Source organism: Equus przewalskii, chromosome 22 (genome assembly GCF_037783145.1).
Source record: "Equus przewalskii isolate Varuska chromosome 22, EquPr2, whole genome shotgun sequence".
In the NCBI taxonomy this organism is placed as follows: Eukaryota; Metazoa; Chordata; class Mammalia; order Perissodactyla; family Equidae; genus Equus; species Equus przewalskii.
Window position 1 is genome coordinate 11,877,505 of NC_091852.1, and position 243,793 is coordinate 12,121,297.

The 243,793-nt window shown below is 44.2% G+C and overlaps 4 protein-coding genes and 2 long non-coding RNA genes across 15 annotated transcripts; 3 read left to right on the forward strand and 3 right to left on the reverse strand.

The window, feature by feature from the left end:
* Positions 1-80,660: 80,660 nt before the first annotated feature.
* On the reverse strand, positions 80,661-113,142 carry PSAT1 (phosphoserine aminotransferase 1). Of its 2 annotated transcripts, none has more exons than XM_008537655.2 (9): positions 112,597-113,142; positions 108,554-108,614; positions 107,288-107,357; positions 104,470-104,675; positions 103,437-103,609; positions 100,778-100,947; positions 93,576-93,704; positions 82,532-82,669; positions 80,661-81,790 (listed from the first exon to the last, which is right to left on the reverse strand). In XM_008537655.2, exons 1-9 carry the CDS (start codon positions 112,768-112,770, stop codon positions 81,685-81,687), a joined length of 1,227 nt encoding a protein of 408 aa, XP_008535877.1. In that variant the 5' UTR covers positions 112,771-113,142; the 3' UTR covers positions 80,661-81,684. The 2 variants fall into 2 exon arrangements, with proteins under 2 accessions (XP_008535877.1, XP_070446775.1); XM_070590674.1 differs by lacking the exon at positions 112,597-113,142 and adding an exon at positions 111,315-111,475.
* Positions 113,143-136,550: 23,408 nt separating this feature from the next.
* Positions 136,551-174,054, reverse strand: CEP78 (centrosomal protein 78). 9 transcript variants are annotated; one of them, XM_070590206.1, is made up of 17 exons: positions 173,587-174,040; positions 170,473-170,645; positions 170,306-170,378; positions 169,138-169,241; positions 167,268-167,442; positions 164,192-164,305; positions 162,594-162,658; positions 162,199-162,310; positions 158,244-158,376; positions 157,012-157,057; positions 155,541-155,669; positions 147,071-147,148; positions 145,570-145,736; positions 144,532-144,700; positions 144,161-144,208; positions 143,092-143,350; positions 136,551-138,475 (listed from the first exon to the last, which is right to left on the reverse strand). In XM_070590206.1, exons 1-17 carry the CDS (start codon positions 173,837-173,839, stop codon positions 138,465-138,467), a joined length of 2,109 nt encoding a protein of 702 aa, XP_070446307.1. In that variant the 5' UTR covers positions 173,840-174,040; the 3' UTR covers positions 136,551-138,464. The 9 variants fall into 9 exon arrangements, with proteins under 9 accessions (XP_070446307.1, XP_070446309.1, XP_008535879.2 ...); XM_070590208.1 differs by lacking the exon at positions 144,161-144,208; XM_008537657.2 differs by lacking the exon at positions 136,551-138,475 and having other exon boundaries at positions 142,723-143,350; positions 173,587-174,054.
* A 112-nt stretch (positions 174,055-174,166) lies between these two features.
* On the forward strand, positions 174,167-184,524 carry LOC139078608 (uncharacterized). The gene is made up of 4 exons (XR_011531621.1): positions 174,167-174,241; positions 181,097-181,175; positions 181,976-182,209; positions 183,948-184,524. It is a non-coding gene; the product is annotated as an uncharacterized lncRNA (long non-coding RNA).
* A 20,582-nt stretch (positions 184,525-205,106) lies between these two features.
* On the forward strand, positions 205,107-218,994 carry LOC139078609 (uncharacterized). Its single transcript, XR_011531622.1, has 4 exons — positions 205,107-205,194; positions 207,785-207,833; positions 212,058-212,114; positions 214,772-218,994. It is a non-coding gene; the product is annotated as an uncharacterized lncRNA (long non-coding RNA).
* On the reverse strand, positions 214,073-221,015 carry LOC103562565 (riboflavin kinase-like). Its single transcript, XM_070590211.1, has 4 exons — positions 220,665-221,015; positions 219,638-219,789; positions 215,658-215,760; positions 214,073-214,873 (listed from the first exon to the last, which is right to left on the reverse strand). Exons 1-4 carry the CDS (start codon positions 220,744-220,746, stop codon positions 214,743-214,745), a joined length of 468 nt encoding a protein of 155 aa, XP_070446312.1. The 5' UTR covers positions 220,747-221,015; the 3' UTR covers positions 214,073-214,742.
* LOC139078367 (collagen alpha-1(III) chain-like) lies at positions 220,745-243,535 on the forward strand. Its single transcript, XM_070589679.1, has 7 exons — positions 220,745-221,042; positions 222,139-222,474; positions 223,237-223,401; positions 233,552-233,764; positions 241,389-241,489; positions 242,512-242,624; positions 243,357-243,535. Exons 1-4 carry the CDS (start codon positions 220,745-220,747, stop codon positions 233,626-233,628), a joined length of 876 nt encoding a protein of 291 aa, XP_070445780.1. The 3' UTR covers positions 233,629-233,764; positions 241,389-241,489; positions 242,512-242,624; positions 243,357-243,535.
* Positions 243,536-243,793: the final 258 nt, after the last annotated feature.

A 243,793-nucleotide genomic window follows, 5' to 3' on the forward strand; every position in this document is an offset into this window, starting at 1 on the left:
ACAATTCATAAACAAATGAATACGACGGTGGTTCTGATAAATCTTCATTTACAAAAACAGGCCACAGCAGGATCTGGCCGGCAGGCTGTAGTTTGCCGACCCCTGATCCAGACCATGAACTCTGGGCCCTTATATTTTCTTTAAAGTAGAAGGGAGTTTGCTGTGCATGTAAAGATCCAAATCTGAGCAGAGTTTCATTATCTGAAACAATTACAGAACAACACAAGACAGCAAACAGCAGGAATGACACTGGGGACAGGGATCCCCATATGCCCTGAAGTTCAGACCCTGGAACCTCATGGGGTTGGGGCTGGAGAAGGAGATTTACCTTGTTCCTTCCAGGAGACACATTTCCAGGCTTCCTAATTAAGGCCATTCACAAAGGGCTTGGAAAACGTTTGTGGAGGGAAGCAATTTGGGGAACCTGTGAAATGGAACATCAGCCATTAGCCTCCACCCCTCCCCACTCACTCCACCCCCACCACAGCCCCCCAAGCGAACACAGTGGAAAATAGAAGCACGCACACGCGTATTTTCAATGATTAATCACACTGTTTCACTTTGAAACCTGAAAGAGAAAAAAAAATGCAAGCATTCCTATTTCCCATTGAAAGTAATCACAGCTTTATATCCCTCGGTGTTTACATAAAGAGAGCTGTTTATTTAGAATCCTTGCTGATAAGAACACCACGCACTCCTAACTTATTATATATTCTCTTTCCATTTTGTCTTTTGGGGGGGGGAGGGGAGGGAGAATTATGTATATTTTATGATAACCCAAAATGACTTATACATAAAAAATACAGACTTTAAAGATAAAAAGGATTAGTCGCAGGTAATGCATTTTCCATGAGTGGCTATAGGGCTCTCGGCTCCAAGAGGTACCGGCTGCATACAAATGAATTGATAAAAGTCTGACGCTGCGGATGGGTAGAAGGCTCCTGCTTGCTGGAGATGATTCTTAAAGTTACAATAAATCAGACAGACAGTGTCGGCCTTTGAGGATAAACCTGTGATGGCTTGTTGTGCCTCTCTGAATCGCCTCAGAGGCCCAGGGACTAAAAAGTGCCTAGATGTCACATTAAATCTACGGGGAGGATGGAGCACTTCAAAGACGAACGCAATCAGATCTGATGGAAAATACATTTTCTGAAAGCTACTGACAAAAAAGTAATCTTTGATGTGGATGTTGAATAACAATTGATATTGTCTTTCCTGACATTTTTCATTATTGCCGTCTTACACAGCCTACTTCATGTATTAAAGCAATATTAACTGTTTGACAGGGACAAATCCTCCAACTATCACATAAGCAATTGTTTCTGAATTGTCCTAGCCCACTGCCTGTAAAACCTGTCCCCATAACTGGGTTTAAAGATGACGGTAGGCTCTTTTTCCTGACTAGCTAGACAGTGTCTGGGCTCCTGAGTGGTTCAGTGGAGTCTGGGGAATATTAAAAATGGTTAGGTGGTTATGAGGTGTCATTCGATTAGAAGGAAGGAGCGGGAATGTTTTTGAAGGTGAGTTTTAATGAGAGAGCTCTATAAAAGCTAGTCCTTATTACTCCCCGCTCTTCGGTACATTTATATCAGATGGATGTGTGCAAACCTCAGGTTTGCCACAATTCTTGTTGCTCAAAGGGCGAAATAAAGGAAGGGACAGAAGATCTTTGTTATTTATGCAACGAAATAATGCGATCGCTGGCTGTGCAAGAACCTATCAAATATACTGAAATTAAGGCCCCCAATACGCTCCTCGAAGAGCTCCTCTTCTCCTCGAAGAAGTTCGAGCAGATCTGGGAAGCACATGGCACTATCGCAACCCAGGGTACCTCCTGAGGGTTGATACCTGGACCTTCAACTGTAAATGCATGTGGTTTCACTGTAGGCATTTGAAAAGCTTAAAATCTCTAATATTCTGATGACCTTGAGCTTCTTGAGAAATAGGGGGGAAGTTCTAGAAAAGAAGAGCTGGGATTGTTTGTTCTCGAATTGGGGCTAATTGCACCCCAGAGTAAAAGACGGAAAACTAAAACACCACAATTCAAAATCTCAAAACTGCAACAACCTGGGTTGCAGACTCTCAAAAGTTATCATTTGTGGCAAAGATACCTAGGGGACGTGATGTATATTCTTCAGTTACATTATTATTATTTCCCACATTCCCCAGAGCTTCCAGCTTTCGCACGCCCTGAGGAGACTGGAGCTCACCTGTATTTTATGTGTAGAGGTTTCACCATAAGTCTGCTTCTCCCCTGGGAGCTGCCGGGCTGGTCTCCTTTATGATATTAGAAGTAAGGCAGGCAATGGGGCCAGCCCGGTGGCCCAGCAGTTAAGTTCACACGTTCCACTTCTCGGCGGCCCGGGGTTTGCCGGTTCAGATCCCAGGTGTAGACATGGCACCGCTTGACAAAATCCATGCTGTGGTAGGCATCCCACGTATAAAGTGGAGGAAGATGGGTGTGGATGTTAGCTCAGGGCCAGTCTTCCTCAGCAAAAAGAGGAGGATTGGCAGTAGTTAGCTCAGGGCTAATCTTCCTAAAAAAAGAAAAGAAAAAGAAAAAGAAGGCAGGTGATGGTGAGCAAATTGAACACAGTCATCCCCCAAAATGGAGAATTATAAGACAACACATTGCCACGAGTGGGAATTTTTTGTGATCTTAGACAAGTCATTTGACACATCTTTGCTCTCCGTCAAGGGTCAAATTTTTACTTAAAGGACCAGATAGTCAATAGCTGAGGCTTGCAGCTCATATGTCTCTGTTACAAATACTCAATTCTGCCATTAAAGCACAAAAGCAGCCACTGACAGTATATAAATGAATGGCATGGCTGTGTCTGAGTAAAACTTTAATTAAAAAACAACCCCTGGGACCAGCCCAGCAGTGTAGTGGTTAAGTTCGCGGTCTCTGCCTCGGCAGCCCAGGTTCATGGGTTTGGATCCCGAGTGCAGCCCTACACACCACTTGTCAAGCCATGCTGTGGTAGCATCTCACATACAAAATAGAGGAAGACTGGCACAGACGTTAGCTGAGGGCCAATCCTCCTCAAGCAAAAATGAATAATTAAATAAATAAATAAATTTGGGAAGAAAATTACTCAAGTTCCTCCTTTAAAAAAAAAAATAACTCCTGCTCTGGATCCTTTATCTATAAAATGGGTGTTAACATAAAAAGATCTCATGCTCTTTACTGCTGACCACATTAGACGAGTTCACAAATGGGACAGTGTTTTTACTGCAGAAAGGAAAATGCAATAGGAAAAAGCCCGTCACACAATGATAATCACCTTCCAGGAGTCATTTCATTAACATATTTATCTTCTCTTAATAAAATGAAAGGGCTATATTAACCCACTCAGTCCATTTTTTTATGACTGTATATCGTAAGATCTATCACAGCTATCTTCTCTTGAAGTCTGTTACAAATTCAAGGAACACATTGTATGGTTTCTCACATGGTGACAAGGGAGGGAGGCCGGTGAGGTCTATCTCAATTGTTCAAGAAGAGAAGCTTCTAGGTAGACACAGAAAGATGCCCTCAGGCAGGCCTTTTTTGAATACTTGAGTAGCCCTTCTTAATAATACAAATGTAAGATAAAGAAGTATGCATTATTTATTAGGGTGCAGCGAGAACTGGGAGGCCAGCCCCTCCTTCTGGTGAGCAGGAGGTACAATTACATAAGGACCACGTCAGTCAGGATCGGCAAAGCTATGCTGCGGTAACAACTACCCTGAATTTCTCCAGGCTTAAAAGACAACAAAGGTTCTTTTTGTTCCATGTTACACTCACATCTTGGGTCAGTAAGATGGCTCTGTTCCTTGTAGGCACTCAGGGGCCCAGCCTGACAGAAACAATCTGACACCGGCTTCCATGACCAAGAAGCAAAGGAAAAGCAAGCACGTGGAATTCTGCACAGGCTCTTCAAAGTAGTGCACATTGCACTTCCACTCACATGTCATTGGCCAAAGCAAGTCACAAGGCCAAGCCTGGTATAAACAAGGCAAGGAAGTAATTCCTTCCTGTTAACGATTATATTCTCTCTCGTGAACAACAGTGAGGTCTACCATAGGGGCCAGGGGTTTTCTTAATAGAAAGAATGAAGGCCCCGGCTTGTTTGACGTGTAACTTTATTGGCAGCTCTCTACTGAACTGGGAGGAGATCTAGCTGGAAAGGGCATAGAAGACCTCAAAGAGAGGCTCTCCGTGAAAAAGGAAAGTCAGGATCAAACCCAGGCTGCACAGCAGGGCCGAGAGGTTCCTGGGAAAGGGCTGGTTCTGATATGAGGCTGGGCCAGAAGCCCCTCTAAGCTCAGCCCCCACGTTTGAGTATGAGCTGAAGAAAGCTGCAAGCTCGTGTCTCTGAGATCTGGACGGCAGGCTGGACAAACAGCGCCGTCTGGGAGGCCCGATTTTCAAGAGTAATGTTCCAAGGGACAGCACCTCAGAGAGCGAGATCCCAGGTCAGCTGGTGGCCCCACCAGACTCTCAGCCTTAATATTTCTGTCTAGAATGTGGAAGCAGGACGGACCCTTGTTCAGTGGCCTGTCTCAACTCCTAGAACTTGGGGGCAGGATGAGCAGACCTCAGACTGGAGCAATGAGCACAACATGACTATACCTGAGGCTGGCTAAAGGGTCTTCCCAGCTACACCAAGAGGAGAGGCTCTTCTTTTTTCTCTGTTTGCCAGTTGAGCTGGCCTGAAGTTCCTCCCTTCCACTGAATTCGCGATCCGAGGCTTTCACCCACCCCTAAGTCAGCATTTAATAAAATACGTTATACAACTGGCTGGGAAGAGGGATGCATTTTGCCATTTAAGCACTAAATTTATGGAATAAAGGCTTTGGGAAACAATAAGGAGAGATGGACCTCAAAAGCTCCCAAATAAGGCTATACGAGGCTGTGATTCCAGGTGTGGCCGAGGGGCTCCGTCTCTACCCTGAAAGCCACACTCTCCATCTCCTGTCCACCTGCCAGTCACCCGCAGCCGACACCAGCTGACAGAATGGATTCAAGTCAGACTGAAGTCAAAACTCAGTCCAAAGTCTGGGAGCACACCTTTCTTCCCAGCAACGCTGCTTTCCTCCCTTTCTGACACCTCATCTGCCCTCCCACCGTGAGCTTTCACAACCAGCAAGAGCCTCTAACGTTTGGATACAACTTCTGCGCTACAAGCTGTGTGGTTTTGGGCAAATCACTTAACCTTTCTGTGCCTTGGCATTCACATCTGTAAAAAGGAGACGATAACAATATCTGCCTCATAGGGCTGCTGTGAGGATGACATAAACCCAACCTAGGGCATTCAGGGCAGAGTCACGTGTACTTATTGCCGTAGCATCAGCCACCACTGTCGTTTGCAGGTGAGCACTCTTCTGCATTAGCACTTCTCATGCCACTCCTCTTGCCAGACTTCCTGAGAGAGTAAAGACGACGGAATTACTATTTCTTGACCAACTATTACAGACCAGTAAATTAATATATTTAGTTTCACATATTTATGAATTTAATCTCATTTAATCTCCACAAGAGCCCGACATAGCAGACATGTTCGTGCGCATCCTGCAGAAGAGGAAACTGAGGCTCGGGTTAAGAAACGTGTCTGAACTCACAGCTAGAGAGCGATTTAGGAGTGAGTCAGACTCTGTGTTCTTTCCCTAGCACACTGCTGCTTCTCCTTCCGCTCCGGAGCCAAAGCCAGCATGAGGGGCGGGGCGCAAGGGAAGAGCCCCTTCGACTGATGAATCCTTCCACCAAAATAAAAAAGCAGGGAGGAGGGGCGGCACCGCAAACAGACCGTGGGGTGACAGCGCCACCTCCAGCCCCCTGCAAGGTGACGGTGTCTCATCTCCTAATTGCCCAAGGATCCCGGGCTTTGTTATTTCACAGCCAGAAGCAGACAAACGCATCCCTTGTGAACATCTGTCTCAAGTTCATCTCTGCTCCCTCCACACTCAGCCCCCCGTGCACACTCCCGGAGACCCTCTAAGAACCTGCCGCCCCTTCCGACCTTCCTCCCCACCAGAGACACACACCTGTCTCAGGACATCCCTGAGTTTGAAAACTAAGCAACTCGACCAACGGAAGCCTCTCTGAAAAGCCCTGGGGGACGCGTGTGCTGCCAGGCTCGCCAAGTCGCCGGCAGCCAGGGCCTGCGAGTCCGGGGGTCTGGATTCCAGTCCCGGCTGTCACCGGCTCACTGGGGCGAGACACCCCACTCCCGGGGCTTTTGGAATGCCCTCCTCACCTTACCCACCAGACGTCCTGTAAAAGGAGAAGAGGAGATGATCTCAATGATTCCTCCAACTCTAAAAAGCAAGTTCCAAACCCACCTCTTTGAATTTTGGACAATTCCAAGTGGAATACAGCATTGTCACTATCAACGAGCGCTGTGGCCCTCACTTTTTCATTTCAGTTAAATGAACCAAGTGAGACAGAGAAAAAATGACCAAGGTTAACAGAGGAGAGAAACAGTTTGTCAACTAACCCCAAATATCCAAATAATCAAAACTGGGGAAATGCCACTGGGATACAGAAGGACAGCGACCAAGTTTCACATGCTTCACTACATACAACAGCAGAAAGCAAAGCTCATGTCCAGAGATACAATAAGCAGAAAACCGATATAAAGGGAGAGGAGATTTTGTGCCAAAACAGGAAGTGAGAAGATGTACGTGAAAATGCTTGAAAACCCCAAAGCACATACAAATGATGCCCTAATGCGTGTGACAACAGGAAGGGCCACAGAGCTGGCAATGCTGGTCCTCAGGCTTTGATTATCATTCTTCTCAAGTTATATAGGAGAGAAGTTAGGAATATGCTTTCTTAGAAGGAGAAAGAAAAGAGAGAAGACCTCCATGGGAGCCCCTCCACACCAGACCGTGTGACAGGTGCTGACACACTTTACCTCATGGAATGCTCCCCCCTGCTGTGGGGAGGGCACCTCTGCTAGGGGTGCAATGTCTGTGTCCCCTCGAATTTATGCTGGAATCCTAACCTCCAAGACGATGGTATTTGGAGGTGGGATGTTTGAGAAATGATTAGGGACAAGTGCGGAGCCCTCATGAATGGGATTCGTGCACTTATAAAAGAGACCCCACACAGCTCCCTTGCCCCTTCTGGCATGTGAGATTACAGCAAAAAGACTCCATCCGTGAACCGCGAAGGGGGTCCTCATCAGATACCGAATCTGCTGGTGCCTTGATCATGGACTTCCCAGCCTCCAGAACGATGAGAAATAAATGTCGGTTGTTTATAAGCCGCCCGGTGTATATAGCAGTTGGTCACAGCAGCCTGAATGAATTAGGAGAAGCTCTGTCCTTAGTGTTCAGACTAAGAAACCCAACCTTTTAGAGGTCACAGTGACTCTAGAGCCTCTCAACAAGGCAGAGGCGAATTTGAAATTCCAGTTTCCAGTTCCAAAGGCAATGTATCGGATCAGGTCTCCAGCCGTGACGTCCTGAAGAAGAGCTAATCCCACAGAACAAAGAGCTCCCATGCAGCCAAACAACCAGGAAGAAACGTTAAGTGTGTAGCAGACATCGGTTGTTTTTGCTGCCCGAGACCCACTCATCACTCTTTCAGTTGAATAGAAGCCATGCCCAGTGGGCACATTCTGGCACTGCTGTCTTTACTTCTCTGGCTCAAGTGGTAAAAAGTTATGATCCCATCTGGCCATCAGCAGCCTGACCTCCACCAACCGCAGGGCCAGCTTCAGGAACAGCTGGATGCACCTGTTCAAATGAAACAGATCTGTCTTCCACGGTGTTGGCTTCCAATTCAGGCAGCTGTCCCTACGTGGTAGCAAAGATGGCCACCAGCAGTTGCAAGTACATATCCTACCAGCCTACCAACCCCAACAGATGTTTTTTTAAGGACTTTTTTCCCCAAAGCTCCAGTGAAAGTTCTGGGCTGATTCAGATTTGACCCACTTTGGTGAAACATTCTCCTTAGAACCAATAGGGTTGCCAGACAAAACACAGGATTCCTCATCAAAGTTAGATTTCGGATAAACAATGATTTTTCAGTTTAAGTACATCCCACGCAAGATTTAAGACATGCTCAAAAAATCATCACTCTTTATCTGAAGTTTGAATTTAATGGGTGTCCTCTTGTGGTTTTGTTTATTGTTGTTGCTTTGTTAGTTGTGTCAACCCTAAGATCCACTTCCAAGTGGAAGGCTCTTGGACAGAGCTCAGCTGCATGCCCACCCCACAGCGTGTGAGGAGGAGAGTTGGGTCAACTCCATCTAAGCCCCATGAACTGAGATGGGGAAAAGGGTAGCTCCCCAAAAGAAAATGAAGTACCCCTACCAAGAGAGAGGGGATGGCTGTTTAGCAGCCAAAAACAACAGATGTGCACTAGAATTGAAGTGGGTGCCCCAAAGGGAGAGGAGCATATGTTTTCGGCAGGGGTGAGGGGCCTGTGGGCCGGCTGAGTGGGAAAAAGAGAAAGCCGGAGCCGACTCCTTCTCCACCTTCCAAGTCTGTGTTTTTACCCACACACATTTGCCAGATTGCTCTACAAAAGCAACAGCTGTGGCAACTGACAGTTTACAGTTGTGATAAATCGCATTAGTAAAGTATTTCAATTAAAGTCATATCTAACTAAAAAACAAGGAGTCATCTCCAAACAAATAAATTAGTACTTCAATTTGTGGAGCCTTCAAGTGGAAGATGTCAGCACTTACCTCCGCCCCTCCTGCTTTGCTGATCTAGGAGGAGAGGGCCCCACAACGTGCTGTGGGGACAGTCATGGTTTCAGCGGGGGAAGGGGCAATTCGTAAAGACACACGCAACAAACAAAATCCGAAACTAAGCATTTCTTTCGTGCCTTTGGGATATTTCTTAACGACCTCAATCCAAAGTTGGTTTCAGATTTGCCTGTCATTTCCCGCATTGTGTGTCAGGAGACGGGGCCTTCGAGAAGCTTCCTGTGGGGTCTGCCTGGCCAGCCCCATCAACGGGGTGGCCCCGGCCCCACAGGACTGTGTTCTCTTTCCCAAGCCAATTCATCTACCTCTGTAACATTTTAAAAGGAACTCATGGGTATGTCTTCCCCAACAGACTTTTTCCTCCTTTTAGAAAGCCATTCGCCTGCGCAAAATGAATGGCCTGGAAAAATCCTTGAGCCTCTTTTTCTCCCGGGGTCAGGGCCAGCACAGCCCCCAGATCGCAGGGGTCCAGGGCCCCACAATGGCTTCAGACCCTCCCCTCCCTTCCACCAGCCCCTCCTCCCAAAGAAATCACATCTCTTTCTCTAAATTCCCCACTTCAGCTTGATTTTCAGTAGATCCTTTACCCTGCCAGTTAGTAATTCAGGCCTAATTAGGTGATTGCTTTCATTTAGGGTAGCAGTCGGGCCGGGGGGATGAAATGGCATGGCCCCTATTCTTGTTGGAAAAATAAATTACACCCATTGTTACTTGAGATCTTATTTTTCCCCTAATCAAGCAAATTAGCAGCTTGGTTCATTTTCCCAGCATTCACTCCTGAGCAGACGGCAGCGCCCTGGAATGTGGCTTAGAGTTGTGTGGTCAGCGCAATTGTTTGGGGCTGTTTGTGCCAACAATGAGAGGGGACGGCTGTCTCCCAAAGACGAGCGGCACTTGTCTTGCTCAGGCCGAGGGGTGGATGTGAGCGGCAGGTAGGCCGGGCTGCTCAGGAAGACGTGCACCGCCATCTAGTGGAGACGGGGGCTAACTGCAATGCTCTTGTCTCCCAGCTTCTGCTTCTGGCTTAGTGAAGACGAGCTATGATGCTTCTGGTAAGTGCCTAAAACTAGGGATGACCTTTATATCTCCAGGGGTGAGGAAGGTTTGCCTCAATGGCTGTAATGAAACTGCAGCTCAGTGCGTGCATAATGTCTCTCTTTGTGGCTAGCTCTCTTGGGTCCTGATTTTCGGGTCCCAGATGGTATGTCATTGTCTGAGCAACGGACAGCTCTGATGCTGGGCAGTTCTCCCGCGTCCCGAGCACGGTGCCCGGAGAGTGTCAGCACCTTCAGGCAACAGGCTCCTTCATCTCTGCAGCCTCCCCACCCGTCATCTCACCCACAGCAAGCCCGATTCTAAAGTGCACAAGGCAGAGGCATTGAAAAACTGGCTTGCTCACCCAGGGGCATCGCCACTTCCGAATGGAAGCCAGAAACACAGATAAATCCTAAGACTTTTTCCAATTGTGGTGTTGAGGGGCGTTCCCACTCTCCGACCCCTGACAACACGCAAGTCTTTCTCCCTTCCACTCATTTTACTTGTATAAAGAGCATATTTGCTTCCCCTGTTTTATCAAGAAACCATGATTTTCTCGGGGTTTGTGTACAAAAGGGAGGGAGCCAATATATCCCAATATGGAAGGGTTTGGGGCAGTGATTTTCACCCAGGGGCGATTTTGTCCCCAGGAGACATTTGGTAATGTCTTGAGATATTTTGGATGGTCACAACTTGGGGGCTGCTAGAAATCCTACAATGCAGAGGACAGCCCCCCACAACAAAGAATTATCCAACTCAAAAAGTCAACAGTGCCGGGGCTGAGCAAGCCTGGCTTAGGGGACAAAGCTTGCCCTCCAGTAATCGGGTTAACGCTCCGATTGTCCTCAAATGAGCCACACTGCAGACACTGCGGATAATTCCTCCTCTCCCAAGTCAGTATTTACCACCCTTTTTCTTCTTTTAGACTCTTCCATTTTAAACATAATTTAGCTGTCTTTTTTTCTCTCTCTCCTCTGCGCTCCTGGGAAGAGAAAAGATCAGGAACGGGGAGGGGAAGGCGACAGAAAAGGAGGATTAGAAGCATGACCTCTTTCTCCTGGAGAAGCTCCGCACATTCCTCTCTCAGATGTGCTTTGTGACCGAGCAGGGTACAATTAAAAGCACAATAATTTGCTTGTTATTCAAGTCAGGCATTAGTCCGGGTAATGGCGTGCTTGGTGGAGAGATGGATTTCCTTGTTAGGAGCTAAGCATGGGATTAGCGGAATTCTCCATGGAGAAATCTTGATTTGTTCAAGGTCTTTCATGTTTTCTACAGAGAAGGGATTATGTCTTCTTAAAGAGGGGCCTTGCTTAAAAAGCTACAAAGTGTAAGAAAAGGATTTAGGGCAGAGGGGCCTGTGGTTAAGTAGCTGAGGGGTACAGGGAATTTTAGAGCAAAGGATTATTTAAAGCCATAAAGTTCAAAAAATAATTGGTTTAGCGCTACTGGGTCAGTGCCGGCGAGAACGCTGTAAAGGCAGTTAAGCATGAGCTAATATTCATTTTACTTTGGCTAATTATTGCAGGGATCCAGGAGAGAGAGGAGAAAGAAAACATGCCCCCTCCCTGGCAATCAGGGCGGGCGTTGTTTTTGGTTTCTTTGCCTTATAGGCACACTTATGTGCTGGGGTGCCCAGGATCCGGGCATCATAACGGCCTTATTAGAGAAAACAGGAAAATTGCTTTCTGAAGGCCGACTAGTGCACGCTCTGCTATCCCAGGGACCGGGGAGAGGCCACTGTTAGTTTTAACTCCATTGAGGCGGTTAGCCTTCACCGGTGCCCCTGCCAAACCTAGGTCAGGGGCTCTCAACTGGGGGCAACTTAGCTCCCCCAGGGGACATCTGACAACGACATTTCTGGTTGTCACAGCTGGGGAGGTCCTACTGACATCTAAGGAGCAGGGGCCATGGATACTGCTAGATAACCTACGATGCACAGCACAGTCCCCACAACAGAGAATTATTAGGCCCAAAATGTCACCAGCGCCGAGGGTAAGAAATGCTGGTCTAGATAGAGGCAATTTTCTCTCCTCGGGTAGATAAAGGTGTTCAGAGTCCTTCCTTCCTCGAGTCCATAATGGACAGGTCATCAGATGGCCATAGTTAATGCTAACGAACACTCTTCCTCCTTTTCTACACTGGGCATCCTCACAACTCAGGAAATAATGTGATGCCGGGACAAACTTGCCCTGAAACAGCGGTGTGTGGAGCTCCTTCCTGGATGCACACACACACCCAGGAGAGGAGAAGGCTGCCTTCTCTGCAATTTCCCCAGGTTCAGCGTTTTGAGGACCTTTATTCCCTTTTCTGAGATTACTCCCTCCTCCCTGCATGAAGTATGTTCAGTGAAGTCACTTGTCCTGCAGCTTTAGAGCAGCTAAGAGCCCGCAGCTACGAGATAGCCATTTTCTCCCTGGCGAATGATGACTCTCATCTTGAGGGAGGTTAAGGCCCAGCACAGGAGCTTCCACGAAGCTAGTCAAAGCCAAGGGCTGTGAATCAGGACTATTCCAAGGCATGGCCATCAACTCGCTGGGAGAGCCTCCAGGATGCACTTAACCTCCCTCCATTGACAAGAGTTGGGGAAGACGGAGAGCCGCCAGAGGGAAGGTAGAGGGCACTGGGGGGAGAGGGAACCCCACCAAACTAAATCCTACCCCAGCACCCTGCAGGGGATAAACCGAAGAACCATGGTGAAGAAGGAAAGATTAGCCCTCAGGTCCCGCCAGCCCACCCTCCCCTTCTCTACACTCTCTCCCAAGCTGGCTTGCTATTTGGCCTCCACTCCCATTCAGTCCGTTCTCGGTAGAGCAGCCACAGGGATCCTGATAAGTCCCAAGTCAGATCATGTCACCCCTGAGCTCACAGCCCTTCAAAGGCTCCCATCTCCCTCTGACTCTCTCTCTCTCTCATACACACACACACAGGCACGCTCTCTCTCGTCTCCCACTGCTCTTCGCCTCCCCTCACACCCTTCCAGACACACCTGGCCCTGCTGTTCCTGGCAGCTCCCTCCTCACAGCCTTCCCACTTACTATTCCCTCTGCCTAGAATGTTCTTTCCTACCATATCTACTGGAGCTGCTCCCCCAAGTCTGTCCAAATGTCCCCTTCTCATTGAGGCCCGCCCTTCTCCTTTCATGCTTTAGTTTTCCCGTAACCTTGATCATCTGGTAACATGCTAAAAACCATCATTCTTTTATTTTTGTGTCCTTCCGCACCCCACCTCTCACTCCCTGTGATCACTGATATCTCTGGGACCAAGTATAGTGCCTGGAACCCAGCAGGCACTCAAATATTTGTTGAAGAAACCAGAGCTTCTGAAACGAAGGACTCTATCATGAGAGTTCCCATTCCCTGAGCACCGGTTCTCAGCTAGCTGACTGAAGAGCAGCCTGACAACGAGTCAGCTCTAAGGTGTGAACCACAAAAATACTGTCTCTCCTAGGGGCATCGGTGTTGTGTTTGTTTTTGAATTGTAGTGAAATTTACATACCATAAAATTTAACGTCTTAACCATTTCTGAGTGTACCATTCAGCAGCATTAAATGTGTTCACATTGTTGGGCAACCAATGTCCAGAACACTTTTCACCTTGCCAAACTGGAACTCGGTACCCATTCAGCAAAGCTCCCAATTCTCCCAGCCCCCAGCAACCACCATTCTACTTTCTGTCTCTATGAATTGACTACTCTAGGTATCTCACATTAGTGGAATCATACAGGATTTGTCTTTTTGTGACTGGAAATTTGGCATAATGTCCTCAAGTTTCACCCATATTGTAACATGTGTCAGAATTTCCTTCCTTTTTATGGCTGAATAATATTCCATCATAGGCATACCACATTTTGCTTATCCATTGATCTGTTGATGGACACTTGGGTTGCTTCCATGTTTTAGCTATTATGAATAATGCTGCTATAAACATGGTGTACAAATACCTCTTTGAAACCCTGCTTTCAATTCTTTTGGGTATATACCATGAAATCAAATTACTGGATCACATGGTAATTCTATTTTTAATTTTTTGAGGAACCACCATACTATTTGAACAATGGCCGTACCATTTCACAATCCCACCAACAGTACACAAGGGTTTCAATTTCTCCATATCCTCATCAACACCATTTATTTTGTGGGAGGTTTTTGATAGTAACCATCCTAATGGGTGTGAGGTGGCATCTCATCATGGTCTTAATTTGCATTTCCCTAATGAGTAGTGATGTCAAGTATCTTTTCATGTGCTTATGGGCCATTCATGTATCTTCTTTGGAGAAATGTCTATTCAAGTTCTTTGCCTACCTTTTTTTTTTTTCAATTTTTTTTTTAAAGATTTTATTTTTTTCCTTTTTCTCCCCAAAGCCCCCCGGTACATAGTTGTATATTCTTCATTGTGGGTCCTTCTAGTTGTGGCATGTGGGACGCTGCCTCAGCATGGTTTGATGAGCAGTGCCATGTCGGCGCCCAGGATTTGAACCAATGAAACACTGGGCCGCCTGCAGCGGAGCGTGCGAACTTAACAACTCAGCCACGGGGCCAGCCCCTTTTGCCTACTTTTTAATTGGGGTTTTTTTGTTGTTGTTGAGTTTAGGTATTCTCTATACATTGTGGATATTAATCCCTTATCAGACACATGATTTGCAAACATTTTCTCTCATTCTGTGGGTTGCTTTTCTACTCTGTTGATAGTATTTTGAAGCACAAAATTTTTTAATTTTTATGAAGTTCAGTTTGTCCACTTTTTCCTTGGTTGCCTGTGCCTCTGGTGTCATATGCAAGAAATTATTGCCAAATCCAATGTTATAAAGCTTTGAGGCATTTATGTTTTTTAAAAGGAATGTCTAATGACAAGTTCCCCAGTTTGAGGTGTTCAGAGCCCCCAAAACCTAACCATATTAAGTGTTGCCAATCCAGAAAGCACACAGAAGCCAGAGTCCTTATCAACATTTCTGGTGGTGGACAGAGTCCCAAGGCGTGTGTCGAAGCACAGCGGAAGGAACGTGGAGGACTTCGAGGCACGCTCTCTGCTTCTGTCTCCTCCCTCTTTCTCCATGTAGCCTTCCGTTTTTTCTTTCCCTCCTTTCAAATGACATGTCTGAGTAGGATCCACAGTAAGGAAGATGTTTTACCTCACTCCTTATGATAACACTGACAACCATCAAAAGGCCCCATGATCCTCGGAGAAACTGTTCTGCCTAATTTAGCGAGAAGAACAATATTAAATTTCAAACTTGAGAAAAATTCCATTCAAGCTCTGCTGGGGTTCAAGTTCAAATTTTCATAACCACAAAACCCACGTTCATGGACCCAGTAGCCTCTATTGCTTCTCTAAGACATAAGAATGCTGGATGAGGAGCATTGTCTCTGTTATTAATTAGAAAAACAGCATAGTTGTAATTAGAATGAGGGCAAAGAACCCCCAAATCTGTCAGCCTGATTCCCCCTTCCCCCTGGACTTCTTGCCCTGCAAAGAGGTCCCAAAGGTCCACCTTGGACCATCCAGGTTTCAGCCCAGCATCGAGCTAGATGACCATAGGCTCCCTTCTACCCCAAAGGTCTTTGTTTGCGTGACTTTTTTTGCTAACCTCTTGTTTCTTAATAGTTTTTGAGAGTAAAGCCAATCGCAGATCTCCATTTCACCCTAAGGCTGGCATGCCAAGAGGTCACCAATATTTGTTTCATGCATTCCTAAGAGAATAAGTGGCGGTGTAATTTAGGAGAAAATTTAGGTTCCCTGGAAGTCAGGAACCCCAGGATTCTGCCCTTAAACATGCAAATGACCTTGAGCAAGGAGTTTTAATCTCTCCAGACCTTTCATTTCTCATCTTCAATGAGAGAGTTGGACTATATCAGTGTTTCCTAAAGCATGGAGTGTACACCACTATAGAAATTAAATAATAGGTGGAACAAAGATGAATTCTTTTATATTGCATATTTTTCTACAAAACATGAAAATAAATACTTGCATAGCCAATCAGCCCCACAATTTCTTGGATATTACTGCTCCAGAAAGGCTAACGTGGGCAACACCATGATGATCCACCCACACACAGCCATACTCAATGCTTGTACGTGCTGTAAAGGTTTCAAACCTTCAGGAATTGTCCCTTCCACCCCAACTGTCCACCAATATTGACGACACAGATGAAATGGATTGCTAGTGTGAATTCTCGCATGCTTTACTGAAGAGACCTTAGCAGTGCAAAGCATCGCTTCTGATGAAATATGAATAAGGTAAAAACAAAAAAGTTAATGTGATAAGTGATTGACAGCATTTTGGGAAAGCCCCCGCTTGATTTCTTGGTTTCTTCCACCTCTAATAGTCTTTGGCATATGACGTGCTATATGAAAGCCAGTGCAGCCCCTGCATGTCAGGCTTAACACCTAACCTGTGTTGGTCTCATTCAGGACAAACTTTCTAGTTCCAGAGGGGGATTTTGGAGCAGGCTCTTTTTTCTCCAAATGAATGGGCCTTTACTCAAAGAATGCAGACTTATATATATATGGGTTTAAACACACACATACACAAAAGTACAGTTGCTGTCTGTCTATATTCTCAGGTTAGGTCGTGAAAGTACTGTTTACAGCCTGCTGCTAGGCCTGGGGGTAAGATTCTCCTCCATTTGAGACTCTAGGTACCAAGGGCTTCAATCACCACCTCTTTCTCTGTTAAATTTATCCAACATAGTAACTCTGCATTGCAGTGGCAACAGCAAAAGAAGAAAACCAGAATGCATCGGGTCTGGGGGAGAAAGTCATACCAATGCGTAAGCCATTTTTCTCACCATTCATTGGACATGTCGTCAGATGGGAGGAATCCAGGCTCAAAGTGACACACGCCAAAGATGTAAGCAACTCAGGTTCAGTTTAAACAGCAATTACATCGTAACATCCTTGGGGTTTTTAACTACCTACTCCATGTATCGTACTACCCTATAGACCCAACTCATCTGTATAGGTTGCACTACTCCTGCCATGTTGGCAATGTTGTTCACTCATTCACCCACAAATACTTAGCGTATCTATTATGTGTGTGTCAAGCACCAGGGACAGGGCTGAAAACAGCACAGCCTAGGTGTGTAATGAGGCGGAGAATATGAACCACTTAAAATCCAAACATTAAGTGTAGATCTGAGTAGAAAAGACAAAAAACTACAAGAGCAACGTAGAGGTCAGCCAGGAAGGTGAGAAGAGGTTTTGCAGAGGAAGTGAGGCTGAGGATGAACCTAAGGAACAGACGGGGTTTGGACAGTCAGCACGAAAACCGGAGAAAATCCAACTGGGCCAAGGAAGCACTGGGCACCATATTTTGGGGGCAGGGAAGAGACTAGGACATGGGGTTTGGACTGGGAAATAGAGAAAACGCTGTAAGGGAGTTTCGGGGCTGGGTCAGAGAGACCTTGAACGTCTCGCTGAAGCATTTCAGCTTCACTCTGTGGCCCTGATGCGCTATGGAAGGATTTATTTCAGAGTGAGGTAAGATGTAAGTGCTGCCTAAGAATTCAATCAAACCAGAATGAATTGGAGACGAGGATACCAGTCTGCTATTATAGATACTATACTACTGAAAAACAAGCCCAGTGTAAGACGATGTATTGGTCTGCTCGGGCTGCCACAACAGAAGAGCACAGACTGGATGGCATAAACAATAGAAATTTACTTTTTCAAAGTTCTGGAGGCTTGAAGTCCAACAGCAAGGGGTCAGCAGGGATGGTTTCTTCTGAGGCTTCTCGTCCTGGCTTGCAGATGGCCACCTCATTGTGTCCTCACATGGTCCACCCTCTGTGCATCCACGGACAGAGACAGGTTGCTGGTGTCTCATCTTCTTATAGGGACATCAGTCCTATTGGTTTCCTACCTCTATGACCTCATTTAACCTTAATCACCTCCTTTAAGGCCCCGTCTCCTAAATACAGTCACATTGTGGGTGGGGGTTTCAACCTATGAATTTGGAGGAGATACAATTCAGTCCATAATAAATGGTATGAGCTTAGACTAAAGTAGTCACTATGGAAATGCAAGGGAATAATCAGACAGAATTTGGAAGGACAAATGGAAAATATTTATGAAGGGTAGAGAGGAATCAAAGACACCACTGACGTTACCAACCCAAAGGCATGGGGGATGGAGATCCCTCCCAGAACAGGACAGCCCCCTTGCGGGTCTTTAATATGCCATTACCCACCCTCCCCCGGAGGGTGACTCATGCATTTTCCAATGCAAGAACAGCCCATCTTTTATTATAGGAGAAATGTTAGTACCAAATATAAAGAGTTTTTACGATTGTACAAGAGACTATAACTAGGGAAAATGGGATAAAATTAAATGAAGCAGATTTAGACTTCAGCAAAAAAGACCATAATATTGAGCTCTGCTAGACAGGGTAATATTCAGTTTCCCAAAGGAAGTAAGAGCTGCCACATTCATTCAGCAACCCAAAGCCAATTTCAAAATTGCACAGAAGAAGTGTGTTCAGCCAACCGCTGTCAGAAGCCTTGAAGCCCTTTCCTATGTCATCTAATTACTGTGGTACCTGAGATTCAGTGTCACTGGCCAGACCATCATAACATCCCACCTGCCCCGTGGTTGTGGTAGCTCGCCATTTTGACTAAAAGCAAATTCAGTCAAAAACCTGAATATCGTTCACAAGCTGACTTAGATTGCGCTCCCCAGAAGCAGACCCTGCAATGAGGATTCATGCTCATGTGATTTATTAAATCCATGCTCCCAGGGAAAACGGGCAAGGGAGCAGGGTAAGGACAGAGCCGAGAGGAAGCCACACAAATGTGCGTGCCAGGCAGGACCTGCAGAGGATAGTTTCATCCGGGTCCCTCAGGGGACTCTGAAGTTAAGTTATACCCAGAGCTGGGGCAAAGGACCTGGGCTTTCCTACTCCTTCACCCACCCATCCCTGGTCAAGGGCTGCACCAGAGTGGTTTCCAGGCACCACAGTAAATCTCCAGGCTCTATGGTCTCTCTGGGTGTTCGGGTAAATTCCAGTTGCCCGAGGGCAGTTTTCCTAAAAAGAGCTCCAGGTACCTACCATTGGCAGTGAAAGCACATCAAAACCAGTGGAAACACAATGACTGTAAAACAGAATTCAAGGGGACACATGCCGGTTCCATAATTGTACTAAAATATATGCAAAGGGAAAAGTCATGGATTTGCATAAAGATTTAGCTTTGTATTTTTGTTGCAGTATTATTTAAAATGTTTGTGTCACCTAGGATGCTTTTAGCTTCAAATAACAGAAACCTCAACTCAAATTGGGCTCAGTAATAAACGGAGTCCATGAGTTCATATGCTAAAAGGTCCAGAAGTAGTCTGTGTTTCCTCCACTGTTCTATCCGGGCTCAGCTTCATCTCCCACCAGCTCTCCCAGCTCTGCCTTCCTCCACGTGCTGACTTTGTCCTTAACTCGGCTTCCGCATGACTTTTTTTTAAATGGCTGTAGCTGTTATGGGAGAGCAACTTTTCTCTTTCCCCAGCCATAGAACACAAGTGCTGAGCTTCATTCCAACAGAATTAATGTAGGTTCTGTTGGGGCCCAGGACACGCTGCCCCAAAACAGCCCACAATGGTGTATTGATTATTTTGGATTAAAGTTACTTGAGAAGCAAAAAGGGCACTCTGACCCTCCTCTCTTCCTCCTGAAAGCAGGAAATAAATCTCCCATGTGAAAAGTGCTCTCCCTACATCCTTGTCACCAGAACTCGGGGATTCAGAGCCAAGAAGCCCATATAAACAAACTGTGTTGATTTACTGCCTCAAGACTAAACTGTTTAAATTCCTCACTAATTACGTAGTACCTCAAACCTAGGTTTCTTTGTCCTGTCATTCCTCACAAATGTATTGTTTCTTTGCATAAAAGGTATATGCACTGCCTTCTTTGTTCACTTTCAGAGCATCAATCCTCTATGATCTCCAACACGTCCATATTAAATTGGGTTTTCTCTGTTCGTCTGGTCTTGTGTTAATTTTGTTGTTAGTCTAGCCATAAGAACACAAGAAGGGTAGAAGGGGGATTCCTCCCTCCCCGACAGTTCCTTGCTGCTGCTGAACAAATCACTGTGGCGATGGCCATGAGGCTACATTGAGTAGTCTACACCAAACAGGGCTAATTTGAGGCGGGAGGTGAAAGAGAAGGAAAATTCCACCCAAACCACATAGTTGATTAACCATCGACAAGGAAAGTTCTAAACAGCCACCAAAGTAGGGCAAAACTGAAGACAGCCCAAATATCCATAGATAGGGCATTGATTTTACAAGTCAAAATATCACCATTCAGTGGAATGCTACACGTCCATTTAAAACACGTACAATACAAAAAGATGTTTGAAATGTGCTTCACAAGGAAAGACTAGTTTATAAAACTCTTGAAAAGATATACACCCATTCGTTAACGGTAGTTATCTCTATGTAATAGTATTGTTGGTTTTCACAATGTTCCTGTTAAACTTTTATCTGTGCTTATTCATATTTTCAAAAAAATTTATAATAAAATGTGTTACTGTGTAAAGAGAAAAATATCCATTCCATTACCTTCGTACTTTTTAAGGGTCTGCATAGTTCTCATATCATTTGTTTTTCCCATTAACCCTCTAAACTAGGCAGGCTAGCATTTATTTATTCTTTTTCTTTCTTTATGAAAGAAGTAAGTCCAACAAAGTTAAGTGACATGCCCAAATTCTCACAGCAAGTTTTTACAGCAATTAGTAATAAAATCAAAGTATCTTGGTTTCTATTGCAATTCTGTTCCAACCTTCCGTGTTCCATCTTGCCTTCCCTCTAGCTGAAAAGGAATAATACTCTTTACACCCTTCCTGCAAACAAATCAGTGCTGACGAAGGGATTTCTCCATTAGGCACCAAAAGGGCTCACCATTTCAAAGCACTGCGGTTCCCTTTCTTTTCACCCCGGAAGTAGATAGTGGACCCCCGATGAAGAGGACTATTAGTGACACGCAATAAATGAAGTTCTCCTGGAAGCCCCCAGAAGTGGTGCGTGGCTAACAGCTGTGCCAATCCTGTTGGAACATGAAGCCTGACCCCATTTCCATGGGTTATTTTATATTTCTTTGTTTAATTATCAGTGCCTGTGTGACAGAGAATTGATTCCACTGTCAGGGAGAAGAAACTTCTCTCAGCTCTCAGGCCCAAAGAAGTACTGGGCTGTGTTCCTGACATCTCCATCCATAGCAGTGTCAATACTCCCCTTAGAAAAGTAGCAGTAAGGGCAAGATCAAAATACCAGCTCCACGTCCTTAGTGAACCACACCAGATGGGGTTTAAATAAATAATTGTCACACCTGCACCCTCACTGCCAGCCCCAAATCTCTCAAAACCACTAGGAATATTCTCATTTTATCCTTCACACATTTTCTATGAAATAACAGCCTTACTCTAAATTTGGGTCATTATTTTAGACTGCCCAAGCCATAAAGAATCCTAAAATTATGATGACTAATGAAAAGTGTAAGGTCTTTTTACAGGACTGAAAACTTCACCAAACTTCTGTGGTTCTAACATCCGCAGACTTCTTGGAGGGCGTTCTCCTGATCTATGGCTGCCCTGAGTGCTGCGGAGCGTTCTTTATATCTGGGTGCGTTGAGTGCTGGGCTCACCCACTTCACGGCACACAGGAAGAGTACTTCTCTGCTTCTTTTACCTTTGGGTCACATGAGTTCTGGCCAACTGGTTGTGAGTGGCAGTGATATGTGTCATTTCTGGGCCAAAGCACTTAACTGACAAGGGGACCCTTCACCTGCTCACCAACCTTGGAGGTACGTGTTGAGATGGAGGTTCCACAAGGCCAAAGCAGTCTTGATCATTGAGCCAACCCTTAGAAGAGTCTCCGAGACCCACAGCCAGCCTTAGGTGAATGAAAAATAAATGTCTGTGTTTTAAAGATACTTAAGCCCTGTGTTGATTGTTACAATAACACAACTAGCCCGCCTCGACTAACACAGTTGCTTATTACGGGTCAGACACAGTACTGGGCACTTCATGTGGCTTAGCTCATTTATTCTACAAAACAATCTGATGAGACATATTCCACTTCCCTGATGAAGAAACAGAGAGGTTAAGTAACTTGTCCAAGATCACGCAACAACTAAGTGATGGAACCAGGATTAGACTCCAAAACTTGCACTCGTAACCTCCACATTGCTACTGTGGGATGGAGTTAAAAGAAAAATAAAATAAAGAAGCCAAAGGTGAGCCTCATAATAAAGAGCTAAGTCAAAAGAATGAGAGATGAGAGGAAGAAAAGAGCTTTAAGGTCTAGAGTTGAGAAAGAAATTTGAGGATTAGAAGAAAAGTAGGCAACCTTCGGGAAAAAGCCCAAAGGCATCAACTCCCAAAATAATGTTGTGATTTAACTATACCAGGAGAAGTCTCACAGGTTACAAACCACAAATGAATAAATAAACTAGCATTTATCTTAACTGAATCACATTTACAATAAACGGAGCATATCACAATCTAGATGAGTGTAGGAAAGTGGTGTGTATTTTAAAAGCTGAGAACGATTGCCTATTTCCCTATCAAGTGGGAGTCTGAGCAAGTTTTCCTCACAAAATATTTTACTTCCAATGACTATCCAGATGCCAGTCTTCATAAACACCCAACAAAAACGTCAGAAGAATAAATTTGATTAACCATTCATTTGTTTAGAATGTAGTCAGACTTGGTGTTCCATTGGATAGTAAATCTAAGAACCCAAAGCAACAACATTGAACCAGAGTGATTATGGAGTGCCTTAAGATGCAAACACGTATATTGCCATTTCAAGAAATTATTCAAGATGCGATTATAAATAGACATCTCCAGAAGTTAATGAAGAACGTGTATCTAGATCCAAAATTTTAAGCAGTAAACACGAAAGATGCCTCTTTTGTTTTTTTGTTTTTTAAGATTGGTGGATTTTGTTTGTTTTTGCTGGGAAAGATTTGCCCTCAGCTAACATCTGTTGCCAATCTTCCCCTTTTGTTTTCCTTCCCCCAAAGCCCCAGTGCATGGTTGTATATCCTGGTTGTAAATCCCTCTGGTTCTTCTATGTGAGCCACCACCACAGCATGGCTACTGACAGACAAGTGGTGTGGTTCCACAACCAGGAAATGAACTGGGGCTGCCAAAGCAACGAGTGCCAAACTTTAACCACAAGGCCATCACGGCTGGCTTGAAAAATGATTCTTTAGTAAATTTTACATTTTCTAATAATGTTGGAAATTATGCTCTAGGGGAATTCTATCCCTCCTAAACACTGACAATGAAAATACCTATTTTAATTTGATCCAAAACTATGGGTTTGCTTTAGAATTTATGGAATTGTTTTAACTTCTTGTCACAGTTTCAGAATCTACCTGCCTTCCCCTCCAGCATTTCTTTCGTGGTTTCAGTTTCCATCCTTTTTGGGCCTGTAGTTTTCATGCTTTTTGAGTTAAACTTGGGGCTGAATTTCAGCAGAAGATAGAGTGCCTCACTAAAAGAAATGGGGTGTCATTTGCATTCTTTAGGGAGCTTTGCTTCTAAACTTATAAAGAATGCCCAAGGAATAGGACAAAAACTGAAAGTGGGTTATCACGAGTGAGGCAGTCACAGAAGGTCATGTCCACGGAGCACAAACACTCTAAAATGACTCCAAACTTCATGTTTCACATATTGTTGCCTTTTATTTTAAACAATTGAAAGCCAAAAAAAGATAGATTTTGGAGCAAAAGGAGATCCAGTTGGAGGAGTGGGAGGAGATCCAGGAAAGAACCACTACCCATCCCCCCTCCTTTCCAACCCTCCCACATCCAACTGCCACTCTGGTTTGACTTCTCAGGAATCCCAACACACACCACGCCAGCACTTATTCACGCCCCTCTGCAAAGGATCCTCCCTCTGATTCTTTTTTTCTATTAGATCCTACGTGAACCTCAGAGCCCAGTCCAAGTGCCACCTCCACCATGAAGCCCCCATGACAGCTCAACCCACTGGGATCTTTTCTCCTCTAAATTTCTGCTGTCCCAGTGTTCCTGTATCACACGCTTAGGATGGGGTTGTTGTGTCATCATTTCTATGTGATTAGTCTTGTTCCTCCACTTAGAGGGTATCCTTCCTACAGCCATCTCTTACGCATTTTTATTCTCCAGAGTATGGAGCATGATATTGATCACATAGCAGAGGCTCAGTTTAAACGTATTGTTTAGATAATTATGGACAATAATGAAACATTGAAAATGGGGTGACAAAAGCAGTCTTAAGGATTAAAATCCAGTTTCCTCAGCATAAACAAACATCAGTCTTGATTGTGGCAAATGCAACCCCAATGACCTGAATCATCATTTAAGAACCCATAAATAAGTAATTTTTAAATATCCTTTGCTTCTAGGAGGGGACAAAAGGTTACAGCCTTGGGCTTTGACAGTAACCTACTAACGCGTTCTCTAGAGCAATGTGGCCTGAGAAAATCAGCTGAAAAATCACGCCAAGACTGGATTTCTTTATGCAGAGACGGGGCTGGAAGCAAGGGCTCCACTGTTGTCGTAATAGTGATTTTCTGGGAAACTTGGTTTCAAAAGTACTAGCCTTTGTCCATTAAGCAGCAACCACTGCTGAGTATGTCAGACAAAAATTCTGAGAACCTCACATTAAGGTACTTTTGTGAGAAATTTTGAAATTCAACTTAGTCATGTTGTTGAACAGGAACCTACTACTGAAAACTAGCTGACTATCCAACAACAGGAGAATGAGTGAGTTAAATGGAGTGGGCACTGTGGACCCGTTTCTTCCACTCCCTTCCCGCCTCATGTGGCAGCCACGCTGCTTAGACAGGATTTCCCCCATCCCCAATCCAAGCCAATCCTCATAATCGTATGTCCCCCCAGACCCACTCCTTGTGACAATGATTCTATCCGTTGTGGACAAAAACTCAGCTAGTCAGTTCATGGCACTCCCTAGCTACAGTGACTGGCTTAGTTTAGTCCAAAGTGAAAACAGAGCTTTTGTCTGACAGTTTGGGGAGACCTGTGTGTCTGGAAGGTCCAGTGCTGTGGACTGAACTGCATCACCCCACCCCTAAATTCATATGTCAAAGCCCCAACCCCCAATGTGACTGCATTTGAAGATAGCGCCGTAGGGAGGTAACCAGGTTGATATGAGGTCATGAAGGTGGCGCCCTCACGAAAGGATTAGTGTCCTTTTAAGAACAGACACCAGAGAGCTCACTTCCTCTCTCTCTCTCCACCCACGGGCAGCAAGGAAAGCCATGTGAGGACACAGCGAGAAGGCAGCCACCTGCAATCCCAAGGGGAGAGTTCTCCAGATACTCACCTTGCCGCCACCTTGATCTGGGACTTCTAGTCGCTAGAACTGTGAGACGTAAATTCCTGTTCTAGAAGGCACCCAGTCTGTGGTATTTTGTTATGGCAGCCCGAGGTGACGAAAACATTTGGTATGTAGGTGTGAAGCCTGAAACAGCAGCCTTTTTTATCCCCTGAAGAAACCCAGTCTGAGGAGGGAGCCTTCCAGAGGAGGGCAGACCTCCTGGGAGAAAGAAATGGAAACAACGCTCTAATGTCATCACACCTAATCCCACTCGAAGTTTGGGTCTCTTTTACGTGCAAACAAAAGCCTCCTAACATGTAGAAATTATACATGCACAAGGGTACGATTTAAAAGAGAATAAGGACATAAGGAATACGGGTTGAACTTTGAGGGTAGGGAGACTGGCAGTTTTTCTCTTGTATTTCAAAATCAGTTCACCCTCATTAAGGGCTTACAGAGGGTCCTGTATATGTGTTATCTCATTTACTCCCCATTTTACAAGGAGGAAATTGTAACTGCAATTTTAATATTTGTTGCATAAATTAAAACTTGCCCATTAATAACTGAGCTGTGAAAAAGATTACTTCATGTGCTCCTGGAAACCAAGCTCCTATAGAATGTAACAGTACAAAGGTTCATTGATATAAAAGAATCACTCCATACAATGGGCGAAGAGCAGATGGACAATCTCTTACGCAAACAAGTTCGCAAAGGAAAAGGGAGCTCCAGCTGAACCCAATGTAAGCATCATTTAATCCCCCTTCTATTACAGTAACGTCAATATGGTTCATAGATAAGATGACCATGATTCTAGGGACACAGTCAGGATTCAATAAATATTTGTTGAGTTTTATGAACCACCATTCAGTTGATCCTTTGCAATGTATTTCATTCCTTTAATAGTGTTTATTCAAATGCTTCCATTGAGATAGCATTTCCGTAATGTGCAAACTAAAACTAAGAATTACACTCGCCTGAATCCAGATCAAACTGGCATCTCATGACTGGATCTGGAAGTCCTTGATCCTTTAAAACGTTGTGCTGGATGGCTTCCATTTGCCACTCCAGTCCCACTCTCCACCCTTACCATCCTGTGACTTGTTTGGTCCACACTGACAAGCTTCCAGTTGGGTTTGGCCATTGGAGAGGCCAGAGAGTAGACAGGAGAATGAGGTCAGAATACTTATCCCTCTGGCTTTCCCTCTGTGGAGTCACCACAGGCTGACTGCCTCCTGTCATCAGGCACTTCTGTGCAGCATGCCCATCTCCAGACTCCAGGAGTCACCGTCTCCAGTGAGGGGAGTAGTAACAGACCCCCCACAAACACCCCACTGTTTCTAGCCCCAGCATACTGCACAATCACCTGTAATTCTTGATCATTCTATAAAGAATCCCTTTATCTTATTCACTACAAATTACCCAATTAGGGTATGACATTTGATTTGTCCAGGACCCTGACTGATACAAACATGGTGCCCAGTTGATTTTGTTATGCAGCTTGAGATCACAAAGGATATAGATGCTCTTTTAGCAAAATAAGACCTAAAAGTTACACATCTGTGGGAGATGTGTCTCACTTGTTGACTTAATGGCAAGATATTAAATCTTACCATAGAGATGTCTAAAATTTTTCCAGCTCTACATGGAAAGAGGGAAAACATTTTTAAGTCACCTCCTAGTGTAAAGGCCACCCTGACTTTTTTTCTCCCCTCTACCACTCCTGGGATTCTAAGCCTCACCTCTACCCAAAAGTGAAGATAGAGAGGGGGAAGAGAACAGCTGTGATTTACACCCCACTTTGTAGCTCAAAGAAGGAGGAATCTGGGGAAAGCCACAGCTTGGGAACAGGAGGGAGGTGGTAAATTAAGGGGAAGGGACAGTGTTAAAATGACCTAGCCTTGAGGTCATGGGACAGAGGACATGAGAAAGTGTGTCCATGACAGAACACCTACTACTGGATGAAGGAACCTCCACTTGGAGATGCCCTGATACAAAACCATCACAGATGGCTGGGCAGCTTTTGTGCCACCCAACTCCAAGGATCACCACACGCTGTGTCACTCAAAGGAAAGGCCACATACACAGGAGCCCTACCGAACCTCTGTCAGATCCCAGGTTCCCACATGGTAACTTTGGAATGATCAACTAGACCAGATACTATGCCTTCTTTTCAACCTCAAGTTTCTATCATTTAGGATCTCATCACAATGAACATGAAGAACAGATTGAACCTTTTTCGGGCTTTTGTGTGTGCTCCCTCCACTTCTAGTCATCAAAGGGTCTCGAGATTCTTTCATGTAACAAACAGGGAAAGAGGGCTAGCACAGGACTGGCCACCAATGTACTCCCAAAAGCAATTGGGGTATGTGTGCATCTATGATTTGAATTATCTGCCACCATAAAAATCTGGATCTCCAGCTGCTTTTGGAAAAATTCATAAGAGCTGGCAACACTGGGTTCACATTCCCAAAAAGCTACCATCACTGGGGCTGAGTAATAGCCGTGCCCTTTAGACCAGGCCTTCCACCATCTGCCTCCCATTAAATTCTGGCTTCTAGAATCATCTGAGTGGGCCAAGCCTGAAAACTCAGAGAAGGAGCTCCTGACCACCCCCTACCACCTTCCCCAGGGAAGAACAAGATGCTGGTTGTCAGTGGATACAGCAACCTTTACGACTCACTCTGACAAGCAGTGGAAATACCTGGACCTTTGTGGCTGAGGGACAATCTCCCTGATCATAAGTGGCAGCATCAGCTTTACTGTCATTGATCCACAAACAGTAACTTTCCTGGATTATAGAAAGACTTCTAAACAAAACCATGTAGTTTAAACTCCGTAGTCTCTCCCTCTCTCCATCTCAAGAGTTCCAAATTCACATACAGCAATTTATGAAAACTCTTAAAGTGGCAGATTGTTCTAGGTTTGTACTCTGCACTAAAGTCAGACTGGGTCTCTGACCACCCCACCCCCGCCTCCACCGCAACCCCATCCCATCCCAATAAGATGCTAAGAAAACATACCCTCAGTTTAGCCCCTTTGCTTTAGGGGGTCCAGATTTGCCCCATCTTCACCTGTCTTTGGAGCTTTATGTCTAGCTTCCTCGGGCCTCTGATGGGAACAGGAGAAGTACAAGAACTTTTCATGTAACTAACGAATGGGGAGCCGCTATTTCTAAGCTGTCAGTAGTGCTATCATGATGAATAGAAACATGCACAGCCCTGATTCACCCTCAGTTAACTTCTCAGCCCAAAAACCTCTGAAAGTAGACAGGAAATCTTGTATTTCAACATTTCAATCAGGCCAACATCAAGTACTGAAGACTGTTGCTTTGAGGCAGAAATCTAAGGTAAGGAAGAAAACTAGAATGGGAGAATGTCAGCTTGGTGATAAGAACCAAAAAGGAGTTGACGTTAGGAGGTCAAAGGCTCAATTTCTTAAATATCATGGACTGCCAGAGCTGGATGAGACCTGAAATCTCATCTAACCCCTACTCAAGGATGAGGAAATGGAGCCCAGAGCCATTAAATGGTTTGGCCGGGACATCTGTCTTGTTAACTCTGCTCCCCAGCACGCAGCCCCAGGCCTGGCACATAACAACGGTTGATGAGATGGTTGGTTGAATGAGCATGTGGCAGAACCTGAACTGCAATTCAAGACAAGGGTTTTACAGCTGGCGTTTCCCAACCCCACTGATCACCAGAATTATCTAAGAAAGCTTTTTAGATAGATGCCTGGACCCCACTCCAGGTTCCTTGAATCAGAATCCTCAGATGTGGGAGCCTGGTGATGTCAGCAACCTCCCCCGCACCATTCATTTCAATGATCACCACGGTCGAGGAACCATTGCCCTGAACAATATCACCTCTCAATACCTAACACACCTAAAATAGTCACCATTTACTCCACCATGTCAGATTGCTACAGACAGAGCCACATCCCCTTTTGGAGTTGCATAGCGCATGACTTTTGGGGCGGTTGCCACTTTTAAACCAACTCGAATTGAAGGGTGTTGACTTTGAAACAATAGGATTCCATAGCACTGAAATGAAATAGGATTAATTAGCAAGGAAAAATATATAAGTCTGGATACGTAGAACTTCATAAAACACTTTGTCACTCAACCTGACAAGGAGGTGCCACATGGTCTACATAGAAGGGTCCTGGCAGACATCCTGGTTTGGTGGGGATGCTATGAGCAAGGACCCAGAAAATAACGTAACTGAATTAGGTCTTCATCAGTACATGTAGGGTATTATTTTTCACTCAAAAAATAACTTGAGTTTTACTTCAATAGCAAGTGTGCATGGTTTTTGGTTTTTTGTTTATTTCTCTCCTATTAGGATCTTTGTCTCACATGAGGTCGGCATTCATCATGGGCTTGTTCAGACCTACTGGGATCTCCTATGAACAGAGAGGGAAGCTAAGTGTGGGCCATAAATCAGAGGGAAATATGTTAACATGACCCCACTCTCAAAGGGTCACTCCTAAGATAAAGGCATTTTTGTTCACGAGGTTCCTCGAGCTCCCATGAAAAAGGATGTGCTGTGGATCTGGTCCTATTAATAACTTCCTTGGTTTTCATTTGTGCTTCTGCTTACAATAACATAAGAAGCTTTGTAGCCCGTTTCATTCATTTACTTTAAATTTATGTAGGAAGTAAATACTGGGCCCTCTCACTTTTTTCAAAGTCTACATTTAAATAAAAGTGGAGAGAAAACCAAATAAAACTTCTTTCATCATTGCCTAAATCTAAGTCTATAACTCCTTGTAATTAGTATATAGTCATGCACCTCATAACAACAGACTGCGTATAAGACAGTGCTCCCATAAAAGGTTAGTACCATAGAGCCTAGGTGCGTAGTAGGCTACACCGTCTAGTCTAGGTTTGTGTAAGTACACTGTGATGTTTACACAGCAACAAAACTGCTGAACGATACATTTCTCAGAACGTATCCCCATTGTTAAGCAACACGTGACTGTATTCCAAAAGGCAAGTCTTTTTCTGGGATTTAATGTACAGCACGTTGACTATGGTTATTAACAGTGTATTGCGTACTTGAAATTTACTAAGATAGTATATCTTATTGTTCTCACCACAACAACAAAGTAACTGTGTGTGGTGACAGACATGTTAATTAGCTTGATTGTAGTGATCATCTCACAGTGTATAAGTATATCCAAGGATGCTAATATACCTTAAATATATACAATTTTTATTTGTCAATTATATCTCAATAAAGCTGAGGGAGGAGGGAAGGCAAATCTTCAAGAAGAGACTGCTCCATCCTGGAGGCACCAGCAGTAATCACTCCCATTCCTGACACCTGTGTCTCTCTCAGGGCCACTGCCCACTAAAAGAACTCCACGAGGTCCAAACACAAGTTTTTAAAATCATCCAGCCCTCTCAACTCCTGAAAGATAGGAAAGAAAAACCGAGGGAAAGTGAGAGTGTGTGGTGGTAAGAATAGTGCAAAAGCAGAAACATAAACCAATAAATGCAAGTAAGTTCGGACTCGAGGCCGCCACAGAGCCCTAAACCAGGCCCGCTGTGTTTTGATGCTGCAGGAGCACATATGGTCTTCCATCAGCGGGTCTCAGAGCAGTGGGCCACGCCACCGTACCATATGTGCTGATAGCAACAGCGGGCTGATTTATGTTAGCAAGTGCGAGGATTTCTCTTTGTATTTCATCTCCTTGTTATTCCCAGAGAAAGGTAAGGGTAGATTTATTCTGCCATTACAGAGTGGCTTCCTCGAGTTTGCTTGCTTGACGTTGATAATTTCTAGTAGGTTGAAGCCAATCTGTTTCCTAGAAAAATTTGGTAAAAACTAGGAGTTCCTTCTCGCCCTCCTCCTCCTCCCCCTAAAATGAAAGCAGATTTACCCCCGTGCCCACCCCCACTGAAAGATCATTCTAGAAGCACAGACATAGAGCAAAGGCAAGAATATTAGAGAGAATACTCACTCCATAAGTTTAATGCTTACATGTGGCCTCTTCTGTTTTCCCTACTTCTTTTCTCACCCTATTTCTTTTCTCACCCTGAAGAGTAAATCTGACCAGGGTGAATGACTTCACAAGGCTGATCAAGGAAATGCCAAGGATGTCAAATAACTAGGTAGCAATTTTGGAGGCAACAGGCAAGTTCTGCTACATTCACCTCTCTAGAAGAGTCTAAGATCCTCCCCTACTGGCCAATAATCAGCTGCCCAGTAGTGCAATCGAAGTGGGTCAAAAGGAAGAGAGGGCAGCAGTTTCAAATCGGCACACAGAGATAGAGGATATTATTGTTTGAGGGATGCACAAACAAGATGTCAACAGCTGCTACCATATGCCCCACAGGATTCAGTCACCTTTGGTGCTTTGAGGCTAGAAAACCATTTATCTTGGATCTCTCCATACCTCTATCCTGCTAGGTGTCAACCCCACATTTCTGGACCCCAACCAGCCAGCACCCTCTGACAGTCCCATAACAGCCTAAAACTTCACCTGCCCTCCCAATGCAGATCTCCAGAATTCTTTTATGAGATTTCCTACTTCCTTTAATCAATAGGTAGAAAGCATTCTAGTGATGAAACTAATTGACCCTGAGGTGTGAGTGACAGCCATTCCAGCGCTAGGCTCTATTTCAGTGTCAGCTGTTGGTAATAATGAATTTCTAATTGGTAGGAAGACAAAAGGTGAGACAAAGGGGAGAGAGTCTTTTTAGGCATTGTGGAGGAAAAGACACATTTTTAGACTAGACTCTAAATTTTATCAGACTCTCTCCACCTCTTATGTATCCCACTCACGTCTCCCTTCCACACTACTCTTTCCTAAAAGATCACGACTACGATGGAGCTCTGAGTTAGAAATAAGTCAAGGGCAATGACCCAATGTTTCATGGAGACTTTGTTGTTTAGCTGACAAATTTCCTTGCCTTACTATAGAAAATAAAGTTCTTTCCCTCATCCACTTCTCTTTAAAATTGAGATGATTTAAAGAATCAAATCCTACCTCTTTTATATAGCAAGTATCCCAAAAAGCAAAATAAGGCATTTGAAAACACGTGTTGTAAAGACGTTACAAGTAAAGGTTTAGATTCAAGCAGACGTAAGTTCACCTTGGGTTTTGTCATTTACTACCTGTGTGATTAGGGTCATTACTACCCCTCTCAATTTCAGTTCTCTCATCTGTAAAATGGGGTTATTCATACCTATGTCCTGAAGCGTTGAGAGGGTTCAATGATAAAGTCTGTAGACACCTACCAACGTACTCGACCTATCGCGAGTGCTCAGTATCAGTTGGCTGCTGTTGGGACGGGGGAGTGGTTATTGACATAGCCCGTTCCCACCACGTGGAATGCTGTTGAGAGGGACAGCATGTCTTCTCTCTCTCCCTCACCACAGTACCATACACGGTACCTGTATAATACTTGCTGAACAGAGTAGAAAGCAGTGGGCACAGTTAATTAAGTTATCCAAGTATCTGTTAGGCACCTTCTATGTTCCATGGAATATCTTAAAATCAGGAGATAAAGCTGAAGAAAATAGATAAACTCCCTGTCTTTCTGTAGTCTCCGTTCTAGTGGTGAAAGGCAGATAATCAACAAGTAAACAAATTACATAATTTCAGATGTTGATATGGCAATACGAAATATTAAACATTAAAGAATTATGGAGTGGCGAATGACTTAGGGTGCGGAGCAACTTTGTATAGAAGCATTAACAAAATCACCCCTGACGTAGTAGTATTAAGTCTGAGAACTGGATGATAAGAAAGAGTTACCATGAGAGGATCTAGAGAGGGTTCTGGTCTACAAGTATAAAAACCCAGGGTTAGGTGCAAGCTTTTAGTATTTGAAGAACAGAGAAGCCAGCATGGCTAAAGCACAGTGAGTGTGGGCAAGAGCATAACAAGGATAGAGGGAGGGAACGCTAGGGTAAATAGCTTGAATTTTATTCTAGTTATGATAGGAAGTCATCAGAAAGTTTTAAATAACTTCTCAGAAGAGATGACTACTTGGTGCATGATTATGTGATGGAGCAAATGAGGTTCCATTTCCATCTTCTGGCTCCTGCATCATTGTTCCATGCTCATACAGCATGCAAGACTGTCGAAGCAACCAGGTACGTCTGCAGTTGATACTCAGAGTTGTATCCAAGTAATATATTTCCTCAGTTAGGTAAAAAAAAAAAAAAAAGAAAAAAATCACGACTTGCTTTTAACTTCAGAAAGTAGAAAATTAGATCAAACCTATCAATTTATTCAATGGAAAAAGGCTATAAAGATTTAAGAGGGTGAGGTGGGGCATCTTGCTTTGAATTCCAAATGTCTTCTCAATCAAAAAAGTTATAAAATCTTATACCTTTGATGGTAAGAGGCCATTTTTCTTTTCTTTGTGTTAGAATCCAAACACCATTTGCTAGATTTCACACCCTAATCTCCAGGAAGTAAAATTTTATAAGGATTAATCTCAACTTCAATAACCCAGGAAAATGAAAACTTCCTGGGAAAGATAATGTGTCATACTAGTACTGTATCATTCCATGTCTCATCATGGAAAACAGAAACCACCCTAGGTATTTCAAACAGAGGGAATTTAATACAGGAAATAGAAAAAATCTGGGAAGAGCTGATAGCAAAAAGGGAACAGGTAAACTTAGCCAGAGTAATTACTAGTAATTGCAAAAGAATTGCTCCCATCCCCAGGCCTGGGGGAGCAGAAAGGAAAGTGTTTTTCAGAGTTCATGATCTCTACACCATTGCCAGGGCATCCGTCACTGGTGGTGTTAGAACCACAGACATGGTTTCTTTGCATAAAATCTGGAGCCTAAAGTTGTCTACAGCAGTCATTGTCGCTACTGGAGCTGGAATGTACAGGTAATTTGTTGCTGGACTATCCACTGCCCGGCAGGATACGAGGAGTCTAGACTTGTCTATCACCACTACTGCTGGAAGTCAGAAAATATCTCCTTCCTTCCTCCTGCCTCCTAACCTCCCACTGTGCCTCCCATTTGCAGAATGTAACTAGAAGCCACTTGGCAAGGGAATTTTAGAAATGTAGTTTGCGGACTTCTAGCCCCCCAGCAATACACAGAGCATGGGCGAGTGGGAATGGAGCCAGGAGCCAACAGATGGATAAATAGCACTTCTCTTGGTTTTGACCGTTAGAAGTCCTAGAAAACCAAGGTAAATAAAGGCTGGCTGGAGAAGTCCTGAAAAGCGGACCTAAAGAGAAGAACATGGAGAATCTGAAAATCCAGAGAACGGAGGAGGAGAAGCTCGTGAGCCAAGCAGCAGTTTCAGTGCTTCCTTTGCATCCCATCTCCCTCGAGCTGCCTTCCTACGCCAAGAGATCTCCTCTTAAGAAAGCAACCAGCTTTCACTCTAAAGTGTGAATGATCGACAATAGCTTCAAGAACAGCCAGTATACTAGGCAGGAAAAATTTAGAAGTAACATCAACAAAAGTCTTTTTTTTTTTTTTTTTTTTTAATCCTTGACCTGTTCTATATGCCAGGGTAAAAATCTTGTCCTCCAGCTCACAATCTAAGGGGAGAACATATGGTTCAAAGAAATAAAATGCCCTGTGGAAGAAATATAAGAGATAAGTACAAAGCGACAGTAGCACAACGACAACTCATCTAAAGCAGACATTCTCGACCTCAGCTCTGTTAACATTTTAGGCCAGATCATTCTTTGTTGTCAGGGGGCTGTCCTGTGTATTATAGGATGTTTTAACAGCATCCCTGGCCAGGAGCACCCCCAACTTGTGACAACCAAGGATTTCTCCAGATACTGACAAATGTTTCCCAGGGGGTAAGATCTAAAGTCTCTTAAAGAAACTTAAGTGGAGAATTAGAGCATTATGTGGGAACTGCCTCATCAAAGAGGAAGGAAGAGATTCCAGGAAGGAAAAAAATTCATCATATGCAAAGGCATGAAGGCATAAAACAGCAATGGGGCTGGAGCACAGGGTGCAAGGAGGGGAATAGAGGATGCAGCTGGGAGGCAGGAAGCATCTACTATGCCGGGCTAAAAGGTTGAACTTTAATCTCTAGAGGATGAGGAGCCAATGAAGGATTTTGAGTAGGGCGGTGATTTATTCAAACTCACATTTTGGAAGCATTTCTTTGGTGGTTGTCTGGATAACTGAATAAAGGTAGAGGAGATGGAAAGAAAGAAACTCATCAGATAACAAGGATCAATATGAAGGCCGTAAAGGCAAGGTGAGAGAAGCTTAGAGAGAATCGATATGATTTAGTGACTGAGTGAATGTGGAAAGTGAAAAACGGAGGAGGGCAAGAATTGCAAGTTGCAGGCTTCAAACAATGGGAAAATGGAGCAGACTAAGAAATGAGTCCTACTTTGGATGTGTGAAGTTTGGGTTGTCTGTGGACATCTAGGTCAAGACGTCTAGAAGGCGATTTTATATATATGTTGACCTAAGGACCAATTTCAGGGGAACATTACCATTTGGGGAGGGGTGAAGTCAAGGAAGAAGAAAAACTTCAAAATAATTCTAAAAAGAAACAGAGGGATAGAAGAAACAAGAGATGGAATAACCACAACTAAAGAAAAAGCTTAAGAGGGAAGGAGTGGTCAAGGGTACAGAGAAACCAAGCAAGGTAAGGACTGAAAACTGGGCAGACCCTTGGATACTGTCATCAAGAGCCCCTGGTAATCTTTGCCAAGGCTATGTCAGGAAGATCCAAGAATCTGAGTGCAACGAGCAGGGGACTAGGTGAGAAAAAAAAAAGTAGAAAGTGAGACTGTGGATTCTATACACACAGCTCTGAAAAACCATAGCATTGGGGGTCAGCCTGGTGGTGTAGTGGTTAAGTTTGTGTGTTCTGCTTTGGTGGCCCAGGGCTCACAAGTTCAGATCCTGGGCACGGACCTAGCACTGCTTGTCAAGCCATGCTGTAGCAGCATCCCACATAAAATAGAGGAAGATTGGCACAGATGTTAGCTCAGGGCCAATCTTCCTCACCAAAAAAAAAACCAAAAAACCACACCATAGCACTATCACTTTGATGATGAGATTGAGCATGTTTATAAACCGAGAAAATGGACCCAGAGAAGGAATGATTAATAGCGGTCAGATCTTGAGGAAAAGAGTAGAAATGCAGGATGCAGTTGGTAGGACCAATCTGAAAGGAGGGAAGGATGACTGACACAGATGAGTTTGAAGCAAATGTGTTCAGGTGGCAGAAAGTATTCGTGCCTAAGAAATAGAAGGCAAGGCCACCTGCTGAGAATTAGATCAAATGAGGTCCTTTGAGAAGAGGAGCCACATTGGGCATTCCACGAGGGAGTAAATATTTCTAATAACTACCAGAGGAAGTTAGAAAGAAATCAGAAACACAGAAGGCTGACCAGGCAGCTTTGAGGACTCAATTCAGATCTGAGCCCACTTGTTTTCAGAGGGGCCACCTTGTAGGGACACGCTGTTTTTCTGGGCTGCACTCAGCAGCTCAAATTAGGAGTAGGCTGAGTCTGGGTGGACTCTGACTGCACTGCCCAACAGATATGGTGGAAATGATGCCCTGTGAGCTTCTAGGTCAGCCCTTCTACTTCCGGTCTTTGGAATCCTCACACTGGGAGCCCTGAGTCACCATGTTTGAAGTTCAACTGCCATGCTGGAGGGACCACATGGAGAGGCTGAGACCACACACAGAGAGAGGGGCCCAGCTGAGCCCTGCGTCCAGCCAGCCCCTTCTGTCAGGGTGCCAGGCATGTGAGCAAAGCCTCTGAGACCTGAGCACTGAGTGACCCAGTTCCTGCAACGTGGAACCACCATGGCCTGCCACCATGGCCTGCCCGAATTCCGGCGGGGGGGGCGGGGGGGGGGGGGTTCTTACCTTGCTGAGGCCAGGTAGTAATGAAGATCCTGGTAATGTCAAAAATGTGAGGGAGGAAAATTAGCAAAAGACTGGGAAAAAGGGGAAAAAAGCCTTACCCAGGTTCAAATTATGGCTAATCATTCCTGACTGTTCTTACTCAGAAAAACAATAAAAAGGATTCAAAGAGGAAAATTGTTCAGCGGCAGTCACCTCAGCTGCCACTGTGATGCCTGGTGACACATAATTAGAAAACAAATGACAGATTAGTTTAATAATATTCATTAGCAACTAATGAAACTGACAATGTTTCCTACTGAAAGAGGGTCGGGCTGTTAGTCGATTTTAAGGAAATTCTGCTCCTCCCCTCCAACCTCGCCCTCCCCTCCCCCATCCATCCGCCTTTCAGTTAAACGATGTCGGGGGAGGTTTGCAAATAGGTCATAAAAGAGGGCATAAAGGTGAGACGATTGAGGGGACAAAAAACAGGAAGATACAAAAATCAGAATGGGAGACGGCGTTCTTGGTGATCCAGAGAGGAGCAGAGAGATGAAGGAAGGGAGCGGTTGTAACCTTTCCCCTCCCCGGCTGTCTTCGGACATCTAACCCCTGTCAAAAATGAAATTTCCATTTGCCTCAGGGAGAAAATGGTTAACAGAAGAAAAAAAATAATAAACCAGCGCTTGCTTACAGTCATTGTTGTTCTTTTCTTTTTCCTTAAGAAAAAAAAAATCCCAAGTACGAATTTTAACGATATGCAGAAATCATAGCTGTCTTACCAAATCGCTGTAGGACTGACCCCCCTTGACAGTTCTTAAATTATTCAGCTATCAAGGGCCTGCTAAACATTAAATTAAGCATCCTCTCTCCCTTGTCCTAAACCATTAAGTTATGCAAATGTACAGATAATGGGGCATATGACAGCTGGAGGCATTAATCACGCTGCTCGTCTCTGGGCTGTTGTTATGTAGAAACTGCATCTGCCAACAGACGGAACAGCCACAATTAGATCTCACTTAATGGAACGCGGAGACACTACCTGGCCCTCCACACTCGTGTTAGGTTGTAGACCGGGGAGTGAATAAGGCACCCGGGAGACCTGCCGCTCCCCTCCCTCCCCCCACCTCTCTTTTTAATACCTGCTCCTCCAATTGAAATGAAAAATTACCTGTAATTGTTATCATTTGCAAACAAAACCTGTCAGAAGACAAACCTGCTGTTTACAATGGATGTTTTTGTTGTTCCCCGGTAGGGTTCTTTAGGGAATTTCCTTCATTTGCTTTTTTAACTAATTCTCTGTCTTTGAGAGGAAGGCGGGGCTTGGGAGCGGGAAGAAGCACAGACTTCCCGTTACGGCCTCCGAATTGCAGCCTGGAAGACGCGGACCGACTCGCCCTGAGAGGCTTTGCTGGAACACTCCCGGCTCCGCTGTGCTCCTCTGTGGCTGCCGTGCTCCCACCAGCTCCCGCCTGTAAAGAAAGGTGGCAGGCAGCACCCAGGCTGTCCTCCCCCGTCTCTGCCCCAGTAAGTCACGAATTAGAGGGACTAGGGAGACAGCCCATCATCTTCCCAAGAACTTCCATTGTGCTTCTTCATCATTTGACACTCTCAGTTCGCAGCTTACATGTTTCTTGAAATCCATGTTGTTAAGCATTTTCAGGGTGGTCAGTTCTTTTGTCTTTGTTTCGGTCTTTAGTTTTGCTGCTAGGACGTGAGGACAACTTGGATGGCTTTGTAGGAGTACATATGATTTGCTAACAGGGGCCGTCTATAGAAGACTTGATTGGCGTATCTTTTTATACCCAAACTGACTCCAACTGGTTTTGTTACCAAACTAAAGTGGGTTCCCTTCTTGGTGAGTTGAAATCAAAGCCTTCGCCAGAGGTAGTTGTCACACAAAGTAAAATTTATTTGCTGCAAATAAAGAGACCACAGGAATCACTCCCAAAGCTGTGGCCCCCGGGCAAGGGAAAATAGGTACCTTTTGGGCTATCCACGGTGGCCTACTGGTTAAGTTCGGCATGCTCTTCTCTGGACCTGTACCACTTGTTGGCAGCCATGCTGTGGCAGCGACCCACATACAAAATAGAAGAAGATTGGCAACAGATATTATCTCAGGGCAAATCTTCTTCAGCAAAAAAAAAAAAAAAAAATAGGTACCTTTTATTTCGGAGGGGAAGGAATATTCAAAAGGGAGGTTTCAGCATCACATGTGGAGGTGGGTATTTGCTCATGCAGGGACAGTTTGAAAACATGCCTCCAACTACATCACATCTTACGATAATAAAGCCTAAGCTCCTCCTGGGGCGGAGATTGTAACATTAAAATGAAGCAAAGGTAACCCTTGGACACTTCTCATCCTATCTGCACAGGCGGCACTCCTGCGGTGGGCTTTGGACCGATTCAGGGCAGTTGCTGATTGCATCTCTTAACTAAAAAACACCTTTGAGAAAGGGTTAAGTGCTTCTTTGAGTCACTTGGGGCAGTTCGTCAGTGACGGTTTCTCAAGAACCCTGTGGTTCCACAGTCCTGGGTAAGGAGGCGGCCCAGTGCAGGGGACACTCATGAACACCCTCCTCTGCACCCCCTGAGCAGCAAGAACACCGCTTTTAACTTTCTCATACTGAGCTTTTATGAGAAGAAAAAAAACAACTTCTGTTTAAAAAAAAATAGTTTGGAAAACCACTGTTCTAAAATGAAGTCAAGGAGACAGTCAGACTTGGTCCCTGGCAACAGTCATTCGGCCTCAGATCTGCTCTCCCTGTTTGCCAAAAATAGAATGATCTAAATTGCTAACAATCAATGCCACCAATTTTTTCTCCTTCCCTGGAAAGTTCGCCAACACTTTTAGAAAGTCTACATATATTTATGAGCCAGAAACCAAGAGTGGCAAGAAGGGGCAATGATTTGTCAATAATTACGATAATGATTTGCCAGCCTGCCCTCCTCTCCCTCATTAACTCCACCAACCACCATTTAGGGCCAATTAGCTCCGAGCTGGGTCAGCACACCTCTGACCTCTAGGAGCAGGCCAGCTGTGGGGGATCCATAATTCCTAACTCCCAAGGGAGGAAACTCACCCAGGTTCTTCTGGTAGGATTCAGTAAAGTCAACTCAAGCGAAGAGAGGTCACACAGTGCTCTTTCCAAGACTTCCAGGGCTGGCCTGCTCCATACCGTCTTTTCCTAAACCTTCAAGCAGCTCTTCCTCCTAGGCCTTCCCGAGCCTGGATGAATCCAGCCACAGGTTTCAGGGCCTTCTTGTCTCACCTGGAACACAGCCTGCAAGGGCTACCACCCTGGTCTCCTGAGTTCTGCTTCACCCTTCCCCAGTCTGTCTTCCCACAAAGCCCTTAGTGCTTCAAATGCAAATCTGTGTGACCTTCCTCCGCTTCAAACTCCTGTATGCCTTTGACCAGTTCTTCCCTGTCATAGCTTTGGTGGCATCACTCTGGGGAGGCTTCCTTGAGCTTCCTCCACTGCCCCATCCCACCTGTGCCAGTAAGCATCACTCACTCTCTTGTGCTCTCTTGCAGCCCCCTGCTACCTGCTTCCAGCTTTCACATTGAGTCACCGTGTATTTGCTTATCTATCTCCATCAACAAACTCCTGACCTAGTTGAGGGCAGGTTCCAGCTCTAGTCATTCTTACCTATGTTGCATAAGCCAGTGCTTCTTAAACATTATGATGCCTCCAAATCATGAACCACAGGGATCTTGTTTAAAAAGCAGATTAATTCCACAGGTGTGGGGTGTGGCCTGAGATTCTGCGTTTCCAACAGGCTCCCAGGGATGCTGATGCTGCCAGTCGAGAACAACACTCCAAGTAGCCAGGCCCTAAGCAACTTTTGAACAGGGCCTCTGTTTCACACCTCGGTGCTGAGAACACAATACAAGGTTTGAATGACTACCCGCCCCAGTTGTTAAATGACTAGCTGCCAAATCTACCTAACAATTCTCATGTCTAATAAACCCGCAATAGGACCTCCTATACTCAGGATACTTGTTACTGGAAACAATTCGGGTGCAGACAAATGGATGACTAGCCCCTCATCATAGAAAGGCTCCACGTGGCTCACCTCAATAGCAAGCAGACGCCTCCCTCCGCATCCCCTGAAATCTGTCGACTCTGTCATTCCCAACAGGTCAGCTATCTTCTCCCTCCATACGTTGTTTGTTTTCTTTGTAGCATTACTACTCACTTTTTAAGATCATTCTACTCATGAATCTCTTTCCTTATTGTCCATCTTCCCACTGGAGGATAAGGTCCATGAAAGCATGTCTGTCGTATCCCATCACTTCATCAGTGCAGAATACAGTGCCTTAGGCAATGGAATTCCATGCACTTAGGCATTGGAATTGGGGCACTGGTCTTCTACAAATTCCAGTGGACCCAACCCTCGAGGTGTGCAGGCTTTTGAACCACTGTTGCTCTTCCGGTTATAAACACTGAATGACTCAGAGCCAGAAAGGCAGAGATCCAATGGACACCATCATGTTTTCACCCTGGAGCAGAGGCACAGATTCATCAGGAGAGCGCTCCATTGCTTTTAACCTCAGTTGGCATTTCAAATGTTGGAATCCTCTGGAAATGCTGATTCACGTGGAAAAACAAACGGGGCTCATTCTTTTGTGATGATTCTTATTTGTGAGGATCCTAGGACCTCCTGTGCTGTTAACGTGTGTTCAGAGGCTGAGCAAAGCTCTCCATTTTCATCCCAGTGTAATAGCTGGATCTTAAGTTAGCATCAGGGAAGCAGCCTTATGGAAAAGAAGGAATTTTGTGAGTATATATGACCCTGACTCACTCGTCTCTGTGAATACATTCTAGCCCGTAGCCTAGATGCTTAAGCACCTCTCACTTTTACAAAATACATGATCTGCTAGTTCTATGACTCTTGCTTATGTATATCTCCCAGCTGTGATCATAACTTTGTTCTCTGAGCTCCCCAGGAACGTGACGACCTCCAGAAAGAAAAATTCTGCATTGGTATCCACCATGAATGACAGAGGAAAGAGATAATGTGGCACCTTGAAGTTCATCGCACCAGAGGGTAGACATCCCTAAACACCCTCCCTCCCGGCCCATTGCCCCTGGATAAATGCCTGAAGACTGTTTGATTTTAAGATGGCTCTTTAGGACACTAGTTCATCATCTTCCGATTACGTGGCTAATCATATAAACTTTCCTTTCTCAGCCACCAGCTCATTTGCACTTGATTGGCACCGGATTGCAGCGAGCGGAACTATCCCCTTTTTGCTCTGTTACATCAGTGCTTCAATCTTCTGGGAAAGCTGTTTAACAAAGTGCCCACCCGCGAAGTTTGACGAGGGTGGGGTGCGGCAATCAAGCTGGAAGATGGTTTCCCTAAGGCAGCTGTAGCATTTAGAACGATACTTAACATTGCAGCAGAGGAGATCTGCGTTTTCTGGCAGTAAGAATTGGGCCTACGTTAGGATACCAAAAATTTTACTATTTTCCTTAAACATTAAGTTACACAAATATCAGAAATCTCCCAGTTGAAGAAAATTGAGACACAAGGTAAGAGGGACAAATATAGGCCTGTTGACCCTCTGCTTTGCATTTCTAGCACTTTTTTTGTTCGGAAGTATTTTGGGAGTAACTGACAGGAAGCTAATTCAAATCAGCTTCAGCTAAAACAAAGAATTGATTGGCTTACATAATTGTCAAGTTCACAGAAAGACCTCAGGTGTAGTTGGATCCAGGGTTCCTACAAAGGTCAGGTGTTAGATCTGTAATTTTCAAATCCTTCAGCACAGAGTATGAAATCACGTATAGGCTGGTTAAGCTTCAATTCTAGAGACAATCTATAGCCCTGATAGAAACATTACACAAAAAAGGGAACCCACCAGAGGCAACAACTACATGCACTTCTATTATCCTTATCTCTATCAACACCAGAATCTGTCAATTAAGAGTGCCTGTAAGAAAACAGTGGCTAGGTAATTAACATAATAAATGTTAGGAATGGGTTAATAGTGAAATTAGAGTTATTTAAGCTATGTGGGTTGGCCAAGTATTTTTGAGCTGTTCCTCTCCATTGTAAGAATGGTGTATATCATCTCTGCCAGCCCCATGGCTTTTACCCCTAGCAATGGCCCCCAGTGCTTCCCTAACCAGTCCTGTGTCAAGCCAGGAGATTGGAAGGTTTCTCGTTATCTGCTGTTGCCCTTAAGGTAAAAGAATCCAGCTTCTGGAATACCGTCATCTCTGCCTCAAGTGAATCCTCCATGCAAAGACCTTGATGTGGCCACTCTGAGGACGTAGGGCAGACCCCCGCCCAAAATTTGGTGTGGTCATCGAGACTGAAGGAAATGAGACTAGGCTTGGGTTTTTATAGTGATCAGGGAGTAGGGCCAGGCAGCAGGTTAGCACAAGGGAAGGCACTGGTGTGGTTTGAGTTTTCGCCGCACCAAAGGAAGGGACACCCAGGCTTTCTGATCAGCTTGCCCACACAGGGAGCAGAAGGGGAAGAGGGAAGAATGAGGCTTAAAAGTTGTTAGCAAATGTCAAAAAATAAAGTCAGACTCCTTATTGCAAGACCTAAAAGAACAGGAATTTTGAAATTCATAAGGCTAATAAAATAAATTGAACTATTTGGCTCCTGCTTGCACATAAATGCTACATTTTAGCTGTCTGTCTATGTGAGAACTTGTGTGAGACCTGCTTTCTTTACAATCAGAGAGGAAGGTGATGGAGTCATCAAACCACCCACCTTAACCTTTTGGTGGTTACAATTCCCTGTGAAAAACCACCTGAGGGCTTTACGTGAGCCAGCTGTTTTAGGCGGGTTTACAAGACCTCTGCTTTCCTTTGTACCATGTCCATCCCCAGGAAGATCTTGCAGGCAGTGTTGAGAAGGTGAGCACACTGGTCCACAGCAACCCCAGCCAGGGGCAGGCCTCTGTCCCGACAAATCTAGTTTGGGTCACATGCTCAACTGGAACCAAACCTCTGATGGGCCAGGCCTGGTTCCTGTGCCCTGGCCTGAGGATCAGATTCCTCCACACAGACCACACAGCCTCCAAGTGGAGAGCAGGCATACAAAAACAACTGATGTCGCCCTCACACCCTTCCGCAGGCACGGAGAAGCCTGGGTCCTCTCCTGCTGTCACTCTGCTTTCCCAAACTGCAAAGATAAAGTGGTACACCCAACAATGGAACATTACGCAGCTGTAAAAAGGAATGAAGTACTGACATCTGCTACGACATGGACAAACATTGAAAACTTTTTGCTAATTGAAAGAAGCCAGACACAAAAGGCCACATATTGTGTGATTCTATTTATATGACTTGTCCAGAACAGGCAAAACTAGAGAGAGGAAGCAGACCGGTGGTTGCCAGGCAGCAGGGGAAAGGAGAGTGGCCGCTAATGGGTACGGTGTTTCTTTTTGGGGTGGTGAAAATGTTCTGGAATTAGTGCGATGGTTTGTGCTTATGAATATCCTTATATTAACCTTACAAACATCCTAAAACCACTGTTGTATATTTTAAAGGGTTAATTTTATGATATATGAATTATCTCTCAACCAAAAATACGTTTTTTTTAAACAAGCAGCAAATGTGACCTTACGGACAGAGTCACTTCTAGCTGAGAGGAATTTGGGCTGTGTGGCTTCGCTCCCCCCTCCCTCCGCATCCAGGATGACCCGAGGAGGCTTTACTGACTCAGTGGCAGGTTACCCATCTTCTTGCTCCTCCTAAGACTTTCTTCCTTCAAACCACAATTTCCCAATCTGGTCTTCTGCATCACCATGGAAGTTTGGAAACACTGAATGGATTAAATAACGTCAAAAAACTTCCTTCTGCAGGATTTCTGGGAGTCTTATCATGCTAATAAGCAATGTGAATCACTAAGAGGAAAATGTATGCCACTTCTCACATTTGACTATAGAACAATGTGGTGCCTCCCCACTTCCCATACATGGGAAGAATTCTGGAGCTTTCACACTCTCTACTGGAAGAATTTTCACCAAATCCCTCCCAAAATATAGCTCTGCCTTGCTCTTTAAGGATCTAAGTGCTCCAAATCTTGCTTATGGACACCGATGACACGATGTTGCTTTTCTAATGCAGGCAGATGGATGGTCCTAAGGCAGAAAGCGTTAAAGCGGAGAGAACAATCAGTCCACAACGCTGAAAACCCTGCACTTGGGTTTCGGAACTAGATGACCCGGGATTGAATCAGACTCAGTCAAATATGACCTTGAGCAGGTACTTAACCGGCTCCTGCCTCAGTTTCCTGTCTGAGCTGTAGTGAGGACTAGAGTTAATAAACGAGAAGTGCTCAGAGCAATGGCTAGATCTCAGTAAGTACTCGATCAATATTGGCTGCTTTAATAATAGTTGACATTATGATTATTATTATTAATCCCTCATCATAAACCCTTTTCAGCCCTATTGGTCTCTTCTCTCATCTAACCGTCCTCTAATCTCACAGGTGAAGCAGGAGAAAAGATTCAGCAATACAGAAGGAATTACTGAAGAAACTTTATTCACAGAACAAGTGTGAAAATTTCTTTTTATTGGTATTTAAAGGGAATTTTAAGGCTGTAATACCGGCTCTTTATTCCTCACAGGAAAGTAGGTACTGTAATGATGTACTTTGAACCACACGGCTACTTAGCACCCCCCTCCTTCATTGGAGAACCATGAAATCTGTTCTGTTCCCTTAGGAGGGCAGTTTTCAATGTGAAATTGCTACATTTGTAAAGAACATATTGACTATGATGTAAAGATTTTATCCACATCTACACAATGATGACAAAATTGGACATGACTAAAAGGTTTGGGCAGCCCAATTCTCAGGAACAAAACCTAGAAACAAATGTCATGATACCCATAAAAATGCCTTGACGTGTCACAGGACACCGATCTAAGCCTTTAATTCACATTCCAGGGTAGATGGCCTTGAAGGTGTTTCAGATCAGTGGTTTTCAAATGTTTTTAGTAGAATAACCCTTTTCTCAAAATCTTACATGGTATTCAAATATGTAAATAAAAACAAAAGTCTTGCTGAGCCACTGTGGGTTGCAAACCATAGGATGGCAGTTCCTTCCACCCAGCAGTGGTCCCTGAGCTCAAGGCCCCATGAAGTCACACGAGGTCTCCTGAGCCCCCCCTCCTCCCACAGACTCAGATACTAACTTGGAGAAGATCAGGCAAAGTGGGGGAAGCAAGGGTGTTGCAACAGAATAGACTGCAATATCGCTCTAAAGGGACCTTTTACAATTATTGGATCAGACCAAGTTCTAAACCACATCAGACTAAATAGCATTAGTTTTTTTCTTCCCAACTGGTAAGTAGGGCTCTTGAGGGATATCAGAGCAGCTCCAGGCAAATTTAAGAAACTACATTTTCTCTATACATTTCAGTGGTCGTTTAAGTAAATTCGCAACCTTGTATGCTTTCTAATGACTTTCTCATTCTAGATCAGGCTTCCTTCACCTCAGCACTATCAGCTTTGGGGGATGGATAATTCTTTTTTGTGGGAAGGGGGGTTGTCTTGTGCAAATTCTTTTTCTTTTTGGCTGAGGAAGATTAGCCCTGAGCTAACACCTGTGCCAGTCTTCCTCTACTTTATAGGTGCGTGTCCGCCACAGCATGGCCCACAAGTGATGTAGATCCGCACCTGGGTTCTGAACCTGCAAACCCAGGCTGCTGAAGCAGAGTGTGCTGATCCCAACCACTGCGCCACAGGGCTGGCCCCTGTCTTGTGCATTGTAAGATGCGTAGCAGCATCCCTGGTCTCTGTACACCAGATGCCAGTAACAGCCCCATCGAGGAGCAAAATTGCCCGCAGTTGAGTTATCTTCTAGACTCACCCCTTCCAGACCCTTTCCCATAGTGGCAGGAGAAATCTAGGACACAAATCTAACCAAGGGCCTCCCTGGCTTAAGTCCTTCCACTCATTCATTCCACATGATAAAGTCTCATGAGCACCTGCTGTACACGGGAACTTCCCTAGCTCCACACAGCCTTCACAGGGTGCCCTTTGACTCCAGGCCCTCCACGATCTGAGTCCACCTCCACAGGCACTTGACCTCCTGCAGCCCTCCACCACCCCGGCCGCAGTGGAATACCTGAAGACTTGTTCATACTCTTAGGACTTTGTACTTGCTTCCCCCACACCTGGCATTCCCTTTCTCAACCCATCTACCTCCTTGGGAGCCTTTGTTTTTTTTTTTAAATCATGGTCCAAAGCTCCATCCATGTACCAGATTCTGGGGACGAAGTTAGCAAACACACATGATTCCTGCCCTGCCAAGACTTGGCCACCATGACACCATCAAGTGCCTCTCACTCTATACCTACTGACCTATTGTAATTGCAGGCTGACTCACCCGCCTCTCCGTAGGACAGCGAAACTCCTTCAGGGGTTTCTGTATGTTCAGCATCCACCACATGTGTTAGGAGACTTTAGTAGGCTAATATTTTCCTACACTTTTTGCAATTCAGAATTTTGAGAACTACAACAGTAGCGTTAAGTGTCACTAGAGGGGGAAAAAAGGCAAAGAAGCATAATCCACAAAGGAATATTCAATAGGAAAAAAGACACTGAAACTTCTTATAATACATTGCAAGGATAGCTGAATGGCAATAGATACTAGGTTGGAGAAATGAGTATTCAACTAATTTCAGCGCTACTCATTTTAAGATTGCTGGAGAAAAATAACCCTGATTGAAGCTAATTTTGAGCCTCCCCTTCAAAAGCTTTGTACCAGTCAAAAGCTATGTATTAGACTACATCTCCGCTGACTTCTCTAAATTTGTGTCCAGACAAATTGCAAACATCACACCATCCAGTGGTCACTGTGAATCTGCTTTTAACAGGCTGATTGATTTTTATAATGTTCCAGGCAATTTCAAGTTGTCAGTAAGAACTAATTCTGTCTCGTTACTGCCTTCACTCTTGGCAGCCCCGTGACCGCTTATTGGTTTTTGTCTTCATGTTCATTTCTTCTGCTAATTCTAAAGGCTTTTTTTCCCCTCTCCAGCCCCATTCAAAGGTCTGAAGCTATCATCACAGGGAGCCCCCAGCACAATTACGGGCGAAAGCATCAGTTCTTCTCATGGGCTCCAAAACTGAGCCCCAAAGCCCATACCCCACAAAACCTTCCGCCAAACCCAAACCCATTAGAGCCTGCGATGCTGTATTGCTTAATCAATCCGGCAACTCTGTAGTGAAGCCCTCTCTCCAGTTGATATTAAACCAACTTGTCAATCCGTAATTGTGAAGTTCCACACCCTCCTCCTCATCTCATGCAACTTGGGAATAGAAGCTGACTGGTGCCGACGTGACCCCTCTCCATGTATTTCCCTGCAATCCACAATAGAAATCATTTATGAACTGCTTCTCTCAGAATTCTTATGGTGGGTGAGGCCTCATAGTCATGACATCTCAACAAGTGCATTTTACACTGGCGGAATTATGAAACGTATTCCTAGTAGGGCTTATGTCCTCAGAATCAAAGTCTTGCCATGAAGCAGAAACATAGGCAATTACTCCCTTAAATCACACATCCTTCTTAGGCAGCGGAATAGCTCTAAGACATGTATTCAAACACTACCTGCATAACATGCCAAATATTATAATAAAATGCCCTTTGCCTTTTCCCTAGTTGATGAGATCTGTGTTTGGGGAAGAAAGGACAACAGATCCTGACATTATATACATTATTTCTTACCCCACGTGACCACCAAGAGCCAAACATTATTCTTTAGATAGAACTAATAAGATGAATAACATGTGCTTGTGCCCTTGAGGAACTCAAAATCAAAAGAGGCCCTTAAAACCGAGACAGAGCCGTAAAAGCAGAACAGACTCCAGGGCCCGAAAGAGAGAACCACCTATTCTCCTGGAGGTGAGTGCCAGGGAGAGGACCACAGAGGAGATGAGAAGAGAGCTGAGCCCTGGATGGGGAGGGCCCTGAAAGGAGAGGAGGGAAGAGCTAGGTAAGGCTGCACAACACTTTCTAGAATGGTCCAGGCATGGCCAAAAGTGCCAGGGATCCCAGGAAAGGGCAACATGGCTATAGATGAGGCTGTAGGGGCAGAGTGGGAAAGAGTCCTCATTATCCTGCAGACCTCAGGAATTTTAAATAGAAAGACGGTGTATCTCTATTTCAGAAATTGACCGAAATGGTCTTAATACTCCCCTCAGCTGGACTAAACTTACAGTCAGGAAGAATTCTGTCCGAAACCTCCAACTTTCCTTTTCTTAGAGCATTTTCTTTAGAATTCACAAGTTTTACTTCTCTGCCCCCTTTGAAATTTACACACATCTTTCTAAAAGCCTCTTGCCAGTTTTACAACCCAATGCTTTCTTTCTCAAGGACCGGGGAACCTTCTCTTGCAACACAATCAAAGGAGACAGCATCCTTATCACCCAGTTTCTGTGGCAGGGTGGGAGCCTACCCTTAGTGGGCTCCTTGCTCCAAGTTGTAAAACTACCTCCTACCATCAAGATACAAGAAGTTGGGGCCTGGTGGTGCAGCGGTTAAGTTCGCATGTTCTGCTTCTCAGTGGCCTGGGGTTCACCAGTTCAGATCCCGGGTGCGGACATGGCACCACTTGGCAAGCCATGCTGTGGCAGGCATCCCACGTATAAAGTAGAGGAAGATGGGCATGGATGTTAGCCCAGAGCCAGTCTTCCTCAGCAAAAAGAGGAGGATTGGCAGTAGTTATCTCAGAGCTAATCTTCCTCAAAAAAAAAAAAAAATGATGCAAGAAGTTTCCTTTTCCTTTGGGTAAAGACAATTAGCCTACATGAATGGCCTGTAGCTGCCTCTCAGCCCTTAAATACCCTACCACCCCCTGCTTCAGCAGAGTTTTATTCAGACCAAGCTCTGGCCTCTCTGCTCTATTGCAATAGTCATGAATCAAATCTTCCTGGTCCGTTTAGCTTTGTTCAGTATAATTTTTGCTTTGACAAAATAGTCTCCCTTCTTGGGCCCCACATGCCCCTTCAGCTACTTCCCCATTCCTCTATTCCCTTTTATATCAAAACTCCTTCCATGACTTGTCTATCCTCACTCTCTCTCTCCCTCTCCCCTCCACTCTGACTTTTGCCCCCACCACTCCACCAAAACTGCCCTGTCAACCTCGTCGATGACCTCCCCTCACCAAACTCAAGGATTGCTTCCCAGTCCTCATCCTACTTAACCCATCAGCAGCATGTGACCCAGTTGATCACTCCATCTTCTTAGAAATTTCTTCTTCTTCTTCAGCTTCCAGCATTTCACTCTCTTCCTCTGACTTCTGGCTGCTCTTTCGCAGGCTCCTACTCACCCCCTGAGCTGTAAACCCTGGAGAATCCCAGGACTCAGTCCTTGTGCCTCTTCTCCACAAACACTCGCCCCTTGGTGTTCTCACCCAGTCTCACTGCATTCAGTACAACGTGTTTGCTGACAACCTCTGAGCACATATCTTCAGCCTGTACCTTGTCCCAGAACTCCAGATGTGCATTACAACGTGTTATATACAAGTGATTACTAAACATCTCCACTTATGTATCTAACAGGCACCTCAAACTTAGCTCCTCCAACACTGAGCTCTTCATGCTTCCCCCAAACCTGCTCTCCCCACATTCTTCTTCATCATGGTAAAAGGCAGCCCCATCCTTCTAGTTGCATTAAAAAAAAAAAAGAAAACCAAGGTAGACTCATCCTTCATTCTATTCTTATTCACATAGCTATATCCAACTTGTCATGAGATCCTACCTGTACTTTCAAAATACATCCAGAATCCAGAATACTGGATGTATTTTGAAGAATTCTCACTTCTTCCCCTACAACCAACCCTGATCCGAGCCGTCACCTCTTTCCTGGCTTATGGCAGTGACCTGCTAATGGGACTCCTCTCTTCCCTCCCTGTGCCACCCGCCAGTCAACTCTCATCGCAGCAGGCAGACAGATCCTTTTAAAATATATGTCCATCACATCACACCCTGCTCAAAACTTCCCTGAGGTGTCGCACCTCACTCAGAGCAGCCACATCCCTGCAGGGCTCTAGGAGACATCCCAGGATGCCCCCCCCCTCCTCTCTCTGCTTCCTCCACTCCGCTCTCTCACCTCCTTGCTCCTCTGCCAACACACCGGGCCCTCTCCCCCACCATGCTGTTCTCTCTCCCTGGAGAGCTTTTCCTCAGGCCTCCCCCTAAATGTCACCTCTGCAGAAAGGCCTTCCCTGAAGCTCTATTCGAAGTTGTACCTCCTTTCCGTTTCCTGATTGACTTTTCTCCAAAGCTCTTATTCTTTCGTGTACTGCCTGTTTTCTTTGTAGTTCTTTACCACAGAGCTCCCTGGACTGGAATGTAAGCTCCCTGATGGCAGGGATCTTGTTTCATTGACTGTTTCCCCAGCAATCAGAATGGTGCCAATGCCTCACATGTGCTCAGTGATGAATGAGTGGAGGCCACGTGAAAGATCAATCCAAGTGGGGGGAATAATGGGATGTGGGATTCCAGAAATAAGGCTACTGCAGCAGTCCAGACAAGCAAGACAGGGATCCTGAACAAAGGCAGTGACAGACGGGATAGACAGAACTGCAGACCCAGGACTGTGCCTCTGAGAGCGGGTTGAGATTGGAGGGGTTCCCAAACTTAATTGGGCATGGAACCCTTCCGGGTATAAATGTCTTATAGGCCCATAGTTCCACAGAACCTACTGTGGGAAGCCCAGGATTAGAAGCTCTCTACAGTTTTTCCCCCAGCACTAAAGTTTGATAAGCCTGAGTCAAAAATCATAGACGATTCAGCACTTTTAGGCACTGTGCTCTCTTGGTTACGTAACAGTCACAATTGTGGAAACCCATATGCAATGCGGGCATCTGATCTCAAAGACAAGGACTAAAACTGTTGCATCAGTTCGAATCCTACCAGTCTCCAGTAACAGCACAGACTAACATAGGCTGATATGATAGTGACATCTGACAGTTCCATCTGATAGGAAATCTCAGAGCCAGCAGTCCAGTTTTGGTGACAGCCTGCCAATCAGGCTTCACCTGGTTTCAGGGCTTCAATTGATTCTCTGATTTTTTTTTTCCCCCCAAATTCAGGGTTGTAAAGTGGCAGCTGCTGCTCCAGACATTGTATCATCACAGCAGAGTTCCACGTTGGAAGGAAAGGGTAGGCAGAAGGCTACCTCATAAGGCTCTGTCTTTTTACCTGGGAACTTTTTTTTTAATCATTCCTGGAAATCACCAGACTCATTGGCCAGTGTCGTATGGCCACTTATAGTTGCAATGCCGGCTGACAAAAGGGAATGGGATTAGTACAACTGGCCTAAACCTTCATGATCCATCCCCTACGTTAACGGAGAGATCTCTGTTCCCTAAGATCCAGGGATCTCCACCCTGCGTGAACAAAATAGGGGTCTCTTAGCAGGAAAGAAGTGGGGTTAATGGCAGGTTACTTGGGCAAGGAACAATTGGCAATGGCACCAGTGATTGTGCCCAAGGGCCTTAAGGCCACCATATCAGTCCCAGCAGTTCCTGATGGTCCATGGGATGCATATCACCTGCCAACCTTGACTGACTGGCAGTAGCAGCCTGCAAGTGCCGTGTTGGGCAGTGCCTAGAAGCAAAGCACTTTTAGGATCCCAGAAAAGAAGTGCTGTACTTGATAGCGATGGCTGCGACACACATGGCATGGGGAAGTAGTGAGTAGCAAGCAGCAAGAGGGTCTGTGCAGAAGACCTTTTCCTCCCAGCTGGGTAGTCCTCAGCCTGTGACAGGTGAGCTTCAGTGCCTCCTACACTGGTGGCCGCTCCTATTTTCTTCCCCAACAAGACTAGTCCCAGACCCACTACGCCTGTGTCTGCTCCCCCCGTGTCTGAATGTCACCTGCTCGTATTGAGGAGGAAAGAATGAAGCCCAGGAGAGGCATGGGCAGGTGGAATCCCACATTCCTCCTGACGTGTGACGGAAGCTCAAGTAAAATGAGCCTTGTGCCGTCCTCACCAAGTTCTAAAGATGATGGACGGTACTACACGCACCACCCTTGAATGAGAACTTGAGATAAATCGGTTTGGAAACTTTGTATCTGAAAAATTGTCTCAACCTGAGAGCACCAGTATTTCTGCACCATTTTTAGTATCTATTTTTACAAACCATTTTTCAAAGACACCACTGGCAATAAGTCTAGAGCGTTCATTTCCGAACTTGAACATTTTTATACTTTTCATCTTCCTGGGCTAGATCTGAGTCCAAGAAAAACATTTCATTTATGAAAAGGGCTGCATTGCAAAGGCTTGCACCGCAGAAATGCAAACTCCACGAGAGCTGGGATTTGGGGCTGGTTTGCCCATTTAGTGTCCAACACCTAACCAAGTGTCTCTACATTGAAAGCATTCAATAAATATTTGGGGAATTAATGTCATAGGATGACCATCCTTCTTGTACTGCATGTTATGTCCTGCATCACTTTCCGCTTGAGGATTCAGATATTAATGGAGTATCCTTCAAGATCAATGGCAATGCCTTAGACAAGAAGTAGAGATGTGTAGGAGGAAGCATGCGAATTAATGCCAGATATTCAGTCTTAAGTGGAAACTCTCAAGAGACATACAGAGGGAGCTGGTTGTAGGCCCACAGTAACAGCTCTCCTTAAGAGAAGCAGTGTCATACCAGGAAGTCACTTAACATTAATAATAACGGCAAATACTTATATAAGTGCCAGGCCCCATTCCAAGTGCTTGATTTAGATTACCTCACTTAACCCTCACAACAAGGCTAGAAGACAGATACTATTGCCATCATGTCCCTTTAACAGATGAGAAAACGGAGGCATTGAGTTAAAGCAACCACCCAATGTCACATACAGTTAGCTTCAGAACCAGAATTTGAAGCCAGCAATCTGGCTTAAGTATGTGTGCATATGGCATCTCCGCTGTGTGGCCACTTCGGCCTCCCAGGACCTCCAGGACCTCAATTTCCTCACTGGCTGGGGGAGAGGGATGGACAGTGAGGAATGAGGGATCAGTAGCCTAGCAAATCTTCCCAGCTATGTGACCGTTTTATAAAGGAATCCTACTTGGCTAGTCACATCCATAGAAACAGAAAGTAGAATGGTGGCTACCAAGGTCTTCAGGGAGGGGAAAAGGGGAGTTGTTGTTTAAAGAGCAGAGAGTTTCAGTTCTTCAAGATGAAATAGTTCTGGAGATCTGGTTCACAACAACGTGAATACACTGAACACCACTGAACTGCACAGTTAAATGGTTAAGATGGTAAATTTTATGTGCTTAAAAAAAAAGACAGAAATCTTACCTGGCAGCTCAATAAGTGAAACAGACGTGGGAGCAGCAGCCTATGACCCCAGCCTCTTGGCTTCTTTTCCTAGACCATTCCACCCGAACAGCCCCCAACGGAGGTGTCTAACCACTGGTTTGACACCACTACACAAGACAACTTAGAAATTCTCTTTAAGATGATTCCAAAAGCCTTAGGCCAGATCGTAATCTCAAGAGTCCCGAAATCCTCAAAAACTTCAACTATCCTTGTGGCTCCTCGATACATAATCAGTTCACACTTGTCACCCTGGTACTTGAGATCTTCCGCCACGTGGCTCCAGTTTAAGCGTCCAAGTTTACAAAGCAGCGCTGTGTGCCCCCCGCCCCCATGCCTTGTGCCCTCCACTCCAGCCACGTGCGACTCCAATCTTTCCCTCATCAGACCATCACTGGCACACTCCCACGTCATCATGTCCCACTTCCTCTTCTTGCAAACCCTAGTCCTCTAGACTCTCCGATTCCCCTATTCTCAGAATTAATCACAACAGTCTCGTGTCTCAATGTATCGCCTATTTCATCTTTGTTGTGAAACCAGGGCTGTGTGCTCAACCCCTCTGCCAGCCCAGAAGGCTCTTTCTATGCCCACCTTAGCTGGGGGTGAGGCCCCACCTCTCTTCCACTTCTCTTTCACTCCCAGAAAGTCCCCAATTTCCCCACCTTCTGTCTGTTCTGGGGGTTAACAAGTATCTGGGACTCCCACATGGAAGGGCCAATGGGAGTAGTTCAGAAGAGACTCCAGCATAGGGGAGCATTGACGATGCCCCATCCCTTCCTCTCCACCTCCCGCTCCCCATCATGGTTCTGAGCCTAAGGAACAGGAGGGAGTGGATGCTGGAAGGCAACCTCTGCCATAACCAGCTTGTAGCAATGAGAGCCAAAGAACTCCAAGACGAAAGTAAGTGGGGGCATTGGCACCTATTTTTCATTTAAAAAATCCTAACTAAAGGACAGAACAATTATCATATTTGCCAATGAAGCTCTTTGCGTCTTCCTTGGGTCCTAAAGTGACCTACTTCCATCGTGTGTACATTCCACCAGCACCTGAAACTCACCTCAGCACCTACGATATATTCGGACCCAGTTTACCTGGAGCTGACCGAAGGGAGGCACAGAGCAGGAAAATCCGGCATTTGAAAGGGAAATGCACGCTTCCTAGTTTAGATCTGCAGCAACTCCTTTGCCCACCACAGGAAATTATTTGGCTACTCAAACCGGGCAACCCATCTCTTTGTTTGGGAACATGGTGATTATTCTCAGGAGAGAATATGTCCACACGCTGGATTTTTCATTTGGTGAGCAGAATGAAAATCATCTGAACACATCCCTGTGGAAAAAATAATCAATTTTTCATAGACTTGTTCTAGGTTTCATAAAATATATTGCACACATATTTTTTAAAGAAAATGGCTTTTTAATGATACTTAAAATATACGGCATGGCAAGAATTATTTAAAATGTGTTTCTGAGGCCTGAAGTTTGGTACTGCCTGCTAAAATATAGATGATTTGGATAAGTCCTGTCTTCTTGGGATAAATGTGAGACCTGGCTCATCTTATTATAAAGCTCACATGCAGGAACTTGGTATTCGGGCAGTTAAGTAATTGGTACAAATCCCCCCAAGGTATTAGATCTCCTGAACTTCTACCACTTAACAGTTGCCCACTGGCCTGTGAGCAATAACTACTCTTAACCCACAGGCCAGCAAAACATAGGTCACATAGAAAAAGTCAACACAGTGCAGAATGAGAGGAAGCAGAGCTGAATCCAATAGAATATGACCATCGCTCACTCAACATGTTTCCTGAGCAGTGCACCAGGCCCAGGAGCATAGGGACACGTGATCCAGGTGGTCTGGCTTCTCAATCCTTGATCCAGGAAGAGCAGCTCCATTTTTATGAGCAACCGGCTTGATTTTCCACATAGGAGACCATGCTTTTCCCAGGAACAACTCCATTCTAAGTGGTAGACTATGCTCCTAGACCCAAGACCCACATCCAGCCTCATGTGAGCATTCAGCGCAGGTCTATAGGGTGCAGGTGAGAACATAGAGGATAAGCTGGTCACCACCACAACGGGGGAAACAGGCATCTTCAGAGCCAAGGTGGCAAGTCGCGAGGGTCCATCCATAGAGCATGGGCTGCCCATTTGTCACAGTTCCGGAAAACCAAGGTGTTTTCTCCACTCTCTGCTGAATAAGGACGTGCCTGACATCTGACACGTATTCGGCACTTCGTATATTATATATACAAATAACTAGATGAATGGATAAGTGAATGAAAGTTTTTAAGTCGACTTAAAGCAGATCCAACATACGAAGATCTAGGTTTCCGAAAAAAAACCATTTGGCTCTAATTTTTTTCATCATGCAGGGAGTTACATAAATATGCTATTTTGTGTCTAACATCTTCCTTCAAGGAGGTATGAAGACATTAAGCCTCACTGATGTCAGAATTCCGTCTAGCTGAGAAGACAAGTGACATGCCCAAAACAGAGACCACATCAAATTTACAACACCAAGAACACAAGCTTCAGTAGCTTACAAAAGGAAGAGTCCCTTCAGGCCCAAGTTGGCCGAGAGGACTTGGAGCAGTGGACTCAGAAGGGCATGAAGAGTGGAAGTCTTTAAATTACTAAAGGGGCGGAGATGGCACTTCAGAGAGATGGGAAAACAGAGGCAAAGATTTAGAAGTAGAAATAAGCATCTGCTTGCTGACGGCCATGAGAGCACCTGCCTGCTCAGAGCTTGGGAAACAGGGCGCATCCCAGGGCAGGGACTTGTAATGGAGGGAGGGGTAACAACTGCAGGAAAGTTGATTTGTTACATCAGGGAGTCATTTTAGGACCTTGAGAAGGAGTAACAGAGTGTTCCTTTGGTGAGAATCCACCCCGGGATTCCTTGAAAGAGCATGCTCCCCTTGACATTGAGTTAATGATTTCATTTGCACTCGGCTTTTCAATATCCCATCTCAGTGGTTCCCAACTTATGGACCACAGAGCTACGGCAGAGGTCCCTGAAGTCAGATAAGCACTGCCCAGAGATTGACTTGCTCCTGGTATATTGCCGCTATCTTGTTCTAATATATGCAGACACAGTATGAGACATAAAATGCAAATTCACTCAAAAGCAACAGTAACCTGAGTTGCCCCAGGCACCAGCCTATGGCTACACATGGAGTCACCTTAACAGTAACCCAAATGTCACTCGCTCCAATCTCCCTGCTGTTCATCATGCAGGACTTCAGCCTCCAGTAAAATGTCCCTCACCGGTTTCTAGGAGTTCCCAGGGATTTTGCACCAGTGCCTGCAAACAAACAAATCCGTCCTCTCCAGACAGCCACTGGGTGGCGCTGTGTCTGCACAGCTCCCTCAGTACCACCACGCCTCTGACCCCCAGTGGACCAAAGCTGTCAATGGTTTATATGGAACAGTACAGGGAAATACCGCATTCCTCTTTTGAGCTGTCATTCCAAAGGCAGTCATATTTGTGCCGCACACAATATTTTACCAAGATTTTTTTTTTTTTTTTTAGAGAAATAGCTCTTCCAGTTTTTACTTACTGCCCCTAAGCTGTAAATGAAAGCTGTATTCAATGTGAATCCAGTGGGGAGGTTGGTCAGGAAGAAAAATATTCAGAACAGATCCCATGCTATGTTCACAATCGCCCCTCCCATAATCTGCTGCCAAAACGCACACCCTTTTCGACCCAGCAAATAAACTTCTAAGTGTGCAAAGAAACGAAAAGTACAGAAGATTTTCACTGCAGATTATTTGCAAGAGTGAAAAAAAAAGAGAAAAGAAACATTTTGTATAGAAAGGGTTAAATTAGTTATGGCACGTTCATATGGTAGAATAGAGACAGTTGTTAAAAACAATGAGGTTGGCTTATAAATACTGCTGAAGATCTGTGATGTGTTATCAAGTGAAATAAGCCAATCAGAAGACATTAGGTATAAGACCCCATTTTTAAAATGGACAACGTGGCGAGAGGTACACATAGATATTATGTGTCAGGAACAAAACCTATTGAAGTATTGACAACCTTTCTCCCCCATCCCCATTCCTAAAACGTGGTGGTTTCTTATCACTAAGATCCTTTCTGGAACTGACCCAGGAGAAAGTAAGAGACATGTGTCAGAGTCCTTGATTGGCCAAACTGTCTTCATCTCGTCTTCACGGAGACAAGATGAAAGAGGAGGTAGTGGATGAAGAAAGGCAGCCAGCCAGAGGTGGAAGGAAAGATCCCGGAGCAGTTGCTAAAGACTTGGACCACGGGAGCGGAAGCTGGGTGAAGTTGGGTTTAAGGGTGTTTTGCTGTCGTCATGGGCCATGTGACCCCTCCACAGAGTCTGTGAGTAAATCCATGACAAAAATCTAGAACACCAGTGAGGTTTGGGGATCCAATTTGTGATCTGATCTTCTGCATGTTTCTGTGCTACCTGTGAGGTGAGAACAAGAAGCCTAGTTTAAGGTCACATATGTATGAAAAATGCAAGGAAGGCCACCCCAGAATTTGTCCCAGTGGGTACCTCAGCAAAGTCAGATTAGGTACCGGTGTACTTTGTTGCAGTGAACATGTATGACATTCATCATTTTAACAGGCATATATTTTGCTTACACTCAGGACAGGGAGCCAGGGCAAGGCAAGCCTAGTGACTAAGGTGCAAAATTTAAGGAAGCACTGGCTCTCAGGGTCTTCCCTGCTCATATTGGAATATAAGCACCCCTGTGAGGGAGCGCCTCCTTAAATTTAGCACCTGAGCCACCTTGCTTGCCTCAACCCCACCTCGGCCCCGCTTACCCTCTTCTTATTAACTACCATGGTTCTGAATCTTTATTTAAATTCAAGCTGGGATGTCATCTACCACACAGCTATATACAGAGTAGGTTGTTGTTTCAAAAACACTTTCATATACGTATTTCATGACTCTTCACAACAATCTTGGAGATAGACCAGACAGGTGTTATAATTCCCATTCTACAGATGAAAGACCAGAAAGATTAAGACACCTATTCAAGGTGACACTGCTCTCTGAGGGCCAGCAAACTCAGCCCAGTTCAGCTGACTCCAATGATTCTCTTCCCTCTAGTGTTTCCATGACCCCATGCATAAAAAATAGAAATTGATATTGTGCTTATATCTATCAGGGAAAAATGAATCTCTGAAGTGAACCTAACCCAAATATTCATATCTCCCAGCAAATAAGGCCCTGCATCTCCCCTTGTAGCTTTGGAAACCATAGAAGATAAAGGCAGCCTCTAACCAAGATGGGCGCCCCACTAGGAGCAAGCCCTCGGACTTCTCAATTAGCCCTAGCCGCTCACAAGGACCTACAGGCAGGTCCCTGGCTGCTAGTTGCATGAAGTCTGAGCCATAGGAACCCTTTGGGAGGCTGGGCAGTGGGGGGCATCTGCAAAGGAGCCATCAACCTAAGAGAACCTCTCAGAGTTGGACAACCCCAGCAGGAACACAGTCTGCTGGGGGCCAGCACTTCCAGCTTTTCCCCCTTGAGACGAGCAGAAAGGAGTAAGACTAGCCTGGCTGGCCGAGTGGTTAAGTTCCCGCGCTTCGCTGCAGGCGGCCCAGTGTTTCGTTGGTTCGAATCCTGGGCGCGGACATGGCACCGCTCATCAAACCACGCTGAGGCAGCGTCCCACATGCCACAGCTAGAAGGACCCACAACGAAGAATATACAACTATGTACCGGGGGGCTTTGGGGAGAAAAAGGAAAAAAAAAAAAAATCTTAAAATAAAAAGACTAGCCTGGAGCTCAGCCAGGTGGCCTGGTGACCTCACGGAATTAGTTTAGGCAGACTCTGAACTACCCTATTCATCCAGCTGTGTTTTACAACATTGCAAGATCCCAACACTGTATTTAATAAAAATGAGACTTCCCTCCCTTGCCCTCTGAAAATTTGTTTCTCTCAGTTCCCAACTGCTGCTTTCTTTTAAAACTTTAACTGAAGTTAAAAAATTAAGAAATCAGGGAGTCCCCGTGGCCGAGTGGTTAAGTTCGCACACTCCGCTGTGGCCGCCCAGGGTTTTGCCAGTTCAGATTCTGGGCGCGGACATGGCGCCGCGCATCAGACCATGCTGAGGCAGCATCCCACATGCCACAACCAAAAGGACCCACAACTAAAATATGCAACTATGTACTGGGGGGATTTAGGGAGAAAAATCAGGGTAAAAAAAATAAGATTGGCAACAGTTGTTAGCTCAGGGGCTAATCTTAAAAAAAAAAAAAAATTAAATCGGCAGAACATTTTCCTGCCAATTGTGCTTTTCTTTCTTCTTCTGCAAAACCTAAACCACACCTGGGAGAACTCACCCTGTTCTTGTTGACCTGCTCCTCTAAGAACACGGATCCATCCATCTCCCCCCAGCCTGGGGCTCAGGGACACTGTTTAGTCAAGTCTTTGCCTCCCTCTTGCGTTGAAAAGAAGAATAACATGCAAACAAATTCTATATCAGAAAAAACGTTGAGAGGACCTCTACCCTGGGCTATTTACACAAGCTGTGTAAAAAGGGTATTACAGTATTATCCATATAACGTTCGAATTAATACTTCCCAGAAAAAGTAAACTTTAAATCAAATAAAATCAAATCAGAATAAATGGCACACCCACCTGAGCAGCTGAACCAAAAATCAATGGAGTGATTCTTTGGTCTCTGGACTAAAAGATTCAAGATTGATTTTTCCTCTTTTTTGTAAACAACGAAGCTCCCTGGTAACTTGAAGTGTTATCGCAGTCCTGTATCTTGCAAGGATTGATATGACAAAAGCATAGCAGTTTGTCTAAAAACTTTCAATAGCCATACAGATGGCTGAATTTGCATGAGCTCATCAGGCAATGATTTTTTTTTTTTAAAGCATTAACCTCAGAAATAGGAAAAAAACAAAAGTTTCCTCCTAAATACCCGAGTTCTCCATCACAAATATTCCTTCGCAAACTCAGTTATATCCTAAAATAATATGACTTCTCGCAATATTCAGTGATCTGCAGGGAATGTTAAGTTTCTGAAGGGCCTTACACTGTCCTGAATGTAACGAAGATTCCTTTGAGGGAGTTCTTCTTTGAGGAAGACGCCTATGCACCGTGGACTGTTGTGACGCCCTGCTGGGCCTGTCTTATTCACGAGCTGCTTCCCCATTGGGGTCACCTGGTTTTTGTACAGTGCTCCTCTTCATGAAGGTGACCACTATTTGGCACTGAGCACCTATACAGGTGCTGACAACGAGTTAGCATTATCCTTGGTTCTCAAGGGGGGAAACTGAGGATTAAAAGTAACGTACCTGAGATGGCGAGGTCTGGTGAGGGGCAGAGCTGGGACGCAGACTTAGACACTGGAACCTTGAACTCTGTGCTCTGGAGGCAATGCCCACTGCCTCTTATGAAGGTTCTTCCCTTACCCGGCGGGAAGGCACACCTGAGACCAACATTTCCCTGTGATAAGATTCACCTGGGAGCTTGTTCAACCCTGCTTCCCAGACTCCCTACCCAGGAGATTCTGACTCAGCGACTCCGTGCTGGGCTCAGAAACTCTTTTTAATAAATGATCCAGGTGATTCTTATCATCAGAGAGCTAGGGGAATGGTCTTAGACCCAGAGTAGGCAAGGTAAAGGGCCAGAGGGTATTTTTGGCCTTGTGGGCCATAAGGTCTCTGTCACAGCTACTCAGCTCTGCGGTGGTGACACAAAAGGAGCCAGAGGCAATTCGTACGTGCATGGGCATGGCTGTGGTCCAACACTTTATTTACAAAAAACAGGTGGCTGGCTGTAGTTTGCTGATCCCTATCTTAGACCATTTGTAATACCATTAAAAAAGACACTTTAACACTTGCTATTTGTCACCTCACTAAGTCTGTGTCTGAATCAGGCAATTGATCCAACGAAAATCTCCCCACACCATGAAACATCACCTACATTGAGGGATAAAGTCAAGGCTGTGTCTTCCCTCCCTCTTCAGGGAGCAGCGCTGTTAATGTCAGATGCAGGTTTGTGACCTCCTCTGTCTACACCACTCATGACGTAGGGGAGGACATTAAGAGGTCAGGCAGAGGCAGACAAGCAAAGCTTTCACCTCAGCTGATTGGTGAGTGTGGAATTCTAAGATGGCCTCCACGTGTTCCATCCCCTGGCGAATAGGCACCTCCTTCCAATTACCCAGTCACACACTAATTTAAGGCTACTCTGCAGGGATTTTGCAGATGTAATTAAGGCCCCGAATCAGTTGACCTTAAGAGGAAGCAATCATCCTAATGGGCCTGATCAAAACAGCTGAGCCCTTTAAACCCAAGTCTAGAAGTCAGAGACAGAAGAGTCAGAGAGAATCAAAATGAGAAGATGCCAGGTGGGGCAAGAGTCTCCACTGCTGGCTTTAGACATGGAGGGGGCCACATAGCAAGAAAAGTGGGTCATCTCTAGGAGCTGAGAGGACCCTGGCTGGCTGATGGCCAGGAAGGAAAGGAATCCTCAGTCCTACAACCATAAGGAAATAAGTCTTCCAACAACTAGTAAGCTTGGAAGAGAACGCCCAGCCCCAGATGAACACCGAGCCCTGGCCGACACGTTGACATCAAGTGGGTGAGACCCCAGCAGAGCAGAGAATCCAGCCACGCTGTGCCTGGACTTCCGACCTACAGAAACTGCGAGATAATAGTTATGTACGGCAGACTGCTCAGTTTGTACTAATTTGTTACACAGCACTAGAAAACTATTACAGAGAGGCCCAGGGCTTTAATGTCTAAGTTACTGCTGGAGATTTTTAAGTTTAACAATTTCTGGGTTTAAGTATAGATGGATGTGTCCCCTTAGAGCCATTTTCATTCAGCCTGGCTGGATTATCCCATGACTTAGGCCATGCACACAGCCCACCTTTCAGGACTGTGGTTATCAACATGTTGACTGCAATAATGTTTGTCCAAGACCAACTGCAGGCTTATTTCAACACACTTGACATGTGCAAAGCATCAAACCAGTTACTGGGGTTTACATCTTGGATAAGGGACGTAAGTTTGAAAAATTAACTGTCAGGCACATATTGTAACTGCAGTGTAAGAAAACCGTACGGTAGCTCAGAAAGCAGGGCAGTTAATTCTCACCGAGAAAAGATGGTATTTCCATCAGAGGACACAGTGTAGGCCAGAGAATAGAAGTGCGTGGTATTTTAAAGGACTAGAATGAAATCGTAAATGTAAGGTGTTGGTGGAGATTGCGGGGGACCTCGGACTGTGTTCTTTATGCAGTGGACCACCAAGGGCCCCCAAAACTCTTCCTGCATCCTGGGAATTCAGAGCTCTGACCACCAAGTAATCTTTTGGGGCACCTGTTTCTATGTTTTTTTTTTTTTTTTTACTCCCTCATGAGGAAGATTGATGCTCAGCTGAATCCAGAGGAGTGTTGACTTGCCTGCTGTCCTCTGGAGATGCTCCCGCTAAATGCATGGAAAGTCACTCAACATCAGAGATCATTGAGCCAAGGATGTGAGAGCCACTGTCACCTTAGAGAGCTTACAGTCGCCCACGTTCTCTTAAAATTTTCCGCAATTCCAGATACAGAGGTGGGGAGGGCTGGCGGGAACGAGAGAGCAAGGGTTAATACGGTGGAATTTCTATCGGCACCAGCTCCCAAGCAGCCTTTTAACAGAGATGTTTAATTGATCTTTATTGAGCAGAGCCTTCCCTTCTGCTTATAAAAGAAATGATCGCTCTTCCCCCTGGCTCTATCTGGAGAAGTTAATAGCCCCAATTTTCTCTTACAGCGGAGATACTTAATGACCGGGAGGCCATCATAAATAGAGTTTATCGTCCGAAATACAAGCCATGTCCTAATCAAGCTTCACATGGAGGTTGCCTTGCTTGTCTCTGCTGATTTTTGGAGGGGCTTTTCCCAGCTGACAAGCACACTGTTTTTGCCACTCAGGGTCTGTGGCCAGTTAACAAATGTCTTCAGCAAAGTATTCTATAGGCCTTTCCCAAAGACCCTTGAGGATGCCGTAATGCAGATGGATTTGATCCTCTCATGCAGGAGCTTCTAGGTGAGGCCCAAGAACTAGGTCAAATCGTTTGCACGCGTTGTGCAGGAATATTTTGCAGGTATGAGGACAATCATTTCAATCCTTGCAGGATTCAGAGACACTTCCAGGATTCAGGACAAACAGAGCCACTTCCGGGGAGATACGAAGAGTGGTTGAGAGGGAAAGCAATACTTTCCAAGTTGCTTTAGTTCATTTTTAAAGGGCCTTATTGATATTAGCATTACTCCTGGAAATAACCTTCCAACGCAACAAGCATTTATTAATATTTCCATTTTACAGCTAGGAAATTTTGTATTCAATGTTCCTACTGGTATGCTGTTTGAGGAATAGATTTGTCAGTAAACTGGAGGCTAGTTCTTGCTGCCACAGGAAACTATTGTTATTTGGGGGGTTGTTCTAGAGGTACGGATTTTCTGGGTCTTTGGTTTTCTCTCTTCCTTCTGGCTTCACCCACCTGTCACCTCCACTCCCTCCTCCCCGCTCCAAGTTGCCATCTTGGCATAGTAGGCACCATGGTCGTGATTTCTAAACCAAATTTTGGAACCTGCTGTATGAAAAATACAAGTGTTCTTAGGTGGACAAGAGGACAGAATGTTTGAAACCATGATTGTCCAGAAAAATCCAAGATAAGTGGTCACTCTCATAGTGTGGCTCTGCCATATCCTGAAGTGGCCTGCATGGGAAGGTGTGGGAAGGGACACACCTACCATTAATTGACACAGGAACATGACCAAGGCAGATGTAAGACCTGGGCCTGAGGTCACACTGGGAACACGAAGGGGAAGAAGGAAGGAAGCTCTGCACCTGAGATTTTAGCTTTCTTTTCACTTGATATCACAGGTAAACGCTCAGGACTGTGGTGGTGTTGTTACCAGGTCCTTTCCACCTGTTATGGGCTGAGTTGTCTCCCCACAGTTTATGTGATGAAGCTCTAACCCCCATTACCTGAGAATGTGACTGTGTTGAGATGGGGCCTTTAAAGAGGTAATTAAGTTAAAATGAGGCCATTAGGGTGGGTCCCAATCCAATATGACTGGTGTTCTTATAAGAAGAGGAGATGAGGACACACGGAGACACACCACGGATGCCCACAGAGTGAAGGCCACACAGCAGGAAGGTGGCCATCTGCAAGCCAAGGAAGGAATTCCGGAACAGTCCCTTCCCTCACAGCCCTTAGAGGAAACCAATGCTGCTGACGCCTTGATCTTGGACCTCCAGGCTCCAGAATCGTGAGAAAATAAGTTTTCTGTTGTTATGGTAGCCCCAGCAAATTAATACAGCGCCCAACAAAGAATGTGGAAAGAGGCCTGGAACAGCTGCCCCTGACACAGTGTTTGCCACATGCCAAACACGGCTCTGAACGTGTCCCAAGTGTTAACTCGATCATCACGTAACACTGTGAAGTGGGCACAATTATCTTAGATCCCCATTTTACAGATGAAGAAACCGAGGCACAGCGAGGTTTGGCGAATTGCCCAAGGCCATACATCTGACATGGGGAAAAGCTGGGATGTGAACCCCGTCACGTGCCTCGGAGTTCGTTCTGTTACTGCCTGTCTCCCCTAATTGATCGCTCATCCAGAAAACCTTCCAAAACAGGTCTAGGAGGCAATGTGGGTGGCACATCTGAGGATACTGTGCCCCCTGGTGCAAGGCAAGGAATCACAAGTTGGAAAGCTATGGAGAGAGGAGGGAAGCTGGTTCACCTCGGAGGCCCACGGGATGGGGGGAAGAGATGCCTGGGCCTGGTGGACTGATGGCCCGGAGAAAGGAAGGCTTTTCCCATGATGGCCGCCACACGGTCCACAGCACTGCTGAGGACGTGGCCCTGCTCAGGCAGCCTCGTGTTCCTCTGGGCCTGTTGGCTGCTGTACGCACATGGTGCACTACGGGCTGCTGGGACCTCCTGAGTGTACAGTCAGAAATGGCTCGCTCCCTCTCGAGCAGTTGTTTCTCCAGAATAAGCAGAGAGAAGATGCCAGAGTGGGAGTCAAGGAGGCTCATCTTCACCCTCTGGACCAGCGTGTCTCAGCTTTAGCTCCCACGACATTTTGAGCTGGGTAATTCTTTGTTGTGGGGGTTGCCATGTGCACTGTAAAATTGTTTAGCAGCAAGCCTGGCCTCAACCCTCCAGATGCCAGTAGCACCACCACCCTCATGTAACAACCAAAAATGTCTCCAGACATTGCCAAATATCCCCTAGGAGACAAAATCACCCCTGTTGAGAAGTACTTCTCTGTCCTCTAGGAGAAAAAGGAAAAGGTAGTTTGTTGAGACAATTATTTCCATCTGTCAGAAAGTTGTCATAATAATATATGAAATGTTCTATGTCTATGATATTGTATAGTGCACAACCTACCCCACTGCCCATGGCAGTCTCCTCTTCCTCTTCTCTCCCTCTCCTTGAGAGTCACAGGAGAATGAGGCTAATCCGCTTTATACTTGATCATTCCTTTCTACTTCCCATACTTCTGAGATACTAGAAGGAACCTGTGGCTGACTACACCATCAAAATTCAAGCTTTCTGACCTCAGCTTGGGGAAGGGTTTGGGATTGACCTTTCTCCACCCTGAGGTAAAGATTAAGAAAATAAAACCCGTGCTGATCCTTCTGATTTTCTAGTCCAGCCATTAATGTGACAGGCATGGGGTGCTAATAACACCTTTTCTCCCTCATTGCTGAAGCAGTAGATAAAACAATGTTGTAGCTGTGTTCCCCTATCCTGAAAGCAGGCAGTATTAATTAGGAAATAAAGCAGTGACAGCGTGTGCATTAATGGACTATTAATGCTTGCCGTGGGTGCCCCGCACGGTCTGAAGCCAAAGGCCAACCGATTTCCACCGCCTGGTAAGCGCACTAATAGCCAATTAAAATCCATCCTGAATCGGCTCCTTTCTCCTGGTTGGGAGTTTTTTCAATTTAAAAAGTCAGGAAGTTTCCGAGTGAGCAGAGGTTTGTTTTAACGCACGTTCCTTCTCTCTACGTGCAAGGAAAGGTGAATTGGCCCACAGAGGATGGCGGGAGAAGGCACAGGAAGGACTGGAGTGACAGGGACCCACACGCTGGCTCTCAGCACAGCCCTTTGGCCTGTTGGCTGGAGGCAAGAGGCCCCTTGTTTGAGGTCATTTACTCCACTCATCTCTTTCCTGTGTGTCCAAGCCGCAGGAGGAAAGGAGGCTGACATTTTTGCAGGAGCTTTTGTTTTCGAGAATATTCAGTCGTGTTGACGTCTTATCTTCTACCAATAGCTGTCTCCCAAGAAAAATAAGGGCTAAGGAAACACACCCTGAGTTCTGATGGGCACCGGGGCTGCTGCGGGCCTGAGTCAGTTTCCTCATTTAATCCCCACAACAGCCCCTGAGGGAGGGACTAGGTCTACCCCGTGCTGCTGATGGAGAAACAGGCACAGAGAGATTAAACAATGATCCAAGATCACACAGCTGGAGTGGAAGAGCCCGTTTTTAAAACCAGACGGTCTGCCTCCCATTCCAGGAGCCTGGAACCAGACTCACAGCCTACAGGTCTCTTCTGCCCACCTTGACCTGGTGGTACAGGCCCCTTGCCCCAGCGGAAAAGTAGGTTATGGTGTTCGCAGTGCAGCCATTTTCTCCTCCCAGTGGAGGGGCAGGTGTCTGACGCTGCCAGGAAGCAGGGAGAAAGGCAGGAGCCAGAGCCTTGCTGTTCCAGGTGTGGTCCATGATCCAGCAGCCTCACCATCACCTGGGAGCTAGCTAGAAATACAGAATCCAGGCCCCAGCCCAGAACTTGTGAATCAGAAGCCGCATTGTGACAAGATCCGCAGGAGATGCATATGCATATTAACGTTTGAGAAGCACAAAGCTGGAGTCCAACTGTCCCATCCCTGGGGTCATGTTCTTCTCTGCAACTAATGAAAAGGAAGCGAAGATCCATTCCATTCTGTACCTACTCTGCCCCAGTTACCTGAATATCACAAGAGCTCATTTAACCCTCGCCAGAGCCTGCAAATGATACTGAGGGTCAGAGCAGTCAAGCACCCAAGGGTCCATAAAAACATACAACCAAGGCATATTGGAGCCCAGAGCCCTACGGGGAAGTCCCCTTAGCACAACATCACACCATAGCAGCCCAACTGCAGGGCAGGAGGGCGGGCCGGGGACCCCAAGCAGAGTTCACATCACTCGACCCCAATGCCCACAGCAGACCACAAGGCAAAGGGGAGAAGCGAATTCTTAGTGCAGAGTCTCTGAATTTTGCCATAAAGAAAAAAAAGTCTGTTTTTCAGGGCTGGTTAAAATAGTACTATCAGGGAGGAAAGAGAGAGCATCTCAAGGCCCCTTCAGGACTTAGAATTTAATGCCTATTTATTGAGAACTTCCTGGGGCCTTTGCTCAGTACCACATCAAGATGGAGTCGTTCTCTGTGCCCTAAAAGCTTATGATCTAAAAAGACCACAGAAATGGGCGAGACGTAAAACATGCCAGAACAATGCAACAGCCTTAATCAGACGGTCTTTGCTTTTCTTTGCTTATAAGTCACTGGCTTTAAATTTAATATAGTGTCATGTCTTTATTTTTCTTGAAGTTTTCTTAAAAGATCATATAAAGATTTTCTTCCATGGTAAGACTTTTATATTGTATTTTTCTTAAAATGGAGTATGGTACATTTACCCCTTCATCAGATGATTGCTTACAACTCACCTTGCTTTATTAAGAACACTGCCAGAGGCTTCTATGCCCCTAGTAATAAAAACGTATTTTCAGGCCCATTCAAACCAATGAAAATCTGAGTTTTCACAGCACAAGATAATGAAAATTCTCTAGATCAGTGTCTTTTACTACTTTTAATCTGTTAACAGAGCCTGAGTGTCTCAGATGAAAGGTACTCTAGCATGAATTGCTGTCGTTAATAGCATTCCATACAGGTAACTCTTGATTATTCCAATTTCTCACAAATTTGGACACTTTTACTGCCACTGTAACATCTCTAAGGGGTTTGAAAGAAAAGAGACCTGTACAATTTATTTCTCAAAATATACACATAAATATAAGTGCGTGTGCATAGAAGGAAACCTTATAAATAATGTATGAGGACCAATGTAATGTCAATAATAGAACTACTCATGTAGAAAGACAACACTTGTCACAAATTGTCCCCTCACCAAAATTGATTGGGAATTTTTAGGGAACACCAAACTAGAGTTGGAGATTTATAGGAATCTGGCATGTTTGAAAAATGAAGGGTTTTGGCAACCTCCTTGATGAAGGCAGCAGTTGTCTTCCCAAATTGCAAAAAAGGCTCCAGATAGTCTCCTTGAATCCTTACCCCTGCACCGTGACTTTGCAGCTTTTCCCATCAAGAGGCAGACTCAGTTTCCCCACCCCTGGAATCTAGGCTCACTGTGTGACTTGCCTTGGCCAACAGAATGCAGCAGAAACGATGGTGTGCAGTTCAGAGCTGGGCCTCAAGGTGCCTCGCATCTTCTCCTCTCCCTCTCGGAGCCCCGCCACCGTCAGCACAAACCCCAGCCACCTGCTTGCGGGATGACAGACAGGCGGCTCAGTCAGCCCCACAGCCCCGGAGACAGACAGCCCCCAGCCGACCCCACAGAACATAGGAGCAATTCCAGCCATATAAGCTGGGTTTTGAGGAAGAATTAAGAGCATATGCATATGCTGTATAAACTGCTCTGCAAGCATAAGATATTATTTTTCAAAAGCATTTTTGTTAGACATTACATTATATATATAGATGTGTGGGCATATTGAAAACAGCACTCCAATGAATATTGGAGAGCAAAGGATACAACTGAAATTGAGGGTAAAATATATTTTATATTAAAATTCACACTCATTTTTATAAATTATCTGACGAAAAACAGGCTTGGATAAAAAAACAGCCCAAAGAGCAAAACAGTGAAGAAACAGTCAATTTGACCGCCACCTTCAAGGATGTGATGGAAAGTGTATGTTTGGTTCTTTGTATAATTTTGATCACAAAAGCTTTATTTGATTGGCACATACCTGGAAGAAAACAAAGCGTGAAGATTATGTGTTGGTTTGCACACTGGCCCCTGTACACGGAGGGCAAGGAGAGACTGAAGGAGGCAGCCACTCCAGACTTGTAGGTGGCAGGTCTAATAAGCAAGGGAACTTATATAAGGGGCTTGTCTTGGCTGCGAGACGAGCAGACCTCTGCACCTGCCCATCAGAATCTCACAAGTTTCTACAGAGGCCTTAACTGGGTTCAGTCATGTGTAACATCCAGAAGCTTTCAACAACACTCTGCTCTCTCAAGGCTCTGTCCTTGAAAATGGCTCCCACTGTGGGAACGGTGGGCAGAATGTACATTTCAAGGACAGGGGAGAGGTGAAGAGCCTCTGATGCCCGGGTCCAGGTCAAGGGTCAACTGGCATCCATGTCCTCTCCATGACCTCCTCCAACATTGTCAACAAGCAAAGATGCCAGAAAAGATAAGCTTGGGCAGAAGCCACTCTCCATGTTATAATGAATGCCAGGGTAACCCAAGCAGTTGGATACATGAGCCTAATTAGGGCTTGGAAGTAGGAAGCCTTTGGGGACTACCCCTGGGCAGACACTGACTTTCCCAAAGGGACAAGAGAAGCAGAAACCCAGGTGGAACTACCAAAAGAGAAAACAAAGAAAGACGAGCTTGCTGCGTAGCAAGATGTGGTCCAAGCACGTGTGTCTCAGAGCTTCTCGGGCACTGCAGACCTGCTCTCTCTCCCATTCGCCCTGACCTGCATGGGTATAAACACCTCAGGGTTGGCTCCTTCACTTCCACCTATCCACGGAGCTGACAGTTACTTGCTCAGAGGGAAACAACCTCCCTGTACTCAACGGCTACTGGGGAGGTGTGAGACCACCCGGAGTGAGGGAAGAGAGCAAGATGTCAGCATGACCAGGTGAAGAGGAAGAAACGCTCAGTGGACGGACTGGGTAGATAGAGGGCTAAAGGGGACAGGTGTAGAAAAAGGAAAAGGGAAGGGGGTTCATGAAGATACAGTCCAGCCCCATCCTATGGATATTTAATTTATTTTATATAAATTCCATTAAATCTTCTCTGAATAAAAAAGAGAAAACATGATCATTTAAACCGCATCAGTGATTTTACTGCCATCCCGCTCGATGGGCTCGCAGTGCAGAGTCAGAGGGAAACAGGAGGTGTGAGTCCGCCAGTCTCTCAGGAAGGCTCAGGCCTCGGCGCCTCTCATAGCCCAAGTATCGTGTCTTTTGCATTTTTCTAGCTACGTTATTTCTAAGTGCAAGTCGACCCCTTCATTGGGTTCTCAAAGGAACAGCAATCTCGCCCAGTACTACTGGGAAAATGGCTACTTTGGGTTTTTGAGAAACAGTGTGTGGGGCTCCAAAGTAGTACATGCCTAGGGGATTTTTCAAGAAAATTAACCATCTTTACTGATTTTTTTGTCCTAAATTAGGTTCTTGAATAAGGTTATTTGAGGTTATAACATACGACCCAGATGTACCAAGAGCTAAGAGAGGGGGGCAGCAAATGAATCAAGGATGGCCAATCGGAGAGTCGAGGGTCAGCTTCCGCAGTCCATGTGGAAAGCTAGAGAAAGAGAACGTCCAGTCAGTGGGAGCTGAGTGAAGACATAAGCCAGTCCTCCTTGGGCTGGGGGTGCCTCCTCTCTTCCTACATCTTCATACTCTCCTTCTCTGTTGACCCCTCCAACCCACCGTTAAATAGCCACAAGGCTCTCCCCTGGGGAAGCCGTCCTCTGTTTCTAGTCTCATGTCCTTCCATCCACCCCTCTCTCATATCCCTTCACCAATGGATTTCTTGACTTGCCCCCAGTTGCTCCCCTCGTATCTACTCTTGGCCCACAGCCATCTGGTTTCTGTCCCATCACTCTCATAAAACTACTCTCTTTGAAGCCCCTGATGGATTTCTTTGTTAAGAAGTCCAGGGGGCCTGCCCGGTGGCAGAGAGGTAACTTCGCACGTTCCGCTTCGACGGCCCAGGGTTAACCAGTTCAGATCCCAGGTGCGGGCCTACACACCACTTATCCAGCCATGCTGTGGCAGGCAGCCCACGTATAAAATAGAGGAAAATAGGCATGGATGTTAGCTCAGGGCCAATCTTCCTCAGCACTCCCCTAGCTTAATTACCATCTATATCTGTCTCCATGCAAGCCCACTGTCTGCAGCTTTCAACCTACATATGTGACTTCCTGTTAAATATCTCTATTAATGTGTCGTCCAGGCACCTCAAACTCAACACAATCGTATTACTTAATCTCCACTCAGAAAAACAGCCCAGGACAGGCAGTTCAATACAGCAAATTTCATTAGGTGATGGAAAAGCTAAAAGGCCAAAGAAGATAATGAAACAACCCAGAAAGACACCACAGCGGAAGCCACAGCCACTCCATGGCTGGAGGGGCAAAGAAGGAGGGAGTGTTGCCTCAGCCAGAGCTGGGACTGCTAGGCAGGAGCAGGAAGCACAGAGGGAACAGCTGCCTGGTGGGGCAGGGATTCAGAGGCAAAGGAGCCACCAGCCCTGCAGCAGGTGCCTAGATAGAGAACAGAGAGGGAGGAAGAAGTACTCTGGTTTCTCCCCTCCTCCTGCCCTCCAACCTCCTGCCAATGCTTTCCATTGGCCGACTGACCTTACCTGGAAAAGAGTTGGCAAGGAAATCTGAGAGATGGGGTTTGCAGGGTCAGCCCCCTCTGACACAGAGTGGAGCAGCAGAAAGGCAGAGAGTGCATCTGAAGCAAACGGGCAAATGACAGCCGTACCCAGTTATCCCTGCGTCTCCTGTCCCATTGAGCAGAAACATCTTCCACTCATTCTATAAGTCATCCTTGACCTTTCCCTTTCCCTCACCTCCCACAGCTAATCATCCACCCTCTAAGTAGCTCATCCATTTCTCTCCTCCTCACAGCCACCACCATCACTCACTATTATTACGGCAATAGGCACTACTCTCCCTTCTCCCCTCTCCCCCCTCCAGACGCTCCCCTGTAATCAGCCACTACACTCCAGCCGGGGTTTTCCTCAAATGCATATCTTACATCACTCTGCTGCTTAGAGTCCTATGACGGCTCTCTCATTGTGCTTAGGATCAAGTCCATGGCAGGACTTTGTTACTTCTTGAGCCTCTCTCTCCTCTTGTCACACACTCCTTTACCCTGCAAGCTCTGACCGTCCTGAACTTCCCGCCCTTGAACACCCTGTGGCACATCTTGGGTGACAGTCTTCACATGTGCTCTCCTCTCTCTTCACAGAACACTCCCCAATCCTCTACCCTCTCTGACTTAGCCCCCTCGTGTTGGCCTCATGGCAATTCTTCCAGGAAGCCTTCCCCAGTCTTCCTCATATGTGTTCCTTGCACCTGCACTGCCCCCAGTGGTAAGGTTACCACACTTAACAAATAAGCCACGCAAGTTTAACTGGGCTTCCTGTATTTTATCTGGCAACCCTGCCTGGCGGGCACTTGTCCCAGGCTATGACAATTGCATGTTCACAGTTTAGTTTCCCCACTGGACACCAACTCCCTTGAGGATAATGATCTTGTCAATACCGTTCCCCATTTTGCTAAGTGAATAAGCAAGTGTGAGTGACTTAGATGGATGGATGAGTGACTTGTGGATGGGAGTTTTCACTCAAGAGCCTATAGGACTGGACTTCAGGCCTAAACAGGAGAGATGCTTCAGAGACTACAAGGAGACCGATGGCAATGATTCACCCAAGCTCGAGGGGTTGGTTCTGGTCCAGGCTCTCAGGCTATAAGAACTTAGCAGAGGAAACTGTAGGCTAAAGGGAAACGCCAAGAGGGCGTAACTGGAAACAATTGTTTAATGCTTTCAGCCTGTACAAAGCTAACAGACCGACGTCAGTTGGCTTTGTAATTGCTCTGGCTCAGTTTTGAGGGTCCTTCGCACAGCTGTGGTTTGTTTGTGCTCCAGCTACAGAGGTTAAAACGGTGGAAAAGGTCAGAAGGCAGTGCCAGGGAAAAATAAACATCTTTCTCTTTTTACCTTGAGACAGTTTTCTGATAGAAAGCTTAAATCTTGCTATTTGCAGACTGAATAACCAAGGGCCAGGTCGGGAACAAATATGAAAGAAGTGGGCAGGGTGGAAGAAAGATGAATTAGAGCACATTCTCTAAAGAGGTTCCAGACAATTGTCGCCATGTTGGAATGCAGGCCCAAATTTCCTACCCCTTCAAGAGAAGACATTAATGCTTCATGATTTTTTAATGTGGCCATGAATTTAATAATAATAACAAGTATTAGAAGGTTCAAACAAAACACAACAGTGAGTTTATTACTCTGTGTGGGCTTCCAAATACTCTACAATGGAATCAACATGTCTCTCTGGGCTGAGATCCCCTTGCCCAACAAACCTCAGGCAGATGTTCATTCAACTTCCAGAAGCCTCTAGTAGAGAATCAATGCCTAGGATGCTCTGCAGAATCTTGGGAAGCATTTGTTAATTCGCTCTGGGACGAAATCTTGTCAATATCAATGAGGCATGAATGTAGATTACTTTCCCATGCTATCACTATAGTCATCTATATGCCTAGTCAACATTTGTTGAACATCACACGTGGAAGGTGAGCAGACAGTGGGAAGAGGCTGAGAAGAACGAGGTACACTTAGGGCTGAAATCCAGCAGGTACACACCTCTGCCGCTTGTTCACATATTGATCTACTTCCATCCTTGTCAATTAATGATCACTGCCCAAGCCCAGCCACGCTGGCCTCAGACCCCAGCAGGAAAGAAAGTGCCCCAGGCAGTGCAGGAGGCCAGTGTTGGCTCATGTGACGCCCTGAGGTTGTGGCCAACTGCGGGGGCCTGGTACTTTCCTGCAGCACCTCCTGTGGCCACGTTTAGTAAGTGCGGTCTCTACAGGGTGCCATACTGGTGGTCCAATATTTTGAGTATCACACAGCAGCTTTCCTAAGAGAAAGGAAAATACATGTCCTCCAAAATGTCCAAATTGCCCTCATCTCTCCCTGTTCTCTGTTCTTGATTAACTCCTGCTCTACAGTTCAAATCTCAACTCAAATGTCACTTCCTGGTCTGGAATGTGTCCCCCTGACACAGTCTCACGGTTCTGTGTTCCTTTACTCCATACCTTGTTTGTTTATTGTCTGCCTCCCCAGCTAGGCTGTTGTAGGCTCCATGAGGGCAACAGAAAGCAGAATTTATTTGGCAAACTCTGCGGGCTTCCATATGGTTTGGCTGGAATTGGCCACCCACTAGCTCCAAGAATGGGCCCCGATGTCTTCCAGCTGGTTAGCATGTCCCTTCTTCCAGGACCTAGTAATGGCTTCAGGAATGAGAACCTGACCCAGGCAGCCCAAGCAGAGCAAGGCTGGACACACTCTCTGGGAAAGCAGTGACACAGACCTATTCTGAAGAGGCAGTGTCACCACGGTGGTTATCACAAAGCACGATGTGAAGGAAGGCAAAGGTGCAGAGTCCTAGAAAGATGGACCCAAAGCTACATATCCTGGGCCTCTGGAGCAAACCAGACCTGGGCTGGCCCTGCCTTTGGACTTTTCAACCAATAAATTCCCCCCCTTTTTTTTTTTTGGCTTGAGCCAGTTTGAGTCAAGTTTTCTATCCATTGTCACCAACAAAATCCTAATTGATATAATACCATGATTGTTTTGCTTGCTCCTGTATCCACAAGAACCCTGCTCATGGCAAACACTGAATAGGTATGTTGAATAATGTGCTGCTGGGAGAATGGGGCGTGGCTTAATGGAGGAAGTAATTGGGTGACCGTCAGCTGAAGCCTTAATTTGAACACATTTCTTTAGACAACGTGTGCTATTGCCCTAGACTTAAATGCATCAGAAACTCAGAAATATTTTCCCCAGTATATTTTATAGCAGAATGCTTATTACCTGAGACTATTAACCTGCTCACCTGTCCTTTCCCAAGAACTCCTGAAGATTTCTGCTTCAACCCCTGGACTTTCAACCTGAAGAAAGGAAGGGTTTAAAGAGGGGGAAGGGATCAGGAAAGAACAATTCTGCTGCTAGCAGCCTTTTACTCTGCTCTGCTGTCATTTTCCCCCTAAAATGACCTGTAACTTCTTACATTGCAACCTCAAGTTTCATTTCTCGGGCATTTAAGATGCCTTTGGCTTTTTACCTGGCTAGATAGAAGCCAAGATTTTATTTTTCTCATGGGGGCTATTCTGCTAGGCTGGAATCATCCGAAGCAACTTTAACTTTAGCCTGTTACCTGACAACTTCCAAAGTATAATCAGGCTGTGTGGTTCATGAGCTGGCTATTAGATCAAACGCCCGTGTCGCCAAAGCACTGTACTTCTAAAAATATTGAGAAAGAAACAAATTTGACTGGACAGGGAAGGAAAATTCCACAAGTTGGTCCCTATATCTTGATCAGGGGATCTCTTCCTCCTTTCCTGATTCACCAAAAAGCACACTTGCCCATACTATTTGCATTCTCAAAATATGTTTCTTATTCTTGGGGATCCTGGAATATATATCCTCCAATCGTTGGCTTTTCACTTCCTGATGTACTTTTTTGCACACTTTTGCTTATATTTTAGGATTTTCTTCCTTTGAGGGAGAGGGGAGTAAGTTATAAAAAGTACTGATGGAAAATAAGCAATAAATCACTTCACCTTCTCCATCAAATCAATCCACCTGTATTATCCTTTTTATGGAACAGATTTGCAATTCAAAAGTTTGACGAAGAACAGGATAGTTACAGAATCTCAAAATCTCTCTCTATAAATGACATTAATTATGAAGAGACACGGAGTAACATGACAGCGGAGAAACGTCGTGGACACCACCTTAACCAAGACACCAATGACAGATGGACATCAGGTGCCTCTCGTCAGGATGCACTGAGAGGGACACAGTATCGTTTCTGTGGTACCTTTGCTGAAAATACCTACCCTGAAACAATCAGAGGACAAATCGAAATTTAGTCATCCTACGTAACAACCAGCCTATACTCTTCGCAAACTGTCCATAACCTGAAGAACAAAGAAACTGAAGCAGTGTTTCATATTTAGACTAAAGAGACACGAGAACCAAGTGCAGTGCATGATTGTAGACTCATTCCTGGACTGAAAAAATTAGCTATAAATGACGTTATTGGGATAATTGGCAAAATTTGAATACAGACTGTAGATTAGTCAACAGTACCAATGTTAAGTTTCTGACTTCGATCATTGTGCTGTGGTTGTGGAAGAGAATATTGTTCTTAGTAGATGACTAGTCAGAGGAAAAGGAGCTCAATGTCTCCAACTTACCCTGAAGCAGTTCTGACAAAAAATGTCTATATGGAGAGTGAATGCCAAAGCAAGAGAAGCTATATGTTAATAATTGGTGAATCTAGATAAAGCGCAGACAAGAGTTCCTTGTACTAATCTTGCAACTTTTCTGTAAGTTTGAAATTGTATCTATATTTATATATCTACCTCTTTATAGCTGTATAAAATAAATACACACAATTCGAAATAAATTTATAACCCACTGCATCAGCCTAAAATCCAGCCCGTTCCTCCAGTATTCTTAGGCAATCTATATAGAAATAAAGGCTAGAATACCAACAGTGACGAAGTCAGCAGACGCATTAATTAGGGTCCTGTCTACATTTCCAAAGGAAATTACCTTTCATTTGAATAAAATGTATTGGACTTCCTTAAACTTAGTGCTGATTACTGACGCGTTTAAACACTGAAAGTACAAATTCCATCTTTCCCCAAGCGAGGCCCAAGGTTGTCAATATGCTCATGTACTAACAAGCCAGCAAGGCTAATTTCTATCACCTGACTGTAGAACTTTAGTGGACATAAGCTTTTTCTAACATGCCCAGTTCCCCATTTTCTTAGAAAATTCAATTTACATCTTGGGATTTCAAATACCATGAGCTCTTGTTTTTGTCACATCAAACGAACTATTTTATTCTTTAGCTTCTTAAAAAGAAATTCAATAAATCTTTGCTCACTGCTAGCTTTTCTGTCTCTCTCCCAATCTCTCTTTGATCAAGCTTTTCCACCCACTCTGGAATAATCCAGGGGTAATTAGAACTTACCTTCTTTAGCCCAAAAGGAGCCAATTTATCACAAACTGTCATAGATTCTGATTTTAAATTACCAAGAGCCCAATTACCAACAGAGGCAAGGAATCTTCTTTCCAATTAAAGTGATTGATTTCTTTGCAGACCCAGTAGCATTTCACTTTTTAATTATGTTCATTCCGATCAAATGTGAGAAAATTCTTCCTCATTTTATTTTCCTTCCGAAGAACACCATACAACAAACATTAATCACGGAGCGGTACCAGGCCGGACCTGCTAATGCCTTTGGCAGAATTGGACATCTAATCTATCAATGGGTCTTGTCTATTTTATGGGTCTTGGCTCCTTCCGCTCTAAAGAGGGGAGAAGGGAATTATTTGTTACATCACATGGTTCACCTAAGGGCTGGCCAAACCTTTCAGCATCAGCTAAGTTGTGATGAGACAGCATTAGATATTTAGATAAATAGACTAGCAGGGAAATGAAGACTTTAAGACAGAACACAATTTTGTTTCTTGTGCAAAGAACAGAACCGCAGTGTTGGAGACGAAGCAGTGCGTGGAGGTAAACTAAGGAATGGGAACAATTTTTTCCCATTTCAGTTGCCTTAGCACAATTATGTGTTGTCACAAATTTTGAAAGAGAAAAATAAAACTCCAAATTCAGTTTGAGGGAAGAAGTACTATTTGGAGCATCCGAAGGAACATGAGGTCGCCATGCCTTACACAGATTCCTCAAGGTCTGAAAGACATTTAATCTTCATGCGAAGGCCAGCAGGTTCTGGCTCCTGCAGCCTGCTGACCCAGGAGCCTGCATCCTTATCTCGCCTTTCACCTCTCTGCACGTGGTCAGCAGATTGGCATCACTTCACTCACTGGAAACAAAGGTCAAGTTTTTCACTCAATGAGTATTTTCCAGCAAACTGTGTCCAGACAACAGTGACTACCCTTTGTACTTGTACAAATGCTCTTGCTGACCATTTTCCAAAAGCTTTCACAGATTTATAAGGATGAGACTGGAAGGCCTCCAAGATTTTGTTTCCCCATTCAACCAGTCATATTTGATCATCTTAGTGGAAAATGAAATTGGATCGTATACTAAGCTTTTGAAAATTAAAAAAATCCACGTATGAGATTGTACCTCTGCCTTTACTCCAGGCTCAGTTTGCAAAACTCAGAAGACCAAGAGGACCCGTATTAAGACTTTTCATTCATTCAACAGACAATCTCAAGGGTGAGGCAGGGCGCCAGGTGACTGAACTGGAGAAACACAGGTCCTTCCACACCCCTGTAGCAGGAAGCAGATAAGCTGACACCTCTGTAAAGAACAGAACAGAGGCGCTGTGAGGGGACAAAAGGGTCACCCTTGTAAGAACAAAGGAAAAGAGAATTGTTCCAATGGAGACACCAACAAGGCTGGCAGGTGTCTTGAAGAAAGTTGGTCTTGCCAAGCAGGGGCAGGAACTCCAGGCTTCCGTGTGATGGCACGGGCAAATGCAAGCCGCATTCCAAGAACCACAAACATAGGAAAGAGGCAGCCAGATCAGACTCTAGAAAGCCGTGACTGCTGAAGCCTGGGCTTTTTATCTATCAAGGAGGAGCACGAGAGGAAGTAACAGTCCCACTGTCTGTGCTGGGAGGCACAGATGAGGCGGCCGAAATAACCCGCTGAGGGATCACAGCAGAGCTGGCCATGGCAGAGGGAACGGAAATAAGTGGAGATTAGAGACTAGGGGCTGGTACAAACCACAGGGACTTGCAACCATCATACGAAAGGATGAGGAAGGAGGTAATGTAGACTCAGTGCTATCCTATGTGAACACTTAGCTGGATTCCGGGGACTGGCTGGCTCCTATTTAAACATTTATTGCGGTTATTATTCACATCCTGCATCGAGCCCTTGTTTTCAGCTCTTAAACATCCCTGAGATAAGTGAGGGAATTATTTCAATCCTCCTTCTTACAGATGAGAGAACCAAGACTGAGGAGTCTTAGCCTTGACCAGGGGAACCCAAGTAACAACCCAACTAATTGGCATAGAGTTGGCATGAGATCAGCACAGTCCTCATTCCACGGTCCAACAAAATACGAAGAGAGCTCGAAACTGTCCTCTTGGCAGGTTTCTGGCCTATGTGGGACAGAGGTCACAGAACTTTACACCGTGAGCTGTGCTGTCAGGTGGTTTGTTGAGAATGCCCATTCCAAGAGCCAATGGAAAGCTACCGCAGTGCGCTGAACCATTATAGACAATGGATGCACAGGACTGAGTCCCACACCTTTGGCTGGACTAAATTACTCTTATCAGATCAGAGGCTACATTTAGATTCAAGTTTTGCCATCATAAAGTTCTTAAAAGAACAATCAGTCTAAAAAGCAGGTAAAGAAATGCACTGACAAAGGTTTGGGTATTTTAGGACTTTAATGTCTTTCACATATTCAACATAAAATACTGACAATGGATACACAACAGGGGAAAAGAGTCTTCAGCAAAGATCTTCTGGAAGTCACAGCATCACTGGTCAAACACTACGAAGAGAACAGTCAAGTGAACAAACGATGAGGGGGTTTACCAGGGGATTTCAGCTTAATGGAATGACTGAAAAATAAAGAACCAACCAACCAACCAACCAACCTCCTCCGCTACCCACGGAAAGGAAAGTACAAGTGAATCAGGGAGCTTAATCTTGGGAAGCAGCTTAAAAAGGAAGGCGGAGCGGAGGGCCATCACTGTTGAGAATGTAGTGCTATAAGGCACAGTGCAAGGATGCTAACACACTCTCAAAGTCTCTACATAAACCACCGAGAACCGTATTAGTGGAAATACATTGCATAGAGATATAAACTATTCAGTATTAAAAACAGACCTTGCTAGATAAACATATAGTATGTCACTTCTATCTCTTAGAATAACAGTATCAAGAAAGATTCCAGTTTGCCCTGTAGCACAGAACTCCTAAAATCACATGGTCAATGTTGACCTGAATTAACAGCTGCTGAGATTCCACTGCTGTCACTTTGAAAGGATCAAGATTCAGCACCCAGTGGGCCCCACCCACGCTCCAGGCTGTGTGTTTGTGTGTCTCCAGAAATAATTAACATCAATTTGCATAATTAAGCCCACAGGCAAGTTTGAATACTGAGATCTAGCTAGAAAAAGTAGCAGCAAAGACAAAATAAGCCCGAATTTGTTAGAAAAACAAGAGGAAGATTTTTTAAATGCTTCCAGTTCAAGTTATATTAAGATTTCCATTGAGTCCCACCAGCTTTGCACAGCTGTGGATGTTTTGCTGTTCTTTAAAAAAGAATCTATAATAAACATATTGGTTCGAGAAAAATACCGTGTCTAAGTTTTTGTAGCCCTTCCCAAGTTACTTTACATTTTGTACATTGTTCAAGGGCAGAGTATATATTGGTTAGGATGTGTTCACAGCTGATGCATCTCCAAAAAATTCTTCATGAAAGCTGCCAGCTTCTGAACATCTTCGATTGTAACAGCATTATACAGAGAGGCCCGGATGCCTCCCACAGACCTAGAACAACGCAGCAAGGATGCAGCCATTAAGAACAAAAGCATCTAACTCTCATGAGGGAGTTGCAGTACCTGAGAACATTGTGTCCAACCTCCCACCCGAGGGCCCCTAGGGGTGGCCAAGAGCTTCAGACATCTCAGTGATGAGAAAATTCTCCCAAATTCAGGGAAGGTCCATCATGCTCACATGTAGCCTAGATTAATTCAACTACTCGCTCTTGGCAAAGATAAAAACAAGGTGGGGAGAAGAAAAGATAAAGTGGGTGATTTTGCTCAGCATGCTACTTGATGAGGCTGCCATACAGGGAGCAGGCGCCGGCAACCCCTGCAGGGTGGGAGCCCCACCGCTGCCATTCTCACATGTGGGGACACATAATTTTCATAGAGCGCTCAGCACTAACTACTCTAGCTGATGTTCAGCTGGAGCAACACTGAAACAAGATTGTACCAGCCTCATCAGAGATGGGACGGAAAACTCTAGAAACTGCTGTAAGAGCAATTTAAGAGATATTCAAAGGTGATTTTGACAAAGGCCCCCGAAAGATGTGGCTCCATGGTCTGGGCTGGGGAATCATGCTAAGGGTTCTAGAAGCAACAGGAGGAAGGGTTACCCCTGTAACAACTGGCCTTTGCCAACAAGTTATAACAACTGCTACTCCAAGCTGGGCAGGCTCCCAGACGTTTCATTCTGCATTTGAAAAAGTAAACCAATTCTCCGCTGACCTCCTGGATGTGCACTCACCGATGCCCTTTCAAAGAGATCATGTTGAGTTCAAGAGCTTTATCGAGAAATCTCTTCTCTAAAGCATCATCTCCCTTGGGGCTGCCAATGCGGAATGGGATATTCATCCTGCTTCTGTTCCTGGGCTCCACTGGACACCTGAAAAACACGTTCATCACTCCAGCCACTTTTCTGAAATGTGTAGCCTGTCATTAACGAATCAACAGAAAATATTTTAAGAACATTCTATAGATGCAAACAGGAGATTTTTTTTAAAAAGATGTGCTCCAGGACATTTATAATTTACTTAGGGAGATCTTTCTTGCATGGGGAACAGTTGAGTTAGCATTCTCTTGTGTGACTAGTACTTAATTTCCATGAGCCTCAGTTTCCTCATCTGAATATTCGGAATACTATAATAGCTCCATTTCAGACTAGATGTTGACAGTTCAGTGGTACAACACACATGAAGCTTCTAACACATGGGAGCCACACAGCAATGAGAGTGACTCTTTCTCTATGAGGCTACAGAGAAAAAAATACGTTCGTCCTAATAGTGGCTGAAAGACTTAAAAAGGAGCAGTAGCTTTCAAAGCACTTACCACATTGTATTGTCCCAAGCTGTGTGACCTCGAGCAATTTACTAAGCTATTCTGTTGTGCCTCACTTTCCTCATTATTGAATAGGGGGAAGAATAATGGAACCTACCTCACAAAGTTGATGTGAGGATTAAGTGAGCCAGTATTTATAGAGAATTTTTGTGGTACATTTAAAAAAGGTCACAAAATCTCTACAGCCCTCCCAGGAAGAGGTGGAATCCAGTTCTCCACCTTTTGAAACTGGGCCGGCCTTATAAATTGCTTTGACCAAGAGACGGCAACACAAGTGATGCTGTGCAACATCCAAGCGCAGGCCTCACGGGCACCCAGTTTCTACACCTGCCGTCTCCCACACTGTGCCATGTAAGCCAAGCTAGCCTGCGAAAAACAAGAGGCCTGCCAACAGCCAGCACCAACTCCCAGACATGTGAGTGAGGCCATTTCAGACCACTGGCTCTGAGTGAATTTCCAGGTGACTTTGGCTGAATACATGATCCCAGGTGGAGCAGCAGCAGAACCACCCAGCTGAGCCCAGCCCAAGCTGTGGACCAAAAGAATCATGAACAAAGAAAATGGCAGCTGTTTGAAGTCACCATGTTGGGGTATTCTGTGATGCAAACAAAGATAACTGATACAATTTAGAACAATGTCTGGAACATATTAAATACTATGTGTCCATTAAATTTCATAAATTCTTTTTTTTTTATTTTAATTTCCAGCACCTTACACAGGGCTCATGCAGACTCTCAAAGATGAATGATGTGTGAGTTTTTATCCAGGAAAGGTTAGTACTTGACTTTCAGTTTCTGATTTGGAAAACGAGCAGCTAAAATTATTTTCCACTGACAATCACCTACAAATGGAAGAGCTGACACGCTACTCTGCAATAGAAGAAAATATGTAATAACCCTCTCTCTATTTTCTCATACACATCTTGTGTCATTCTTACACTTCCACACGGTGGGATTCATTAAAATTAAACAGCAAATAAAGCAGTGAGGAAGCCCCCATTAAGAGTTATGCTCTCCCCTGAGGGCACCTACATAATTCCTGTCAGTGTAAATGGGAGTCAGACGCACACCCACAGGCAGAGCCTGAATTCTGGGCCCCCTTTCTCACCAGGTGGTAGGTTTCATGGTTGACATTTAAATTAAAAATCTTGGGAGCAGCCCCATGGCCAAGTGGTTAGTTCCACACACTCTGCTTCGGTGGTCCAGATTCGCATGTTCCGATCCTGGGTGCAGAGCTACTATATTCAACAGCCATGCTGAGGAGACATCCCACATACAAAGTAGAGGAGGATTGGCACAGATGTTAGCTCAGGGCGAATCTTCCTCACCAAAAAAATTAAAAATTCAGTGGGTACCCTCTTTTGAGATTCTAAGGCCTCAGGTTCCCAACGTGAGGGTCCAATTAAAGAGATGGAGCAGCAAAAAGTCTATCTAATTTGGGGGCCAGCCCAGTGGCCTGCTGGTTAAGTTCAGCGCACTCCACTTTGGCAGCCTGTATTCAATTCCCAGGCACAGACCTACACTACTTTTCAGGAGCCATGCTGTGGCGGCAACCCGCATACAAAATAGAGGAAGACTGGCAGCAGATGTTAGCTCAGGGTGAATCTTCCTCAGAAAAGTAAAGAAAGAAAGAAAACATATATCTAATTTAAGAAAAGAAACTTAAAAGGGAGAAAAATTAAAAATCTGGATTTACAGTTCACTCCACCCCATAAATTTGCCCATGCTACCATGAAAGTAGATGACATCACAAAAGCCATGACATCATAAAAGTCAGAAAGTGAAGATTAATCTCCACACAAGAAATATTGACGCACTGCCCAAGAGTGTCACTGGGATGGGACTGAGTGAGGGAAGAAAAGATTAAGAGGAATTAACTGTTCCCAATCTAGTGAGATGGTTGTGGAGGGAATTAAACTTCCACGCACGAAGTGCTGTAACAGCAAAGCATTGTGGAAGCAGAGAGCCCTGCAAGAGAAGGCTGAAAGGTTTCAGAGGGGACATGGGAGCAGTTAGGCCAGGAAAGATGAAGCAAGGGCGATCTGGCCAAGACCAGCATTTGCCAAGGGAGGGGGGACCCTGGCAAGTTCTCTGATGCAGCAGGATGGGTGGGTTCCCGGCCAACGGAAGAGCCTGGAGTGGGAAGGGATCTGCAGATCCACTCTGCTGGGAACTGGATGGGGCCTGGAGAAATGGGCAGCAATCAGGTTTGCACAATATGAGAACCTCACTTCAGAGAAAAAACTACAGCACACAGAGGAGACTGGAGGATGGAGAAATTGGGAGGTTAGAAGACCTGTTAGAAAGCTCTTACAAATAACTTTCTAGGTCAAAAGAATTAGGGCCTATTGTTGGCAACGGGGGCCCAGTTCTCACATCAATGAGTAGAACAGGCCAGCTGTGACAGACTCAGCACAAACTCCCACTGTTACATATTAAATGTGAGTACCTATTCCTGACTTCCAGAGAAATATGCTCTCCCTCTTTTCTTGAAACACACGGCCCTCCCAATGGAAGTTTCTTTTTTCCCACTTTTAGAGACACAGGGATTATGGAATAAAAGACCTGGATTTTTAGACATCTTCCCACAGTCCAATATTAGCTCAAACTCCGTGTTCGAACACCAGGCACTGCTGTGGGCTGCCCTTGGCCACTGCTTGAGTTTGCAATCTCAGGAGTCATCACTGAATTCCAGAGGCAGGCAGGGTCTGCTGCCTGGACACACTGGGGGGCAGGAAGGAGAAGGTGCCCAGGCTGACTTGAGAGGGCTAGTGTGGGGCTGGGTGGGTGTGTAACCAGCCAGGTAATCCAAGGACTACAAAGATTTAAGAAGAACATCTGAGCAGTGTTTCCCAGTATGCCCATGGTGGAAGCTGACGTGGAAGGTGTTAATGGCATTACCGGAAAAGTGGTTCCATGGCCATATAAATTTAGGAAATCCTGCATTAACGCCGCTAAACAAGTTTCCTTACTCCTCAACTTCCTGGAGCCTCTCCTGTGCTCATGTGAATTATGAGCCCCCAGGAGGCTAATTCATATAGGCGTACAGCTTTCCCCAAACGTGTGTGACTAAAAAACGCTTTGCATCTCTCAGATTAGTGTTCTAGAATGCTCACTGAGAAACACCAGGACTTTCCAAGGTACCAGAGGAGGGGAATGTCTGAGGGGGAAGGTACCACTTCAGAGAGACCATCTCACCAAGGTAGTGAGGGTCAGGGGACAGCAAGAACATTGCAGGCAGATTAAGAGCCGTTCATTTCAGTGCCGTCCACTCTAAGAGGATATCTCAGAAACAAAGGGAATGAAGAGTGAAGAGCATCCTGACAGAGAAGCCACAAAATATAGTCACTAGGCCTCTCCCAACTACCTGTTTGTTTTTTGGGTATCTTTTTTTTTTGGTGAGGAAGATTCACCCTGAGCTAACATCCATTGCCCATCTTTCTCTCTTTTTTTTTGATTGTTTGAGGAAGATTAGCCCTGAGCTAACACCTGTGCCAACCTTCCTCTATTTTGTATGTGGGATGCCACCTCAGCGTGGCTAACAAGTGGTGTAGGTGTGCACCGAGGACCTGAACCCTGGCCGCTAAAGCAGAGCACGCCAAACCCAACCACTACGCCATGGGGCCAGCCCCCCAGATTTGTTAAATAAAAAATTAATTTTAAATTTGTACACGATTATCAAAATCTAGATTAAAAATATGAAGATCTACCATCCCTTCCCATAGAGGCGGCTGCCAGTAAGTCTGGTGTGCATTCTTCAGGTGTGCATTTTTAGACATACAAATGTGTGTGTAGACGTATCCATATGTGTATGTGTGTTCACATGTGTATATACATGGATATACACATATACACAGTATTTATAAATATTGTGTTTTATAAGTGGAATAACAGATATGTATGTCCCTTTCAGCACTTGCTCGTTTTTTCTATTGGCCTGATGACATACCACAGTCATCTTTCCGTGCCTGCTCACACAGACCTCCTTGCCCCGCTCCATGCACACATTATTCCACACTGCGTGCGGATGGGTCCCTGATGGGCACCTGGGCTGTCTCCACATTTTCACCGTTACATAAGTACCCCGCACCGGATTTGCAGGTGCCTAATTCTGCACACACTTCTGGGCCCGGGCAGAGTACTGGTGGAGGCTAGATGCCTAGAAGTCAAAATCCTTGGTCAAAGAGCAAGTGACTTTTGAATTTGGATGGGTGCTGCAAACTTCACTCTAAAATTGTCCAAATTCATACTCAACATATCCAAAGTGTGTTCCCTTGCCAACACCAGATGTTCTCAATCTTTTTAATTTTTGCAGATCAGAAGCAAAAAAAACCTCACAGTTTTAATCTGCATTTCCTAAAGATGCTGGCACCTTGTCCTTTATCTCTTAGCCGTGTTTCTTCTGAGTTGTTTGCTCACAACCAGCAGAAATCACCGCCCACCCCTTCTCTATTTGGTTCTTTTTCCATTGATTTCCGGGTTCTTGCCTGTACTGAGAATAGTAACCTTTATAAGATATATGCTACAAAGTTTTTCTCATGTCTGTTGTTTCTTTTAATTGTTTATAGTCTTAAGCTATATAAAATTTTTAAATTTTCATATAATTAAATATGCCTTTTCCTTTGTGGTTTCTGAGTTTTATGGCCTATTTAGGAAGGCCTTCTGCACTCCTTACACTCATACAGAAATTCCTCCATTTTCTTAGACTATGTTTATATTTGTTTTTTGCATTTATATGCATTTGCATCTTTTCAACTGATTAGAATTTGACATGGTGTGATGCAAATATCTCACTCTAACTTTTGTTTAGAAGGATTATCAATGCTTCAAACATCAGTTACAAACACGCTTTTTCATCTAATTTAAATGCAGTTCTCAAGTGCACACGGACCAGTTTCAGGACTTTTCTGTCATTCCACTGATCTACTGCCATGGCTATGCTCGTGGCTTTACAGTGTCCGAGCAGGTTGTATGTTAACACTATATTTTCTTAAATACATATTTTTTTTAATTTTCAGCTATCCTTTTGTATTAACTTCCGAAAATGAACATTTGTATTTACCCCTAGATATTTTATAATTTTCGTAACTAATGCAAATAGGATATTTTTCCTTGTTACGTTATTTCTGGAGTATGGGAAAGTAATTGACTTGTATATGTTTAGACATAACTCATTACAATTCTGAACTTGATCATTTCTAAGGTTTTCCGTTGATTCCTGCATTCTGAATAGAAAGTCACATCACCTGCATTTTGTTATTTTTGTCACTTCCCTAGTGTAGTAGTCAAAGCCCCGGAACCAGCCCCCATGACCCCGCCACGTTCATATCCTGTCTGATCCCACTCCCCAGCTGCTGCCTTAACCTGTCGGTGCTGCTGTAAATAGGCTCAATCAATGTCGCTTCACAGGGTGGTGATGACCTCAAAATGTATTAATGTCCATCAAACACCGAGGGCTCTGTCTGCTTCATTTGTTTTCGGCTTGTCACTAAACCCATCGCACGCTTCCCTCTTTTCTAAGGCCTGGTCCCCACATGCAGGTGGTGAGGATGGTGACCTCAGACCTGGACACGGACTGATCACTTGGACATCTTTAAAATATTAAAATTAACATCCAATATATATTAAGCACTGTATGTCAGGAACATCCTAAATGCTTTCCACGATAACCACAAATAATAATATTAAGAACTAACTCTTAAGGAATGCTCCCTATGTGCCAAGGACTGTTTCTAGTGCTTTATAGAAATTAACCAGTGCAAGAGCCCATGTTCTTAACCCCTATATCACATACTTTATTCAGTGCACTTTCCTCTAATTCTCATGACAGTCGTAAGAAGTATGCACTATCATTCTGTCCATTGTACAGATGAGGAAACCGAGTCTAGAGCAGTTAGGCCATTTGCCCAAGGCCACTGCTAGTAAGTGGCAAAGCAGGACTCCTGAGGCCAAGATGCTACACTTTCCACGTGGGCTTAACTCGAAGTCACCAGCACCGTCTGGGTGGTCAGGCTACAGAAGATTGTGGGGACTTCAACGGCTGAGTTCCCCGCCAGGCTCAATGGCAGGGCTGGCGCAAGGCCCAGAAAACTGTCCAGCACCATGTTCAGTAAATGTGCTGCATCACATGTCAAGGGGGCACCAAGGGGGGTCAACAATGAGGAGCAAAGGTGGGGGAAAGTGGCAAATTCTAATTGTAGGTTACTCAGAATTCCTTTTTAAAATTGCTCACCTCGTCTTTTGGGGACGTATTTCCATAGTTTGAAAGAAAAGTAAAAAATTTCCTGAAAACCCAAGTGAGTACAGAAACAGCTCATGAGCGTCCAAATGCAAACACCAAGGAGAGAGGGACAAAATTCTGCTCTTGACTCCAGTAACAAGGTCCCACAGGAATGTCACGAGCCAGGATGGCATTTTCTGGGCAGGCGGCCCAGGGGGTGGATGGAAGTTCTCAGAAAGAGGTTTATTCTGAAGAGGATGCAGGTTCTGGGTCAAGACTCTTCCTAAGTGAGGAGCTCGGGGTGGAAGGAAATCAGATTCCCCAGGAGACAACCCACCTGCCACCCTGGCTTCAGGAGGCTGCCTTCTGGGAAACGCCAGGTTGGGTGCTTGGAATTAAAGGACCTCAGGGGAAAAAAAATTCAGGGGATTCCCAGTGTTCCTTCTATGCTTTATTTTGTTTCTAATTCTCCGGATTTTTTCCAGAGGCATCACCAATTTTTCTGTCCTCCCATTTTGTACCTATACATCTCCTGAGAAACATATGAGCCAAAAGCTAATAGAAAAATTGGTCTCTCCTCCATAATAGCAGCCAAGTGCTTTCACTCACAGGCAGGTTCTGAGCACTCTTTGGGAGTCAGGAAAGATGACATTCTTCTGGGTATCCCCAGAGCCTAGAACAAGGCTAGCCCAGGAGTCATTTGCTGGATGGACAGACGGGTGGGTGGGTGGATGGGTAGGTAGTTGGGTGGTTGGGTGAGTGGATAGATAGGTGAGTGGTTGGGGAATGGGAGTATGGATGGATAGATGAACGAATAGATGAATGAATGGATGGATGGATGGGTGAGTGGGTGGATGGGTGGGTGGATGGAAGGGGTTGGGTGACTGGATGGGGGGATGGATGGATGGGTGGGTAGATGAGTAGATGGGTAGATGAATGGGTGGATGGATGGAGGGAGGGATGGGTGACTGGATGGGGAGACAGATGGATGGGTGGGTAGGTAGGTAGATGGGTGGGTGGATAGATGGAGAGATGAGTGACTGGATGGGGAGATAGATGGATGGATGGACAGATGGGTGGATAGATGGATAAATGAGTGGGTGGATGGAGGGATGGAAGGCAGGATGGATACATGAATGGATGAGTGGGTAGATAGATAGATGAATGGATAGATGAACAAGCGTATTAAACATGCCCTCGGACCTTTCCACACTTTCTTTCCAATCCCAGCACAAGGCATCCCCTAAAGACACTGTACTTTCCTCCCTCAATGCCTTTGCAGGGGTCATTCCCTGCGTTCCTACAAATTCCTAAAAATACTTCTGTACTCTTTTCTGCCTAATTCTACTCACGCCCAAGGCTCTAGCTCATCCAAAACCCCTCCTTTCCCCTCCAGCCAAAACAGTAACTTCCCGCTCTGAGGCCATGCCTCATTATTTAGTCCTTGCCTCTGAACTCCTTGGACCATCTACTAATCATGCATGTTAAAATGGCTCCAGTAAGTGCTGGTGGGGCACCCTGGCCTGCCCACTCACGCATCAAGGTCTAGGTAGAAGATTCCCCAGGACCAAGCCCCCAGCTGGCACTTGCCTCTGTTGCCCAGAACCAGAGAGCGAGCAGAAATGCAGAGTGTGCACCCCTTCCCCCAGAGGGCACGGGGCAGAGGAGCGCAAAGGCCAAGGCATCCAGCCAAGCCAGACTTCCCCAGGGCTTGTAGCTGGAGGGTCACTGCACACCAATAATTCACAGGATTGTGCAGGCAACCAGCAATTTAAGGGCAGAGGTGGCGGCAGCACGCTGCTTTATCCTCGCTGTCCAAAAAGTACATCCCCACCCCCACTCATAATGGTAATGGAGATGTGTTACAAGTTAGGATTGAGGCATCGTTTTGTCTGTCCTGTGTGGCCCACTAAATTCTGAGAGTGCAAATCCCCGTGTTACTGTCAGCCAGATATTTTTGTTATAACAGACTGAACCCCAAAGAGTAATGGCCATTAAGAAGGGGATCCAGGGGCCAGCCCCGTGGCCGAGTGATTAAGTTCACGCACTCTGCTTTGGTGGCCCAGGGTTTCACCAGTTTGGATCCTGGGCGCGGACATGGCATCACTCATCAGGCCATGCTGAGGTGGTGTCCCACACAGCACAACTAGAAGGACCTACAACTAGAATATACAACTATGGACTGGGGGGATTTGGGGAGAAAAAGCAGAAAAAAAAACAAGATTGGCAACAGTTAGCTCAAGTGCCAATGTTAAAAAAAAGAAGGGGATCCAGGCCTGATAAATCAGTATAAGTATTTATTATGTGCATATAAATACGTGTACAAACATGCACACACAAAGCATAAAGTCTGGTCCTTATACGCCTGTCTCCACCTCAAAGGGCAAAAGCACACGAAGAAGTCATCTGTTAAGCTCCTCGTATGCCGGGCAGTGTACTAGGTGCTTCACATCTGGCATTTTGCTGAGGTCTGTCATAGAGTGTTGAATGGTGGCCCCCAGAAAGGTATCTCCATGTCCTAACCCCAGAATCTGTGAATGTGACCTATTTGGGAAAAGGGTCTTTGCTGGTGCAGTTATGTTAAGGCTCTCTGGATGAGAGAGTTCATCCTGGGTTACGTGGGCAGGCCCTAAATCCAATGACCCCTCCTTCTAAGAGGCAGAAAAGTAGACACACAAGAAAGGAGAAGCCCACGTGAAGGCAGAGGCAGAGAAAGGGGTGACGCAGCCACAAGCCAAGGACACTGGGAGCCACCAGAAGCTGAAGAGACGCAAATGGATTCTTCCCCAGAGTCTCTGGAGGGAGCAGAGCCTTGCTGACACCTTGAAAGCCACCCAGTTTCTAGTACAGTCATGCATTGCTTAAAGACGGGGATACGGTCTGACAAATGCATCGTTAGGCGACTTCATCATTGTGTGAACCTCAGAGTGTACTGATGGGGAACAAAACTTGCCACCCCAAACTGTGTCTCCTTAACATGAGGATTATTTCAGGCTGATTATTTTTAAGAAACAAAAGACTTAAAGTTTTTCCTGTTATGTCCCCCTTCACTGCCTAAAAGAATTCAGATAACCTGTCTCAGGAAGCGAGCTGTCACCTTAGCATCACATGAACAAGGTGGCAGACAGGGAGGAACCTAGAAAAGCCTGTTTGTTGGGCTCCCCTCTGTGTTCTTCCGTTTCTGTGTGGCCAAACACCTGTTTTCCAAACTGTTGCTCCTTGTCACCTGCCTGTGAATTGTCTTCCTTCCCTTTGAAGTCCCTGACTCACTACACTTCCAACATCTTCTTTTGTCTTTAGCCGAGGATGGTACTTAAGGTGAGGGCTTTTGGCGAGTTACTCAGTTTTCCTGGGTTTCTCCCATGTATACATGTTATTAAACTTTTGTTTTTCTCCTGTTAATCTGTCTCATGTCAAATTAATTCTTAGATCAGCCAGAAGAACCTAGAAAAGTAGAAGAAAATTTCTTCCTCCCCTATAGTGCTTACACAAACCTAGATGGCACAGCCCCACGACACACCCAGGCTATATGGTACTAATCTTATGGGACCACTATGTGGTCCGTTGTTAACCAAAACATTATTATGCAGCACATGACTATAGTTTGTTCCAGAAGCCCTAGGAGACTAATACAAGGCCCATGGTGCCGGTCCAGTGGTCAACACACATTCATGAATCAAGTGGTCACAAAAATGTTTAACTAGCAGTCAACTCATAAGCACAGGCAATTCCATTCACAGACTGCAGGCCTGGGATGGGAGCATTCCTCTTGTAATAAGGGAAGCAGTGAATGTTCCTAAAAGGGTAAATAACCCGGAGGTGGGGCCAGGAGTGAGTGGTTACACCAAGGGGCTCCAGCAGAGTCTCTAGGTAAAGTGGAGAGCTTCCAGCAAGTCTGCATGCTTTGTTCCCAGGGACATACAGAGGACACAGGCAGTGGGAGAAGGGGTCCACTCAGGGGGTGAAATGAGACTCTTCCCCCAGGCGATATCTTTGTCTTGGGTGTGAGAAAGACACCCACTGGGAGGCAGGTGCCAAAGCCTGGGGTTCCTGGACAGGGATGCAGAGGGAAGAGCTCACCTGCCCCCGTTCCTGGGCCCAGCTCATGCCCACCCAGCTCACCAGCACTTCAGTGTCTCAGAGAAAGGCGAAGGCATCTACTGGTCAAAGCTACATGGCATGCACATTTTTAAATCCACAAGAGGTAAAATGTGAGATAAAATCCACCGACTTACACATAGAAGCCTTGAGAATTATCAATAATATCGTAAATCATCTGAGATTTGATGGAGCTAAGCTTCTCCATGGCTGCTGCACCACCGTTGTTCTTAATCCACTCCAGGACCAGGCCCATGACGTAGATGCTAAAACAAAGATTGAAAAAGAAACCCTTCAGTTCAGCTTTGCACCAGTGGAAAGACATTCAACCAAACCTGTTTAAGTTGTACTAAAACAGACTTAAAGACATCACTAAGACAAGATGAAAGCAGACAAGTATAGACCAAGGAGGGAGCGTGTCATGAATCAAGAACTAGCATCAACTCAATTCTAGGCCCCTGAGGGCCATTCAGAAGCAAAGTTTCATTAGACTCCTCATTGGACATCACATCGGTCCAATCTGTCCAGCCCAAGTCCTAATGCGAACTCCTCGCAGCACGTGGACCATACTTGCCTATCTCAGGCTGCTGACATTTTATCCCCCTACGAGCATCTTCAGACCCCGGCTCCCCACTCCCACCCCACCCAGTTAACCCTTTACTTGCTGAACTCCCAGAGCCCTCTGCTCATGCTTCCCATACAGTTTTTTCCATTCACACCTCTATTTTCTATTTCTATGTGCCCGTGTTTTGGCTTCCACAGTCTAGGAAAGCTGGAAGCACACAGTGTTCACCTTTTCCAGCCCACAGCCCTGACACAGGGCTCTCCCCCTGGCAGGAGGCAGTATGACATAGTAGTCCGGACTCTAGTCCCACTGCTGCCTCTTACTAACAGATCACCCAGGATTAGTCACCTCAGGAATCCAAACCTTGGCCTTCCCATCCGGAACCAGGGAGGCCTCCAACCCCACCCTCCCACCCAACAGGCAGATGCAGTAGGGTCCCCTGCTCCCTGGTCTCAGAGTGGGGCACGGGAGCTAACTGGAGCATCAGAGCCCTCCAGGGGATTTTCTGAATCGGGAGTTAGGAGAAAGGGGCAGAATGGTGTGTTGGTGAAACTGTGGGCTATGAGCTAAGGGCCCTAAGGAACATCTGAAAAACCGAAGCCAGCACTCCAACAGAGAGAACCAAGGTGTGTCCCAGGTTCTAAGAGGCCCTGCTGCTCCTCGGTCCTTCCTGCAGCTTGGGACCGTCCTTTTCTAGCCCATATTTCAATCTGTCACCTGTGAGACCTCAGGGCTCCTGTGGTGACGACAGGAGATGGGCTGGGGGAAGTGCTTGGCCCCGGGCCTGGCATGTGGCAGGTGGGCCACACAAGCAGGCAGTTAGTGCCACTACTCACTATTTAGTGCTTTACTAATAAAGCACTTCACCATTAAGCGTTTCATTAGCACTTAATAAGCTGATTTTTTTGGGGGGGAAGATTAGCCCTGAGCTAACTGCTGCCAATCTTCCTCTTTTTTGCTGAGGAAGAGAAGACTGGCCCTGAGCTAACAACCGTGCCCATCTTCCTCTACTTTATATGTGGGATGCTTACAACAGCATGGCTTTTGCCAAGCAGTGCCATGTCCACACCCGGGATCCGAGCCGGCAAACCCCGAGCCGCCGAGAAGCGAAACATGCACACTTAACCGCTGCGCCACCGGGCGGGCCCCCTGGTTATTTTTTTTAAGCTGACTATTTTTAAGAAACAAAAGACCAAGTTTTTCTTGTTTCCTCCCCCTTGACTACCTAAAAGAATTCAGATAGGAAACCTGTCTCAGGAAGGGAGCTGTCACCTTAGCATGAGCTCGGTGGTAGACAGGGAAGAATGTAGAAAAGCCTACTTGTCGGGCTCTCCTCTGTCCCACTGTCTCTGTGTGGCCAAACAAACCCTTTACTATTAAGTGCTCAAAACTAAGCCAAAACCACAGGATGTCGAAGCCCGTCGGATGGTTTCCCCGGGGATCTGCTGAAAGCTACTCTGGGTAAAAGGCTCTAATAGCAAGAGGCTTGCCCCTGGGAAGCCCAAGACACTGCCTGGCTCACTCACTGTCTCAGCCGGGTGGGTGGAGGACCCAGGCGCTTTCACCCCCAGAAGGCAGCACAAACCAAGGCCAGGCTGCCCGCCCAGCGGGCACTGGGCAGACAACAGCCAGCACCCAGAAGCATGCGAAACCTTCTCTGGAAGCTTCCCCAGCCCAGCTCCCCGACAGCCCTGGGAGCAGAGAAAAAGCAGCAAATAGAAAGAGAAGGGAGGGCAGAGCAGAAAACGGCCCCTGGGTGATTTACAGCCTTAGCTGTAGCTCTCTGGATAAAGACTGAGAAATCAAAGGGACAAGGAGAAAGAAATGAGAAGGGAATGAATACTGCTGAGGTCTATGGCGGGCCAGGCATCCTGCCTGCTAGTTGCTCTCTCTTTTATTTATCACAATAATCCTGAGGTCAGAGCCACCATTATCCTATTTTACAGATGAGGAAACACACTCAGAGTGCTTAACTTGGCGAAAGTCACCCAGCGGGTGGTTGATAAAGCCAGGATTCCAACCCCAGTCAGTTTGACTCCAAAGCCCAAGTTCTTTTCACTAGTAACAAAGGCCTCTGGTTTACTAGGGGATCCAGGACCCTCAACCACTATCTCACCTGCTAGTGGGGCAGCCAGGCTGGCACCAAGCGTCACAGACACAGCCGCCAAGTCCAGCTGCTACAGGGGCATCACAGCACACATGTGCATGTGGACATGTGTGTGTTCCAGATAAGATGCTGTCCATCCGCCCCTCTGTTCCATAAGATGCTCTAGAATTCCCATCTAACCCAGAACTGCTCACTCCCCGACGAACCACAGAAACACACCCTGCCACACGATCCGAGCAGCGCCACCCTCGAGCCCGTCTACTGACAGTACTTTTCGGAGGCCAAGCTTTGCTTTTACCTGCAACTCTGTTATCTCAGGGTTCCCAAGTTGTAGCAAGGGCCCAGGCCAGGTCCACAGTCCTAGACAGACCTCAGCACCAACACTGTCATGCTCAGACCCACTGCCCATGCCCTCTGAGAAATTTTAATGCAATCTGAGCAGGCAGTCAGCAGAAAGCCCACCCATTTACACGTTGCCCAGAGCCAGCCCCCTCAGGCTAGGTGTATGAAGCCTCAGCAAGAGGCAGATGGCTGTCCTGGAGACCAGAAGACATCCCTGGAGTGGAAGGATGTCTAGCCTCTGTGATTCTCCTGTGGCTTTCCATTCATTATTAAATCAGGCTTCTACCCCCATACAATGCAAAATTTTCAAAATCTAAGGGCCCTAAAATGGTTAAGCAGCTTTGCAACTGGGTCTCAATTCTCCCCTCTACCAGTATAATACTTGTAACCGATTTATGCCTTTACTTCTGAAATGCCACCTCCAAACACACAGCACAGGTTTACCATCTGAGCCTGCCTGTTAAATGACTCAATAAACCACAGCACAGCCATTCTATGAATATCATACAGCAATTCGAAGGAAAAAAAGGCAAGCATTTGAGCTAAGATAACGGCATTCACAGTATACTGTTGGATGGAAAAAAAGGAATTCACAGAATAGTCTGTATGGTAAAGTTCCATGCACACAATTAAAATACATGGTTCTGTAGATCTGCATATGCCCGCTTAAGGGTCTGTTAGGATACACAGTAAGCAATTAACAGTGGTTACCTGGCAGGCTCTGCTCGCTTCAGAAATCTTTACTAAGAGCACCTGTTTTGTTGTTAGTCAACTCCGACCCCTAGCGCCCCTGTGCACAGCAGAGCAGAACCCTGCCCGGTCCTTCTGCACCATCCTTTCACCCTCCGTTACTCTATCAGACAATGCTCCCCTCTTCATAGGCTTTTCACGGACAATTTCTTCCTAAGTGGGTGGCCAGGTCCTTCTTCCTAGTCTGTCTTGGTCTGGAAGCTCCGCCGATCCCTGTCCACCATGGGTGACTCTGCTGGGATTTGAAATCCCAGCAGCACAGCTTTCAGCATCACAGCAACACGCAGCTGCCACAGTGTGACAACCGACAGACGGGTGGTGTGGTTGCCTGACCAGGAAACGAACCCAGGCCACGGCGGTGAGAGAGCCGAATCTTAACCACGAGACCCCTGGGCTGGCTAAAAACACAGGATCCTTTTATAAATCTTTTAAAGCCATAGAGTACTCTGTGCACTAGGGCCTAGACAACACACCATAAAGTGCCCAGAAAACTCGCCCTGGCTGAAGACTCTACCTCAGCAGAAGTTTCTAGAGTTGATGATGGGTAAGGCTAAGCCCCCCGGGGGTTTTCTGGTAAGAAAGGTGGCTAGGGTAGTGGGGTTATTTTCTTTCTTATTAGTTACTTTACCTCATACTACAGATAAAACAAATTATTACTTAGGGTTCAGTTAGTCATGGTAAGTAAGAACTGTGTCATGGGGCTAGAAGGAAAGTTTGGGCGGCTTTTTGCTTACCCACTTGCTGGGCTTACTGTCTTCTCCTAAAGGGTTAAACAGCCTGACCACGAGGCCCTTTATTCCACCCCAATTCACCGCTCAGGGCTACAGGCAACTCTGAAGGCCAGTATCCAGCACAGTTCAAACCAAGTGCCCAGGGCCGATGGTCATTTGGCTCTGATTTTAAAACAGAAAAAAAGGCTTGTGTTCAAACTTGGGTCCTTTCCAAGGTTCCTATGTGATACAAAGTTCCAACGTGTTCTGGGGGCTTTATCAGCCTCGTACAAGGATGGGAGGGACAAATCTTCCCAACTCCATTTGGAGCTGGCTCTCACTGGGCGAGCTACAATTTTCTAATCTTGAATGTTTAAGTACGGCAAATGACCTCTAAGTTTTTCAAGTCTTAGATTTAGGGTAACTGCACAATTAAACAGAATTAGACTTTTTTCCTCTTCTCTTCTTTTGGGATAAAAGAAAGCCAAGCAACTTCCAGGGGGTGTCTTGGCTCAGAATACATTTAACCCAGTCTCTCGCCTTCTACATTTACACGACTCTAATCAAATATTAACAGTCCTGCCCTGAGAGGGTCTCATGGTCACTATTCTGATGTGTCTGGGGAAGACACTTCGCCCCTTTTCTGCCCTTGTCTCTAGCTCAGTCCCCTCCTAGGGCAGGAAAGCTCTGGGGAGGGAGTTCCTGCCCTTCTCCCACCCTGTAGCCTCCCCCAGCCGGCCAGGTGACCAGCTGACCCGACTAGTCAAGGCCAGGTCAAGGCCCGCACAGGGGCAGGTAGAGAAGCCGTCCTCTAAGAAAGCCGCTATCCCAGGAGGACTTTCTCTCTGCGTGTCCAGACACTTTCATCTCCCACCAGACAGACTGACCAGCTTTCTCACGGTTTCCACTATTTTTCACCCTAACATTAACAAATAGCATATTAATGTATTCATTACATTTTCTTAAAATTTGCATCACGTTACCTCTTGGAGAAGGTGCCAGAGAGTGTGTCAGCTCCCTGCTCCTCCAGGCCGTGCTCTGATCAGCCTTCAGGCGCCATTTCAGGGCAAGTGCTCTGCCTGCCTCCTGCCACCTTCCCAAAGCCAGTGGCCGCCTTTGCCTCGCCCTGAAAGGCTCACCTGACCATGAGCCAGGCCCCGGGCCCAGCTACTAACATAAGGAGCCCATCCCCCGCCTCTGTGCAGCCTGGGACCAAAGCCCCTTCTCCGGGAGCCCTGTCCTTGAGGGCTCCCAACAGTGTCTTCAGCCCTCAGCACGCCCAGTTCTCACTTCCCACTTGGCCAGCAATCACTGTTTTCCCACTACCCACCCCCCCCCCCAACCAAGAGGTAAGAAGGGTGAGAGAGACTCAACCCCGCCCAGCCTTAACAGGCATTCTGGGAGAAAGGGAGTGGGGTTCCCAGGTGACCAAGAGAGGAAGCACCAGAACACCCCATTCCTGGAGGAAAGCTGGAGACACAAAATGCGGAGCTGCCTCATGTGAGCGTGCAGAAAACCAGCAGAAATTTCCATCAGAATTCTAACTTTGGAATAAACTCCTTTCTTTCCTACGGTAAGTCACGAGGAAGAAATTTCCTACAGGCAGCACCTGGCGGGGGGACCTCCGATGGACCCGCTGCCTGCCCCAGCCCGAGCCGCCTCTTTTTCATGCTCTTCTAAGAGAACTTCCACCCATCACAGAAGAATCCAGTCGAGGGGAAGAGCTGGACTCCAACACCACCTCTTCTCCTCAGATGGAATCCTTCAAACACAAACAAATCCACACTGTAAGTCTGCTTGTGAGGAGCACCAAGGGGCAGGGGGCACGTCCGCAGGCTCTGGAGCCAGGCTACCTGGGTTCGAATCCCAGCTGTGCCTCTTCTAGCAGCATGGCCTCAGCGTCTTCACTTGCAAAGTGGGAAGAATAAAAGTATCCACCTCCGAGGGGGCTCGGGAGACCAAGAGTCACACACATAACACGTCACTATTTAAATCACAGCACCCTCGAAAGACAAAGCCATAAACTCTGGCTCTTCCCTCCCCTGATAAGCCTCTGGAAGCTAACAACAACAGAAACCACAATCATAATACAGCAGTTTACATTTATAGATCACCAAGTGCCAGGCGCTCACTACGTGCATTTTATATACACCTCTCAACTCATTTAATCCTCCCAGCAACCCAATGAGGAGGGTGTTATTAGTATACCTGGCTGCACAGATAGGTTAAGCGACTTGCCCAAAGTCACACAGCTGGTAAGTAGTAAACTCTCCCAGGCAACCACTAAATCCTGAGTCACAAAGATGTTCACAAAATACCTGAGTGTGGGAGTGAGAGGATCATGGGGAGGCAGCCTTCTCTCCCCTAAAGTGCTGCAATGCCCTTTTCTCATTCAGCCAACGAGGAGCCAAGCTAACAGGAGCCCCGCAGACCAGGTGAGAAATCAGAAAACTAGCAGGTGTTTGGCCCAAGCCCATCTGCTCGCTGCCAGGCGACCAGCTTCATGCAGGCCCAGCAGGGAAGGAAAAGACAGCCGGGGAGGCCCAGCCACTGAAAGGCCTTCTGCCAGCTGCTCTGGGGGTGCGACACGCAGGCTGGACTCCTCTGCGGAGGGCTTCCGGGTTAACAGGGAACGACCGAGGCTACCGAGATCGCATAAAAATGCCCCAAAAATGAAGGACAAGAAAAACTCATCAGTGCTCAGAGGGGGACGAGGGAGAGGCAAGCGGGCCAAGAGTCCTCACAGGCACCTGGGCTATGAGGGCCCCGGTGCACGGCCATCGGCTCTCCTTTAAAAGGTCCCCCCGACCTCGATGGAACAGTGGGACCCCCTCAACGGGCCCAGAGGCCGCAGCCCGCAGGTACCTGAAGCACGAAGGCGTGTTGTAGAGCGAGTTGTTCCCGGCCTGCACTTTGTAGTCGAGGATCGAGGGGCACTCTCTGAGGGCGAAGCCCAGCAGGTCCTCGCGCACGATCACCACCGTGACCCCCGCGGAGCCCACGTTCTTCTGCGCGCCCGCGAAAATCACTCCGAACTGGAAGAGGAGACGGGCGGGTTTAGAAGCACAGGGGCATGTCTCATAAACGTATTCCAACCTCCCAACTTCTTTCCAAAGCGCAACTTTTACGAGAAAGTGACTCTTCTATTCCTGCTGAGAGTGCACACGGTTCTCTAAAGGCATCTCCAGCCCGACAGCAAACACATGGCCTGCAGATGACACGTCGCTGGTCCTTCTCCCAGCGAGGGTTGAGCCAAGCCCAAGGCTGTGAAGATCTTACACATAATCACACGCACTCAGCACACCTCTGTATAAGCAAGCAAGTCCCTAAAATGGGCTGCTCACTATTCACGATAGCCCAGACGTGGAAGCAACCCAAGTGCCCTTCTACAGATGATTGGATAAAGATCATGTGTGTGTGTGTGTATATACACACACACACACACACACACACACACACACACACACACACACACACACACACAGTGGAATACTACTCAGCCATAAAAAAGGACAAAATCATCCCATTTGCAACAACATGGATGGCTCTTGAGGGCATTATGTTAAGTGAAATAAGCCAAACAGAGAAAGACAAACACTGCATGATTTCACTCACATGTGGAAGATAAACAAACACACAAAGAGAACAGTTCAGTGGTTGCTGGGCAGGAAAGGAGTTGGGGGGTGGGCACAAGGGGTGAAGGGGTGCATTTATATGATGATTGACAAATAATGTACAACTGAAATTTCACAATGTTATAAACTATTACCACCCCAATAAAAATTTTTTGAAAAACTGCACAACTCAAATTCTATTTTCCTCTTTAACATGCAGAATAACTTTCATCTACAGTTCAAGGTTTCCCTTCCCCCTTTCCTAGAGTAAAGGGACATAGCAGTTATAACCAAATTTCTGCCAATATTTAGGTTCCCTATGCTATTCTGTGCAATGAAAAAAAATGGCTATCAAGAGGAAGTATACATTTTGTTACATTAGGAAAAAAAAACCAGCCTACAAACTGTCCTTGGTAACCAAAAGAAACAGAAGTTTTAATCCATTTATATATGTATAAAGGGACAATTGGAAGATGCTCAGAAATAATGAGGCGAGCTGCCTGAGAGAGAAGAAATTTTAGAAAACATGTTTAAAGGTACTTCAGGAAATTTTGTCATGTAAGGCACAGAATCTCTCCAATGTCTCCCCATGAAACCCTTCGGGAAATCAAGTGATATCCCAAGTGGAAGGAGCAGGGATAGCCTGGCCCAGCAGGGAGGAGCATTTTATAGGTGACATTGTTTAGAATTGCCAGTGCATGATGACTGATAATAAAAAGCAGGCTATCAACAAAATGTGGTATATCCACAAAATGGAATATCACTCAGCCTTAAAAAGGAAGGAAATTCTGACACATGCTACCACATTGATGAACCTTGAGGACATTCTGCTAAGTGAAATATGCTAGACATGAAAGGGCAAATATTGCATGATTCCACCTATAGGAGGTACCAAGAGTGGGAGAATTCAGAGACAGAAAAGATTGGTGGTTGCCAGGGCCTGGAGGGAGTTATTACTTATTAGGCAGTTTCCGTTCAGAAAGATAAAAAGTTCTGGGGAGGGATGGTGGCAATGATTGCACAACAATGTAAATGTACTTAATGCCACTGAACTGTATGCTTAAAAACAGTTAAAATGGTGGGGCCGGCCTGGTGGCACAGTGGTTAAGTTCACACATTCTGCTTCGGTGGCCTGGGGTCGCCAGTTCGGATCCTGGGTGTGGACCTACACACCACTTATCAAGCCATGCAGTGGCAGACATCCCACATATAAAGTAGAGGAAGATGGGCATGGATGTTAGCTCAGGGCCAGTCTTCCTCAGCAAAAAGAGGAAGATTGGCAGCAGACGGTAGCTCAGAGCTAATCTTCCTCAAAAAAAAAACAAACATTAAAATGGTAAATTCTATGTTAAGTATATTTTAGCACAATCTTTTTCAAGAGGCAGAGTACCACACAGTCAGTTTGTTTTAAATTCTTTACAGCCCTTACAACACCCTATCGCTGCATGCACCTGGGTGCACTGCTCCCATGCCCACCTTGGTGCTACTCGTAAAGCCTACTGTCTTGTCAATGCTCTTGGAGTTAGGTGGGTACCAGGCAAGGTGGGGATCCTTCATAGGCGCCCTGAGCCTGGATATTCTGCATCTTCCTTTGAAGACAGCAAGCTACTCCCAATGTAGTGACCAAAAAAGTTTTCTAAGTGCCACTCTCAAAGGCAGATAAATTCCCCAAGGACCCCAGTGTGACTCTGTGAGGCCATCATTGAGACAGGGCTGGGAAAGCAAGACTTAACCATTCTAACAACCCATAATAAACAAGCAACACTCGGCCTGCTCACTGAGAGCTGCCCTGGCTTCGGGGTCTCTGCTGGCCCAAGACTCCCATGCCCTTCCCAGTTCTAGTATATATGAAAATGCCCTTGAAGAATTGCCACCCCCCCCCCCCCACCCCAGCCTCTTTTACACTCCACCTTGGAAACATCCACTGGCTTGGATAGGAAGTTCGAGGACATGTCGCAAACCAGCACCGCCCCCTTGACGTCAGGTATAAAGTCAAACTCCACTCCGTGCACGGTCTCATTGGCGCAGTAATACACATAGGAGGCGTCCGGGCTGAGGTTCCAGGTGCTGGGATCCGGAATTTCTATCACAGAAGACAAGTTGGAGACTCCGCACTTTTCTCCCCCTCTCTCCTTATGGAGATGGGAGTTGACCAGCAAGGACCCCTCCCCCAGCAGTGAAAGACTGTTGCCACAGCATCCACAAACGAAAGCATCCTATCCACCTTGCATTGTAATCGCCACCAGCATCCTAAAAGGATGGTCAAGCCTACCCTCTTAACTGTTATCGGGTGCAAATAATCTTTTAAGAATGGCGTGGTGGATATTTGGAGCTTTTCCTCGTCATCCTATGTCCATTGATGGTCCCATAGTCTCTTCTTGGGGCTCCAGCCCACCCCCCGCCACTCTCAGCCTGTATAGTACAATGGAGCCAATTCTACCCACAGCCCCAAAGGTAGAATGCGACTCAGGCACAGCCACACACGACTGATTTGGAATGGGACACATGAGACATGAGACTGTCACTGGGAACGCTTGAGCAAAGGCATTGAAACTTGGGTGACTATAAGGTCAGGAGCGGCTGCAGCCACCTTCCAAAAAAGAGGGGACAGCTGTCCTGACTGTGGAGCCACCACGGAGGAGACAGGGAGACACCAGGACCTGCAGACATTGTTGGGGCCCTTGATCAAGCCATACCTAAAGCCAAACAGACCCCTGGGCTTTTCAGCTAAGTAAGCTTATGAATACTCTTTCTGCAGCAACCAGCTAGTACTCTTAACTGATACAGCCATCCAGTCTAAACGGTATCAAACTAACTACTGACAAGGAAAGAATTAACAAGTGCAGGTTACCCTGGGCAGGGAAACCTGTTACCTGAGGGACCACTCCCCCTCCCTCCAGCCCAGTCAGGATTTCCCTGTCCAGCTCAGCTCCCCGCACTTACTCGTATAACTCCCAAGTTTAGGGTGGACGATAGTCACAGTCCCAAACTTCTTGGCTTCTTCTGCAGCCTTAGCTGACCAAGCTCCTGTCACCACATAGTCGGCACACCTTCCTGCTTTCAGGCCAATCAGGTTTAAGGGGACAGCACTGAACTGGCCGGACCCACCTCCTTGCACAAAAATCACCTTGTAGTTGTCTGGAACGGCTCTGGGCAGAAGCACAGGTGACAGTAAATGCAGATTCACGTGGCCCAAGCCCGAGAATGAGTGATGCTCTATCAGTGCTTTACCTTGAGTGGATATACTGCAAGAAATATGGTAAAGTCCCACCACCACCTTGTCTTCCCAATCCAGCCAATTATCCATGCCCTCCTTGGACAACTATTTCTTGGCCCCTGGTGGAAGCTGATGGTTACTGTTTGTGCTGAAGCTAGGAACACCCTGCTGTTCCTTTGGGGAATCATCCCTCTGCCACTCTCAGGTCACAGGTTTCACCAGTGGCAAGCCCAGCTCCAGGGGATGAGCACATGGCCCAAGCTGGCCAACGGGGCTGGGTTCTGAGATCTTTGATCCAACTTTTGGGAAACAGGAGCTGTTTCTATTGAGGCAAAGTATGAATTTGTAGGAGCTAATCCTGCAACCGCTGATGGCCACCTGGTGAAGTTAACATATGAAAAAGCAGAGCCAGAAGATGGAGAAAAGGGCTTTCTCGACATCATCGGAGCTCCTAAACCACTTCTGCACTCTTCTGTTATGTGAGGTAATACACCCTCTTTTTATGGCTAAGCCAGGAGTTGGGCTTCTATCACTTGCAATCAAAAGTCCTAAAAGGATGTATGTGCTGGTCCATGCCATGAACCAATTACACATTGGAAAAGGATCTCTGATAAAGGTTTAGGCCTAAGCACATAATCACATACCCTACATACATCGGGATTAAGAGCAAAACTTTTTGACACCAGCATGGAAAATTAAGATGATGGAGGGGAGCCGGCCCAGTGGCACAGTGGTTAAGTGCGCACGTTCCACTTGCGCAGCGGCCCAGGGTTCGCCAGTTCAGATCCCAGGTGCGGACATGGCACCGCTTGGCAAGCCATGCTGTGGTAGGCGTCCCACATACAAAATAGAGGAAGATGGGCACGGATGTGAGCTCAGGGCCAGTCTCCCTCAAGCAAAAAGAGGAGGATTGGCAGCTGATGTTAGCTCAGGGCTACTCTTCCTTAAAAAAAAAAAAAAAAAACTCACAAAGATGATGGATGGCTCCAGGCAGTAGGATAAGGTCAGCACCAGAGCGGGCAGGCCATGGAGACTGGACCCTGCCTTTGAGTAAGGTCAGACTTTGGGAAGAGGCATACAGAGGGTATACGGCGGGCGGACAAAGCTACAGCAGAGGCATGAGTAAAGTACCAGACGGTGGAGCATCGTGAGAGCGTCTTGGGGAATGGGTGGTATGCAATGTCTGGTTCTGACCCGTGCCTGCCTACACCCGTGCTCAGGAGGACAGCAAAGCACCCATACAGGCCTTAGGAGGCTGGAACCATGAGGTTCACAGCAGCTGGAAGCCTGAGGTAGGGTTCCTGGTTTATGTTATTCAGATGCAGGGCAGTTCATAAGGCCAAGAATTGGATGGAAGGATGCCAAAGAGAGGCTGGGTACAGGGGTACAAGGTAGGAACTTCATTAGGCAACCAAGGGAGCTGCCCATAAATTGGACTGGTAGTCCGGTCCAAAGAGGCTCACAGCCAGGTCGGTCAAACGCCACATCTCCTAGGCCAATGTTCTAAATATCCCCCTCAAGGACAGGATTGTTCTATGAACGTGACATGGGACCCAGCAGGCAGACCCGGCCTATGAGGCCAAGCAGATGATGACCAGTTCTGCACACTCACATTGCAATGAGCTTCTTGTGCTCCTCACCGAAACGTCACCAAGTCTGACCCCTTGGAAGCACTTTATCAAGGCAATTTAAAAGGAAAGTTATGAAACAATCCGTATGATTCCAATTTTGTTAATGATGCAACAATGGACACTAAAACGTTGCCACCGATTACCCGACTGATGGGGTTACAGATAATTCCAGTTTAATTTGTGAGTTTCAGTTTTTTTCTAAACTTTCTACCATAAACGTGCAATAGTTTTGTGAGCAGAAAAAAAAGTGTTTTGTTTGCCAGGTCACCATATTCATGTTTATGTGAACATATTTATATAATATATACACTCTCTCCTTTAACGGCAATCTAGTTAAAAATAGGTTTCCTCTGGGTAAGAAAAGCAGTGGAGATAACCCAGGAGAGTTCAAGTTCATGTGAGCAGCAGTTCCTGGAGTTCGGAACTCTTAGAACTTCCCAAAGAGCCTGTGAAAAATGAAGTTTCTAAATAGGTTCTAATTCAGCAGATCTGGGGGGGCCCAGCCCTTGAATTTTTAATACTTCCCCAAAACCAGTTGATCCTGACAGGTGGTATGAGGCCCATGCTTTAAGAACCAGTGGCCCTAGATGACAGTTAATTGTGCTGACAAAGAGGACCACTTCTTTGTCATTTAAATCTGTTTTAAGCCAGTTCAACTCCCACAGTGCTGAAAAATCTTAGGAAACACCACATAAAATAAAAACAAAAATAAAACAGACAAACACAGGATGGGGAACAAGTAAAAAGCATTACGGACTAAATTAGCGAATTTGGGAGAATCTTACTAAGATTATTTTTATTATGGAATATTCTGAACATACAGCAGAGTATAGTAAATAATGTAACAGACGCCCAGGTGCATAGATTATCAAACAAGAGGAACGCAATTAGGTCTTTAAAATTTTAAACTTACAACAATTCCCGCACAAGATTCTCTGTGTTGTTAACAATCTTAGCGAAATCTGACGATCTGTGGCTCATTTCTGTGGAAGGAAAGATAACAAGAGTTCCAGTTCAAAACCAAACAAACAGAAGTTACCACAAAATCTGTGAGTAAAATAATAAAGAAAAATTTCAGTTATTTTGCATTCAAATTGTGCGCCGAGGCTCACTGAGTTTAGGGGAATATTCAAATTGATTTTTAAACTACAAACACCATAGCCTTATATTCACAGCAGAATGACTTTTCAAGTGGTGCATGCATCCAACGAGCCGTTTGCTAATTCATCCTTAGGCTTCTATGATTTCTCACTTCTTTCTCACAAATGAGCCTGCGTGCAAAGGCTGTCCATTAGGACAACAGCACAAAATTCCATACTGTGCCTTCATTTCACAGAAACCTAAGTACGTGTGCCAAACCCAAAGGAACAATATTTAATAGCAATGAGCACACAGTTAACTTTGCAGTCTCTTAATACTATGCAGCCTTTGGAATGACCACAAATGAAAAAGAAAATTAAATATAAAAAAGTAAATTTTCAGGGCCAGCCTGGTGGTGCACTGGTTGAGTTCACGCACTCTGCTTTAGCAGCCCGGGGTTTGCAGGTTCAGATCCCAGGCACGGACCTACACACTGCTCATCAGGCCATGCCATGTTGGCATCCCACATACAAAACAGAGGAGGCTTGGCACAGATGTTGGCTCAGCAACAATCTTCCTCAAGCAAAAAGAGGAAGATTGGTAATAGATGTTAGCTCAAGGCCAATCTTCCTCACCAAAAAACCCGTAAATTTTAGAACTCAATGGTCCTCTTCCCCAATAGCACAGGGGAAAGAAACTTAATGAAATTATTAATGTGCAAGGTCTTCATAAAGGGTTGGTGTACTTTAAAATTTTTAACAAATTCATCTTTTTAAGTATAGTAAAAATCATAACATGAACATGAAACAATATTATAACTGTGTGGGGCACAATTATGCAAATGTGCAGCATCTAGTCTCAGATCATATGAGGAACAAACACCAATTACGAAACAATGAGCTGAGATGTATGAACCTCTTACCAGGATTTATGTTGCTTTCAAAATTACTTCTATCAAACAGGCAACCAAAGTTATCAAAATTTGAAAACACATCAACAAAGGCCTCTAGAAAGACCCAGCAGAAATTCTAGGCTCGCTGCATTTCAATTAGTTCCCTTTGAAACCTGGACATTCACAGAATCCAAAAGCAAATCTTACCAAGAACACTAATCCCAACTCCTTTGTAGTCTAACAATTCTTTTTGTATCTCTAACAATACCTAGAAAAAAAAAGAGAAAAGATGATTTGAATATGCTGGACACAGCTCTTCCTCTGGATGTACAAAGCTGGGGAGGTGGAAGGGCCGGGAAGGGGGTCCACAGTGCACCCACAAGGCCTGTGAGGTCCAGAAGCTTCTGTCCCGGCCAAGTCCCTTCCTCCCACCGTTCCCACAGGGCTGCTGATGCAACTTACACACAAGTTGCGTGTGAAATTACGTAAGAGGTTGATGCCAGGATACGGTTTTTCCAAAGGCATGAATTTACTTGACATAAAAGTTCACTTAGCACAACCAGAAGGCCCTACTACTAGAGTATACAACTACGGACTGGGGTGCTTTGGGGAGAAGGAAAAAAACAAAAAGACAAAAAGATTGCCAACCGATGTTAGCTCAGGTGTCAACCTTTAAAAAAAATTCACTTCGATTTTTTTTAAAATGACCAACTATACAATTCTTCTGATGACAACTCAACTGTCAGGATAAAAGCTCTGGAAAAAACCAGATTCCCTAGAAAACGTCCCCTCCACAATCTCATTTGCCACTCTCTTAAAGCAAAAGTACAAAATTCATCAAGTTCTGGGTTCAGGGAACAACGAAAAATAAAATTAGGCGCCAATTAAACAGATAACTCAATTTCCCATCCTTTTGGCCTAAATTGCTCTACTGGGACAGGCTGGTGGGGCAGGAAGGAAGCGCCCGCTGTGAATAAAGATTGGTCCGCAGGGGGCCGGCTCCGTGGCCAGTGGTTAAGAGTGGTTAAGTTCGCGTTGGCGCGCTCCGCTGAGCGGCCCAGGATCCGCGCGGACATGGCACCACCCGTCAGGCCTCGTTGAGGCGCTGTCCCACATCCCACAACTAGAAGGACCTGCAACTAAGATATACAACTGTGTAGGGGGGCGGGGAGCTGGGAAATAAAGCAGAAAAAAAAAAAAGATTGGCAACAGTTGTTAGCCCAGGTGCCAATGCTTAAAAAAAAAAAAAAAAAGATTGGTCAGGGGTACTGATGTATTGATCTTTGGTCCCACCCACTGAGCCATTAGAATGGTATTCTGATCCCCAGTTTGCAGATGAGGAGTCCCAGCTGAGGCTCTGAGAGTCAGCGACTTAACTGTATGTATGTCCTTGGCCAGCCCCTTGACCCGTCCTGGAAAATCACTGCAGTCCCAAATCACGCTCTGTCTTACAGGGGCAACTGCGAAAGCGGGACCCAGTTTAGGGTCAATCCCACAGTGCCAGATAATGGGGAGGAGAAGGAGAGGGGAAGGGTGGGGGAGGAGAGGGGAAGAGAAGGGGAGGGGAGGGAAAGAGAGGGGAGGGGAGAAGAAGGGAGGGGAGGGGAAGGAAGGAGGGGGAGGGAAAGGAAGGGGAGGGGAGGGAGAGGAGGAGGACAGGAAGGGAGAGGGAGAGGGAGGGGGAGGGGGCGGGGAGAGGTGGGGGCGGGAGAGGGAGGAGAAGGGGAGGGGAGGGGAGGGAAAGAGAGGGGAGGGGAGGGAACGGGGAGGGGAGGCAAGGCTCATCCTCCCCTTGCAAAGCGCTGCTGGCTTAGGAGAAGCCCCACTGTTTTTTCCCCAAAGGCAAGCAAAATGCAAATAACTACAAACTAAAAAGAAACACATCTATCCTTTATTTTTGTTAAGGAGAAAAGATAGAAAGCCCTATCAGAGACACACTATGAAGTGTTTGTGTGAAATGACCTGATATCTGGGATTGGCTTTAAAATGACCCAGAAGCAGGAGGGAGAAAGACAGTGTCGGGGAGGGGGTCCTGAAACAAAACTGGCAAAATGTCCATAGCTGTGACATCTCAGAAACGGGTCCTTGGATTTCCTTGCATTATCCCCTCTTGACCTTTGTATATGTGAGAACTGCCACCAAGCAAAGTGAAAGAAAAGCTCTAAAAATGTACACAAAACAGGTGAGATAAGCCCTGTCTAGAAGCATCCTGCCACTAGAGATGGTTTCCTTAAAACAAACAGGCTAAAAAGGACATCTTAAAACATAATCTTAACTGGATGGAGCCTTGGCTGAAAAGACAACTTTTGAACAATAAAGAATCAGACCAAAAAAATCCCCTGATAAGGGGGTTCAAGAATTTGCCATTGTTTTGCAAACTGTCGGACGCTTATTACCACTGGCTGATCACAGAGACTTTAGTGAACCCTTTCCTTTAGTAAACAGAAACATCAGACCGTGAAAGAATCATCTTTGAACTTCTGTTTAAGACTGTATTCCCCTTATAGACAGTACCGCCTAAATAGACATCTATAAAAGTTTATAACCAAAATCATCACAAAGAGTTTTAAAGACTTCTACTCAAAAAGCACACCCCTCTAATCCAGTGGAGTTTTATTTCTTTCAAACTGCAGAATGCAATTGCTTTCGTAGGTCACAACCAATTTTTTCAAGGAAATAGAAAAGACTAGAGTGGAACAGAATATAAAAGTATGTGGTAGGAAATTAGCCTAAATATTTCCTAAGGCTTTTGTTTTAATTATAATCATATGCATGTACTTGGGCATTTTGTAAAATATATTTTTCATGGTGGTTACAGTCAAAAAAAGTTTGAAAAGCTTCTCTAATCCTGAGAATGCACCTGCATCACGAAGACATAAAAAGCAACATCAGCCCCCCATGTTAGAGAGCGCCTGTGAGGCGATAAACCCGCTCAGGAAAATAACTGATAAATAATTGTGTTACTCACGACAATCGGCTTTACAATAAATGCATAACTAATTACACAAGAATCCAAAGCACGGAGGGGAGAAATCGTGAGGCGGTTTGCACGACTCTAGCAGGAAATCTGGCCTAAACTAAGAAAAAAGTCTGCCCTGTTCTTTCAGCTCTTGTGAGCGCCGCCCCTATAAGCAAGATGTGCTTTCCCTTTTAAAATTGTAAGATTCTCTGTTCTTACCACAGCACAGAGAAGGCTCTGTCCCGGGGAGATTTCTACTCTGTGCAACAATAGAGAATTATAAAGGACTTGGCTATGCCCCATGTTACTACAACATACATCAGAGTCACCCTGGTTAGAAACATAAAAATACAACAGCAGCGGCTGCAGCTAACGTCAGCGCATTCAAGGCACCTCATCAGAGACTTTGCCTGCTTCACAGCTGGGGCTTGGGGAATGGGCGCGGGGGGGGGGGGGGGGGGAGGGGGGATGGGTGGAGGAGGAGGAGCTGGAACGTGGCTAGGGGCTGCAAAGGCTGGGAGAGAGTTCCTCTTGCACTTGAAAAGGTCTGGTTGAGGCCCGGGGGAGAATTCAATCATTCGATTTGCTCTAGAACAAAGAGAAGCGAACTGGGCTAGCAGCCCAAAGCCTACCAGAATTTGAATATTCGAATGCCTTTAGAGGACAAGCGGGTTTAAAACAAATCTACGCGTGAAACGGAGCGGAGAAAAAGGCTTTAGGGTAGGGTGGGTTCTGTTTGGGCCTAGGAGGGAAAGGCTGGACTGAGGTTTTCAAATTTACATTACTTAAAACCAATGTTCCCGAGTACTGGCTACGCCAAACACTGTTTACCGGGGGCCATACGCTGGCCTCCAGTTTGCAGTCCCCTCCAGGAACGCAATCTTCATTCACCATTTATTCACAATGTCCATTCATGCATCCACGCAGCACTGCCGGGCGAAGCCAACGCAGAGAGGAGCCGGTTCCTTCCCGCCGCGCCCCCGCCGCGGCCGGGCAGAGGAATCTGCAGGTGCGCCGCCCCGGAGGGCCGAGTCGTGCATGCCTCGCACGGGCAGTCCGCGCCAGGCGCAGCTGCACAAGCCTGCCTCGCCGCACTTCCTTCCCGAAGCGCATTCTTCCAGAAGCCCACCTGCGAGCGCTCCTGAACCGGCCATGCACGCTGGTGCAAAGCGGGCGGGGGACTCCGGGCGGGGAGGAGGGGGATCCGAGCGCCCAGCTCCGGGATGCACGGCCACCCGCGCGCATGCTCCTGCCCGGACCGCACTCCCGGCGCGCGCTCGCGGGCACTCACCGAGCGAGGCAGCTTGGCGGGCCCCGGCCCGAAGTTGACCACCTGTGTCGGGGCGTCCATGGTGCAGCGGCGCGGGATACAACACAGCGGGAGAGGACTGATCGCAAGATCAGTGCGAGTCTGCGGCCGCCGCCGACCCTCTGCCTTCTGCCAGCACCTAGCCGGAGTCCCCATTGGCCCGAGCTGTCGCCGGCCTGGCGCTGATTGGTTCGCGCGACAGGGCTCGCATCCCCATTGGTCGTGTTTACCAGCCGGGGCCCGGGATCAGTTGCTCCTCCTCGCGTTTACTGTTTCAACCCCCTCTTCGATCAGCGCAAGGCACGCGGGAGCTTGCACCAGCCAGCGGGCTCGCCTGCGCGCTCGTCCGGGCATCGTGGGCGGCGGGAAGGGGCTGCCCCTGCGTTCGTGCTTCGGCGCCCTGGATGAGGCCGGTTCCAGACCTCCAGCCGTGACCCCAGCCCCTCTCTCTAGGCTGCCCCGAGAGAGTCGGAGCAAACACCCCCCGCCCCCCCAGCCAGCCACCTCTCCTCCACCCGCCGCTGGGCTGGGCTCTGAACCAACAGTCGTTAATTTATCAAGCTTTTCTAAGCGCCGCCGCCAGATACTCCACTGGAGAGGCCAGGCTCCCAAGGATGGAGCTGCAGAGTGGAGAATGGACCCCGGGTGGGTAGGTGGGGGATGAGGTTTTTTGCACGTGCACCGGAGCCAAGAGATCCTGCGGGATTAAAGGATGTAGGCGGCCAAATGACGCTGGGAGGAGCACTTGGCCGAGGGAGCCGGGATGCCCCCCAGGCGAGTCCTTTAAAGTTACTGATTCTCAATTTCCTCTTGTGAAAAGAGCCAGCTGGAACTTGGTCCCAGCTCTCAGGTTGCGCGTGCGCTGACAAGCTGTGAGTTTAGCAACGCGGAGATATTAACAGGGACGCGATACCCTGGGAAGCCGCAGCCCCAGCCCGGGGGTAGGCCCAGAGCCAGGCCGGGCGCAGGGCCAGCGCCCCTCAAACTTTTCCGCCCAAGTGCCCGTCTCAAAAGAATTCCGTTGGAGACCCACATGGGGTTCTGGAACAGGGAGGCCCCCTTCCCCGCGAGAAAGAAGTTTCTTTGAAGTCTGGAATTTCATCATTTTTTTTAAATGTGAATTTTGCGTTTCTACTCCATAATTTAACCTAGTTTCTTTTTTTTTTTTTTTAAAGATTTTATTTTTCCTTTTTCTCCCCAAAGCCCCCGGTACATAGTTGTATATTCTTCGTTGTGGGTTCTTCTAGTTGTGGTATGTGGGACGCTGCCTCAGCGTGGATGAGCAGTGCCATGTCCGCGCCCAGGATTCGAACCAACGAAACACTGGGCCGCCTGCAGCGGAGCGCGCGAACTTAACCACTCGGCCACGGGGCCAGCCCCTAACCTAGTTTCTTTTAATATAAAAATATTTTCTCAAATCTTTGAGCAAAATTGATGCACCAGGAATACACACAATGCCTATCCTGGGCTTTCTGGAACACTAGCCACAGTGTCAACTACCCCGGCTTGAAAAGGCTTGTAAACTGGCGGGGTTTGGGCTTTTGTTTGCTTTTTCTGGTGAGTGTGTGGGCGGGACGGAGCTGGGAGCAGAGTACTGCTTTGGGTTTGGGAGTTGGAGGGCAAAGTTCCCAGAAAAAGCTGAAGTGAGCAAGGTCACTGCCTTCCTCAGCACGTTCATTTAGAAAATTGCAAAACTGAGGGTACGGATCGCAGTCCATAAACTCAGGTGTGTGAGAACGTATCCTTTATTTTATGTAATGACAGTTGTAGCCCCCTAGCAGCTACTGGGGAAGGGGGATGAGGCGTCAGCCTTCTTCCTTCCTGCGTTTCCTAACCCCAGAGAGGTACACAGTCCTGCAGGGTGGGATGGAGAGGGAAGCACACGTCCATTTGGTCCTCCATCCCCATAAAATCTGGCTGGGTTGTCTCCACTGACCAGCTTTATATGCTGGTTCAGTTGATTAGTTCTCTACCACTTCTGTGTCCCACAACGCACACAGCAAGTTTGGGCAAATTGGGGGTGGCTTTCATCCCATCTGTGAAGACATGCTATTGTGGGAACCTGGAATTGGCCACCCCAAGATATGTCTCTTTGGCATCAGGATTATTTGAGGCTGATTGCTTTTGATAAACTGGGACAGGGAAGGAGGCTCTGAGGAATGGAACTTGCCCTTTGTTAGGACGCGTTTACATTTGTAAGGTAAGTCTCCATCTGTAAAAGGTGCCTCCCTCTCTGTACCAGGAAGAAGAAAGGAGATGACCTTCTCTCTAAAAACTCTTAATCAATACCAAAGGCAAGGACTTAAAATCTGCATTTTATTGTGCTAGTCTGGTAACCTCCTGTAACTAACTTCCCTCCCCCTCCCGACGCTGGCATTTCTTAAGGATTAAGCATCTTTCCTTAGGCTAGGAACTGATTGCCACGCTCACCTGTGACCGCCCAGCTCCAGACAATTGACTTGCCTCCTGCTGCGCCCACCAAGATAGCAGACCCACTACCTGGTGTGTCCATCAAGCACTGTGCCGACAGGGCAATCTTGTGACTATTGTGGGAGGGACATTTCAATCATATGTGAAACACCCTGTTTGGGGGTATATAACCACTATGTGCACCCCACTTCTTCGGTGCCCTTTCTTCCTTTGGGAAGAAAGGCCCCGCCCGGGCTATGGTTCCTCATAAAGCTTTGTTTAATTTTCTCTTACTATTCTGTCTCATGTGAATTTAATTCGTTCTCCGGCCAGACAAACCCACATTTGGGAAAAGGAAATGTCTTCCTCCCCTACACTATGCAGCCATCCCTCCTAGGGTCCACCAGTTTCCTAGATGATATTACAGGGAAATAAGACACACAGACCCTCTGCCCAGGGACCCGCTGACCTCTCTTCCTCCCAGCCCAAGGGAATCCCTTTTTCATTCTAGGAAGAATCCATCTCTTCCCATGTTTTTTCCTCACGCTCTGTGCATAAACACCATAAGCCGGGGCTGCAAACTCGCGTGCTTTCAGGGGCCTCTCCGGGATAGAAAGGCCACGTGTTGGGCACCGTGGTGAACTGGCGTGCACACGCCCATTTGTGGCGGAGCTGCATAAGCCAACCACACGTTCCTGCTTCCCCTGCCATGGAATAGTCGTGGCCAGGAAGTGGCTCCCCAGCCAGGCTCCACATTTCCCAGGTGCCCTTGCACCTAGGCAGGTCAGGTGACGGGGTCCCACCCGTGGAATAGAGCAGAGGACGTCACTGTCAGGTCAAAGTGGCTGAGAAAGGATGTGCTTCTCAGCTTCCTTTTTCCCATTCCACAGGCTGAAATCAAAGACTCCAAGGCCCCCAGGGATGGTGGAGACACAGGAAGGAAGGAGCTGTGGTCTCTGAATCCGCTGCTCTGGGCTTGTTAGACATAAGGGAGAAACCGCCTTCTTTTGTGTTACGTCACTAAGTCTGAGGTGCTCTCTGTTCCAGTGGCTTGTATTATCCTATTTAATACACCGTTCTAAATGCAACAGCTGCTGCTCAGATCCAGCGGGTTGCCATGTGGGCAAGTGAGGTTGCTCAAGCTCTAGTCTCCTTTTTAAAGAAAAAACAGACACCCAGATTTTTGTGTGAAGTTTCCCCATTTATTATAGGTCTACACAATTTAATTTCAGAAAACACTATACGGATCAATATTGTGATCTGATTCAGCCTGCCGGGCACCAGCTCTCCTAAGGACTGTTTCTTAGTGTTCTGTACATGTTTCCCCTCATTCAATAGGGAACACACTCCGCCACCTGCTTGAATAAGGGAACAGGAAAAGGGAAAACACTGCGGAAAATGGAATTTAATCTCAAAATGCTATTGTCACCCTTGCCTATTTTGCAGTGCAGACGTATAAAGACAGCCCAGGAAAGCCCTGCATTTCAGGAAGGTCTTCCCATCTTAGTAAATTCTCATTTAGCAGATCAAAAGAAGCTTCTTTACGAAGTGCCTATTTTGTAAATGTCCGTTTTCACAGGTATTGTTTCTGGAGCCCTTACTAAGTATGACACGCGCTGGGCCCTGCGGCCATCTCCAGACAGATGGGCTGTCCTGTTTAGAGGTGGGTGAGAGAAGGCAACTAAGCAGGGAAGAGACCTGTTTGGAATGAGGCAAGATTGTTTCTGCTGCCCTTTTTGTAGTTGGAGCTGAAGATCCTTTTCCCTTATCATTCATTATTCCCAGAGAAAATGAGGAACGAGGCGAAGGAGTCATCACAGTGTATATATCAAAAAGAAACAGGGGCCAGCCCAGTGGCGCAGCAGTTAAGTGTGCACGTTCCGCTTCGGCAGCCTGGGGTTCACCGGTTCAGATCCCGGGTGCAGACGTGGCACCGCTCGGCACGCCATGCTGTGGTAGGTGTCCCACATATAAAGTAGAGGAAGATGGGCATGGATGTTACCTCAGGGCCAGTGTTCCTCAGCAAAAAGAGGAAGATTGGCAGCAGTTAGCTCAGGACTAATCTTCCTCAAAAAAAAAAAAAAGAAACAAAAAGTCACAATCTGGGGCTGATCCAGTAGTGTAGTGGTTAAGTTTGCATGCTCTGCATCAGTGGCCTGGGGTTCATGAATTTGGATCCCAGGCACAGACCTACACACCGCTCATCAAGCCATGCTGTGGTGGCGACCCACATACAAAATAGGATTGGCAACAGATGTTAGGTCAGGGCCAATCTTCCTCACCAAAAAGAAAAAAAAAAGGCATAATCCTGTTACAGTCTTCATTCTGACCCCAACAGGCAGGAAAAGATATCCATCCTAGTCACTTTACTCCCTCAGTGTATTTCCTCACCCTACTTGGCTCCTTTTTTTTTTTTTTGAGGAAGACCAGCCCTGAGCTAACATCTGCTGCCAATCCTCTTCTTCTTGCTGAGGAAGACTGGCCCTGAGCTAACATCCATGACCATCTTCCTCTACTTTCTATGTGGGACACCTACCACAGCATGGCTTGCCAAGCAGTGCCATGTCCACACCCAGGATCTGAACCGGCGAACCCTGGACCACCAAAGCGGAATATGCAAACTTAACCACTGTGCCACCAGGCCGGCCCCATTTTAACCATTTGTAAGTGTGCAATTCAGTGGCATTAGTACATTCGCATTGTTGTGCAACTGCCGCCACCATCCATCCCCGGAACCTTTTCATCTTCCCAGACTGAAACTCTGTCTGTGCCCAGTAAGCAACTGGTCCGAATCCCTCCTCCCAGCCCCCAGCAACTGCCTCTGGTCCTCTGAGTACCTCCTCTGACGACTCACACAGAGTTTGTCCTTTTATGACTGGCTTATTTTACTTAGCACAGTGTCTCCAAGGTTCATCAATTTTGCTTTATTTTTTTCTAACATTTTTTTAAGAGACTTTATTTTAGAGCAGTTTTAGGCTCATAGCAAAATTGAGAGGAGGTTACAGAGATTTCCCATCTACCTCCCCTGCACCACATACTCGCATAGCCTCCCCCATTATCAACATCCCCCACCTGAGTGGTGCATTTGTTACAGTCAATGAACCCACATGGACATGTCATTGTCACCCAAAGACTGTAGTTTACATCAGGGTTCACTGTTGGTGTTGTACATTCTATGGGTTGGAACAAATATGGAATGACGTGTATCCATCATCACAGTATCATACAGAATAGTTTCACGGCCCTAAAATTCTTCTGTGACCTATTCACTCCTCCCTCCCTTCTTTTGCTTCATTTTTAAATGATTGTACAGGGGCCGGCCCCGTGGCCAAGTGATTAAGTTCACTCGCTCTGCTTCAGCAGCCCAGGGTTTCGCTGGTTCGGATCCTGGGCGCGGACATGGCACCACTCATCAGGCCATGCTGAGGTGGCATCCCACATGCCACAACTAGAGGGACCCACAACTAAAATGTCCAACTATGTTTTGGGGGGATTTGGGGAGAAAAAGCAGAAAGAAATAAAAAAAAAAAGATTGGCAACAGTTGTTAGTTCAGGTTCCAATCTTAAAAATAAAGAAATAATAAAAATAAAAAATAAATGATTGTACGAAGAGCATTTCAGTGCAAGCTTTGCACAAGTAAAGTCTCTAAAGGGGTCGTTTCAAGAGAAGCGCTCTCTCTGGACCAGTGGACAACATTACCCAGGGCACTGCACACTGCTTCTGTCTCTTGACATCCTAAAATGATTCTGATATGGAAGAAGCATCAGGCTTTTTTAAACCTGAAAATGTACTTATTTTACTACTTTTTTTTTTTTTGAGAAAAGGAACAAAATTCCTGGCACTATCTCTCTAGTGTGTAGACACACTATTCCCCACGCCCAGTGGGGCTGGCCCCGTCACGTACATATGCATTTTTGGCTCAGCTCCCTTGCTCCAGGGTTCCACGTGGAAGCATGAAAAGTTAGTCACCTGTCTGGAGTCTCCGTGTTCCTGCTATAGAGACCATCAAGCCTCAGATCTAGAATGACTTTCATAGTGTGAATAATCTAGTGGTGGTTTTGTTCTTTACTTTGCCATATGGGAGCCAGAGCAAATACTCAGACAAAGGAAGGAGATAGAGCAAAGCCAGGGATCCTGAGGTGGGGCCGGTGCAGGACGTGGAAATTCCTGCCTCTGCCCCTTCCTTGTCTCATACCCCAAACTAAGTCCCAACCCCAGAGGACCACACACACTGCCTCCGAAATAAACAGTGATTGTGATTTAATTTATTTTTTGCCTTATGTTTGGTACAGAAAGGCAGCAAAGACTAGTAAAAAATAACAACAATTCAAATTCAAAGCTGCCATGGGTGAAAGCTATTTCTGCAGTTATGGGAGTGAAATGGAGGATGAGCAAGGTGGGGGATGTAGCTGGAGGGGAGCGACTGGGAATCACGGGAAGACTGGTTCAACATGCGATGGTTTATGCACGTGGTGAAGTGCTGTACCGTCCTGAAAAGTGGTGCACACGAAGCCGTCTTAATGGCACAGGAGTATGCGCAGTATGAACAACCAAGTCAAAATAAAAGCCGCTCTCCATCGCCACAACAATTAACTGTCTCCATTCACACACAGCCAAACAATGAGTCCCCGACTAAAAAAAAAAAAAAGCACACCTCCTTAGGGTCACAATTCCTACCCAAACTTAGACAACAATTTATAGTCCCAAACCAGAACACTAACAAATGCATTCAGACTCATTCATTCATTCAACAAATACTTCATTCCTACCACATACGGTGAAGAAGGCGGGCATGCTCCCTGCCCTCCTGGAGCACACCTTCTGGTGTTTAGTATGTGTATATAGAATCTCCTTTATTTTTTTATTTTTTTTGCTGTGGAAGATTCACCCTGAGCCAACATTTGTTGCCATTCTTCCTCTTTTTTTGATGAGGAAGATTAGCCCTGAGCTAACATCTGTGTCAGTCTTCCTCTATTTTGTATGTGGGTTGCTACTACAGCATGGCTGATGAGAGGTATATGTCCATGCCTGGGATCCGAACCTGCAAACCCGAGCTGCCGAAGCTGAACCTGTGGAACTTAACCACTATGCCACAGGCCAGCCCCTATAGAATCCTTTTATTTTTCACAAATGTCATCTGTTCAATGAGGCAGGCCCTGATTACCCTGTTTAATATCAAATCCTTCCCTCCACATGTGGTGCTCCTGATTCCTCTTACCCTGCGAACATTTCTCTTTTGTCCAAAGCAAGGATCACCTTCTAGCATGTTCTATCATTCATTCATTTATGATGTGTATTGTCTGTGTGGTGGAATGCGAGCTCTATGAGGACAGGACTTTTTTCCCACTTGGTTTGCTAATATGCTGGAACAATGCTTAGCCCAGGCTAAGTTCACAATAAAGATGTGTTGAGTGAAAGAGTGAATTTAGAAAGACTGGACCTACTGCGATCATTCTCCTCAAACACAGAGAGGTCTGTCCCAAAGTTGGAGTCTTCCCCTCTAGCGACAGGAAACCATTTGCCGTTATCAATGAATTACCCCCACTCCGTTCAGCAAGCTTTCAAAGGCGGTTTTATCTTTCGTCAATGTCATATTCAGTCTCTTCGAAAGTCTGTTCTACCTCCACACTTTTCTCCAGTCCATCTACTTCTCTCTGTCTCCACCTGCCTGGTCCAAGCTCTCAGGGTCTCTTCTAGACTCCTGGACCTGGGCATTCACTCTGCCCCGTTAGAATCCATTCTCCAAACAGCAGCAACAGCCATCTTTTAAAAACATCCATGAAGTAGATGGTGTAATTGACCTGCTTAAAGCCCTCTTATGGCTTTCCATTACATTTAGAACAACAACCAAACTCCTAACGGGCCCACAACACCCTATGTGACCTGGTCCTTGGTCACGTCTTGGCACAGCCCCTGACTTTCCAACCTCCAAACTACCCGTCAGCCCCAGGACCCTCTCAAACTCCTTCCCTCCCCGGCATTCTCTCCCTGTGGCCTCCCCAAGGCTGGCTCTCCCCAGTCCTCAGTCAGCAGTTCAGACACCACCTCCTCATGTCTTGCCTACCACCTTATCAAAAGCACCCTCCAGTTCCTCATCATCATTTCTCAGCTATTTCTCATAACTGGCCAGTCTCTGAAATACTCCTGTATTTACACATTGTCTGCCCTCGAATGTATGTTCTCTGAGAGCTGAGACTGTGCCTGCCTTGTTCACAGCTGTACCCCAGCATCAGGCATGGTATGTGCTTGATAGATATTTCCTGAATGAATTAACAGGGCAGGAAGAAGGAAATAAAAGACAATGCTGAGAGTCTTTGTTGCTGGGAGAAAGAAATTGTGGGTATCTATTATTTCTCCAGAATTTTCTATAATGAACTTTCAAAACTTAATAATCATCTATTTAAAATTTGGTTATTTTAGGGGACAGCCCCGTGGCATAGTGGTTAAGTCCAGTGTGCTCCACTTCAGCGGCCTGAGTTCGTGGGTTCGGATCCCAGGCGTGGACCTATACCACTCATCAGCTACACTGTGGCAGCTACTCACATACAAAACAGAGGAAGATTGGCACAGATGTTAGCTCAGAGCAAATCTTCCTCACCAAAAAAATAAAGTTGGTTATTTTAAAGACTGGGGTTAGGATACATGTAGGATCACCAAGAAGCCCTGGTGATCCTGGGACACCACTTCGCAGCTTTTGACTGTGACTGCTGAGGCCCATCTTCCCTCAAGGTGTTTCTGCTAAGGCAGAATGGCTCGTCGCTGCATCGAGTACTAACATGTCACCGTGCATTTAGAATTCTAGGTCAGTGTTTTCACTGATGAGTGAGGCTGCAAGTGGGAGATTACCAAATCGCTCACTTCTGTCCAACTGGCGCTGGATCCAATCGTACTTCTCTGACTTTGCACAACTACCCAAATTTCATGGCAGGCCTTGGGGAGTGGCAAGTTGTTGAAGGGATGTGTTTCGTAGGGAAAGAAGTGGTTAGAGGAGCAGGGCCAAGGGGTAGTGTGCATTTGTTTCTCAACCTCACAGAGCTGGAAGGAACGCGGGAATGTCATCTAGAATCATCTACCCACACATTCTGAGAATCAGCTTCTCCCAGGATTGTCCTGGGGCAGTGAGGAAATTACTTTCCTCTAAAAATCAGCACGAGGCTGTTCCTAGATGCCTGCCCGGGTACTAGGATGAAAAATCATCATCATCTTTATATTGACACAGTCTATCCCAGCATCCCTTAACTTGCATCATCAGACAGCAACTCCCAGGGGCCGACCCCGTGGCCGAGTGGTTAAGTTCATACGCTCAGCTTCGGCGGCCCAGGGTTTCGCCAGTTCGGATCCTGGGCGCGGACATGGCATCACTCATCAAGCCATGCTGAGGCGGCATCCCACATGCCACAACTAGAAGGACCCACAACTAAAGTATACAACTATGTACTGGGGGGATTTGGGAGAAAAAGGAAAAAATAAAATCTTTAAAAAAAGAAAAAAGAAAAAGAAAGGAACTCCCAGGTAACATAGAATAACTTGGCGCCCAGGCTGGCCCCATGAGTCTCAAATCTCTAAATGTGAGTAAACTTCCTCGGCAACTAAAGATGATTAATGAACCCTAACCAGGTATACTGACTACACGGAACTCGGGGGTCAAAAGAAACTCTGTATGCATTTTAAACTCTGAGGTTACCGATGGAGGAACATGACCAAGTGTGCTTGGGAAGAATAGCGTCAAAAGCACCCACTGTCTTTCAAACCACACAGGATCATCCTCAAGTATCAAAACATGAAGTCTTCAGTGTGACTTACACACATTTTTGGGTGTTATTTATTTATTTTTTTAGGAAGATTAGCCCTTGAGCTAACTGCTGTCAATCCTCCTCTTTTTGCTGAGGAAGACTGGCCCTGAGCTAACATCCGTGCCCATCTTCCTCTACTTTATATGTGGGATGCCTGCCACAGCATGGCTTGCCAAGCGGTGCCATGTCCACACCCGGGATCCAAATGGGTCAACCCCAGGCCACCGAAGCAGAACGTGCACACTTAGAAGCTGCACCACTGGGCCGGCCCTGGGTGTTAGTTATTGAATTGAATGCAGATCTCAGGAATTTAGTGCAACTCCTTCACTTTCTGACAAGGAAAGTGGCCCAAGGAGGTAAGTGACATTGCCCGGCTGGGCCAGTCCTGCCCTGTGCGGCCCCACAGGTGTTATCTCCTGTTCCCTGCTTGGAACTTCTTTTCCCATTTCATAGAAGGGAAAGCTGAGACCCAGGTCAGGGATTCGTCTTGGGTTACCAAGAATCTGATCAATCAAAGCAAGGAGCAAACCACTGCACTCCTGTTCCAGAGAATTAACCCTTCGTAGAATACACACTCCCTGCTTTTTAAAATGATTTCAAGGCGTCAGTAAAGTCATTTAAATTCTTCTAAAAGAGAGCAAGCCAGAGAAATACAAGCTGAACCAGAGCAGTAGACAAGATCCAGAGGTGAAGGGCATGAGCAGGGGAAGCTGTTGCACAAGCATGGGGCGTGCCCTGCCTTGCCTTCCCTCCTCGCCGTGCTGCCACTCCCTCAACAGAACACTGCGTGTTGGGGCCGGCCAGGTGGCACAGCGGTTAAGTTCACACGTTCTGCTTTGACGGCCCGGGGTCTGCTGGTTTGAGTCCAGGCCCGGACATGGCACCGCTCAGCAAGCCACGCTGTGGTAGGCGTCCCACATATAAAGTAGAAGAAGATGGGCACGGATGTTAGCTCAGGGCCAGTCTTCCTCAGCAAAAAGAGGAGGATTGGCAGTGGATGTTAGCTCAGGGCTAATCTTCCTAAAAAAAAAAAAACAAAAAACCACTGCGTGCTCCCTAAAGAGCAAGCAAGGGCTTCATATAGTGTTCCTGTGACCTTACTGGTGAGGCTCCCCTGTCCTGCAGCCCCAGAGTTGATCCATGGAATCTTAAGCAGGAGCCTTGGTTAAGATGTTCCATTTTTCTCTGTAGATCTATGGCCTCTTTTTGTTCTAAGCCACTTCTCACCTCTTCATCCATCACCAATTTAGCTGTTCCTGTTATCTTGGTCTTCAGTCTTCCTGCAATTGCTCAGGGCCATAGGAACATTGTATCCATCCTTGGGAGAGTGGCTCAGAGGAGAAGCTTTCTAACCATTTGCAATATACATTTTGAGACATGTATATAGAAAAGCAATTGTTTGGGAGAGCCTCTCTTCTGCCCTACTTGTTGGACTTGGCGTGTTGGTACCCTATTTTGGTCTCTGGAGAACCATCGGATACTTGGCCTTTGTTTTCCCAGATCTGCTTACATAGAAAAACATTGATAGTATTTGTTGTTTTCTCTTTTTTTAAGTTTTCCTGAGGCAAATGTAACACATGATCATTTCAAAATGTTCAAACATTACAGAAATTCAGAATGTAGATAGGGAATGTCCAGCTGTCTAGGACGATTTTAGTTTAGGTCCTGAGTGTATTTTTTGAATTGGTGATAGATTCCATGGTTCAAAATCAGCCATAGAAAGATGCACAGTGAAAATTGCCCTGCCCTGCTCCCATCCAGGTCCCACCCCATCTCCGCTAGTAGCCACTTTTCTCAGTTGCTTTTGTATCTTTTCAGAGTTTGTTTAGCAAATATAAGCAAATGCAAATATACACTTATTCCCTCCTCCCCTTTTACCCGAAAGCTAGCATACTATGTGCACTGCTTGGCAGCTTACTTACTTATTCTACGTAACAGATAGTAAGCAAATTTTGATTTAGACTGGAAAGAAATAAAAAGCCATACTCACTTATGTGCATGCACACACGCATGCATGTGCACACACTCACACTTTTCTTTTTCTGTTATAACGAAGCAGGATAAATTAGTTGAGCCAATAATTGTTCAGCCTATTCTTCTGCATAGGCCTTAAGCAGAAATAAACTAACGAGTAGGTCTGATGTTACATTTCTTTTCTTTTTTTTTGAGGAAGATCAGCCCTGAGCTAACCTCTGCCGCCAATTCTCCTCTTTTTGCTGAGGAAGACTGGCCCTGAGCTAACATCTGTGCCCATCTTCCTCTACTTTATATGTGGGAAGCCTACCACAGCATGGCTTGCTGAGTGGTGCCATGTCTGCACCCAGGATCCGAACTGGCAAACCCCAGGCCGCCGAAGCAGAACGCGTGAACTTAACCGCTCTGCCACCGGGCTGGTCCCTGATGGTACATTTCTGATGTAACAGTTTTGGATGAGAAGATCCTGTTTGATAGCTTGTGAGCCCATCAAAAAGCCAGAAGTGCTCAGATTCATGTCTTGCTTGTTCAGAAGACACGGTGGGATCCAGCTCGTTTAGGGCCAACTCAAACTGGGGATGCCTCTTTTCTTTGAGCGATTCTACCATTTGATTCTTTTTCTCACCAGGAAACAGACATCACATCATACCAAGAGACAGAAACTAAAGAATGGGTGCCTTCTTCTTTATCCTCCATCAATAGAATGTCAACACAAGTACAAAACTCACCATCTGTCTGAGCGAGACTTTTCAACAGTCCAGACAGGCCCAGGGTCCAGAGCTGGTGAAGCTCCCTTCTTAGCAGGCAGCCAGCCAAGGGTTTTGCTGAGTTCAGCCCAGCCTCTGAAAGCATAGCCTTTCCAGGAAATCCTCTGACCCATTGTGTTATTGCTCCCAACACAAAAACTAAAAGTTCGTGGTGTCAACCCGTCACAGTCTTCTTTAACTTCTTTTGGGGACACATACACACATACATATTTCAAAGGAAAAAGCAAGCAAATTCTTCAGAGGGACTTAGCCCTTTCAAGAGGCACCACAATATTCCTCTCCTTCCTCACAATAGACGAGATAGTTCCTGAAAGGAACGCATACACTTTAGTGTGTTTTGCTTAAGAACAGTGGTCCCAGTTCTGTTGGAAGTTCCCAGTCTGTTAAAAGGCTCTTACTGATTATATTGGAGGAACTCAGACCTACACAGACAATTTTTCCAGGAGTCTTCCACAATATCAACTCTAACCACTCTTCCAAAAGCAGGACTCAACTCCTGGCTACACGTCCCTTCCATCTTTGGCCACTTCCATCCTGCGGTAAAACATCAGCCAGTAGCAGCATCCAACCTGGGACCAGAAGATGCTGAGGATAGTTTGAGATTCTTCTTTCTTTTACCTTCTTTATGCCCTATACTGCCAATAAATAGGTATCTTTTCTTTTCTTTTTTTTCGAGGAAGATTAGCCCTGAGCTAACATCTGCTACCAATCCTCTTCTTTTTGCTGAGGAAGACTGGCCCTGAGCTAACATCTGTGCCCATCCTCCTCTACTTTATATGTGAGACGCCCGCCACAGCATGGCTTGCCAAGCAGTGCATAGGTCTGCACCCGGGATCCAAACTGGTGAACCCTAGGCCGCGGAAGCAGAACGTCTGAACTTAACCACTGCACCACCACGCCAGCTCCTATCTTTTCTTTTTTAGATATCTGAGTGCTCAATTTAACGGAGGAGATAGAGGACCCGCTGTTTCCCTGTCTTGGCTCCTCTGGCCAACTCAGGAAGACCAAAGTTAAACCCCGTTAAAGAAGTGAGCAAGACTTGAGCAAAGTACTGAAGGCAGAGTTGGCATCAGAATCAAGAGAAGACTCAGCAGCATGAATCAGATTGACACTTACGTATCTGAAATAACATCAGGGCTGAAAGTGCCCTTCGGATGGTATTATCTAGCACCTCATTTTAAGAGGACTAGAAAGTAGCTCATCCGAGATGACATGGCACATTAATGGTGGGAGCAGAAACCAGACGGCTCTCCTTTGCTCTTCGTCCACTGTTCAAGACGGCATTTCCCGCTGCTTGTTCTTTCACGAAGGGAAGGCAGCAGCCTAATCCTGTCGCTAGGCCGTCTTCAGAGCATGTCTCCTTCAGCCCAGGAACGCTGGGCGGCCTGTGTGCTCCACGAGCTCAGCTGCATCCCTGGCCTCTTTTAATTGCAAGTGACTGAAATCCAGCTCCTGCCAGCTTAGGTAGAGGAGAAATGAAGCCATTCATGGAACCTGGAATCAAACCTCGGGGCAGGTGGACAGGGTAAGGCTCCGCTTCAGGGACGACCTGGACAAAACCCCACGTGCTGTGAGGCGTGCGCTTGTGTCTGTCTTTCTCTCCCATCTTTGCTTCTCTCTTTACATCATTCCATTCTCTCAAACTGGCTTTCTCCTCAGGCCTGTAACCATGGCCGGGGACTGTCCCATCTTTGCCATGAGAGCGAAGGGACTCTCTCCCCTTGTTTCTAGTTTGAAGATCACCTTGGAAGGGCTGTAGGGCCTTTGGGTTGCACACCCGCTCCTGCATCCAGGGTGCAGAGTGATAGGATCGGCAGCACCCACCGACCCCCCATGCTGAAGTGGGTTGGGACTAGTGCGACCCCAAGGGAGATGCTCTTGACAGAAGAAAGGCAGCGGGCTGGAAAGGCAAATACTGCATACCCTCCTCAGCTTCCGGTCCTTTGCACAGCTCAGCCTGGTGACCCCGTCTCCACTTCTGTCAGTGATCAGAATCCTGAGACGGTAGGCTGATGTACACTATGTCCCAGACGTGCCACTTCATCCCTCGTGCAGGCGGTCTCCTTCGAAGGAGATACCAGCCCAGCAGAAATCCAAGTTTGAACAGAAAATCAATGATTAGCATTTTATCCTGAAACAAAGCGCTAGGTGATACTACGAAAGAAAGACGTTTTTATTTTAAAATCACTAAATCCTTATTGCTAAAAATTGCACATGACCCTAAATGGCTGAACTCAGAAGACCGTACATCACTGAGAAATATTTATCCTGCAGGAACGCTCCATCTATCCTAGAGCTTCTGCAAAAAATCTGTCTTTCTTGCATTTCCTGTCCTGTCATCTCAGACTGAACTTCTGAGATTTCTTACTTTTATTCTTCTGAGCTTGGACAACTCAAAGAAAAAATATTTTACCTTTTCCATTTGACTGGCAAAAAAAAAAGAAAAACAACTACAAAATTGTTTCTTCTGCAAAAATCTCAATGACTCTTCAGTTCCATTTATGATTTTCTTTGCCACAGATATTTTTTAGACACGAGATTCCAGAGCTTTCCAGAGTCTCACTACTTTCAGGTTATGTGAAGGCCCACAGTAGCAGACATCCAGGGCTCCTCCCTTCCGTGAGTGGAGGCTCCGATGTTCTGAGCCAGCCCTGCCCACTGGCCACAACTGATGGCTTCAGGAGTGAGCCCTGATCCAAGGGGTACTCGTCAAAAATCTTCCCCAGGATTTTAAAAAATTGTGGTAAAATACACATAACAAAAAACTTACCATTTTGGGGGGTCGGCCTGGTGACGCAGTGGTTAAGTTCACACTTTGGCGGCCTGGGGTTCACTGATTCAAATTATGGGTGCGGACATGGCACCGCTTGGCAAGCCGTGCTGTGGTAGGCGTCCCACATATAAAGTAGAAGAAGATGGGCACGGATGTTAGCTCAGGGCCAGTCTTCCTCAGCAAAAAGAGGAGGATTGGCAGCGGATGTTAGCTCAGGGCTAATCTTCCTCAAAAAAAAAAAAAGAAAAACTTACCATTTTAATCAGTAAGTGTATAGTTCATAATGTTAAGTACATTCATGTTGCTGTGCAACCAAGCTCCAGCATTCTTTCACCTTGCAAAACTGAAACTTTCCACCCATTAAGCAACTCTCCATCCCCGTCTCCCCGCCTTCCTGACCCCTGGCAACCACAGTTCTACTTGCTGTCTCTATGAATATGACTACTCCATTTTATGTATTAGAAAAAACCCAGTCTTCCCTGTGTTTCTTCCCTGTGTTTCTGCCTTACCCTCACACTACCACCACGCTCACAACACTTCTTTCTTTTTTCGTTGTTTTTTGAGGAAGATTAGCCCTGAGCTAACACCTGCTGCCAAACTCCTGTTTTTACTGAGGAAGACTGGCCCTGAGCTAACATCCGTGCCCATCTTCCTCTACTTTGTATGTGGGATGCCTACCACAGCATGGCTTGCCAAGTGGTGCCATGTCTGCACTTGGGATCCGAACAGGCAAACCCCGGGCCGCTGCCCAGGTAGAACGTGCGCCCTTAACCACTGCACCACCGGGCCAGCCCCATCATGACACTTCTGACACCAGATGTGTGGCAGGTTTTCCCACACCAAGCAATTCTGCAACACCAGCTGGGTGTCCTACAACTCAACTCAATTCTGACACTATCTACCTGGAGACAGCATCAGATCCCACAGGTTAAGGGCTCAGCCCCATGAGACTGCCCCCCACTTCAGATGCCCATAGCAAGGAGTAGGTCCCCAGGTTGCCCATAATTTCTGTCTGACTTGGCTACCAATCAGAGGTTCCCATGACATTCTCCCCCTTGGGTTCGATTATTTGCTAGAACAGCTCACAGAACTCAGGTAAACATTTATTTATATTTACCAATTTATTAAAGGATATAATAAAGGATACAGCTGAACAGCCAGATGAAGATACACACACGGCAAGGTCTGGGAGGGTCCCGAGTGCAGGAGATTCTGTCCCTGTGGAGTGGGCATGTGTCACCCTCCAGTACATGGAGCGTGCTCAGCAACCTGGAAGCTCTCTGCACCTGCACTATGGGATTTTGTCAAGGCTTCCTCATGTGGGCGTGATCAATCGTCAACTCCATTTCCAGCCCCTCTCCCCTCTCTGGAGAAGGGGAGCTTCTAATCAAGGCTTGGTCTCTTTGGAGACCAGACCCCTCCTAGTGCTCTTGACACCAAGGAGTTACAAGGGTTTTAAGAGCTCTGTACTGGGAATGAGGGGCAGAGACTGAGCTATATATTTTCTGTTATCTCACATGTGTATATATCACATTCTGTTCTTCCGTTCATCTGCCAGTGGACACTTGGGTTGCTTCTACCTTTTGGCTATTGTGAATAATGCTGCAATGAACAGGGTGTACAAATGTCTCTTTGAGACCTTGCTTTCATTCTTTTGGATATATACTCAGATGTGGAATTGCTGGATCCTATGGCAATTCTATTTTTAATTTTTTGAGGAATCACCATACTGTTTTCCCTAGTGGCTGTACCATTTTACATTTCCACCAATAGTGCACAAAGGTTCCAATTCCTCCACATCCTCGCCAATGCTTGTTATTTCTGTGTGTGTGTGTGTGTGTGTTTTCAGAGTAGCCATCCTACTGGATGTGAGGTAGTTTTGCCAGGATTTTTAACTGGAACCGAGGAAGGAGTTCAGTCTCTCCTATGGCAGAAGCTATGGAAGTGGGACTCTAGAGTTAGTTGTCACATTTCTTAACGTGTGAAGGAAGACAGTCCGTGTTGAGTTTTTAGGGTACTAATGAATCCTGTCCTTCTCCCTTCAAAGTTCTAAATCCAACTGAAACCTATTCACAGAAGCCCAATAGGCTCCAGGAGGGATCGAAACAGCAGCGTCAGTACTTTTCAAGGTGGACTGGAGACCATGACTGGAGGCCAAGTCCAGGCTAGTCTTGCCTTTCCTCTTCCCCCACCAAATGGAATTCCCGACCAGGCAACAGCAGGCCTGCTGTGCCCACCTTGCAGCAGAGAAGGCCCAGTGAAGTTACTACGGAAGAAGGACAAAACTAGACAGAAGATTGCATGCTGCTTGGGGACAGGCAGGATCCAAAAGAGAATCTGAGGGAAGAGGTTTGCCTGCGTAATGACCCCTTTGCCAACCTCACCAGCCAGAATAAATAAGCCACGCCATCCTGGGAGGAAGAAGGAAGTCTGAAAAAAGAACGAACACTTAGTCCTCAAAGCTCTGAGAAAGCAGACACTCATCTTTATGGTCTTAAGCTGACACACGAAGGGAGGGAATGTCACCGACTAATTGTCCCAAGGAACTCAAGGGTGGGGTTGGATATTTTAATTGTTTTTCCAAATTGTTCTTTTCCTTCTGTTATGTTAAGGAGATGCAATCACCAACCACCCTGAACCAGACCAAACCTCACCAGAGAGCTACGCCTGTGGCCTTTGATCTCTCCAGGAGGAGCTTAGGCCTTGTTACCAGAACCTGCAGTGTATGTGGAAGCATATTTTCCAACTGAGGCTGTGCAAGCGAACACCCACCTCTCCCTTTTGAATATTCATTCCTCTTCGGAAATAAAAGGTCCCTGCTTCTCTTTGTTCGGTGACGCCATGACTCTGAAAATGATTCCACGTGGTCTCCTGTTTGCTGCAAACATACTTTACTTTGTGAGACAACTGCTTCTGGTGGAGAGTCGGATTTAACTCACCAGGAGGGAACCCACTTTGGTTTCGGTGACAGGAAAAATGCCTCTCCCTCTGCCTCCCCAATATTTCTAACATTTGGGTTTCTTAATACGTAGAGCTCAGCACTGCACAAATGAAGCTGTTCTTCCTGGGAAAGGATGCTGCGTGCACGTGAGCCGTGCTGTCACCCGCTGTGAGGCTGCCTGACATCATCGTGATTCCTTTGTGAATCCTCCTGAGGTCAGCCGCAGGACCCTGAAGGCTCTGAAATGGGTCTGAATAGAACATCAATTACGCGTACTTGAGGCTATCTTGATGCCCTAGCCTGAAAATTCATTCCCCAATCTGTTTTTCATCTCACATTTCCCCAGGTAGGACATTCAGTAGAGCTCACTGGAGATTATGCAGTAAACTCAAAGGAAGGTATAAAACTCCTCCAAATAATAAATGCCAGCAATATTAAAATGCCCTGATTTGAACTATATGAAATGCCTCACATTATTAAATTCTCAGGGAGGAATTAAAGTCTTAAAAAAAAAAATCCTTTCTTTTGAAGGTTGAGCTCTAAAGAAATTAAAAGCCCACAATTATTTCCTGCCCAGTTTCTGTTTGGTTCAGGGTCAGAGGGGTCTCAGTCAGTGCTGGTGGTGCAGTCTGGCTCTTTCTGCGGCTGCCTCTACTGCAGAGCAATCCTGGCTTCAGGCTCTCCAAGATGTCACTCCCTTGGCCAGTTGTCTGGAGTCCGTGACTTGTGAACTTACACTGAGCTGGGAGAAACCCACTCTCCTGGGGTCAGTCCCACTGCCACGGGGCCCTCCCCACACCGGGCATAAGTCCAAGGCTGGCTGAGGCCTGTGTGCTGTGGTGGTTGCTCTCCTCAGAAGCTGCTTCTCAAAATCATTAAAAGGAAACTCACATCTTAGAGAAATCTCTGCCTAACGTCTCCTGGAGTCTCTCCTGAAGAGAGGCCCAGTGGCGCTGAAGTCACTGGCAAGGACTGTGATGTGAAGAGCAGCCTGCGGAGCTGAAGCAGCAACTAAGCTGCTGCGGACATAGAAGGCAGCACCCTGCAAGGCTAACGCTCTCTAACCCACGGCCCCAGGCTTTCGACTTTCCTCCAGGGGAGAATGGCGAGATGGAGAAGTAGGCAGGCGGAGAGGCATCTTTTCATTGTAGAGAAGAATGATGGGTTTCAAGTCGACCAAACATGGAGAAGCCCTAAATGATTACAATCTCTCTGTAAATCATGGAAAAGATTTAACTCAGTTTAGCGGAAAGTACAATCCTGGTCCTCTTTAAAAAAGGAAATACTTGAAAGGCATGGCAAAATCACAGACAACTGAGGGTCTTAGGCCTGAAGCTTTATTTTAACCTAAAGTTAAACGTTTAAAACGTTAACCCCAGTAAAAGATTCAGGGTAAATCTACTCCTGTCAGTGAGAGAAAACACCAAACTTTATCTTGTCATTGTATTCAAAATCTAGGCCTTAAAGACTATGAATTTCACTCCAAGATGAGTGATTTCTGCAAAAAGGTATTTAATTAAAACATTTTTTAACATTTAATTAACAAAAATAAATGGAAAACTCTACCAAAACTTTTTGAGGCTTAGCCAATTTAAACTTGTAGTTATTATATTACATTGGAGAAGAGAGCAACTATAGAAAATGGTATAAACCTAAGTGTCAGGAAAGAACAGGAAACCAAGAAAAACATGTTTCATGGCCTCCCATTTGCTGTTCTAGACACTTACCAAGAGCAGTAGCTTAGACCAGGGTGTGACTGATGTATGGGGTAAAGGTAACACCTTTGACCTCTTGTAGGTTTGCAAATCTTCGAATAATATACGAAAGTGTCACCTATCCTGGTATATAATAAGGCACTCAATTCTTAGGAAAGATTTGCGTAAAGTTTGACTTTGGTATAAAGAAATTAGAGCTATTTAGCAAATTGACTTTAGTGTTAATTTTATCATTTACCGTACTAAACTGGGATTATCTAGTTTTAAGATTTGGTGAGGTTTTGTTTCTGGGTTTTTGAAGAGATAAAGCCTCCTCTACGTTTCACGCACATTGAGGACTATCTTTCTAAATCATTAAATAAACAAACTAATCCTTACTGGCCTCCCAGGAACAAAGTTAATAATTATTTAATCCACAGGAGGTGTCCTTATCTACTTCCAAACTGCTTGGGTTTTTGTTTTTAATTCGCACTGGTTTAAAATGTACAAACGTGGGCACGAGGCTGAACCCTGGCCACCGCTGTAGCGGATCACGTGCCCATGAGCGGCCACCCACACCAGGCGACTGCCTGAAGTCACACGGCACCTGTCTTCCTGTTCTCTAACTCTTTGACCAAATTATATTTTAGAATTCTCCTGCAGATGTGTCAGTTTGAAAACTCAGGCTTTCAGTGAAACAGTGGGTTTTTAAACGGGGACTCTAACGTGAGTTACCTGAAGACTATGGAGGTTAAAGTGTTCGAGAAAGCTGGGCTGTGGAAGTATGTACGCTACATATATGTAAAAGGCTTTTAACCATATAAATGTAGACAGGAGTGTGTAATAAGTATTATTCCACAACTTTAACTTCATTTCAGTATGTCTTAGAAATATGCTCACGTTCACACTATAGAGCTACTGTTTTTATCTGCTGCAGAGTACCGCATGGTAGGAATTGGTATGTACTAATTCAATGATTTCTGCATTTATGTACAATTATGCTGTTTCTAACTTCTTATTTCAAAAAAAACACATTCCACTTTCACATTCATTTACCTGACTCTTAGGACACTCACATGACTGCTTCTTTAGGGTGGATGCCTAGAATCAGAATTGTTAAATCAGAAGCTGGACACATTTTAAAGATCGATATACACTGACAAACTGTCCACCCACAAGCTGTATTGACTTGCACTCCCTTCGGTGATGAGAGTGCTCCTTTATTCACATTAACTCCAGCACTAGCTGTTCCCAACCCTTTAACATCTGCCATTTCAAGGGACTGACAAATAGTATCTCACTTTAATTTTTTTTGAGGAAGATTAGCCCTGAGCTAACATCTGCTGCCAATCCTCCTCTTTTTGCTGAGGAAGACTGGCCCTGAGCTAACATCCATAACCATCTTCCTCTACTTTCTATGTGGGATGCCTGCCACAGCATGGTTTGATAAGTGGCGCCATGTGTGCACCCGGGATCCGAACCAGCAAACCCCGGGCCATCAAATTGGAATGTTCAAACTTAACTGCTGCACCACCAGGCCGGCCCCAGCATTTGCCTTTTAAAAGAAGTTCTCGGGGGCTGGCCCCGTGGCCCAGTGGTTAAGTTCTCACGCTCCGCTGCAGGCGGCCCAGTGTTTCATTGGTTTGAATCCTGGGCACAGACATGGCACTGCTCATCAAACCACGCTGAGGCAGCGTCCCACATGCCACAACTAGAAGGACCCACAACGAAGAATATACAACTATGTACTAGGGGGATTTGGGGAGAAAAAGGAAAAAGATAACATCTTTAAAAAGAAGTTCTTGTACTACCTTTTCAATTTCTTCTAAGATGTTTGATCTATTTTCATTTTCCACCTCTTGTCAATTTTTAGAAACTATATTATTAAAAAAAGTCATCACACTTCATCTAGTTTTTCAAATTTATTGGAATAAAGTTATACAATCATATTGGGAGCAAATTGTAAACAGTCCCCCCTTATAATTTAAAAAGTCTCTTTTTAAAAATTTAAAAAGTTTATAGGTATCTTCTTTCTACTTTCTTTCAGTTTATCTTTTTTTCTGGCTTCTAAAGTTAAATTTTTACTTCACTTATTTTCAGTTTTCTTACTTCCTGAAAAATAAATTAAAATCTATAAAATTTCCTGTAACACCTCACTTGGCAGAATCCCCCAGGTTTTGAGAACTAGTTTTTAATTCTAAATACTCTGTAATTTTTGTTTTCCCCTATAAATGAGTTATTCAAAAGATAAAAATTTCCAAGTGGACAGGATTTTTGTCATTAGTTTTATCACATTTTGAAAAGAGAACACGGTCTGTATGATCTTTGTATTTTTTTACCCTCATATGAAGAATTTTTATAAATGTTCCAGAGATTTCCAAAAGAATATGTTTTGCATTCATAATGGATACAAAATATTTATGTTAGATGATATCTTCCCTATCCTGACCTATTGATGAGAAGTGGAGGGGCCTGAGTTTTTGTTTTAAAATTATTACAGAAAAAAACTGACTTTTGGGGGCAGGGCACAGTTCCATGAATTTTAACGTATGTGTGGATTCACGCTACCACCACCACAATCACTATACAGAACAGTGCATCACTGAAAAAACTCCCCTGCCCAGCCTCTTCGCAATCAAATCCTCCCCTGACCCCAACACACGGCAACCACTGATCTACTGACGATCACTCCAGTTTTGCCTTTTCGAGAATGTCATATAAATGGAATCATTAAGTATGTAATCTTTTGAGATTCCATAGAGATACGACCTTTTGGCTTCCTTCACTTAACATACGACTTTGAGATTCTGAGATTCATCCAAGTTGTACACGGATCAATAATTGGTTCCTTTTTATCACTGAGTAGTATTCCACTGTGAGTATCCACCACCATTTATCCACTCACCTGCTGGAAGGCTCTTTGGTGATTATGAAAAGAACGGCTGTAAACACCCATGTATAGGTTTTTACATGAACATGAGTTTCCATCTCTCTATGGTACATACCGAGGAGTGAGACTGCTGGGTCGCACAGCATGCTTGATGTTTAAAGACACTGATAAACTGTTTTGAGTGACTGCATCTTTTGCATTCCCACCAGCAATCTATGAGAATTCCAGTTGCTCTGCATCCTCACCAGCATTTGCTAGTCAGTATTTTTAACTTTTTGCCATTGAGTGCATAGTGGTAGATCCACTGATTTTGAAGACAGATGTGTTAAAGTCTCTCTCATAGGTGGTTTGTGTATTTTTCCTTGTATTTCTAATTTTCACTCTATAAATTTTGAAATTGAGTTTTTGGATTGTAGATACATTTAAAAACTTTTTTTCTGCAAAACTGTACTTTTTTTTCTTCTTGCTGAGGCAGATTAGCCCTGAGCTAACATCTGTTGCCATCTTCCTTCGATTTACATGTGGATTGCTGCCTCAGCATGGCTGATGAATGGTGTAGGTCTGTGCCTGGAATCGGAACCCGTGAACCTGGGCTGCCAAAGCAGAGAGCCCCAAACTTAACCACTATGCCATGGGGCCAGTCCCAAAACTACACATTTTCTTAGCCAAAAAGGAATGTTTTTTCTTTATCCCATTTTATGGTTTTCATCTTGAGTTCCATTTATGCTACTTAGTCTAAAGTTAACACGGCCACATACACTTTTGTTAGGATCAGCCGGATATACTTTTCTTTATAATCCATTAGTTTTTTAGATTGGTTTTCCAAAGAGTGTATGGTTGGATTTTCTATTTTTAGTCAAGCCTAAGGAATTCCAGCATTTAACTTACATTTATTGTGAGGAAAACATTTGGTATTGCTACCTTGTGGGGTTTTTTCCCTACGTAGCTTTCTTTCTTCTTTCCTGAATTTTCTTAAATTTTAAATTCCATCCCCCCCTTTCCTAGTAGTTTGGCAGCCACTAAAGTTGTTGATGTCTATTTGCTCTCTCTTCTTGCCTGGGCACAGTAAGTCTGCACTTCCTTGCTCTGTTGAACTCAGGCATGACCATGTGACTTTCTTTGGTCAATGAGATGTGAGAAGAGACGTGTTACATGTAGGCAGAGGCTTTAAGTCAGCGTATGCTGCACCACTCTCTCTTTCCTTGGGTGTTGCAACCAGCCATACTCCAAATAGTGCTTTGCTGGCTGACTCTCCGGTTGAGGGCGATATGGAGAAGGGGTCCTAGCCAATCTGAAAGGCATGCATTATGAGCACAAATAAACAGCTGTTGTGTTAAGTCACTAAGAATTTGGGCTTGCTACCGAAGCATTATCTAACCCATCCTTACTGACAGACCTTTAACTTTAAATATATTGTAATATGCTTTCCTATCAACACCTACGGCTAAACACTACATCCTTCCCTTGAATAAAACAAGATCCAGAACATACTTTCACTTTCTTTATCCTGCCCTGCCTCCATTCATGCTAAAATGTAGAATTTTAGTTCACTTTATTTTCACACACGCATTATTATTTATTTAGACTTCTGATTATAGGTCATCTCTGGTGATTATAAAGTGGAATGGCAGGTCACATGGCATCGTCAGTTTCATTTAAAATCTTCTTTCTTGGATTCGCTGTTTAGTTTGTAGTTAATTCTTAGAGAAAGATTCTTCTCATTGCTGATAAGGCTAATACTGCTGTCTGTGTTGTCTCATTAACTCAACAAGTCTTTGTGCACTTACTATATGCCAATTACTGTTCTCCTAGGATTTTCACTTTTCTTTCACAACTTTCATCTTCCATTCCTTTTCAGTGCATGTTAAGGGAATCTCTCAATCACATCTTCCATTTCACAAAATTAAGCTTCAACTGAATCCGTTCTATCTAGTCCACCTTCTGAGTGTTCTATTTTCAAAATGATTATTTTTAATTTCCAGAAACTAAATATTTCTCTTTCCTAGCATCCTACTCTTTATGCATGCAATAGCCTTATGAATCTCTGTATTAATTTTTAAATTTCTTCTGTTTCTTCTAGTAACTACTTTCTTGAACAGGTTAATTTGGTGTCTCCTTTTATGTTACTAGTTTTTTTTAAATTTGAAGATTCCATGCATATTTACAGATGAGGGCCTAAGACTAAAGTTTGAAGTGCTTTTCCTCAGCCAACAGAGAATTCTGGTTCACTTTCAGTAAACGTAAATTCTGATTATAGGCACTTCTGGTGATTATAAAGGGAGTGGAAGGTCACCACAGCCAGAGTGTGGGCAGCTTACTTCAGTTCCTCCTTGTAGTCATTTTAGATAATGCTCTTCTCTGCCAATCCCTGTTTCTTGTGTCACAACTCCCACTTCAGAGAGCTGCTTTCTTAGCCTTACTTAGCCTGGCGGCATACTCCAGAATTAGGTGCTTCAAAGATGAGTGGAATTGCTTAGCTGTTCCACTCTTTAATTAACTGATCCTTCAATAATCTGCTTTTTATCTTCTAAAAATTTCACAATGTTCATTTTCTGGTTTTCCAACTCTGTCATTAATTTATTTTTGTTTTAATTTTTCTCCAGTGATTTCAATGGGATTCTGGAAGAGTAAAAGAATGTGTTCAGTCATCCATGTTAAATCATAAGTTCTAGCAGGTAGTTTATAATCAGAAGCTTTTAAAAAATTAATCATCATCTCCTATCTTGCTGATTCTCTGAAAATCAAGTGTTACTAACTAGGGATTATTCTGTAAATATCCATTTGAAATTAGATGGATTCCTGGATATAGTAATGGATTGGCATACGACAGTAATTCTTGACCACTAGGAACTATGGGTGGATTTAGGGCAGGATGACAAGCTCTTTGCTACAGTATCACATATGACACTGTTAAAAAAAAGAAGAAAGAAAAACTCTTGTTTGCACAAGCTCTGGTGAACGCTCAGCAAACGCGCAGTAAACTCTCAGTAAAAGTACATGCTCGGAACCTCCTGTAACCCAAATGGAAATACTGTGTTTCAATAAGTGACACTGCTTCACATTTAGTACTGAAAGTTTAACAATCACTCAAAAGACTAAAATTGTATATATTAAACAGCAAAATATCCATATTTATAACTCTTAATGGAATCATTTCAAATGACTGATAAAATATACGTAAAATGTAAAAGAATTTTGGGGCCGGCCCAGTGGTGCAGCAGTTAAGTGCGCACGTTCCAATTCGGCAGCTGAGGCTTCACCAGTTCGGATCCCAGGTGTGGACATGGCACTGCTTGGCAAGCCATGCTGTGGCAGGCATCCCACATATAAAGTGGAGGAAGATGGGCATGGATGTTAGCTCAGGGCCAGTCTTCCTCAGCAAAAAGAGGAGGACTGGCAGCAGAGCTTAGCTCAGGGCTAATCTTTCTCAAAAAAAAAAGGTACATATATACATAAGAGAATTTTAAAACTATAATTACATGTATGCAAGTATGTCTTTTAAGACTCTTGGTCAAAGAAAACTGAGGCTATCAGTATAAACTCACTTTTTTCCCCCCAAACATTTAGTTTATTTTTTTGAGGGACGTGGGACACCACCTCAGCATGTCTTGATGATCGGTGCTAGGTCCTCGCCCAGGATCCAAACCAGTGAAACCTTGGGCCGCCAAAGTGGCGCACACGAAATTAACCACTCGGCCATGGGGCTGGCCACAAGTATAAACTCATTTAACTTCTATATTTCCTTCCAAACTTACCAGTATCCATCCAACTCCAAGAGTACACAGTCATTTTTATAAATTTTGCAATGTGAATCCTATCGTTTTTTCTTATCCATATTTCCATGTTTCCTGGATTCTCTAAATTACTTGTCTAATGATTTTGCACTGCACGTATGTAGGTGAGCCACCTCAAAATTCACTGAGGAGTCAAACAATCTGCATCCCCATCTGCTCAGATCTTTCTTCCGATCTTAAGAGCATTAATGAGTCTCATGCCCCCACCTCCAGAGATCCTGCAGCACAAATGAGCCTCACTCTTTAGCATCTTCAGTTATCTCCTTTAATTGCTTCCTTCCTTTCAACCTAAAAAATTTAAGTCCCTCTCATTCTAAAAAATTCTTTTTTAGCTGTTTCCTCTTCTCATCCAAACTCCTTCAAAGAGTAGCCTAGAGCCACAGTCTTCCCTGTTCCCTGTGGTCAGCCCTGTCCCCTCACCTTACTGCAATCTGGCTTCACTCTACTTCACTGAATTGCTCCCACTAAGGCCACTAGGGACCTAACTGCCAAACTCCAATGGACACTTAACATTTTCTGCAGCAGGACACTGTTATGTACTTGCTCCTTCTTGCAACTATCACCTCTCCTCCTCAAAGTCCTTTTTCTGCTTATCACTTAAGTGTTGCCAGTCCCCACAGTTCTCTGTACTCTCACCCACTCTCATGATTTTAACTACTGCTTGTATGTGCTGACAACATTCAAATTTTCTCTCTTCGTGTCTTCACATGCATGTCCAGTTGTCTACCAGTCATCTCCTGAATTCTACAGGTGCCATGAACTTCAACACGGGCCAAGACTAAGTTCTTCTCCCCAGTGCAGTTCTTTATCCCCTATTTCCAACCTCAGTGATACCTCCACCCAACCTTAGTCACACAGATGGGAGTCCACCTCTGCCTCCTACTTCTTCCTTACTTTCCATAACCAAGTCTTGCTTATTTTATTTGCTAAATAAAACTTGAACTTATTTCCTTCCTTCACCTATACCTTATTTCAGACCCCTTTTTCCTCTCGCTATGTCCTAATTCAGAAGTTATCAAATTGGTGTTCGGTGGAAGCAGTTGTTGGACTCTCCTATTAAAGAAGGATTCTATCATCAAATATATTTGAGAAGGGCTGCATACCATATGCCTGTCTTGGAGATTCAGAATGAACACCAGTCTACAGCAGCCCTGAGAAGTTGTAAAGAAACCTGCTTAACTCTATACGAGTCAGGGTCCCTTATGTTTGTCCAAGGACCCTTTCAGTAGGGACAGGAGAGGAAGTGGGAGCAATTAAGTCCACTTAAAAAACAACACTCCTCAGAAGCGTGTGACATAATTGATCTCCACGCTTCTTCAAACTGATCTTGCATACCGAAACTAACCATCTAGAGTGCAAACCCCAGCACGTCATTTCCATTCTTCAATCCCTTACTAGCTCACTGTCTCCTGAGGAAAAAGAACCAGCTCCACGCAACGTGGATTGTAAGGCCTGCTCTCTCATCTGCTGCCTACTTTAGCATCACCTGCGACCGCCTGATGACATGCCACTAATTCTAAACTACTTGTCTCTGCGCTCCCCCAGACACACCCCTCTCACCCCCTCGGCTCTGTACTTCTGCTGATGCTGCTCCCTCTACCTGGAGTATCCTTTCCCTCATCCCCTTAATCACCAGTTTCCAACTAGTTCTTCAAGACTTAGCTGAGAGGGGCCGGCTCCATGGCCGAGTGGTTAAGTTCGCGCGCTCTGCTGCAGCGGCCCAGGGTTCGGATCCTGGGCGCGGACGTGGCAGCGCTCATCAGGCCACATTGAGGCGGCGTCCCATATGCCACGACTAGAATGACGTGCAACTAAGATATACAACTATGTACTGGGGGGGATTTGGGGAGATAAAGCAGAGGGGGGGAAAAAAGAAAAAGACTGGCCACAGTTGTTAGCTCAGGTGACAATCTTTAAAAAAAAAAAAAGACTTAGCTCAGGTATTACCTCTTCAGATGATCTTTCCTGGCCCCACAGCTTCCCCTCTTCTTCCCCAAACACTGGCTAAACTTAAATATTTTTATCATAGAACCTAACACCTGTATTAAGACACCTGCCTCTGTGCTTCCTCTCGGGCTCTACTGTCACTTAAAGGGCCAAGAGAACATCTTGTTCCTTGTTTCATTCCCATAACACTCAATCCATGATTAATGCACTAAACAGTATTGTAGTCGCCCTTTTGGTAACAATCAGGCAGGACCTTCTAGAAGAAATCTGACACTCCACCTTTCCTCTGATCTTACCTCTCAAGTCACAGTCTGGTTGAACTAAAAACTTATCTATGCATGTTTTACCAGGGAGGCAAAATTTAGTCCGGAGACATGTGTTCATATATTCTTACATATTCTGCCTTTAAAAAATTCTACTGAGATGTAGGACGGGGAGGGGGACACGTGTGCTTTCTGACAGCCTCACTCCTTTGCACTTCTGGTGTTCACTGGCTTTCCTCTTGGTCCCTTCCTTGAGCCCTTCCTTTCTTGACAAGGAAAAAGGGTAACAAAGGGATCAAGAACATGGGTTCTTGTTCAAATCCCACTTCTACCACTTATTATAGTGGTGTAATTTTAAGCAACTCACATACTCTGTCTCCTCAGACTCTTCATCTATAAAATGGGCATGATGATAGTTCGCTGCCTTGCAGGGTTGCTGTAATCCATGCACATGGTGAAGCATCTTGGTAAACATCTGCTGCTCTGGTTGTTAGGAAGTAGGATGAGGCAATGGTTTCTGGCCATATGATTTATAGTATTTCCACATTTAACCAAATGATAAAACTATTCCATTTATTCACTCCCATCCCTTTCTAGTCCCTCTACCCTGCTTTGTTGTTTACTTTTTTCTCCTTTCACAGAGTATTAGTTCCCTAAGGGTAAAGGCTTTGTTTTGTTCATTGCTGAAAGCAACAGCACGCAGAAAAGTACTGTGCATATTATTTGGCCCTTAGTAGATACTCACTGAATGAACGGTACAGAGTGTCAAAAGGAAAAATACACCAAAAGTTTCATTATAATAAAAAGTACAGATAAATCTTTCTCTAATGGCTTTCAGTCCTATATTTTAAAGCACCATATGTCATAATGAAAACATGAGCAATTTATTAAAATTTGAAGGCAAAAACATAATTTCAAAAGATTTAGACCTATGTCAGGCGTGATAGAGTATGGATGCTTTCTTGAAATTCAAAATCAGATCCAAGAGTATCACTTTCAGAATGTTCTAGTACATTGAGTTTACTTTTAGTTGTCTTGGATGAAACAGTCACTATTCTACTTTCTTTCTTGACAGAAATGTGTTTTTTCAAAGACTCACTTTTAATTGGTTCATTAACCAAAGAACTGTTTTGCCCATTTCCTTTGCTTTTCCGGTTTACAGATGAGTCAGAGCAGGAATGCAGGTCCTTTCCAGGCTGTTTCTTAACAGACTGTTTTTTAGTATATTCACCTGTTTTCGTCATTTTCTCTGAAGAAGATCTGCTATTTCTAGACAATTCCTCTTCTTTTCTTCGACTTTCAGCTCCAGAGATTACATCTGCTAAAGGAGAACACGTTCTAGCAATGAATTCTTCCAAAGACTCCCGCCGCTGCTCCGTGTCTGGGACTCCCTTGTCTTTGGAAGTCCCTAAGGCCTCCTCAGCGGGAACTGGGATCTGGAAGGACTCAAGAGGCAAAGGAATTCTTGCATCCCCTGTAATTTTCTGAAACTGGAGGGAGAAACAAGAGAGAAGACAAAAGTTCAGTGATGAACAAAGCCAACCACTAAAAAGTAGAGCCTAAACCTTCAATGCCACTCCGGGATCTTATTATTAAGACGGTCTACTGATTATTCTGAAGATTTCAGAGCCAGTTTTTTCCTAATTATATCTTGCCAAGTGACTCCCAACTCAACTTAGCTATATTCCAGGCTAGGTCCACTACATTTTCAGATTTTTTCGTTTGAGGTAATTATTACCTGTTTCCCTTTCCCTCACTAAAAATGATAAAACTCGGGGCCGGCCCAGTGGCGCAGCAGTTAAGTGCACACGTTCTGCTTCGGCGGCCCGGGGTTCGCCGGTTTGGACCCTGGGTGCGGACATAGGACCGCTTGGCAAGCCATGCTGTGGCAGGCCTCCCACATATAAAGTAGAGGAAGATGGGCACAGATGTTAGCTCAGGGCCAGTCTTCATCAGAGGATTGGCAGCAGATGTTAGCTCAGGGCTAATCTTCCTCAAAAAATAAATAAATAAATAAATAAATAAATAAATAAATAAATCTCTGTTCCCTAAGAAAATTAATTTCTTTTCTATCCTCCAGGCACATATAAGCAGTATCCAATTTGTGACTAGACTGTGTTCTCAAGTTGTCCGTGCCTGAGACTGGTCTGAGATTGGCTGAGTTGGGAGACGGGGGCTAGGGGAAAAGCAGACAGGTTTCCCTTGCATTCCTGTAACCAGGTGACTCACTATGATATACTGTCTGTTAGTTATGTCTGGATTACTTATTTTAAAAAATTATCTGTTATCAGTACTTGTACCTTCATTAGTGTTCCTTCATTGTAAGCTGACTGCATACAAATAGAAACCTAGATGAGATATGAATAGAATAGACATTTACACAATTTAAAATTTGGAATATTTTCTCTAATGTTTTATTTTTTTCTTCACTGAGGATAGTTTGCTTTAAATAATTAATTTTCAAAAGAACTTCCAGTTTTCTTATTTACAACAATACAGTATCATGAAATGGGCACAAAGTTACTAATCTCAGGTTTGGAAAGGACCCCGAGGAGGCTTCCAGCTCCCAAGCTTGTGAGCTGTCAGAGAGACTGACCATTATTCCTTTCTCTCTGACTTGGTAATTCTCCTTTTGCTAATCACTCAGAAGCATTCAGTTCTGTTCACTTACTTGGATATTTGGCATTTGTCCTAGGGCGTTCTGCTTTGATTCTGGTTTTTCTTCTTCAAGTGCCTTCTCTTCTTTAGGTGGACTACTAACAGTAGAACTCATCTGGGGACGACCCAGCAAATGAAAATCTGACTGATCTATACCAGCCATTGTGGCAAGCTGCCCAAGCCTGGACAAGAGGAGGAAAGCAGGAAAAGGGAGGGGTTATTACAGTCACATAAGAGCACCTTAGATTCCCCCATACCTGCAATCATGAAATTCTTCTAGAATCCTGCTCCAGACTACAAGCCTGTCTCTCTCCCAAATTCTCAGTCCTTTCCAGATTCATGCTCTGGGACCACATCGGATCACCCAAGTCCTTTGAGCGCTCCCTCTTCCCCTCAACAACGTGTTAAATACCACTTGATTTTATCTCCTTACCTATTAACACTCCATCCCTAACTGTCTCACTAGCAGCTTCAGCACCTACGCACCTAGTCCAGTGTCTCTCACCTCATTCCCACGCTTCTTTACCACCTTTCAACACGTTTCCAAGAACGCATTGGTTCCTTCCCAACACCAACCTATTCACCTATAAAACACCATTCCATCAATTATCAATCTCCAGTTCTCTTTCAGCGAAACCGCTCCCAGCTGAGAACCACTGATCTATATATCTGCTCTGAAAATTAAGAACAATTTTTACGTCTAGGACAAAAATAACTTTATTTCAAACTTAACAAGCAAAACGAATAAAAGGTAGGAAAATTCCTATGCACTTCGGAATATTTTCACTTAAAATCATCTTCAATTTAGTCTTTACTGAAAACCATACCCACTAATTACTATCTCCACATTACTCTTTTATAATGGGACCTCTAGCAAAGCAGGTTTGCCATTCTGCATTTCTTTTAAAATTTAACTCATTAAAAAAAAAATCAACCATATTACCTATATGGCTAAATATGGCTATGGAAGCAATGAAAACTGCTCAAGTTCCTCAGCAAACTACCCTTATAGCTGCGAAGAGAAGAATGCCATGCAAAGAAATTAACTAACCCAGCATCTTTAAGGAGATCCAAGAAAGCATGGAACTTCTGAAAAGAATTCTCAATGCTGCCCAAAACACCTTCATCATCCAGGATCATGCTTGTCAATGACTGTGCATGTAGGGCTTCAGACAAAGAGAAATTTATATTTCTTAACTGGGCATTTTCACGTTCCAGCTATAAAAGAAGATTGAAAATGTAGGGCATGATTTTCTCTCATTGTCATCAAAAGAAAACAGTTTTTAAGTAACAGAATCAAAATAAAACACTTAAAAATGTAATAAATTTGTAATTAATCTAACTCTCCACCAGTAAAGACAGAGACCATATCAGATAATAACCAAAACCCAGAGACACCCAATAAAGTTTCCTATATAACACTTAGGTGGTATATAAATAAACCAAAGTTACTGTTTTATTAATGATCTTTTAGAAGATCACATTTCTGACAAGTTAAATTCATAACAGATCCTCATTCTACATTAGAAAATCAGTTGCTTAAGATTTCCATTAGGGGCTGGCCTGGTGGCGCAGTGGTTAAGTGCGCATGTTCCACTTTGGCAGCCCAGGGTTTGCCAGTTTGGATCCCGGGTGCGGACATGGCACCCCTTGGCTAAGCCATGCTGTAGCAGGCATCCCACATATAAAGTAGAGGAAGATGGGCATGGATGTTAGCTCAGGGCCAGTCTTCCTCAGCAAAAAGAAGAGGATTGGCAGCAGATGTTAGCTCAGGGCTAATCTTCCTCAGGAAAAAAAGGCCTAAATCATATCCAATTTATTAACTGCATGATTACCAATATTCTCCTTGGCTTCTTGAAAATATTTACTCCTTTGCACCCATTCCCACTTCATCATCTATTCACCTAAAACCACATATAAGTCAACTCCGGTATTTCTCAGAAAGGCCATGTTGTTCATGATGTACATTTTGCCTTTTATAAGCAGTTGCTCAATATTTACTGAATAATCATCCTCCAATTGAATGTATGCAATTTCAAAAACTCCCCCCTAAACTCACCTTCTAATAATTATATTTACATACAGATCTTTTTAGCTTATGTCCTACTTTCATGAGCATTAGCCTAATGTAATTCTCATAGTACATATTTTTATCTTTCATTGCATTCTTAGCAGTTTTCCAATCTTACTTATTTAAATGACTTTCTTAATTCACTGTCAGTAGCCAGTCTCATCATGTCTTTTATGTTACCGTATATACAGGATAAGCATAATAAGCGCTTTCCTGAATCAAAGCATCATGAACAGAAAATAAGCTAACGTCATATAAAAGCACACACACAAAAGAACCCCAAGATTTTTACATTTTTAAAAGCATGCTTTCTGAGATACAGATCATATGACCACTAAAGATAAGTAAGTACAATGGTTCATATGGAACAACCAATTTGCAATATATTACAGTTTTAAAGTTTACAAGCTGTGTGTTTATATGGCTTCAAATCAAATCAAATAAAACCAAAAACTCAGAAGTGTAAAAAAAACTTGTTTACCTCACTGACTCGTCTGTCAGCCTTAAGCCTTATGACTCTTTCCTCCTTTAACTGCTTTAGGCACTCCTCCAGTTTTCCCTAGTGTGAAGACAGAGTAAATATCATAAAGAATTCATAGTACAGTATCCAAAAGCCTTTCCAGCCATAAAGCTCACCGAGGATTTCAGGGCAGAGTCAGAAGTGAACTCAGATTTCAGGATTACAGGCCACTACTTGTAATATCATACCAAGCTAGTGAAATTAATTACCAAAATATATCAAATTAGCATATTAAAGATTTATTTAAAGCCTACTCTTTCCAAGATAAGATTTGTGGCAGCTCACCACAAAAGGCATATGTGTACAATATAGTAATAAGTCAGAAATAAAAAATTAAGGCCAGGAGAGGAAAATTCTATTTTTATTTGTAGGTCCCTTTATAATAGGAAGCCCTATTAACATGCTTAACACACCTGAATTATGTAAGTGCAGGTTCAAATGCATTTTTAAAAAGTTAAATAATTTAAAGCACTTTACTATATGCCAAGCACTGTTCTAGGAGTTTCCTAGGCATTAAATAATTTAATTATCAAAACCTTACAAGGAAAGAATGGACTATTAACCCCATGTTATTTCACCGGTGAGAAAACTGAAAGAGAGAGGGGAGTGGCACACCCAAGGTCACAGCCTTAATTAAGCACAGTCATGCCTTGCTTATCGATGGGGATGTGTTCTGAGAGATGCATCGTTAGGCGATTTTGTGGTCGTGCAACATCACAGAGGACTTACACAAACCTAGATGGTATAGTCTACCACACCTCTAGGCTATACGGCACTAATCTTATGGGACCACCATCATCTATGTGGTCCATCGCTGACCAAAATGTCATTATGTGGCACAAGACCAAGGCAGAGCCACATTGTGAACTCAGCAGTTGAGTGCCACTGCTGTTCACAGTGGTAATCTTCCTATGTACCAAGGTCAATGAAAGAGAATGGACATCAGTGAACTCCCTTGTGATTTTCAAGAACTAAGACACTCGGGTCCCTGAAGTGGGACACACGACTTGTGGTAGGCAGAATTTTAAAAGAGCCCCCAAGATTCCTACCTGCTGTAACCTCTCGGTTACTCAAACACTAATCTAGGTGCTGCACTGAAGGGATTTTGCAGATGTAATTAGGTTCCCCAAATCAACTGATTGTAAGATAGGGAGGTGATTCTGGGTGGATGTGACCTAATCAGGCAGCCCATTAAAAGGACCCAGGCTCTTCCAAAGTGCAAGAGAGACCAGAAGGAGATTCTCCCTCGCTGGCCTTGAAGAAGTCAAGCATGATGCTGTGGCAAGGCATGCGGGAGGGAGGCCTCCAGGAGCTGAGATTGTCCCCGAGCTGACAGCCAGTAAGGAATGGGGATTCCTGTCCTACGACTGCAGGAGCTGAACTCCACCAATGAGCCAAGTAAGATTGGAAGCAGACGCTTTCCCAGAGCCTCCAGATGATAACTCACATCCTGATGTCAGCTTTACCAGATTCAGAGTGGAGAACCCTGTCATGTCGTGCCCAGCCTGCTGACCTACAGAACCGTGCACTAATAACTAGGTGGTGTTTTTAGCCGCCAAGTTTGTAGTAACAGAAAATTAATATACCACTCAACCCCCAAGTTCATGAATAAAATAAATTACTGTTATTGTTTTTAAGTCACTGTTCTGGTGTGGTTTCTTATGCAGCAATAAATAAACAGAATACTTCTATTTATTAAAACAGCAAGATACATTTATATATTTTAAAGGCTTTTGAAGAGTCACTTAAAGAATTGCAACGTAAAGTATAGTTTACTCCTGGCCTGTGTGTGCTGAGGGGAGGGACTCTATTATATGCCACAATTGGGAGAGGAAATTGGTACCACTTTCTGGCAAGTAATTTTTAGCACATACCCATAATCCTATGACCAGGAATTCACCCTAAGGAAGTCATCAAAAATGTGGGCAAAGATGTGTCTACCAACATGATGTCATAGGACTGTTTACAACTAAACCCTAGAAGTAAGCTGCAAGCCTCCAAATTGGGATTGGTTTAAATAAAAATAGCAACCCATATGAAGTCACCAAAAAAAAATGCTAACAGGAGGTCTTAACCAGAGTTAATGAATGCGCTTAAGGAGTTCTACATGCAAAATACATCTGCGTGTACTTTTTGGGAGATGGTCCATAAGCTTAATCAGACTCTCTGATGTATAAGAGTACTTATTAGTGACATGACAAAATATATATACTTTTTATTTTACTGAAGTCATATTGGTTTATAACAGTGTGTAACTTCAGGTGTACATTATTATATATCACTTTCTGTATGGACCACATCATGCTCACCACCAATAGTCTAGTTTTTATCTATTATCACATATATGTGCCCCTTTACCCCTTCACCCTGTCCCCCGGTGCCCACTAATCTGTTCTCCTTATCTATGTTTGTGCATCTTCCACGTGAATGAAATCATATGGTGTTTACGGCAAAATATTTCTGATACCTTTTCAAGACAAAAGAGTAGATTAGGTGTGTGTACATGCAGAGGTGGCTTTTATTTACTTCAATAAGTATTTCATTGATTTAAAAAATTTGCTCAATGTACATATATTTTCATACTCAAAACATATGTTTAGAAAACTAAAAAGTCTAATAACTTCAATTTCATACTCAGAACATATGTTTAAAAAATTAAAAAACAGTCTAATAACTTCAACTTCTTTAATGTTTTATCACCAGTGAAAGCCAGCCAAGTTTTTAATGGGGAAAAAGGGAAAAAAATTGCACAATTCCTCTACTTATTCCTTATATAATGTTTTTAATACTTAAAACTGATTTCATAGAAATTCTAAACAAATAAGCACACCAACCACAAAACCCCCTCACCACAATCAGACAAAACAGAATACTCTCTTCTTGGCTGGTTCAGAATAGCACATCAAAGTGCAATTACATGAAACAGTGTCTCCCTCTAGTGGAGGGAATTAAAACATTATGTTAGTTTTTTTACGAAAAGGTAACCTCCTCCTACAAAGTAATTCATGTTCCTTAAAACGAAATATGGAACCAAAACTTAGAAGGTAAACTCGCTTGATATCCTATTACTTAAATAAGACTAATGATAAGGTTTTAGAGTAATTTTCCCTCCTGTCACCTGCTCTCCCTCCTCCCTTCTACACATTGGCTAGTTGATTTTTTTCGCTGGAACAAAGCTCCCATCATACTGTATATCAAATTTTATGTCCAATTTTTTCCCATCTAACATTGAATTAATAATTTCTCATATAATCAGGGGATTCATAACCTTAATTTTTTTAGTGGGGTACAAAATATTCCATTGAGCAGGTTTATTGGTTCATGTAATCGTGCCTTTTTGGTTGAACACTTAAATTCTTTCCAACTTTTTAGTATTATAAGACAAAATATTTTTATGCACTAAGGCTTTTTTCCCATATTTAAAATAATTTTCTTGCAGTAATTCAATAAAAATAAGATTGAGATCAAAGCAAATGAACATTTTTAAGGCTCTGAGGGACTTATCTCCAAGATGCTTTCCAAAAGATTTTTAAGATTTTATGCTGCTATTGGCAATGTATCATGTGGCATATAACCTCTGCTGTGACCACAGGCTTACTTCCTCACTTAAAGTGCAAGATATTTGAGGCAAGGGAGTGGATTTTATTAAACGTTTATCCCCAGCACCTGTGCCCAGCACAAAGCAGACAATCGATAAATAATTGCCAAATAAGGAAAACCTCCACCAAGTGAAGATTTATGTGTGTTAAAGATAAAATGTGAGTTTTTCTCTAATCAGATAGGTGAAAACTTGCTATCTTTCTTAAATGTGCATTTCTTTGCTTATAATTAGTAGTTAAATTTCTCTTTTAGATTATATTTTTAAAAATTCAGGTTCTCTGAGGCAAAATCCTGGCCCTACCTCTTAGCTATATAACCTTGGACAAGTTCAATAACTAGCCCTCAATTTCCTCATCTATAAAATGGAGATAAGTTCCCATCATCATAGAAATTTTGTGAGGATAACATGAGTTAACACACATAAAACCTAGAAGAGTGCTTGACACATAGAATATGTTCAATTAATGCTAAATGAATGAACATGGAATGCAAAAAGTAGCAAAGGGCTTAACATGACACAGTCTCGTCCCACTCATACTCGCAGTTCCCCAGGGCCAACCATTTCTTTCAGCAGGTTTTTGATTGTAAAATATGACATGCATACTGAAAAGTGCACAGAACAAAACTGTCAGTGTGACAAACAGAAAGACAAAACTTATATAACCACCACTCAAGTCTGCAAGTACAACTTGTCAGCAACTTAAAAATCCCGTCTCCTTTCCCCATCACAAGCCCTTCCCCTCCTCCCAGAGTTGAACACCATCCTCATTTTCCGACGATCATTTCCTTTACATGCATGCACCGCTAACAATATAGTTTAGTTCTACCAACTTCATGTAAAGAGAATCACAGCATATGCCGCCTTTGATCTTATTTCTTTCACTTGATATTGTTTTTAAAAATTCATCCATATTGTTGCTGGTAGCTCCAGTTCATTCAATTTTATTGCTTTACAGTTTTCCCACTGTATGAATACACATAATTCATTTAATTTTTAACTCAGTGGACACTTGGGCTGTTTTCAGTTGGTGCTAATGCAAGTAAAGCACAAGCAGTCTGCAGCAGCAGTTATTCTAGTGCACAAACTGGGGCGGGGACGGGGGTTGCTGGGTGACAGGGCGTTTACACACCTTCAGCTGACGGCCAATGCTAAATGCTTTCCAAAGGAGTTGTGTTGATTTCAATTCCTATTGTACTCCAGGTCTACGATACCGGGGAAGATCAGACTTTATTTTTTGTTAATCTGATTGGAGTGTAGTGGCATTTCATACTGGCTTTAATTCATTTTTCTCTGATTTCTAAGGAGATGAGATACTTTTCCATGTTTACTGGCTGTTCGGATTTCGTTTTTTATGAGTTTTAAGTCAACTGTTCTTACTTTGAATTCTTCTCTATTTTCAAATAACGTACTTATGTGACTTCATGACTAAATTTTAGACATTATCTGTTAACTTCCTACTTTAAATATGAGTTTAGTTCATTTACACTCTTTCCTATGTCCACTCCTCTCAGTAAAGTTGTATCACCATTAGTTTCTCCACTGGTCATGACCTCTTCAACTTGTAGTGATATACTTAAAAATCCATATTGTTTATCAACTATAAATACTCTCAACACCCAGCTCTGTAAAATGAGGACATTCATGCCTTTTTCCTTCCTTTCCACCTCCTGCCTACCTTCCAAACTTAGCTTTTACATTGTCAAAGTCGATATTTATATTCTGTTTTACGTGCAGTTAAGTTTTCTGTTATTTGAGAGACGGTACAGAGCAGTGTTTAAGAGGACAGGGAGAAAGCCTGAGCTCAGTCTGATCCAGCCCTACGTTAGGTACAGCTGGGCAAGTTCCCTGTCTGAGCTCCCTTTTCTGAAAGGTGGGAACGGTATTAGCACTTGCCTCATAAGGCTACTTGGAGGATTAAATGAGTTAATATATGCAAAACATTTAGACCATTATACATAGTAAGTACATACTATGACTAATATATACTAGTACATACTAAGTATAGTGTAGGTTAGTTGTTATTATATGAGAGGTGACAATAAAAGCTGTCAACCAAGACAGTAGTTCCACTATTATGACTGAATTAAAATTGCCCATCACAGACTTACACTGCACCTCTGTGCACACAGAAAGTATCCCTCCTCCTGTACTGTTTCAGTGCCTGCCACAGACTTTGTGTAGGGTGACCACACATCCCAAGTTGCCATGGACTGTTCCAGTTTATACCTGTTGTCCTGACGCCACAGCATTATAGTGCCTCCTTACACTATTAAGGAGTGTTCCGGTTTGGAAAATAAATTAGAAAGGTAGTCAGTCACCCACCCCTATGCCACTGAAAAGGGTGACTTCCACAGCGTCAAGTTTAAGTGGATTCTTCTCTTTTGCACACCAACACTAGTTAAAAAATCTGCCATAGTTCAGTTAGCTCCATTTTAATGGCAGTATAGCTTTTCCTCCTCTGGAGTGTGACTTCCTGCCCCCCCCCTTCCTCTCCCTCCTCTCTTCTGACTAAGACACAGAAAGTGCCTAATATATAGAAAGGACATGTGCTCAGGGTGTTTCTAAGCTCTCATCACACAATCAATGGAAGCCTCTCAAATCGAGACTAGTTGCGCTCTGCACTGAATTGAATCCAGTTGCCTGAATCGCCGATTGTCTTCCCTCTCGGTTTACTCCCCCATTTTGCTGGACTGTCTTCAAATAACTTCAAGAAAAGGTATAGTATAGTAAGTAAACTTTTCAAACTTCCTTATGTACAAAACATCTTATTCAGTCTCCAATTATGATTGACAGATTGGCTGGATATGAAAGCTTAGGTTGAAAATTATTTCCCTGCAAAACTTCGGAGGTATCTTTCCAACGGTATCCCATGGTAGCTGATGACGAATATGACAAAGTCGAATTTTTTTCTTTTTTGGGTGACCAATATTTTTCTGTCTGGAATTTATGCACCTTCTCAGTATTTTCAAATTTCACAGTGAGGGGTGTCTAGGTATATGAGTCTATTTTCATTCACCTTGCTCAAAACTTGGGTAGCTCTTTTCAATTTGAAGCCTGATGTTTATTTTCAGCCAGAGGGAATTTTCTAGCCTTCTCACAGTTCCCTTCCCTGCATTTTTTTGTGTCCTTTCTGGAATTTCTAACAGTAACATGTTGGATCTCCTAGATGCAGCCTATCATATCATTTCTGTCATATTTTCCATTCTATCTTCTTTATATACTGAGAAATTTACTTAATTCTCATTGAATTTATTTCAGCAATCATAATCTCCAAGAGATCTCTCTTGCCTTCTGACCATTCCCTTTTTTTTTTAAAGATTGGTACCTGAGCTAACATCGGTTGCCAATCTTTTTTTTCCCCTTCTTTTTCTCCCCAAAGCCGCCCAGTACATAGCTGTGTCTTCTAGTTGTAGGCCCTTCTGGCTCTGCTATGTGGGATGCTGCCTCAGCATTGCCTGATGAGCCACTAGTTTTACGCCCAGGGTTCAAACTGGCGAAATCCTGAGCTGCCAAAGTGGAGCATGCAAACTTAACCAATCGGCCACAGGGCCGGTCCCTGATTATTCCTTTTTCAATTAACATACTATTCTTATTTCACAGATGCTCTTTTTAAACCTCTCTAACGATACTAATTAGGGTTTTTTCCTAAATAATTTTTGTTTCCTAAGTTGTCCCTGGTCCTATGAGGATATGTTTTTACTCTTCTTTTTTTTCCTGTCATTCTGTAAGCTTTACTCAACTATCAGATGAATAATGGTTATTGTCTATTTAAGAACAAGAGTAGAAAGTTCCCTGGAAGTCAATGGTTGATGGCTTCCTTTATGCATGAAGAAGTGGGTAGTCAGTTATTATAATAGGATACTCCAAAATACTCTTCTCTAGGGTGCAGAAGTTCACACTAGCTGCCCTCTTCTCTCTAGTTTTTTTTTTTTTTTAAATGAAATTACCTCATTTCAGGAGAGTAAGAGTGGGGCTGGGAGTCAACTCTTCTAAACACGAACCTTCACTGTGCTCTCCCTATTTCAGTCACATTTTTAACTAACTCCACCCTCTTTCCTCCAAGCACATCTGAGTGTGCGGCTATTTCTGGAGGGGGAGTAGACTCCACTCAGCTGCAGGCAGTCCCCGTGTGGAGTCGAGGTCACGGTTTTCCTCTGTTCTACTGTTTCAGTTTCACACTCTTCCGTTTGTTTTTTGTCTTTCAAAATTATGTTGAGGGGTTCGCCCCATGGCTGAGTGATTGGGTTCACACGCCCCACTTCAGCAGCCCAGGGGCTCGCCACTTCGAATCCTGGGCGCGCACATGGCACCGCTCATCAGGCATCCCACATGCCACAACTAGAAGGACCCACAACTAAAAATACACAACTATGTACCGGGGGGCTGTGAGGAGAAAAAGGAAAACTAAAATCTTTAAAAAAAAAAATGAGGTCATATTTTCCTCTTATAAAAAGAGAGCTCAGCTAGAATTGTCAATTTTCGGACGTATAAAATAGGAGCACTGAATTAGCTAACTATCTTCACCCAGAACTCAATTTCTTTGAGTTTACCTTATGATCATTAAAATTCTCCCTACATCTAATATCCTATGGTTCTAAGGAAAGGAAAATGTATTACTGATGACGTACTTTGATTTTTCTTAGAGTTCAAACGTCCATCTCATGTTGGTCTAAGCTAAGGAACCATTCAAGGGTACATGATACGGTCGAGAGGGGAAAACAGCAAGCACCCTCATGCAAGCGGTCCAGTGTTGTAGGTAGGCTTCCACCAGATAACAACTACAGTTTGAAACACAATCTTCTCTATATCTCTAAAGTGATAACTTTGTACCTGTAATGCTTCTTGTTTTAAGCTAGTTTTCTCAGGCTCTTCTTGAACACTTTCTGAAGAATCATCGACCTCTTCGATTTCTGAGGAGGAAGGACTCTCTACTGTAACAGTCACAGGAAACTCTGATTGCTTAAAGAAAGAAGACATGCTTAAGAGATTCTATTAAGAGATAATATAAGCCAGACACCAAATATTAAAGGACATTTAACAAAAGTGATCTGAGGTGTCAACTCATTATAAATGTCTTTCACTGCTCCTTAGTCTAAAACAAGTAGTGACAAAGTAAAACGACAGTAACTTATTTTTTCTGTGTTACTATATAGAATTCTGTTGTACACGGTTAGGATTAATATTTGGAATTGCCAATATATTTTATTAAATTTCTCTCACACAAGCCAAGTGAGGAGCCAGAGTAAATACATTTTCTCAGATCGAGTTTACATTGTAGACAAGATATTTATTCTCTACCATCAGACACAAAGAGTCTGGAAGAAAATGTAGTTTTTAGGAGGAAAATCCATCAGTAGGGGACTCATAAAGAAGAATTAGAAAGTCAACAAATCTGAACTTCGAATAATTAACACTAGAATTTAAAAAAAATAAATCACGTACACATACACAACTAAAACTGACCCACTAAAAACCTCATCCTCTCATCATCCTTAAGCCAAAACTAGTGTAACAGTAACACACTTCTGCTGTCAAGTTTCACGGCCACTGGAATGTTGTTTAATATGATGTTGCCAAATATTTAAAAACCGACCTAGCCAGAACCCCATAAAAAGTCTACACATCAAAAAGAAGTGTGCTGGGATGACATAACTGCACAGACGACAAGCCACGAGACTATCATCTCGACCACAAGCAGCAAACCTCGCAGTAGAGGGAAGTCCCTATGATGGAATGAGGTGTGCACCCCTTCTCTGGGCTCGCAGGGGCAGTACTGACCCCCAGGGTGCTCTTCTCTCAATCTCAGTAGTGCTGCCTTTTACAGAGCAACTACACAGTCCCCCAGGACGGCCGACAGGGTTTGCTGGCTCCGAGACCCGGAGGCAGTACGATGGGGAATGTGTGTGGCCTTGGTGAGAGAGGGAGAAGAACTCCAAAAGAGCAAGGCTTTGGGATTTGTTGCTTCATTTTGGCTTTAGGATCTGGAACTTAGATATACAGCCAGCCCCTGAACAATATTTCTTGAAAACCTAAGGACATTCTTGAGTATGACAGCTCCGTGTGTTGGGTCAGAAATGGCAGACTGGAGAAACGGCTTTCTTGTTTATAGATGAAACCACAAGGCCCCCAGTATGTATCACACCCACGCAACTACACGGTGGCCCTGGGAGAGTGACCTGACAAGTTTATTTCAGGGAGGGAAATGTTTCTTGTAAGGCTCTGTTCAATTTAAAACCCAAAGAGAATGACCTTCCACCTTTCCCACTTCAACCCTCTATATATTATAAATATAACTACATACCTGCAAGTGATTATATACATCACGAGTTTTGATTAATGGAAAATCCCTAAAGAGATATCAACAAATTAAGTTATATTTTGATGTAAACAGATCACCAGTTAACCACACTTAATAAAACTCGTATTATGTACAATATCTATATAGAACTGTGTATAAAAATACGCAAGCTCAAAATAAGGACCCGGAAGGCTCTGTTATGGAGAAAATGGAAGAGAATCTGGCAGACTAGCTTTGTGTTAACTCTCTGAACTGCTGAGAGCACCTTCAGTTCCCGTGCTCAGGATGGCTGAAGTTTCTAGTCTAACTTCTTCAACTGGTGATATTAATTGTTCTCTAATTTACAACTCCTTGTGACCAGGATGGACTTGCGATTAATAAGTGTCTCAAGAAGAAGATATGAAACCACAAAGTTATAAAACTAATGTGCAAAAGTGGGGCCTCAGCACTATAGTTTATGCAATAAGAAGTCACATCACCATTCACAAAAAAGTACAGTAGTCAGCTGTCCAAAGGAGATTATACACATCAATTTAATGTGAGCAATTGAACAGATATTTTACATAGTATCTACTTCAAGTCCTATTTAAAATCAATTCTCTGTTTTCTTCAGCAATTGTTAATGTCCAATTTCTTGAATACTACCAAGTCAGTCATTTGAAAATAATCTATAGCAATCTAATTCACTTAGCAAGCCTAAAATTATAGTTCAACAATGTTAGAAGACTTTTAGACTTCTATGACAAAAATTACTATAAACAGCGATCCCCTGATAAGTAATCAGCTAAAACTAGTTCAATCTAGTTTGATTCACTACATCTGATTCACTAAAATGAGTTAAGCCAGTTGACAGATTAAATCTAATCCATACTTCTCATCCATTCTGCACTGAACCATTTCTCATGCCTAACATATCTTTTTCCCCATTTCTACATATCCAAATTCTTACTTCTGTGCTGCATGGCTTGGCTCCCACCTTTAATGAAACCTTTCTCACCTGCACAACTGGAAATAATTTTAGTCTACTCTTGACTGTTGTGACACCTAAGAAATAACTTGAAACTCCCAAATGACAATTTATTTTTTGTTTTTATTCCTTAAAGGATTCATTAGGCAGAAGCAATGTGTGAGTTACCTTTTTTCCTCTATAGAACCCACCAGAAATCTCCCACATAATAGAAGCTCCAAAACAAAGAATTCTGAATGACTAAAGATAAGGAATGAAAACACTCTACCTGTTCCTTCTCGCACGTTCTGCAGTACGCCATGGCAGGAAACCAGACACGCCAGGCGGGAGAGGCTCAGGAGCATATTCTTTACCAAGGGAGTGTTTTCTTCCATTACTTACAGGTTTCTTTGTAGCCAATCCTATGTTTGAGAAAGCATTAAAAGAAAAACTTAAGATGCACTAAAGGGCTACAGAGCAATTATCACAGGTGTACACTTTTTAAAGAATACAAATGGGCACTTGACAATGATGCCAAGTCCATTAAAAACAGGATGATTGGGGCTGGTCCCGTGGCCAAGTGCTTAAGTTCATGTGCTCTGCTTCAGCGGCCCAGGGTTTCGCTGGTTCAGATCCTGGGGACGGACACGGAACCACTCATCAAGCCACGGTGAGGCGGTATCCCACATGCCACAACGAGAAGGACCCACAACTAAAAATACCCAACTATGTACCGGGGGGCTTTGGGGAGAAAATGGAAAAATAAAATCTTAAAAAAAAAAACAGGACGATTTTGTAAAAATGTTTTTACATAGGCCAGCAAAGTTTAAAAACATAAGTTCTTTACAATAAGAAGTTATCATTTTAACTAAAATATAAGAGATGTGCAAAACATGCAAAAGTAAATAAAAAATATATCCCAAAGAAAGAAAAATTATATATGATACACTTCATGTATCATGCGGAAACATTCAGTTTATTACATCTCAGAATATCTTGGCATTTCTAAATCTCAAGGATAGAGAAACAGAGACACACCCAGGATGCCTGTCAAACAGAATCTTCTGAATTAGATCAAAATTTCAACTTAAGATTAATTTTTCTATGTAAAAAGGATCAAAGTTACAAGACTGAAAGTTGCTGGGTGGTAGATGAGTCAATGTTACCCTCTTATAAGTCTGTCAATCTTCACTGCTCATTTGACTTCATATAGAAAACACAAAAGAAACAAAATCCATTGGATAAAAGAGTAAAATGTGGAGACTTATCCTACATTTCAATACCAGAGAAGTAAGTATCTTTATATGAACTATTAGGGAGCAAAAGCTAGACCTACGTGTTAACACTTTATTTAGAACAAACCATATATTAAAATTCATATTTAAATACTTAATTTTCTCTATTACTGAAAACAATACAGGTTTGTTAAAATGGTTATATGTATCCTTCAAATCTATTTTCTATACAAGATCTGCTTTAGCAGCATTAGGATGGCATGTAAAATAATGTGTATGTGGTAATATAGAACAAGTATTTCATACAGTATAGCTTATTGTCACCACATGATCTTGTGTGATTTCTCTGCATAATTAACATGCCTCTTAAAATACGTAGGAGCTCGGTTCATCTTGTGCTATTTTGTTTTGTTTTTTAACTTAATTACCCTGAAACAAAGGATGTTCCTGTGTACATTGTTTGTATGTGTATACCTTCTCCTTTATTTTCAGAAACTAATACAAATATATTTGTAATTAAAACCAAAAGAATTTACACTTAAGAGATTAAAAAAATTCTATTGAAAGTTCCTATTGTCTTTTTACACATATAATTACAATATGAATGTGACACAATTCACATAGTTTTTAAACCTATACTCAGTTGGATCTGACTAGACAGCCAGACACTGATTTGGCTTACCTCTATGTCTCCAAACAACTGAGGCAAACACGAAAAAAGCCCAAAAATAAAATTACTCTCCAAACAGCTCAGTGAGCTCATAAACACAGTCACATTTCCACTTTGTTTAATCATGCTAAGAAAAAAACTTGTAATTGTTTTATTCTCATTCCATGATGCCATTAAATACCACCACCAGCTACCAAAACTACAGAATTCCTAATGTTATATATATATGTTTTATTTACATATATTTCTATTTCTAATATTACATCAAAATACCAACTTAGATACTTTTAAGAATGCTTTACACATGATATAGACTTTTAATAATAATATATAATTAGTGTGGTATCACAAATTTCAACTTCTTTGTATGTACTATTTGATTGACTACTAAAATATCACTGTTTTGAAATAAAAATTGGTAGACAAACTGCAGGCTTTCTTTTGATTTACTAAACACTCTTAACAACTACTATTTAATACATTATTGACCAAATAAACTGATTAATGGAGAATCAAAAATACACCTTTTAATAGTAAAAGAAGCTGCGTTTATGAAGACGTTTATAATAGCATTTTAAAAAGGTTACTTAGGGGCAGGCCCACGGCTGAGTGGTTAAGTCCACACACTCTGCTGTGGTGGCCCAGGGTTTCGCCGATTCAGATCCTGGGCACGGACATGGCACCGCTCAGCAGGCCATGCTGAGGCGGCATCCCACATGTCACGACTAGAAGGACCCCCAACTAAAAAAATACACAACCATGTACAGGAGGGCTTTGGGGAGAAAGAGGAAAAATAAGATCCTTAAAAAAAAAGATTACTTATTATTTAGGTTATTTCCAATTTTTCACCATTTAAAAAACTGACCAACTCAATAAAACCTTGTGAATGTATTAAAAAGTGTAAGTATGAATCATAAAATTTTAATTTAATATAAAGTGAAAAAAGAATAGCAAATTATATTTTAAAAATGTGGGATTATGTTTATAGACAATAGGAGGAGAAAATGAAAATGTAAACATTGCTTAATGGGATAATGGAATTAGAGGTGGTTTCTATTTTTATTTCCATTGTTATGCTAATATAACACCTTTATAAAACCTAAACAGAAATCTTTACACACCAATTGTGGTAAAATACACAAAACATAAAATTTACCATCTTAATCATTCTTAAGTGTGCAGTTCAGCGCTAGTAAGTCAAACAGAAATTTTCAAAAATTTCAGGTGGCATTTGAATAAAAGATTATTTGTTGTTAATTACTTGGTGATCTTAATGTATCTGGTATGTAACTAAAGTCACCACAAAACTTTTTCTGGGAAATTGGCAGATTACAAACATAAAAAATTTATTTTGTTTCCTTTATATTAGACCTTATGGTTTTACTATTTCAAAATTCAAATTTACTCACAAGAAAGGGTAAGTTTCATATTAGATTTGGTTGAATTAATTCCACTCTGCCATTCATTCTTATCACATACACAAAAAAGGCTATTTGTGACTAAAGATAATGCGCTCTAGAAAGTAAGATCTTGTTAGAAGTTAAGGTCTCATTAGAAACAATACAAAAATATCAGTAGAACTGGATTACACCAAATTTATATATTCAGGAGAATGTGAAACTTACGCTATTGGTAGTTTTATAAAGAAGATTTTTTAAAAATTACATTTGGTGACAAAATCATAGGCTTAATTTTTAAATTCTGGGCTAACTATTATGTGGAAAATTAAATACACATTATAGCAAACACTTCCATCTAGGGTCAATAGACTTGTTTGCCACAATCTTTTGTAAGATTACACATATTTATATATATTTAAGTTTTTTTAAATCATTGAAAGAAGCAAGCTGTTACGTGATTCAATAGCTTTAAGAATTTGCAAGAAAGAAGAGAACAAGGGGGAAAAACAGCACTGGAAAGAAACTTTCTTTAGCACAAAAAGATAATTCTTCATTTAAAAAAATCATCACTCCAAAGCACCACTGCTAAAACTATCAGCACAATGCACTCCCAATTTCAACTGGAAAGTATTAGAAGTAATCATCAACCAGAAAACATATTCAAAATAATGAGTTTCTAATGAAATACAAACAATAAATCCAGCTAATTAAAAAAATTGGAAATATTAGCATGTCCTTCTTCAAATTCATTATTTCTACTTTTTATAAATTCTCATAATCTGTATCAGAATAATTAGAGTCCTCCTAATATGCATGTAGTTAACGTTGGTTGTTACCATCAATTTCATACAATGAGAAGAGATTTTAATTTTAGCACACTGGAACACACAGGAGGTATAAATTCTAGTAGCATTACAAAGCCAAGATAGAAAGGGTTACCAATTCTAATAGTAGCTTTTCCTTTTCGACCACTGCCCAGAATTATAGTTCTCTTTTTCTGTCTAGCAGTTCTGAATGGTTCCTTCACTGACGGAGACGTTATCCACTGGTACTGGAAGAGGAATAATAAATACTCCATTTCAGTTACAAGTAACTTATGAGGGTCTGATCTTATTTGGAAATTAAGATATTTTAAGTTAATAAAGTGCTTGCAATCTGGATTTCTGGGACCTTATATTAAAGAATCACACAATATTTTCAAAAACAGAAAAGCCATTTGATTTGACTAAAAACTTAAGATGGCAGAAAAGTGCCTTGATAATTTTATTTTATTACAAAAAAGAAAACAAGCAATTAAAGAGAAATTCTTCCCAGAGAACTAAAACATGTTATACCTCTGACTTGGCACTCCTTCCATTCTGGAGAACTTTTTTGATAACTGCTTTCATCACAGAATGATCTAAAGTAAAATAAATTGAAATTATAGTAATTATTTCATAATAAGTGACTATTCCTATTTAAAAACAAAAGCTAACTAATCATTGTTTTCATAAAATTAAACATGAAATCCACATTATGTAATTATATACCTATCTCCCCCTTTGAGTATTCCAATTTCTTCCTCGAAAACCTAAGGTAAAAGTATGTCACCTCACATAGTGCCCCCACGGTGACTATTTTGGCAGCAGCAAAGATCAAATCTAAACACTCTGGATCTAAAGTGGCTTTGAATACCTTTGGATAGAAAGCAAAGAGTTGGGCACTGTCCGGACACTTAGACACCTACAGGGCCCCTAATACATCAGAGTCCTGATATTCCCTCAAAGCTGCTCCCATCCTCAGCCCCCTTCTCAGTAAGTGGTACCACCCAGTTGTACACATAATCATCCAGGACCTGTTTATTAATATTTCCTTCATACCCCACATCTATTCTATCTGCAAGTCTTGAGAACTACACCCTCAAAACACAACCGCAATTCAACCACTTTTCACCAGCTCCAACCTTCCACCCTAAGCTAAGCCATGGCCATCTTATTTGGACCACTGTGACAGTCTAACTGGTCTCCTTGTTTCCCTTCTTTAAGCCCCCACAAGACTATGGTCTATACCCGGGTCATCTTCTTGGAACACTATTCAGATCATGCCTTTTTCTAGCTCAAAACCCTCCCCTCATTTAGAATAATCCATGTCCTTACTTCGGCCTTCAAGACCTTACAAGATCAGGCCCCTGACTAGCTTCTTGACCTCACAGCAAACCATGCTCTCCCACACTCAGTGCTCCATGTTGGCCTCCTTGTCTTCCTTAAATACTCCAACCACCCTGCCACCTACGCGCCTGCATACTCATGGCTTCCTTGTCCTGGAATGTGCCTCCCTTAGATCTTCCACGGCTTGCTACTCTCATCAGTCAGGTCTCCACTCAAATGTCATTTCTCCAGTGAAGCTGCCCCCTGACAAACCTAATATAGTCCTACCTGCCCCTCTCAGTCTCCTTACTTTAAGGTATTTTTGTATTTCCTGCTATCTAAAATTACATTAGCTATCTGTTCACGCATTTCTATCTGAACTCCTCCACTAGAACATAAGCTCCATGAAGGCAAGACTGTCTATCTGCTTCACTGCTATATTCCCAGGGCCTAAACGCACGTCTGGCACACACCAAGTATTCAAAAATCACTTGTTAAACCGACAAATGAAAGGAATGCTCTTCCAAGAATTCAGAGGTTCCACAAGAAGGAAATAGTGTTCTTGGCAGAAGCAGGCTTACTATCTAGGTTCAGCTCCATTCAGAGTAGCAGCCAAGGACAATTTACAAGTATAATTCACTTTAATTAATAAATTATTTGCTGAAAACATAAGGGAAGTGCAAGACTGGAGAAGTATAAGATTAGGAAAGTAAACACATTAGGTTTTAAAAATGGTCAATACACCAATAAATCCTTCTTGTTTTGCTATTTGTTAATCTATAAAAAGAAAAAATGTGGTGACATACCAACAAGTGGATTTTTTCTTATATCCAGAACAACCAGAGTCCTATTGGTTTCAAGAGCCTTTAGTAAAGCTTTTGCTCCTTCGTTGGTGAGGCCACACTGCTGCAGGTCAAGTGCTTTTGATGAAAGACAAAATGTCATTTGCCAACTCAGTACCAATTAATATTTAGACAACCCTCACTTATGTGTGGAAGATTTCTGCACAAGATTAGTCATAGCAGGGTCTTAATCTTGGGTATTGAAAAAATAAAACCAGAAAAGTATATGCACACACATAATTCAAAATCCAATAAAAAACTCTCCTTGGAGCTATGATCATCCTGCCTTTAGAACCAATAAGCCACCTGACATATTTTACAATCACAGAGTTAAAGAATAACACTATAGGGGCCGGCCCAGTGGTGCAGTGGTTAAATGTGCACATTCCGCTTTGGTGGCCTGGGGTTTGCCGGTTGGAATCCCGGATGCAGACACGGCATCACTTGGCAAGCCATGCTGTGGTAGACGTCCCACATATAAAAGCAGAGGAAGATGGGCATGGATGGGCTCAGGGCCAGTCTTCCTCAAAAAAAAAAAAAAAAAGAATAACGCTATAAAATCTATGAGTGAAAAACATCACAAAACGAATCTCAGTTCATAATTAGCAAGGTTGCTAGTAGCAGTATAAACCTCATAGGTAAGGAATTGAGTAGAGCTAGAAATTGCACTGCATCCTTTTGATCATGATCCTGAACTCCAAGTCACTCTTGAAACTAGTTAGAAGGGGAAAATAGAATAGAAGAAACGTAATAATTGTTAGTTGTAGAACAAAAAAGACAAAAAAAGAAGTCTAAGAGGATGCAAATAGTAACAAATCCAAAGAATGCGTGAATAGAGAATATACCCTAAAAATCTCCCGTGAAAGAACGACGGTCAAGAACTCTCTTGGTCAAAGGCAGACAGAACAAATGACCATGAACACTCGCAGTTCTGAGGCTAAACAACCTACTCATTCACACCAAAGGGGCCATCATAACAGCACACGTGTAAAAAATATTACATAAGAGGAAACTATCAGATCAGACTTTTTTTTAACTGTTACATATACCATTATATTAAAATAACTGGAGTCTTTCAAAATTCCATGATACACAGTAAAAGAAGTCAGATATATGGATCTGACTGGATATGATATAACCCTTACAAACCCTTATCACAGAAGAATGGACACAGGATATAATTAACCAACCAGCCAAATTAATAAAAATAGCCAGTAAGTCTAACTAGTAAATCAAATGAATACAAATTAAAACAATAAAATGTGATTGTTCTCCTGTCAGATTAAGCCAAGATCATATAACAAGAGCCTTTAAACTGCACATACCCTTTTTTTTTTTTTAGAAACGAAGTTCATTTTTTTTTTTTTTTAAAGATTTTATTTTTTCCTTTTTCTCCCCAAAGCCCCCCGGTACATAGTTGTGTATTCTTCGTTGTGGGTTCCTCTAGTTGTGGCATGTGGGACGCTGCCTCAGCGTGGTCTGACGAGCAGTGCCACGTCCGCGCCCAGGATTCGAACCGACGAAACACTGGGCCGCCTGCAGCGGAGCGCGCGAACGTAACCACTCGGCCACGGGGCCAGCCCCTGCACATACCCTTTTGATCCATCAATTCCTTCTAAGAATTTAACCAACAGAAATAATTAGAGATATAGGCAGGGATGTGTATGAGAGTACTGTTTATAACTGAACAACTGGCAACAGCTTATATATCTAACAAGAATTAATAAGCTAAGTGTACTATGGCATAGTCATATAATGGAACTCTGAACAGTCACTAAAAACGATGTGGTAGGTATAAATTTATTGACTTGTTAAGATGCTCATACTATATTAAGTGAAAAAACGTATAGGGGCTGGCGCTATGGTGTAGTGGTTAAGCTTGGCAAGGTTTGCTTCGGCAGCCTGGGTTTGTGGGTTCTGTTCCCAGACACAGACCTACACCACTTGTCAGCTAAGCTGAGGTGGCGACCCACATATAAAGTAGAGGAAGACTGGCATGGATGTTAGCTTAGGGCTAATCTTCCTCAAGTAGAAAAAAAAAAGAGGAAGATTGGCAACAGATGTTAGCTCAGGGCCAATCTTCCTCTATCAAAAAAAAAAGTTATAAAATTTGGAGTAATCCCACTTGCATAAAAAGGGGAGAAGGCAGTTTTATTTTTTTGTAGTTTTACAGCTTTAAAAAAAATTGAGGTAACATTGGTTTATCATATTACATAAATTTCAAGTGTACATCCTTATATTTTGATTTCTGTATAGTCTACATTGTGCTCACCACCAAAAGTCTAGTTTCCATCTGTCACCCTACAACTGTCCCCCTTTACTTCTTTCACCCTCCCCCAAGTCCCATCACTCTCTGGTCATCACCAACTTGTTCTAGATTTAGAGTTCTTAAAAGTGACACAAGCCAGGGTTTGTGAGGGTGCAGGCCTCACATGCACTGTTAGAGTGGATCATAAATTGGCACGGCATTTCTGGACGGCAATTTGGCAAAATGTTTCAAATGTCTTAAAAATATGTCACACACAGTCATTCCACCTTTAGTAACTTATTCTACAGAAGCAATGCCAACGGACACACAAATGTATATATGAAGTGTTCACTACACATTGCTTCCCATAGGGAGCAGCACAAACTGCCTAAATCTAACTGCAAAGAATTGATTAAACTATTGCACATCAACGTAATGGAGTACTACACGATATTCATTGTGAAAAAAGCAGGGATATAAAACATAAGTACACTACGATTCCATTTTTGTAATCTCTAAGTGTACAAATATATTTATGGAAAAAAAAAAAGACTAAAAGTACATACCCTAAAAAGAACAGTGATTATGTCTAGGTATTAAGGTTACAGGTACTTTTGTTTTCTTGTTATTCTATATTTTTTTTACAAAGAATATTTATAACTCTTAGAAAAGTTTAAAAGCACAATAAAAGCAACTGGAAAAAAAAAGCCTTTTCAGAAAAATCCTATGACAACAGTATTGTGCCAGAAGTTAAGCATATTTAATATTAAAAAAATCAGTTTCGGAATTTACCTCTAAGCCATAAATCCTCACTAAGAGATTCTGCAAGAGCACTCGCACCGAGGTCCCCAATGAGAGTGTTGCAATTAAAAGTGATGCGCCTCAAGCCAGCCATACAGTCAAGATCAGGTCTCCGATAACGAAGACTCTCAGCCCAGGTTTCTTCATGCCTCCTCATGGTCTGATACTTCAAAGATTTAAAAGGATGAAATTAAGATGCTTGACTAGGAAACAGGACAAACCGACTGAGTATGCCTTATGATGTCAGAGATTACACACACACACAGGTATATACGCCAGGAGAGTCAACCTGAGAGACTAAACAGTCGATTCTGGTTAGGAGTCCAGTGACCCAGACTCTAGCCTCCCATGATGAGCTAGACTCTAGCCACTGGATGACCTGTTGCTGATTAGTTATGTAAACTCTGGACAACTCAATTACATTCTACGAATTTTATTTTCCTTATCTGTGAAGCCAGGGAATTGGTTCTAAATTCTCTCATTCTGTTCTCCAGTATCTCCAACACTTGATTGGACATCCCACAAGTATTTTTTCAACATGTATCTTACTAATAAACTATATAAATGAAGTTTTGTACAAATATTTTATGTACATTATAAACTACGCAGACATCTTTTGAATGATACAAAAATAAATACAGAGGTTCTAATATTTTTTTCTCCTAACCCAATGGATCTCAAATACTATTTAGGGCATGCACACCAATTTTAGAGGTTTAGAATATGCAAAGCCAGTTGGACATGTCTTAGGAAATTGATGGCTTGATTTTTAACCACAGATATTGTTTTAAAGACATATTCAGTTCTATTTATAAAATAAATTTTGGTAACAGGGAACACTGACTTTAAAAAGACAAAAATCTTACTGTATTCTTGAATGACAAAAGACTCAAAGTTCCTCTGACATTCTAAAAGGAAAATCATTAGCATCCTTTCTCTATTAACAATAACTTACAAAAACAACAAGTGGAAATAACAGCAAACACATAGATAGCGCTCATCATGCACCAGGCACTATTTTATACAAATTCATTCATGTAATCCTCATGAGACACAGAGGTTACCTAATTCGTCCATGGTCATGAGCTATGAAATGGGAGAGCTAAAATTTGAACCTAGGCCATTTGGCTTCAGAATCCATGCTCACGACCGTTTTCTAGACTGTTTTCAAGGGGTCAGTGCACTTGCTCTGAACAGGCCCTAAAGTACATTTTTCAGCTACGTGGACCATACAGTTTCTGTTGCAACCATTCAACTTGACTGGTGTAGGGTAAAAGCAGCTGTAGCTGCTATGTAAACAAGGGCACGGCTATGTACCAAAAAACTTCACTTACAAAAACAGGTGATAGGCTAGATTTGGCACACTAGCCATAATTTACCTATTCCTCATCTGTACCATCAAACTATTAAAAAGGCTTCATGTCAAATTATTAAGTAATTTTAGGTCTAAATATAGTAGTTATAACCACTGTAAAGTTATGGAAGCATCATTTTAAGAACTATATTTATAAAATGCTAATGTAGTAATTTCTATTAGTTTATAAATTATAGTAGTTAAAAATTTGTCATTTAAAGATTGTAATATCTAAAGTTTATTCACATTATCACAATGTTTTCAATAACTCAAAATTCATAAAAGTATTATTTATAATGTATTTTATATTAAATTTCTTATTTCTAAGATTAAGTGAACTACCTTTACTAAATGGTAGAACCCCAAACTGAAAACTGGTCATATTCTTTCAAGAAAACTAAAAATACAATCACATGTATCAAGACAAAAACAAATGCCATCTCAAATCAAACTATTAATGTGCTTCAATCACACATTACATTCTCATGAAAGTTTAAACAAAATCACCTTTAAGATCTTGGCCATGTGATCTGCTCCCTGCCATGTCAGATTACACCCCGTGAAGTTTACTGTCTTAAGAGTGATAGAGTTCTTTATACCTTGACAAATAACTAAAAGGGAAGAAAAACCACACATACAATAAGATGAGGAGGCTATACAGTCTAGTCATCTTGACTTATTCACTTTTCTTGAGTCTACTGGAGGTTTACAGCTAGCTATGTTTTTAAAATCATTATCTACAATCTTCTCGGGCAACTGGTGGCTTGGTGGATTCTAAAAGATGTCAATAACAAAGTTTTATTCCAGTTTACTGTAAGTTTAATTCTATTTAGATGCTAAAATTGAATACTCTGAATATTGTAAATTTTATTCTCAAACACTCACTAAGGTACTATATACCTTTTAAGACACAGGAAAGAAAAAGAAAAATCTAAAAAGCATAAGACTCTTCCTATTTTCATTTCCAATGATATACCCTGATCTCGGTTATCAATCTACAATTTAAATGTCAACTATAAACCCAGAATTTTATTGTGTGTTATACAATATACCAGGGCAATATAAGATAGAGGATCTCATATTATCTGTCCCCTCAAATTGAAATGCAGGCTTCCTTATCCCTCCAGACCACTATAGGACACAGTGATACACACTACTTCTTCAGGACCCCAATCAACAGTCACCTTCTCTGTGATTACTTCCATGAAACACCCCACCAACACCACTGAGTTTCCTGGCCTTTTATATGCTTCCATAGCACTTTTATGTACTTCCTATTTTAGCACATACCACACTGCATTATAATTATGATTGCAGATGGATGTTTGAATTATTTAAAGATAACACTTTTTTCCTCTTTACATCTTGCTATTTCCCTTACCAAAATATCTCTTGAAGAGAAACCAGAAGAAGAGGAACAAACACAAAAAACAGAAAATACAAATACTATGTATTTGTGTGGCTTGTGGCTTAACACAACCTTACATAAAATTAGTTCAGAGTATCCAGCATGACAAACTTTCATGGTACAGGAGAGACTGGACCAAGGCTTGAGCAGGCACAGAAGGCAATCCAGGTAGAGGCAGCACCAAGGAAACGTACAGCCTGGAACTAACATGGCGGTAAGGAAGCATGAGACCAGTCTGACGGGAGGAGACTTAAGATTGAAACTCACTTTCTAAACCGCCATCTCCAATTGGACAATTTGCAAGAGACAGGTTCACCAAAGTAGCTGATTTATTCAATCCCTTTAATGGGGAGAAAAAGTTAAAAAGTTTATTGGTTTAGTTTCCCCCAAAAGCAACTATCAAATGTTCGCAGGACACACTGGAGAAGGCTTACCTTTGTTAACATAGTTAAATCTCTCTCTCTCAGAACTAGCCCATTCAGCTCCAGGTTCTTTAGAGCACCCGAGGCACTTAAACAGCATTTCAGAGCTTTACATAACTGGAAGGTCACGTCTTTGTTTCTTATTGCAGGAACACGACTTCTGCAAACTTTATTTCTGTCAGAACCTAAAGCAAAGTATTGTAAAATTAGTGACTTCAATCACACATTTGATCATCTTTAAACAGCATCTGCTCTGTGCTAAGGCACAGGCATGACTCCTACCCTTACAGCCCTCTTTAAGGAGGGACAGGTAAACTCAAAACTTCAACCAAATGAGATATAAAAACATAAACCATGTGCGTAGAGGTTCGTATGGAAGCAAAGTTATATCCAAGTGATGGCTTCAAGACAACCCTGAAGCTGAATCTAGAAAGATGAGAATGACTACACAGAGTCGGAGCGGGAGGTGCATTAACTGCAGGGGAAGCACTTGCACAAAGGCCCCACACCCGACACCTGCCAGGCACTGTAACTACTGCAGGTGGGGATGACCAAAGGCCAGGGGTGCAAGCAGGAGAAGAGACAGAAATCAAAATAGAGAGGGTGGCCGAAGCAAGCCTGGGAGAGAATACGGCTTTCATCCCATAGTGATGAGGACCGGGGCTACCACTGGCACAGACAGATGCCTCTGCAGCTGAGCAAAGGGTGGCCCACTGCTGCGAGACCAATTAGACAAAGGGAATGATTAGAAAAAGGCAGCTACTTCAGAGAGATTAGAAAAAACACCCCTTCCTCAGGGCCAACTAGCCCCAGGAGGCTCAGCAGAGCACAGCTCAGATTCCACGCCTCTGTGCAGAGCACAAGTTGTGCAACCAAGAGGCACTAAGCCTGTGTAAAGGAGCTATTATAAGCTGTATTTTAAACATATCTTTTCATTTTAGAAGCTCACTCAAGTCACGTAGGCAGATGACTGAGAAACTGAGCTCGGAGGCAGCAAAAGCAGCTAGAAGCTTCTGTAATAGTGCAGGCAAACATAAGTAAGGATGAAGAAACAAATCTAGGAGGTTAAAATCTACAACCCAGACCCACTGGATGCAAGAAATAAAGAAGGTTCAGTGAAGGAACTCTGAAGAGAACGGTCTAATACATTTTTCTTCCATTCAATGTAAAATATTGGACAAGATTAAGTACAGTGGCCTTGACTCTAAGTCCTTTCCAACTATAATTTTTTTTTATTTCTAAGTTATTTCTTTGGTTAAGTAAAGTCCTTTTAGAGGTACAGAACAACTCCTGCACCTGAATGAGATGCAGAGAATAATCTGACTTTTCTTTACCAGTGGATGAGCTGAACTGTCCTTCCAGAAGAGCTAACAGATGGCGCGAACCCCAGAGCCTAGGAAAGGGCCAGGCACATGACAGTGCTTAGGTTTTTTCAAATAAATCAACAACCATTTCTTCTCCTAGATCTTTGCATCCTATCTCTCTGCTGGCTACTTTCTCTCAGCTTATAAACATACTCAAGTGTATCCACTTAAAAACCATCTTTCAGGGCTGGCCCAGTGGCACAGCAGTGAAGTTCGCACATTCCTCTTTGACGCGCAGGGGTTTGCCAGTTTGGATTCCGGGTGGGTACATGGCATCACTTGGCAAGCCATGCTGTGGCAGGCGTCCCACATATAAAGTAGAGGAAGATGGGCACAGATTTTCGCTCAGGGCTAGTCTTCCTCAGCAAAAAGAGGAGGATTGGCAGCAGATGTTAGCTCAGCGCTAATCTTCATCAAAAACAAAAACAAAAACAAAAAACCATCTTTCAGACTTATGATTTTCTGGATCTTCTTTGTGGGTAACCTCAGCCTATCCCATGTCTTCAAACTTTTGTCCTCCCGGAAAGCCCAGATCTCCACCTTGGCCCAGACCCATCTAGTAGACACATTTGGATGTCCCACAGGCCCCTCATAAAGCATTAAAGATGAAGTAAAATCCTCTCCTCACTCCCAATTCCTTCCTCCTGTGCCCTGCGTCTCACAGAAAGGTGTTGCTGTCAACTGTCCCCCAGCCTTGCTGCTCTCCCTCCTGTAACTGGTCACCAGGCTCCATCCATTCTGCCTCTCTGATTTCCGAAATCCAGCCCTCCATTTCTATACCTCAATTTGAGCCCTTAGATTACAACCGACCCTCCTCCCAACCAACTGCCTTCCACACGGAGGTCAGAGTGAGCTTCTAAGTCAAAAGTCCATCTCATCATCCTTGAGTGTTTCCCAGAGCCTTCAGGATAAACATCCAACCTTTTGACAGCACAAACAAGGCCCCTCCCTGTTTGGCCTCCACCAGGTTTCCAGTCTCAACTCTCACTTCTTTCTCAAACCCTAAGTTCTAGCCCTGCACCTTAGCTTTGCCTTATTTATATTTTTCAAACTTTGACACAATCTCTTCCCTCTTGCCATCTGAGCAGCTTCCACACATCCTTAGAAAAGATGGCACCCCCTCCAAGAAGCCTTCCCTGAACGTTCCCTGGCAATATTCTGTGCTTTGCAGCACCGGAGCTCACTTCTTCCAGAGTCCCGACTGCCATGCTTGTGTTAGCCTGCTGCCTCCCCCAGCAGAGGGAGGTCCTCGTCTCCAGCAGCGCTGGGGGCTGACTGGGCTCATTCCAGTGCCAGGATACTTTACTCACACAATCCGCTTTATTCTAAGAACCCACTGAAAGAGCGGTTTTTAATGCCATTTTGCAAGTATGGGTATTGTAGTTCAAGAGTAACCTGCCCAGGCCACACAGTGTGTAAGCCCTGGAATTCAAATCCTAGGCAGCCTTCACTTCCCGCGCTTTCCACTACATGATGCTACTGTCGAATGCATAATAATGTCCCAAACTGTGCCAAGTGCTCTCCAGCATTAACTGGGCGAATCCTTGCAGTCAGCACAGAGTGGGTCCTGTTAAGCCCATGTTATGGATGAGAACACTGAGACACGGAGGCCTCAAGGGCCACTGAGCTGGTGAGAGTCCTGGGCCGTACGCCCCGTCTCCTGCACACACCCCCGGCACTGGGCACCCGTCCCACCTTGCACTGTCCGGAATCTCGCGTCGCGGCGCCGACACGGGGGCCACTGGAGGCGGGAACGACAAACCTGTTTCGCCCAGCCAAGGCTGGAAGGAGCTCCTGATGGAGATCAGCGGCAGATCTCTGTTGATCTTGAGGGTGCTCAGCAGCGGCGGCCAGTCCACCGCGCGGAGGCGGTCGGCGTTAAAGTCCAGCACGCCCTCGCGCAGGCAGGCGCGCACGGCGGGCAGCGGCACCGAGTCCTGCAGCGCGCACAGGTACTCGTAGTGCGAGAAGAAGTCGGCCGCGCTGTCGCGGCGCAGCTTCACCGAGTCGATCATAGCCAGCGGCGGCCGCGGGGACGCCGGCAGCGGAGACGACGCCCGCCCTCGCCCGCCAGACCCCGCTCGCCTCCCGGCCTCACCGGCGCCCACGGCCCGGCGGCTGCGGCCCCGCTGCCAGCGCAGCAGCGGCGGCTCGGCCAGAAGACGCAGGGGCCCGGGCCGCAGCTAGGCTGGGCTCCGCCGCCGCGCTCCCGCGCCGCCTCCCGCCTCGCGGCGCCGGCAGTTGGCTCCCGCCTCACAGCCGCGGCGTTGCGATTCAAGCCGGCGGGCTGCTGCCCGCGGAGCGGCGCACGACAACGTCAGCGCGCTTGCCGTGCGTCCGCACGTAGGCCCCGCCCCTCGTGGAGGCGGGGCCTGAGGATGAGGGGCGGGACCTTCGAGGTAAAGGAGCTGCGCAAGGTAGGTCGCTCTCGGAACGTGGGGTTTACTAAAAGGGTTTGCCGATTGATTGAATACAAGTGAGGTACGCATGTAGCAACGCATTTCACAGAGTGGTCCGAACTCCCGACAAGTGTCTGTGCTTGCACCGCCCGGGAGAGAGAGTACCGTCAATAAGGGATGTACAGACGACTGAGTGGATGTCCAGAGTCTCCATAAATCTTTCACGTCTGTGTTCGTCTTTACAAAGAACTCTTAATTTCTCTAGTTTCTTCTTACCTCCCACGGGTGTTGGCAAATTGTAAAGTGTCCTGTGAATTCAGGACAGTATTGTGATTACTGGTAATCACTGTTTTGAACTAGGTGGTGATGATGGTTAACTCTCTGGTAACTAGTAATTTCTGTCTCCTACGCATTATTTTAAGCCCTGTTTCAGTGTGAAATCATTTAATTTTCCTAACACCTCCACAAGGAATATACAATTGTTCGTCCACTTTACAAAAGAAAAGTGGAGGCAGAGAAAGTTAAGTAACTTACAGTGAAGTATGTAAGAACTCGGACAGCTGGTGTTGAATTAATTAAACAAGGAAGCCATCAGACTGATGTGGCTCTAATGTTGTAGTGGCAGCCTGCATAAGTAAACCAAAATCTAAGTCTAAGTGCCTGCTGAAGGTTAGGAAATCGAAAAGCTAAGGGTGCTGCCCGATTTGAATCAACTTTTGCTCAAACTCAAATTTTTGATATGCCTCAGTTTGTCTTCTAACATCTGCCTTGGAACCTGTGTTTGTGTCCAGTTTCTAGAACACACAAAGTCCTCCGGTCAGGCCTTAGGCATTATGTGTACAGCATTCCTCTTCCACTGGCTACCAACATAGTCCTGTACCACTAAAATTCCCGAGATGTGGTTGTGGTGGGGGAGACAATTCCTCTACCCTCTAGGTCCTTCTGGCTGGTCTGAGAATTAAACTGACATGAGACACAATAACAGGAGAAAAATCAAAGTTTAATAACATATAACATGAGAGAAACCCAGAAAAACTGAGTAACGTGCTAGAATGGCTAAAGCTGCCACCTTAAATACCATTTTCAGCTAAAGACAAAGGAGTGTGTTGGGGATAGTGGTTTGGGGCTTCACAAGGGAGGGAGGTAATTTAAATGGAGATGGAAATGTAAATGTTTGTTCAACAAGTGTTTGCTGGGCCGTCTCTATAGACAACGGGACTCAAGAGACAGAACTTTGATAAGAATGGGCTTAGCAAGGTCCCTCCCAGTCTACCAACACCCAGAGGTACCTATGGTGATCGTCTGTCCTGGGACCAGGCCGTCTATCTTAAATTCTTTTAGGCAGTTAGGGGGAAGGTCAAAGTTTCTTTCAGAGTCTCCTGTCCTTAAAAATAATCAAGCCAAAGAGACACATTTTGGAGTGGCCAATTCTGATCCTCCATGTGGTCAATGACTTTTCCATGCAACATGCTCAAATTATAATACAGCAGACACTCCTCTGTCCTCCAACCAGCTTATGAAATGAAAAATTACCATTCCTGTTGAAGAGCCCTGTGGAACCACTCTCTCAATCACCACCACTCTCTAACTGACCCTGGGTAATCAATACCACTCTTCTGAATTTGGTATTCATCATTGCAATGTATCTCTTTATATTTCTGCTACATTTGTAAGTATTTAAACAGCTGATAACATTCAACTATGTTTTCTTCTGCTGCTTGCTTTATTTAGTGTTATCTTTGCTAGGTTCATCCATCCTGACGTGTCTAATTCATATACTCTCCTTGCTATATAGGATTCCCATGGAGGAAAATGCAGCAATTTGTCTGTTTTCCTGTTGTGGGGGACTGGAATTGGCTACCCCAAGATATGTCTCTTTGGCATGAGGATTATTTTGGGCTGGTTACTTTTAAAAACTGCAGACAGGAAAGAAACTCTGAAAAGTAGAATTTACTTACCCTTGGTTAAGAGACATTTACATTTATAAAGGAAATCTCCATCTGTAAAGGTGTCTCCCTCTCTGCACCAGGAAGGAGGGGGGATGACCTTATCTCTAGAAGCTCTCATCAATGTAGAAGGCAAGGACTCAAGTCTGCATAATAACCTGACTCTTGTTTACTATACTTGTGTGGTAATCTCCCATAGCTGACTCCCCCTACCCCCAACATCCTCCTTTGTCTTTAGCTGAGGATGGTATTTAAGATGAGAACTTCTGCCATTTTGGTGAGTTGCTCAGTTTGCCTGAGCCTCTCCCATGTATACATGTTATAAAGCTTTGTTTAATTTTCTCCTGTTATGCTGTCTCACGTGAATTTAATTTGTTTTCTGGCCAGAAGGACCTAGAGCGAGTAGAGGAAATGTCTTCCTCCCCTACACTGTTGATGGAAATTAAATTGTTTCCAGTTTTCAGTATGATTTCTTTGTTGCTACATCCATTTTTAGTCTCCAGCATCACTTAATGTCATTGTCCACGATCTTCCTAAAGCTCCCTCTTCCCTGTTTTCCATGAAGCCACCTAATCTTTTTATACGTCTCTAATTCCTTCTCCTCTGTCTCACTCTTGGCATCTCTTGCTTACCTATTCTAAATGTTGGTGTTCTTCAGGTTCGCATCCTTAGCGTCTATGCCTTGTGACGTTTCAGTTTCTCTCGGGAATCTGGTCTCCTGCTCAGGCCTAACTACCCCCTCCAGGCTGATGACTTCTAACAAAGATATCTCTCTCCATATATCAAACTGCCTCCTGGAAAGCCAAAGATTTCTCATTGCCCTCAGCATCAGATCTGTATTCCTTAGCTTGCCGTATAGGCTCCTTAATGATTTGACTACCACTTTTGTCTTATTTCTTGCTACATTCCTCCATGAATGTCTTCTCTAGACTCATGGAACTACTCGAAGTTTCTGACGTTCTATCATTTCTGCCTGGGCCCTTATAGATGCTGCTCCTTTACTTAGGACGCTCCTCCTCCATGCCTTCCTAGTGAGCTAACTTCCACTGGTTTCCCAGCTTCAGCTTGGAGGCCACCTTCCCTGGGAGGCCGTCTTTCCCTAACCCTCATCTTTCCGCCCTTTCTTTTCTTTTTTTTTTTTTTTTAAATATTTTTTATTTTATTTTGTTTATTTTTAATTTAATTTTTTTTTGAGGGAGATTAGCCCTGAGCTGACATCTGCCGCCAATCGTCCTCTTTTTGCTGAGGAAAACTGGCCCTGAGCTAACATCCATGGCCATCTTCCTGTACACGTGGGATGCCTGCCACAGCATGGCTTGACAGCGGTGTGTAGCTCCGCACCCAGGATCTGAACTGGTGAACCCCGGGCTGCTAAAGTGGAACATGTGAACTTAACTGCTGCACCACTGGGCTAGCCCCTTTCTTCCCTTCTTGTTTAGTGCCTCACTACTCTGCTCCTTGACATCCCTGTGTCATAACATCCAATGATAAGCATCTTTTTAGATGGTTTTCCTTCCATAGACTGTAAGCACTTTGAAGGCAGGAACCATTTCTCATTCATGCTTATATTCCCTATGCCTAGCACGGTGTTGGTACATAGAAAGTGCTGAATGATGACTATGGAAACATTCTCCTCTGTTCTCTGTACAAGTCATCACCAGCACCTTGTGGCTACTGCCTAAGGATGCAGCTCAAGGAAACCTTCATCATCTTAATTAATCTTTTAACATATTAACTTAAAATTTGTTTTCCCTGAGCTTGCTTATTTTCTGTCTGGCAAGATTTCTTTCAAGGCTTGCCTGATAATCTTTTCTCTGCTTCCATTTAATTATGGCTTCATAGTTCTCCTTTTGGCTCCTATGGCCTCAATTCTCCTTTCAGTCTCTGGTGGGTTCTACCCACGTGCTTCCCTGAAAGTGGTGAGCAAAAGCTGCCTCCCCACAACGCCTTGGGGATCCTCTGATAAGCCAGGTTCATGCCTGACCAAGACAAAATGCCTTGGCTTCCCTGCAGGTTCATGGCTTGGGAGGGACATGCCTACTGCGCAGTACAAGAGATGGGCTTTCCTTTAGAGGTCTGCTCAGTGAATGTTTGACTAGAATACAGTTAAGTGGGATCACTTTACCTCTTACTCACTGAACTCTATTCCCAGCCCGTCCTGACTACATTATACCTAGACTCCCAAGCTAACTTTCCTTTCATGCAGCCTCAAGGCTAATGCCACCTGCTCAACTCTAACATTCATTTTCTCTGGAGCTGCTTTCGGAGCAATGAGTTTGTTGGATCCAGTCGCAGAGCTATGTCAACAACATCGGCTGTCTTATTTTAACTGACATATGCTCCCCATTTCTTTTCTCCACTCCCTTCCTTATAGCTATTTACAATGGCTCCTTCAAACCTCCTCCACTCTTTTCATGTCTCAGCTAGACTCTGTTCTGTGTCTCTGCTCTCTCACCTGAAGAGGACACGTCTTGTTTCACCAGGAAAATAAGGTTTCTGACACAAAGTTCCTCATCTTCTTTCCGCTAACTCTGGCTGCCTTCCAGTCTGTGCTCCATAATGCAGTCACCACCACCTCCTCTTCGAATCTTTCCATGACTTCCCGTTGCTCTTAGGGTAGAGACAGACCTCCTCACAGTGATCTAAAATAGTGCTTCTCAATGTGGCGTCTGCAGACTGGCTGCTGGGTTGAGAACTGTTACTGTTCTGTAGGATAAGAAGCTTGCTTCAAAATGTAAGTCATGCACTAAACATACTGTTTAGTTCAGCAAGCAAGACTTTCTTGATGAAAGAAGCAGTGTGCTGAGTTACATTCTAGACCAAGCTCCTTATCTCATTGTGCACCGGTACTTTGAGTGCACTAGAGCATGGGGCACCGCATCCCCTAGGTGTGATGGGGGCATGATCACTGCAACCTTGTCTTGCACCTCACTCCCTTTCATTCTCCGTAATCCAGCCCACAGTGACCTTTCATGCCTGCTTACCTACAATGGCTCATTGTCCATGCTGTCCCCACTACATGAAATGTCCTGCCCTTCGGTCTGCACCTAATTAATGCCTCCTCATCCTTCTCATCTCAGCTCAAGGATCACTTTGTCAAGGAAACAGTCCATTACCTGCATGACTCATCAAATCCCTCTATTATAAGCTCTCATGACACCAGGTACCTTTCATTCATAGCCTGCATCACGTTTCATATCCATTTTAAGATAGATATTTATCACATTGTCCATGAGGAGTAGATCATGTCTATTTTGCTTGCTCTTGCATCTCCAGTGACAGGCAAAGTTCCTGACAACATTTGTTAAATGAATAAATGAATGTATCCGATCAATGACCAAGCCTTGACAGTCTTTCCTTTACAGCATCTCTCATATTCCTCCCTTCCTGCTGTTTGCATTGCCGTTACTCCAGTTCCACCATGTATTATTTTCCACCTGGATTATGATGATTGTTTCAGAGAATAGCGTGTCTTCCTACATTCAGGCTCTCCTTACATCCTTTATTACACCTCCCAGGGTTCTTTGATTCTGCTGTTGCCCTGTTCCAAACCTTCCATGACACACATTGCCAACACAATACAGCCCAAACTCTTAAAATTGACATTCAAGACCCTCCAAAATTTGGCTTTAATTTCACTTTCCAGACTTTTTTTTTTAATCTCATGAGTCTAATTGTCTCTATGTCTTTGCTCCCTTCCAGCTCTACTTATTATAATATTAAAAATTCTTCTAGTCACCAACTTTATGCCTCCTTCTCTGGGAAAACTTCACTGAGAATCCAAGAAAGTTATGGATCCTTTCTCTCCTCTGAACTTGTGAATAGTTTAATAGGACATACCTGGAACTGCCATAAGGCATCTACATCTTCTCTTCCCTTCTGGTATCTAAGCTCTCTGAGAGTGGGGACACGTCTGTGCATTCTGTGCAGTTCTCAGCACAGTATTATACATGTGGTCAACTCAATCAGTAAATATTTGGTGAATGAATGAAGGAATCACCATAAGAATGTGTTCTCTGGTGCTTTCTTTTTCCACTTTCAAGAAAGAACTTTGCATTACATTTCATAAAAGATTAGGGAGATGTCTTTATGGCACATTACCAAACTTATGTGGGGAAACTTTAACCATGTGAATTGTACTGGAGAGGCACCAAGAGCTCAAGAATTCTTAAAATTTCTGAGTACATGGTTGCCTCACATATAGGCACAGTGGCAGCCATCTATATAACAATGATTTGGGGGCTGGCCCGGTGGTGCAGCGGTTAAGTTTGCACACTCCACTTCGGCAGCCCAGGGTTCGCCGGTTCGGATCCTGGGTGCGGACATGGCGCCACTTGCAAGCCGTGCTGTGGCAGGGGTCCCACATATAAAGTAGAGGACAATAGGCATGGATGTTAGCTCAGGGCCAGTCTTCCTCAGCAAAAAGAGGAGGATTGGCAGCAGTTAGCTCAGGGCTAATCTTCCTCAAAAAAACCACAGTGATTTGGAGGATGTCACACTAGTCAGCAGCAATGCTGTGGAACGAGTCACCCCAAAACTCAGTGATATAAACAAGCATTTGATTTTCTTGCATCTATGGGTTAGCTGTAGTTACTCTGTTTTAGACCTCCAGGTGGCTGGTTTTGCTTCATGCATTGAGTCAGTTGGAGGTCTATCCCATACATCTCATTTGGGGGCCCAAATGTGGGCAGCAGCTCCCAGGGCACATCTTCTCGTGGTGGTCACTGAAATACAAGAGGTGAGTGCAATCACACAGCCCACTTAAAGCCTCAGCTGGTGTCATGTCTGCTCACACTCCATTAGCCAAAACACATCACAGATCTAAGTTGTATTTAGAATATGTGCATATGTTTAAAGTTGGGTGATCTCACAGAAGATTATTGCATCTTGGACAATGTTACCTTAGCATGTTCATTGGCCTTTGCAGACTTGATAAGCACCATGGAAACCTTTTCACCTTTGAGAACTTTTTGAACTTGTGGAACAACTTCTGTGGGAAGAGGAAGGTACACTCCAGAACTCAACTGTTGTTATTATGATGTTGGGAGAAGAATTGATGATGATAAGGTCAACACAAGTTAAAGATTTGAGATACACATTGTCAGAGAGGAAAAACATTTTCCTCCACACCTGTAAGTTTTTCTCGCTGGCTTAAGAATTAAATTAACTTGAGACAGATTAACAGAAGAAAATCTGATTTAATTTCGTACGTATGAGGGCTCCATAAGAATATGAGGCCCATAGGCAGTCAGGCAATTGTTGCTTATATGCCTGTCCTGAGCTAAGGAGAAGCGGGTGGAGGTTTGGTACTTAAAAGGGAAGGAAGGCAATTCACAGGAAGATGAAAAGAGCAAATGTTTGGTAAACAAATGTTTGCTGGCCCTTGTAGAAACAGTGGGCCACAGAGAGGAATTTTAACAGATTTTGCTAGGTTCCTTCCTGTCTGCCACATCTAGTTCATATTATACTGTGGTTGTCTATGGTGATAACTCTCTTCCTGGAACAGGTCCTCTATTTAAATTCTTTTAGGCATTGAAGGGGGAGGTAAAAAGAAAAACTTCATGAGTCTTTTCTTTCTTAGAATCAATCTGCCTAAAATAATCCTCATGCCAAAAAGACACATTTTGGGGTGGCAAATTTTGCTCCCCTGTTCTTCCTTGACATCAGTATTCTAGGGAACATTCCTGGAGAACTGTGTTGGTAGCTTTATATGATTTCTGTCATAAAACATTATAATTTTCCAAAGCCACTTAAGTAAAACCTACATTATACAGTACATCACATCTTGTTTTTCCCACCACTCCAGAGCTTATCATCAATATTGTACCATGACAGATAAACGTAAGCAGAAAGTGAGAGACGTCATTGCTAGCAGACCTGCTTCACAAGAAATACTAATGGAAGTTTTTCACATGATGCCACACAGTAACTCAAATCCACAGAAACAAAACAAAGACTGCTGATAAAAGAAATTGTGTAGTAATTATAAAAGACAATATAATTTCAGATTTCTTCTCGCTTCTTCTCAATGATTTAAAAAGTAAGTGCATAAACAATATGTCTACATTTGGATTTGTTGTGCATATAAAGATAGAAATGTAGTGTATTTGACAATATAGCACAAAGGAGGCAGTGAGACCAAAGCTTTATTAGAGTAAAATGACACTAGATTGTAACTTGAATCCATAGGAAGAAATTAAGAGAACCAGAAATGGTAAACAAATTGATTGATCTAACAAACTCTATAAATTATTTACTCTCCTTTCTCCTATCAGCTACTTTAAGAAACATAGGATTATATAAAGTAGTAGTTCTAACAGTGTATTGTTGAGTATGTAACGTATGTAAATGTAATAAAGGGGCCAGCCGGGTGGCACAGCAGTTAAGTGCGCATGTTCCGCTTTGGCAGCCCGGGGTTCACTGGTTTGGATCCCGGGTGCGGACATGGCACCACTTGGCAAGCCATGCTGTGGTAGGCGTCCCACATATAAAGTAGAGGAAGATGGGCACAGATGTTAGCTCAGGGCCAGTCTTCCTCAAAAAAAAAAGAAAGAAAGAAAGAAAGAAAATAAATAAAAATTTAAAAATTTTAAAAATGTGGCTAGATATAAAGAGGGACATTTTATGATGAAGAAAAGGTCAATCCAAATTTGAATTGCTGTTCTGAGTCTGTTTTGTGAGTAATATGGAATATAACAAGTGAGAAATTTTGGAATATTCTAATTATAACACCCCCTGTGATCTTGAGAACTGGAGTTGTCAGGATAGAAGAAAAAGAATACAGAGGTCGTATAGAAGAGGTTCTGTAAAAACCCTGTAGTACTGAATTTGAATTTGAATTATCTGTATGTACCAATAAGGTATTTTAACTATATACATATATAGATATTGATATCTAAGTCTATGTCTATATATCTATAGACACATATACAACTATATTTATCTATATATATATGACTATATATGTATATATACATACATAAATGTGTACGTCTATACACATACATACACACACACACACACACATATTCCATCTCTCCATTAAAGAGGCCTAGAAATAATGATCAACTCAGTAGCAAGAAACATCCCTAGGGCCCAGATTCTGGTCTTAAATGGCTGATTTCAGGACTGTGGAGCATTTGTGTGAGATGTACTTGGAAAATCTTGTGATACAAAATCTTGTGATACAAAATATTATTTTGTATCTTGTATACAAAATAACAAGGAAGTTATCAAAGACTACTAGGGTCATTTCAAAAGGACTCGGGAGCCAAATGTGAAAAGGCTCTTTATGGACAATGAAACAATTTGAGCTTCAATAAGGATAACAATTACAGTTAATTGAAACCCATCAAATGTGTTTAAATCCATGGGTTTCTATGGATACCCCAAAAAAAAAAATTCAACTTATGAGGATGATTGGGAAAAAAATCATTATAATGAAAACTGATTTTTAAAATCCTGAGGGTAGCATGGGGTGGGAGAAGACCCAAGCTTTCATCCCGCCTTTTTATTGTGAACTGTACCACTGTGTAACCAAATTGTAGATGAGGAGATAGATCTCCTCATAGAAGTATTTCACCAATAAATGAAAATGAAATTATCAAATTAGAATATCACAATTTTGCAATCCCTAAGGAGTTAATGGGTCTAGTCACTGAGTCTCAGTGGCTGCTAACATCACAAAAAGAGATAATCAGACATTATGTGTTTCATGATGAAATAATACACTACTGTCTAGTCTTTCCAAAAGAATTGACCAATTTCCTGTTTTTCAGGAAATACGGAGGACAGAGGAACATGTCAAACTGCACCATGAACATGTACTGAGCAAAATCCATATTGTGGGAAACGTTATGTGTCAAATGGCCTGCATTCATCAACAGATAAACTGAAGGGCAATAAACGGCAGAAAAGTGACCTACCTATTAAAGGGGAAAAGTCATTATTTAAAACTAGGAGAAACTAAATCATGCCATCTAGGGAGGCAAAATTGGTTGATAAATTTATGAAGCAATTTAGGAAAGAGTTACTTATAAAAGTCAGGAAAATGATTACTTTTGGGAAGAGAGGAGTTATAACTGGATCACAAGACATTGAAGGGCTTCAGGCAAAGTTCTATTTCTTGACCCAGGTGGCCATTCTCAGGGTGTTTGTCTCACAATAGCATTAAGCTATAAATTTGTCTTTTGTGGTTTCCTAAATCTGTGTTTTATAATAAAAATGTTTTAAAAAATCAAACACCAAGGAATAAATATAATGAAAAGTTTGCAAAAACTCTACACAGAAAACTGAAAAACTTTATTGAGAGAAATTAAATCAAACTTAAATAAATGGACAGATATATCATGGTCATTGATTGCAAGACTCAATATTGTAAATCAGTAATCTCCAAACTATAGATTCAATGCAGTAACAAATCAGAATCCCTTCAGTGTGTGTGTGTGTGTGTGTGTGTGTATAAGCTGACAAGCTGAGTCAAAAACTTACATGGAAATTCTTAGGGCCAAGTAATAGAAAGACGTCATGAAAAAGAAGAATAAAGCTGGAGGACTGAGACTCAGACAATAAGATTCATTAAAGCTATGGTAATTAAAACAATGTGGTATTGACACGAGAATAGAAATAGAGCAATGGAACAGAACAGTATGTTTGGACTCTGACCTGGATATATATGGTCATTTCATTTATGTCAAAGTGACACTACAGTAGATAAAGGATTTTTTTTCAATAAATGGTGATGTATCAGTCTTCATATGAAAAAAAATTGATTTTGATCCTATGTCATCCCATACGCAAAAATCAATTCCAGATAAATTGTTGATCTAAACGATCACTAACGAGTGAAAAGACAAGCTGAAGAATGACAGATCTTTTCAACATCTATTTCTGACAAGGGCTTGATTGCAGTTTATATAAGAATCCAATAAGAAAAAGACAGCTTGACAGAAAAATGGGCAATGCTTGAACAGGCACCTCACAAAGTATCCAAACTAATCAAAAAAACATGACAAGGTACTCATCCTAATGAGGGAAATGAAAATTAAGTAATTAATTAAAATTTAAAGACTCTAATTAACTAGGTAAATGCAAATTTAAACCATAATGTGATACCACTACATACCCACCAAAATGGCTAAAATGAACAAAAGAGCTGATGAGGATGTGGAGCAACTGGAACTCCCATGCACTACAAGTGGGAGAGTAAATGGACACCAGCACTTTCGAAATTGCTGGCAGGCTATGAACGTATGCATAGCCTATGACCTGCAATTGCACTCCTAGTATGGACTCAGCAGATGTGTGTACATGTATATCCCAAGAGGCATGCAGAAGAATGTTCAAAGAGGCACTGTTCATATAGCTCCAAGCTAGAAATAACCCAAATGTCTGTCAAGAGGAGAATAAATAAATTATGCTAACTTCATGTGCTAGAATACAATGAAAGTGAATGAACTCATGTTACATGAAAAAATATGGCTGAATCCCACAAATTTAATGTTGAGTGAAAGAAGCCAGATGCAAAGGAGTACATACCATATGTTAGTTATCTATTGCTTCATAATAAATTACCACAACATTTAGCAGCTTGAAACAACCCACATTGATTATCTCACGGTTCTGTGGGTCAGAAACTCAAGCATGGTTTAGCTGGGTGCCTCTGCCTTATGGCTGTAGTCAAAGAGTCAGCTGGGGCTGTGGTCTCATTTGAAAACTCCACTGAGGGACAGTTTGCTTCCTAGTGCACTTATGTGATTCTGGACAGGGTTCATTCCTCACAGGCTACTGGACTGAGGGCCTCGGTTCCTCACTGGCTGTTGGGCAGTGACCTCCTTTAGTTCCTTGCCACATATGTCTCTCCATAGGGCAACTCAACATGGCAGCTGTCTTCCATCAGAGACAGCTAATAAGAGAACAAGGCAGAGCTTTTGGAACCTAATCTTGGAAGTGCCATCCCATGGCTTTTGTCACATTCTGTTCATTAGAAGTCACTAGTTCCATCCCGTACGTACTTAAGGGGAGGGAATTAGACAAGGACATTAATACTAGGACATTGAAGTCACTGTGACTCATTTAGAAGCTGCCTACCCCATGAAGTGATTCTGTTGTTGAAACAGGTGTAATAAATCCATAGTGGTAGAAATCAGAATTATGGTGAATCTTGGGGCTCTGTGTTGCTGGAAATGTTCTAAGTTTGGAGTGCAAAGCTCTGGTTACACAGGTGTACTTTATAAAAATTCACTAGTAGTTCTTTTTTTTTTTTTTTTGAGGAAGATTAGCCTGAGCTAACTACTTCCAGTCCTCCTCTTTTTGCTGAGGAAGCCTGGTCCTGAGCTAACATCATGCCCATCTTTCTCTACTTTATATGTGGGACACCTAGCACAGCATGGCGTGCCAAGCGGTGCCTTGTCCGCACTCGGGATCCAAACCAGTGAACCCCGGGCCGCCGAGAATTGGAACGTGCGAACTTAACCACTGCACCACTGGGCCGGCCCCCTGGTAGTTCTGATTCATGCATTTTTTTCTGTATATATATCACATTTCTATTTAAAAATTTACTTAAAAATAAAGAGCTAATATTCCCCCCCAGAGGCCCATCCTCCTGATAAGCCACTTTCATTGTCCCTAATCATCATCTCTCCTTCTCTCCTGGGCCAGTCAGTAAAATGCAAACCCAGTTTCTACTTTGCCACTTAATATATGCCACTTAATATAAAAAATATAATTTGAGGACTCAGACTAGGGTTCAAATCCAGGTTTTATCATCCACTGGTTGTGTGACCTTGGTCTTCATTTTCCTTATCTGTTATTAGTATACATCAGAGGATTGCATGGCAAGCTGGAAATCATACAATCTGCACCTATTGTAAGATGACTTGAAATTCCCCCAAAGACTTGTAATGGTTTCTAACTCAGCATCTGCTCAACTTCCTCACATTACTGTGGCCTTCCTGTTCAGTTCGGCCTGACTCCCAGACCTTTGTTCATCCTCACCCAGACAGAACATTCCTGAGACATTCTCTTAGGTTTACCATCAGACAGACTGCTTTACTTATCTGCCCACATCTTCATCCTAAAAGAGTAACCTTCTCTTGGTCGGCCTCAGAGGAAATACCCACATGAAGATCTACAGAAGGTATTTGCTTTATTTTCTCCTCAGTATTTTCTTTTAGGAATCAGTGTTTAATCAACAGGAAAATGGTTAGATGAGTCATGCTAGATCCGTTTTATGGAATGGCACGTAGCCTGTAAAATATGCAGCAAATTTGCATATGTTGATATAGCAAGGTATCCATGATGTATTGTAAAGTGAAACAGGCAAGAGACAGGACTGTCGGACAAGTTCCATGCTCACTGGAATGTAAGATACATGGGGGCAGGGACCGTGTCTGTCTTCTTTATTTGCAATGTCTAGTGGACACATAGTGGGCACTCATAAATATTTGTGGACTGAATGTAAGAGCACAGAAAATGACCTGAAAGAACAAACAGCACACTGTTATCAGGGTTACTTGTCTTGGGGGGAACAGCACTGGAATGCTGGTGAGGACTTGCATTTTTTGTTCTCTGCTGCTGATGTTTCAAGTGGAATTCCAAGTTTATTGGAATGTTTTTATATTTTGTGCTTTCTGGCCCCTAAGGTGCTTGGCCCCCTAGCAGCCAGCACCCATGTCTCTTTGTTGCTATGGTGACTTCAGTCTACCAGAAACAGCTTTGCTGCTGGCCTGGAGACCCAAAAGTGGCTAGTCATTTGTGGTCCCTCCCCCCACACCCCCAGCTTTTAACAAATAACTGACAGGAGGAGTATAAAGATTCCCACAGCCTAGCACTCAATTGGACAACTCAAAGGCGTGACTTTTTGATTCTGTGCAGCTCCCCTGTGATTCAGCCTAAATAACTTTACTGACTTTAAGGGACTTTACTTGAAATTGTACTTTCTTTCTGGCCTCCTTCCAGTTGAGGTCTCCTTGGATTGTCTGGGAACAGTTCCCCCTCTCAGAGTCTGCTTCTGGGGTCCCAGTCGAAGTCACTTGTGTCATTAAAAACAGTAAAGACAGTTGATGCCTAGTAGAGGATGAAGTGGATGCTTCCTCACCTCAAACTGTCTGCCCTCCATGGCTTTAAATTAATCAGAAGAAATGTCTAGGCACAGCTCCATAACTTATGTGGCCCAGGGCAAAACTAAAATGTGGAGTTCCTTGTTTGAAAAGCAAGAAAAAAGTGGTGTTAGCAGTATTAAAATATAAAACCTTTTCCTTTTTTCCAAAATCTGTCTCTCAACTTGTCAGGGTATTTTTGATTTGCTATTGATTGTTGTTCTAAGTAAAGACAAGCTAAAATTTTACATTATTAGCATGAATTTTACCATTCATCTTTATATTGTGCAATGTGAGTTTTAAGTGCAAATATAAGAGCTTTTTGCTTGTATGCAAAATCACCAAAATTACACAATTTATATTTAGTAGATTGTACGTGCATATGTATTTCTTACCCATACTGTGGAAATGCTGCACAAAACTAACTCAACTGTTTTAATTTCACTTCTCAGCACATTTGATTTCTACTATGATTCTCTACGTGCAGCTTAGTGTCATAAGAAGGACTGAAACGGAAGCAACTATGGGTTGCCCTATCTTTCCCTTTCCATCTATGTCATCATTTTCAGTGTAAGCAATTGGCTAATACAGGGAAGGAAATGAGTGAGGAAGGTTGTGATGGGTTCCTGGGTCGTTCAAGGTTCTTAGAACACCCTTGACTTCTCTGTGTTTGAAGGACTCTGATTAGAATATCAAGGGTGGCCTCTCAGGGCTGTCAGCACCTCTGCTAACTCAGGCATTCAGGTAACATGCCTTGAGTCTTGCTGAACTCCCACCCATCGTGGGTGCACCTGAATTCCGTGCACATGGGGCATCATGATTGCTGTATTTGAACGGGGCCACAAGGAACAGTGGACACGCTATTGTGTGTATCTACTCTTCTCACATGCTCCATTGTCCCATAGACTTCACTTAGAAAACACAAGTTGAAAGATAAAATTAAGAATTTCAAGACAGTGACAATAGAATATTAAATCAAGCGTGGGGCCCTTCTGAGTGTGGAGCCCTCGGCGGCTGCTCCTGGAGACAGCCCTGACTGGAGTCAAAAGGTGAAAAAGGCCTATGCTATGCTCAGTCCTGTGGGCAGTTAACCCACAGATCTTTAGGTTTCTGGTTTATGTGTACTTTAGGGCGGCCTGCGCTTCTGTGTTGGCACACCATTCTTGTTTCAGCAATTATAAAAAATTTATTTAAGACCATCTTTTTCTCTTTTGGGCTTGTAGGAAATTTAAAGGTATGTTTGCTGTAATTTATCCGGCATCTGGTATTTTGTGATGGGAAGGATTTTCAGAATATCTAGTCTTGTTAAACTCACGGAAATGGAGAAAGAGTACATTTTTTGTCTACTTATGGATTTCACAATGTTCCAAGCCTACTTCAAATTTCACAAACCTCCAACGAATACTCATTTTTATCTTGGCTAATTTTTTTTTTTTTTTAAAGATTTTATTTTTTCCTTTTTCTCCCCAAAGCCCCCTGGTACATAGTTGTGTATTCTTCGTTGTGGGTTCTTCTAGTTGTGGCATGTGGGACGCTGCCTCAGCGTGGTCTGATGAGCAGTGCCATGTCCGCGCCCAGGATTCGAACTAACGAAACACTGGGCCGCCTGCAGCGGAGCGCGCGTACTTAACCACTCGGCCACGGGGCCAGCCCCTATCTTGGCTAATTTTTAAACTAATTTTTATTTTTGTCAGAGTAATGCACGCACTTTGTCTGAAATGTCAAATCTTGCTGAAAGTCTTTTAACAAAAAACAGAGGCCTCTTCTCTCCACACTTCCATCTCAAGCGCTGTTTCCCAAAGGCAATGGCTTGGAACTCCTGTAGCCATTTGCTGCAAAATTCATCTCCATATTTTAAAACTGTATGCTTTTAATCAGTTTTTTATTGAATCAGAAATTTTAGACCTTATGTATTGTAGTGTACTGATGTTATCTTACGTGGAAAATTTTTCATTCTTTATGCAGGCAATATTTTTTTAATTTACCAATTTTGTTTTTAATTAACCAGATTTCCCAAGTATCTTAAATCTCATTCCTATTTCCTACATGCTCAAGACCATCCTACAATCATTGCCTTTATCCCCCAAGGATGTTGCTCTGACAATCCTCCATCCTCTTATTCAATATGGACCATTTGTTTTCTAGACCTGCTGCACAGCTGCCACCCAGGAACTTCCATTCCATGCATCCTTGTACTGGACCCTATTTCCTAGATGCTGAATTTTTCCTTTTCTTGTTTTTCCTTCTATTTTAGTGGTGACACATCCTCCACTGATGCTGAGTGAAAGGGAGGTCAATTTTGGAGAGCTTGAATGTCTGAAAATGTTTTTATTCCATCTTCACTCATGATTAATACTTTGTAAAAATAGAGAATACAAAGTTGGAAATAATTTTCAGTTAGAATTTTAGCAGCTCTCTCACTGGACCTGGCTTTCTGGGTTGCAGTTGAGAAATCCAATGCAATTCTGATTGCCCTGTTTTTGGTTATTTGTGGTTTTCCTGTTGACACTGTAACTATTTTCTCTTTAGCCCAGGTTCTCTGAAATTTCCTGTGGACGGGCCTTGCTGTGTATCTTTTCATTTTTCGCTCGTGGTACTCAGTGGTCCCTTTATATTTGCAAAGCTCAGTCCTTCAGTTCTGACCACACTACAGGATATGCTTATGAAATAATTTTTCTCCCTTCTCCCTCCTGGAGGACCTACCCAGTTAGATGCTTGTCTTCTTGGACCAAGCCTGTAACTTCTAATCTTTTCTATATCTTTTTGTCTTTTAGTTCACTTCTTTGGGAGATTTCTTAAAAGTTTATTTTTTATCCTACCTATGAACAATTTTCCTTTTGGAAATTATTTTTGACTTCTAAGTGCACTTTCTTGTGTACTGCCATTCAATTTTTATGATATTCTATTCATGTTTCAAGTATGCAGTATTTTTTGTTACTTCTGAGAGTATTAATAATGGTTTCTTTTTATAATTTTCTTCAGCTTCCATTATTATCTCATTTTTCTCTAAGTTCTATTATTTATTTATTTTTTTTTTTAAAGATTGGCACCTAGGCTAACAACTGTTGCCAATCTTCCTTTTTTTTAAGGATTGGCACCTGGGCTAACAACTGTTGTCAATCTTTTTTTTTTTCCCTTCTGCTTTATTTCCCAACCCCTCCCCCAGTACATAGTTGTATATCTTAGTTGCAGGTCTTTCTAGTTGTGGCATATGGGACGCCGCCTCAACGTGGCCTGATGAGCGGTGCCATGTCCGCACCCAGGATCAGAACCCTGGGCCGCTACAGCGGAGCGCGCGAACTTAACCACTCAGCCATGGAGCCGGCCCCCTTATTTGTTTTTTTAAGTCTCTGTTTTTCACATTTTAGATTTTTCTTAAGAATGGTGATCTTTGGATTTATGCCCATCTTTAAGAATAAGACCTTAAGTATGTGGACTCTGTACATGAGTGTGCATTTTACTCCAGAGGGGTTGTGTAGTGATCTTCCTTTCGGGGTTGGATACTCAAATATTTATATCTGGAGGCCTTTTCTCTGGGAGTTTCAAACATCCCTGGGGAAGGCCCACTGATCTCCGGCCTTGATTTCCGTAGGTGACTACTGGAATTTTTGAAACAATGGTGGGCGCTTCAAGTAGATGGTTAAGAGGGGAACTCCTGTTCTGAAGGGACTTCCAGGCAATCCCTGCACCTCACCCCACCCTCTGCTTTTCTTGGATCCCTGAGCTCAAAGCCTGTTGAGTTTTACTTCTCCAGAGATTATTTGCCAACCCTCTGTTCCCCTTGAGGCAGGGTGCAGGGTTGGGGAGAAGGTAGAAGGAAGCTAACTTAGCCATTTAATGAAGAGTGGAAACCCAGGAAGAGGGTGTAATTACCAGATCTATGACCAATCCCTTGTTTCCAGCCCCGTGCCTCCCTCACTCCCACTTACATCTAATTTGGTCTCTCCAAGGCTTGAGTCTCTTTGTGCTTTGTAGGCAATATTTAAAAACATTTCATTTGGAAATGATTGCAAACTTACAAAAAAGTTGCAGGAATTTCTGTATTTTTTAACACGTTATCCAATTTACTCTATTTGTCTCTCTGTATTAATCTCTTTCCTGAACATTCGGCAGTAAGTTGCATATATCATGGTTCCTTTCCCTGAGTCCTTCTGAGGGTACTTCCAAGACAGACTTTATCTACCCACATTAAACTTACCAACTTCAGGAAATCTAACATTAATACAAATTTTATTTAAGCTACTGTGTGTATTTCAATTCTGTGTGTATTTCAATTTACCTTTTACCTACAAATTTGCAATTTACCTACAGATGTCTTTTATGGCATTGTTTTTCCTCGAGTCCTGGATCCAGCAAAGATCTCACAGGTATTCAGGTATCACGTCTCTGTGGTCTCTAAAGATTTAAGACCCCAGCCTTTCTTTATCTCTCAGGATATTGGCATATTTGAGGATTACAGCTGATGGACCATTTTTTTTTTCAGAGTATCTGTAAAGTTTTATTTAATATAGACAAATGGAGATGAGTTGAGCAGCAAAGCCATGCGTGGCCCTGCCGTGCGCCTGGTTCTTTGTGAGTGTTGCTTCTCAGCCTCCTCTGCTGGTGCCTCCTTCCTGCCCTCTTCTTCTTGGCCCTTGTTCTTCTGGTCTTACATTCCTCCAACCCCTCCTGCCACAAAGATTTGCTGAGCACCTGCTAGGAGACCCATGTGACGGTGATTTTGCTAATAAGGAATCAAGACCAGCTGGCAGTCATTGACTCCCAGGTGTGAGTCTGCCACTCTCTCTACAGATCCCAAATGTGGATTCACATCTCAGACATAGCTTCTGAACCCCTGAGCCAATTGTTTTTTTTATGAATTATTATTATTATTTTTCCTTTTTTATTAAGGTTATGAAAGTTAACATCCTTGTGAAATTACAGTTGTACATCATTATTAGTCACGTTGTAGGTACACCACTTCACCCCTAGTGCCCTCCCCCCACCCGCCTTTCCCCTGGCAACCACCGATCCGTTCTCTTTGTCCATATGTTAACTACCACCTATGAGTGGAGTCATACAGAGTTTGTCTTTCTCTGTCTGGCTTATTTCACTCAACATAATACCCTCAAGGTTTATCCATGTTGTTGTGAATGGGACGACTTTGTCCTTTTTTATGGCTGAATAGTATTCCATTGTATATATATATCACATCTTCTTTATACAATCATCAGTTGCTGGGCACTTAGGTTGGTTCCATGACTTGGCTATTGTGAATAATGCTACGATGAACATAGGGGTGCATGGAACTTTTGGAATTGCTGATTTCAGGTTCTTAGGATAGATACCCAGTAGTGGGATGGCTGGGTCATAAGGTATTTCTATTCTTAACTTTTTGAGGAATCTCCATACTGTTTTCCATAGAGGCTGCACCAGTTTGCATTCCCCCAACAGAGGGTTCCCTTTTCTCCACAGCCTCTCCAACATTTGTCACCCTTGGTTTTGGATATTTTTGCCATTCTAACAGGTATAAGGTGATATCTTAGTGTAGTTTTGATTTGGATTTCCCTGATGATTAGTGATGATGAGCATCTTTTCATGTGTCTATTGGCCATCCGTATATCTTCTTTGGAGAAATGTCTGTTCATGTCCCCTGCCCATTTTGTAATTGGGTTTGATTTTTTATTGTTGAGTTGTGTGAGTTCTTTGTATATTATGGAGATTAACCCTTTGTCGGATAAATAACTTGTGAATATTTTTTCCCAATTAGTGGGCTGTTTTTTTGTTTCAATCCTGTTTTCCCTTGCCTTGAAGAAGCTCTTTAGTCTGATGAAGTCCCATTTGTTTATTCTTTCTATTGTTTCCCTCATGTGAGGGGCTATGGTGTCCGAAAAGATTCTTTTGAAGCTGATGTCAAAGAGTGTACTGCCAATATTCTCTTCTAGAAGACTTATTGTTTCAGGCCTAATCTTTAGGTCTTTGATCCATTTTGAGTTTATTTTAGTAAATGGGGAAAAAGAATGGTTGATTTTCATTCTTTTACATGTGGCTGTACAGTTTTCCCAGCACCATTTGTTGAAGAGACTTTCTTTCCTCCATTGTAGGCCCTCAGCTCCTTTGTCAAAGATTAGCTGTCCATAGATGTGTGGTTTTATTTCTGGGCTTTCAATTCTGTTCCATTGATCTGTGCATCTGTTTTTGTACCAGTACCGTGCTGTTTTGATTACTGTAGCTTTGTAGTATGTTTTGAAGTCAGGGATTGTGATGCCTCCAGCTTTGTTCTTCTTTCTCAGTATTGCTTTAGCAATTCGGGGTCTTTCGTTGTCCCATATGAATTTTAGGATTCTTTGTTCAATTTCTGTAAAGAATGACATTGGAATTCTGATTGGGATAGCGTTGAATCTGTAGATTGCTTTAGGTAGTATGGACATTTTAACTATGTTTATTCTTCCAATCCATGTGCATGGAATGTCTTTCCATCTCTTTATGTCGTCGTCGATTTCTTTCAAGAAGGTCTTGTAGTTTTTGTCGTATAGATCTTTCACTTCCTTGGTTAAATTTATCCCAAGGTATTTTGTTCTTTTTGTTGCGATCGTGAATGGGATTGAGTTCTTGAGATCTTTTTCTGTTAGTTCATTGTTAGCATATAGAAATGCTACTGATTTATGTATGTTGATTTTATACCCTGCAACTTTGCGCTGTAGTTGTTGATTGTTTCTAGTAGTTTTTCTATGGATTCCTTGGGGTTTTCTATATATAAGATCATGTCGTCTGCAAACAGCGAGAGTTTTACTTCTTCGTTGCCTATTTGGATTCCTTTTATTTCTTTTTTCTGCCGAATTGCTCTGGCCAAAACCTCCAGAACTATGTTGAATAAGAGTGGTGAAAGTGGGCACCCTTGTCTTGTTCCTGTTCTGAGAGGGATGGGTTTCAGTTTTTGTCCGTTGAGTATGATGTTGGCTGTGGATTTGTCTTATATGGCCTTTATTATGTTGAGGTACTTTCCTTCTATACCTATTTTATTGAGGGTTTTTATCATAAATGGATGTTGGATCTTGTCGAATGCTTTCTCTGCATCTATTGAGATGATCATGTGGTTTTTGTTTCTCATTTTGTTAATGCAGTGAATCACGTTGATTGACTTGTGGATGTTGAACCATCCCTGTGTCCCTGGTATAAATCCCACTTGATCATGGTGTATAATCTTTTTGATATATTGCTGTATTTGGTTGACGGACCATTTTTATAGCCCTTTTTCTCGTCTGGAAATTTTCTTTCTTAAGCTTATCTACATTTAAGGGCATTTGAGGTATGAAGTCCCAGAGCCTTTTGGGTTTGTTAGGGCCAGAATCGGGCCATAAATGCCAAAGCCAAGGTTCCTAGCATATGTGGAAGACTTTGCTGAGTCATCTTACAGTGAAGGGAGGGTAGAGAAGGTGTGTCTTGAAGAGTAAGTTCTTTGGAGGATGGAAACCATGAAGAAGCTGATTTTGTGAGAGAAAACAGGCAAAGAAAAGAGCTCCCAACTCTTGTAAGCCTTCTTCGTGTGGAAGAGAAAGGTTTGGATGTCTTAACCCTGGCTGATTCATTAAAATTAAGAGGAGCATTGAGGAAATCAAAGCGAGGAAATGATACAGTGCTTGATTTCAGCCGTGTAAGATCTTAATGAAGATGTAGGCATCACAGCCCTGGAGAATGAAGGGAAGCCAGTAGGTGTGGAGCTGTCAGACAGGTGGCTCTGGGCCTTGTTCACCCCCTGCCTCCAAAAATGGTGCTCCTTGGTAACCTGCTTCCCCTCTGTCTCAACCCCAGTGAGCCTCAAGCATCTGTGCGAGTGACACAGGTGGGTGCCATGTGTGTAGTACCCTCACAGATCTCCTACTGGGCACTGTAGCCCAGGTGAGGTGAGAGTGTAGTCTCCTTTCTCTCCTCTTACTTCCCCCAACAGGAGGATGCCAGAGGGTGAGGAGGGCAGAGGAAAGTCTTGGCAGAGCTGGGAGGTGAAGGAGGACCATCCAGGGTTGGGCAAGAAATCTTTATGTATCTCCAAGTGGTACTCAGGTCACTCACTAGCTCCAGATGAGAACTGGATTCAAGGCCATGGGCATGAATATTGCCTCCCTGCCTGGTCCAGCTCATCTGAGTGCTCCCCCTGATAACCATGCAACATCAGCACTGAAGAGGCTCAGGGACAAGAACAGTCTGTTGAAAACCGTCACTGTTTCTGTATTCTAGCAAATGTAGCCAGTGTCCAGTGGACACAGATCTAGTGGCCTTGGGTGAGGGTGTGTGTTGTGCGTGAGGGTTTTGCTCTGATTGTGGCCGAGAGGGCCAGGGCAAAGCCTAGGAGGAGGATCTGTTGTGTGTAGAGTGTTAACCTGTCTGAGAGCCCATCTGAACTCAGCCTTGAGGTCTCCTGCTGGCTGGGCATCTTCTCAGAGGGGAGGCCCTCCTCACAGATCTCTCCATGGTACCTGGATTGGTGACTTCATACAGGACAAAGGGATCACCTGTCCATCTGTGATAGGAGTGTCTGCAGTGCGACCACACAGAACCTGGGGGAGAGTGAGACAGAGAGTGAGGGAAAGCTTGGTGGGTGTTTGAGTTGGAAAGAATGAAAAGGTGAAAGAATGAAGAAGCAGGTGGGACCAAATGGGAATGTTCCCCTCCTACTTATTCCTGGCTCTCATCCTGCCTTCTCCTGCCCTCTTCCCCACCCTCCCCCAGACTGATCCAGGCCACAGGACTTTGTGCCTGATCAGGTCAATGAGCAGTATTTGGGTGCCATCCGGGCAGGTGTGTGAATGGCTTTATATGTGAACACAAGACAATATCTGCACGCATGGATGTTGTCAGGCCAGGCATTTCCCTGTCTTGAGAAGGTGATCTTGTTGCCTTTTTCCAGCCATGTAAGACGACAGTTTGTCACATCTTGTGCTTGATGCAAACTGTTCGTTTATCAGTGTTGAGTCGCGACCTTGTGGTGTTCATGAACTTGGAGGAGCCAAATAGGTGTCCTCCAGGGCCCCCTTAGCTGATGTGGGTCCTGCCTCTTGTTCTGAGGGTTCAGTGGTCCTAGGCTCACCTGGGATCCCCACTCAGCTTGAAGTCAGAGTATCCAAAGGCACTCAGTGCTTCCTCATCCTCCTCCCCATCTGTGTTGTATGGGACACAGCCTTCAAGGGCTGAGTGGAACAACTCCTCTCAAAGACTTCAAAGAGGGTGAGGCCACAAAGGACAAGGCAAAGGAGGTATGGGGGCCCCCCATGAATGTGTGATGAAAGAATCCACTGGAACCACCTCTTGTGCCAATGCTGTCCTTTACTCTTAGATAGATGGAGAAGTTAAGGGCAGTGTGGCTCACCTGGCTCCACCAGGCTGTTTACCTGCCCTAGCTTCTGGATTATGGTCCTAGAAAAGTAACCCTTAGCTCCTATCAAGTGGGGCAAGCTTAGAGAGCAAGCAAAGCCTAGAATCTTGGAAGATTAATTTCTGATTTTAACAATCTATTGAATAATACTGTATATCCATCATCGTGTTTCAGTTTCCCAACGTGAAGTGCAGAGATTCTCAGTGACTCACTGAGTAGGAAAGGCAGGACTAGAGACTAAGAGGATGAGCCTCCCACGCCAGTGATCTCTTTCATGTACTTAGGGCTCATGGACTCCTCACCAAAGGAGAGTTTGTGGTTTGAAGGAGCTCAGAGACTGGCCTTTTGTTACATAGCAAGTCATTCCTGGATCTCGTATCTCCATGCAGACGTAGTTGATGAAACAATCAGACAGGATTTCTATACCGAGGGGGCTAGTATGACAGTCGCAAGTGGAGGGGGGGAATTGCCCAGGAGACATGCCCCAGGCCTGCTGTGCTTCAGCACTGTATTTCCCTCCATTTCCTCCAACTCTTGCCTTTATGGGAAAACATAGAAGCAGGAAAGCTCATTGGCTGAATAATGGTAGGGAGATAATGGCAGGGCACTTGTCCTAGGGAACATTTTCAAGTGCTTTGTGCCCCCTCCCAGGGCTCCCAGTTGGTATTCACCCAGAGGCCGTCATTCAGTTTGTTCAGAGTTGTACAGAGTGCAAAAAGTCATTCCTTGGGCTGGCCCAATGGCATAGTGGTTAAGTTCATGCACTTTGCTTTGGCAGCCTGGGGTTCACAGGTTTGGACCCTAGGAGCAGACCTACACACCACTCACCAAGCCATGCTGTGGCGACGTCCCACACACAAAATAGAGGAAGACTGGTACAGATATTAGCTCAGAGACAATCTTCCTCACCAAAAAAAAAAAACCAACCATAGTGACCAGCCCAGTGGCCTGGTGGTTCAGTTTGGCATGCTCTGCTTCGGCAGCCCACGTTTGGTTCCTGGATGTGGACCTACACCATTCATCAGCAGCCATGCTATGGTGGCAACCCACATACAAAATAGAGGAATATTGGCATAGATGTTAGCTCAGGGCCAATCTTACTCAGCAAAAAAATAAATAAGTAAATAAAAAGCAACCATAGTTCCACCCCAGCAAAACAGTTTCTTAATAGAATCCTATGTATACCTTGATTGTCCAAGAGAATCCACTCTACTACACTAAACCCCTGCTTCCTCCCTAAGCCTTGAAAAACTCAAATGTTAGAGTTTGGCTATGAAGCCACAGATAATCTTAGGAGTGTGCTGAGAACATTGGAGAAGGAAGGAGGACAGCAATCCGGTCTTTCTCTAGGTCACTTTTACTTTGAATCCATGTAGAAAAACCCTTAGGATGCTGGATTTGGAAAAGCTCTGAGAACAGAGTCGGGGAAATGGGCCCATCTGAAGTGTGGAGGTGAAAACTCAGGAAGGCATCCTCCTCTGCCTCCTTCGGCCCCCAACTGGCTGTGCCTTGAGGACAAGGTTGCAGCTCATTGTGCCCCTCCACTCGAATCCAGCCAGCCGACACTGGGCAACAAGCACCAGCGGCCTGGACTTCAGACGTCAGACTGGACCTGGAGCTGTGCAAACGACGCCAGCAGAGGAGGAGATCAGAAAGTCAGACAACTGGGTGGAAGCAAGTGAAAACCCACAGTCTCGGGGCTGCAGGACTTCAAAAGGTTGTGTTTGGTCTGGATTCCAGATTCCAGGTCTCAGGCCAGCAAGCTCATAAAGGTGGTTGACTTGAGCAGTGTTTTCAGTATTAATGTCTTCCTGGAACAAAGGAACTCAGAAACCAAACCAAATTGCTAATCAAGAAGCATGTGGACAGGGCTGGCCTGGTGGCGCAGCAAAGTTCGCACGTTCCGCTTCTTGGCAGCCTGGGGTGTGCCGGTTCAGATCCTGGGTGTGGACATGGCACCGCTTGGCACACCATGCTGTGGTAGGCATCCCACACATAAAGTAGAGGAAGATGGGCATGGATGCTAGCTCAGCGCCAGGCTTCCTCAGCAAAAAAAAAAAAAGAAAAAGAGGAGGATTGGCTACAGATGTTAGCTCAGGGCTAATCTTCCTCAAAAGAAAAAAGAAGCAACTGGACAAGGATAGAATCTTTGACAAAGGAATTTTCAGCCAGACTTTGTGATACGTATCCCTGGGCTGTGAAGGGATCATGAAGGATCTTTGTGACTGATTTTCCAGGATGCTCCAGGAACAATATCTCTCTCTCCCTCCCTGGCCCCCTCCCTCCCTCTCTTTCTCTCTGCCTGGGATTGGAATTTTTATTGCCCATAATCCCTTTGGCCAAACTCCATGCTGAGTCCTTTATTGCCTTTATAACTTTGTCCTTTGCAGCACAGCTGTACAACATCTGGATAATTTCTCTATTCTGCTTTTCTGTTGATTTTTTTTTTTTTTTGAGAAAGATTAACCCTGAGCTAACATCTGCTGCCAATCGTCCTCTTTTTGCTGAGGAAGACTGGCCCTGAGCTAACATCCGTGCCCATCTTCCTCCACTTTATATGTGGGATGCCTCCCACAGCATGGCTTGCCAAGTGGTGCCGTGTCAGCACCCGGGATCCGAACCGACGAACCCTGGGTTACCAAAGCAGAACGTGTGCACTTAACCGCTACTTCACCAGGCTGGCCCCTGATTTTCACTTTTAAAGAGCTGTTTGCTGTTTGCTTGTTGAATCAGTTTTGTCCTCTGTAAGTGGATTTCTGATGGCCTTAAACCGGCTCGCCTCCTGATATTTGCTTGTGAGGATTAAAGGAGATCATGCATGTGAAAGTGTGTTGTGAGCTGTAAGGTGCTACCCCAAGGTTATTATTTCCCTGTACACCTGTTGTCCATCCTGGGCTGGCAGCCACTATACTGTGGAAACTGAGAGAAATCAAAAAGTATTCTCAGGCCAACCATCTGGATGTGGTTTCTCAGAAAATGAATTGGGTCAGTCAGAGGCAGCTACATAATTCATGGGGCCCAGTGTAAAAATTATCCAGAATGTCAAGATGGCGGCAGCAGAGATTTGAAACTAAGCATGAGGCCCTTCTAAGCATCAGGCCATGTGTGCCTGCCCAGGTGGCAGGCTCATGAAGCTGACAGTGACGTCAATACATTCAGAGCAATGTGAGGCTGTGACCAGGGAGCCAGGCAAAGAAAGGGTTACTGAGGATCTGGTCGACAACTAACAGGGTCTGTCAAATGTTTTTTAGTCAAAAAGAAACTGTGCGTTCTGTTTTGCAGAAATTGATGTCCCCGTTTTGCAGATAAACTCACACGTTTGCAGCAAGACCACTGCAGAATGTTCTAGCACCAAGTGACCTAAAGTTAACTTAACTCATTAGCATCCTAAATTCTCCTCCTCTGGGAGGGTCCAAACAACCATTTTTAGATCGTGTGATATACGTAATAAGATGTATGTAATAACATGTTTACCTTCTATGCATGCACCTTAAAAGAATACAGTTGTTACACAGTTGTTACAAATAAACCAATTATCTTTTGCTCTCTTGTGTATAGTCCCCACCAGCACTGAGCTCCCTGAGACATTGCTTTGGAAGATATCCCCAGTGTACTCCATTACTTGTGCAAGCAATCAACCTCTTCTTCACCTGCTTCTGCCTTGGCCGTGCTTTTCGGCTCCACGCTCACCAAGAGATGAACCCACTCAGTTCAGTTACAAGGCTTTCAAAATGCGTCAGCTACTGCATCTACCTCCACCCTCCAGGGGTCAAAGAATTTACATACCAAAGCTGGCAGCTTTGAGGAAAAGAGATGAAGAGCTCGTTAAGATCTACAAAACCGAAGATAAAAGGAAAACACTGAGGAAGATGGCTTGATGTGGAAGAGGAAGAATTTCTTTTCAGAATAAAAAGCTTAATTGAAAGAGAACTGGCTTCAAGTAGGATCTCTTCATTTCCAATTTAGCTGTATGTGACACCGGCGAAGGCACTTGAGATAATATGTGTGGCTTTGCCTTCTGTATTGTAAACTAGTAAACTGTACAGCAATTTAAATGTAAACTGTTGCCATTTTTAAATTGGCCCTTTTTGAAAAGACGCACACACACATTCTGACCCTGGGCCTCACCTGCGTGCAGTTCTATAGTTCTTCCAAGGCAGTCGATGGGGAGGGCTTTACATTGTCCCAGATTAGTCTTTTTGTTTGTTTCTGAGGAAGATTCTGCCTGAGCTAACATCTGTTGCCAATCTTCCTCTATTTTGTATGTGAGTTGCTGCCACAGCATGGCCACTGATGAGTCTGATGAGTGGTGTAGGTCCACACCTGGGAACTGAACGTGGACCACCAAAGTGGAGCATGCTTAACCGGACCACCAGACCACAGGCTGCCCCCCGCCCGCCTTTTTTTTTATGTTTTCTACTCCCTCTGGGCTAAAAGGAAAAAGAAAAAAGCCACCTTGTCAGTTTGTTAATGTCATATGTAACCTCCTGGGAAGTCTCGGCCGTGCTTTGAAGGAGGGGAGTGGGAGGGAGGCCACACTCACCCAGCCTGACCTCTCTTGGGTTGTGACATCAGAGCTCTGTTTATGTAGCTAAAGGACTGCGAGTGCTGGAAGGGAGGTGGGGACCACGTGGATGATCCAGGAGGCTGTGCCACATCCCCTGCTCCGTTTGTTTCCTGATAGCTTGTCAGCTGCTCTAAGCAGTAGAGAGAAGAAATCTCTAAGGTTCTTTGTCACTTGGTGCCGTCTGTTTCCTTTCTCATTTCTTTCCTGAAAACTTTTTTCAATAAACACTATGAAACAGACACTAGAGGATGTCTACAAGAACACATTCATCTTTCCTCAAACGTAGAATTTTGGAGACCTTTGGCATTTGCAGAAAAGTCTCCTGTGCTGCTCTTCTCTCCTCCACATCTGGAAGGTACTGGAAGAAGTGAAGGGACGTGATGCTGCCTCATTTACTGCATCTGGGTGAGGTAAAGAGAGTTCATGAGCCCTGCCTGAGAAATTCCTTCAATACATATGTCCTGGAGACCTAAAATATACTGGGCGCCACCTGGGGGTGATGGAGAAAAAGTCAAATAAGTTGGAATTTCTCTGGGAGACTATGTGCCCCTCAAAGTCAGGAACATTATCTTATTCCACTCTGTACCCCTGGTGCAGAGCAGAGTGCTAACACACAGTAGCTGCTCCATAAATATTTGTGGTGTGCCTATTTGCTCACAGAAATCATTGTCTACAGCTGAGCAAAACTTGGCTGGATGCATACAATCTAGGGAAGAATATGCTGTGTCCTAAAGTTACAATGTCATCTCTGGCCAGGGGAAGAAATAACCCCCATTACAACAATGATTAGCATTCATCACATAACATACTGTTCTTCAGGTACTGTTAGAAGCACTTGGCATCAATCGATTTGCTTAATCCCCTTAACGGTCATAACAGCCCTGTGAGGTGGGCACCATTGTTACCCCTCTTTTATGGAGAAGACAGCAAACCACAGAGAGGTAAAGTAACTGGCCCCAGGTGCATAGAAGCCAGCTCCAGAGGTCTCATTCCTAATCTCCCAGATTGTAGTTGCCCAATCCTTCTAGAACAACAAGGCAAGGCATAAGGAGAGCAAATTAAAACAGGGGCTTTCAAATGTTTTTGGACTGTGATCCACAATAAAAAAAATAAAATTTACACCGACGTCTATTTACAAACCTGAAGCAAACGTTTCAGGAAACAATACTTATCCAAATCACATGATATTTTCCATCATATTTTAATTTATTATTATTATTTTTGAAGCTGATCACAATCCACTAATTTGATTTCACAGCACACAGCTTGAAAAACCCTGGCTCAGGGGGAGGAATCCAGCCCTGCCTACTGACCCTGAGCTCGCTGTGCTTAAAGCATATTCTCTTTGAATTTTCCCTTCTGGGGCAATTCAGTTGCAGTGTCTGTGGTGCACCCAGAGTCCCCTTTAGGCCTTTTGGACCCTGGGCTTCTGGAAATCCTTCCTCTGCCCCTCTTCTGGGTCCCTTCCCCACTCCAGGCTGCCATCTGGGGTGGAGTCTCTCTAAGATATGGCTCCAGTTATCTCTGCATGTCTGGTCCCTGGAAAGCATGCACCTTTGTCCCCTCCTTCTCCCCCTCCATTGAGAGTGAAAGTGCCACCTTCTCTCCCTCTCTGCTCTGTTGTCTCAGGCCAATCTAGCTACAGTGTCTCACACAATTCTTATGTCCACCTCCCAACTGAGGGGACACAAGCTCTCTGATTGATACACTTGAGACAGAGGACACTGATGTTTATCTCCAAAGGAATTCTCCCTCCTCCCCTCTTCAACTCCACTTCTCTCTAGATAGTAGGAAGGTGATGGGCAGAACAGATTTCACATCCTCTTAGCATGAGCTGGATTTTCTAGGACCTGGTATGGGAATATGGGGGCTTCAGCATCACCTATTACAAAGATTTTACCCTTGGCACCTCTTCTGAAAGTATGAAGAAAAGAAGAGTTCCATATTCACATCATCTTACAGATGGGTGGACTCTGGATAAATAGAGGGAATGGGAAGAGAATGAGCAGGGCTTGGAGTCTGGAATAAGCCGTCCGAGTTTGGGGATTACTGGGGAACATGAGCTTCCCGTGGAGAGTCATGAATGATGGAACTCTACAGGGAACAAGGATGGAGGTCAGTGGAATAAGAACAGGCAGCCCAGCCCGCCGGGGGCTCTCCCTGACTTTAGTTGACTGTCCTGCTCCAGACTGAGACGTGGACCCTTGGCACATCTCTATTCCTCCAGACTCAGAGACATGGTTCCTGCCCACAATGTGTCAATTTGATTAAGGCTTCTGTGTTTGTGAACTTTCTGCCTTTTTGCTGCCTCAACTAAAAGTTTGATCTCAGTCTTACTAACTATCCTTGTGCTTGAAACACTCTAGCAGTAGAGGCAAGAGCCAGGCAAAGGGTGAGCCCCCATGTCCTGCAAAAGCTGCCAGCCAGTGGGCCTGGGGATCGTCCTCGCCCACCACTCCACCACCCATAGCTCCCAGGGTCCCATCTATACAACTCCTCCAGGGTCAGGCAGCTGCGCCTGAGTCTACTCAGAGTGTTTCCCTCCTGAAACAGGTTGAAGACCTGGGTTCCACGCTCAGCTCTGACATTTTCTAGTTTCACGGTTTGAGTTGGTCTGAGTTTATCTTTGACTTTCACCTGAAGTGAGGTAACAAGAACATCTATCTAGACGTCTCAGACTTGTTGTGAGGAACAATGAGGTGACGTCAATAGAAGCACCTTGAAGCTCCTGTTGCTGCAACCGCTGACCTTTACCCCTGGTCAGTGGATGAAATGGAGAGAATGTCCTCACTCACGCCCTGAGTCGCTGCAGTGAAACACGGGACCGACTCTGCTTCTGAATGGTCAGTGTGCACCTCGTCATCTGTGTTTGACTTTCAAAACTGTGTTCTTACAGAGAACATGGTATCTTCAACGAGGCAGTAATAGACATTTCATGTTATCCCTCTCTTTCCAAGATTGTCTACAAAGGAATGAAGAAAACAAACTTTCAAAAAGGCAGAGAATCCAAGGTAAAACCTCCTTCCATCTTCTAAAACCTCAAAAAAGTAGTCAAACCAAATCTACAGGAAACAGGAGAGAACTGGTCCAGCTGGTCAGGCGAAGGGCCAGGGGAAAATCCTGATTTTGAAATATGGTGGACATCTCAGAATATTAGTATTTGGTTTTGTTGAGTTCAGGAGATAGATTTGAAAACAAAACAAAAAATGTCATTTGACAGAAATACTGTGCTGGATGGCGAGACTTTAATAAATGAGAAAGGGGCCGGCCCTGTGGCCAAGTGGTTAAGTTCGCTCGCTCATCTGCAGGCGGCCCAGTGTTTCGACGGTTTGAATCCTGGGCACGGACGTGGCACTGCTCATCGAGCCACGCTGAGGCAGTGTCCCGCATGCCACCATTAGAAGGACCCACAACTAAGAACATACAGCTATGTACCGGGGGGGTTTGGGGAGAAAAAGGAAAAAAATAAAATCTTTAAAAAAATAAATAAATGAGAAATACCAGCAGATCTGTAAGCAGAACAACTCCTGGGCAGCCGTAGGAAATCGTGAAGGCACAGAGAGGCCTGAAGAGCTCTGGGGTGGACGTGGACCCTCAGGGAGGGACTCAATCAGCGCGGGTGTTTGTTTACACGGCTCCCAGCGGAACCCGCCCAGGCAGTCCTCTCAGTCCCCAGAGGGAGCGACTCCTCCAGGATTTAGACCCACCCACTTCCAGAAAAGTGCTTGTGATGCCGTCTGTCACATGTACAAAGTGAAATTGTTGACATGAAAACAGAGAATGCGGACCTTGAGGGAGGAGGCCGGTGGGCTCATGTCTTACCCATGGGGGCTTTTAGTCAGATGTGGTCCTCGGGGGAACCCACAGATGTAAACAGTCAGGATTCCTGCCTCCTAGTCAGCAGGGCTAGAAGGAGCAGAGGCCCCTGGCTTGCCCATCGCCCGGACACTTCCATGAGGCCCTCGGGCTCTCTGGGGAACATTTTGAGACTCAGGGCTCCAGGTGATTATAGCGCCTGTGATTGGACATTAGCGCTGAACTTCCTGCAAATCAGGGTAACCAGGGAAACACTATGGATTATGTTTTCTTTCTTCTTTGGATAACAGAAAACAAAAGGTTTTAACAGGCTCCCTGGAACATTTTTTGGAATGGTGGCCAAAGGATTAGATGGATGGCATGTGCTCAGATCATCATTTCCTTCAGTTGAATAATGCTAGTAGATATTTGTCCTTTTTTTTTTTTTTTTTTTTTTTTACTGCCTACTGTCCTAGCCCCCTGCACCCCCTTTATGTTTAGGGAATTTATTTCCCATAGCATGAGCCTTGCTGGAGAAGTGTCTGTCTCTATAAAAGCTGAAATACTCACGTGCTACATTTCCCAGCACACCTTGCAGCTAATCCAGGGGCACGTGATCAAAACTCAGCCAATCAAATGCTAACCATATAAAGATTAGTTTCTGAGGCAACAGGGCCAGCCAGCTGTGTAGAGGATATGGTTCTGGTGGCATCCTGGCTCAGCAGCAGTGGGCCTGTCTTTGATTAACTGGCTGTGGGGTGAGTTTGACTCTGGTTCTGACCCTAGTTCGGGGGTTACCTTTTCTCACCCAATTTCCAGATTTCCCATCCATTCCCTGAGCTATCCATCATTCTCCCAATAAATTCCTTTCCTGTGTAAATCAGCCAGAATCCATTTCTGTTACTCGCAACCAGTTAGATTCCCAACCGAAATGGTAACTTATGAGGCTTAGGTCTGCTGTGGGAAATACAAGATAATCCAGTGCAGTTGCATAATACTTCTATTCGACTGAAGAGAATTCAACTACATGGCTTCACTGGACAAGAGCATGAGAGAGGAAAGTAAGATTCTTTCATTTGCTCAGTTATCCTCGTCTGTTCAAACTCAACCAAGGCCTCTACTGTCCCAGAACAAGGAGGCCTTGGCCAAAATGCAGAGACACAAAGAATTAAATCTTAGGTTGAGCTTCAGAAGACCCAGCTTTTAACAATTTAAAGACAAGAAGTTTGCGTGGGTAGTTTTGACTTCTATATCCACTTTTGGCTGTGCTTGCTGACTTTACAACCTAACCACTCCCTAAGATGATGCTCTACCATAGACAGCAATAGTGAGCCCTCAAGACTCCTTAACTGTGCAGGGCTGGCACCCCCACTTCCCCACACACCCCTCCGCAGCTCTGCCCTCCCCATTGTCCTGGGTAACCCAGGGAACTAGAACTGGTTTAGAGGATTGATCCTAAGAAACTCCATTAAGACCAACATCCTGGAGTCAGGCAATCTGACATCTCAAATCCAGTTCCAAAGAGAAAAATTACAAATATTTTATAGATGACTATTTTGTTCATATCTTCTTCACTCCCAATTCAACCGCTCACACCTGTTTAGAGAGAAAAGAGGAGAAGAGAGAGGGGAAGACAGAGGGGGAGGGGAGGAGAGAGTGAAGGGAGGGAAAAGGAGAGGTGGGGAGGAACGAAGAGGTCATCTATTTGAAGCCCCACAGCAGGGCTGCTGTCTTAGTCTGTTCAGGCTACTAACAAAATACCAGAGGCCGGGTGACTTTTAGATGACAGAACTTTATTTCTTACAGTTCTGGAGGCTGGAAGTCCGAAATCAGGTTCCAGCGTGGTCGGGTTCTGGTGAGAGCTCTCTTCTGGGCTGCAGACTGCCGACTTCTCACTGTATCCTCACATGGTGAAAGACAGCGGGGGAGCTCTCTGGGGTCCTTTTACAAGGGCACTAATCCCACTCATGGGGCCCCACCCTCATGACTTAATCACCCAAAGGTCCACCTCCTAACACCAGCACCCTAGGGGTTAGAACTTCAACATGCGAACCTGGGGAGGACACACACTTTCAGTCCCCTTCCAGCGCTGGCATCCTGTGCTCACCTACAGCTCCGGCAAAAACCGGAAACATTTTCAATGCACCTGGACACTTGGATTTGAAGATGCCAGTAGCACTTTAAATCTATCCTATCCTCCCCGATTTTAACACCTCTACTTCAAAATTAAATGTTCACATGAATCACATAAAACCTGCATAGTAATGAGGAAAAAGAAGGTTACTAGCTCACTATGCCCCAAAAAAGGTTGAAAAAAACTCCTGACTCAGGAGGTGGCAAACGTAGGCCTGTGAGCCCACGCCTTCTGCTGCCTCAGTAAAGGAAAGTTTGGCGCATAGCCACGCCCATTCATTTACATATCGTCTATGGTCGCTTTTTCACTTTGGCAAAACCTAAAGAATTCACTGTCAGGCCCTTTACAGAATGATTTGTCAATCCTGCCTTAGCTAAAAGGAAAAGCCGAAGGCCCCTAGAACAGGGCCACCCGAAGTGTGGTCGGCGACTGCTCCTGGCCTGTGAACTGACACTGAAACTCAGTGTTTAGAATCTTCTACAGCATGTTGACATTGCCAAGACATCCAAGTGTGTGACTCCTTTTCTTGTAATTAATTTTTATTGTATCTTTAAAAGTATTAGTTCACGAAGGATTAGAAATAAAAAATTCCAGAAGTCACAAATTTTCTATAAGAAAAATATAAGAGTTGGGCCAGCCCCAGTGGCCTAGTAGTGGTTAGGCACACTCTGCTTCCGCAGCCCCAGTTCGGTTCCAGGCGTGAACCAGCTGTCATGCTGTACTGGTGGCCCACATACTAAAAAATGGAGGAAGATTGGCTCAGGGCGAATCTTTTGCAGCAAAAAAAAAGCAAAACGAGATAATTTGATACCCATCTTAATGACTTTAACTTGGCCTCAACAGATCAAATTCAGCCCTAGAGGTTTCATCCACAGCAGAGCATTTGCCTGAGAGAACAAAATGGAGCTGAGGGAGGCAGAGCCAGGCTTAAAAATTATTTGTCCCACAAGCTGGGTTCCCACTGAAGCTTTCTCTACTTCTGTCGCTGTATTAAGACCTCAATATCAGAGATACATTTATTTCTAGTTAATGTACAATTGCATACAGAGCACTTTGTTTACATAGGTACTGGGGGAATGAAAACACGGTCCAGGGCCTCTCGAAGCGTTCACTCTGGGTCAAAGAGCTAAGGCGATTATAAAAATGGAGACACCGGAGTTTGTGGGAGGCTGCTGTGGGGCTGGTACGGGAACTCATGTATTCATGAGTGCCGCTCGAGTATATCCATCTCCCCTCTGTTAAAGGCCTTTCGACCTAACAGACTAATGCTGAGACCTTTAAGGGAAGGTGACTGTGTGCAGGAATGCCATCAGGAAAGCCAGGCTGAGATGCAACTGCCGGGCAGCTCACTCCCTTTACAAGGGGCTGAGTCCACACGCCAGCGGGTCAACCTGTAGTCGGTGGGAGGAGATTCTTAGACCTAAATGCTCATATGGGAAATAACGGCTGAAAATCAATGAGCAATTATTAAAAGAATAGCAAACTAAGTAGGAGGAAAGAGTATCATATATAGTTATCCAGAAAGTTGGGAAACAACTGACTTAAACAGTATGTTAGTTCTATTTCAAGAAATATGCTCAATGCATTTTCACATAAAGTACCTCAAAATTAAGACAATGGGTTCAATTGTGAATCTAAAAAAAGTACAGTAAATATGTTATTTCCCATGTTTCCAGACTTTCTAGATTCTCTACAGTTGACTTGTCTAATACAGTTGTCATGAGGCACACGTGGCTAGTTAAAGTAATTGTTGGAGAGTGAAGAGATGGAACATTATCCTCGTAGCGGAAAGTTCTATTGACAGCGCTGCTTTATGATGTGTGCTTCTTTTTTCCACATTACTAGTTGGACTCAATAAATTTAGAGGTACTTTACCTGAAAAGGTGTTTGGAAATTGGACAAAAGCACTCTGAGCATATAATTTGAAAATATAATACACTGTTGAAAAATAAGTTTATCCCAGGTTTCCCAACTTTTTGAACACTCTCTAAATACATAATTAACTTTTTAAAGGCTGATTTTTATCTTCATCAAACTATACACAAGAATAAGGAATTAAATTATTCAGTAAGATACAGAAATATTCATTTGGGGGCCGGCCCGGTGGCGCAGTGGTTAAGTTTGCACGTTCCACTGTGGTGGCCCGGGGTTCGCCGGTTCAGATCCCGGGTGTGGACACGGCACCACTTGGCAGGCCATGTTGTGGCAGGCCTCCCACATATAAAGTAGAGGAAGATGGGCACAGATGTTAGCTGAGGGCCAGTCTTCCTCAGCAAAAAGAGGAGGATTGGCAGCAGTTAGCTCAGAGCTAATCTTCCTCAAAAAAAAAAAAAAGAAATATTAATTTGTTTGCCCCCGTCACCCCATCTCCCACGTCTTAGAAGCACTCTCCCCCTTTCCATGGTGTAACGTGTGTCTCCCTGTCTCTAAGGGAGATGCTCACACTGCTGCTGCTTATGTTTTCAGGCTGGGCATCTACCTACTCACTTTCCACTAAGGGAAGATGAGCATTTCTTTTCCAAATGCTTCCTACCGCTGCCCCTGCACACTTCCCATCTCCTCATCCTCCCAACAGATCTATTTCGTTTTATAAAAATTCAGTGCTGTAATTATGACCATGTAAATGATAGTCACAGCTGAGCTATACAGAACATTATTTGTCTTATTTGTCTGTGCACAAGTACAAAAGCTTGATGAATTTTCACAAAGCGAGCACACGATGCAACCAGCCCCCAACTCTAGAAACAGCACAGTAAGACAGAAGCACCCAACCGCCTTCATGATCCTCCCGTCATCTCTGTCCTCAGGAACCATTCAGACCTTTTTTTGCTATAGTTTTGCCTGTTCTTAAAATTTATACAGAATCACACAGTATGTACTCTTTCTTGTCTGGTTTCTTCTGCTGTTCTTTTTCCAGCTTGAGATCAAAGCTTACATTATTGATCTTACCTAATAAATGTATTTAAAGCTATAAATCTTTTGAGGGAAGCATTAGCTGCATCCCTTTAATTTTTACATGTTGCATGTTGTTCACTTCAACATAGCTTTCCATTGTGATATTTTTGCATTTTTAAAAATATTAATTTTTCTCCATGGTGTTGTGATCAACGTGTTCTTCATACCAATCCTTGGAAATCTGTTGAGACGTCTTCTGTGTCCTGGACAATAGCTGCAGTGGAGGTCACCACCTGATTAGTTTATGATGATGCAGTCACTCTACAAGATCCATCAAATTTCTGTCTGGTCTGAACAGATATGCTGGGTGGCTTGACCCTGAATCTTTCAGGATTTTTGACGATGGCTCGCTGCAATTTCCTGAGATGTGGCATTGATTTGGTTTACTGTTCTGGCTTCTACTTAGCCCTCATTATGATCAGGGAACCAAAGTGGGGATTCTGTCAGATGTCAAGTATGTCTATTCTCAATACACGCAGGACCAGGGGAAATTAGCACAGGGGAGGTCCATGGACGAACTGAGCTGCCTGGACACAAGCCGGGGCTCAGAGTCCATGTATGACCTGACCCAGAAGGAAGTCAACTGTCAAAGAAACGTCGAGTCACAGCCACATCACAAAGAGTACAGAAGGTGACTTTGCAATGACAGGCAATAGGCACATGGCAGCACATTCACAGCCTTCGTCAGATCTAAGTTCATCAATTCTGTGTCTGAACTGTACTAAACCCTTCCATTGAGATTTTAATTTCAATTATTTTTTCATCACCATAAATTCTATTTTGACAATTCTTAAATCTGCCCAATTTTTACAGAACCTTGTTATTTTACCGTTTCTGACTCTCTTTTATTTCTTTACACATATGCAACAGTCATTTCAGATTCTGTATCTGATAATCCCTACATCTGTTATCTTCCTAGGGCTTATTCTATTTTTCTTTTACTCTTGCTTACAATCGCATCTCTTTTTACTGCGTGGACTTATCTTCCAGCTCCGTCTCTGAAGGTCAGATTGGATCTCCTCTATCAGCCTCACATCCATTTTCCAGGTAAGAGGGAAGAGGAACAGACTGGCACTTTCACGAGGAAAGCGAAACCATCCTCATAAATGCCAAGTGGAATTTGCTTCCATGTCCCTGGTCAGAACCGTGTCACATGCCAGCCCTGACTGCAGGCTTTTAGGCCTTCATGGCTGAGAGCGCTGGAGATGAAGGCTGAAAGAGCAACTGTGCATTCCTGCTTACAGCAGAGCCAGGCCAGAGTGCCAGGTCACTGCCATGGGGTTGGTGGCACAAGTCATGAAGGTTACAGAGCCCTGTTAGGAGCAGGAGTCATGGAAGGGAACTCAGACCCACTGATACTCCTTTGGCTCTTGTAACTCCCAAATGGCATGAGGACCCTCACTCTCAGAGAGTGGACTTTTGAGAGTACTGTCGTCTGTGAATGCTCTCCAAATAAACCTGTCGCTGTGCCACAGGCATAAAAAACAGGGCCCCTTACAGGCAAGGCCTTTGGCTGCAGACCCACCACTGCACGCCAGGTTGTCCCTACAGCTGCCGCCTGTGACCTGCTAGTCAGGCCTCTAACACACCTGAAGGGAAGCATCAGCCAACAAATTAGGATCTTATACAGACAAGGCGAAGATTCCAGCTGACCCAGGGAGACAGGAAACATCGCTTAGTCAAGATTGATTTCAAGGCCTAAAAGCAGTCAGACTAATCAAAAATGGTACTATTACAATTTCTTATAATGCATAAATACTAAATATAAACTTCAAAAAATGTAGGAGTGAATACTTCTAAACCGCATACTATACAATTTTCAAGCAATGGCTATTTAACAAAATGTAAGGTGGCAACATCACAGAACTTTCACACACTTAATGAGGACACAATTAGCAGCAGGCTATTCGAACAAGTACACATCTGCTTCTACACTTTCCATGCTTGTCTTTACCTTTGCATCTTAAAGCCACTGATAATACGCTTCTTTCAAGTATGAGATTTCTAACATTAAATTACATTTTCTAAGTGTTTTTATAAAGGAGAAATGAAAAAGACATATGCTACATTGTTTGTCATAAATTCATACACCAAACACTAAAACACAATCCACCTGAATGTATCCATGCTTCCCTGTCTCTCACATGAGCTGTAGATGTTTTTCTAAGTAATCTATAAATATTTTTGCTAAAATCTCTTCTCTAAGTCATTCATGCAGATTAGGAAAAATGATTTATAATGAGTTATCTTTTAAAATTTCCTTCTATATATTTCTATATATTTCTCTCCCCAACCCCCCACCAAATCTGGTGCTAAAGTAAACAATAATGCAGTGTGCAATGGGGCCTAGACAGTCTGCAATTCTTGTTTCCAAAATATCTAAAGACTTCATCTTTCTGCCAATATAAACAAAAGTCTCAAGCGGCCAAAAATCACTTCTTAGTAGTTTGTAAGAAGAAATAATGCATCATATAAAGATTATTTAACTAAAACGTTATTATTTATGTCCTTCCCCCAAGCTGCAAGCACTCTTTAGCATTAAATTACATTGTGCCTATACAACTACAACAGTTTATAGTTGCTCAGGAACATATGATGACGTTAAAAATAAATAACTATTTCACAGTTTAATTGGCTCTTAAGTAGTCTCCCCAGGGGGAGAACAGGTATTTTGTGTTCTCTAAGAAATTGGTATATATGAATGAACTGCTATGTGTTTATTTAAAATTTGAGGAAACGTAAAGATGAAGTTTTTGGGTTTTTTTCTAAAATGCAATACAGATTTGCAGTTAATCACTGTCCATATAGTGAAGGGATGGAATGATAGGCACAGATGGAGTCTTCTGTAAGTGAACAGGTGTAGGATAATCTAAATGGGAAAAAAACTGAGACTGACAATTGTTTAAAGGAAAAAAGAACCAAAGTCAAGAAAAATGTTAAAGTAGAATGTCTACTCTTAGAAAGACGAGAGAAGTGTTATACAACACAAAAATGAGACCTAGAGATTCAGAAAAGACTCATTTTACTGCTTTAAAACACAGATGAAAAATGATAAGCAGAGGGAGTGTAGACCAATTAGTCCAAGGCAGCTGTAACAAAAATGGAACGCAGTACAATGATCTGACCTCATTAAGGAAATGACTGATTACAGTGAAATTTCACAAGTCTTCATGTCTAATAATACATTAATGTACAAAATATCACAAATACAAAGTCTTGATTTTCCCCCTGAGGTTTGTCATAAACTATCAAACCTCCGTTTAATCCACTGACTTTTACCACCTTCTCTGTTGAGCGGCACACGCTATACAAGTACAGACATGCGAGTATTTTACCACGAGAGCTGTCCTTCTCATCTCCAACTAGGGACTTCCCTTTTTACTCACACTTATATACATTTCATCTCCATTATAAGACACTTAAGACCTTTCCAGTGGTAGATTTTAATCTATATATTACATTAAAAAGAATCTTCATTTCTAAAATGAATCTTTTTAGTACTGTAGCATGATGGGTTTAACTGAACAGCTGAAGCGTAACTACACTGTACTGTTTAAACTAATTCACAGCTGTAGGAAAAGGTTTGATTTTTAAAATATAACAGAGATGAGATCGCACAGTTATGAGTGGTAGAATACTAGAAAACAGTGAATGAATAAATAAGATAATTTTTCATCAGTGGCCATTCATTATTTTGCTTTTAGGAACCTGGAAGAAACTGTCTTCTTTGAGTTTCAAGTGTTCTGGTAAATCGAGTCGTTTCTTAGCTTCCTCAATATCACCGTGAATGGCTGAAATAAGTGACTCTGCAGAGAGAACACACCAGGACAAGATGATCAGAAACTGCCGCTGGACTTTCCACCACTCCCGTGCGCAGCCTCCTGCAGACTCCTAGGCTGGCAGCATCTCTAGCATGGGGTAGATGCCCTGTAAATGCCTGTCCCATCCCTTCTTCCAGACTCAAGTAGAAGTCAATGGTACACAAAAGAGTGCCTTAATCTTCTTGCAATTTCTTAGAGAAAGGCATCAGCAAAAAGGTACATTGAAAATACCTGATGGAAGAAACATATATTCAGTATCAATTCTCTTCAGTATTTACACCTGTGAAAGAAACTCTACAACAGAATTAACACTATCACACTACACTAAGATACTCGATACCATTCACTTCAAATGTTCTGATTTACTGTTTCTTACACGTCAAGCATTGCAAAGCACCCATTAGTCATCACAGTATTAATTCTTACTTGTTCTTTAAAACATGAAAAGGAAATAAACATGTCATTAACTTCATACTGTTGGAGAGAGGCAGCCAGCCTGCTGGGTTTGAATCCAGGCTCCATCACTTACTATGTGACCCTGGGCAAACTACTTAACTTCTCTGTGCCAACTTCCTCTATTGTGAAATGGTCAGAATAATTCCTCATACGGTGGTTGCGAGGATGAAATGAGTTAATTCACGTAAGGCACTTAAAACTGTGCCTGGCACATATCAAGTGTGCAAATATTATCTGTCCTGCCATGGTTACTACTAGTAGAAGCAGTAGAAGGAGCTGCGCTAATATTTAGAAGATCTAAATAAGACCTTACCTAAAGAATCGAAGTTCCTTTCTGGTCTGAGGTAGCCAACGATGGCCACGTTGAGGATTTCCCCATAGAAGTCCTCTTTGAAGGTGTGCATGATATGAGTTTCCTACAGTCAAGAAATGTGAAAAAGATTACCATCAGATTACAGAGTACTGAAATTTGAAATGCATCTTCATGTTTATGGTGGGGTAATCTAAATGAAACAATCAACGCTCATTAAATTTTTACAGACAGGTTAAAATCTAAGGGCAGTTTTTCCTGAATTCTTCCATCGCTCCTGTTCCTGCCCCTGAATTTACATGTAAACATTATAACTGAGTAAGGCAGATGTTATACCACAAATCTGATACGATTTGACGTTTATAGAAAAAGCTGACATGCATCGAAGTAATTAAGAGTCTTATCAAGGTGAAAAAACTAGGCAAAGACATCAAAGAGGGAACGAGCAAAGTATTAAGAGAAGTTACTACTGAAAGAACTAGTTCTGAGGTGAATCAGGACCCATGTCTCTGACACACACCACGTTACAGAAACCTGAGGGTCAGGCAGAGCTGGAGGCTGACGTGGGGGCAGAAGAGTCACCGCAGGTTCCTGACACGGGGATGACGTGACAAACGGGCAGAGGATGCACTGAAGCAAAACGGTGCAGGAGGGAGGAGTGCTCTGGGCTCTGAATTTTCGTAGACTCCTATAAAGGACAAACCTGAGTCCAAAAGGCAGAAAATCAATGAAGAAAGCAAACAAATACAGAAGATGTTGAGGCTGGACTAGGATGTGGCCCTGGAAATGGAGACGTTTAGACAATTTAGAAACATGTACCCTGAGACCAGAAGTATATTCTCATGTGTGACTTAGAAAATTGAATCTAGGAAGTGATCCTTAAACCTGAAGCGTCTATTACAAATCAGCTAAGAGTGCAGCTAGACCGTTCAGAGTAATAAAACCAATACAGAGATAATAGGAGCAACTTACACCTAATGAGAAATCAAATATGAAAATCTGCATTCAGTAATTGTTTATTCTTTCTTACCTAACATAGCAAGTTCCCCATGTACACTTGAAATGATTCAGACCAAAAAAGGGAAGGAAATATCACACAAGACTTTAAGATTAAGGTGAGTTTTATTGTCTCTCTTAAAAAAAAATAAAATAACCTAGTCTCTCATAACCTTTTTGATTTGTTGGGGGAGGGTTATGATCCTCTGAGGTCATTAAAATGGGCTCTCTCAAGTGTCCCTATGTAGAACTTTGCATATAACTTAATGGGATTTATGGGTTTAATGAAGCCCATTGAAAAAAAAGAACCCTGATTTAAACAACTTAAAAGAAGAAAATATGGATATTAGAAACAGGACTTTTCTTTATAGTATGGCTCTTATTAGAGCTTCAGCTTGGTTAGATTACTAAATCTAAAATTGCATATAGAAGAGTGGAAGTTATATACTAGGCTAAACTGAAAGCATCTAAGAGAAGCAGGACAGCACTGCAGTAAGAGCTGAGCTAAGAATCAAGTCTGGGTCCACACTTGGCTAACGGCACACCTGCCCTCGCTGGGGCTCAGTTTTCTCAGCTGTTACTGAGGGGTTTCAGTCAGAAGACACAAGGTGCCCCATGGCTTTGTACTACAAACCAATATATTTAACTTGCATTCTTTCTTTTCAGTAAAATTTTGAATAGTAAAAAGGACACTAAGATATGTAAGACCTCGACACTGATCATTACAAACATTATTGAGAGAAAAGATATGATGTCTACCCTCCCTAAACTGATCCACAGATTCAATGCTATCCCAATCAAAATCTTAGCAGGTTTATTTTTTTTTTGTGAAGAAAACTGACAAGTGATTCTAAAATTCGTGTGGAAATGTGAAAGGCCAAAATCATCCAAGAAAATCTTGAAAACAAAATTGGAAGACTTACACAATCAGATGTCAAGACTATTAAAGCTATGAAAAGTATGACAGTGTGGTATTGGCCCGAGGATACACGAGGAGACTGAGTATGTATGAGTGTATTTTGGACTCACACATATAGTCACTTGATTTATGACCAAGGTGACGTGGCAGTGCTGTCAGGAAAGGACCATATTTTCAGTAAATGGGCTGGGTCAATATCCATATGGAAAAAAAAATTAACTTTTATCCCTACCTCACACCATGCTCCAAAATCAATTCGATATGAAAAAATAAGACAATTAAGCTGTTAGAAGAAAACACAGATGAATATCTTCATGACTCTGGAGTAGGCGAAGATTTCTTAAATAGAATATAAAAAGCACTAACTATAAAAGAAAAATGATGAATTTGATTATATTAAAATTAAGAACCTCTTTTCTTCAAAAGACACCATTCCATTAAGTGAATAATAATGAAAAAAAAGCAACAGAGTGGGAAAAGGTATTTGCAATACATAATTCCAACAAAGGAATTAGATCTAGAATATATTAAGAACTTCTTCAAGGCAGTAAGACAGCCAATCCAATTTTTAAAAAAGTCTTTAACAGGCATATGATAGATGTCGGTTATTGGCGAAGAAAAGAAAAAAGAAAAACTCTGAAAAGTATGGACCTCCTACCAATGGAAAACTGAGTTTCTCCTAACCATGAAAGGACTTCCAAGGGATTCCACGAATAGATTTATAGTAACAGTTCTGTTATCTGAGTAGCTAATATGGAAAAATTAGTCATGGGCCAGTGGCCTCCCCTCCCCTTCATTTCTTCCCTCATTCTATGGAAAAATATTTTGTGTTCCTTCAATTCTTTTCCTTTTCTACTCCAACAAATAATGTTCACATCCTTAATACTCAAAAGTAAGAGAAATAGAGCACAACGTTAAGTTGTCTGGGCCATTTCTATTGCTTATACAGCACTCAGCTGTGTGGTTTTCCAACTGTGACACACTTCTCTTCTATAAACTCTTCAAAGAGGATGAAATTTAGATCAACTATAACTGTTTTTGCCACACACTTGAGCTGATCAAAAGATTCAGCTATATCTAGCAGAATAAGCCCTTAAGCTGTGTGGGTCCTGTGAAAAGGGCAGAAAAGCATACCCTCAAAGTGGTTTAAAAGAGAAAAAAAAGCATCACCTTGCAATTTTATCAGAAAGCACTATCCAAGCAAGCAGTTCTACTGTAACAGGGTGACCAAGTAACTGAAGAGTGAATCAACTACATGAACTGTGGCAAGCTCAATTTTATGAAACATGATCTTAAATACTTTATTTTTATCTCCAGTAAAAGTAAATACATGAGCAGTTATAAAAATTACTATTATTATAATTTTGGTTTGTAATTCCACTTTTTATTTTCTACACAATTTGAAATATAAATGCATAAAAATTATTAGTCTATGTTATTGGGTACACAATGTATAAAGACGTAATTTGTGAATTTTTGTAAACTATTAAAGTTAAGTCGGTGTAAATTCAAATTAGATTTTTACAACTTTAGGATGTTAAATATAATCCCCATCCTAACCACAAAGAAAATATCTATAGAAAATATACAAGAGGAATTGAGAAGGGGATCAAAATGTGTCAATACGAAAAAAATTAACTAAATGCCAAAGTCAGTAATGGAGGAAATGACAAAAAAGCTGTAAGGCATATAGAAAACAAACAGCAAAATAGCAGAAGTCCGGCTTTACCAGTAATTAGTTTAAATGTAAATAGATTAAACTGTCCAATGAAAAAGCAGAGATTAACAGAATGGATTTAAAAAATCCATTATCCAACTATACCCCTTTTATAAGACACTCACTTTAGATCCAAAGAGACATATGGATTGAAAGTGAAAGGATGGAAAAAGTTATTCCATTCAAAGAGTAACTAAGTACTTCACTTTTAAATCCTTCAAGTACACTGCCAGAAATTCTAGTATTCAGGTATGTTGTCATTACCACTGGAGAGTTCTAGTGCATCTAATACTGCAGATTACCCTAAATCATCATCCTATTTTCAGTTACAGAGCTCAATACAAGTCTTACCATGGACTTCTTCGTATTCTTGTAGTATGGGTTCCATCCTATGCTCACCATCATCCTATGGACATCTCCACTTCCCACACTGGCCCAACCATAATAAATGCCACTGGACAGATCAGCTGGAAGATTATCTACTACTTGTTCAGGGAAGTTAGCTAAACAACAAAAGTAAATATTCTGAGTGTTAAGAGTTTCATATAAAATATTTCTAAAAATCACAAGCAAGGGTAGTCTAAATCATTACAATCACAAGATTCCTAGGATCTTTCCTATGATTATCAACCCCATCACTCCATATTCTGGCTCGGACTTCTTTCTCCTCTGCATGTGGTCAGGCTAAGAACAAGGTACCAGATCACAGTAAATGCGGAAACCTCTCCCAAAAAAGCATACACTCTCGAGTAGAAGAAGAAAACAGGTAGCCAAGCTGGGTTTTTCAGACCTAGTCTTTCTTAAGGAGGTTCGGAAGCTCTTGAAAAGATTCTTATTTTCGAAATACACATGCCTAGGCCCCAAGCTCAAAGCCTAGGGGCAGCCCTGGGGTGTATTTTTAACGATGAATTATGCATACCGTCAGGTCCTGACTATTAAAACGAATGTAGACAAAACAAAAAAGATATGTGGTTCTCATTCGACTGCTAGCAACAGATTTAAAGAAAAGAAAACCTTACAGTCGGCTTGAGAATTTGGCCAACGGCCCACATTACGTTTTCTAATGGACAAAGCGCGTGCCAGGCTTGGCAGGCCCATCATGGCTGGATAGGGAGGCGGGGAAAGGGGACCCCGAAGCTCAGCTTGGGCTTCCGCCCTCATCACCCCTCAAGCCCGGTCCCTGATGGGCTCGGAGCCACCGGCACGCATGAGCTCCCTCAGCCCGATCGAAGGTCCTCCGCCTCATTATCGGGAACCAGGAGGAGGGGAGGGGTCATCCTGTGCATAGCCACAAGATCTGGCCCCGAGCCCCCGCTGACGTCCCCGCTCCCACGTGACCCGGCCCGGGGTGGGGGACCTCCGCGCCCCCTGCGCTCACCCGTGGGGATGCCCAGCTCCTTGGCGCCGCGCCCGAAGCCCCGCACCACCTCGCCGCGGCAGAAGTACGGCAGGTGCCTCATGACCCCGTCCGCCCCGGGCGCTGGGGGCCCGGTCCGCGCATCCTGCGGGGCCGCCGTTGAGGAGGTGCCCGCACCCCCCGGACCAGCCGGGGGACACGGGCGGGAGCTCGGGCTGCCGGGCGGGAAGATGTACAATGGGCCAGGCGGCGCCGACGACACGCCCCGGCGAGTCTGTCCTGCTGCTGACCGAACAGAAGCCACCGAGCGGTTCAGAGGCTGCGTCTGTGCCCGGGAGCGGCGACGCGGTGGAAGTCAGCGCGGCTGTGGGCGGAGCTCGGCTGGGCGGCCCGAGTGTTGTACAAGTTTTGTTTCCTTGTCTTGTCCCAATTGCATTAGCTACTACTTTCAATACAACGTTGTAAAGGAAGGATGGGAGGGGACACCTTGCCTTGTTTCTCATTTTAGTGGGAAAACGTCTAATTTGTCATCATTAAGTATGATGTTAGACGTAGGTCTTTTGTAGATGTTCTTTATCCAGTGGAAGAAATTCCCCTGTTCCTAGTTTGCTGAGAGTTTTTATTATGCCTGGGTATTGAATTCTGTGAAATGCTTTTTCTGCATCTATTGATACAATCATTTGATTATTCTTAGCTTGTTGATGTAATGGATTCCATAAATTGATTTTCGAATGTTGAACCAGCTTTGCATACTGGGCATAAGTCCCACTTACTCATGGTGTACAATTTTTTTTAATACATCGATGGGTTCAATAATGTTTTGTTGAGAACTTTTTAAATCTACGTTCATGAGAGATACTGGTCTGTAGTTTTCTTATAATGTCTTTGTCTGGTTTGGTATTAGGGTAATATTGGCCTCATAGAATGAGTTAGGAAGAACTCCCTCTGTTTTATCTTATGAAAGAGATTTTAGCGAATTGGTATAATTTCTTCTTTAAATGTTTGGTAGAATTTACCAGTGGCCCATCTGGGCTTTGTGCTTTCTGTTTGAAAAGTTATTAATTATTGATTCAATTTCTTTAGTAGACATAAGCCTATTCAGATTGTCTGTTTTTTCTTAAGTGAGTTTTGTCAGATTGTGGCTTTCAAGGAATTGGTCAATGTCATCTGTTATCAAATTCGTGGACACAGAATTGTTCATGGTATTGCTTTATTATCCTTTTAATGTCCTTGCGATCTGTAGTGATTTCCCTTCTTTCGTTTCTGATATTAGTAGGTTAGGTCCTCTCTTTTTTTGGTAGGAAAAAAACCCCTACATAGTCGTCTCTAAACTTTACATGATATAGGGAACCTTGGCATTACATATTTTTCTTTTTTGGTATAAATATATTTTCATTTTTAAAATCAGAAAAGGCAGCACTTCTCGCGCTTCCTGCCTCCTAGGAAGGGGACACACAATTTTGACAAGGACCCCACTCGCGCGCCCAGCCCTTAGCGGTTCGGGGAACGAAGAACCCGGGCGAGCCTGAGGGAGCGCACGGACGCCAGCGCTCCACGCGGTCCGCGGCACCGCCCAGAGGGCGCGCTGACCTCGGCCCGCAGCCTTGCGCCGGGGTCGCCCGGTGGATGCGGGCGAGGCGGGGATGCGGGGGGCGGGCCCTGGAGGGGCGGGCCCAGGGGCGTGGTGCGCGGGCGGGCGGCCCCAGGCCCAGAGGCTCGGTCTCCGAGCGCGGCGAGCGCGGCACAGCGCAGCTCCCGGCCCTCGCGCGGCGGTTGTGGGGCGGCCTGGCGCGGCTCCCTCCTGCGCCCCAGGGCCGGACGCCCGCTGCAGGTAACCAGCTCCCCACGGCCCCCTGCTCGGCCGCCCGCCGGCCGGGGAGGGATGGGCGGGAGGACCGAGGGAGCCGGCTCCCTCCCGGGGCCCCTCTGCCCGAGCGGGGTGGGATCCGCCGGGGAAGAGGCCGCGCAGCCGGGGCAGGAGAGAGAGGACGCGCGGTGGGGATCCGCGGCGAGCGCGTGCGCCCGGGGCCGGGGATGGCGCAGGGCGCCCTCCCTAGACTCCGCTCTTCCCTCGGACCAGTGGAGTGAGGGGCCAGGTCTCTGGTGCCCAGTGTCACCTGGGAGCCACTTCTTCTGGCCTCTTTTCCCCTGGTCCGCGTAGCGAGTAGGAGCTTAGAAATCGGAGGAGTTGCTGCGGGCGTGGGTAGGCGCAGAGCGATCAGTCGCTCACTGCCGTCTCTTGGGTGCCAGTGGCTTTAACTTCGTTTAATCCCAGCCATCGCCCTGCGAGGAGGCATTATTATCCCCGTTTTATTGATAAAGAAGCCGACGCCAGGAGGATAAGTGACTCGCCCTGGGGCAAACCACTGGACAGGAGACGCCAGTCCGGGGGCCCGAAGCCCTCGCGCTTCCCCCTGGCTCCCGGCTCCCCCATCCTTCACGCGCGCGTCTGGGAAACTCGCGCGGCGGAGTGGAACCAGGTGATCGTTCCAACACGCGTTGCCCTCCCCTCCTAGGTTTCTTTTTTGTTTTCTTGTTTTGTTTTGTTAGCACCCACTTTCTGATTCAGACTCTTCCAATTTTGGGTTATCAGCCTTTCGAAGTGGAAGCGGCTCTGGCTCGCAGCTTCTCCCCTGGCGGCGCTTTCTCTCTGCGCAGCGCAGACACGGGCGCCCTCGCCTGCCCCGCGCTCCTCGTCGTTCGCGGTGGATGAGCTCGCCTGCAGATCCGGCCGCGCCCGGGCACTGCCCAGGTGGAGGTAAGCTTTGTACTCACCTGGCAGCCTTCGCACCCTTGCTTGCTTGCTTTCTGGAAGGAAGAGAGCCTTCACTGTACAAACAGTAAGACAAGAGGCGAATGGGAGGATGTACGGTGTTCAGAGAGAGCGGTGGTGCCATGAGGTGAGAACGGCCACAGCTTTTTGCGGCCTGAATTGGGCGCGCGGTAGGTGAGGCCCGCGGGCGGGGCTCGTCCCCTCCTCTGGGTATTCTGCCCCCTGTCGAGCTGTTCCGAGAGGCAGGTTGGTTTTATAGAGGGAGGAGGAGGGGGAATGGTTCTTAAAGATCAGTGTAAATTCCCTGATCGGAGCCCAGGCGGTTCCGGACAAGCCCCCGCCAGAGCCTTTGGTCACAGATTTCAGGTCTGGAAGAAGGACAACTCCAGCCCTGTGGGTATCTGCTTTGCTCGATGGAGTTTTTGCAGGCCTTCAAGATGGTACTTTGGGAAACTGAGTACTTAGAAATGGCTAACGCGTCTATTTTTAAAAACAGTGTAGCATACCGTGAATTTACTTTTATGAAATTTTATTGATACATGGAAAAAGTTGATGTTTTTTTCTGCTTCACGGTGAGAGTTGGAAGGTTGCCTGTCGGCTCCTCGGCCCCTTCTTCAGCCTGACCCTGGAGAGGACCTGCTTAGGGTGGGCCCCGAGTGTGTGCTGGAGCCCACCCTTCATTAATTATAGTTCATCCTTGATTAGTTATAGGACTACTTCCAGTCTTTTCCGTTTGTAATTTAGTTGCTTAACACTAAGAAAAATGTTTTCCCTGAAAACTATCAACTGTCCACAAAGTCTGCTATCTACAGGACTGAAGGTACCACGGGGGGAAGTTAGTGGGCCTGGGTTGGTGCTAGGTGACCTGCAGAGCGCCTGCTGAAATCTGGGTGGGTGTCGGCCATTCCCTCCCCATAACCATGCAGGAATTTGGGCCCAGTGTGACCAGAGCTTCTTTTTTTCCCCCCCAAATAGCTGAAACATCTTAATTTTTTTTTAGAAAATATAAAACTTGATTTTAAATATTGGCTCTTTTTTAAAACACAAGGAATGAAGTGAAATTTGCTTCATGCAGGATCCATTTTCAAATCTCTGTCTTAGAAACTGCTGTACCTGGTAATTACATCCTCAGGTGAATGAAAAATTCTCACCTATGATGTAGATATTGTACATTTTTGCTGAAATGAGATGGTAGGAAACAAGTTACTACTATTGAAAATGATCTCTTCTGATTCTCAATTTCTGTTTTCTGTGAAGTGTACATTATTTCAGGAGCATTGAGTAAAGGAGTCTTTCATGGGCCAACCAAGGAATCGTGTCACTATTTTTAATATTCATGCTAAGGAGAAACGTGTTCATGGTTCCAGCTGGGGACGTCAGGTGCCTGACTCCCTGCCTTCAGAAGGGAGCTCCCCATGACTGTTGCTCTGAATCAGGTGTTTCTCCTGAGGCCTGTCCGTGTTCTTCACCACGTTGGCTTTGACATGGGAGCATGGCTTAGGGATGTCCTGTTTCCTTGTTGCCTGTCTGTGGCCAATGCCATGTGTGTTTAGATGAGAGGTTCTCAACTTTGGCACTGTGGACATCTTTGGCCAGATCATCTTTTGTTGTGGGGATTGTCCCGTGCGTTGTAAGATGGGCAGCAGCATCCCTGGCTCTACCCACCAGATGCCAGTGGTCCCCGCCCTCCAGTTACAACAACCTAAAATGTCTCCAGCATTGCCACCTGTCCCCTGGGGACAAACTCACCCAGCTGAGAAAAAGATGAGCCAACATTTAAAATGTTCTAGATATTTATGAACTAAATGATAAACTAAGCACAATTCACTTTAAACTTTTAGTGACTACAGAAGATATTTGTAAAGTTTAAACAAACATCTGGTGTTTTAAAATATTTTTATAATAAAGATGACTACACCAATGTTCTTCATGAATGGCGCATGTGTCCTGCCAGGTTTTATCTCCAAAGAAATTTCAAGTGTTTGATGCAGTTGTTAAATTTCTAAAGTTTAAAATGTTGGAAGCTAACAAGGAATTCTACAGTAGTTTTCCTTTTTCTCCTTTTAGTATACTCGATGTCTTTCAGTTTTTTTAAGGTGATGGAGTATCAATGGACCATGCTCGTTGATTTGGGAAAATCGACACAATCCCTAATATTAGAACCCCCAAAGAAAAACATTGAAGCCAAAGTTTTAATAGCAAGACCCAGTGTAAATCATGTTCAGACTAGAATTCAGTGTTAGGAAAATCTAAAAGCTTTTTAGCTGGCAGCAATAACTTAAGACAACCATCTATTTCTGTAGTCTGAGAAATCCTAATTTTATGAACGAGAGCCCTACATAATACGTGATCTTAGAAGAAAAAAATGTCTTGAAAACATAACCCTCTTTTTTTAGATCTTTAGCTTGGGACGTTGAAAACGCAGCCCTAGTTATAAAAGAGGCATCCTTATCTAGGGATTGGCTGTCCACTGGGCTCTTTCCAGAAATCAAGCTCATTTGTAAGACTCTGGACTGCTTCACAATTTGTGGGGCCCCTTGTTTAATAATTATTCAGGATTTCAAGATTCAGGCAGGGCACATGCAGCACAGCACCAGCCCCGGGCGGCTGCACGGGCTGTGCACCCAGGGAGCTGCCCCCATAAAACTCTTTCTCCACGGCTCAGAAGAAGATTGCGATCGCAAATGCAAACCCAAAGAAGGAAACGTTTCTGCTGCCACGAAGCACCAGAGTTTCTGATTCATTGATTATGCTAATATTTCCAATCAGGAGTCTACATGTATTTGGTAATCAACGCACTAAATTTACTAAGAAATTCCTCCCATGCTTAATTTTTCTTTTGCTAAAGACGGAGCCAGATAGTTTGTGATGGTCCTGGGTACCTGGCTACTGCTCAGTAGAGGTGCCGGGCATTGTTGGCTCAGGCTGCAGCTGTGAACAGGATGGAGGGGCGCTGCCTCCATGAGCATCCAGTCGAGTGGCTGGAGGAGAGGACAGAGGAGCACATGGTCCACAGGCTCTCACAGTCCTAAGTGGTTCTCCAGAAACGCACAGGGTGTCCCGAAAGCATTTCCCCTGGGGACCTAACCCAGGGGAGGGGATTACTCAGGGTGGGTCTCTCTCGAAAGTGATCTTGAAAATGAGGCCTGGAAAATGACGAGGACGGAGTCAGGTGGGTTAGGGGCTGAAGTTCCAGGCTGAAAGGGTGGAGACCAAGGCAGGAATGCGGCTTGGGGTGAGGCCTCTCGGGTCATTTTCGGGACTTTGGACTTTAACGGAAAGGTAGTGGGAACCCACTGAAGGGTGTTAAATGGGTTATGAGATGGTTGATTAGACTGGGGGTTTTTAAATGATCATCGTGCTGTGTGGAGAATGGTTTGCAGGGCTGGGCCGTGTTGGCCTCAATGGTGCCTTTGTGCAAACTAGAAAAAGGCTTCCTTCTGGGTGGACCAGTTAGAAAAGATGTACTGCTTTGTCCGAGCCAGCCCAGGCCAAAGGCCTCAGCCCCCTCAACTGTCACTTTGCACGTACGTGGCCACCCTGAGGAGGGGAAGCATGGCGTGTGGGCAAATAGTGCAGAGGCTTTTGCAGTCACCCAGGGATGGTGCAGGGATGCTGAGAAGAAGTCAGTGGTAGGAGAGAGAGAGAGGTTGAGTTCGTAGTTAACAAAAGTAAGAAAGTCATGATTATTTGGATATAATTGATAGAGAGGAAGGTATCAAGGATGATTCAGAAGTTTCTGGCATAAATAAGTCAGTGGGATAGGTTGGTGACACCATTTATGATGTTAGAGTAACACTGCAGGAGGAGTAGGTTGGCATGAGGTGGGAGGGAAGATGGTTCCTTTTGAACATGTTTTGCTTATGAAACTTCCAGATGGGAGAAGAATAGGCAATTGGAACTCAGGAAAGAGATCTGGGGTAGAAATACCTGTTTGGGAGCTGTTGCATGTAAGTAATCATTGCATATAAAAAGGATCATCCAAAGAGAGGTGTAGATGAGAGGAGAAAGGGGCTGGCCCTGGAGAGCCAGATCCTTGTGTTTGGAAGATGAGGAGAAGAGGGGTCGGGCCACTGAGAAGCCAGTCTGCATGAGGGATGAGGAGGAGATGGGGGTCTGTGGCTTTCTCTTCCTGTTTTTTTTCCACTTGAGACTGGAGAGACTTGAACATGTTCTAATGCTGCTGGGAAGTTTCTGGTAGAGAGACTAAAGATGTGGGAGTGAAAAACAAATGATAGCAGCAGGTTTCAGAGAAGGCGAGAGAGGATGGATTCCAAAACACAGTAGGGGGCTTGGTCTTTGATGGGAAGATGGAGCGAGAGGATGGATAAAGAGGGCTTACATTTGGGGACCAGAAGTCTCTTGTCTGTGAAGGAGGAGGCAAAACCATTGGCTGAGTTTGATGTGTTTGTGTGTGAAGTCAGACATTCAGCCAGTATTTACTGGGCACGTTCCAGTGCCGGTCATTGTGGTAGGCTCCTTGGAAGGCATTACAGATGACGTTGATTGCCATTAGGCTTGGCCCTTGTGATGTAATAGAAATATATATTCGGTCTTTGTCCCTGCTTCTGGTTCCTGACGCAGAGCTTGTAAAACCCTTGGAATTTCCAAGAGAAAACAAAGCTATGAGTAGATTCAAAAGTGTTCATAGCTGAGATCTATAACAAGATAATTTGGAAATACCCTTAGTAGTCAACAAGGAGGTGTAAACGGTGGCAAAAACAATGAAGACTCTTTGATGTCCATTAAGTGAAGAAAGCAGAAGAGAAAATGGAATCCCAGCTGCGATTCCGCCTGAGCACAGGTGTGAGTGAGCAGAGGAAAGTCGGATTTTCAGGCCTCAGAAGGGGACATGAAAGTGAAGTGTAACGGGGCTGGGACTGTGAGTGGCTTTTTTCCGTTTGGAAATTATCTTTAATGCTTTGCAGACATATTTAACTGGAGCTTATGTTGGAGGATTGGGGCCATTGTACCTCAATTTGCAATTTAAAAAAATTCCTGAAGTGAAAATTAAAAAGTCACACTTTACAAGAATGTTAGAATACGTCCCCCTCCCCCCAAACAGGAAGCCGTCCCTGCAGAGCTCTGCATGTGCTTCTCACGTTTTTCCAGCGTTTTCCCTGCACAGTCAGTGTAATTGGAGGCTTGTCTTTTCATGGGTTTCTTCTGTGCAGACTGAGGCGCAGCTCCTCTCCGGATGCTGTTTCATCTCAAATCCCCTTTTCTGTGTTGAGTAGAGAATTCCTTCATTCCTGGCTTTGGCAATACTTTCAAATTCGACAAATATACTAAATGTGATTTAGCTAAAATGAAAATGTTGAAGTTTGCTGCTCAGGTTTCTGAAGCCGCCTAAAGGGACGGCTGAGGGCCCAGGTCACAGGCGGGTGTCTGAGGGTGACGAGGCCGCTCTGCGGTGCTTTAGGGCTGAAGCCTTCGGGGGAGTTCGTCGTGTTTATACCCACAGGAAGATTTGGAAGGTTCTGGGGCTCCTTGGCAGGTCAGGAGGTAGGCGAGGGCTAATTCGAAGCCGTTAATAGCTGGGTCCGGTGGTGTTCTGGCCGGAGAGAGGGGCTGCTGCTGCTTCTGCCCTCGGGGGCGTCAGCCCTGGTTGAGCCCCCGCTCACCTCCTCCCTGCTGGTCAACTGGAGCAAATGACCATCTTCGAAGCCGCTGAAGCCTCAGTTTCCTTAACTGTCAAGTGAGAATAAAAGTAGCTACTTAACAGGGTGGTTGTGAGAATTAAAGAGAAAATGTATGTAAAATGTTTGGCAAAGTACTTGGTAACCATTAACGTTAATTGTTTCCTTAATTCTGAGATAACTTTATAAAAGCACCATCCATTGAACATCAGCGTGTAAGGAAATGGAAAAAGAAACACGATAGTAATGAACACATGTTGTATCAGTGCGTCAGATGCTTATCGATTTCAAAAATGTCAATGTGAGAAAAGGATAAGTTCTCACACTGTGGAAATACAGTCTGATTAGCATTGTCTGGCAGGGGGACTTCCCCAGCATCCTCCCCTCTCCTGACTCAGCCCAGCCAGTGCTCAGTCCCCTGTCCCCACGCGTCACCCATCTGCTGAGGAACAGCGAAGGGTTTTATCACTCAGGGGCTGGGACCCCTAAGCAAACCCAGCCGCTCCTGTGCGCAGGTGAGGGGACCGAAGAGCAGAAAGGTCAAGAAAGGTGAGGTCAGTTCTGAAGACAGGGTGAGAGCCACCCAGGATGAGGCCAGTCATTTTGGGTTTCTTTGTAGATATTCTGTAAGACCCAACACAGTGCTCTAAATTCATGTTGCTCTCCCCGACCCACTGTAATTTAGAGCATTTAATTCCGGTGCTTTCGTTTCCTTATCTGGAAAAGACTATGAGCTAGAAGGCACATTTAACAAAAAGCATCCAAGATACTGCCCTACCTTTTGGAGGGGAAGGGAGTGGACTTTTAAATATTTGGACTTTTTTGTCTGTTTTTTAAAAACATTTTTTGAGTCCTTTCCAATTGAATAAGCCTGTGCTCGGTGCGGGGAGCCGTGTGAGTAGAAGGGGGCGGGAAAGAAGCCTGAGACCAGACACTGGTTACTAGGAGCTCACCAAGCACGGGCAGGGCTCAGTTCACAGAGACGCGTTATGTGGAATTAAGTGCTGAAATGAGAGACGATGGTGACAACTCCCGCTCAGCGATTGCTGAGTACCAGTCATCATGCAGGTGCTTTATGGGTTTGTAATCACCACCAACCAAACCAGGAGGGTATGATGAGCTCCGTTTTTCAGATGAGGAAACTGAGGCGCAGAGAGGTCAGGTGGTTGCTGAAGCTGCGTTTGAGGACGTGGCGCAGTCGGGACTTATACTCACTTCTGTTTGACTTCTTACTTCCGGTTTGCTGGGCGACCTCCAATAGTGAGTGATGTTGGGTTTCAAAGAAGGGGTGATCACTGTGGCTCGGGAGAGGGACCCCGGGCAAGAGGTTGACCTGATTTTAACATGTTGGAGGAAATCAGGCAAAGAGAGCACTTCTCGTTCTTGCCAATGGTTAGCCTTACATTTAGTGATACGGATGAGAATATTGACTGTGGCAATCACTTTTAGAAGCCAAAAATCTAGGCACATGTATGATCTGGAATTTTAGAACCTCTTTTGAAAACAAGAGGGAATCCAGTATTTTTGGAATTAGAATTTCTGGGTCCTAGGAAGTGTTTAAGGCCTAGAGTATTTAAAATTGGGATTGTTCCCAAAACCCAGGACCTGTGGGTTTTGTGAGGAGCGGGTGGGACAGAAACCAGGGCCAGTGTTAAGTGTCTCTGCCAAAGCATTGTTCTTGACGTGTGGCCTAGCCAACCCCGTAACCTCTGTGCCCTAGCTTCCTTTAAAATTAAGGGTGGACAACATAAACGTTAAGGTACCTTTCAAATCAAATTTTGTTTCCATAAAACTATGGTGCTCTATTCGGTATTATAAACTACCCAGTATTAGATAAAAATAAAATAAAAAGGAAAGAAAGAGAAAAGTTCGTTACTCTTCAGCCTGGAACTTCAAAGTGAACAATGAGATCTTATACTCATTTTTGCCCTACAGTGCTAATGAGGTTGAAGAGTCCTTTAAAAAAAAAAAAAAGCTGGGGCTGGCCCCGTGGCAGAGTGGTTAAGTTCACGCGCTCCACTGCAGGCGGCCCAGTGTTTCGTTGGTTCGAATCCTGGGCGTAGACATGGACACTAAGGCAGCGTCCCACATGCCACAACTAGAAGGACCCACAATGAAGAATATACAACTATGTACTGGGGGGCTTTGGGGTGAAAAAGGAAAAGAAATAAAATCTTAAAAAAAAAAAAGCTGTTTTGTGTATGTGTGCATAAACAGATAGATTTCTGTTCACGTCCATCAGGGTCAGCCTCTGCAGATGAATTCTGCTGTCTTAGAGGACAGATTTCCCCATTTCAAAATGAGTTTAGCCATTACTCAGACTTTAAGGAAACCGGGATCACACTCAAGCCGCCGAGGCAGCAGGAAACACTGATCTTCAAGAAGGAGCCGGACAGATGATCATTGTTCCTTTTTTTTTTTTTTAAAGATTGGCACCTAAGTAACAAGTGTTGCCTTTTTTTTTCTTCTCCCCAAAATACCCCAGCACATAGTTGTATATTGTAGTTGTGAGTGCCTCTGGTTGTGCTGTATGGGACGCCGCCTCAGCATGACCTGATGAGCGGTGCCGTGTCCACACCCAGGATCCGAACCGGCGAAACCCCACACCAAAGTGGAGCGTGTGAACTCAACCACTCAGCCATGGGGCTGGCCCCGATCGTTGTTCTTTACCTCAAATTTCATGACACTCAGCTCCAAAGGTTCTTTTTTTGTTTGGTTTTCAGACGACTTGGGGTCGCACCTCCCTATACTCTGTATATTTCCTTCAATGTCTGCCTTCTCTTAATTTAAAAAGCTTTTCTGAGTACCATTCTTTGTCTAATTGTACTCACCTACTCTGGAGGTTTAAAATCATAACAAAGAGCTAAAAAAAAAAATAACCCTTGAGGTTGAAACTGTGTCGCTGATGGAGAAGGGAAAATTCAGTGGCATTGAGTATATTCACAGTGCTGTGCAGCCATCACCAATATCTATTTCCAGAACTTTTCATCATCTCAAACAGAAACTCTGTACCCATTAAACAATAACTTCTCCTTCCCCCCTCCACCAGCCACTGGTAACTTCTAATATACTTTCTGTCTCTATAAATTTGACTCTAGGTACCTCATGTAAGTGGAATCATACAGAATTTGTGGTTTTGGGGTCTAGCTTGTTTCACTTGGCATAAAGCCTTCAGGGTTCATCCATGTGGCAGCATGTGTCAGAATTTCATCCCTTTTTAAGGCTGAATGATATTTTGTTGTGTATATACACCACATTTTGTTTGTCATTTGCTTTTCCTAACTACTAATATAAGGTCTAATATAATCTCCTAGCCGTGTAAGGAAAAGTTCATGGACCTGGTTGAAGAAGGTATCACCGCCAAATATATTGGAAATTACTTCAGATTGTGCCCCCTCCTTAGAGTTTTGCAATGAACAATCGCTTGCTAAAGACTCTTAGAAGTTCTGCAATAAGCAAACCTGTTTAATTTTGCTTAACTCAGAGTTCCCAAACATATTTGATCTTCACATCCTTTTATTTTTGGTAGCATGCATGCACATCCCTCAGTGGTTCGTGTCCACGCCATGCGCAGGGGAGGCACAGCTCTAGAAGGAAGGGTGTAGTACCCGGTTCTGCCCCCTGCTGACGATGTGATCTCAGGATGAATACTAACCTCTCTACACCTCGTGTTCCTCATCTGTCAGGTGCGGGTGCCCAATAGCTCCCACTTCATGGGGATGTAAAGATTTAAAGCAGTATTATGTGACTCTGGTGATTACGACTAACAATGTTACAGCTCTGGGGTCTGGCTGGCTGGGTTCAGATTTCGTTCTTCCACTGACTACACTTACTAGCTGTATGACCTTAGGAATGTTACTCAACTGTCCCTCAGGTCTTCATCTGTGTGATGGGGACAATAATTGTACCATTCTCTCAGGACTGTTGCAAGAATTCAGTCCAATTCCTGTAACACATTTAGAATTGAGCTTGGTCCATGGTAGGTACCTAATAAATGTAGCCCTTATTATCGTCATCATTGGTGCTCTCGTTACTTCTATGACTACATCACGTGAAGGGAGTTATTTTAGTTTTTTCATTGAGGTATAATTGACATATAACGTTATATAGTTTCAAGTGTACAACATTAATGATTGGATATTTGTATATATTGTGAAATGATCACCACAGTGAGTCTGCTCAACAGCCATCACCACACATAGTTAGAAAATTTTTTTTCTTGTCATGAGAACTTTTAAGACCTACTTTCTTAGCACCTTTCAAATATACAATACAGTGTTATTAACGATAGTCCGTGTGGTGTACATCACATCGGATTATTTTAGTTTCTAAAAGCAACTCCTCTTACCTCAAAAAACAGCTTAAATCCAGCATGTCAGTAAAATAGCCTCACACCCCTCCTGCAAATATTGGATCCAGCCTGTTGATTTTCATCTTCTGATCAGCTAGAGTCCGTGATGCTTGTCTTCCCTCATTTAACTTCTGTTTGTGAACAGGGGCGGAGAGGCCTCGGCTCTGTTTTCGTCTGGGCGTCAGGAAATGGAGGAAGGAGCAAGGACCACTGCTCCTGTGACAGCTACACCAACAGCATCTACACCATCTCCATCAGCAGCACAGCCGAAAGCGGAAAGAAGCCTTGGTACCTGGAAGAGTGTTCGTCCACACTGGCCACAACCTACAGCAGTGGAGAGTCCTACGACAAGAAAATAGTACGTGACATTTGCATGTCTGTCATGGTTTCTTTATCTTTCACTTTGAAATACAAAGGGAGAACCACAAATTTATGTGCACAAGTAATATATGGAAACAGAAAGTCAGAATAGCTGATGACTCAACACAAGTGTTTGTAAATGTTACCATTCTGTTACCAATTCATTGAAAAAGCCTGTCTGGGTCATTGCATTCTAGCATCTAATGTGGTCTTAGACATGATTAAGCTTCAGTTTTGTCAAGGACAAATGAATGCTCCACGTTCACCTGGTGAGTTAGGGGCAGAGAAGAGACTAGAATCTGGGTCCAACTCTCAGTCCAGTTCTCTTGTCACTCTGTCCCCATCTGCCTTTGAACCTTAGCTTTAATGCTTTGGTCTCAAAGTTGCTCTGACTAGTGCAGTGTGAGCTGACCCTGTACAGAAGGTGCTTCTCTAATCCTGCAGAACAGAGTTTGCCTGAACGAGGAGCAGAGTCCTCCGTGGTCTCCTGCTCAGCAGCACACCCTGCCGTCCATGCAGACAGCGCAATGGTCAAGAGTTCGTGTTGCAGGACCAGCCTGCGTGGGTTCACTTGCTGTTGACTGTTTACTAGCTGGGTAACTTTGGACACGTTACTGAATTTCTCTGTCTCAACATCCTTACCTATAAAATGGGGACATTCAATATTATGTAGCTCATGGGGTTATTACAGAGGTTACGAGGAAGTAAACAAAAAGTGCCCTGTGCACTGCCTGACCCCCTGGTACTCGGGAGAGTCTGCCTTTGGGCTGCCGGCCTGGGCTGCTCATCCCACACTTCACTTACCTTTGCATCTTCCTCTTTTCCTGATCATGGTTTTGTCAACTGTCTTGGGATTTGTCTTTCTGCGGGGGAGCTAAGCTGCTGTGCCTGACACTTTTTAACATTTAGCCAAGAGCCTGCTTTCAGATCTTGTAGATTCATGCAGGTTTGTGTCACTGCTGATGCTCAGCTGACTTCTCCACAGCAGTGGAAACACAGGCGAAAGGACACTACTGCCTTCTTTATCCACATCCGTTTGATTCCTGGTTATTGTATGATTTTTACGTTGATTTCTCAGCTATTTTTACTACCTTCTTTAATTTACATTTTGCAAATTGATTTAAATAAAAACTGCCTCCCATACACATATCCCATCCGCCCCCATCTTTCCCTAATTCCTTTACAATAACTGGTGGTCAGGGATATGGCTTGAGAGGGAGAGTGGACCCCATGACTTCACGTTAACACCCTTTATTCAGGTCGTATATTTTACTTTGCCCTAGTTGCTGCTTCTGATTTCAAAACCATTACTAATTCACTTTATATATTTAACTTGTTTCTACCTTTTGTTTAGCCTCTTTCTCTCATTTTCATGGGAGCAATTTATTAGTAATTTTTCTCTATCCAGTTCTTAGATTCTCTTATTTTCCCTCAATCTCTGGATTACCATCAATTGGAGAGGAAATTCGGTAACTGTTTCAAGTTATAGTCTCTAGCTTCAGGCAGCCCGCCCAGTGGCTGAGCCACCCTCACGGAGTCTTGGTTTCCTCATCTGTAAAATGGAGGTAAAACTGCACCAACCTCACAGGTTTTCCTGAAGATAATAAGACGCTGAGTGTGGGTACTTACATGGCACCTGGCCCACTGAGCCGGTCAGGAGGTGGCTGGTACCATTGCTCCGTAAGTCAGTGTAGCTTCTGCGTCCCGGGGGCTTAGGCTGGTCATGTTTCCAGCAGCTGTTAACAGAGGTGGTTGCTGCATCTCCATTTTTTCCAATCTATAAAATACTGTAATCTGTTCCACCCCTCCCCGGTAAAGAAAGGTGCTTTGATGGTGAACATGTTAACAGTTTGTACGTGAGTGGAGCTGGCAACAACATCAGCCTTTTGTGGTCCAGCTGACCCCTTTTCCTTCTAGATGTCAAAATGACAAATAATTCTGCCTTGCGCCTGGGACCTTTTCTTCACCAGGCTTTGAACCAGATGCCTGTGGTCCCCCGGAGATGCCCACATCCTGTTAGTGGCATCCGTGACTGAGTATTACAGGAATGGCAGTGTCTCCCTTGTACTGGGGGCTCTCTTCCCCAGGCCATTCATTTCCTTATGTCATTTGCAGCTTCTGCAGAAGAGCACTGTTGCCATTCCTCATTCATAGAACACCTTTGTGATTTGAACCGAGGCAGATGCTGAGGATCCAGGAGAGAGGAGAGATCTCCTATCTGCTTCTGGGAAAGCACTTTTGTGAAATAAACTTTACTTGTCCTCCACAGAATGCCTTTTCATGGTATGCAAGCAGGAGAACCTTGCCCTGGGTTTCAAAACATAGCCAGCTCTCCATCTCTTGGTTTCCTGTACCTGCGATGAGTACAGTTGTGGACCTTGGTATTCCATTCATGCTTTGATAGATTCAGATCGGGGGTGGCCTTACATCTTATTACAGCAAATGAAGCATCCACAATATCAGATCACTACGACAAGAGGCTCCTCTGTAAGCTAAGTAGAAATCAGTTGAAATGACTCGTTATTATAAAGCCGTAGTATACATCTTATTCCATGTCCGATATGTAATACATTTATAGTTCCATTAACATGTCATAAATATGGCATTTTCTGTCTTGCTAATATGTGCCTGGCACCGGGCTCAGCACCTCAAATGCATCGTCTCACAGTCTCCCCAGAACCTGTGCAGGAGGATCAGTGTTGTTCCCACTTTACAGATGAGAAAACAGAAGCTTGAAAGGTTAAGAGAAGCACAGCAAGTAGGTGGTGGAGCCTGGATTCCAACCCAAGTCAGGCTGGTCCCTGAGCCCATCTTGTAACTAGTGTGCTGTCGGGCCGGATACTGTCCAGGTACACCTGGTACTGGGCTGTCAGGGAGAATGGTGCTTCTCTTGCCTGTTGTGGGTTCTTTTCACAGTGATAAAAAAAGTGTTTAGAATATGTAGGTGTCCATTGTTTTTCACTATTGCTCCCCATACTCACAGATCCTCGGAGCAGCATGGGAGGGGAATTTTGTGTGGTCTCGTCAGTCATGACTGGATTTTACACCAGTCTTTGTGACTTCCTGAACACAGAAAGCATTAATTGGTCCCCAGTTCCTTTTTATTTTGCGATGCTTAATAAATTGGCTTCTTCTGTTTTATTCATTGACACATTTAAGATGTAATTTCTGCCCTTATTTCCCATAGCTGTGTCTGAAACAGCTTTTTTGGCACATTTCTAATTCAAATCAAAATCAACACCAGAAATAAATTCAACCTAACAGACAGTGGAATCATTTCATGTTTTAAAAATATCTGCTCAGTTGCTCTTTTAACAGATATGAGACAATATGGCATCTTCAAAATAAAACAGCTTACAAGATCCCAGAGAGACAGAAACTCTTAATCGTGGGCTTGCTGTGAAGGCTTGTCCTTATGGCCAAAGTTGATCTGAGCCGAGATCCCTGGAGAATTCCATCAACAGCTAGAATAAAGGATCCAGTCTGCTCAAGTCATGGAATGTGAAACACGAGGAAATAAGAGCTTAGGACGGGAAAAAATGATGGGTTTTCTCCAAGGAAGCCTGACTGGACCTGAACAGTACCCACCCCTTCTCCCCAAAGGAAGATGGCGTCCCTAACTTGATGGAGTCCAAAAACTCCATCTGCTCCTCATCCTGAGACAGGCTGAAAATCTGATTTGCTGATCAGGACAGCTTTGATCTGGCTCAGGGCCTGGTGTCATCTCCTGTTTCCTTCACTGATGGACAGAAATGGTATTTTTTGAGCAGTCTGAGAAGTCCTGAGAAGAAAAACTCTGTTTCTGATTTGCGTAGTGAATTGAGGGGATTTGGAGCATGAAAGATGTGCCATCGGGATTGAAACCAAATTCTGAGACGTTCTTTAAAATAGATTCTAAACTTACAGTGCTTTATTCTGGAATATCTGGGCTCCCTGCCCCATGATATAGGCCAACTGTTGAATCCAACTTTTCCTTTAAATCGCACTATCGGGGCCGGCCCCGTGGCCGAGTGGTTAAGTTCACACATTCCGCTTCCGCCGCCCCGGGTTTCGCCGGTTGGGATCCTGGGTATGGACATGGCACCGCTCATCAGGCCATGTTGAGGCAGCGTCCCACATGCCACAACTAGAAGGACCCGCAACTGAAAAAAATACATACAATGATATACTGGGGGGATTTGGGGGGAAAAAGCAGAAAGAAAAAAAAAATTGCACTATCACATCTCATATGCGTGTGTTGTGACTAATGGGGTTACCCCACGTGGTTCCAGTTTTCGGAACATCATTTTTCCTCAAGATTGCATGCTCCTTGGTGGTCTTTGCCTTTTCTTTCTAAGGACAGATGTAAAAATTCTGTGATACTGTGGCTTCTCTTAATAATGAAAACCCTACCTTAGATCCTTCCGGTAATTTACACCTAAATATCTCCACACCTACAGTAACTTCCCCTTGAAATGCCCCAGCTGGAATTCCCACTTCAAGCAGGATGAGAAGGGGCGAGGATGTTTTTGCCTCTTTTCTCTCCATCACCTTCCTGCTCACTCCCTTTCCTCCCCTACTCACTAGGACTCAAGTTCCATTCAGTTAAAGGGATTGAAAAAAGAAATAAAGGCACAATGCTGCTTTGGAGTTGCACAAGCTTGCCTATATGCATAGCAGTAACGCTTCACTGGTGTTTATATATAAAAGTACTGAGTAGCTTCTTACTTAGGCATATAATATATATGTATATACCTGGTGACTGTGTATGGGTGGGGCATGTTCCTGTTACAAACCTGACATCATAAAATTTTTATTGTTCACGTTTGAGGTTGGCTGGAGATGGTTATTTATGAGACCCAAAAATGCTACACACATTTGACGTGTTTATTCTGGATTTGTTTCTGTGCATTGAAAGTGTCTGGTGCAGCTGAAGAATAAACACAGTGAGCCAAGTGGGAAACATCATGAAAAATCTTGAATCCGGCACAAGTCATTGAAAAAAGTAAAACTTGGCAAAGGCGCGTGAGCATGAGGGTGAGGTAGAATGAGAAGAATGCAGGCAAGGCCATCGCTCAGCAACAGCGCATCCGGAGACCCGGAAACAGGCCGCTTCTGGGGTGTTTCTGCATTGACTTAGGGATCAGGCCTTTGGAAAATAAGGCTGCAGATTCACTCGTAATTTCAAATGAGGTAGAAACACCTTTTTAATGATGTAGCAGTCCCACTTCTGGGTGTATATCCAAAAGAATTGAGAACAGGATTTGGAAAAGATATTTGCACATCTGTGTTCATTACAGCATTATTCACTATAGCAAGAGGTGGAAGCAACCCAAATGTCCAGTGATGGATGAATGAATAAAGAAAATGCAGTGTATACACACAATGGAATATTATGCAGCCTAAAAAGAAGGAAATCCTGCAATATGCCACATCATAAATGAGACTTGAGGATGTTATTCTAAGTGAAATAAGCCAGTCACAAAAAAAAGACAGGTATGGTATATTTCCATTTCCATGAGGTATGTAGAGTAGTCAGGCTCATAGAGGCAGGAAGTAGAATGGTGGTTACCAGGAACTGGGGGGTAGGTGGGGAGTTGTTTGATGAGCAGAGTTTCAGTCATGCAAGATAAAAACTTTCTAGAGGGGCTGGCCCCATGATGTAGTGGTTAAGTTCAGCAGGCTCTGCTTTGGTGGCCCAGGTTCACAGGTTCAGATCCCGGGTGCAGACCTACCCCACTCATCAGCCGTGCTGTGGCAGTGACCCACATACAAAGTGGAAGAGGGTTGGCAATAGATATTAGCTCAGGGTGAATCTTCACTGGAAAAAAAAAACCTTCTAGAGATCTCTTGTCCAGCAATGTGCATGTAGTTAACAATACTGTACACTTAAAAGTTGTTAAAAGAGTAAATTTGTGTTGTGTGTTTTTACCACAGTAAAAAAACAGAGAAAAGAAGTACCTTTTAAAGTAGACAGTTGACAATCCAGAAAGTTTCCTAACGTAGAAGTGGTTCGGGCTGTGTTTACGCAGACACCTTGCGAGCACCCAGCGTGGAGGTGCGGAAGATGGCTAGGGCATCAAGTCTGTGAATCGAGACATAATCGCCCCTGCTTGCCAAACGCGCTCTCAGGGCTCCTGCACACCGTTCATATTCAGGAAAGGAGTGTGAGACTTGTCTCCTCTCTGCCACCACTGGATCTGTGTGGTTCTGTATATTTTTGTTCCTTCTCCCACTGGCGTATCAGTACCTCTCCGGTGTGGATAATCTGGTCACATTAGAGGTGTCAAAAGGAACAAAGAAAAGACGATGAGAACTGTTGGGCTTGTGTGGAACCGACTCAGCAGGACGTCAGTCCAGATCCCGACCAGATTAAGAGCCCCTCAGCCACCCTCCTGAGATGCTGGGGAGACCTGACGGGGGGATGCTTTCTGAGGAGCTGGGCAGCACTTTCTCCTGGGAAGAGCACGTTTCTTTCCAAATCCACTAATCTTCACGCTCCCCTAGAAGGCTGCGTCTTAGAACGAGGGGCCTTTCTTTTCAGCCGCCGCTGTTATCCCTCCACACCTTTCTAATGACCTTTCGCCTCAGTTTTCTTATCTGTGAATGTGGGTAATGCATTTGTCTTGGTGACAAAGACAGCTTTCCAGCGTCTTCCAGTAACTGCAGCGAGAGCAGCAGCTCATCTTACGAGCCCTGTGCATTCCCAACGGGGTGATGAGCCCAAGGAGGCAAAAATGGACGTTTGTCGGGGAGAGAGGATTGAAAAAGTCTTAGGTTTTACGAGGTTTGCAAAATCTTACCCCATAGTGTTTGATTCCTCTTGTTAAGGAGAATCGGAATTTACTTGTTTTTCCTTAGTGAAACGATCATGAAACAGGGGCTGAGAACCGCTGCCCTCGCTGACGGGAACTGGATTCAGACCCAGAGGAAAAGTGATCTAGTTCTCACCTTTTGATTTAAAAAAAGGAGACGTGGCTAATCTCCGCCGATAACGTACAGGCGCGCACTTGGAGCTGAAATCTCCTATCAAGCGCGCGGGTTCCACTCGTTTTTCGTATCAGTGTTAGATCTTTGAGGAGGTCTCGGTTCGTGCATGCAGCGCTCCTGTGAATTCTAAAAACAAGTCTGTAAGCAAATGTCCCTTCCACGGCAGGGCATCCCTTTTGCTTAAAACCTGCAGCTCCCCCAAGGTGACAGTTGTGGGAGGGCGGGGGCCGGACCGTGTGCTTTTATTCCTCACGCTTCCGACGCCGGGCTCCGTGTCTGATTATTAACAATGGGCGGCTGATGAAAGAACTTTAGTTTTCACTAGAGCTGGGACTGGGGAGGCAAGTGAAGTGCCTCGGGTGTAAAATCTGAGCAGGCACGTCCACGCCCCTTATGTTTTGAGCCAAAGACTCCCCCTAGTCCTGACCCTGGTTTAACAGAAGTGGAGACCCGTTTCCAAACCCTTCCCTTTTCACAGTTGGTTTACACAGGCGATTCACTGGAAATGATATGGTCACAGGAGGGCAGGAACAAGGAATTTAAAACAACTATTTCAACACCCCTCCATTCCACTTATATGAGTAAATTTCTTTCTACTTGCATGGGACCCACATTGGCCCCAGAGCCCTAAATTTTTCCCTTCTGTCTTCTAGATCACTACGGACCTGAGGCAGCGCTGCACGGACAACCACACTGGGACGTCGGCCTCAGCCCCCATGGCTGCGGGCATCATTGCACTGGCCCTGGAAGCCAAGTAAGCCTCTCTCTCCGTATGTCTCTCCACTGGCGACCACCCCTCACCCCGAGGACAGTGTACCCTCTCCCTGGTATATAACCCGTAGCACAACAACCCAGATGATAATCTTCCCAGTCCCACCTTTAAAACTTCATAGATTAGGGCTTTAAAGAGAATTTTTCCTTATATTAAGGAGAAAAGCAATTTTTTTTGGTTTTTATATCCTTAAAAAAACCCAGCTGTGTAATTACTTTATTGTGGAGTCATAGTGCATGCTGCCAATTGGCTCCAACACTCTTGCCTTGTTGAGGTTTTATTCTAGTCTAGGAATGTTCCTGTGAGTCTCAGAGCGGTTAGGTCTGCCCATTTCGGGGCCCTTTCCCTACAGAACAGCGAGGCAACTCAGATTCCATGACAACAGCACCCGTCACAGACTCGCCCTGGGGGACAGAATGTGGCAAGATCATATGACAGAAGCCCAGGAACAAGGCCAACCCACTTACCTTAAATCCTATTTAACATAGTAAATTCTGCGTCTGAAAGATCCCTTTGAAAGCCCCCTTAGGTTATTTGCAATAGATCCTGTCTCTTCTTTCTCTCAGCACCAGTAGACTTTGTTTTCTTAACAAGCATAAATTTGCCCTAAATACAGGTCTATACTCTCTTACCCTGAATTTCAAAATCCCAAATGCCCAGAAAACTGAAAGTTCTTTTGCAAATTTGACCCCAAAACTCATTTGATGGCAAAGCTTGCCCTGAACTGATTTGAGGCTATTTACTGTCTTTCTTTATTGTAAAAATTCATACATTTCACTGCAGAAATATTAATGTATCTGACCATAAGGTGCTGGCTCAAATCGCACTAGAAGTTTGTGTAATATATGCTCTGGACACCATATCTGAAACAATTTTGAATTCCAAACACATCTGGTCCAAGGTTCTAGAAAAGGGCCTGCGGTCCTGCGCTCTGAGGCCCTCCTACAAGAGGATTGTAACAGAAAGGAACTGGAGTGATGATGTAAGTGTCTTTCCAAAAATAGCCTTGCTGCCCTGCTCTGGGGAGGAGCGGAAGGAGTCTTTCATCTAGTTGTGCCCTGATGTAGAGCGATAGCAGGTGACAGGAGAAGAATGCAAGCATCATATTGAGACCCAGGTATGTCTGTAGGACGATAGCGCCTCATCCTCAGGACACAAGTGTGTCCCACCGTCTACAGCTGCCCCTCTTTAAGGCAGAGAGTCTGATAAGTCAGGTGGGCCTTAATGTAACGTGGATCCAGTCAACTGCTCAGCCATGTAAAGCCCTGGACTGAGGCAGGCAGGACACAGGCTCTGGATATGGGCTCTCTCTGTGTGTTCGGGCCACTATAACAAAATACCATAAACTGAGTAGCTGATAAACAACAAACGTCTATTTCTCACTGTTCTGGAGAATGGGAAGTCCAAGGTCAAGGTGCTGGCGGATTTGGTGTCTGGTGAAGGCCCACTTCCTAGAGGGCGCACGCAGTAGACAAAGGGGCAAGGCAGCTCTCTGGGGTCTCTTATAACAGCACTGATCCCATTGATGGGGCTCCACCCTCGTGACCTAAGCACCTCCCACAGGCCCCACCTCCTAATACCATCACATTGTTGCGTTTGGTTTCAGCATAGGAGTTTTGTGGGGATGGAAATGATCAGACCGTAGTAGGTGCCATATCTTTTGTGGCCTCCTGCCTAAGCATTGACATTGAGCGATATCCAAGTTCCCATGAATGTTTGTGTTTCTTTCTTTTTTAACGTGATTAAATATTAAATCATTTCAATATATGGTATCTTTTAAGGTGTTAAAAGTTTGGGTTTAGGGGCTGGCCCCGTGGCCGAGTGGTTAAGTTCGCGCACTCCACTGCAGGCGGCCCAGTGTTTCGTTGGTTCGAGTCCTGGGCGCGGACACGGCACTGCTCGTCGGACCACGCTGAGGCAGCGTCCCACATGCCACAACTAGAAGGACCCACAACGAAGAATATACAACGATGTACAGGGGGCTTTGGGGAGAAAAAGGAAAATAAATAAAATCTTTAAAAAAAAAAAGTTTGGATTTAGCAAGAACGAGCACTTATCCTGTTAAATTCTCACTTTACAACATCTCAGTGGACAGTTCTGGCAGCAGAAGTCTCAATTACATGTATTTTTAATTTGGTGACTATAAATTGGATTTTTGAAAAGTATGTTGTTTTCATTCTGAAATTCTAGACTGGACTGGAATATTTTCCACTCCACAAAATACTGAAGGAAAAAAAATCAAGAATTCTTCCTGCACCACCCCATTTCCCCCAAAAATGACAGAGT

Bases quoted from the DNA above. Each gene is read 5' to 3' on its own strand.
- PSAT1 (XM_008537655.2), bottom strand. From the start codon at position 112,770: ATGGGGACTCCGGCTAGGTGCTGGCAGAAGGCAGAGGGTCGGCGGCGG. The intron at 108,615-112,596 runs GTGAGTGCCCGC...TTTTTTTTCTAG, and splicing joins CCGCCAAGCTGCCTCGCTCG to GTATTGTTAGAGATACAAAA. The intron at 103,610-104,469 runs GTAAGTGCGGGG...CTTCTGTGATAG, and splicing joins TAAACTTGGGAGTTATACGA to AAATTCCGGATCCCAGCACC.
- CEP78 (XM_008537657.2), bottom strand. From the start codon at position 173,839: ATGATCGACTCGGTGAAGCTGCGCCGCGACAGCGCGGCCGACTTCTTC. The intron at 157,058-158,243 runs GTAGAGTGTTTT...ATATCTCTTTAG, and splicing joins GAACGTGCGAGAAGGAACAG to GGATTTTCCATTAATCAAAA. The intron at 144,209-144,531 runs GTAAGTGAACAG...TATCTCATCTAG, and splicing joins GACAAATGCCAAATATCCAA to GTTTCTATTTGTATGCAGTC.
- LOC139078367 (XM_070589679.1), top strand. From the start codon at position 220,745: ATGACCCCGTCCGCCCCGGGCGCTGGGGGCCCGGTCCGCGCATCCTGC. The intron at 221,043-222,138 runs GTACAAGTTTTG...CCCAGCCCTTAG, and splicing joins GGCTGGGCGGCCCGAGTGTT to CGGTTCGGGGAACGAAGAAC. The intron at 223,402-233,551 runs GTAAGCTTTGTA...GTTTGTGAACAG, and splicing joins CGGGCACTGCCCAGGTGGAG to GGGCGGAGAGGCCTCGGCTC.
- LOC103562565 (XM_070590211.1), bottom strand. From the start codon at position 220,746: ATGAGGCACCTGCCGTACTTCTGCCGCGGCGAGGTGGTGCGGGGCTTC. The intron at 219,790-220,664 runs GTGAGCGCAGGG...TTTGTTGTTTAG, and splicing joins GGAGCTGGGCATCCCCACGG to CTAACTTCCCTGAACAAGTA. The intron at 215,761-219,637 runs GTAAGACTTGTA...TCTTGACTGTAG, and splicing joins AGAATACGAAGAAGTCCATG to GAAACTCATATCATGCACAC.